Source organism: Myotis yumanensis, unplaced genomic scaffold (genome assembly GCF_028538775.1).
Source record: "Myotis yumanensis isolate MYYU_CA2020_CCGP unplaced genomic scaffold, mMyoYum1.0.hap1 SCAF_8, whole genome shotgun sequence".
In the NCBI taxonomy this organism is placed as follows: domain Eukaryota; kingdom Metazoa; phylum Chordata; class Mammalia; order Chiroptera; family Vespertilionidae; genus Myotis; species Myotis yumanensis.
Window position 1 is genome coordinate 9546272 of NW_027223759.1, and position 260746 is coordinate 9807017.

The 260746-nt window shown below is 40.2% G+C and overlaps 7 protein-coding genes across 19 annotated transcripts; 2 read left to right on the plus strand and 5 right to left on the minus strand.

The window, feature by feature from the left end:
- Positions 1 to 3693: 3693 nt before the first annotated feature.
- On the minus strand, positions 3694 to 59862 carry TRAK2 (trafficking kinesin protein 2). 2 transcript variants are annotated; one of them, XM_070421841.1, is made up of 16 exons: positions 59653 to 59862; positions 36425 to 36697; positions 33339 to 33533; positions 26228 to 26304; positions 24610 to 24726; positions 23411 to 23620; positions 22746 to 22824; positions 20962 to 21092; positions 20014 to 20088; positions 17321 to 17455; positions 16512 to 16591; positions 15480 to 15683; positions 13281 to 13579; positions 11582 to 11848; positions 9737 to 9857; positions 3694 to 7094 (listed from the first exon to the last, which is right to left on the minus strand). In XM_070421841.1, the coding sequence occupies exons 2-16, from the start codon at positions 36513 to 36515 to the stop codon at positions 6416 to 6418; spliced, it is 2760 nt and encodes a 919-aa protein (XP_070277942.1). In that variant the 5' UTR covers positions 36516 to 36697; positions 59653 to 59862; the 3' UTR covers positions 3694 to 6415. The 2 variants fall into 2 exon arrangements, with proteins under 2 accessions (XP_070277942.1, XP_070277943.1); XM_070421842.1 differs by lacking the exon at positions 59653 to 59862 and adding an exon at positions 42283 to 42503.
- Positions 59863 to 60042: 180 nt separating this feature from the next.
- On the plus strand, positions 60043 to 78988 carry STRADB (STE20 related adaptor beta). 4 transcript variants are annotated; one of them, XM_070421846.1, is made up of 12 exons: positions 60043 to 60255; positions 62565 to 62663; positions 64400 to 64480; positions 68503 to 68602; positions 71201 to 71322; positions 73081 to 73159; positions 74635 to 74758; positions 75994 to 76165; positions 76467 to 76571; positions 76737 to 76981; positions 77622 to 77664; positions 78142 to 78988. In XM_070421846.1, the coding sequence occupies exons 2-12, from the start codon at positions 62652 to 62654 to the stop codon at positions 78307 to 78309; spliced, it is 1251 nt and encodes a 416-aa protein (XP_070277947.1). In that variant the 5' UTR covers positions 60043 to 60255; positions 62565 to 62651; the 3' UTR covers positions 78310 to 78988. The 4 variants fall into 4 exon arrangements, with proteins under 4 accessions (XP_070277947.1, XP_070277944.1, XP_070277945.1 ...); XM_070421843.1 differs by having other exon boundaries at positions 60045 to 60255; positions 73051 to 73159; XM_070421844.1 differs by having other exon boundaries at positions 60045 to 60255; positions 62568 to 62663; positions 73051 to 73159.
- A 3171-nt stretch (positions 78989 to 82159) lies between these two features.
- On the minus strand, positions 82160 to 143184 carry C2CD6 (C2 calcium dependent domain containing 6). The gene is made up of 18 exons (XM_070423275.1): positions 143057 to 143184; positions 140378 to 140464; positions 136516 to 136567; positions 135052 to 135212; positions 131721 to 131840; positions 128396 to 128440; positions 126818 to 126886; positions 126554 to 126633; positions 123517 to 123663; positions 121680 to 121785; positions 117119 to 117185; positions 114535 to 114578; positions 113224 to 113517; positions 102814 to 102871; positions 101595 to 101653; positions 90312 to 90386; positions 85789 to 89259; positions 82160 to 82621 (listed from the first exon to the last, which is right to left on the minus strand). Exons 2-18 carry the CDS (start codon positions 140462 to 140464, stop codon positions 82337 to 82339), a joined length of 5220 nt encoding a protein of 1739 aa, XP_070279376.1. The 5' UTR covers positions 143057 to 143184; the 3' UTR covers positions 82160 to 82336.
- A 2478-nt stretch (positions 143185 to 145662) lies between these two features.
- On the minus strand, positions 145663 to 159450 carry TMEM237 (transmembrane protein 237). Its single transcript, XM_070421847.1, has 11 exons — positions 159445 to 159450; positions 158510 to 158566; positions 156104 to 156238; positions 154721 to 154838; positions 153803 to 153960; positions 151760 to 151883; positions 151358 to 151549; positions 150493 to 150566; positions 149766 to 149859; positions 148735 to 148856; positions 145663 to 146269 (listed from the first exon to the last, which is right to left on the minus strand). Exons 2-11 carry the CDS (start codon positions 158514 to 158516, stop codon positions 146217 to 146219), a joined length of 1077 nt encoding a protein of 358 aa, XP_070277948.1. The 5' UTR covers positions 158517 to 158566; positions 159445 to 159450; the 3' UTR covers positions 145663 to 146216.
- A 4908-nt stretch (positions 159451 to 164358) lies between these two features.
- On the minus strand, positions 164359 to 193374 carry MPP4 (MAGUK p55 scaffold protein 4). Its single transcript, XM_070423276.1, has 21 exons — positions 193296 to 193374; positions 192337 to 192458; positions 190896 to 190973; positions 190599 to 190679; positions 189338 to 189469; positions 188351 to 188432; positions 187097 to 187182; positions 185579 to 185650; positions 184751 to 184947; positions 182059 to 182123; positions 180758 to 180775; positions 178476 to 178514; positions 176427 to 176447; positions 175066 to 175080; positions 173667 to 173708; positions 171955 to 172113; positions 170226 to 170306; positions 168577 to 168670; positions 168072 to 168180; positions 166376 to 166510; positions 164359 to 164599 (listed from the first exon to the last, which is right to left on the minus strand). The coding sequence occupies exons 1-21, from the start codon at positions 193372 to 193374 to the stop codon at positions 164408 to 164410; spliced, it is 1899 nt and encodes a 632-aa protein (XP_070279377.1). The 3' UTR covers positions 164359 to 164407.
- Positions 193375 to 196552: 3178 nt separating this feature from the next.
- ALS2 (alsin Rho guanine nucleotide exchange factor ALS2) lies at positions 196553 to 253041 on the minus strand. 8 transcript variants are annotated; one of them, XM_070421850.1, is made up of 35 exons: positions 252964 to 252980; positions 249200 to 249481; positions 237953 to 238031; positions 237109 to 237263; positions 233989 to 234920; positions 231637 to 231994; positions 229910 to 230078; positions 228821 to 228917; positions 226659 to 226736; positions 226200 to 226382; positions 224408 to 224579; positions 222480 to 222660; positions 220354 to 220419; positions 218027 to 218189; positions 216002 to 216133; positions 215463 to 215591; positions 214548 to 214618; positions 214103 to 214169; positions 213573 to 213775; positions 213393 to 213458; positions 212290 to 212388; positions 211649 to 211813; positions 210221 to 210332; positions 209936 to 210013; positions 208673 to 208806; positions 207600 to 207767; positions 205667 to 205784; positions 205364 to 205521; positions 203488 to 203610; positions 202847 to 203023; positions 201926 to 201971; positions 201425 to 201486; positions 200753 to 200902; positions 200421 to 200517; positions 196553 to 198099 (listed from the first exon to the last, which is right to left on the minus strand). In XM_070421850.1, exons 3-35 carry the CDS (start codon positions 237970 to 237972, stop codon positions 198061 to 198063), a joined length of 4968 nt encoding a protein of 1655 aa, XP_070277951.1. In that variant the 5' UTR covers positions 237973 to 238031; positions 249200 to 249481; positions 252964 to 252980; the 3' UTR covers positions 196553 to 198060. The 8 variants fall into 8 exon arrangements, 7 of the variants coding, with proteins under 7 accessions (XP_070277951.1, XP_070277954.1, XP_070277949.1 ...); XM_070421853.1 differs by lacking the exon at positions 249200 to 249481 and having other exon boundaries at positions 207600 to 207764; positions 252964 to 253041; XM_070421848.1 differs by lacking the exon at positions 249200 to 249481 and having other exon boundaries at positions 252964 to 253041.
- Positions 253042 to 253259: 218 nt separating this feature from the next.
- FANCB (FA complementation group B) lies at positions 253260 to 260044 on the plus strand. Of its 2 annotated transcripts, none has more exons than XM_070421856.1 (2): positions 253260 to 253344; positions 253609 to 260044. In XM_070421856.1, the coding sequence occupies exon 2, from the start codon at positions 255439 to 255441 to the stop codon at positions 257989 to 257991; it is 2553 nt and encodes an 850-aa protein (XP_070277957.1). In that variant the 5' UTR covers positions 253260 to 253344; positions 253609 to 255438; the 3' UTR covers positions 257992 to 260044. The 2 variants fall into 2 exon arrangements, with proteins under 2 accessions (XP_070277957.1, XP_070277958.1); XM_070421857.1 differs by lacking the exon at positions 253260 to 253344 and having other exon boundaries at positions 253750 to 253763; positions 255051 to 260044.
- The last annotated feature ends 702 nt before the right edge of the window (positions 260045 to 260746 follow it).

Here is a 260746-nt window from a genome sequence, read left to right on the forward strand (position 1 = left end):
ATCATGAGGAAGCTTGGGGTGCCAGGGGAGGAGTTGGGGCAACCCAGGGGCAAGGAGGGTATTTGGGGGTCTTGGACAATGTATACATACCACCCATGTGGCAGTATTTCACTGTTTCAATAACTGCATACCAACTAAACACCAACCCTCCACTTTGTGTTCTTCCAAGAGGTAAACACTGTTATATTTTTAGCGTCCTTCCAGAAATATATATAACATTCACCTAAGTGGGAGCATACTTTGCACCCTCTACTACACAGCCTCTTTTTGCATAGGAGGGTGTGTAGTAGGTAGTTCCACAGCAGCACAGATAGATCTACAGTCACAGTGGCTTGATGTTGCGCTGTATGGCTCTGAGAATATAAGGGTGTGTGTGTGTGTGTGTGTATGTGCGTGTGTGATTTAGGATTTTTTTCTCCCCATTTTCCTTTCCTGCATCTCTCCCTGATGGTTTTACCTGAGGCTCAGTGGGCTGAAAGTGCCACCTGGTGGTCATCCGCGAGCCAGCTGAGCCTTCAGAAAGGTCACTGGTACTAATTAATCAGAAGAAAATAGTTATATAAAACATCTTTCCCAAAGAACTTACCTTGGTCTGCCCAAAGATTTGTTTTTCCCATGTGGTTTCTTGCCGAGTCAAGAGTCTTAATGACATCACAATGTTAGAGAGAAGCTGTTTCCCATCCACACAAAATCAAAATTCATTTTAAGTCAAATCCAGAGGTTCCAGAACTCAAAGACTTTAGTGATCATTCCAAGTGATTGAAATGCCAAAGCAGAAAATGCGGAGTGTGTGTAGCACAGAGAGACAGACTTCCAGGGGATCCAGTCACAGGCTTTTACAAAGGCTGAACCGGCACGAGCATGACTGTCCTTTCTAAGGACAAACAGTTTAAGTCTTTCAATGTTGCAACGAAAGTCAAACTAGGGGAGAAAGTCACCCCTCTATTCAGACTGTCTTGACTTGGCCCTTCTGAGTTGTGAGGTTTGTCCTTGGTAGATGGTTGGGGAAGGTTTGTTTCTTTCATTGCTATGGAAACAGAATGGCCTCCTTTGCTCAGGCACTTTGCTCTTAAAGAGAGAAGGCTGGAGAAGCAGCCAGTTAAGAGACTCTCCAAGACATAAGATAAAATACACGTAAGATATACTTTCAGAGGAAATAGAGTTAAACAGCACTCCATGACTGTAGTTGCCAGACAGAATCTGTGATGGAGTTTAAGCTTCTGTCATTTGCTCACCGAAACCTAAACTCTAAAGTGGGCACTTTCTTCCTTGAATTTCAAGCTTTGAAATCTGTAAGTGCAAATCCTCAAGGACAGGAGTCGTTTTGCTGGGAGTTCAGATTTTTCCCCTCTAAGGCTTTTTCTCATTATAGGAAAAAAAAATGCTAATTATTAGGCCAGTGGCTTTCATCTTATTTTACTGAAATCCAAAAGAAATATATATTAGCCCAGTCAGTGTGAGCATCAACCTATGAACCAGGAGGTCACTATTGGATTCCCGGTCAGGGCACATGCCTGGGTTGTGGGCTTGATTCCCATTGTGGGGCATGCAGGAGTCAGCCAATCAATGATTCTCTCTCATCATTGATGTTTCTCTCTCTCCCTCTCCTTTCCTCTCCGAAATCAATTTTTTAAAAAAGAAATATATATTACACACTTTATAATAAGTTGTATGAAATTCTTCCATTGTTACATACTGTTCTCGTCTATTTTTTCCTTTTATTTAAAATGAAAGTTGATTATATATCTACTTTGATGTCATGATCCACTGATGGGTCACAGCCCAGTTTACAAACATTGATATAAACTCGTCCATTCATTCTACTCCACATTATTATCTACTGTGTGCCAGGCACTTTTGTGAGGCGGGGAATATACATCAGTTCCTGTGCTCCATCGAGCTTAGAGACTAGTGGGGGAAACACAATACATCCAACAAAAGCACAATGAGGCTTGCAAACCAGATGCAGTGGGAGTGTATGGCAGGACTTCTCTCCTAGTCTAATGAGACAACAGTTTTAATCAGAGAAGGGATCTGACTAGTTTTGCATATTAGAACCATCATTTTGACTGCAATGTAGAGAAACAATTGGAGGGGCCAAGACAGGCAGGGAAACCAAATTAGTGGTCAAATGAGGCTCAGTGGTGGCCTTAACTGAGGGAACAGCAGTGAGATGCAACCAGATGTTGGGGTGAGGAGGCAATGACGACTCCTTGGTTTCTAACTTGAACAACTGAGTAGTTGGCAGTTGGCAGTGCCATTTATTGAGATGGGAGAGTCTGGGGATAAACAGGCTCAGGGTAGTAGAGCCCCACTTCAGGCTTGGACATGTTGAGTTTGAGATGCCAGCAAGACATCACCCAAGTGGTGATGTCTATTACACGTGTGGGAATTCCAAAGAAGAGTGTGGGCTGGTAACACGTTAGGAGTCTTCAGAGTAGATATTTAAAGCCAAGAGAGTGGATGCCATCACCCAGGGAAGGGGTGTTGTGTAAGAAGAGAAGAGGGTCTAGAACAGCTGTGGGCAAACTACGGCCCGCGGGCCAGATCCGGCCCGTTTGAAATGAACAAAACTAAAAAAAAAAAAAAAAGACCGTACCCTTTTATGTAATGATGTTTACTTTGAATTTATATTAGTTCACACAAACACTCCATCCATGCTTTTGTTCCGGCCCTCCGGTCCAGTTTAAGAACCCATTGTGGCTCTCGAGTCAAAAAGTTTGCCCACCCCTGGTCTAGAACAAAGCCTTGAGAACACCAATATTCCTAAAAGTGTGGGCCAGCTGTCAGTTCTAGCATGTACAACTACCACTTGAATGAAAGTGGCTTAAATCAAAGAGGTTCATTAATTTCATGAACTACAACGTATGGAGGTAGTGCTACCAGAATTGAAGCAGACTCTGCAATGTCATTGAAGAACTGGTTTCTTTTCATATTTCTGTCATGCAATCTTAGTGTGCTTAGTGTGCTTAGTGAGGGGAGCCTTGTGGTTGCCACAACTCCAAGCACCATCAGCAGACTAGCTGGGGACAGCCTTTAAAAGCTAAAAGGGAGGGAAAGAAGTTACAGAGAACAATGGATAGATTTGACTAGTCTCCTAGTCAAGTCCATCTCCAGCTAGAGATTGGATATTTGAGTCTGTTTATTGTGTGAAATTTTATATGTAAGTGTTTTATTATGATGTAAAGAGCAGGATTTGGGTCTTATGTGGATAGTGTTTAAAAACAAAGCTACAAAAGAGGCAGGTTCCGAAGGAAAACCCCAGGCACTGAATTGGCCAAGGCGTAGCACCAATTAACACGACTTCGGGATTTCCCCTCCTACTCCTTTTAGATACTAGTACAACTTTGTCAGCTCCAAAACAGAAGGGAAGAAAATGAAGGCTTTTAAGGGGGCTAAGTGTTAACTGCTCTTCTCTGGTTGAATTTAGGGAACTTTGGCATTGCATAAAAGGCTCCTTTCTTTCCAAAGGCCCAGGAAGAGGACTGCTGCTACTAACATTAGTATTTTGCTGAGAAGGCAAGAAAAAGAAAATTTTAATAAATATCTTGAGAAAATACAGTAAGATCTGTTTACTACTTATGACTGTTGTTGGTTTGTTGTGTGTTGGCTGTACCAAAAAAAACAAAATGGAAAGACTTCATGCAGGACTTTCAGTGAAAAGAACTGGGACTAATTACACAGGAAGACAAATGAAAATTTAAGAAGATACTCGTGTTTATTATCTGATTTACATTTGACAAAGCAAAGGTAGGTGCAACAAAGAGCTGTTTGACAAAGTCAAGCCCCAGATATCAAACAACAGTATTTCCCTGGCTGCCCCAGAGCGTAGGTTGCCACTCCTAGGTAGCTGTGCTCCACAATGCAAACCACTCAGTGTAGACATTATGGTGCCGCACTTGGAGTATAGGCCTGCAGGCACCCGACCTCAAAGGAGTGGACCATTAAACGCTCAGAGCTCTAGTTCAGATGTCAAAAGTCAGTGTTAGTACCAACAAGTACTACTAATTATGTCCTAGAGTGATCAGAAAAGCAAAACAGGCTTTGAATACCCTATATAATATACCTTCATAAAGAAGCTCTTGTTATGAGCTGCCTCTAACTTATTTCCTCCCTTTGTCAAAATCTGTTTATTCATGTTAAATCAAGGACATATAGTATAAAACTTTTAAAAAGACGACTTTAACAATGGCCATTACCTTTTCCTTAAGACGCATGCCTAAGGTTATTTACAGAAGATTTGAAATCATCATAATTCAGGAGACCCTTTAATTCTGAGCTTAGGACGGTATCCTTCCTACTATATAACAGGATACTCAGAAATACCTGAGGTATAATCACTGAGAACCTTCTTGAAGGAGGGGGAAAAAAAAAGACTGGAATTTCCTATACTGGCATAAAAGTACATACACAGTTGATATAAAAAAAACTAAAATGTTAAAGCGTAACAGATAATTGAGGAGGAACTTGCTATAAGACTCCATTTCTTCTTGCTATACTTTGCACACAAGCTTGGTATAATAGATTCTCAGGCTGTACCAAAACTAATTTTAGGCGAAAGCTTCAGCAAACAGTAAAACCCAATTCAAGACAGAATTCATTTCTAGGGACAAGCATGCACCAGTATACAATTACCATGTTTCTTGGTGGAACAGCAACATCAACCTAATTTTCAAAAACTTACGTCTGGTTCTCCTTAATCAGATGTGCTTCATTTGGCTGTGACCACACCCTTACCCACCTCCCAAGTGATCATTTTAGCATTGGTTATAAAAAAGTAAAGTAATGATACAGAACACTCCAAAATCTTAACTTATAGATGCTTAATTTAGAGATATTTATATAATAGACATAAATATCATAATTTAACATTTTGTACTACTCTATGGCCCTACATTTTCTTACTTCCTGATATCTCTTAGGATCTGGCAACAGGAAGATTACTTTCTTGGAGAATAAATAAAAAAGCTTTAAGAATCAGCTAAAAAAAAAAAAAAAAAAAAAAGAAAAGAAATACAGAAAACACACTGCAAAACTTCCAAAATAGCTCACCTGCTAAGTCTTAAGCGTGAAGACTTCTGAGTTTTTGCTGTGGTGTCTGCATAACTGGGACCTTGTAAGTGGCCCAAAGTCCTAGAAATGGCACTAATGGCCAAGACCAATGGCCCAAAGAAGACACTGTGATGTTACTGGACCTCCTGGAGAATAATCTCCCATCCAACGACAACCTCACATTCAAAAAGTAAAAGCCTTGACTCCCCCATTAAAAAGTTCATTCTATAATTTCACAGATATCTATAAAAAGGCAGATGTGTTTTAATTATTTTTTATTTAAAAAATCAGTCTCAAAGCAAGCACCTCTGGGTTTTACTTCAGCTTATAATAAATAATTTAATGTGCCTGAGAATTTTTGTGCAAATACATGTCATCTTCCATTAAAAATATGTGTAGCACACTTTGGAAAGAGTTTAGTTGCCAACTGTACTTGTTAAAAATGTGTACAGTTGTAAATATACAATATTCTATAATTCCTACTGATTGTACTTCTGATTTAACCTCATCCAGCCTCCAAGGAAAGTCAATTATGTTCACATTCCTTGGCCACCACACTTATCCAGAATAAATATTCTGGAAAAAAAGTTATGTTGGTTCCAATTTACCCATATTTCCTTCTTAAAAATAAATCCTACCTCCCACAATGTTGTGTTTCTTTTGGATGTTGTATAAAAATACAAATTTAAAAAATGAACTTATTAATCACAAATACAAAAGGAATTTGGGTGGTGTTTGGGCTCCCAGAGACTCACAGGCCTGAAAACAGGAAGCAGAAAGACTCTACTGTTCTGATTTTATGAAAATACCTTGCTTGCTAATGCTGAGAGCTTGCCATATGGTGAAGGCGTAATCTAACCAGACATCAACAGAAAACATAAAAGCCACCTCACTGGTTTCAGTGAAGAGACTGATTACCCCAGCAACCTTCCAGAACAGCTTTCTCTAGGCAACAGTCAAGGCGGGTCCTTTTCTCTTCCCACCTCCTCCTATCCTGAGTGTTCTCTGCTTATACTTACCAGAAGTAAATGTGCTAGCAAATTAAGTATTCCTGGTATACTTCCATATTACTGAATTTATTTTCTGGTCACTTTTTATTTTCAAGACAAAAAAACAACTGAAGGAGTGTATTAAACCATTGTTCCTTTTCTGTCTCCACTCATGACCCATTCATTTATACTTTTCAATTTACTAGACCTCATTCATTAGGACCTCATCCTAATTGTTTCCAATCTTCCACTTTCCTCTTCCACATTCACAGGCCATCTGCAACATCCCTTTTCTTTCAGTAAGACTGGACTACATGTGTCAGTGCAAATCTTCATGTGCTAATTTTTATAAGAGTTCAGTTAACTGCTGAACCTCACTCCTCCTTCAGGTTATCCATTTTGGGTGAGGATGTGCAAACTGAGGTGCCAAAACTACCCATCATGATTGGAAGACTCTGATTTCTCCTCAATCCACTCAATAAATTGCTACCTGAATTTAAATAAACAGTAGAGTCTGGTCTTCGAAGACCAATTTCTGCCTCTTGGCTTCTTCCATGTTCCTGGGCATCGGGGGTCTTGATCACTCTGGCTATGCCTAGCCTCTTCAGCCTGTCTACTAAGTTCATCTTCAACTGGCCAACATCAGGAGGGTTCCGGGAAGGTCTCAAGCCATACATCTCCTGGAGGAATGTTTCGGCCGGTCGTGAGGCCAAAAAATTTTCAGAGACATGTACTCGAGGCTCAAAGGGCAAAGGAGAAGGGCAAGGTGAGTGAGATGGTGAATTGGGGGGTGTGGAAGGGACATCCAGGACTTTAGGGAGAGGCTGAAGGAGGGGGTTCTCTGAAACTTGGCTGTGGTACACTTTAGCAGAAATGCCTCGCTCTTGTAGAAGTTTGGCCAAGCTCATGGTGCTGCTGCAGGTTACAGTGGAATCTCGTCGGTTGGTGACTGATTCACCAATGCTGAGTCTATAGGACGTAGCAGGAGAATTCACTGCCGTGCTTGATGAACTGCTACTGCTACTTCCACAGGATAACGAAGGGAACCCAGAGCTTAAAAAAAAATGCAGGAGAGACAGTTTAAGAATAAAAAGCCATCTCCAATTCTCCAAATCAGTATTTAAGTAATTACAGTAGTTATCCACAGTAAATATAGAGGAACTGAACTGAACTCTGTGGTAGAGATCTGAGGAATGAAAATGTTGCTGTTACTTCAATGATTGGCTAATTTATAATTTGAAACATCTCATAGGATATGAAACTTTACCGTACTCTTAGTTAAATTCTTAAATTTTAACTATATATCTATGGGAATATAATTAAATTTTATGATAGAAATCAAATTTAAATATTAAAGAAAGTAACCTCTAGAAATTTTTATTAATACATCCACTCCATAAAGTGAAATATGCCGAGATAGCAATCCATAAGTAAACAATGGCCTTTTTATTATTTTTTTATTTCAGAGAGGAAGGGAGGGGGAGAGAGAGAAACATCAATGATGAGAAAGAATCATTGATGGGCTGCCTCCTGCATGCCCCTATTGGGGATTGAGTCCACAACCTGGGCATGTGCCCTTGACCGGAATTGAACCCGGGACCTTTCAGTCCACAGGCTGACATTCTATCCACTGAGCCAAACCAGTTAGGGCAACAATGGACTTTTTAAAAAACACTTTTCATAATTAAATCTAAGATGCTCTTCTAAGGAGAAATTTATTTCTTTTTAACCTTTCAATTTTATATTATTGAGAACAAATAAAATTCTGTTAAATTTGAATTTTCAGGAATGTTAGTTCCAAACAGTAGTCTAAGAATATCATGGAACACATTTTTCTCAACTTTGACTTAGAATACAGGTTTCTGGGAAATTAAAAATAATTAAAAGCTTTAACAGCTATTTAGAATGCTTCTTCTTATTTTGTTTTGTTAAAAGGAAAAAAAAACTGAATAAGAAATGGCAATAGAATGGGGAGAATATTTCTTTAGTCAATTTCCCTCCTTGATCAAATGTTACCGTATTTAACAGATAAACTTTCACTTCAACAGTAAAGACTCAGTATATCAAGATATTAAGGTTTTTAAAGATTCTGAACAAAATGCAAGCCTAGGATCACTAAGTAAACTTTCCAAAGTACCAACTTGTATAAAAGAAGCAAAATGCAAATAACTGACTGCTTGGTTAAACTAAAAACCTCTAAACGGATGAGGTCTATATACTGTGCTGCCAGAGTCCCCCCACCTGTCCCTACTTAATGTAGAATATCCCTGTCCTTCCCCAAGTTGTACACTTCATATGATGGTATCAACCTGAATTGAGAGTCCCCTCAGGAACCAATTTTATAAAATTTACCTTGTTGAATGTAAGAACAATGTAAAAAAATTACAGATGTCTGTTCATTACAGACTTTATTGAGATCTTTACTGGATATCACCCAAATGCTTCCCTGAACAATTAATTTGCTTCTGTCTGAAAGACACTGTGGATCATAATGTTATTTCCCTCCACACTGGCAGATGGAAAGTTAAGAACCAAAAGCACGCTTCACCTCAGCAAGTATATAAAACTTTATGGTACAATATGCACACTAAGCTTTATTCCTCTATCCATTTTATAGCCTTACTCTTTGCTTTATTTTTCTTCTCTCCTAGTTAATAGTATCATTGCAATAGTCTCTGAATTTTTGAAAACTGCCTTATATTCTATTTGGGAACTGGTAGGATAGAAATAGCAATGTGGCTTATTAAGTTGAGATTCCTCAACTATGTGTTGGAATGGAATATCCATGTTCTAGACTGTGTAGTAAATACTGTGGCCTTGGCCAGAGGGGTCTGGTCTTTTTGCTCAGCTTCTGGGAGGTAACCTATGCCATATCTGATAGAAGTGTCTTTGTTTAGGATGGAAGCTGGCCACAGTAGATCTCAGTGTGGGCCTGGCCATGTGAGACAGACCAACCATTTTATTTAGGGTGGTGGATTTGGGTGAGTGGACCTGGAGCAGAGTTCAACCATATGGGTAATCAATCAATCAATCATGCCTACACACTGAAGCTTCAAAACAAAGTCCGAGACGGGCGAGCTTCCCTGGTTGGCAATACTCTGAGTGCACTATCACACATCAATGCCAAGGAAGTAACGAATCCCAAGGACAAGGGAAGCTTTACAAATGGAACCCTTCCAGACTCTGGTCTATGCATCTCTTCCTTTGGCTAATTTTAACCTGTATCCTGTCCCTGTAATAAACAGTCACCATAAGCATAACAGCTTTCAGTGAAGTCCTGGGTCCTGTTAGCAAATTATCAAACCAGGGAGTGGTTCTGGGAACCCCCTGAACTTGCAGGTGGTGTCAGAAGTGAGGGTACTCTGGTGTGGAGAGGACTGGTCCCCTCAACTCTTGCAGTTTGGCTAACTGTGGGTAGAGTCCCAGATGGGCCACTTACAACCTGTCTGCCCTTGGATCAGCCATATGAACTTTCTATGCCTCATTTTCTATATTTACACGACACTCACTTGCCCTGCCTACTTAAAAGACTTACAATGACCAAATGAGAAAATACAATGTGAAAATATTCTAAAGATATATCATCACAGAACATTAATTAAAATTCTGGGAATTAAAATGAAAGTAATTTTTAAAATAAATTCATGAAAACATAGTTGAGGAAAGACGTCAGGCCTCAAACTGCCCAGACCTACCTGGGAGTAACCTGAGTGACATCGGAGGGGTGTAATATCCTACAGGTGGTGAAGGTGAATGTCAAGTTTGTGCATGACAGACACTTTCCTGGGTTTGAGGCTGCAACTGAAGCAGAGATTTCTAGGGATTCAAACACAACATTGAAAGACCAGGTTAATAATGGAAAAAGTTCATTAATACTTATTTATAATACAAGTGTCATTTGTACAAAAATCCCCAAACCTGGAAATAAAAAATATATATAAATATTGTAATTAGTATTGACTGGTTTGTATATAGCTGAATCCTTTAATACTTTAAAACTGTAATTTAAAAGGATTAAAAATAGCTTAGAAACAAGACAAAAAGATACTCTGAAAACAATTTTTAAATAACCAACAAGCAAGATCTAGTCATTCAATCTTTCTAGTCAAACTATCTATTCCAGTTCTCAAAGTGTGGTTTACAGGCGTTGTGGGAGTCCACTTTCATAGCAATGCTAAGACACTATCTGCCTTTTCGACTGGGGTGGCATTTGCACTGTTATCTGCTCATAGCATTTAAAAAAGCCAGATTCACATAAGCATGTCCTTGATGAAGCAGCAAAAATTATTTATTAAATCTTGACTTGAATCTTTTTAATATTCTGTGTGATGAAATGGGAAGTAATCATTAAGCATTCTGCTGCATACCAACATACCAGAGGAAAAGCGCATGTGCAATGAATTGTAATTTTTTCATGGGACATCATTTTTACTTGAAAGAACAACGAGTAGGCAAACTACAGTAATTCAGACTTGGATAACTGGCAGAAATTTTCTTGAAAATGACTGTCGTGAACCTGTCTATTCAAGAAAAATAGCTGACAATATTTGCGGTCACTGACAAAATTTGAGCTTTCGAATGAAAATGAGATTTTGGAAAACTTGAGAGCTTGAAAGCTTCCTAATACTAAAAGACTCATCTGATGAGACAGGTGGTGATATTTATGTGATTTTAATATATTACATAATGAAATGTGTCAACATTTGGAGGATCTGCATAACTCAGTGAACCAATATCCTCTGAATGACCAATGCATGATGCAAAAAATCATGCATAAGGAAAAATGCATTCAAAGTGTAGGACACACCAATAGATTTTAATGTAACGAAGTATAAAAGTTCACTGATAGGTTTCAGATACCATATTGCTACAAACCTTGAACTACCGCTTATCAAATTTTGGTGTAAAATCAAAGAATATCTGCAAATACCTGTAGAGGCTTTTAAATTCTCTTTCCTTTTCCAACTACATATATGTGTGAGGCTGCATTTTTTTTGCACTCTTCAACCAAAACAACAAAATGTAATAAACTAAATGTGAACACTGATATGAGAATTTATCTTCTATTAAACCATAAATAAGAGATTTGCAAAATTATAAAACAAAACCATTCTTCCCACTACTTAAAATGTAGCTATTTTTCATAAAATATATTGTTAACATGTAATTATTTTTAAATTAGTTAATACTTTTATAATTTCTCAGTTTTCATTTCTAATATGGTAATTATCAATAGATAAAACCCACAGAGACAAGCTCTCTGGAATTCTCATTGATTTTTAAGAGTATAAAGAGGTCCTAAGCCCAAAATGTTTGTAAGTCAGTGACCGAATTGATCTCTCTCTCTCCCCAAATCTAATTATGTTGGCTGGCTAAGATAAAGTAGAATTAGAAGGGCCACTAAATGCTATAGGTTTTTATTATATTATGTTACAAGACTAAGTACACTACAGTGAAACTGAAATAGAGGTAGTCAGCTGACCGTAAGTAAGTCAGGATGCAAAGTTACTAGACTATATTCAACCAAGCACTCTTCTCACCTGTAACTGGACCACCTGCTGAAGTAATGGGCGGTAGAAAGATTCCTGTTACTGGCTTGGGATCTGTAGGTTTCTGTTCCACTTGAAGAGGTTGCTGGACCTGAAAAGTGATCCCTTCTTCTTCATCCTCTTCTAAATCTGAGAGGTGATAGACGGCATCCTTGGGCAACTGGGTAAAGCCTTTAGTGATGACACCGGGTCGTGAGTCAAGAATGGTTCCTAAGTTTGGCTGAGCAAGCTGCTGCCAGTGGTGCAGAGTTTGTGATCCTAAATATGCAGGACAAAAACAAAAAGGCATGTTGTAAATTTCTCACAAATAATAAATCTTGAAGCAGAAGCTAAAATTACATGTGTAAAGAAAAAGAACGACTTATTTGATCTTAATATTTGGTAAAATTTGCATATTAAAGTCCTCTGTGGGAAAATAACAAGTTGCTGAAGATACAAATAATAACCTTTCTATTTCAAAAGTTAACTTTAAAAAGGACATCTAAAGGCAACGGACCTAAATAAATACTTTTCGAAAGAGGACATAAGGAAGGCCAAGAGACATATGAAAACATGGTCAAAGTCACTAATCAAAACATGGTCAAAGTCACTAATCAACCAAGAGATGCAAATCAAAACAACAATGCGGTGCCATCTCACACCTGCCAGAATGGCTATCATCAACAAATCAAAAAACAAGTGCTGGCGAGGATGTGGAGAAAAAGGAACCCTCCTGCCCTGCTGGTGGGAATGCAGACTGGTGCAACCACTGTGGAGAACATTATGGAGTTTCCTCAAAAAACTAAAAATAGAACTCCCACTTGACCCAGTGATCCCACTTCTAGGAATATATCCCAAGAAACCAGAAACACCAATCAGAAAGGATATATGCACCCCTATGTTCATAGCAGCACAATTTACAATATATCCCCCTGGTTCCTGTCTATGAGTCCTGGTGAATGATTACCCCAAGCATTTGCATAACATGCCATGTCTAATTATGACACTACAGTCATTTCATCCTGAAAATGGCAACTCTGACAAATGTGTGCATCGATCATTAGTGAATAAAACTGACATATAGAACCTTTGAGTTTGAGGGGGTTCTCATAGGTTTCCTACTAAAATTTTTTTCTAACATAGACTCTCTTATGATAATAAGAGAATCATTTGAAGACTGTCAATTTTCTATAAAACAAGTAATTTATTTCTAATTCAAGTTCTATCTTAGGAGAGAACAGTAACAACTAAAATTAACAGAACTGAAAAAGAAAAATAGAGGGGCATATACCTCTAAGTAGATGATATTCCTGGGTAAAGAAGTCTTTTTTGAAAAGAAAAGTAGAGATGAAGTATTACATCTAGATTATTTTTACTTATCATATATCCCATTTATCTTACCATAAAAATTACCATCAACAGTATTCCTTAGGAAAGGACAAGAAAAGATTAATCTTCCTCCACCACATTTATATTAAAAAAAATAACCAGTGAAAATAAAACTAAAGGCTGATGACCTGGAGCATGCAGATCTCTTCACTCATTTCCCACAAAGCACTACAAAGCACTGTCACCCAAACCGTGGTATTTAGGGACAATAAAGACATCTTCTGCACACAGTGCTCTTACCATGACAATACAAATCGCAACCTAGGACAAGGAAAGGCCAACAAGGAACACGGCTTAAAAATGGCCTTTACTGACTTATTACCTTCAAGGGGCTTGACAATTTGTAATTTTTCAGGCATAAAACACCGAAGGCAGCTGGTACTGCTGAAGTCCGTGGTCTCTGACTGGTCAGTGCAGAGAGAGGCAAGGCTCTCGGTGGGGGTGCCACAGCCACTAACCCCTTCTTTCTGGTCAGCCAGGACCTGGATCTTCCGCTCCCATTCTTCGGCAAAGAACTTCTTCTCACTTAAGTAGTTTTGTCGCCGCAGACTAAGGCGATGCAGTGCTGTAGCCAAATCACTATCTTCAGAGGGTTCCGGTTGATCCAGCTTCTGAACGTTCCTATGGGAAAATCACATTCACTGACTACGTCTGTGAGGGTCACGACCACCACCTAGCCCTCTCCTTTCCGCAATGGTGAATGTTCAAAGACTGTTCTTAAAAACACAGTAGTTTCTCTTAGATATCTAGAATACAGAAATAGTAACAACACACCAAAATCATTAGTACTATATATTATTTTTATATATAAAAATAGTGACTTAAGGTAGACAAAAATATACTTAGTTATTATGTTGTGTTTTCTACCCTTTCTATTTCACTTGATATACAAAACTACAGAAATGACCATCTATAAATTCAGTTTAGGTAGTAAGTATAAAAAGTAAATATTATCATATTTCATGAATCTATAATACCACTGATTACAAAAGGCACCATTATTTTATGTCCTACTAAGAAAGAAAAAATGCTACTCCTTAAACTATGAGATGCAAAAAATAAATAAGTTCAAAAATATTAAAATATGAAAAAAATTGCTTTGGGTCATAGAACTCTCTATGAACATTACAGAATATTTAAAAAGCAAACAACAAGATTTATAAATACATTTTCATAGTTCTATGACACATATTTTTTCACTTTTCACCAATTTTAAAATTAGAGGCATCTTTTTAAAAAAAAAAAAAATTTTTATTGATTTCTACAGAGAGGAAGGGAGAGGGACAGAGAGTTAGAAACATCGATGAGAGAGAAACATTGATCAGCTGCCTCCTGCACACCCCCTTACTGGGGATGTGCCCACAACCAAGGCACATGCCCTTGACTGGAATCGAACCTGGGACCCTTCAGTCTGCAGGCCAACGCCCTATCCACTGAGCCAAACCAGTCAGGGCTAGAGGCATCTTATAATTGACATCAAAAGAAAGAGTAGCAAGCTGAGTTGTAGTTGCTCCTGGTACTATGTGTGAATTCACCTAGATCTGTTTGTTCAGTCTTCTAAGGTAAGGTACTATTCACACAAAAAGCTACTTTGGGTGCACAGCATGCTCACTACATACCAGGCAATAAAATAAAAAACCCAGAGTACGGTAACGGTTGCTGCATTAGAGAAGTTTTTTCTCAGGTGCCAAACATCTATCTGTCAAAAACTTTCAGCTGAGCTCTAGCCAGTTTGGCTTAGCGGACCAAAGGGTCCCGGGTTCAATTCCAGTCAAGGGCATGTACTTTGGTTGCAGGCTCCTCCCCGGCCTGGGACCTCGTCAGGGCTCCTGCAGGAGACAACCAATCGATGTGTTTCTCTCACATCGATGTTTCTCTGTCTTTCCCTCTCTCTTCCACTCTCCCTAAAAATCAATGGAAAAATATCCTCCAGTGAGGATTAGTAAAAAAAAGACACACACAAAAAAACCCAAACAAAAAAAAGCTTTCAGCTGACTGCCCAGTAATGTTAATTTTCTAGTTATATGTAATTCAATGAACTGAATTACATATTTAGTTCAATGGAAAGTGGGAAAGATATAAGTTTAAACAACTAGGAAATTAAGGGCAAGCTAGTTTTCCTCAATAGGTATTCATACTTATTGTTTATTCTAAAGGCACCAAAGCAGTTGAGATTATGAGCATGGGTTATGAGAAAGGGTCATCTGATACTATGTATAACTGCTAGTGACCAAACACATTAAAACAAATTTGAATTGAACAGGAAGATTTAGACTCAAACTTGATGCATGCTCCATTTTGAATATATTTAATTAAATGTAGCGTTTTCACTCTAAAAAACTTGTTTGCTATCAGTGATCAGTTTTACAAACAATGATATGCGGCATCATTACTGAATGAAAAGGACCGTTCTAGAACTTCCTTGGGACAGCACAGAGCAATGCTGGAATGTGTGCATGTGAATCTGTTATGTCAATGCCACAAGATATGCAGAACCACTGCCACGATCTGAGTTTCTTACCCTGGAACATCCTCCGAGCTGCTTCTCTGGCTCAGGAGGGTTTTTTGCACTGTTTGTTGTAAACCAGATTCAAAAGGTTTTGCTGTCATGATGACACTTGAGCGGTTGGAGCCTGGAATGGATGGGAGAGCTGGGAATGGGACAGTGCAGCCCCGTGTGTCATTGGCAATCCTGACCGTATCAAATACCCGTTTCAGTTGCGCCCTGTCAAAAAAGAAGTGTTCATTATCACTCCCTAGTGCTGGGGTGCTTCAGAAAAAAGACATCCTATATAATAAAAGGCTAATATGCAAATAGACCGAATGGCAGAACAACCAAACAACTGGCTGCTATGACATGCGCTGACCATCAGGGGCGCACACAGAACATGACGGTGTCGGCAGCAGGCGGCAGAGTGCAGATCATGGCGGGCGTTGGCTATGGCGGGATGGTGGAGCAGGTGAGCAGGGGGCGCCAGACCAAGGCAGGGCACCAGTCACTGTCATGGGACCAGCCTCTGGTAGTTACTGAAAAATCTTTGCTCCCATACTCCACGGTCCTGCCCAGCGCTTGCACCTGCTGCTGGTGCCGGCCCCGGCCCCACTCACACCCACTGCTGGCACTGGCCAGTGCCATCAGCGTGTGGAAGCAGCGGCGGCGGGAGCGGGGCTGCCGGCAGACAGGAGGCTGTGGTGGGAGGAGCTGGGCGGGGGCATGGAGGATGGGCCAAGACCCACCCCTGTGCCCACCGCAGCCTCGCAGCCCACAGTTCCTCTCAAGGTGCATGAATTTGTGCACTGGGTCCCTGGTATAGGTATAATTCATTAAAAATAAAGCCATCCTGAAGAGCCTCTAAAGTTGAGGAGAGGTCATGAGAAAATAAAGGTCAGAACACGGGAACTCTCTCACAAATGTGAGTAGTAAGAGGAAAAAATGGAAAAGTAAGCAGGTTTACTACTGAATCTCCTTATACCTACCACTCTGGATTGTGGCTTCTTTTAAATTTCCATCCTAACAGTTGAGTAACAGCACACGTATGTGATCTGTACTTACTTTTGTTTAAAGAGAGACGATTCCTCATCCAAACTCAACTTTTTACGCATGGTCCCCTCAATCTCAGATGCCAGAGATTCCTAAGGAAAAGAGTTTGAGATTCCTATAGTAATTACGTAAGAAGCCTGCTAGGAGAAATGGATTGTTCTTAAATTAATTAACAGAGTCTCTAGAATCCAGTACTTTGGTGTTATAAGAAAATACAGAAGAAAAAAAGAGACATTCTGGAAATGTAACTTTTAAACAAGAACCAATTACTTTTTCAGGAAAGCGGTGGCAAAAACCAATATGATAAATACAAAACATTATATATGCAGACACACAAAAATAAAGGATATAAAAGGCTATACACTAAGTTGTTAATAGTGATTCTGTGGAGGGCAATATTTGATGGTATTTAAGAATTTCTTTTGGCTTCTTTTTCTATATTATAAATACATGTACAGTTTTTATAATACATAAAAGTCATTAAAAGAAAAATAAGCAATGGTAAGTGGGTGTAGTGGGCCTAGGGTAAGGATGACCCAAGGTTAAGTAGCTCTACGGTACACAGACCCAAAACTGATTTCCCTGGGGTTCACTTCCTATGCATGTTACAATAAATCTGGATGGTCATCTGTTAGAGGAAGGCTAGAATAAATAAGAGTATTAAGGTAAGTGTAGATATACAAATTAAGGCCTAAATCAAAGGACAATCCATGTTATCACTTCTTAAGATGCTTTACATCATCAGAAACTAAACTACTTTCAGGACAATCTAATCTTAAACAAGTTTCCTTAAATACATAACATCTTTCTCAGTTCCTTACCCCAGAAAAAGCTCCATATGATTGGGAATAGAGGAGAGCAGTAGGGCCAGATCTACTACGAAGTTCCTTTATTTCTTCTTGGGATTCATGTAACATTCCTAGACACTCCATATTCCTGTCTTGTAATTCATGTAACTGAAAGAAAGAATGGTAATTAGTGTATTCTATTATATTCTAACTAGAGGCCCAGTGCACGGATTCGTGCACTGATGGGTTACCTCAGCATGGCCTGTGGGGATCGGGCCAAAACCAACAGTCCAACACTGCCTGCCATTCCCGCTCATCTGGGCCCTGCTGCACCTGCTGCAGGCTCGTGCCCAGTCAGTCCCTATCAGGAGAGGTGAGTGCCGCTTCTGCAGCGGCACTCACCAGCTGTGAGCCCTGCATCTGGCGCCCATCAGTCAGCTGAGCGGCGCTTGAGCTGTGGGAGAAACACTGACCACCAGGGGGCAGCTCCTGCGTTGAGCAACTGCCCCCTGGTGGTCAGTGCATGTCATAGTTGTTCGGTTGCTTAGGCTTTTATATAGATACTAGAGGCCCGGTGCACAAAAATTTGTGCACTCGGGGGAGGGGGGGGGGAGGGGGGGTCCCTCAGCCCGGCCTGTGCCCTCTCACAGTCTGGGACCCCTCAGGAGATAACGACCTGCTGGCTTAGGCCTGCTCCCAGGTGGCAGAGGGCAGGCCCAATCCCTAGGTGCAGCCCCTGGTCAGGCTCAGAGCAGGGCCGATTGGGGAGTTGGGGCACCGCCCCATCATGCACAGAGCAGGGCGGATGGGGAGGTTGCGATGCCACCCCTAGTCACGTTCAGGGTAGGGCCGATTGGGGGGTTGGGGCACTGCCCCGTCACACTCAAGGCAGGGTCGATGGGGAGGTTGTGGCGCCACCCCCTGCCACGCACAGAGCAGGGCCGATCAGGGGTTTGGGGCGCTGCCCCCTGTCACACACAGAGCAGGGCCCATCAGGGGGGTTGGGGCTCCGTACCCTGTCACACACAGAGCAGGGCCCATCAGGGGTTTGGGGAGCTCCCCCCTGTCACGCACAGAGCAGGGCCGATCAGGGGGTTGAGGAGCTCCCCCCTGTCACACACAGAGCAGGGCCGATCAGGGGGTTGAGGAGCTCCCCCCTGTCACACACACAGCAGGGCCGATCAGGAGGTTGGGGCGCTGCCACTGTCACACTCAGGGCAGGGCCGATGGGGAGGTATGGCTCTACCCCGTCTCACATAGAGCAGGGCCCGTGGGGGGGGGGGGGGGGGGGGGTTGGGGTGCTGCCCTCTATCACACACAGAGCCGCAGGGCTGATCAGGGGGTTGGGGCGCTGCCCCCTGTCACACACAGAGCTGCAGAGCGATCAGGGGGTTTGGGCGTTGCCCCCTGTCACGCTGATCCCAGTGCCGGGAGGCCTCGCGGCTCCGCTGATCCCGCCTGGCAGGGTCACAGATCCGGGTCCCAGACCGCAGACAGCCTTGCCTGCTGCCGCCTGCCTTCAGTATGCAAATTAGCCGCCATCTTGTTGCTTCAGGGTGGGGGTCCCCACTGGGGTGCCTGGCCAGTCTGGGTGAGGGGCTGAGGGCCGTTTTCAGGCTGGCGGGCGACTGAAGCTCCAAACCTCTCCTTTTTTTCTTTTTTTTTTATTCTGGCATTTATTTACCTTCTATGGCTGTCACTGGAGCTGAGAGCCGGCTTTCTCTCTGAGGCTCGGCTGAAAGCAGGTTTCTGGCCTTTGTTTCTGTATTTGAAACAATGTTGCGACTCCAGCTCTGAGATCCCGGCTGACTGACAGGAGTTTTCTGGGCTTTTGTTTATATTCTGTAAATGTTACTATGTTTCCAACTGAAGCTCAGAGCCCGGCGGGGAACGTTGGAGTTCTCTGTCACTGAAGGAAGCAAGCCTCCCTGTTCGCATCAGCTGCCTGGCTGCCGGCCGCCATCTTGGCTGACAGTTACTTTGTATATATTCACTGATTAGCCAATGGGAAGGGTAGCGGTCGTACGCCAATTACCATGTTTCTCTTTTATTAGTGTAGATGACAAGGGGGAGGAAACCTTTGGGATAAGTATTCATTTTATCCAGAGGTCTAAGTTTATGAATATAATTCATTTTGATACAAAGACTCTGGAATAAACTAAGCAAGGAGAATACATATCTACTTCAAACTGCCAGAGTAGAAGTGTCTTGGCCAGAATTATACATAAACATGATTTCTTAAAAATCTGAAATAGCCCTGACCAGTTTGGCTCAGTGGAGAGAGCGTTGGCCTGCAGATTCAAGGGTCCCAGGTTCGATTCCAGTCAGGGGCATGTACCTTGGTTGTGGGCACATCCCCAGTAGGGGGTGTGCAGGAGGCAGCTGATCGATGTTTCTCTCTCATCGATGTTTCTAACTCTCTATCCCTCTCCCTTCCTCTCTGTAAAAAATCAATAAAAAAACAACAACTATTGTGGTAGCTAAGGTGAACTGGTAAAAGGGTCACATATTCCTAAAGAATCTTATAAAAGTCAAGGTTTTCCCCATGAATCAATAGGATGTTGCCATGTTATTAGTTTTAGAGAGGTAATTTTTTAGATGCTTTACTTCTTAGCTCTCATCTTGATCCTCTGTTGTTGTTATTTTAAATCTTATTTACAAAGATGAAAGAAGCTAATTCTTCCTCCCCCTCCTGTATCACACAAGATAAAGAAAGATTTCATTACCTCCAATGTCAGTTGTCTTTGGGCATCTTTGGAAGCTTGCAGGTGCAGTCTCAGTTCTTCCTTCTCAATCACATGCTAACAACATATTAAAGAGACATGTGAAGCCTTCCCATATAAAATAGAGGCTACTCTCTTTAAGACATCTTAAGGGCATAGTCTATGTAGAGATCTCTAAAAAGCTCACCTTCCAAAAGCCAAATAAGAGCAATAACATGGGGAAAATACAAAATCCATAAAGGTGTTCAGAGGACAATGAGCACGAGACAGTAACTCACATCACGCCGTTCTGAGGAAGGTCTGACCCATTTTACTGTAACCAACCCCAACATTCTTTTAACATTATTTCTGTAAATGATGACCTGTTAACTAATACATGACCGCAGATAAACAGTCTGCTTGCCTAAGAATTCTAGGAACTAACTTCAAAAGAAGCAGACTCTGACCTTCAGACATTCCAGCTTCGGGAGAACTGCTGACCTTCAACCAGCTATCTGCACAGACTGTTGGCTTGCTCGGAGAACTCTCAACCCCTTCATTTTGATTGTTCTGTTGTGTGGTTTTTTCTCTTCCTCCTCCCTCCTTACAAAAACCTCTGCCTGTGTCCAACTGTTAAGACAGTCTTGGTGACAGGAGTCCACCATCTTCTCAGGCAGCTGGCTCTTGAATAAACCTACCTTCCTTCTACCAGCCCGTCTCTAGATTATTGGTTTTTGAGCGGCAGGCAGCAGACCTGGGTTCAGTATCATTTTGAGAGAGAAATAGTGACTTGAAAGTAGTTATTCATGCTTCATGACACAGAGAAGACTAAAACAGTCATCACTTTACGGCACTTTAATAGTCATCAGTTTACAGGGACCATGTTTATTTTGCTTAATCTAGTACTTAGCACAGTGAATGGTACTAGGTCAGTGCTTAACAAACATCTGTTGAATGAAAGAACGAACTTACCTCTTTAAGTTTGTGCTGAAGATCTACAATTTGAGACAAGAGAGAGGAGATCTCTTCTTGATATCGTATCAGTTCATCACTCTTCCCAGACAATTCCTCAGTGATTTTGGACATCTGAGCATTTGTTTCACCTTAGAAACAAATAAGAATTTTAAAAATTAATAAAACTGAAGGGTAGGGGTTGGCAAACTATGACTGTGCACCAAATCTTGTTTTGTAACAAGCACTGGACTATCACAAATACAATGTTCTTTAACATAAATTTAAAAAATAAAGATTCTTCTGATATAAAAGCTAATCTTAGGAATTGAATATGAGGCAATGATGACTTGTAAAGGCAAGCTAAAGGTTTTGCTTTAATCTTTTTCATTATGAAGAACAAGTAGGTTGAAAAGATATAGGTGAATTACATATCTTTGCAAGTGCCAAGACATAATCTCATTTATGTCTTTGAGAACTCTTCAGGAATGTAAATAAACTCCCACAAACAATGAAAATTAAACTTAAGAAGTCTAACACAGGGACATTTCCAGAATAGAACATTACAATCTGTTAAACCTACTGATAAAGCTACTGAGATGCTTCTGTAGGAGAGAGACTTTCTGGGATATGTGGCAAACTGAGTAGAGCCTCTAAAAGCAATTTTTACAGCCTAGCACTCTTGAATGCATATGAAACAGAATCTTTAGACTTCCATTGGGGAAATAAATCTTTATTTCAAATAAAAACTTTGATATCTAAACACAAGTGACAGAACCATGTATCATTGTCATACAAAACTATTTAATTGACAGAACCCCTATAATATTTCATAGGATGGCAACAAGAAGGAAGGAGGCCTGGATCTGAATTCTTTTTTTTTTTTTTAATATTTTTTTTATTGATTTTTTACAGAGAGGAAGGGAGAGGGATAGAGAGTTAGAAACATAGATGAGAGAGAAACATCGATCAGCTGCCTCCTGCACACCCCCTACTGGGGATGTGCCCGCAACCAAGGTGCATGTCCTTGACTGGAATTGAACCTGGGACCCTTCAGTCCGCAGGCCGACGCTCTATCCACTGAGCCAAACCAGTTAGGGCTGAATATGAATTCTTGGGCAAGTAATCACTTTCTTTGTTTTTTAAAGTTTAAAAGGTGGGTAATGATAGTGCTGATGGAGAAGATTCAATTTACATTGCTTCTGGTTCTCTAATATTCTGTTACTCTAAGTTACCACATTCTGAGGCCCACAGCCCAAATGAACTGATGTGATGTTACGTTTCTCTTTCAATGTAACAGGCTTTATATTAGTAGAGAAATACTTTCTCTAGTAAAGCTGATCTTTTCCCAACTTACTTATTTTAAAAACTATTTTAGTTAACATTACATCAAACCAAAATATATTCCTTTACAGACACATAGTTGGCACTTAATAAATTACTCACTGAATGTTAGACCAGGCTCTGCCACAGATCTATCGTTTTCTGACTGACAAATCACATTCTCTACAGGACTATTTTCTCATCAACCAAATAAGAGCTCTGGTTTCTTTCATTCTAACATGCTATAACTGATAGAAATATAGATCTTATTCAATGAAGATGGCAATTGAAACAAAGTTATTTCTGAAAAGTATATATGTTATTTTATTTAGAGTTGTACGTTAATGTGATATTCCAAGATCTTCAGTAATTATTTAAGTGTTTCTTGAGATGTTTCTACTGAAACCTTCGATCTAACTTCTGAGTTGGAGATATCCTATCAAAGAACTGCCCAAAGGCAAACAGAATATGTTAATACTTACGAAGTTCTCTAACACAGTCACTGACAAGCTGTTGCTCCTTCTCTTCATAGCTAATAGTTTCTGTCTTTATGTGACAAGCCTTCAAGAAAAAAAAATAGTGATATCTTCTAATTATTTTACAGTATTTACTAAAAAAAATTCTCATTTGAACATAAAAGTTGATCACTTACAAAGGAAAACAACAACAACTCATAAACCTTTATCTACCATAAAACAAAGGTACGGAAAAGGATGTTTCAAACATCTCCCTCATTCTCTCCGAGTCTCTGTAAATGCCTCCTCATCCCTCCTGCCCCTCCCCCTGCTGCCATGCATTTCTGCCTGGCTAATCCCGAGCCTCAGCTAAAATATCACTCCCTTAAGTAGGACTTCTCTGATTCCCCCCTCCATCACACAAGCTCACAGAACCTTGTAATTTTCCATCATAAACTCCACAAGGTACATATTCTATGCTGTGGCTTTTTCATCTGTCAACTTGCTATTATCCACTTCTCAGTGGGATCTAAGAAACAAGGGAAGGAAAATAAATACGAGCGTCTTGGCTGCACTCCCTAATTAGAACGTCAACAGCAAATCCTTAGTTATGCCACATTTCATCTCAACTCTACCTGGGTTTAAACCTACAACCTTTAAGTTAACAAAACTGGGAACTGGGTTGAATGTACCTTGGACCGAAGAGCCATATTCTCTTCCTCCAGTTCCTTGAGCTTTTCTTGTAGCATGTCCAACTGTAGCAAGCCCTGAGATAAGTTGAAGGACTCATTAAACCGAAGAGGTGTAGAACAGCTGGAATCGGTCTCACTCTCTTCCGAAGCAATGGAGACAATTCGAAGTAACTCATCTTTCTTCGATAGCTCATGCTGCAGTTGATTGACCTGCACAGCAAAAGAGCTAGATTTATAAGATGTCCTTTATTTTGTATTATTTAATATAATATATGTAATATAACTTCTAATTCATTGAGCAATTATTCCTCATCATAAAACAAAATAATGTAATTAGCTGCTAGATTTACTCAGTAAAGTAGCAAGTGCTAAAAAGAAAATAATAAACCTCAGATACTTCCCAAACTATAATTAACGCAACAAATATAGCTTTTTCTATACTAGATGAGAAGGAAAGTCAATTTTTACATTCTATATAATAGAAATATAGGAGGAAATTTTTCACAGTTGAAAACAAAACAAAACTGAAGGAACTTCAAACTATAAGAATGGATCCCTACTTTCAAATTCTTATCCTAAAGGTTTGTACTTTTAAGGTGTATAACTCTGCATGATCTCCTAACTTTATTCTACGAAATATATTCAACATAAAGGCTCAAATGTTATTAAATATAATGCATTTATAAAATGTAAGTAAAACTAGATAAAAATAACAAATTACAGAAAACTTGAAATTTAACCATTCAAATTAATAATAAAGCAGTTCTCACTAAAAATATTCACTGCTTAGGAATAAATAAATTTTCAAAATGTCTTTCCCTTTTCCTTTTGTTTGGGTTTTTGACTGAAGATACTTCATTTGGGTATCTATTATTTGGGGCTGAATTTTTTTAAAACTAAAGTTAAAGATGACACACAAAGTTTACACAAAGGGGCGAGGAAAAAAGCGTTAGAATTTAAGTACTACATGCACTGAATATAGGCTTTTATATGGACCAAGGCAGACTCACACAAGCACTCCTCTGTACGGTATTTTTCATTTCTCTACTGGTTAGTTCAATGGTTACCAACAAAGTCCACATGTACTGGTGTTATTTATCTACTTATTGTCATCAATTCAGGGACACCCAGGAAAATAAATTCCTCCACAGCCCAAGACCTAAATACTTCACGCTGCAAATACTTGATCAAAGACTTACTTGGTCAAAAGCTTGTCCCAACTGCTCCTCCAGGGCTTCATTCTGCTCAGCCAACACATGATTTCGCTTTAAGAGAGCTTGTCCAATGCGAGCAGCTAGTTCCAGATCACGATCCCTCTGTTAAAATACAAAAACACTTTTCTTTGAGCAACAATATTACATGGTAGTTTAGAGTTTTGCAGTCAATTTTGCTAAATTAACACAAAAAGCAACATTCTAGATAGTATTTTAACACCCAGATACCAGATAAACACAGGGCCTGGCACACAGGTGATGTTTACAATATGTTGGTCAAATGGATGACCACCACAGTTATAAATGCAAGAGGGCATTTTTTCCCTGATATCAAGTGAAATTTATTGATTAATCAACCCTATTAATTAGGATCCAGCGACCTAACCTTTACACTTACAACTTTGGGGAATTAGAAAATCAATGCAGTCTTCAAAACTGAGGACAGGGTCTGGCACACAATAAAGGCCCAACAAATGCATCTGTCTATCAAGCATGGTAATGACACAGAATTTGGTATTTAAGACATGAGGATCAGGTCGGTATGCTGAAAAGTGTTATTTAGAGCAAAGCTTATATGCCCTGAGAGCCAGAGGCTTAGAGGAAAGCATAATCAAGAGCTCTACTGTCAACTGGTGCAAGAATGATGATGTGAAATAAAGTAGGGGATAAAGGACTGGAAGTTTTGAAGTGCAAGGCTCTGTTTAAAGTGTAGAAAAAAAGAGAGTCAAAGAAGTTGGTGGTAATGATGCAGACATGCCTACAGAAAAGCCAAGCAAAGCAAGAGTTATTCTTCCTGGGTACATGGTGATAGTCAGAACACAGAAATCTCATCTACATGGTGGTGGTGAGGACTGTATTCTATAGGATGAAAAACTGTCAATATACATATAACTACCTTATATATGAGTATGGGCTCTGCTTACAGTAATCACTATAAATAAAATTAAGCTTCTGCTCTTTTGCTCCATAATACACGACAACAGGTGGATGGGTTATTTCCAGATTTTCAAGGCCCAGTTATCTCATTGTCAACGTAAGCTAAGTGGCATACACAGAATCATTCTGGGGAGCTGGGGGAGAGGAGAAGGGGTACTTCAAAGAGAAAGACAGTCTTCCATAAGATCAACTGAAACTGAAGTGTAAGGAGACACCTCTATGACTGCCAAGTGGGAAAGGTACACCATACATATTAAAAATGTCATGGACAAAGTGAGCTAAAAAATAGCCCAAACTGAGACTAAAACTCTGGGAAGATGCTCCAAGCTGCAGGAGTAGATTTGCAAGGGATCTGTCTCTTGAATAGGCAGTTCTGCTCCAGGCTTTTTTTTAGGACAGGGAGGCCAGCCAGCACCATTGTAATAAAAAGCAAAGCAGACAAACAAAGCCCCCTAAACCTTCTATAATTTCATAACAATTAAGTTCAGAAACTACTCTGCTTTGGAATGCCAGATGGTATGCCAGTTGTTCCAACTGTAACAACCTTATAAATTAACCCAAATCAAAGGCATCATCATTTTTCATTTGATATAAAAACTTGATAGATTACAAATGATCTTTAAGTTTTAGTTTTTTGTACTGGCAAAAGAAAAAGATATATTCCTACCTCTGCTAGGAGATGTGTAACCATGTCGATGTCATTGTAAGCTTTGGTCATCTGCTCCACCCTGTCTGTGCCTAGAACTAAGGTAGGATTTAGAAATAGAAGACAATTTTAGCTATTCATAAGAAACAAAAGATGACAACCACAAGCCCAGGCTTTTACAAGCCATTTAAGAGAATAAAAATACATGTGAAAAAAAGAGGAAGGAGATGTTTCATGTGTTAGACAATCTGTAAATAGATTCATTATTACAAACAAACATACATCATACAATAAATTAAGAAAGTATCAAATGATCACAAGGCAGTCACTTCCTATCTCCTCCTTCCTTGGTAAGATTAGAACTTTGGCCCACTCACACTACAGAAAGTGCACTGGGAGAATGTATTAAATCACCAAATGTTTTACATCCTAATCTAAATTGAAATCACTGAGGGCTAGTTAGTGAGAAGTTATACTGTTACAAAGGAATTCAATTAGAATTCTCTTGTAATTATCTTGAATATCATCACCTATTATTGTGAGTTAATCTCCTATATAATAAAGAGGTAATATGCAAATTAACCCTAACGCCCTCACAAGATGGCTGCCTATGACCAGGCCGGCAAGGGGATTAGTGAGGGATGACCAAACAACTGAACAGCAGGCTGCGTGGGGCAACCAGGCTGGCAGGGGTGACCAGGCCAGTGTGTGTGTGTAGGGGGGGAGGAGGGCAGTTGGGGCAACCAGGCCGGCGGGGGGGGAGGAGGGGGCCAGTTAGGGGCAACCAGGCCAGCAGAGGGGGGCAGTTGGGGAAGACCAGGCTGGCAGTGGGGGCAGTAAGAGGCGACCAGGGGGGCAGTTAGGGGCGACAAGGCCGGCAGGGGGGTGCAGTTGGGGGTGACCAGGCCAGCAGGGGGGCAGTTGGGGGCAATTAAGCTGGCAGGGGGGGCAGTTGGGGGCGACTAGACCAGCGGGGGGGTGAGGGGGCATTTGGGGATGACCAGGCTGGCGGGGGGGGGGGGGGGGGCAGTTAAGGGTAACCAGGTTGGCAGAGAGGGGCAGTTGGGGGCAAACAGGCCGATGGGGGGGGGGGGGGGCAGTAAGGAGTGACCAGGCCAGTGGGGTGGGCAGTTAGGAACAACCAGGCAGGCAGGGAGGGGGAAGTTGGGGGCAACCAGGCCGGCCTGGGGGGAAGTTAGGGGTGACCAGGTCAGCACCCAGATGCAGCGAGGGGCGATCAGGCTGGCAGGGGGGGCAGTTAGGGGCAACCAGGCAGGCAGGCAGGTGAGTGATTAGGAAACAGTGGTCCAGGATTGTGAGAGGGATGTCTGACTGCCAGTTTAGTTCAATATACTACCACGTCCTAAACCAGCAGTCAGACATCCCCCAAGGGGTTCTAGATTGGAGAGTGTGCAGGCTGGGCTGAAGAGACCGCACCCGTACATGAATTTCATGCACCAGGCCTCTAGTCAATAAATAAGGAATAGGACTTGTAAGACTTTTTGTAGCTTTGTTATGACCATAATCATTTTTAGCTTAATTAAAAACCCGTTATGATAATCTTCATATCTAGACTATTGCTATAAAATAAATCTATACTAGAGACCCAGTGCACGAATTCATGCACAGGTAGGGTCCCTCGGCCTGGCCAGTGATGGGGGCCATCTCACCCAGTCCTGATTGGGGCCAGCTGGCTGGGGGGAGGGACCGCAGGAGGTTGACCGGCTGCAGGAGGTTGGCTGTGGGAGCGTACTGACGACCAGGGGGCGGCTCCTTTGTTGAGCATCTGCCCCCTGGTGGTCAGTGCGCATCATATAGCGACCAGTCAACCAGTCATATGGTCATGATGGTCGCTTAGGCTTTTATATATATAGATTATTACTTGCATAATTCAAACCCAGTATTTCTGCACCTCATAAACTCAGAAACTGTCAATGCACTTGGATAATTTTGCTCCAAAGAGAAGGACAAACATTACTCCAGTGACTCCACAGTCATAATAAGCAATATCTTTTTCAGCTGAAAACGATGCATAATACAAAAGGAATCTTTTGACTTTGGAGTGTACTACATGATACAGATTTATGTTTGACTTAGGTTTTTATAATTACTTTGTCTTGAAGAAATAAAAAAACCAGAGACTTTGGAGCAGAAAAGCTTGAGTGAGCTTGAACAAGTCACTTAACCCTCCTTCTGAGATTCAGATTCTGTATTTATAATATGGAGGCCATAACATGCATTGCACAAGGTCATTAGGAGGTTCAAATATGATCATTTATTGATCAAAACTGTTGACTATCATACAACTATTTACAGCTATTACTCTCTAAACACAACTGGTATGTATGAAATAGCCCTGATTTTAAATTCTCTGCAAATAATTCACTGAGTTGGCAGCAAATACTATGATTTAAGTCATTTGTAGTTTTTTAGACCCATCTTGATACCTGAAGGTGCCCAAGAGGCACCATTAGACATGGTTATTATATCTGAGCTTGTAATTTTTCTTCCTAGCATCATTGCTTAAAATGAATCTGAGAATTACTCAGACCTTAATTATTAATGATAATCTTATTCCTAGTTAAAAGTAAAAGTATATTAGAAGATAGCTAAAAAAAAGGAGTTTTAAACTGAATATAAGAAAACTTAGAAGAAAAACTATCCAAAACAAAAAACTAAAAAGAAACATTTTCACTTGAAAAGAATTTATATTTACAAGTAGAAAAAGTGACTCCATAATTTAACCACAGGATTAAGGAAAACAGGCTTTTGGGTTTAAGAAATCTTCACAATTTGGTAGCTTATTGGCACTAATAGAAATTCCTTCCTTGTCCTATATACTAAAAGCCTAATACGCAAATTGTCCCCTTGACTGGGAGTTCGACCAGGAGTTCAACCAGGGGGCGGGGCCGCTGGCGGCTGGAGGCCAGGGGAAGGGAGGCGCCCTGGCCAGCAGCTGGCAGCCTCTAGGGACCCTATCCGTGCACGAATTTCGTGCACTGGGCCTCTAGTATTCATATAATTACTTCCCTTCTCTTTCTCATAAAAAACCCCTTGCCTTCACCCCATAATCAGAACACTATTTGGGTTTCTGCTTGAATCAGTGCTTCCTGAACAGCTATTTTTTGTGATCTCAAATAAATGCCTATTGCCTCTTACCTTGGCCTTTTATTTTTAGAATAATAAGACTCAGTTAAAAACAATTTTATACAATTTAAAAAAAAAACATGACATAGTTCATTTTACATAATTGACCACAGTTGAAAATGAAGTGGCAAATTTAATTTGAAGTAAAGCCAGTAAGTTAAGGATGTAAAAAACAGCTGTGAGTTGCAAGTCACACATGATGAAAGAGGAAGAGAAAATGAAAGACACAGTACTGTATAAAACCATCTGTCACTGTTTGAGAATTTAAAGCTGAACTTTAAGAAGTTAATCTCATTTAATGATCTCATTTTCTTGTATGAGGGATCTTGACTGAGAGGAATTACTTGTAAATGATGTCTAATACCACAAAGCAAGCCATTAGTGGCAAAGCCAGGATAATAATAAGGTGATAACAACCCCAGCTCACAAGGTCAGAAGATAAAACTTGGGTCTGCTCATTCCTAGTACAGAGCTCTAACACCATCCTGCTGTTTCTACCACAGTCCCACCAAGATCAAAAGGCATTTATCTGACGAGGTACTCGTATCCACATGTTCTAAAACAGCACAGATCCCAATTCTGTTCTTCAAAGTGTGGGCATTATCTACATATAGGAGAAGCTGGAAGGATATACATTAAACTGTTAATAGTGGCTATCTCTGGGTAGGGATTATAGTTGATCTGTTGTTTTTGATTCTGTTTTTTGCTAATTTTCCATGAATAAATGTTATCTTTATAATAAAAAAAATAGTTCTTGTTAAGAGGTTGCAAAAGTAAAATTTAAAATGCTTCAATATGTATTATGGCAAAGAAGTTAGGCAATGCAACCAGAATTTTCCAATTCTTATGTTTTATGTGAAACAGGCTGTATACTACCAAGCCCCAAAGGCTGAGCCAGCTCAATTGCAGAGTTGCTCCACTGATGTCAGTCACAAAGCATATAGGAAGGAACATAATGGATTCCTCTCTGCAGCCTAATGAGTTCTGTCTTCTCTTCCTTATCACATACTCCTGATAAAGACATGTTGCTTGGGAAGATTTCAAAAGTACTCAGGGCACAGCTCTTACAAGTTCTCTTGGCATTTAGGCATTGAGATTAAATGCTTCTAAAACCATAGACTATTAACTGTAATTCTCTAACCAGGAATGAAGAGATAGTCAAGCAGGCTGACTTTATTATAGTAATTTCTATAAAATCCTATTTTCCCTTCAGTTCTTAGCGGTTAAAATAGAAATCTGTTAAACGGTACAGAAATTAGCAATGCTTCTTGCTTATTTCCAGACATGAACTTCCCTAACCTAATTCTCTGAAATAACAACAATAATAACAAAACCATATTCATCAGGGAGATAATAAAAAAAAATGTATTGAGGTACAATTTACATATAGATAAACATATTTTTTAACAGAACAATTTTGTAACTTGGTTTTGGAAGGTTGTTAATTAATATTCAACATTTTTGGTGTAATATTTAGAGAATTCAATGTTTCTGAAAAAAAAAATGGGGGTAATATACACAAGCACTTACTTTATTTATTCTGCATCAACTGCCTCAATCTCACATTTTTTCAGGATGGGAACTACCAATATTAAACTTTGTGTGCATGGTGGGGACTAAGATGGAACTAGTTTGTTGGACCCATTCATTGTTCTCATGATCTATTTTTAAAGTAAACAACTTCTTTCCAGTTTCCAGTTTGTTTGGTGGGAGCTTGAGAACAACCAGTATCATTTCCCTCATGTGAGATAGGCTCCCAACCCAAAACCCATGTTTCCTTCCAAATTGATCTTCTTCTCACAGCTCTTTCAATTTCTTTACATTATGTAAGAGAGAAGGTGCCACTTCTTTATAGTTTGTTAAAATTCACTTTAATGAGCACAGTATCTACTAGCATGTGCAGGAAGTAAGGATAAGAAGAGGCTGAACCCAAGGATGGCTTACCAGGACACATAATTATTTAAAACCACCAATCTTGAAATATCAAGGGGATAGAAAACTGTGGGAAAGGGTAAGAGAATGTTTTGTATCTTGCTTTTTAAAGCCTTGGTCAATTTGCTAAATAAAGTAAATCACTTATCTTTTACATTCATAAGATGAAAATTCATAATGGAAGTTATTTATATTAGAGTGAACTGCTAACCCAAAGAATTGATACCTTTAAAATAACAGTGAAATGAAAGTAAATTACAAAAATAAAGTATTAGTGAGGCAATTATAATCTCAGTTTATTTGCTTCATGATCTCAGGTATATCAACATATAGTATAGTTTAATTTTCAAAGTGAAGTAAAAACAGTACCATTCAACTAATGGAGCAGGAGTGTTTTCCAGGATCTGAAGGACAGATCTGTAACATCCCATTAATCTCGTTTTAAATGGCTCCCTTGAACATTATGGTTTGTTTTATATAAAGTCCTAAAACCCAAGTATTTAAAAATCTTTCATTTCCCAGGTTAAAAAAAAAAATTCATCCTAAAAATAACTCCATTAAATCTTTAAGACATCTTTCTAGCTACAGTGCCTCCTTATCCCTCCGTGACTTACAGGACAAAGAACATAAACTAAGGGATACTTTCTGTGCCATTTTATCAAAATAAAGACAAACTAAATTTATCATGATGAAATTTCAGTTTGAAATTTTCTTCTCACAAATCAAAAAACTCATGGAACAAAGGGAAATGGAAATAAAAAATAGTGTTCCTTTAAAAAAGCATTTTCTAGAAAATCTCAAGCAAGCCACTTCTTAAACTAGAAAGTTAGAAAAACCGTAAGAGCCTTGTTTAATATTCAGCTATTTAAAAAATTATTGGGGACAGAAATACAGTCTTTCTGAGTTTCTTGATATTCCAATTCAAGTTTAAAAAATGTTTAGAATTCTTTCTGAGCAGTGAATAACCTTGTTCCAGGAAGCTACTATTAAAAGCAAGTTAATGATTACTATGAAAATGAGTATTTCACAACTATCATTCTCCAGCCACAATCTTTAAAAAGACAGAAGCATGGACTAGGAAAATGTCTAGGATCTAACGCAACCTCATATCTAATTCAAATAAAAAATATTTCACAAACATAACATGGAACCTATAGATTTTTATTATATACTAGAGGCCTGGTGCACAAATTCGTGTGTGGGTGGGGTTCCGGTGGGCTGGCCAGGGGGAGGGGACATAGGAGATTGGCCGGCTGGTCCTGCCCCCTGGTCGAACTCCCGGTCAGCTGAACTCCCGCCTGAGGGGACAATTTGCATATTAGCCTTTTATTATATAGGAGGATTATAACAGCTATTATATAAACAAAATTTCTATAGGGAATAAGGAAAAAGTAAGCATAGCCTGAATGCAGAGCTTTAGAATTAGGTGAAAAGCAAAAAGATCTCCATATTTTAGTTAAAAAAAATATTCTATTTAATTTTGTCATTTCTAAGAGTTTGGTGTAAAACAGACTTACTTTCAGAACAATCTGGTTTAGCCTTTCACTGAAATATTCTCTATGGATTCTTAAGTAAATAATGAAGATTACTACGTAATGTGCACTTATTTTTCCTTGTCATTATTAAAACCAGGTATGTGTCCAAGAACTATGCTTCTTAAAGACTGACATAGTTCCTGTGACTGTGTTTAATAGAGAGGATAAGAGTAAAGAAGCTGATGGCTTAGGATATCAAACTATTGGGACAGTAAGTGTCAAGAGACATAAAGGAATATTAAATTTTAAATGATTTCACTACTTTTTAAAAAGTTCCCTTTCTACTCAGTGTGAAGAAAATATCAAATAAAAGATGGAAGAAATGGAAACATCTGAATATGCTTGCAACCCTGGGAACTCAGAGCCATAAGAGTGACAAACTTTATGTATTCAGACATAATACATAGAATCATTGCCAAACAATGGCTAGAGTTGTTAAATGTTTTAAAAGCCAATACCAAGATACTCATGATGATTACTTCAATGGACAAACTCTAAAAGGATAAAAAAATACTCACTCATATATCGAAAAGTCTCTTCAGCAAGGACTGGAGAGAGGGCGCCAGATGCATGATGCTGCCGGTGTGGGGACCGAGTCCAGTCTTGATTTTCATATAGAAAGAGAGAGTCCACTTTTAGTCTATACTGGGGTAGCTGTTCTTCCAGCAGATTCACCAGCTCAACTTCAGGGAGATCCTCATTGGAGCAGACATCTAAAGAAGAGAGTTCATGTAAATGAATCCAATATATTTCAATTACTAGGCTACAGAAAAAATTCAGTGAAATTCATTTTGTGAAAGTATATATTAGCCAAGATCATTTCTCCACTAATTTTTACTAATGTATGTATCCTAGTACTATAGTTGGTCTTTCTCTGGGCTACTTTAATATGAGAACTTCTACAGCAAAAATAATACCACAAATATGTAAAAATATATTGCTTAGTGTATATGTTTTTAAACTTTAAAATAAATTTAGACAAATTTATTATTTCCTCCTTGTCAATCTAGTTAGTGCTGGTTAAAAGAGATCTGATCTCAAAAATGTATAGGCTTAAAGGCAGCACAAAACAACTAGCAGAAAGTAGTTCTAAAGAAATAAAACTACATCCTCTTTAGTAAAAGAATTTAAACTCTGTGGGAGGATTCTTTAAAATCGGGAAAAATCAGCTAGATATAAAAAAAATTAACACTTACTGGTTAAATATTGACTGTTACGTTAACATTCCAGCACAGTGTTCTTACACTGGTTCTGGACTAAGTACTTCATTTTTATTTGAAATATGTGGTACACTGAACTTCCTAAATACCTTTCACATCACTACTCTCACCTGCACACCCTAACTCCCCCACGTCATTCATATCTCTGAACTCACCTGGGCTTCTCTGCCTTTGTGTGCCTGTTCCTGGCTTTCTGTCCCAAACACTGCCCATCATTTAACACCTTTCAAATTTAGCCATTTACAAGAAAAGGAAAGTTATCCCTTGTAACATGCTTAAAATACTAGGGCTTAACATAGAGAAAATACAGGATGTCACACCAACCCCCTCACTTTTTTAAGAGATCTAGTATTTCCTTTGTGGCTTATAAAAAGAAACATGTCCTAACTCTGGCAAAGAACAACAAAGTGAAATAACACCCTAAGAGAGTAAATTTCTACTACTTGACCTTAACTTAACAATAACAATTTAATAAATCAATTACAAGAAGGCTGACAATATTAGACAACCCTATGCACCTAGAAGGACATGCTGTGGCTTCATTGTTGGGGTCCTATCCCAGCAGGTCCAGGGATCCCCAGAGGTGTGGACGGAGTCGGCGAAGAAGGAATGACACGGAAAAAGCGTTCAGTTGATCAGCAGCCGAGCCAGAATCTCTAGCCAGGATCTCCAGCCAAGTTCTGTCTTTTATTGTCTTGTTACATCTGTATTTATACCAGTTGATTTTAATCCTGTCAATTTCTATTCCAAAGGTTAGGGCGTTTCTTATCTCCATTCCAGGGAGTAAAGATTATATATCTTAAGGGTGATTGTTTGTAGTTAAAGTGATTAACTATCCGCCTGGCATTTAGTTAAGGGGTTTTATTCCCTCACTAACTTCAGGGAAAAATCTCTACCTGGGGAAACAACCTTTCTAGGAGAGGTGACCTTGGTTAAAACACATAGCGCCAAGAAGGTGAGCAAACATATTAAAAACAGTATGCCATATACGTCAGGTCCCTTGAAACATATGCTGTGCAGATGTTTCTTCCCTGCAGTGACTGTGTCAAGCAGCAAGGATGGACCGGCTTCTGGCACTTCATAATCACAAAGATGAGGTACATTTAAAACCTTAAATATGGTTCTAAAGAAGCTCTTAGCAGATCTCTTAAATGAGCCCTAAACTGTATCAAATTCTATTTCTATGAATTCCATGTGATTATCCAAAATTTTCCTGCCACAAATATATATCCTACCGGTTGTCATTATAATACTTTGCAGGAAGAGGAGTGCTAAGTGAATTAAGCCAGTAAGAGAAAGATAAGTATCACATGATCTCACTCATATGTGGAATCTAATGAATAAAATAAACTGATGAACAAAATAGATCCAGAGACATAGAAGCATGGAACAGACTGACGAATTTCAGAGGGAAGTTAGGGGTAAGTGGGAAGTGATTAACTAATGGGGAACTTATATGCATATATGCATAGCCCAGGGACACAGACAACAGAATGGTAAAGGCCTAGGAGGGGCGGCTGGGGGTGAAGGGGGCCAATGGAGGGGAGTGGGGGGAGAAAAACCACAAACAAACAAAGGGGACATCTGTAATACTTTCAACAATAAAGATAAATTTTTAAAAATTACCGTACAGCCTTAACTGGTTTGGCTTAGTGGATAGAATGTTGGCCTGTGGACTCAAAGGTCCCAGGTTTGATTCCAGTCAAGGGCACATGCCCAGGTTGTGGGCTTGATCCCCTGTGTGGGGCATGCAGGAGGCAGCCAATCAATAATTCTCTCTCATCACTAATGTTTCTATCTCTCTCTCCCTTCCTCTCTGAAATCAATAAAAACGTATTTTAGAAGAAGAAAAAATTACTCTACAAAGTTAAAAAAATAAAATACATTTTCAGCAAACATAAATATAACTAAAGTGAAGTAACTTTAGAAATAGCTGCACAGATCAGGTTTTGTGGACCAATGAGATTTAGAACCAAAGTTTAGAAAAAACGTTGGGTGTTTAGTTTTTGTATTTAGTCTTGCAAATGAGGGCTGATGGTCTTCACCTGTGTTTGTACACTCTGTCTGTCCTGAGTGTCTCTTATGTGCCAGGTATTCTTGTTGGGTGCCTGCAGGATATACAAATACAAGCATCTTTGTCCTTGCCCTTTGGGGTAGGAAGACTAGTATGACAGTTCCTGCTGACTGTCACATGGTAGGGGGAGTCAGACACAGACAAGCAAAGGCACACAAGGCAGGTTTTGATAATATGATAGGAGACTACGGGATGAAAGAATTAATTCAGTCATCCTCCATTTCATTACAGTGATCTTATACACTGGATTAAGGCATCTGCATTTTATCCTGTAAGCAACACCCTTCAATATTTATTAAACTGGACTCACCAGTGATGCTCTCCGAGTCTCTGTGATTGTTATTCATGAGGTTTTCTTCACCCATTGGTGATGTAAAAATGGCATTCTGGGATTGATTCATGCAGGATCCTTTCTTGCTTTGGTTGAGAAGGACAGCTTTGGTATGAATTAGAGTAAAGGAAATCCATCAAGCCATTCAATAAAAAAATGGATCTGGTTGTACGGATATTCCCGATGGACAAATGACATCTGTAGCAATGAGTGCTCGCTCTCAGGTGATTATCAGACCTTGACAGTCATGACCTAAAACAAAGAACAAAACAAATGACTCTGACATTCAGCATGCTCGCTAACAACAGCAGTCCAATTACCTGCAATTCAATGTCTGGCATTAAGAATGCTTTCCTAATGATGCCTACAACATGGATACATCTCAAAATAATTACGCTGGATGAGAGAAGTCAGACAGAAAAAGAGTATGTAGTTTATAATTCCATTTATATAAAATTCTAGAAAATGTAAACTTATCTATAATGACAGAAAGCAGATCAGTGGCTGCCTGGGTCTGGAGGAGGGATTACCAAGGGGCAGGGGAAACATTTTGGAGATGATGAATATATTTATTATTTTGATTGTGGTGATGGTTCCACAAGTGTATACCTATGTCAAAACACCACATTGTACACTTGAAATATGTTCATTATAATCAATAAAACTATTAAATTTTTAAAAAATAATTGACTGTTTAAAGTAAAATAATAATATATTGTGGGATCTATAATATATGTAGATGTAAAATGTACTACAACAATTGTACAAAGGCCAGAGGAGAAAAATGGAAATATACTGTTGTAAAGCTTTTACATTACATGGAAATAGTAACATATTGCTTAAAGGTAAACTGTGATAAGTTAAAGATGTGTACTATAAATCCTAAAGCAACCAATAAAATGACTCAAGAATTACAGATAATAAACCAACAAAGGAGATAAAATGGAATAATATACAACAGTGTTTCTCAACCGTGGCACTGTTGACATTCTGGGCCAGATAATACTTTGTCATATGCTTTGTATAATATTTACTACCTGATTCTTTGTAGAAATAGTTTTCCAATCCCTGATTTAATAGTACTATTATTCAGGCATCAAATAAACATCTGTCTAAATCAATTATTTCCTACATCAACTTCTTAAACAGGGTTCCCCCCTACATTTAGATACTTGCAATTATACCACTACTTCTAGAAAAATCCCAATAAACTAAAGAACAGACTTCTACTTTTTACACCTACAAGTATATTAAAATTATTTTCAATTTCTAAGAAAGCATTGTAAAAAAAAGTAATGTCACAAATTTGCTTGTGAAGAAGAGAGGGGAAGGAGAAAGGGAGAAGGATGAAATGGGAGAGGATAAAGGCCAAGTGTCTTTCATACTGGTCCAAATTGGTTCTTAAATAGAACTGTGGTTCTTTTTTTTTTTTTTTTTTTTTAAATATTTTATTGATTTTTTACAGAGAGGAAGGGAGAGAGACAGAGAGCCAGAAACATCGATGAGAGAGAAACATCGATCAGCCGCCTCCTGCACACTCCCCACTGGAGATGTGCCCGCAACCCAGGTACATGCCCCTGACCGGAATCGAACCCGGGACCCCTCGGTCCCCAGGCCGACGCTCTATCCACTGAGCCAAACCGGTTTCGGCAGAACTGTGGTTCTTAATCATATTTTAACCAAAAACCATTGTGAAAATTTAACACTAACCTTGAGAACCTCTGCTGAACACTGTTACATGACAGCTGGTTTAATCTTATATTTACATTACCATTCCTATTTTTTCTGTTTGTTTAAAAAATTTTTTTACCTATATCACACAGGAACACTCCCAAACAAAAATCCTCAAGTTTCAACTATGGATTCCAGATCTTTGCTTTAAAGAATTGCTTCTTGCCCTAGCTGGTTTGGCTCAGTGCATAGAACATCGGCCTACGTACTGAAGGGTCCCTGGTTTGATTCCAGTCAAGGGCATATGCCTGGGTTGCAGGCTTGATCCCCAGTAGGCATGCAGGAGGCAGCCAATCAATGATTCTCTCTCATCACTGATGTTTCTATCTCTCTCTCCCTCTCCCTTCCTCTCTGAAATCAATAAAAAATATATTAAAAAAAGAATTGCTTTTTAAAATTGTTGATACTATTACAGATGTCCTCTATATGCACCCTCATTTACCCACCTTCATTCAGCCCCCACCCCCCTCCCTCTAGCTCTCACCACACTGTTGTCTGTGTCCATGGGCTATGTCTATATGTTCTTTGGCTAATCTCTTTGCTTCTTTCATCCAGTCCCCCACAACCCTCCTCCCCTCTGACCTCTCAGTCTCTTTCATGTATCCATGCCTCTGGTTCTATTTTGTTCATCAGTTTATTTTGTTCATTAGATTCCACATATAAGTAAGGTGCCCTAGTTGATTAGAGCATTGACCCAATATGTCAAGGTTGTGGGTTTGATCCCTGGTCATACAAGAGAATCGCATCTTAATCAGTTTTGGGGGTTTTGTTAAGGGTTTGGTCTTAACTCCTGCAAACAAGAATAGAGAAAACCAAGTTGAACACAGAACTAAGTCCATCTCCCGAGTCATGCAGGAGCAATCTAGACCTCCAGGGCAATCCAAGAACCTGCCCAACCTGCAGACTGTGGAGCAAGTCAGGGATGATCTTGAAATGATGTGTTCTTCCTGGTGACTCTTGAGTACTAAATAAACCCGCTGGATATGCTCTGGTCTAGATATGAGCTCCTCAGCAGGTCTAGTTTGGAGCGGCAACAGTGAGTACAGAATAATGTCTATAACTTGGCATTAGACAAGCCTGAATTTTCAAGCCTGGTTTTCTGACTCTAAGCACATTATTTAACAGTTTCTCATTGTCAAGATAGGAGTTATAATTAACTACTCTTTCTGGGGAGGGTCAGGTATGAGGACTAAAATGCTTGTTGCCTTTAGTTTCCGCCTTTGCTTGGGCCTGAAGAAAAGATGATGTCTTCAGCCTAATATTTATTCTTTTTTACTTTAATAAAAAACGTAGTTTATTGGAAGCAGATACAAACTCCATCTCAATATTTCTTAAGTTTCTGGCTCAACAGCCAACTCTAAGCCCAGAATGGCTACCCTGTTTGTATATAGAACAGATGTAGTCTAAAGATTACATCTGAATAATTTTCATAAAGAGATAAGAACTGAGAAAATGTACTATAAAGAGACAAGTGTCATAAAACAGGGCTATTAAGGGAGATTATTTCTTCATGGATTGTGAGGAAGGGCTGCTTATAATAAAAGTCTTAACTATAAATGGTACCATTATCCATAGTATAGTGGCTGTATTCGTTTCCTGTTACTACTACAACAAATTACAAGTTTAGTGGCTTAAAACAAAGTCAATTTATTATCTTACACTGCTGGATGCCAAAGGATGAAATGATTTCAATGGACCAAAATCAGGCCTGTGCTTCCTCTGGAAGCTCTAGGGGAGAATCCTTGTCTTTTCTAGCTTTTAGACCTACATTCCTTGGCTTACGACCCCTTACTCCATCTTCAAATCTGTTTCTATGTCACATCACCACCTTCTGCCAAGTCTCCCTTTATCTCCCTCTTACAAGGGCAACTGTGATTACATGTATATGGAGTGGAATAATCCAGGATAATCTCCCCATCTCCCAAATTCTTATTTTAGTTTCTTCTGCAAAATCTCTTTAGTCATCCTATATAATAAAAGCCCAGCAACCAAATGGCCAGCCCTGCCCCCGATTGACCCCCATGGGGGCGGGCCGGCTGGAGCCCACCAGTGCACGAATTCGTGCACCAGGCCTCTAGTATAAGATAAGAGTCACAGGTTCCAGGCAATAGGATCTGGATATGTTTGAGGGCCATTACTTAGTCTACCATAGTAGTTAAGAACATGAATTCTGGAACTAGACTGCCTATATCTGAACTCCAGCTTCACTTACTAGTTGTAGGATCTTGGATAAATTATTTAACCTCATTTCTTCACCTATAAAATGGGTCTAATAACAGGGTCTACTTAATGGGGTTGCTATGAGGATTAAGTGCGTTGAGAGAGGAAAATAATAGCACCTACCTCAGGGTCCATGGGGGAATTACATGAGTTAAACATGTAAAGCTCTTAAAACAATACTTTAGAATACAGTAAATGTGATGCAAATATTAGTTATTAGTTCTATTAGCACCAATTAGTACTATTTGTCATCATTATTAGTTCTGTACTTTACACGAAGTTAAGCACAACGTAAACCCTATTCCTGACTCCTTAATGCATCTTCCCTCAACATCAAAAGTCACATTTAATTCCTGCCTTCTGACAAGTGATATTTAGTGCCATAATCCTTTTTCTTTCTACTTCTCTGATGCTTGAATAAAGAGAAAGCATGCAAAATCAGAGTCCTAAATGTAGTAAAAACTGAACTTTGGCAAGCCAAACAACAACACCCTTTCAGTGCCCTTCCTAGTTTGTACACGCATATTCTAAGTATTTCCTTGAGTACCATCTACTCTCTATGCTGGAACTCTGCTCACACTTTTTAGGAACAATTTTGCTGCTTTTTCATAAAACAATCAATCAAGCATATGCATTATTAATAAGAAGCGAGCTTTTGTAATTCATGAACATTGAGAAAATAAAATAGCCAAATGACTTATTTTAATAAGAAGGAGACTTAAAAAAGAACAAGCAAATCATGGCCATGATACAAATATTGCTGGCAGAAAACAACATGGTTACTGACTTAGTTTAGCCTAGCCATGGAAACTAATGGTCAACAATGAGTGCCTAAATATAGGCCCGGTGCCTTCAAATATACTGCTACTTCCTTAACACAGGATACTCCAGTCAGAACAGGCTTACAGAAAGGCTAAAATAAATTCTGGGAAACTTCCTCTTGACAGAAGTGCAGACGGAAGTATAGTAAATATAATGATTTAATGAATCACTTAAAGTAGAAATATATTTAAAATTTTTATTGTACAAATAATACTTTGGGGATTAATTTAAGATACATGTGAGCTGTTGATCAGCACACAGAAGTAGTAACGGTGCTCATCACCAGCTTCAGCAGCAGCTTTTTCAGGCAGTGGCAGCCCTAATCCAGACAAAGGATCAATTGTGTAATTTAAGAAATAAGTGTACATTGTCCCTACATTAAATAATAGATTTTGACAGAGACTCACTAATTTTAATGTATCTGGTTACATCAAAGATATCAAAAAACACACAATCATTTTATTTTTTATTTTATTTTATTTATTTTATTTTTTAAAAAATATATTTTATTGATTTTTTACAGAGAAGAAGGGAGAGATACAGAGAGTTAGAAACATCGATGAGAGAGAAACATCGACCAGCTGCCTCCTGCACATCTCCTACTGGGGATGTGCCCGCAACCCAGGTACATGCCCTTGACCGGAATCGAACCCGGGACCTTTCAGTCCACAGGCCGACGCTCTATCCACTGAGCCAAACCGGTTTCGGCCCACAATCATTTTAAAACCAGACACTGAACCACAAAAGACTATTTGATGACTTTAGTGCTAGGAGCTAAAAGAAAAAGAGGGTTTGGGGGGAAGGGGAACCCTCACCAAAATCCAACCTGGACAGTGAGCAGCAGAGCTGAGGAAGGCAGAGACCACACACCAACACCAAGTCCAGGGGCACTGATGTGCTACAGGATATCGCACTGGCTACATTTTACCCGCAATTGTAAAGCTCACCCTGAGGAAATAGGATTTGTGCCCAGCAAATATTTTGTCTCTCTTTTTTAGTGCTATTCAAGTTAAAGATCAGTAGGGTTTTCAGAATATGAAATATATGGAGGCAGTTCTACTTACAAACAGGTTGGATTCCAAAAGGTAGTTAAATCCACTTAGTTTAAAAGTCCAAATCCATGAGTGAGATTTAGGCTTACAGGGTCCACATTTCCTCCTAGCTGATATTTTGAACATTAAAGAAACCCTGCCCTGTTATGTTTAAAATGAACGTTTGCTGAGGTGGGCAACCCCTTCCTGCCACAATCTCTACCAACAGAAGGAGGGAGGGAACCTCTGGCAGCTAAGGAATCCACACCTGCAGATTAGGAAAGGCCTCGAACCCATGGTGCCATCTGTGGTTTTTGATAAATTTCCAGTTGCACTTCATTCACCATGCTTAGCCTTTAAGTTCTTGAACGCCTAATTTTAACCTGTATCAACCTTTAACTAAAATAGACATCCCACTTTAACTATGATCCTTGGTTTAAAACATTTCAGACATTCACATTTCTTCATCGTTGGCCAGTTGTCAATTGCACAGATACATATATGTCTCACACACTGTGGAACTGTTCTTCATAATCATTCTTATGTCCAATCATTTATTTAACATGTATAATTTTCCCACTTTCATTTTTTACACTATTTCTACTTTTGTATAAATCAATTTATCATAGCTCTGCTTTTAGAGAGAAAATAAGGTTTGCAGTATTTGTAAAATACCTCAGAACCAAACACATATAAAATAAACATATTATCAATAGCAATAAGGGCTGAGTTGAAAATGACCATTTGTTGGTGATCAGCAGAGCAGCTGAATCCCTTGGTCTCAAGCATACTTTGTCCCTCTGCTAATTTAGAAAGTTCATAAATTACAAAATCAGCTTCTACTTTTCCACATTATTAAGTTAGCTCTCAAAGAGCACATGAGCTTATAAAAAGCATAGCTGTATATCTCTTCTGGAGCTGCCACTTAGCAATAATTTGGGAGTCTGACAATTATTCTTACCTACGGTAATCCTTTCCTGTCACTAACTATTGCTCTTGGACAAACTCATAAAAATGTCCCCAAATAAAAAGCCCTTGGTGGGAATGCAGCCCAGTGCAGCCGTTCAAAGAAACCGTCAGGCACTGTGTAGTCAAATGAAGTACATATGTACCCTAAGACTCAGCAATTGTGCTCCTGGGTTTACTGTATCCCAAAGAAATTCTCTTATCAGCCCATAAAGAGACAATTCCGAGATTATCTCCTGCATTGCTGTTTGTGATAGTAAGGTGAGGGCCTACTCCCTGGAGAGTAGACAGGCACAATGTGGTGGATACACACTACAGAGCACCAAAGCACTACAAATACAGTGCCGAGCGAATAATGCAAGAAGCAAAATGAGAGAGATACCACAATGCCATTTACATTAATTCATTTTTTTCTGCATTATATTTATAAACATATGAAAATGCTTGCCTTAGGGGAAAGAAAATAAGGAGAATTTGGAGCAAGGTATGGGGATAAAAGGGAAATTCTTAAAACATATGGAAATCCTACTGTTCTTTTAGTAGGCTACTTGCCATATAATTATTACTGCATCTCTTCAATCCATAAAGTCTGAACATGAACCTGGACACGAAATCATTTGCTGGAGACAATCTATGCAGAACTAGCAATCTTGGTAATGCAAACTATGTGGACACAGTTCCTGACAATTTCTTTAAAGGCCATGTTGCTTTTATATTACTACCTAGCTGCTCTAAAGCACTATAATTAGATTTCAAGTAAGGAAATGATAAAAAAAGAAAAGAAAACAAAACAAAAAACAAGTGTGATGAAGGCTCAGTGTTGACATTTTCAGGTGTTTGGTTATCTGATAAGAGCTTTGAAGGAAAAAGTGTTTTAAGTTAAAAGATGACAAGAGTTTAAAAGTGGTGCATATAAACTACATTCCTTAAATAAACAAACCTCTGATTCTCATCAGATGAAAATCAGTCACAAGCTACACTGTAAATTTCCATTCAGTTTCTCTCTTCAAAACACATAAACACAACACAAACATATGCACCTCTGTTTCTCACTATAAATAAATAAAGTAATATGTTCATTCAAAAAAACGCAGGCAGTATAATATGGCAGATAAAAAATGAAGAATAAATGAAAGCTAACTGTAATCTCTTACCAGCTTTCACTGGGAAGTAGAATATTAACATACTGTTTAGCAGCCTACTCATTTATCTTTCCATGTCAACTTATTATCAATATATGCCATCATTTTAAAGTAATTCATTTCTGAATTACACAATATTCAGAATGTACAATTATATAATCACTGATACTTTCCATTAGGGACTTTCTAAAAATGAACGGGTTATTCATCCACTTCAAAACTCAAGAATCCATATAACAAGGGTTTAGCAATTTTTTTTGTAAAAAATGGGTAGTTAATATTTAAGGTTTGCAGCCATATAAGGCTTCTGCTGCCCCCTCCTTTTTTTCAACCCTTTAAAAATGTAAAAAACATTATTAGCTTACAGAATTGGCTGGATTTGGCCCACGGGATATAATTTGCTGACCTCTGGTTTATACCCTAAATCATGGTATTTTTGCATCAGGACACCAAACTCTTATGGAAAATATTATAAATAGCCAAATAAGAAATATCAACATCTTTTAAAACTACTTTTGGAGAGGAATTTCATCTTTTGCTTTTCACACTCATTTCTATAAAAGATGACTGGCTTAGCAATATAAAAAACAAAGCAAATAGAGATTGAAAAAATAAATAAAAATAAATAAAAAAACAAAGCACGTAAAGATTGAATAAATAAATAAATAAATAAATAAAGCACATTATTATTTGGTAGTCAAAAATAATTTAGTGATGTCATATGGTAGCTTAAGTAAAAGGAAATAGGATAGAAAATAGCTCAAAAATACTAAATGCAAACCTCAAAAGGGTAGAAGACAGCACTATCTTCTCTGTACTACCTGACAAAAGAGTTACAAAGCCCTAGCTAGTTTGGCTAAGTGGGCAGAGTATCAGCCTGTAGACTGAAAGTTCTGGGGTTCGATTCTGGTCCAGGGCACATGCCTGGGTTGCGGGCTCGGTCACCAGTGGGGGGTGTGCAGGAGGCAGATGATCCATGATTGTCTCTCATCGTTGATGTTTCTATCTCTCTCTCCTATTCCTTTCCTCTCTGAAATCAATAAAAAAAAATATATATATATATATATATGCTACAAAGAGCTATATATATATTCAATTCTAACATTGCAAAAGCTTTTAAGATAGGATTTTCTTATAACTTCTGAAGAATAGAGACTGAGTTTAGTATGAACTATTTAAATATATGGAAGTTTGATAAATGGAGGAAATATTTACTTGAATATTACATCATCATCTTAACACAGGACAGCAGAGCTCCTCTGAGGAAAGAAATGTTTTTGTTTGGTAAAGCCCACTATGGTGCAAGATGAGTTCTTGCAGCATCGGCAGGAAAGCTAACTCCTCTGCATAAGACTAGGGAAATGACTGTTCTCTCTTTCTCTGGAAAGAAGTCCCATCCAGATGGCAGTAGCTCAGAGGCCACAAGAACACCAGGAATTTGCAGAAATCTAGGAAGAGTTTTGGCTTCCCTATAACATGAAACTGAAGGTTCAAAACAACTATTTAGCACTTAAAATCCAGACACTCAGCTGATACTTGGGTTACTGGAATATTAAAATATTTGCTCACAAGAGCAGTTGCCGTCAAGAATTTATATTTCAGAATATTAATAAAATCATCATAGCTGTTATATTTTTAAATCTTTTCCAACATAGGAAATTATGTCATTTTGACTAAAGTACTGGTTTTAAAAAAAGGAAAAAGCACAATTATAAGTCTTCAAAATTGAGTAATGCAGAGTAAGTGGTATTATAGTTTGTGGGTTTCCTGTTCTCTTAACCAAAAATGCAGTGGAGGGGGTAATGTCTTGAGCCGAGGCATTTTATATAATAGATTCTGTGGGTACTAAAATATGTACTATACTTCTGCAACCAAAAAAATTCTTCCCCACCAAATTAGAAAGTGTTTTTTTCAATGCTGACTGACAAATTTTAGGTTGTAAATTAAATCAAGAGACACCGTTACCTGAAAACCTACAGACACTTCACAGATTAAAAAACTGAACAAATATAACCATGCTGGCAGACTTAAGAGTATTTACTGTGTAATCTGCACTTCACGACTTATCTTCAAATCAAATAGCTAAGGAGATCCCTCGAAGCAGCATTTTACACAGCAATAAAATAAATACAAATTTTAAAAACAGAAATATTTCAGGAATAGGTAGAAAATCTGTGTCCTCATTTCTTTTCGTCCCTTCTAAAAATCAAATGTAAACTTGTTTTTTGCTGGCTTACGATGATCCTAAATTTTCAGTTATTTTAAACTTATAATATTTAAAGTTTCCAGAAGCTGATGTTTCCAAAAGGTGCCAAAAGAAAAACTGTAGCCAATATAGCTCTTCAGATCAACAAAGTAATCAGTGGCACCAGGACATGCAATCTTAAGTGGCCAGAAACAGGGTGTAACTTAAAATGGGAGTGATGCCAGGGTAGAATATTTATTATATAAACATATTTATAAACATATATAATTCTAGAATGAGTCTAGAATTCTGCATATCTAAGATTTATAACCATTTTAGTAACATAATTCTACTAGGCAAAAAATGTTCAAATTATATTATGGTTTGGACATAAGGCTCATTGATTTCCAAACCATTGTCACAATCAATTCCACGACTTCATGACAAGGTTACCTTTTGAGGGAGAAATGACATGTGGTGGGTGATTTTGGTTTGCCAATGAAATTCAGGAACCAAATAAAAACAGATAAAAATTCTGTTGGCTATCCGCAACTCAGGAGACAATTAAGATTCTCAAATGAGCTAGCTGGGTCTAGTAACTAGGTGGCTAGGGAAATTTAATAACTCTATCCCTCATCCTGCCTTTAGTAGCTGGTATCCCCAGTTCTTCAGGATTTTAACATGGTCCCTCTCTTTCCTCAGAAATCTCATCTACTTCAAAGGCCTTAATTTCTAATTATATAATAATTACTCCCAAGTCTCTATCTTCAGCCCAAATTGGCATTTTTTTACTTTAAACTGAAACTCTCTATCAACTTATAATCCATAAATTTATCACATTCTAAAACTGAACTCATTATCCTTCTCCCATTATATCTGTTTTTTCTTGCTTTACTAATTAGCTAATATTATCAATTCATCTGATCAGCAGGGCCAAAAACCAAAGTCATCTTTCTTCTCCTCAATCCCTGCTTTCCATGTAGTTACCAGTTACTGTCCATTTATTCGCCAAGCCTATGGCTATGGCCTTACCCAAGTCCTTCTCTCTGCCCCGACCAGGGCAATAGTTTCCCACCTGGTCCTCCAACCTCAGCCCTCATTCCCTCTCTAATCTGCTGAGGTTCTTGGCACCCATACTGCTAACTCAGCCCACCGCTCCCATTCCCTTAGCATACTGTACCTTATGCTTCAAGTGTCCTCCACCTCTAAATGCACACACAGGAAAGAATTCCTGGTAACTTGGTCTCTCACACAGATTTTCCTATAAGGGAAAAATATACTATGGGAACCAAAACATGTGGTCCACTTGACAGTTCCACTGTATAAACTGCAGACATTCCAGCTTCCTTATCATTCTTTAGTGGGTCTGCTTGGTGTATACTTTCCTCAAGGCCTGATCAACAGAGTACACTGAGACAACTTCAGTTTCTAGACCTGAACAACTGAAGAGCAGACATCGCTGTCCTGTGAAACTTCCTGAGCAGAAACGAGTTCTTTTGACACTGAGAACAAAAAGCAAAACCTCTTTGTTAAATTCATGACTTTACTACAGAATATACCAAATGAACCCAGCACTACAAAAGTTTGCTGAGATTAGCTTATAATGGTAAGCAACTGATATAAAGACAGAAGAGCTCTGTTTCAAATGGAAAATACAAGATAGAGAAATTGATTCTCAATTCTGTTCCAAATTCTGTTCCAATTTTCCCAATAAAAGCTAACACTGACAGAGCACTTACTATGTGCAAGGCATTGACTTTATTCTTCTCCCATGAAGCCTGTTTTTGTTTTATGCACATAATCCCCTCTCATCCTCACAACTACCCCAACATGTGATATTACTGTTAAGGTTTCATAGATAGAGAAAACTTAAGCTCACAGGTTAAAAAGAGCCAAGCTGGTAAGAGCCAAGAATCAAACTCAGAGCTGGGGCCTCTCACTTCCGAGTGCTATGAGGAGAAACAAGGAGTGTAGGGGACTGTTAATCTCTCTCTCTCTCTCTTTCCCCCTGTTCCTTCCTCTCTCTCTCTAAAATCAATAACATATTTTTTTTAAAAGAAAAAGCCTCAGAGATCCTTCTAAAACAGGCTTAGCTCTCCACTCCATTTTGTAAAAAATACATACTGATTACTGAAAGAGAAAAAAAGGGCAAACAAGCCCCCAATTTGTTCTTTTGTGCTTTTAGAAAAAAATGAGTCATCTGATCCCAAAGTTGGCTGTATTTACAAAGAAACAGAATGATCTGTGTTTTTATGTTTCTTTAATAAGACAACTCCAAATCTGAATTTGATTTTGCCATTAAATAACTATTCAACAGTATTGAGAAAATAATACAGATATATTATTACTGTAAATTGGGAATAATTCTGTCACTTGTTATGAGCTGCTAAAAATAAGCGGGATGAAGATCAAAATAAAATTTTGTTGCAAGAAATTAAATCCACCTATATTGTAATACATTATCTTGCAAATGCCATGCATTCAATAAATATCTGCTAAGAGAATAAATCAATCTGTAGTCAAGTTACATCCATGCAATCTGTAGTAGAGAGAAAAACAGTACTACACGAAATATAAAGTTGTTAGAGCATTTGAAAATTGAAAGCTTTCTTAGCCTAATTTACAAAAATCTACATAGACCTCTCATGGGTTTCAGTAAAGAGATATGAGTGTATATATTGGGCTACATCAATTAAGTCCATCAGTTACACTAATATTGCAAACATTCCCTAGAGCAGTGGTTCTCAACCTTCTGGCCCTTTAAATACAGTTCCTCATGTTGTGACCCAACCATAAAATTATTTTCGTTGCTACTTCATAACTGTAATGTTGCTACTGTTATGAATCGTAATGTATATATCTGATATGCAGGATGGTCTTAGGTGACCCCTGTGGAAGGGTCGTTCGATCGCCAAAGGGGTCTCGACCCAAAGGTTGAGAACCACTGCCCTAGAGAAATGTGTTTGAAAACACTGGCAAAAACTACAAAATCTTTAATACTCTCCCTCGCCACAATTTTCTTATTTTAAAAACATTGGTAGTAAGATGTTTCCCAATAAAGTTAAGACATGGTAATGAGAAAAAGTCCAACAAACTGCTATTGTGGGGAGAAGTCCTGAGATAGAAAAGGCTGATAGAATGCGATGACTCAGGGTCATTACTATGACTAAGCAATTACTGTATTATAGTGACTGTAGTAATATTCTCTAAGATTATAAGCTTTTAAAGAGCTCCTTCTCCCTACACTAAATGGTCTCAAATTGCTATATTTTTTTTTGAGATTTTAAGTCTACTTCTAATTTGGTTTTCTGCCTCATTGTAAAGGCAATCAACCATTACACTTTACAGTTGCCAGTGTCTCTCCCCTTTCTAATCTGCTGTTAGCTGAGAAACCAGATAACCAGGTTATCAGAGAACCCAGAAGTGTCTGCTGGAGACTAAACCTTAGGACCTGTTTTCCTGCCCTTGGCTGGTTCCTCGGTGCCTCTTTCTTTCATCCCTGCAGCGCTAGGGATTTGGTTGCTTCTTTTCTTCCTTTGGCCCAGGCGCCGCCAAGTGCTTTCTCACCTGGTGTTCTTTTCCCTAGGTTGGCTATGAATACCTTTGTCCTTTCTTCACTGTCTCCTAAGAAAAGTGTTAAGTCCTCCTCTTGTGTGAGAATTTTACTGTCAATTGTCACAGAGAAATATAAAGTAGGTTACAAACATGGACCAAGTTGTTTAAGGAACCTTAAAATTTTTCAGTGATTTTGTTCCTTAATCAGTGTTCACAGACGCCTCTCTTGAATGCTCGCTCCCAGAGACTATGTGCTCACTTTCTTCCTCACTTCACTGTGAGCCCCTTGAATGAAGGTGTCTTATGTTTGCATGCCCAAAACTTAAAGCAACTGACACATGGTAGGCTAGCAATACATGCCTAACTATAAGCTTAGTGATTTAAAATGTCAATACACTGAATTATAGAAGTAATTTAATGAACAAAATTGCTTATTAGTACATTTCAGTCCAACATCAACTAAATGACTTGCCTTGAAAAACACACACACACAAAACCTTAAGCTAAGAGTGAACAGTTGAAAGAAAACATTGTTTTTGCTTTATGAATAACTCTGTATAAGAGTTTGCTGTTAAAAGAGAGATTTATTATTTTTATTGCAATAACACAGTGCCCACTTTTCTTATAAATAACTAAAAAGAACTGGCTGACAATTTCATAGGAAAGCTACAAGTGAATTTTTGGCTCACAACTTAGTTTTATCATGTTTCCCTCTAACAGTATTTGCAACTGTTTATAAATTACATTTAAATTAAGTCTCATATTAAATAAGAAATGAGAAAATATCTACTTAAAAACCCCACAATTGCTAATATCTGCAGTCTTTTGTTTTTCATGACTAAAAACAGAACAGTGTTTAGCCTAGTACTAGCTAAAAAGATGAGAATAGATGGGAAAAAATCTTTTTAAGTTGTTAAATTATGTGCTTTAGGAACAGTTGTACCATCTCAGAGGCATTTTAGTTGGCTCCCAGCCTCCTCCTCTTCCTTTCTTCCTCAGAGAGAGAGTGTTCTTTCTCAACCAACAAACTTCCCTTTGTTTAGATTTATACCACTGGCCTGAATAACCCAAAGCACCACACACAACATGCCAATGACTAAAAGCAGTAAGAACAGAAAGCAGAGGTTTGGTGCTTAGACCGCAAACCTTTCTATACATGATGAAGTTTTGAAAAGTCCATTTTCTAAGTTGACAAGCATTTTATTAAATGTAAAGAAGTAGTTAAGTTCTCCTGAAAAGATTACAAATGATATGAATGGGGCTGTTGCAGATTTAGCCACCAACCTGGTCCTCACACCACAGGCATGCCCTCCATTATCCTTTTAAACATCCTTTTCTGAGACAACCTCATACCACACCATTCTTGCTAATCTCTGAAACCCTATCTGATCTCTATTTCTCTTACTCTCATTCCTCCCACCAGTAAATTCACAAAATCTATAGCTAGTATTCTCTCCAAACTCTATGAATGAAGTACAAGCATAATCTCAATCATGCACTTCCACACTTGTTGATGGGAATATAAATTAGCAATCCTCTTAGAAGAGGAACTGGGTGAAAGACAGAAGGGGGAGAGAAACTTATTTTTCTTAATATACCTTTCAACTTTTCTACATGTGATGTCCACCAGATTGAAAAATAATGAAATACGTTACTTAAAAGTCTCTATTCCTGCCTTCTCTAAATCTCCCTCTAACTACTGCCCTCTGCTCTCAGCCATGCTTCCTTAAAGGGCATTTCCTCTCATTCTCTTTTCCCCATCTCTCATTCATACCTCAACCCCACTACAATCTGATTTTTCCTGAAACCACTTTCCCTTCAGTCACCAGTAGTCCCTGCTAACCAATCCAATCATACCTTCTTAGTTGTTATCTTATGTCACCTCTGGTTCAATATTGTTGACTACTCCCTGCTTTCCTCTGTTGACTCTCTTTTCTGTTAATAACTCCCAGCCTGGCTCTTAAACTAGACTTTTTCCTGAGCTTCAAACAATTTTCTCAAAGGCTGATTATGATCCCTTAAACCAGTGGTTGGCAAACTGCGGCTCGAGAGCCTCACGCGGCTCTTTGGCCCCTTGAGTGTGGCTCTTCCACAAAATATCGACTTCTGCGCATGGGCCACGAAGTTTCAATCACACTGTACGTGCATGCCTGCACGTGGTATTTTGTGGAAGAGCTACACTCAAGGGGCCAAAAAGCCGCATGTGGCTCGTGACCTGCAGTTTGCCGACCACTGCCCTAAACTGATCCACTGAACATTTGTCTCCTTTTTCTCACCTTGCCACATCTAACCCATTACCAAGTTCTGTGCAGTCTAATACCAATATATGTCTCTCAAATTTACCCACTTCTCTTCATTCCCTCCTCTTTCATCCTAATTCAAGCCATCATCAACTCTTAGATTCCTAAGGTGAACCAAGTTCCTATTAGGACTCCATGTTAATCTCTTATTCTCCATAAGGCAACAAGAATCATATTTTTTAAAACTAAATTCCTTTTAAAAATAAATGAAGGAGTCCCATAATACCTAGAATAAAATCCACACTTAAAATCCCAGTCTACAAGGACTGCCCCTACTTGTCCCTCATCTTGCCACACTCTGCTCTTTGCTCAGACTCAGCCACAGAGACACAGACCTTTTGTCATTTCTTTTCACTTCTCATCACACTCTCTTATCTCTGGGCCTTTGTAACTGTTCACTGTACCTGGACTACTCTTCGCTCTTGTTCTTTACATGGCAACTACTTCTCACCCTTCAGGTCTCAGTTGAAAAGCCATCCTAAGGGAGAAGTTACCAGTCTACCATATCTAAAGTAGTCTCCTCTGCCACCTTTATTTTACAATGCAGCATCTAATTTATTTCTTTTACAACATATATTACAATTTACTTCCAGGAAGAGAAAGGGAAGCTGCTATCTTTTCCCTTTCCTCCTCCTTGCTGATCAGAATGGCAACACAATGGCAGGAGCAGCAACTCAATAAATATTTGTTGTTGAACTATCAACTGAACTGGTGGGTGAATTCTTTCACTATTAACATGCATTATTTATCAACTCCATTGTTACACAACATGGTGTGTAACACTTTTAAATTAGACCCTAATTTATTTGAACTATTTCTTCCTTCTTCATGGCTTGTGAGAAAGCTTTCTAAAGAGAAAGAACTCAAAGTCTGGCAACCACTGACAGATATATAGATAAGCTTCCAAGACCTCTCTGATCTTTACAACATGAATTAGTTCCACCTCTATTCCATGAGTAGACTTTGTATGCTCATTTTCTTAGCAGGAATAAACCATAATACAGGGTGGGGTGGTCAAGTAGGATATGCCTAAGGTTACGTGAGTCTGTGGTAAAGCTAAGAATAAAGTCAGAACATTACATCCTAAAAAGCAGGTCAGTGATTTTAAAAATTTCAATAAAATGACCTCAATGAACAATTGGTCAATCAGCTGTTTATGAGACAGCTTTCAATGCCTCTTGAAATAAACTAAAAGTACTGAAAAGAAATAAAAAGTAGTGTACAATAGACTCTGCCCTAAGGAGAGTAAAGATGTAAGAAACCTAAGATCTAATGGTGAGAGCTCTAATAATCTCTATGATTTACATTCGACCTAAGATCTAATAATGTAAAGAAATTTAAGAAAATAAGATACCACCAGTTTTATTAGGAATTTATGAGTGTTAGGATAGAACTGTTCTGTACATAGCCAGAGGGGGAGAGCATTTTTCTAGCTGAAGTGGTCTGGCTTCGCATAGGAGCAAGATTTGAGTAAGTTCTTCAAGGATGGAAAGATTTGGATAGTGGGAATGTGGATAGCTGGTAGGGAAAGACAAAAGCAGCCAGAGCCAGTTTGGCAGGAGTGTACAGACCAATTTCAGTGGGAATATACGGGAAAGTACTTGGAGCTTTAAATTTGACTAGCTCAGATTAAGAAATCTGAACTTGATCCAACAGGGAACAAGTTTCTAAATGGAAAGTGACATTTGAGAAATAAATCTGGAGTCAGAATCGAGGATAAATTTCAGAATAGAGGATAAATTAGAGACAGAAAAATAATTAAGAAATTTTATCACATTATGCCTGAATTATTGTAACAAATGCATAACAAGGCGAATGGAAACAGAGGGATCTATGAAACAGTGAAGATAGGACTTGTTACGGATGAGCTGGGTCTAGATGAATTTTATCCTCTCCTAAAAGATCATTACATTCAGTATAACTTCAATCATTTGGCTTAAAACCTTACAATTTTCCTTGCTCCTCAATCCCTAAGAGTTCTCTTTCCCAGACATTTCCTGTTTTCCCATCCCCCAAACTCTTTTCTCCAACTACACAATATATTCCCAACAAAACAAAGGATTGTATTTACTAGTTTTCTAGACACATCAGGAAATTCCCAATCCTATAACTTTTTCATGCTATTGCTTGTAACTTCAATGTTCTCTTTTTCTTCTACATATCCAATCCTCACACCCCAGTTCAAATGCCAGTTTTTCCATCAAGTTTTCCCAGAAGCCCTAGTAATTACTGCCTCTCAATGCTCCACTTTTCTCTAAAAAACTTTAAAAAACCCAACAACTTATTATTGTTCCTAATCTCCCCTGATAAGCTGTATACTCCCTATGGAAAAATACCCAATTCATTTTTGTAATCCTCCTTTCATAGGCAGTTGAAGATCTTAATACTGTATGGCAACAGCATAGTATAATGGCTAAGAGCACAGATTCTGAAGACAGCTTGTGTTTGAATCTTACCACTGCCATTGATCAGCTATGTGACCAGGGACAAGTTACTGGACCTCCCTGTACTTCAATATCTGTATGTATAAAATGGAGATAGTGATAGTAGGTATTTCATAAGGTTGGCTTACTGCTTCTCAGCCTTTTGGCTAAGATCAAACAAAGTATAGGACTTGGCTTAGAACAGTATAAGCACCATAAAAGTGTATTAAATACAGTGGGAAAACAATGAATATTCTGTGAAAGCTTTATGAAAAGCCAAATGTCAAAAGCATAGCCAGTCTATAGGTAAAAAAGGATTTACAAATTCTTCCAAAATCTTCTTATATATACCCTAAAGGTTAGCTGTGCCCTCTAAAATCTTCCTTAACAATGGTTCTGTTTTAGTTTGACATGTGATATTCGAAGAAAATATTTAGTTTAGTTTCCTGTGGCAATAGACACCTGAACTGGTCTCCCTGCCTCCAGTCTTATCCCCTTTAATCTATCCTCCACAAGACTCACAGAGTAATCTAAATTGCTCTAAAATGCAGAGCTAATGTTTTTGCACTGCTACAAACCCTTTTCATCCCATTTCCTTAAGATAAAGATTAAACTCCTTAGCATCTCATACAAAATTGTCCTAATATGGTCCCAGCCTAGTCTCCAACTTCACCTCTCAACACTTACCACAAAACCTAATCACCTGGCCACACCTAAAAGGCTTTTTCAATGTCATTTCTTCACCTAGAACAGTGGTCGGCAAACCGCGGCTCGCGAGCCATATTCGGGTCTTTGGCCCCTTGAGTGTGGCTCTTCCACAAAATACCACGTGCAGGCGCGCACATACAGTGCGATTGAAACTTCGTGGCCCATGCGCAGAAGTCGGTTTTCGGCCTGGGCAAGTTTATTTTGAAGAAGTGGCATTAGAAGAAGTGGGGGGTGGACATATAGAGAGGATGAGCGAAAGGAGATAGATGAAACAAGTATACAAGACGAGTGTGGATGGGAGAGTTGGAAGGGGTCTATCTCAGCAAACGTACCTCAATCAGATTGAGGATGTTTTTAGCAAAGGCCAGCTTAGGAGTACCCTAATTAAGTTAATAACAATGTACCTACCTATGTAGTTTAAGTTTAAAAAGTTTGGCTCTCAAAAGAAATTTCAATCGTTGTACTGTTGATATTTGGCTCCGTTGACTAATGAGTTTGCAAACCACTGACCTAGAACATCCCTGTATAATCTTCTAGGGCTGCCATTACAAAATACCACAGACTGGGTAGTTTACATAACAGAAATTCATTTTCTCGCAGTTCTAGATGCTAGAAGTCCAAGATCAAAGTGCTGGTAGATTTGGTTTCTCCTGAGGCTTGCAGATGGCCACCTCCTCCATGTGTCCTCACATGGTTTTTCTCTGTGTTTATTTTGTGGCCAAAGTTTCTCTTATAAGGATACCAATCAGAAAAGATTATGACCTACCTTAAAGGGTTCAGTTTAACATAATCACTTCTTTAAAGGCCCTATTTCCAGATACAGTCACATTCTGAGGTCATGGGGATTCGGGTTTCAACATTTAACAAGAATTCTGGAGGGACAGAATCCAGCCCATAAGAGCCCCTCTCATTTATTTTTCCAAGACTGGCCCAAGCCTTCCCACCCTAGGAAGATCTCAGTGCTCTTTCTTTATGTTCCCACAGCACCTCTGTATGATGTCCTCTGTATGCTGCTGTCCTGTCACTCACTATCACAATTGTCTCTTTCCCTCTTCAGACTGTATTTCTTAAGAGCAGAGACGAAATCTCTAGCACTTAGCACAGTGTTTGGCCCCTTCAAGGTATTTAATCAAGATTTGATTACTGAAAGTATTACAAAAGCATGGACTTCAAGACAGGCAAATGTGGTTTCAAGTCCTGGCTCTATCACTTAATAATCTTGTGACTTTGGGCAAGACACTAAATGCTGAACTTCCATTCTATACAAGCTAGTTGTAAAGATAAATGACCTAATTATAATTTTTTTAAAAAATCCAGTTGTGGTTTGGTATACAGCAGATGCTCAAAAAATGTGAAGAGTAAAGATTCTGAGATTGCCTGAGGTTAACACCCAATTTTACCACTAGGTAGCTGAATGGCCTTGATTATGTTCACTTATCCTCTGCTTCAGTCGCCTATCTATAAAATCACCTCTTCCATCTGACTCACTTCACTTAGCATGATACTCTAAATATTCATTATGCTGTCACAAAAAATTTCATCTCTTTTTTTTATGGCTAAGTAGTATTCTAGTGTAAGTATGTATGTATGTATGTACCACATCTTATTTATCTCATCATCTGTTGGAGGATACTTGGGTTGTTTCCATGTCTAGGCTACAATAATGCTGCAGTGAACACAGGGTACATATATCTTTACAAATAAGTGTTTTCCATTTTTGGGGGGGTAGATACCCAGAACAGGTATTGCTGGGTCATATGGTAGTTCTATTCTTTGAGGAACCTCCATTCTGTTTTCCATAGCGGCTGTACCAATGTACATTGCCATCAGCAGTGTACGAGGCTCCCTTTCTCCACATCCTCTCCAACACTTATTTGACTAATTGATAAGAGCCATTGTAATGGGTGTGAGATAGTATCTCATTGTGGTTTTGATTTGCATTTCACTTATAGCTAGTGTGAGTCAGATGGAAAAGAACAAGAACCAAGAACCACATGATCTTACTCACAAGTGGGATATAAAACAAAAAGCAACAAACAAAACAAACTCCTTGATACAGACAACAGAATGGTAGTTACCAGAAGGGAAGAGAAGTGGAGGGAGGACAAAGAAGGTAAAGGGAGTCAAATACGAGGTGACAGAAGATTAGATTTTGGCTGGTAAGCACACAATAGAATGTATAGATGTCGTATTATAAAGTTGTACACCTGAAATTTATGTTATTAGCCAGTAAATATAATTTTAAAACTACCTCGTTGTGCTTCCGTGAGAATAGGTTAATACAGGTAAAGATTTAGATGGGTATCTAATAGGTAGTAAGCATTATACAAATGTTTCCTATTATTACATGAACACTGCAGATCTGAACAAATGACTGGAACCCATGCATAATTTAGTTCTTTCCATTATTAAATCATTTAAAATGTATTATGTACTTTAATGCCTCAGATTTCTTACCAACTAAACAGTATGGTAACTAAAGAGGTTCAAAAATTGGTACAGATGATATAACAGAGCTCAAAATAAACATGAAATAATATATTATCATCATCTGTCTCATTTCTTATACTGGTTTTTAACATAAAGGGGTGGAGAAGCAAAAATTTTAAGAAACAAGTCTTTCTACTCTTAAAATCTATAGATATTAAGCATTGTCAGTGGAGAATAATGCTCCTTGACTCATATTTCCAACTGTAGATTCACTAAAACTTTGAACCAGAAAGGACCTTTAAGGTGAAAATCCAATCCTATGTCTTACGTAAGTAAACTGGAGTGGGTTTGGCGTGCGCTTTTAGGATCTTAATGAGTAGCTCTCTGGGGGACCCGGAACTGCAAGCAGAAAGAACAACTTGTTCAAAAGCGGGGGTTTGGACTTACTCTAGATGTCCAAAGTGTGTAGAAACCAGTGTTGGGAAATAACACTGGAACATGCCTTCAGGATAATTTCTGAAGGAGGTCCCAGCTTCCTGACCCGTAACTCTGGAGCGAGGCAAATCTAGGTCTGAATCTCCACTTAAGGTCTTTGAGCCTCAGATTTAGCGCAAAAGGGTTATCGTAGTGATTGAGCGGATGTATGCAGAGCTCCTAACCGGGGTGCCTGGCAGACGGAGAGCACCCAAATGTTTGTTCTTTCCAAGCCCTTCTAGCATATGAATAAAAACCTACAAAATGACAAAACACGGTCTTTCATAAAGTGTGCGCTTGCTGAATGTCTGAGGCCTGCTGCACGTTACTTAATTTTAAAAACAGGAAGCTGAATGAATGCCGAGATGGTGAAGTGTCCGCATCCTGCCCTCTCTCACCCCCAACTGTCCTTCACAGTCTGCTCTGAAGTGTCCCGTCTCCACCCTCAACCTGCTATTTGGAGACCCCTGGGGCTCGGACATGCAATTCTACAGCGACTATGCATATATTTAAAACTCAGAGCCCATTTCATTTTATTCCTATGGCCCATTCTAGCTTGACGAATTGCCAGTGAACGGTCACTGTTTTTGTTTGTTTATGGCTCAGAAACTGCACGTTTAGGTAAAAGGTTTGTGGGCACGCACCGCGGTGACCCAGAAATCCTTTAAGTGTCAGAGATTATCTGTATGCCAGTCCTCCAATGGACACCGGCCAGGACCCATTATGTGCGCTGGAAACTGAAGTCAACCATCTCTTTGGAAAGACGTGTGGTGTCTTGGCTCACAATCCATCCCAGAAAAGTCCACGGCAACTTCACCCAGAAAGAGCTCTTCCAACGCCCGCCCCTCGGTTCACAGCACAGATGGCGAGCGAGGCTTCAGGTCCCGCCGCCGGACACGACGCCCTCATCGCTCAGGGCGGGGGCTGGACGGACAAGGTCCGCAGAGGAGAACGCGGCCAGTCCTCCGAGGAGGGGGAGCCCCGAGGCCGGCGCACAGCGCCCACACTGCGCACCCGCACTGGGGAAACACCCCACTCCCCCGGGGGCGGGGACCCGGCGCGGACCCTGCCCTCCGGCGCCAGCCGCCGGCTCTGGTGTCCTCGGAGGACCGGGCGGCGTGACCTCAGAGGACCGGGCAGCGCGCGGGGCTGGAGGGCGCCTCCGCGTCCCAGGGAAGTTGGCAAGGGCAAGTGCGGGTCGCGCACGGAAGGTTACTCACAGGAATGGCCCGGAGCCCTCTGTCCTCCGCCCGCGTCCCCTCAGGGAGAAGCTTCTAAGGCGGCGGCAGCCTCCGAGCAGCAGCTGAGCTGCCGCCGCCGCAGCCTGGAACCTCCGGGCGTGGCAGGGACGGGCGGCGACTTCACATCATCATTACTCGGCGACTTCAGTTTTGCGGCAGCACCGGATCAATGGCAGTCCCCACGCAATTGGGGACGAAAGAACGAAACCCGCTCTCCCAGCAGCCTCCACGCGCCGACCCGAGGGCTTGCTGGGAATCGTAGTTCCTCGAGTTGTAGTTCCGCCTTGGCCCCGCCCCCAAGTTCGAAGGCCCCGCCCCCTGGCTGCCGGGCCCTGGGGCGGGAGGCGGGGCAACCCGGGTCGGGGTGGGGCGAATTCCGTCCCGACAGAGAGCCCCGGACTGGGGCAGAGTTCCCCGCGGACCGCCCCGGTCCGGGTCGCGCCGGCCTCCTACTCCCCGCGGCCCGCGCTGGGAGCGGGCCTCGCGCGCTCGCCTTGCCACGGGGCGGACCGGGCTCCCACGCCGCCCAGGCCCCGCATCGCTGGCCGCCTGAGAAAGAGTCCTGGCCGTGATCGCCTGCGGGTAATGCGGGAGGCCGGGTCCGGGAGGGGGCGGGGAGGAGGGCGGCTCGGTCCGCGCACGCCGCGCAAAGCCCGAGGCTGGACCTGCCGCCGGCCTGGAGCGCGGCCCTGCCCCGGCTCTGCCCGCGCCCCTGGCCGCGTGGTGGCCGAGGCACCTGCGTGCGGCGGAGGCGGTGCCCGTGGGGTGGGCGGCGCCAGGTGCGCGGGGTCCGAGCCCCCGCGGCGCTGTCCCCCCAGCCCTCACCTTGAGCCGCGCTCGGGGGCCTGGAGAGGTTTCCGGACCGAAGACACCCCTGGCCCCGCTCTGTGCCGCCTTCGGGATCGCTACCAAGTCCCCCCGCTCCCCCCCCCCCCACCCCCCCAGCAGGACTAGGAGGGAACTTTTCGCAAAAGCAAATGCCCAGGCGTCGTTTTTGTCCTCAGTATTGAAGCTCGGCGTTGTGTTTGCCTTCGTGGGTTTGTTGTGTCGGGCACCCTTTTCCCTGAAAACTTGGTCAGGATTTGTGACACATCGCCTGCCTGGCACGGAGCACACAGTAGGCGTTCAGCAGATGTCTTCTGAAAGCATGAGTCACGATACTAATTTGGAAAATTATACTGAGTTGTGCGTTGCTACAATTTTTAAGATATTATGGATATTATAGGTTTCCAAGATCACTTGGAAAATTACAGTAATTTGAAAGCTCAGCAAAGAGTTAAATAAGGGTTTGTGTTGTTTTTTTGTTTGCATTCCCTATAACAATGGACTATTGGAGTTCAGTAAATAGACACAGCTCCTGATTTTCGCAGAGTGTCACCCTTTCAGATGAAAACCTTCGGACTACCTCCCATTCTGTTATAGGACAACTTTAAATTATTTATAAAGCTTTATCCTAGTTACCTTTTCAGATACAGGTGCAAGGGACCACACTAATGTACTTGTGAATACATTTAGAAAATTAGGTCTGAAATATGAAATTTCAAAAAGTATTTTTTCATGCCTAGTGAAAGAACGTGTACAGAAAAATATGACTGCAAATCTCCAACACACACACTTCCCCGCCCCTTACCAGGTGCAGCTGCTGCCTTGACCTCAAAATGTCTTGTAAAATTATCTCTTATTAGACTGGCATATCTTAAGCAAAAACCTCTGGGATTAAACCACCCCATGGGGACAACCCTTTAGTACTAACAGTTCTCACACATGGTGCCCGTTTCTTCTGAGTTTTTCCGAGAAATAGGAAAGGTAATGAAGTTTAAAGTTTTGTGGTGGTTCTTGTTGTTAAAAACTTACTGATATTAAGTGGGAAAAGCAGAAAACAAAATGGTAATAACCACAAAGTTCAGTTCATGACATCCCTAGTCTTTCTGCCGTGGGAAGGTAAGCTACAAGTGGTCAGAGCCTTACCTGCCCCATCACCAGTGAGTGCCCCGTGCCCTGCACAGTGCCCATTCCAGAGTAGCTGTTAATTAAACAACTGTGAGATGAATACTTGGCTGTTTCACATAACAGTGTAATGACTTTCTATATATGTGGTTTCTTCATTTGCTTGCATTCTTCCTTAAAATAGATTACTGGAAGTGAGAATTATACTGGGTCAAAAGGTATGAACATTTTCATGTTTATCAAAATATTGCCAACTCACTCCCCAAATGAGCCTCACCGTTTTGTGCTGGTATATTTGAGGGTGCCTTTCAGAGCATCCTCTCAGGCTCTTATTGATACAGTGTTTGGCAGTGATGGGTATTTTCAGGTGACGTATCTCCTTTGATTTCAGTCAACCTGGAAGGTGGGCAGGGCAGGCATTGCATTCCTCCTTTTGTAACAGCATCTTCCAGTGCCTTAACTTGATACAGTGAATGACAGAAGACAAAATAATCATGCTTTCAGGTTCTTCTTCCTCACATTCTTTCCCTTTGGTGTGTAGTGGCCATCCTGAACAAATACATATTTTCCCTTAGCAATAAAATTGGGTACCATGCTATAATATCTATGGTTTACAAGATCTCCTTTTCTTTCTCATTTTGTTCAGATATTTGCAGATGTCTTCATCAAACTTGAAGACTTCATTAAAATTAAATAATGAAGCACAATGTATATGAAAGTAAAGACATTGATTAGTTATAAGGAAACACCAAAGCACTAGCAAGTTTAGAACATTACTACCCTTTCTATTAGGAAAGATCTGGAAACTTTTGGTGGTGCTTTTGTAGCTTTTGGTGGTCCTTGTGTCACCTTGTGTCAATGGTCCTAGACATTGTGTGGGTTTATGACAACTAGTTCAAGAAGCTTACCTGTAAGTCTAAATTATGTTCCTTTTGTTTTCATAGTAGGATATTTCTGCATCTGAAGATAAAGCAATAATCTTCTCTGCAGTAGATGGATTTTTGTCACTTTCTGTGAAATAAAGCGATTCAATGTCTTTTCTGGTAAGTTCTTGTTAACATGGATCTGATTTTTGTGCCTTCAGAGTAGTTGGATGGTGATGCAGAGCCATAACAAAGGGCATATTCTGATGAGACAGTCTTTACTCTGATGTTATTTTTATTTTTTTAAAATATATTTTATTGATTTTTTACAGAGAAGAAGGGAGAGGGATAGAGAGTTAGACACATCGATGAGAGAGATCGATCAGCTGCCTCCTGCACGCCCCCCAGTGGGGATGTGCCGCAACCAACCAAGATACATGCCCTTGACTGGAATCGAACCTGGGACCCTTGAGTCCGCAGGCCGATGCTCTATCCACTGGGCCAAACCGGTTCGGCATGATGTTATTTTGACCTGAATGACTTCTGGTCTTAAGAAATGAATTAGCCCTAACCGGTTTGGCTCAGTGGATAGAGTGTCAGCCTGCGGACTGCAAGGTCCCAGGTTCGATTCCAGTCAAGGGCATGTACCTTGGTTGTGGGCACATCCCCAGTGGGAGGTGTGCAGGAGGCAGCTGATCAATGTTTCTCTCTCATTGATGTTTCTAACTCTCTATCCCTCTCCCTTCCTCTCTGTAAAAAATCAATAAAATATATTTTTTTTAAAAAAGAAATGAGTTAAATTCTCGAGTTTTTGTTTTTTCAAAAAAGAGTTTCTCCTGTACTTTCATATATACTCATTATTCTGTTCTTGTAACCCAGACCCACCTTTCTCATACATATGCTGTGCTTGGATATACCTCTCTCATCTAGTTAGCTATGTCTTACCCTTTAAATATTTCAAAAATATTTCTTAAAAATTTCCATCTGACTAAAGGCAAGCAAAATAATATTTAAATAAGCCCCTTGACTTGACAAGACAAAAAGCAGTTGGGTCAATGTATAATCTGATGTATAGATACTATTACATCCACATCTGAATATACTTTAGATATTGGTATCTGCTTTAATTAAGTAGTTTTATGACTTTCATCTTGCTTTATACAGAATATAATACAATACTTGAATATTTGAATTATTATATTAAAGCAGTGATCTTTTAAAAAGTGATGGGTGCATTTATATGAGAAGTTGTGATTGACTGGCTGGGCAGGTGGTATAATCCTCATTTTGAGTTTGGCCCAAGATTGCGAAAAATTAGAGCCAGGGCTCAAACTCATATCTGTTCATCAACACCTTCATTTGCCAAGTGTAAGAAGCAGAACTATGAAGTGAGAAGAATGTTAGTTATATAGAAAATACAGGATGCATTACTTATGTCTAAAGTACAGCTTTTCTCCTTAAAAGGGGGAGCTTTATATATCTGGAAAATACATTAAGGTGAGATACCTACTTCATTTTCCAAAGCAAATCTGAGGATCAAAATAAAAATGATTACAGTGGGTAAAGCAGAATAATCTTTAGCTAAATATTCAGAAGAAAACTGCAGGTGATAGAAGAGTTCAATATCAATACCAACTGTAAAAGTGAATTGATACTATGATCTCCAGAGAGAGGACAAGGATCAGAGATATGCCAAGTAGAATTATAACAGAAGGCATTTGTCTTCTGCACACACAGCTGCTTCTCTGTCCTCTTGCATACTGTACCCCACATTATGAGTCCTGGCTTCAATTCCAGATCCCTGCATGCTACCCTTTCTGCCCCTCACGCCATCACTAGACCTTGTATCACATGTCACCCCTACTTATTTCGTGGGGGCTTTTTTCACTTTATTTAATTCTTTTCTGAATTTCCAGGATTGTTTCTGTACTTCACGAACACAAGTTGAATCACTCAGACCTGAAAAACAGTCTGAAACCAGTATCCATCAAAACTTGGTAAGAAATGATTGAGTACAATTAATACTCCTTTGCCTTCTGTAATACCACTCACTCCTGGTTCTCCGACATTCTTCTTTACCGCGGCTTTGCTACTCTCCAGTGGCCTATCATTGGCCTCTTCTCTTCTGTCTAAACCATCTCTCCTTGAGCATCTCACCTGTTTAAGACTCTGTTGCTCAGGTTTCAGATTATCCTGGAGCTCCCTCGGGTTTTCATTCAGGTGAGGAGGGGACTCTGGCATCAAGCAGAACTGATGATTTTCACATTTTTACCTACCACTCTCGCTCTTTCTTGGGCACAGGGGTGTCTGTAGAATATCTTGTATTAGAGTTTTCAAAGACATTTTTATGCAGTTTCGGTTAAACATTAATTTTCTCTCAGACTCAGCAACACATTGTGTTTCCTGCTTTGGCTAATAAAAAACCCAACTACTAGTTCATCCTGACTAGAAATTGGAAAGATCCTCACACTGCCTCTACCTCTGCTCCCACATGTAATATACACCAAGTCTTATGGTTCTGTATCTGAAATGCCCTTGAGTCCATGCCCTCCTTCACCTGGTTACTAACTACTGCTACTCAAGTCTCATCATCTCTCACTGGACTATTACAGGAAGACTCATTGCGTCTAGTTTCCTAGGCATGCGTATACCCTCCTCTCACCACTCAGATCAGGATTCAACACTGTTACCAATACAGGGCTCCTTGTGTCACTTTCCAACTTTAAGATTTCATTGGTTTCCAAAAGCCTATGGGATAAAGCCTAAGCTTTTTCTTTTTCATGCAGGAAATTTATTGGGAAGTTCTTTCTAGACCAACACTGTGAGAGAGGGAGGAGGCAGTGTTGTTGGTACCTAAGAAGTCTGAGGAGAGGCCATGAGCATCTCTGGAGCTGGCATGGCTCTACCTAATTGTCCTAGTTGCTTAAGGGCTCTGGGCATTTGTACTCCTGTATCCACCAGTGTTGGATACAAACTGACCCCAGGGAAGTGGCATAACTGGGCAAGGTGGCTTCTTTCTGAAGAGGGCAATTCCCTGTACAAGACTCAGTGGTCCTAGTGGTTGGGGAGATAGCACCTCCATTCTGAAAGCAAACCTGGCTGTACTCCATAGTATCCCCGAGAGAGAATCAGCTAATGAGGGAAGGACAGGAGATTTTACTAAGAGTCTTAGGGTATTAATAGAGGTTTTCCACGTGGATGAGGGAAGGTCTAAACTTGTTAGCATGGTATAAGGCAGTGGTCGGCAAACTCATTAGTCAACAGAGCCAAATATCAACAGTACAACGATTGAAATTTCTTTTGAGAACCAAATTTTTAAACTTAAACTATATAGGTAGGTACATTTTTATTAACTTAATTAGGGTACTCCTAAGGCTTAGGAAGAGCTACACTCAAGGGGCCAAAGAGTCGCATGTGGCTCTCGAGCCACAGTTTACCGACCACGGGTATAAGGGATCTTAGTGGTATGGAATAACTAATTTTTTTAGTTTTATTTCTTGCTACTGAGTCTTAGCATAAACTCTTCTTTCTGTTTGAAATAGTCTCCTTTTTCTGCCTCTAAAATTTCTCCTCATTCATAAAGAGTTGGCCTAAATATCACATCTTGAAGCTTTTCTTGTACTTTTCATTTATTCTCCAACATATGTTAGACATTCCTATAAAGTCTCATTTATTCATTATCTCACAATGATTGTTGTATACGTCTCTTCCAACTATAACATGATCCCCATAAAATAGGCATCCTGTCTTTTTCATCTTTATCTCCCCTGGGCAATGCCTGATGTAAATAATATTTAAAGAAACATGCTCGGGAATGAATATTTCTCACTACGAAATGGAACCTGCCTTGCAAATGGCTTATTTCCTACAAAATAAGATAATCCCATTTAATCCTGTTTTTACATTTATCCCAATTTTGTCTTCATTTTTGTCATTTCACTTTTTGCTCACTAATACTCTAAAGTCTTCTAGTTACCTGTCCTTTTGTACAGTAGTATGTAGTGTCTAATCCTTGCTTTTATTCAAATATTACCTTCAGGTTGAGATATTCAGAGAATAAAGTGTCTGTTGTTATCTCCTTGCTGTTGCCAGGAAACAGGCCTAGAACTCAGTAAACTTCAACACGTGCTACCTTTTTTTTTGCTATGTGCTAAATAAAATTGACCATATTAACCATTTTTAAGTGTGTACAGTTCATTGGTATCAAACGCATGCATTATGTTGTGCAACCATCACCACTATTCGTCTCCATAACTCTCCATCTTGTAAAATGGAAACTCTGTTCCCTCTCCCTCCCCTTCCCCTGGCAACCACCATTCTACTTTCTGTCTCTGTGACCTTGACAACTCTTAGTACCTAATATATATATATGTGTGTGTGTGTGTGTGTGTGTGTGTATATATATATATATATATATATATATATAGTTTTGTTTTTATTTATAGATTTATTTTGTTTTAGCTATAATAATCAAAGCATAATATGCTAATTAGACTGGACGACCTTCCAGACAAAGCCAGGGCTGCGAGGGAAGCCTGGGTCCTGGGTGCCAGAGGGAAGCCGGTGCTGGCAGCCGGGGGAAGGAAGGCCTACTCTTGCACAAATTTTGTGCATCAGGCCTCTAATATATATATATAAAATAACCTGTTTTGGGCTTGAGCTAGTTGTTTACAACATATGTGCCTTCTAGTTTAAAGAAGACTACTTTCCTAATGGAGGGGATGGAAACAACGAAGCAATGTACAAGTTGATCAGTCTGACTGCAGTCCATCATATGACCACCTAGGCCATTTTTTTCAGGCAGTGATCTGTAAGCCTCAGTTCATTCTGTGTTCTAGCCTCCCTGACAGGCTTCAGGTTGTGACTTAAATTTTTTTTTTAATTGTTATATGCTCTTCTTTCTGTCTCTTACATGTGTTCTTTAGATCTCAGTTGATTTGAAGACTGCCTGTCCTAAAGAAATTAACTTGATTTATTTATATTTCTCTTTTTTTCATTGGGATTGTTTCCAGTTGTATAATGGAATTTCTTTTTACAATGTTTCATCCCTCTTTTAACAATATTTACTTTCATTTATTTTTGGCCAGGAGCTTATATTTTTCGGCTCTCTTAAAACTTTAGGGAACATGTAGAGTTAAGGATATGAAAAGTAATTAGCACAATTCCTAGCACATAGTAATATGATTTCTAACCCCCTTCTTCCTTCTCCTTACCTCGGGGGCAGTAATAAGATTCTGGCGCCTGCTGGTGCCTGGAAGGCGCCTGAGTGTCTTTGGAGTGCTGGTGTCCTCTGGAGAGCCTCCTGGCTATCGTATGACACCAAGTTGTTGGCCTCTTCCTCCTGCGTGCATGCTTCACTGCCACTGGGACGGTGCAGACCAGACTCCAACTCTAGAGCACCCTGTGAGACACCCAGAGGGTTCCTGTTCATTAACTCGGGGGGTCTGTACTGTCGTCTCCCATTTCTTGACATTTATTTATTTATCTCCCTTCTGATTCCTTTCATCTTATGAAGAACATCTTCAGCAATTTTAATAGACTAGAGTGTGGAAATTGTTTCTTGACGTTAGCACCTCCACTAGCTGAGCATGTATCTGGATGTGTCATGGATAAAACTTGCGATCCCTTGAAGCAGTAGCACAAGCAGAGAATCCTTCCTCACAGGCCCCTGCATCTCTTCCTTTGACATATTTATTTATTACTACCTTGAAGAATGAACTATTCTTAGCAACTCCTAAAAAGGCTTACTTGAAATTGTGCTGGAAAGTATTCTTTGTTACCTATAAATCTGTTTTTCCTGCCCTCTCACCTTTATCAGCAGATAGCTTTCTAACTAGCATCAATCCTTGGCAATTGTAAATTCTTTTTAGATCTTGAACCGGTGTCCTAAGTCACCTTTCAGTGTGCCTTTCCTAATGAGCACTGTGTGTTTGAAAATACAATGTCTGCATTTTATATTGGGCTGGGGGACCAAGAGAGTCTAAACGTATTTTGTTTTCACCTTTCTAAAACCATGCAGGTTGATAAGCCAACCCTTCCCTGGTTGTCTCCATCTGCTAGACTCAGTGAAGCGGTCTGTTCCACCAATGCTTCTCACTATGAACTCCAAGTGGAAATAGGTAATCATGGATTTCACATAATTGATCCTTCATTATTAGGAATTAAGTTGATGGCAAAAAAGATCTTTTTAGTCATAGTCCTTTAACCAAATTACTTTATTTTAACTTAAAACCTTACCTAAAATCCCATCTATTGTGGTAACCTATCTCAGTTAAGTTTGGAACAGGATGGGTCATTATCTATAGCCTTATACACGTGAAACATTGGCTCTGAATATTCAGAAACATTAAGCACTGCAGGTGCTGTTAGATGCTGGGATAGAAAGCCATAAAATACACCTGAGGAGTTCGTTCTCTGGGAAGATGAACACATGGATGGCTTTGTTTTACCCCCTGGAGGGAACTGTAGTCGAGGTGTGCAAGGTGCTGTGGGAACAGAGAAGATGGAGCATCCAACCATTCATCTGGGATTCAACAAAGAGTAAAAAGAGCTGGATCCTGAGAACGAGGAAAAGGTTGCCAGATGTTCCAGTCAGAGTGCTTGTTACAAACAACAGAAAACAATCCTAACAAGCAAGAGAAATTTTTTAAACAGTGTTGCTAACACAGAATTACTGACTGGAGAAATAATTAGGCTTGGAAGAGCCAAGAGCAGCTCAGCCTAGAACCATAGCCAGGGCATGGCGTGGAGCAGCCTCGGCCGGGGACTACCTCGTAGGGCACCTCCACCACCAGACAGTGGGTCCCCCGGCAGCGAGTTCTGACTGCCGCTTCTTTATGTCACTCACTCCATCCTCCAGTTGGCCAAGCTTAGGTCACTGACACTCCCGTCCAGGGTCAAGGAGACAAGGAGAATAAGGATCTGACCTTTTCTAAAATAGCACTGGTGGAAACGCCCTGAGGAAGGAGGTTCAGATGGTGTCAATTAAAAAAGATAAAAAATATTTACTTCAATAGATGAGTGAGGAAGGGTGGTTAGAAAGGGACTGCCACATAGTTGCCTAGAAGTGGGAGCAAGGGGAGTGTAGGCAGTGGTAGGGCAGGAAATAAATCTGGGAGGTTGGGAACACATTGTGTACTTAGAGGTTCAGACTCTGTGTCCACCCCCACAACTGACCCACTTTATTACTCAAAGGATTTAAGGCCAAAATTTGGAATTTATCCTCTCTCTGCTAGAAAGACATTTTGGAATCGTGAGGATGCTAATATTAGCATCTAAAAGGTATTATACTGAACATTTGATACGGGTTTTTCATTTGACCCTCCTACCACTCCCATTTTGCAGGTAAGACTTCTGAGGCTCTGAGATTTGTTTAACAGTCAAACAGCTAGTGATTTGAAAGCAAACCTTCTGACTGCAGGGTCTCAGCTTTCAGCTGCTGCACTGTAGTTCCTTTCTATTGATAAAATGCTGGATTTAGAAAGACAACTGCAATTCCATGCAGAAGTCTGGAAGATGTAGATTAGTGGTGAAGTATCCTCACCACCTGAGTCTTTTTAAAAATTGCAATGCCTATATCCCATCACAGACCTACCGAATCAGACTTGCTGGCGACTGAAAGGTAGGCATAGGCTTTTGAAGTAGTCAGATTTTGACACATGCCCTGGTTGAGAATAGAGGGCACAGTGAGGAAGCCCCTCCATCTGTCCCGGAAAGAGGACAGGACTTGAACCAAGGCAGTGATGCCCGCACTGCAGAGGAAGGGATGAATTTGAGATATTATTAAATGTCTTTTTAAAGATAAAAGTAACAGAATTTGGTGATTGTGGAAAGAGGGGGGAACTAATGTTTATTAAGTGCCTATTAGTAGGTGCCACTAGGTATTTTAAAATTTAAACACTGACACCAAATGCTGGTGAGCATATCAAGCAACTGCGGCTTTGGGGAACACAAACCGGTTCAGCCACTTTCAGAAAGAAGTTGGCACCTTCTCATAAGGTTAAACACCCATGCCCCAGCACTTCCAGTCACAGGTATTTGCCCAACAGAAATGAAAACATGTCTACTTAAAGAATGTGCTGACAGCTTGATTTATAGTCTCCAATCACTGAAAGCAACCCAAATGATCTGTCAGCTTGTAAATGGATAAATAAATTGCGGTATTTTCATAGGATGAATTATTACTCAGTAATAAAAAGAAATTAACTACTGAAGCCTACAAAGTGGTCTAAGCAAACGAAGCCAGGCACAAAACACTCCATTCTTTATGATACCATTTCATGACGAAAATCACATTAGTGGTTGGAAGGGTCTGGAAGTGGCTGTAGGGATTACTGAGCAGCATTCCATTGTTTGAGTCACAATTTATCAAGTCACAATTTTAGCCATTATAATAGGTATGTTATGCCATATTGTTGTGGTTTTAATTTGCATTTCTCTATCTTGAACATCTTTTTATGTGCTTATTGGCCATTCCTATAGCTTCTTTTATGGATTCCCTATTTAATTTTCTGCCTATTTTTAATGAGTTTTTGTTTGATTATTAAGAGTTGTAAGAGTTATTTATATACTCTGGATGTAAAAGTATTGTTAATACTGTCAATCAGTGGCTTGCCTTTTCATTTTCCTGAAGAGGTCAAGTTTTTAATTTTGATGAAGTTCAAATTATCAGTTTTTTCCTTCTTTGGTGGCTAACACAGTTTTATGTCTGATTGTAGGAAGAGGCTTTGACAACCTGACTTCTGTCCATCTTGCACGGCATACTCCCACAGGAACCCTGGTGACGATCAAAATCACAAATCTGGAAAACTGCACTGAAGAACGCCTGAAAGCTTTACAGGTGACAACACCAGAAAATAATGCATTTAAAGTGCTGTCTATCCGAGGAGTTACATCTGTAAGACCCCCCCCCCCCCCCCCCCCCCAGATTAACAGGTCTTTTCTGTTAGAGAAAAGTAGATTTCTTTCTTTTGTAAACATGCAATTACAGAAGTAAGAATACTTGGAAGGCAGATCTATGAAAGAAAAAATATATTCAAACTTTGGTAACTACTATGCATTCCTTCACGTGAATATCATATTTGAAATGCTGGTCTGCAGATTTACAAACCCCTAGTTAGTCCAATCACAAATAGTCATACAGGGAAATGGAAGAGACAGTATCCTTCCCATCCAGACTTCTAAATTGATAAATTTTAATAGAATTGCCTTTCAGTAATATTATAATACCATTTTCGTTGTCACTAATCACTTTCTGTATAAAGAAGGAAAGGATTTGATTTTGATATTGTCTTCATTTTCAAAATGTTTACATGTACACATGTATCTTACACAAAGATTGGAAGAAATTATACCAAAAATTTTTTTAAATACATTTTATTGATTTTTATACAGAGAAGAAGGGAGATGTTATAGAAACATCAATGAGAGAGAAACATCAATCAGCTGTCTCCTGCACACCCCCCTACTGGGGATGTGCTTGCAACCAAGGTACATGCCCTTGACTGGAATTGAACCTGGGACCCTTCAGTCTGCAGGCCGACGCTGTATCCACCAATGCCAAACCGGTTAGGGCTATACCAAAATTTTATTAGTGGTTTTCTCTGTTATGTAATGTTACCAGTTACTTTTATCTTCATGTATTTGTGTGTTTTTTTAAATTCTCACCTGAGAATATGTTTTTATTGATTTTTAGAGAGAGAAGAGAGAGGGAGAAACCTCGATCAGTTGCCTCCCATACCCACCCCCACTGGGATTGAATCTGCAACCTAGGTATGTGCCCTGATCAGGAATTGAACCTGCAACCTTTTGGTGTACAGGACAATGCTCTAGCCAACTTAGCCACTCAGCCAGGGCTTTTTATGTATTTTTTAAAATGTTTCTATACTAAGAGCACAGTATCCTATATAATAAAAGCCTAGGTGGCATCATGCCCTCGTGCGATGTCATCACAAGATGGCCACCACAAGATGGCCACCACAAGATGGTCACCACAAGATGGCCAGCAGGGGATGGCAGTTGTGGGCATTTGGGCCAGCAGGGGAGGGCAGTTGGGGGCGACCAGGCCTGCAGGGGAGGGCAGTTGGGGGCAATCAGGCAGGCAGGCAGGTGAGTGGTTAGGAGCCAGCAGTCCCGGATTGTGAGAGGGATATCCGACTGCCTGTGTAGGCCCGATCCCTGTGGACATCCCCCAAGGGGTCCCAGATTGGAGAGGGTGCAGGTCGGGCTGAGGGACCCCACACACACACACCCCGTGCTCGAAACCCCGTGCACGAATTTCTTGCATCAGGCCTCTAGTTGTTAATAAGAGTTCATACTAAGTTCATATCCCACTCACTTCTCTTATTATGTGCTTTTGGACAAGTTTTCTAACTCATTTCTAAGTGTCCTCTTCTATAAGATCACATCACAACATGTAGTGGATACAAGATTTAAAGACATACAACACTGAGAACAGTGGTTAGTACTAATAAGTTCTACTGAGAATTAGCTGGCACAACTGCTCTTATCTTCATCATAAGGGAAAAAAGGTTGTTTTTACATGTCTTTTCTCTTGTGTTTATCCTAGAAAGCTGTGATTCTATCTCACTTTTTCCAGCACCCCAATATTACAACTTACTGGACTGTTTTCACTGTTGGCAGCTGGCTTTGGGTTATTTCTCCATTTATGGCCTATGGTAAGAAAATTCTTTCTCGATAAAATAACTCATAGCTTAGCCTGGATACTATAATTATAATGATGAGTGGGATCTTAGATTTATCATTAACTACTTTTAATTTATAATCCTGATGGCCAGTTCCAAATTTCATGTTATATTTTTATTTCTGGCTTATGTTGAATTTTAGTCTTCAGAAAAAAGAATAGGTCTGATGATGAGTGAGCCACCACTGCTTCTCCAAGAAGCCCGTGCCTTTGAGCTCGCTGCCTCCCCGCTTCGGTTTCCGTCCTCCCTCGGTGGAGAGCTGCGTTATTCAGGCAGAAGTAGTGTTTCTGCTTGTGCACATCATCCCCATCCCAGTTTCTCCACAGAGTAAACTTAGTTCACGTCTTGTAAACCTCTGTGTGTGTGCCTGCTCCTTCACTGGGTCGGAGCACCCTGAGGGCAGGATTATCTGTGTATTTATCATTTACCTGGGGCTCATACAGTACCTAGCACAAAACAGTGTTCAGTAAGTGTGTTGAATAAACAAATGGATTCTAGAACTTTGATTTTTAGGATAGCTTTTATGAATTGTCTCTGGATTTAAAAATATATATACATACACAGTATGTTTTGTTTTGTTTTTTCAGTAATGCTAAAAATTGTTAATTCTCTTCTCTGGTCCTGAGTGCCATTAAAAAAGTCTTTTTAAATATTCTGGAAGGAAAATTACCTTTGCATAGGAAAATGGTTAATTCTGAAATGTAACAAGGGTGTGTGTGTGTGTGGTGTTTATAGTTGAAAAAAACATTTAAAGCAGGGGTCCTCAAACTTTTAAACGGGGCCAGTTCACTGTCCCTCAGACCGTTGGAGGGCCGGACTATAGTTTAAAAAAAAAACTATGAACAAATTCCTATGCACACTGCACATATCTTATTTTGAAGTAAAAAAACAAAACGGGAACAAATACAATATTTGTATTTGCATGTGGCCCGCGGGCCGTAGTTTGAGGACCCCTGATTTAAAGCATAGATAGGCCCTGGACAGGTAGCTCAGTTGGTTAGAGCGTCATCTCTTTATGCCAGGGGTGGGCAAACTTTTTGACTCGAGGGCCACAATGGGTTCTTAAACTAGACCGGAGGGCCGGAACAAAAGCATGAATGGAGTGTTTGTGTGAACTAATATAAATTCAAAGTAAACATCATTACATAAAAGGGTACGGTCTTTTTTTTTTTTAGTTTTATTCATTTCAAACGGGCTGTAGTTTGCCCACGGCTGCTTTATGCCAAGGTTGTGGGTTCTATCCTCAGTCAGGGCACATACAAGAAGCAACCAAAGAAAGCATGAATAAGTGGAGCAACAAATCAATATCTCTCTCTCTCTCTCCCTCCCTCCTTCCCTCCCTCCCCGCCTTCTTCTCTCTTAAATAAATAAAAAATCATTTAAAAAAAGATAGCCAGAAGCAAAATCACTTTCAATGTTCATTTAAAGATTTCAGCGGTTTTTTTCAGGTTCAGCAAGTCAGCTCTTGAGGACTTACTTTCCTGAAGGAATGAGTGAAACTTTAATAAGAAACATTCTCTTTGGAGCAGTGAGAGGGTTGAACTATCTGCACCAAAATGGCTGTATTCACAGGTATTTACTTATTTGTATTTTGCAAAATGAAAGAATTTTAGTGGAAGGAATCTTTGAGGGAGCTTTTAGGAAGGCGGGAGCAGTTGAGTATCAGGAAGGAGGGGTAGGGAACTGGGGGAGGCAGGGGCCGAGAGGTACTGTTGAAGCTCACATTTTGTGCTCATTCACCACAGTGTTCAGACCCTCCCTGTGCCGAGTGCTGTGCTCAGTGCCTGTTGGAGCCTGCGCTCACGGAGCTCACCTGTCAATCTAATGTGGGGTGGGAGCTGTAGGGAGTGGCATCCTAGTTAGCTCTTTTTCCTTAAGCTAATAGCTCCTTTATCTGTTTTTCATCTTTAAGTCATAGTTATATCATGTACACACTGCAACAACCCTTCTTTGTTTTCTTAAGTATTTTGTAGTATCTTGAGATTATCATACTAAATATCTGTTCTCTAGTTACCAAACTGTAGATGCAGAATTGGCTGAATATTAAAAACAGTGCAGTTTCAAGATAAACTGGGATTTTGTTTTCCTTTTTAATTAAGTTACTTTTAAATAAGCTTGTTTTTTTTATTGTTTGTTTCAAACTCCTTAAAGCTTTTTTCTTTTTCTTTTTTTCTTATTATTTGTTGTTTTTTAGCAGCATTCTGGTTAACTGAGGCTTTCTCGCAGACTGTATTGTAATTAATTTTACCAGATTATTGGCCATCCTACTGTAGTTAGTCTATTAGAAACTCTCTTAGTTTTCAAATCCAGTGTTTTGGATGAAAAACAGGCTCTTTTATAATTTGACAAAGGAAATTTTTATATAAGACATATCTTTGTAAATAGTGTTAATACTATAAAAGGCTTTTTTTGGATAATACTGCATTTAACTTTAAATTATAACCTTATGCTTTAAATATTAGTTCATTAATTTCTTTTTTAGACTTCTCCTTGGGTGTTGTTTTGCAATAGCATCCTACAAGAGTCAAATTAATCGTTTGATTCCTTTCCAAGTTTGCATAAAATATTATCACTTCCAAACATGTATGTAGTTGTCAGTTACATATTTTCTTGTCCTAAAGCTATTTGAATAGCTGAAAGGATTCCTTAATTCCCTGAGTATTTCCCATATATTCATAGCAGTGTGCTGCTACTTTATAAAGAGCATTTAATTTCCAAGAGCATACATGAATTTGTTCTGACCAGATTTTTATTCTTTCTTCATTGGCCAATTTCCCAGTATTTAGGATTGTTTCTTTTTGTTCTAGGAGTTTTAAAGCCAGCCATATCCTCATTTCTGGTGATGGCCTAGTGACCCTCTCTGGCCTGTCCCACCTGCATAGTTTGGTTAAGCACGGACAGAGGCATAGGGCTGTGTTTGATTTCCCACAGTTCAGCACATCAGTGCAGCCGTGGCTGAGTCCAGAACTACTGAGACAGGTCAGGTGTGGCCGTTGCATTGGGTTGTCTGTGCGTCTCGAGTGTCTTCTAAGCTTGACTAAAGGACAGTTGTGACCTTATATTTGGATTGGTGAATGCACTACTGCAAGACTTTTTTCCCTCTTTCTTGTCAAAATTATTATGTTAGGAATTTAAAAATGTGCACCATTTGTTAAGTATAGCTTGATTTCTCACTTATAAGTTTTTTCCATTATTGTTCACCATCTTATATCAAAAAAGCACATGTATATAACTTTTTAAGCTATTTACACTAAAGGACTTCACATTCGTTGTTCTACAGGATTTACATGGATACAACGTGAAGTCAGATATCTACAGTGTTGGCATTACAGCGTGTGAATTGGCCAGTGGGCAGGTACCTTTCCAGGACATGCACAGGACTCAGGTAAATCCCAGAACTAAAATCCCAGAACTACTGTCCTTCCATATGATCCCTTATGTTCTAGGTAATATCTGTTAAACATCCCTGCTGTAGACTCTTAGGATCTTTATTGTTGTTGTTTTAATATTTTGCCTGATAAGGGTTGAAAGAAATTTTTCTGTCTTTTAGATGCTGTTACAGAAATTGAAAGGTCCTCCTTATAGCCCATTGGATATCAGCATTTTCCCTCAGTCAGAATCCAGAATGAAGAATTCCCGGTCAGGTGTAGACTCTGGGATTGGAGAAAGTGTACTTGTCTCCAGTGGAACTCGCACAGTAAATAGTGACAGATTGCAAACACCATCCTCAAAAACTTTCTCCCCTGCCTTCTTTAGCTTGGTACAGCTCTGTTTGCAACAAGATCCAGAGAAAAGGTAATTTTGTTCACCTCTAAGTAACATAAAACATATGTTTTACACTTTATAGAAGCTTTGTGATAGTCCCTTCCTGCCAAATTCAAATCCTTAACCAGTCTTTTGGTCAAAAAATCATAGTTTAATCTAGACAGCATCAATGATAAAAGCAAGTCGAAGCAGTGAGCAAGAGGGAGGAATACAGGATTCAAAATCAGAAAACTTGGCTCCAGTTTTAGCTATTTCACTTTCTAACCAAGTCACCTTGTAAAAATCAGTTAATCTTCTGGACATTAATTACTGCATTTATGTGAAGACATTTTAGAAATTTCCAAGCAGTACAAAAATGTTAGTTGCTGCTATTATAATAATATAAATTATTATCATATATAACTACATCTTGGAAATAAGGTGTGGGTCTTATCTTTTTTTAGCCCCTTAATGCCTAGCATAAGCTCCTTATAATTAGTAAGTGCCCAGTAAATGTTGAGTTATGAACTAATTAAAGGATATCTCTAGGCTTCTGACATATATTATTTTTCCTTTTAATTTTTTAGTATTGGGTTTTATAGCTCTGAACCTAATTTCTATATTTTTACATCTAAAAATCAACATTCTAATATGAGGTTCTATTTTTTTATATCTTTTAAAAATGTTTCAGGCCATCAGCAAGCAGTTTATTGTCCCATGTTTTCTTCAAACAGGTAAGCTGATCTTTTTTCTGTTGTCTAGATGTTTTTAAATACTATTAAAAAGTCACTTCATGTATTGGCTTAATGGGACAGTTTGGTTGTTAAGGTTTTTAATAACAGCTTTCTTACAAAATAAAGTTAAAATCAAGAAAACTTTTTCGTAATTCAGTTAGACTTTCTAAAATACATCCATTCTGCAAAACGAGTAAAAACAAATGGAATATCATCATATGTGACTATACCTTCCATTGATATTTTGATTAATTTAGAGACATTTTATTTTCCTATATTGTCTAAAAATAATTTAAGGGCAAAACAATTCTGATAAAAATGATTCTATTTGGCTGTCACTTCTTCCTATTTTCAGATGACCAGAATCAAAGGTATTTTTAGTGACTTGGTTAAAAACAATCTTAAATACTTTCATTGATTTCTTTAACAGTTATTTTTTGCTAACAGAACTAATGTTTTAAGTTTATGTACCAACAGCCTTATTTTGAGTTTCTCTGGCAGATGAAAGAAGAGAGCCAGGACGCAATCCTTTCCCTGTTGCCTCCAGCTTATCAAAAGCCATCAGTAGCACTGCCTCCAGCACCGCCTTGGACTGAGCCAGACGGTGACTTTCCTGATGAAAAGGATGCAAACTGGGAATTCTAGGGCTGCCAAATCCTTTACATCCTACATACTTGACACTTTCTCCCTGCTGCTTTTCTTCTGTATTTCTAGGTACAAATACTAGAATTATACTTGAAAATACAGTTGGTGCACTGGAGAATCTACCACTTAAAACCACTCTATTCAAAGGAGCATGAGTTCGTAGCCCCTTTGGTTAGCTCAGTGCTACTACACCTCCAGGGACACTTCAGAAGGATTCACCTAGCTACACTTAGTGTCATCTATTCTCAAGTTTTGTTTCTTCCAAAGCTGTGACTAATTCTTCTTGATCTCACTATCATTTTTGAGCCATTTAATTCTTTCAGCATTTCCTGCCCTCAGGGAATGTGCCCTCAAAGGACAGTGCTTCCAAATACATTTTTTACTTCCAGATTTTCGAGCCTTTTTGATCAGCTATTGTTAGACCAACAGGCTAGTTGATTCTGGCATCAAACCCTTGTTTGGTAACAGGGAAACAGGTATACTTTCCCATTTTCTTGTGTTAATACTTATGGCAATATCAAACTGAGCCTCACTCACATTAAATGATTCACTTGAAATATATAGAGAAGTTGTGATTTCCTTTTTTTTTTTAAGGGGCTAAAGTAACACTTTTCTACTTATGTAAATTATAGGTCCTAAATTCATGCATCCCGTGGGAGCTCAATAAAGATTTATTGAATTGAGTTTATGCTTTTACTTATCTTTTTGCCTCGTTTGACAAGGCTAAAACACAGATTCTAATTTGTTTTGCCAAGAAAAGCCGTTTGCAAACAAATAGGATTACTTACATAACCTGTGAATTGGGGACAACCTGGTCTTTGATCAATGGAGAGAGAAGACATTCTGTTCCTTTATATGATTATTCTTGCTCCTGTAGGTGATACAACATATAATGACAGCGAGACCTTAATTCATGGTATTACCACATTAGCAAGCGAGAGATGCTGTCTCAGAGTATGCAGTTTGAATTGTGGATTTTCTTAATCTGTACACTTATCTAACATTCCATATAAAATTATTTTTAAATGATTGTCTTAAAAGCAATGAGACAGTATATAAATTAATAGACAACTTGAAACACAAACCTTTCCATGTTGATTGCCAGCCCTTGTCAAGAATGTTTAGGTCACTCCATCAAGTCAGCCACAAAGACCTGAAAGGTGGAGGAGGGAGAGGTGAGCACCAGCTGAGGCCCTGAGATCACATGTAATAGCGGGGGCTGTAGTGGTCCACCGACCTCCGAAACCTCCCTTCACAAGAGAGACCCACAGGAATCAGAGGAGGATCTCCTGAATCTGCGTGGAACAGTGGAATGTGTGTGCAAAAGGTGGACTGGGGAGAGCGTGAGGCAGTGCCTCTCGGATCTCCCGTGTGTTCTTCTCCAGAGAAAAGAACCAATAGGAGACTTACTCTAAGGAATTGCCTCACACGATGATGGAGGCTAACAAGCCCCCAGATCTGCAGGGTGAAAGGACAAGCTGAAGACGTAGAGAGCCAATGGCGATGCAGTCCCAAGGCCGGCAGGCTGACCTGGCAGAGCTGGTGCCATAGGCCTTACCCTGGAGAGGCCCACCCACATCGAGGAGGGCAGTCAGCTTCGGTTAGTCTACAGATTTAGACGTTAATTTCATCCAAAGTGCCTCACAGAAACACCCAGATTTCAACGAATATCTGGGCACCCTATGGCCCAAATTGACACTTGAAATTAACCATCACAGTAAATATCATACTTGATTGACATCCTTACCCTGAGGTAGGCTTAAATTTTGCATCATAGGCTCCCTGCTTGCTATATTCTCTATCACTGTTGTAAGAAATTACCACAAACTTAGTGGCTTAAAACAACACAAATCATTTTACAGTTCTGGAGGTCAGAAGTTTAAAAGGCATTGGCTGGGCCATGCTCTGGAGGCTGTGGGGGAGAATCTGCTGCCTTTTCTGGCTTCTGCAGGCTGCCTGCCCTCGCCCCCCCCCCCCCCCCCATCCCTCCCTGCCTCAGGGGCCAGCACTTGTTTCAGTGTTCACATCTCCTTTTCTGACATTCTGCCTCTCATAAGGACTCAAGATTATTTGAGGTCTACCCAGGTAATCCAGGATCATCTCATCCCAAGATCCTTAACTTAATCACAGCTGCACAGTCCCTTCTGCCAGGTAAGGTACCATATTCACAGGTCCCTGGGATTAGGGTTGATGGATCATTATTCTGCCTAACGCACACGTCCAGTCATGTCGGCTTTCTGAAGGACCCAGGCTAAAATGCCCCATGAGCTTCTAAGTACTTTCCCCAAACAATGCTTATGTAACTAGTATTACTGCTCTGTGTGTGTGTCTCTAATAGACTGTGGACTCCTTGAGAATATTGTCTTATTCGCTAGTACGTCCTGATGTTTAGCAAAGTGTTTGGCATATTTAATAAATATTTAAGGAATTCAACCTTGACTAAAGGTTATGAGTTGTTTTGTTTTTTTTAAAGACTTGAATATTTGAGAGATTTCCCCGGTAGGAAATTTTAAACTCTGTGACACAGTATTGCCACTAAAAGTTTAATGAGACAAAGGGATCTGAGATTTCCATCTAGAAAATATTTCCTCCTTTACTGCAAACTGGATCAATGGTTTTCCTCATAAATACTGCTGGTCAATTGCCTGTTTGCTCTTAGATCCATTTCTCCACTCTTCCCTTGCTCAGCTTCACTGGGAAGTACATTTCCCATGCACCCTCTCTCTCAGGTGTCCAGGGAGGCAATGTTGGGAAATTAGAGAGCAGGAAGAGAGAGGGAAAACGAGGCATTTCTCACCCTGTGCTCTTCCCGGTTTCTTGCGGAGTCCTGGCAGTGGCTCTATGTTCTTGGCCTTTTGGCTTTAGGACTCTGGTAGCACCGCTTGCTCCTGCTGTCTCTTCCATCTGAAGGGTAGTGGCACATCCTGCTCTTGCTAATCTCTGGATTGACCCACCATCCCTTTTGACTTCTTAGCCTTGATTCCATCACTCATGAAACTAATTCCCCGTGTTTCTTCTACTTGAAGATTCTAAGTTATAACTGTTTTCCCAGTTACACTATGACTGATGCAAGTACAACTTTGAGGATTACTAGAAATTCTTGGCCTCCAAAAAAATGTATTACCTTGATCATGCCATTAAATGAATGATCAGGATTTAAGTTCCCCATTAGCCAATCTATTTAAACCCCATAGTTTTTATGACTTATGGGAGAAAAATTAAAACGGACAAAAATTCTGTAAATTGAAGTTTTGCTTCTCAAGAATGAACCAAAGTTCAACAAAATCCAAATACTGTACTTGATGAGAATAGAGCCAATTCTCAGAAGTCTCTGATTTAGATCCTGGACTAATTTAGCTAGGTAATATTTTAGGCAGTTTCTATAGATGTATGCAGCTTCCTGAGCTTTGTGTTATTAAAGAGGCCCTTTCATAGTTTTTCAAGTAAGAAAGTCACTACAGTGTAGGAGCTGCCTCAGGAATTCATATTAAACCTGTTCTTTATCATCTTTATAGTGTAAAAAGTTGTGATAGCCTATATTAAAATTAACAAGTTTTATAGGCCTAGAGAATTATATTCTGTTGAATCAAGAAATATAAGTAAAGTTGAAGAGTTAAAGGGGGATCAACAGTACATAGAGAACTTAAAACCTGGTGAGAGGGATCATTCAGAGCATAACACAGATTTGAAAAATCTGAGCGCTATGAATTGGAGCAATTCTGTCATATAATGAAAAAGAAGAAAAGCTGGGAATACAACTTTGCTAATGAATATGAACTGAATATGTATTTCTGTGTTCCCTATAGTTCATAAACAAACACATTTACATCAAAAAGTGTTTCTTTTACATTTTAATTAAAACAAAATGGTTCTAACAAGATGAAATTTGGTTGCTGACTTCTATCACACGAAAGGACAGATCTCCAAACCATTTTGTTAATTGGAGAAATGATATTCTGACTGTTGGCCTCACATGTCATTCTGAGCTGTTTAACAATTGGATAATATCACAAGTGAGCAAACATTTTCAGCATTTTCTTTTAAAAATTTTTGGCTGTGTTTTATGGATTTCATAATCTGGAACTGTGTCATTTAAATGAACTAAGCCTGCTGAAACCATTCGAGAACTTGTAAACTTTCCAGTGTAGCTTTCTCGATGCTTGTTAACCCCCGGAGCAGTACATGGTCTTGCATGTTTCAACCGATCGTGGCTCTCATCTGGGTTCTTTTCTAAAAGCCTTGCTCTTGATTTCACTTTTTCAAGATGCTGAAATGGGGTCATAGGAAAATCCTCGAATCTATCCGAACAATCCTAAACATTAAAATAAAAGATCGAGTTGGTGAGTTAGGCTTCCTTAAAGTATATTTTACATTTATAAGAACCAAAGTTTGTAATATCAACAGTCAAAGACAAAAAATGAGAGCATCAAATGTTTTATAGGTAAAACCTTCCACCAATGCCTCCCATTAGAAACTATAGAAATCTTGTAATACTACCAACAATAAATAGATATAAATAAATAACCAAATAAATAGAGATGAGAATGTAGAACCGCACAAACAAAAAATCACAACCATGTTTCAGCCCCCTGGTGTGTTTCAGTGGTTGAGCATCAACTCATGAACTAGGAGGTGAAGGATGGATTCCGTCCCTTCCTCCCCTGGTCAGCGCACATGCCGGGTTTATGGCTCAATCCCCAGTAGGGGGCGTGCAGGAGACAGTGATCGATGATTCTCATCATTGATGTTTCTGTCTCTTCCTTTCCTCTCTCTGAAATCAATAAAAACATATCTTTAAAAAAATCTATTGTTTCAAAGGATCTGTTATTTCAAAAGGGATGGAAGATATAAAGCTTGAAACCAGATAAATTTAGGGGTCAGACTCCTAAGCAAGGTTGAACAGCTTCCTGTTCTATAATTCTCCTCTTCCAAAATACATCTTCCCCAGTCCCAAGTATAAATTATAAACTCTTATATTTGACTTTTTATGTTATCCCAACTTTCATTCCTTTAAAGCTGATAAACATCTTTAATACACACACATGCACAGAGTTCAGCATCTAAGGATATGGTTATAATGTTTATATTAAAACAATTTTAAAATTGTGTATATTTTGAGAGTAAACAAGTAAGACATTCAGGAAAAAAAAAGATACATACCAAAATAATTTTTTAAATGGTGGCTGTGTTAGGGTGGCGGGATTATGGGCTTTGTTTTCCTTTTCAAATTTATAATAATATGTCTATATTTTATAATACTTTACAAGTATGCGCATAAGAGAATACGGAGCTATTAGTCATTCTCAAATTAGTGTAAACTAGTTTCCCCTGCAGTTTGAGCAGCTTGTCTCTTAACACTTCAGAGAGATGGCCACACCAAAGAAATGGGCTGCTTTCCTTTGGAGAGGAAGTGGACGTGGATTATTAGAACTGGAAAGCTGGGGGAGGGTTGGCAGGGCTAAGAATTAGACAGCAATAAAGATATTTACAAAAGAGGAGGTACCAGGAGTCTAAAGGGAAATGTGACCCACTTTACAATTTTGCCTGGGTTTGCAGAGGACAAGGAAACCTTCTCCCTCTTCCCTCTAGAGCCATTAGGTCAGCCCAGCATTAAGGGAGATCTGCTACACTGGCCAGTGATATGTAACTTGCTTCACAGTGGATGTACTGTTGCTAGAGGACCAGCGGAAGCACATGGAGGTGCGCCGCGCCCCCCCTCCACCCCCCGCCCCGCCACTCCCTGCCCTTTTCTGGATGCTCCTGCAACTCAGTTTTTCAGTCTTTTGTTTTGAGTTCTTTGGGAAATTCTTGAATTTTAGAGAATCAGATGAGCCAGACATTCTGATGATCTGAAAAATTCCCTCTTACCATTCATTCTCTGTTGCCAATATCACTAGAGAGAAAAGTTCAGGTACGGTTGGTTTAAGAGAGGGAAATAAAGATGACTCAATCTCTCTTGCCCATTCTTAGGAAAGGATTCTGAGACCATATATGATCTCATAACATGTAACATAAACACAATTTTTTTGTTTTGTTTGAAAGTGATACTAATGATTCCACTTGACTAAAGAAATGTAAGTCTTTCTTTTCTGAAGACTATAAACCCATTTTTTCCTATCCCTAGTGCACACAACCCCTCACTCATTTGATACTAAATTATTGAATTTAGATAGAGAAGAGAAATCCAATGTTGAGAGTATAAGCTATATTAATAATATTTACCCTGCTACTAATTTGTTTTACTATTTACTAAAGCTAAATATTTGCTTTACCCTGGAAAATCAATTTACTATGGACCTAACTGGTTTTGCTCAGTGGATAGAGCGTCAGCCAGACTGAAGGGTCGGGGTTTAATTCTGGTCAAGGACATACCTCGGTTGCAGGTTTGATCCCTGGCCCTAGCAGGAGCTCATTCAGGAGGCAACCAATCAATGTGTCTCTCTCACATGGATGTTTCTCACTGTTTCACCCCATCCACTCTCTAAAAATCAATGGGAAAATATCCTTGGGTGAGAAAAAGGAAAGGAAGGGAGGGAGGGAGGGAGGGAGGGAGGGAGGGAGGGAGGGAGGGAGGGAGGAGAAACAATTTACTATGGAAATTCAACTATTTTGAACTTAAATCTATTTTCTCAAAGATAGAATTATGCACATCAAATTACCATTACAATGTATGAATTTACATTGTAGGTTATGCCTGTTTATATAGATAAGAGCAGTGGTCAAGAAAATTAAAATACATCCCTTCCATTCCTAGAATAGTTTGTATAAAGTCTAATAGCAGATTTACCTTCCTGTTTTATGTAACATTAAAAATAGATTTGAATTCCCAAATTTGTCAGCATACAATATAGCAGTGGGGTGGTGGTAAAAAAAAAAAGACTAGAAATTAAAATAGAATTTTTACAATCATAATTTGATTGTAAATATTGCATACCCTAATGCTTAGCAGAACAACTGGCACATAATAATATATTTGTTCACTGAAACAGGTGTTCAGTGACCTGAAAAACCTTATATATTTCCATAGCATACAGCCACTGCCAATGGTTGTTGGGGTTGTGCCTGTACAATGGCCCCTGACTCGGGGGTGATCTGGGGCTGAAAGCCAGCCAGTTTCTCATGGACAGGGCTTGTGCTCTGGCTCCAGGCTGGGTCAGCCTGCAGAATCTTCCCAGAGGGAAGGGTACCTTTTCCTAATACTCCAGAAGGTATGCCCTTTATCTATTTTACACAAAGGTACTCAGTGTGTTAACAGTCCCCTGGTTTTGTGATTACATTTTGGATCAGGTAAGATGATATTTGAATGTCAGAAGGATTTTTTTTTTAATTTGGAGAGCTGTACATCTTGGGGCCACGAAGGTTACACACACACTTGCATGCAGATATATCTGTGTATAAATATATAGATATAGATGTCCTACAGATTATTTACAGAACTTCGCAAAACACAGAGGGAGAAGACTAGAAAAGCATGATTACGTGTATCGTTCTTCTTGCAGTCCAATGAAGCAATGTCCGTGGGACAGATTTCCTGGGCCTTTTCCTGGTGGGCGGCGTGGGTGCTAGTACCTTCACCGTCTTAGGTGACTTTGTTTGTTTGTTGACACAGTCTCTTTCTTTCCGGACCTTGGGCTTTACATTTCCTCTCTTCAATACTTCTGGGAAGAGGGATGGTTTTGAGTTTTTCTCAGCTTCTACAACTTTATATTTAAACGATTCAAGGACCTTCGCACATTTTTCATTGCAAATTTCACTTGGTTTTATATAAAGAGTTTGTATTTCTTGTTCAGAATGTGCAAGTGTTTCTAAATGTTGTTTTTTATTATTGTTATTATATCCTTTCAGTCTCTGGCAATGGGTGTTCCCAGCCTCTGAATTGAGATGAGTTAAAGTGTTCCTCTGCCCGGGAGGAAACGTAAATTTACCTATGTCTTCTTCATCTTCACTTGGCAGTTGGTAATAAGGAATTCTAACATTCGGTGGCAACAATACTTCATGTGTTTCCTGTACCATCAATTTATAGATACTCTGCTCCTTTTTTTCAAGGGACTTCATTTTTAGTGTGCTTTCAAAGCAAGTGTTTGATTGAGTTATTTCTGATTTACCACTCCGACTATGTGAATTTTGAATCTCTGCCTTAAAATCAAAATCTTCTGCTTCAGAAAGCTGCACAAAACCATGTGCTTTCCTTTGTTTCTTAAGCACTATGTCTGTAGGTCTTTCTGATGACTTCTTTGATGGAATTGCTTGGGTATTTTTGTTGGAAGAAGGTTGTACTTTAATTAAAGTCAGTGTTTTCTGTTCTCTAATTATTGCTGGATTTTCTTTAGTATTCTGTAAGGGAAAATACTCTTTTTCATCGTTCCTGGTCAGTTCTGTTTCTACAATTCTATCCTCAGGTGCCTTTTGTAAAGTAGCTTTATGAACAACTTTTGGATATTTATTTTGCTTTTCTGAATGCTCATTCATAAATTTATTTTCATCTCTGAAAGATAAATCTGGCTTTATACATTTTAATGGTGTGGAACTAGACTTAATCAAATTTATACGTTTGCTGATTCCCTTTAATTGCCTTTCAGTGATTAGTCCTGATTTTGAAAGTTTATCTATAAAAAGTGCCTGAAGGTATTTCCTTAAATCAGCTTTTAGATTTAATAGTTCATTTTCTGATAAACCTATAAGATGGTTTTGCAGAGATTTATTTACAGGATATTTCATGTTTATTTCAAGCCTTCTGCCAAAACTCCCCTTTGAAATGTCTTGTCCTAACTCATGAAAAGATATTGAAGAACTTTTAGTTCTTCGAGAAGGTATGTTTGAGTGCATAGGTTCAGATTCTGTCTCTTTAAATAAACTGCTTTCTGAAAGATTTTTTAGGAAATAGTTTTGCAGAATTTCATTTAAGAAGGATCTCAGCCTTATTTCCAAATTTTTATCTATAAAATGATGATTAAAATTATTTACAGAAGACATCGTTTCTTCTTTTACAATTTCTGAATATTTCTCCAGAGAAATATTTTGCTCTTTTGGTTCTGTTTTCTCATTTATCAAATACAGATTTTGATAGATTTTGGGTAAATCCTCTTTGGTGATATGTCCTGATTCTGAAAGTCTTTCTACAAGGTAATGCTGGATATATTTGCTTACCTCAGCTTTAAATTTTTCAATTTCTGACTCTGAGAGTGCTTCTGGAAATACACCCAGCTTTGGATTCAAATTAGGTTTTTTGTCTAATTTGTCTGCTTCATCAAAATTCTCTTTGATTTCTTCAAGGTCTTCTGCATTATTTAGAAAAGGATGTTGGATTAGTCTCTCTAATTCTTTTTCTGGTTGTCTTCTCTTTTCAGACTGATTATGTTCTAAAAAAACATTAAATATATTTTTGAAAAAGGATTTTAACATCGTTACATCTGGCTCATTAAGTTTACCCATTAACAAGGTACTTAAATTTTCTAAGGTAGAGCTTAGATCATTTTCTTCTCTATCAAGCCTCTGACCATTACTTGGCAAATCTGTTTTTTCATCTGGTGTTGACTGATATGTTGTGTCTTGTGGTGATGTATTTTGGCCTTTGTCTATAAATGTGGCTCTATTCAAAAAAGAAGTGGTTTCTTTGGGAATGATGGGTATATTCTGCTTTGAAAGAAAATCTGTTTTGCTCTTGATTTCTGAATAACCTTCTGTGGAGTCCTTTGGCTTTTCTCCAGCAAAGGCTGTCTCTGTGTGCAGCAAAGAACCCTTCTGGTCTTCACCTAATTCTACCACTTTGATGATCCCAGATTCTAAAAGAGTATCTACAGAAAATGCTTCAATTATCTGGCTTGCAACAGATTTGGCCTCTGGCAATTGTCTCCCATCATCATTTTCTTCATAGTGACCCGGAATATTTGAAGATAAACTCTCCCAAGATGTGGGTAATTGATTCTGCCAGTTCATCTGTGTCTCACTCAATTCTTCCACTCCCATAGCCAACTTGGAGAAGAATGGGGCAGTGAATATCTGCTTGATAATGTAATCATGCGCGATGCTATTGAAATCTGGTTCGGGGCTAGACACTTCACTTTCTAAATGTTTCTTTTTGAAACTACTTTTTTTTATTATTGGAAAAGCTATATCACCGTCCTCCAAGTGATTTTCAGAGAGGAGGTCCCTTTCTACCTCTGTAGAATTTCCTGGCCCATCTTCTGACAATGAAACTCCAGGAATACCTTTAATTTTTGGATTTACAGGAGACTCTGAATTCAAAATATCTCCTTCTGAAAGCCAGTTATTTAAATCTTGGATTTTTTCAAGTATTTTGTCTTCCAAACTTGTTGGTGGTTTATCATGAACACTTGTAAGTGGAGAACTATGGCTTTTCTCTCTTCCTTCAGTGCCATTAGGAATTTTTGGTTTAAAAAGTAATTTATCTAAAAGGTCTTCAAGATTTTTACTTAAATTTGGCTTGAGCACCACTGACTGTTTTAAGTTGTCTAGGAGGGAAGTAAAACTTAATGATCTTGAGAGGCGACCTGTATTTACATCTACATTTCCAGTCAGTGATGATTCTCCTTCAAAGTTTGGCAAAGATGCTGTTGGTAGTCTTTCCTTCAAGTGATTCTTAATATCTAAACTCTTTATTGTGGTGATGGTAGGCTCACAGTCTAAATTATTCTTACTGCTTAAAGTCTGTATTGTGATGATATCAGGATCAGGGGCTAACTTTTTCTTAGTGTCTACCGTCTTAGCGTCTACAATGCTGCTATCAAGACCACTGGGCCGGTTTGTATCAGTAGGGCTTGGAGATTTTGAATGTGTTGGGTAAGGAGGATCTTGGTCCTCGTGTTCTATAACCTCTGTACTTAAAGTGTTTCTATATTTGGACATATCTTGGTAGCTCCTTTTAGTGGCTGATATTTTGTTGTTTGGAAGCCTTAGAAAAGGATCCAAACTGTCCTTGGTGTTGAGATTCTGTAAAATTTAAAAAAAAGGTAAGACATTCTGTAACATTTATTTTGAATTTATAATACATTTTCTAGCTAAGTCTTTGAGCAATCTGTCAGTCTATCTATTCATCCTCCTACCTTCTACAAACAGAAAACTAACTTTAATTATTTTTAAAATATTTGAAATTTTAATGCAAAAATTTTCAATTTCTAACTCTGATACTATTCTGTGTCAAAGCTTTTTCCTACCTGGAATATTTGTAAATACTTCACAAATAGTAAAGAATTCAACTTCCAGTGTTAGTTGCATTTGCTTAAACAATGGCTAACATCAGGATCCATACAAACATTTATCGTTTTAGTAAATTAAAAAAAAAGTGAAGTAGTATATATCCCAGTGAAAATATCAGGAATATTCTTTAAAGGCTGACTTGGGGGCATATATCACCTGCTTTTAAGTCTGAGAATTTCAACCGTGATGAGTTCCAATCAATCCTTAGAACATTACAGTAAAATCTTTTTTATGAATACTCTATATGCCTCAGAAATGGTTAAGAGACAGCAGTACACAAAATTCTGGATTACAGTGAAATTTCAGTGTGACATCCATAGACAGTTTTGTAGCTCTGGAATCAAACTATTTCATCACTGAAATAGCCTTCAAAATGAAGTCTCTTATTCAAAACTTTTGTTCAAACAACTTCTACATTATCTATCCAATTGGAAAAAAATAAAGTGTGAAATAATCAGCCTAGAATTTTAGTTCATGTCATCTTAGTAGTCCAAGCTTCATTTTAATGGATACAATTCATTATAACTGGTTTTCAAATGCTAGCTGATACCCAGGTGACAGCATAAGAATCCCCTTAGGTTTTTTGAAAAGTAAAAATTCCTAGGCTCCATTTCTAGACTGAGGTTCTTAGGTCAGAGGTGGGACCTGGGAATATGTATTTTTAAAAGATAACCCAGTGTTTCTAATGAGCATTTTGGTTTTGGGGCCATTGAATTACATAATGTATTAGAAAAGCCTAATAGTTAAGTATGATTGGTACTGGGATAGGATAACTCAGCACTCACCTGATATTTTGTTTTGGATTCTGTATGTTCTGGTTTCAAAGGTGGTAACATGTATTGTTTTTGTAAAAAAGCCACCTTATAAAAAGAGAAGGTTTAATTTTGGACTGCTTGTAATGAAAGAATATTTCCCAAGTTTCTCATAATGTTATATTTTTCCAATTATCAAAATAAATCTGTATATATAGATACACAAATATATATATATATTCTTAGCTTCCTTGATACTGTAATATTTATTCTATTGAATTTATAAAAACAAAATGATGTACAATTTCAAGGAGAAACAAAAGTAGAAAACAGAATTGTCAGAACAAATTGTAATTTAAATTTAAAAGGTTTTGAAATGCTTTAGATAACAAATGGCATCTGAAAGTATATTGAAATCACATTCTCAGTGATTCTCAGGAGACAGAAAATGAAACCTTTTTAAAAATATTTTTCATAATTCATAGAAGGAAACTGGTAGACAATGTCCATTTGGTTTACATATCAAGAAATATTTTAAATATATTCTTAAAGATAACCATTAGAAAAATAAAAATTAATGCCTAATAGCACTGAGAAAAATTATAGAGGGAAGATTTGAAATATTATAAATGCTCTAAAGCACTCATCTTTCCAAGTGTAATATCAACACACTTTACCTGAAGTTGGTAAGTTGAAAAATCAAATAGACTTTCAGTAAGTTAAAACTCTAATAAAACTTACTGGAAGAACTACAAAGCAAACTGTTAAAAGTAGCCACCCTAAGGAAATGAGAATGGTAGCATGGTTGTGGGTAGAGAAGGATAACTTTCACTTTGCATTTATACACTTTTGTGCCGACAGAATTTTGGGGGGGGGCTGTGCAGGTATAGCTTTAATTTTTTTTTTAAAAAAAGGCTTATAAAACTTATAAATGTAAAAATTATATAGGGAATTCTTAATAGGGCATTAATTAAATAATTATACAGGCTCACAATGAGAGACAGTAGAATTTGGTGGTTTGCAACACAGACTCCAGAGCCAGTCTGCCTGTGTTCAAACCTCAAGTTTACCACATGATAGCTACGTGTCCTTAGACAATCAGCCCCTCAATCAATCAGCATAATTTCCCTACATATAAAATATAGTAAAAATATGTACCTCATAAAATTGCTGTGAGAATTTAATGAGTTAATATATGAAGACACTAATATAGTAGCTTGCAATAAGAGTATTGGCTATTATTATTAAAATAACATTTTAACCATTTAAAGCAATTAAGTAGAAATAAAGGCTATATAAACAATGTGATATTAAGTGAAAATTAAGATGCAGAACAATATTGCTAGTTTATCATGATAAGCAATCTGGAAAAATGTTGGTGGCATATAGGAACGTCTTTTTGCAAAAGTGACTCAAGTAGAATAAGAAAACTTTGGACAGTATTATTAAATTTTTAAAAATAATTAAAATACATCACTGCATTTTTCAAAATTCACTGAGCTGTTATTTCACAAAGAGTAAACATTAATGTATGTAAGCTAAAATTAAAACAATAAAAGCAGGACGTTGGGGGCCAAGAAATAATGCAGACAGTGAATCTAACTGTATTACAAATGTAAGATATAACCAACTGAAGGGAGTAGGAGAAAAAAAAACTGATCTTGGTAACTAGATGCTTTGACTAGAAATGTAAGGCAAAAGATAAAATGAACTGTACATAAACAATGTATGTGCACTAGTAGGTAAATTTGTTTGTCATGGGTATAGTACAAGCTAGGAATTCTGAAACTGCTTTATATATATACAGATATATATAAGTAAATCGATAGTGAATGGTGAGAACCATATTTCTCATGATTAGAGACAGAAGTTACATTATAGACAAACAAGAAAGGAAGAGTAGAATAAACCAGCGTGTGGGATAATGGGTACTTTCCTACATTTGGGGTGTTAATACAAATTAATAAGTTTGGTTTAAAGGCTAATCTGGCAGCTTCCATGAGAATAAAATGTATGCGTATACTCTGACCCAACAATTCTACTTCTCATATTTATCCTATAATATACTTATACAGGTGGGAAAAAAAGATAATTCTTATCATTTAGAAAGTGACTATTATGTTCCAAGCCCTTTAAAATTCTTTGAAATAAATGATAGCATACTTATTTTGCAGATGAGAAAACTGAAACTCAGATGTAAACTGCCCAAAGTCATATGACCACGGAAGTAAAAGAATCTAGATATTTCTACCTGTAAAATCCAAGCTCTTTTACTATTTCATACTAATTTCTCTTACCATCATCAAACACTGACTTTCACTGTTTGGTAAAGTTAAATTCTTCATTCCTCCCTACCTTTCTTGCATCCTGATATATTTTAGCATCTAGTCCAATGATGGCGAACCTATGACACGCGAACTCATTTTTTTGGTTGATTTTTCTTCGTTAAATGGCATTTAAATATATAAAATAAAAACCAAAAATATACATCTTTGTTTTACTATGGTTGCAAAGATCAAAAAATTTCTATATGTGACACGGCACCAGAGTTAAGTTAGGGTTTTTCAAAATGCTGACACACCAAGCTCAAAAGGTTCTCCATCACTGATATTGTTAGGGTTTAAATAGAAACTAATTAAGCCGTATCTGAAAAGTCTTAATTTATGAAGGGGCTCTAAAAATGTGAAGAAACTACTGAAAGACTGTCACCTGAATCAGCCAAGAGTTGAAAGAAAGGTTAATCCTTTCCAACTCAGATTAGCACTTCAGAAGTTTGTCTCAAAATACTGCATTTTTTTTTTTTTTTTTAAATTTATTTTATTGATTTCAGAGAGGAAGGGAGAGGGAGAGAGAGAGAAATATCAATGATGAGAGAGAATCATTGATCGGCTGCCTCTTGCACGCCCCCTACTGGGGATCGAGCCAGCAACCCAGGCATGTGCCCTTTGCCAGAATCGAACCTGGGACCCTTCAGTCTGCAGGCTGATGTTCTATCCATTGCGCCAAACCAGCTTGGGCAATACTGCATTTTTTTAAAAAAAATAGGTTTTTATTGATTTCAGAGAGGAAGGGAGAGGGAGAGATAGAAACATCAATGATGAAAAGGAATCATTGACCGGCTGCCTCCAGAGTGCCCCACACTGGGGATGGAGCCCACAACCTGGGCATGTGCCCTGACCAGGAATCGAACCATGACCTGCTGGTTCATAGGTCGATGCTCAACCACTAAGCCATGCTGGCTAGGCAAAATACTGCATTTCTTTAACACACTACCTTAGTTCATTTTTTTTTAAACCCTCTTCTTTTAACTTCTAACAACTTCAAAATTTATTTTACCATAAAATTCTGAGGATTTTTGTGACTTTTTGGAATTTGCTCAAGAATTCTGATATGTCTTCTTCAGAAGCCTGTTGCGGTAGGTGATGGATTCTTTCAACCTTCTAAATCTACTGATTGTACATAACCTATGTTGTATGGATTACCCACTGAATTTATCTTGTTCAATTTACTTTAGTTTCATCTGCCGTATACTGGTCTGGCTACCACCTTTAAGAAATACATTTAAGGTAAGTTTTTCTTTTCTTTATTTTTTGAAAATTCAGCTCTTTATTTGGAAATACTTGTTGATTTATGTGCAGGTGTAAGACATAACACAGAGAGCCCATGTACCCTTTATCCGGTTTCCCTCAATGGTAACATCCTGTGAAAATAGTAGAATATCACAACCAGGGGACTGACCTTATAAGGTCAAGTTGAAGCACATTTCCACAAGGATCCCCAATGTCCTTTTATAGATAGTAACACCCACTTCTTTTCTGCCTCCACCACCTACTTAGTGCCTGGCAACCACTGTTCTCTTATTCATTTTTATTATTTCAAGAATGATATGTAAGTAGAGTCATACAATGTATATCATTTTGGGATCAGCTTTTTTTCACTCAGCACAATTCTCTGGACATGTGTCCAGGTTGTTGTATGTGACAATACTTTGTTCCTTGTTATTGCTGAGTATTATTCCATGGTATGGATATATCACAGTAATAGTCACTCATCAACTGAAGGACATCTGGGTTGTTTCCACTTTGGGGCTATTATGAATAAAGCTGCTATGAATATTTGTATTCAGGTTGTTTTTGTAAACGTAAGACTTAATTTCTCTGGGATAAATGCCGAAGAGTGTAATTGTTGGGTTACATAGCAGTTGCATATATAGTTTTTTGAGAAATTGCCAAACAGTGTTCAGGAGTGGCTATACATTTTTAAATTCCCATCAATTTCTCCATATTTGGTTTTATTTTTATTTTAGGTATGAGACTTAGGTCAAAATATGGTTTTGTTGATGAATGACCAATTGCTGCCACATCACTTGTTGAAAAGCTGCTTTACTCCATTGAATTACCTTTATATCTCTGTCAAAATCACCTTGGCATGTTTTGTGGGTATGTTTCTAAGATGTCTATTCTGTCCCTTTGATCTTTGTGTGTCTCTCTTTCCTCTAATACCACACTTGTTGATTCTTTTTTTTTTTTAATATATTTTATTGATTTTTTACAGAGAGGAAGGGAGAGAGACAGAGAGTTAGAAACATCAATCAGCTGCCTCCTGCACATCTCCTACTGGGGATGTGCCCACAACCCAGGTACATGCCCTTGACCGGAATCGAACCCGGGACCCTTCAGTCCACAGGCCGACGCTCTATCCACTGAGCCAAACCGGTTTCGGCTAGATTCTTGATTACTATATCGTAGACCTTGAAATCAAGTAAAGTGATTCCTCCCACTTTCTTCTTTTTAAAGATTATGCTAGGTATTCTAGGGCCTGTGCCTTTCTACTAGATTTTGGAATGATCTTGCCCATGTTTACAAAAACCTGGAATTTAGATAAAAATCACATTAAACCTATAGGTCCATCTAGGGACAAACTGATATCATTACTAAGTTGAGTTTTCCAATCCATGAACATGGTATGCCTCTCCATTTACTTAGGTCTTTGATTTCTTCCATCAGCATTTTATAATTCTTATCTTGTACATGTCTTGACAGGTTTATAAGTATTTAATTTCTTTGAAGTTATTGTAACTGCATTCTGTTTTAAATTTTGTTTCCACGTGTTGTTAGCATATGGAAAGATTATTGATTTTTGCAATTTGATCCTTCAACCTTACTGAACTCACTTATTATTTTTGTAGACTTCTTGGTATTTTCCACATAGAAAACCATTTAATCTGAAAATAGAGTTGTGTTTCTTCCTTTCTAATCTCTGTGGCTTTTATTTTTCTATTACAATTTCTAAACTTCCCATACTATATCCTTGCTTTGTTCCTGGTATTGAAAGGTATTAACTATAATGTACCTAAGCTGGAGGGTTTTTTTAATAATGGAGATCTATCTATATTTTTTAAGTTTTATTTCTCAGTTACATTGGACATTCAATATTATTTTATACTAGAGGCCTGGTGCATGGATTCGTGCACCAGTGGAATCCCTCGGCCTGGCCTGTGCCCTCTCACAATCCCGGACCCCTCAGGGGATGTCGGAGGTCCGGTGAACAGATTTGGCCTGATCCCCGCAAACATTTTTTGTCCATTGATTTGATCATATGATTTTTTCCTTTAGTCTGTTGATAGGTGGATTATGTGGATTGATTTCAAATGTTAAACCAGCCTTCTGTATCTGGGATAAATACCACCTGTAATAGGATATAATTATTTTTATACATTGTTGTATTGATGTGTTAATATTTTCATTCCTGATGTTGATGATGGGCATCTCCTCTCTTTTTGCCTTTGTCAGTCTTGTAGAAGTTTATAAATTTTGTCAATTATTTTGAAAAACTAGCTTTCTTTGTTTCATTGATTTTTTTCTATATTTTTCTAGTTTTCATTTTTATTGATTTCTGCTATTTATTCTTTCTTTCTAAGTTTCATTTTTCACTTATAGTTTACATTCAATGTTATTTTGTATTAGTTTCAAATCTATAGCATAGTGGTTATCATATAATCATATATTTTACAAAGTGTTATTCTTTTTTTTCTTGTTGATTTGGGTTTATTTTGCTTTTGAGGGTAGGAGCTTAGATGATTGATTTGAAAGTTTTCCTTTTCCAATGTACATTTAGTGCTATACTTTTTCTCAGTGCAGTGTTAACTGTGTCTTAATCAATTTTGATATGTTCTATTTTCATTTTTATTCAGTTCCTCTTTGATCCAGGATTATTTAGAAGTATGTTGTTTAACTTCCAAGTGTTTGGGGATTTTCCTGTTGTCTTTCTGTTCTTGATTTCTAGTTTGGTTCTGTGTTCTGACAATGAGACAAGGATGGACCTATATATTGCTACCCCACCCACGTTGTCTACTTCTTCACAGCAGGCTAAGACCCATTAGCTCAAACACCTGCCAGAGCCACAGTAAGTTTCATACACACCCAATTGTTTTAAACATAACCAAAAATAGCAGATTTTTAGCTATTTAGAGCCAGCCTCCTTTGCATACTCCATGAAACTGTGCCCAGAATATGTCAGTTGTAGTTAAGATAAACCTTGAGGGTATAAAGACCCCAGGCCTCTGATGTCCCCTGGAGTTCTCTAACCCCAGAGACTCCCTTCAAGGTGGCTGAGAAAAATAACCAGGCATGCACAGCCTCATTAATTCTTACTACTAACTGGGAGAGGGTCTCAGCTGACTATGCAGCCCACTGATACTATGGTGGTGGGAGAACCAGAGCTTTCATCAGGCAGGGGATGACAGATCAGCTCCCAGCTGGGCAATCAGAGCACTGCCTTGTTCTGTGGGTGGAGGTGGAAGACAGGCTGCCTGCTTTCCCCCACCTAATGGGAAAATCAGAGTGTATCACCTGCTCCCCAAGGGTGGCAGTAGGGGTATGAGATAGAAGACCAACTTCCTGCTTGTACCCACTGATACCATGTATGGGGAGAAAAGCACGGCTTTTCCATTGGTGTTTGGCTGGAGTAGGGTATGTATTGTCAAAACAAATTTGCTGCTGGCCCCACTTCTGGGTCTCTTGACTAGAAGGAACAGGCTTTCATTGGCGCTTTTTTGTCTGTGCCTATTGGAAACTTCTGGTTGGAGGCCTCTGCAGCATCCTCTTTGGAATATACGGGAGTCAATACAGAAACCAAGTCTTCCTCAAGCCCTGAGATCCCCAGGCAACTCAACTTTTTCTTTCCAAATTTCAGAGACTTCCTATGCTTGTTTGTTGTGTTGTATGTACATTCTTTCCCTGTTAGGGAGGCACCCGGGAGGAAGAGGGCTATTCCACCTTGGCAGAACTGAAGTCTCTTCATTTTCACATAAAACTTCTGAGGATTTGTAGGTTTCTTAGCACTGCTATTTAATTGCTCAATGCTCTTATAGTAATAATTTTTTACTTTAAACCAGGGGTCCTCAAACTTTTTAAACAGGGGGCCAGTTCACTGTCCCTCAGACTGTTGGAGGGCCGGACTATAGTTTAAAAAAAAAAACTATGAACAAATTCCTATGCACACTGCATATATCTTATTTTGAAGTAAAAAAACAAAACGGGAACAAATACAATATTTGTATTTGCATGTGGCCCTCGGGCCGTAGTTTGAGGACCCCTGCTTTAAACAGTAGTAATATCAGATTAATGATTTGTAAGACAAATTGGGATGTCTTTACTTAAGAATTACAGGGAGATCTCATCTTGCTTCCTATTCTGTTGATATGTATGAAGGCTGTCCTTTCTTCTCTTTCATTAACCACTGTGCCTCTCCCTAATGCCATGATAAATACCTCTTTCCCTAATCTCTCATTTATCTTTCCTTCCTCTGCATATTTTAAAATGGTGAACTTTTGTATACAATTTCTATAAATATTGTGTGTGTATGTGTTTGTGACTGTTTCTAACAAAGAAATATACCCATTATTTGCAGGGTTTTTGCTGAGTCGAATACCCTCCTCCCTACCTAGACCTTAAACACCCACAATTGAGATCCATGGGGAGTCGTGGAATGCAATTCCCCACATTCATACGTGGCCTTAAGCCTTGGCTGCAGATGATCTTAGAGGGACTGAGGGATGTAGTATATCTGGGAGTAGGAAAATATATTTAGAGTATACTTGTGAGCATTTGCCTAACATTACCAATACCTTTAGGGGGTAGTCCCAGGGCACTTGGCAGACAAACTATTAGTGGCAACAGCAATAAGCCAAAACCCACATGGCAAATAGACAAAATACAACATCTGTCAGATGACTACTTTATACCACTGTGCCAGGTGCAAGAAGATAGAAAGATGAGTGACATAAATATCTTGCCCCAAGTATATTAAGGCTGTGGTCACATAGTCACGTACAAATGATGGAATAGTGCTCTCTGTGACAAACACCAGAGGTGCCATAGTTAATATGGAGTCAGGCCCAATCTCTAGCCAGATCATCTTTACCTGTCAGTGCTACTTTGCCTATGCCGACTGTACTTTTTAAATTTATCGCTTTTAGAACAATTATGTTGCTGTAATATAATGGTTTCTTCCAAGTAAGTCTTTTCCTCTACCTGGCTATAAGGTCTTTGAAATCGAGAGCTATATTCTTTTCATTTTTGTATCCACCGTATTTTGCACATAGTAGGTGCTCATTAAAAATGTGTTTGTTGAGTTCTTAGGTTCCACACACTGTTCCAGATGCTGGGAAAACAAGATACAGAATTCCCAGCTCTCATAATGCTTACATTCTGGTGAAGAAGACAGACAACTGTGAATAAAGACCTTGTACAATGGCACTTAGGAGATCATTTGTACTTGCCTAGGAGTCTCTAAGTGAGTCCTTTGGAGACCCTTGGGACTGCATATTTCTGATAAAATTTAACTTTGTCCAAATATTTTGAGTTGGAGTAGACATAAAATTTCTATTTCTCTAGTCTACTGATCCTACTACAATAGGATTGTTTGAAGGCCACTATTATGAGGGTTCAATTCAATTTAACCCACACAATACAATCTGCATGTGCAAGACACTAGAAAATATTTTTATATATTATCTCACTGGGCCGTCATTTTGATTAAAAGGCCTTTCATTACCCATATCTATCCTCCCTGTCTGGCCCCGGGTCCCTGCATTCTTAACAGGATGCTCCAAGGCACTCTATGCCTTCATCTAGTGTGGCTGCATCATAATACCTCGTTTGCTTTTCCGTCAGCCACATTCACTAATGGAGCTTTAGTTACTCAAGATCAGGTGGCAGGAGAAGGTGGTTGATCAAACTCCAATTCCTTTACTGTGTGACATGGTACAATTATCTAACCTCACTGAACCTCAGTTTCCACATCTGCAAATGTAAACAATAACAATGCCTATTTTGTTGTGAGGATTAAAAAAATAATGCTCATAAAAGCTTAATATGTGCTCATCTATAGTATACTAGAGGCCCGGTACACAAACATTTGTGCACTTGGGGGTTCCCTCAACCCAGCCTGTGCCCTCTCCCACTCTGGGACTCCTCGGGGGATGTCCACCTGCTGGCTTAGGCCCGCTCCCCAGGGGATCGGGCCTAAGCTGGCGGTCAGACATCCCTCTGGCAGCCCCGGAGCCCTCGGAGGATGTCCACTTGCCAGTGGGGAGTAGGCCTAAGCAGCAGTTGGACATCCTTAGTGCTGGCTGTGCTGGCAGCCATCAGCCTGGCTTGTGGCTGAGCAGAGCTCCCCCTGTGGGAGCGTATTGACCACCAGGGGGCAGCTCCTGCATTGAGCGTCTGCCCCCTGGTGGTCAGTGTGTGTCATAGTGACCAGTCATTCCCAGTCTGTCTGCTGTTAGGGTCAATTTGCATATTACCCTTTTATTATATAGGATTATCATTAACTAGCACAGTGCCTGCTATATCATAGATATTCAAAGAATTAATCCCCACTTAACTTCCAGTGAATAGGGGAGAGAATGGTGCCACAATCTAGCCTTCTGACTTAAAATCTTGTACTACTGCTGCAACATGATGCCTTGTAGATATGCCATTTCCCCCCTAAATCATGTTATAGGTGGTATGGCCCTAGACTATCTCCCCCCCCCCCCCCCCCACACACACACACTATATAAAAGTTTAGGGCAGTAATCTTATGGAATTTTGTCTGTTTTTAGGTGCTTGAATCAGTCTGGAAGTAGTACTCTAAATACCAAAACATTAAAATTTTCAGGACATTTTAATGGATTATTGGGACAATTGAATTGAATATTAGTATCAGTAATGTATTAAAAATTTGGGATTGCTGTCCTTAAAGGGACTAATCCCTGTGCATGGAGTCCAAGACATTCTTATATTAAATTCTACTCTACAAAAGAGTATTCGCATGGGGTTCCTATGTCTGGAATTGAGGCAGTTAAGTCATTAAAAATTGCAAGGAAAAGCACTGATGCTTCCTCAGGGGCTCGGAATCTTCTTCCCCGAGTAAGCATGGTCCTTCTCTATTGAGTGCAAAATGTGAAGCCAAGAAAGCTTTCTTTCTCTTCTCACCTTTCATCTCAGTATCTCTTAAAAAAAATATATATATATATATATATATATATATATATATATATATATATATATTTATTGATTTCAGAGAGGAAAGGAGAGGGAGAGATAGAAACATCAATGATGAGAGAGAATCACCCAGCGGCTGCCTCCTGCACACCCCCACTTGGGACTGAGCCTGGGTGGGACTGAGCCCTGCAACCTGAATTGAACTGTGACCTCCTGGCTCACAGGCCTACACTCAACTACTGAGCCGTGCCGGCTGGGCTCAGTATTTCTTTCTTGCCTGATCCTCATCCTAAGCCACACAAGCCCTGCTGTATCTCTGAAATACTTACTGCTGGTAGCCTGCATGTAGACAGTTGAATCTTGAACAATTAACCAGTTAATTGCCACGATATTTGAATTTAATTTAAAAAGGTCTGCCACTTGCATCTATAGATGCTTATGGCATAACAAACAGTTAAAAATTTTCAAAGAAAGGAATCCAATATCATTAATTTCAGGTATTTATGGGCAATTGGGATGAGAAGAATGGCTTCTTTAAATTGTTCATATCACAACAGATGGGCAGAGGTAGTCCGTGCTCTCCCGGTAATGTTGTGAATTGCTTATTAAGCCATATCTATTTTGGCAGAGGCAGAAGTAAACAATTCAACACCTAGTGTGCTAAAGTTAATGCCATATATATATATATATATATATATATATATATACATATTGCTTTATAATAAATCAACACATTTATAATAAATAAAATAGATGCATGATAAAATTTTAATTCAAAACAATATAAAATGTTAACAATTGTTTTTAGGATATGTTGTCTACTTACTGTTTTTCCTTTTTTATTTGTATTTAGCCATCCACAGTTCTTATCTTGCATTAACTCATCTGAAAAAATTTTAAAATAATTATATAAGTAAGTTGGCACTTACCGCATTTGACCCGCATGTTCTACACCTGCATCTAACTAATGATTGTGTAGCATAGCTATTAAGAGCGCATGCTCTGGAGCCAGGCTGCTTGCTCTCAAATAGTCTCTGTAACTAACGGACCATCTAACTTTGGACATCTTATCTGGACTCTCTCTCAGTTTCCTCATTTGTCAAACAATGAAGATCCTCCTTCATAGGGTTGTTGTGTGATTTAAGGAGCTGAAGCATGTCACACTGTGTGTGGAACACAATAAACATGCAATGAATGCAAATGTTGTTGTTACTGTTACCATAATTACTGCTCCTTTTAATCTCTGTCACTAATAAATCCAATTACTATTTCAATAGTACTGTTAAAATGCATACAAGTGATTACAATTAAATGTCATCATGCTTTGTACTTTTATGTACAGAAAAGACTCTCTTAGTCAGATTATAGTCAATGTTTGTATTTCGTACTTCTATTTTTCTGGCACTTAATGCCATTTCAAAAAATAAAGTAAAAAAACACACAAAAACTCATCATGCACTCTAGGTGGTTCGGAATGTTTTTGTGGTTGTTAAAAGTGAAGCACATTCTTTCCTTAAACCCCAACATGGCACAGCGGGAAACCTCCAGAACTCTGATCCAACACTAGGTTTGATTTGGTTGTTACATGCTCACGCTGTACTAGGTGTTAAATATTCTCATTACCACCTTTGGGCTTACTGATATGTTGCATATGTTTTCATAATGATATCACGAAACAACTCTTTGAATCAGAAAAACCTCTTCACTAATAGATCTATAGGATAGCCAACATGTTTGTAAACAAAGATAAACATAATAAGTGGTTTACTAAATGGTGATGAAAAAAATTAAAAATAAATAGGCTACTAATATTATAATATATAAAAATAAACATTAGCTAGGATTTTAAGGTCACTTGTATGTTGCTTTATTTTCCACTAATATTATAATCCCATAGATTTTTCATGCCAGTTATCACAAAATATAGTAGTGTGATTTACATTTTGAAAGAAAGTTTTGATAACCATTGTTTTATATGAATTCATGTTTTCAATTTCACTGAATATTTGAAAATTATAAGAATACATATACAAATAATAACATACGTATAAAACCAGGGAGCTTTACATATTCATCCAGCATACTAAATGAACCATATGAACTCTGAAATAAAAACAGACCAGAAAAAGTTAATAGAAACAATAATTAAATATCAATATAAAATTTAAACTTAGTATTATTGATGGCTATAAATAACTAGAGACCTGGTGTACAGATTCATGCACCAGTGGGGTCCCTTGGCCTGGCCTGTGGGGATGAGGCTGGAACCGGCAGTCCAACATCCCCCAAGGGATGTAGTAATGCACGAAGCAAGAGGCAGCCAGGGAGGAGCCCAAGCCCGGACTGGGCGCCATGGTGCTCCTGCTCATCCTGGCCCTGCTGTGCCTGCTGCTACCGCTTGGTAGGCTCACGGCCACTCCGCTGCAGTTCTCCGCACACCTGTCCTAGGCAATACTGGTGCGCCCAAGACTGAGAAGCAGCCGCAGGCTTGCTCCCAGTCAGTCCCGATGCCAGTCTCGGTCCCAGTGGGGGAGTGGCGCACAGGGGGAGTGTCTGTGGGAGAGGCTCATGCTGCTGCCGCTGTGCTTGCTAGCAGTGAGCCCTGCGGCATTGGGGGCCCATTGGTCAGCTGAGTGGCACTCCTGCTGTGGGAGCGCACAGACCACTGGGGGCAGCTCCTGCATTGAGTGTCTGCCCCCTGGTGGTCAGTGCGCATCATAGCAACTTATCAAACGGTTGCTTAGGCTTTTATATATATATAGATAATAAAATGAGGTCCAATGTTACATTTGGCTTTATCTCACATAAAGAAAAGAATTCCTTTATAATTCACTAGTGCAACTGAAGGTGGTGAGATAACTTACATGGCTGAAACATTGTATTAGTAGGTTTGGAGGTAGGGAATGACAAGCATTAAAACCCCCACAAATCATGTGATATTACTTTGTACATCATTGACCCTCTCTTGTTCTCTCTAAGCTCTGGAGGTGGGGACTAATAACTTAAAAAATAAAGTAAAAAAGAGAATAATATCAAAGAAAACATATATCAAAAGAGAAGGGAGAAGTGACATTATATAAAATGGTGGAATACAGTGCTCAAAGAATTGGTTTCTCTATTGACAAGTATAAAGAGTCAAAGACTGACAGATCAATTATTTCAAATTCCAGAATCTAATTCTGGTTGCAAAACTTACAGCAACCAGAGGGCGGGTTAATTTTAAAAGGATAGCTAAATTTTGGTGTTTTAAGAAATCTACTAGGTCATTACCTGGCTACTGAGATAATGGAACAGAGACTTCATGGAAATGACATGGAATACAGTCTTTGCAAAAATAATTTGAATAAGTCACAAAAGAAATAGGTAACTGCAGCCCTAAAAAATCAACAATAATATCCCATAATGTGGAGGAGAATAATCTAAGTTATAGAGTTACATTATAATACTTTAAATGCCCAATTTCCATAAAAAATTATAAGGCATACAAATAAACAGGAAATATGGCCCATTCACAGAAAAAGAAAAAAAAAGGACAGAAACAACCCCTGAGAAAATCCAGGCATTGGACTAAACAGACAAAGATTTTTTAAAAACTTTCTTAAATATACTCAAAGAGCTAAAAAGAATCACAAAGAACTAAACAAAAACAATGTATATATCAAATAATATATATATATATATATATATATATATATATACACACACACACACACACACACACATACACTAAGTGTCCTTCCCTCCGTCCTGGTGATGACATCACATAGCAATGCCTGGCTTCCTCTCCCTAGCCATGACTAGCCTCCTTGCAGTTTCTTCAGCCCAGAAACACATTAGCCAGGTGGAAACAGTTTACACTGTAACCAAATGTCTGTGAAGTGTTTTCCTGTGCCTCATCTCATTTGATCCTCACAGAAGTCCTGGAGTAGGTAGATAGGAGACTCAGTGGAATCCTATTTTATTTTCATTATCCGGAAAAGAGAGATTTAGCAAGTTTAGAAACTTAATCCGACTGAAAAGAAGTAAGAAATGGTGGACCTTGAAAATGATTTCAGGTTTTTTCACTGTGCAGAATATAGTCAAACATTGCTGCAGTTAAATATTTTACCCTTTGTTCTCCCTGCATGATCTACAATAATAACCTGCTTTGTGTTGATATTTACTGGTGTGTTGCTGACAATTACCTGAAAGAGAAGTTGGGGTGCTTCACTGGGCTGGAAAAAGGTTAGCTAAATCTGAAAGCAGGTTTAATTAAGTAAGTTTGTTCTATATCTATAAAAGGCTAAGTTGACTCGTGCATGTGCGATACACACATAAAGCTCTTGCTGGTGCCAATTGCACGCCTGTGTTTCGATCTGTCATTGTCAATCGCGAATTTGGTTGACACTTCTATTATAGAGAAAGGGAAAATAGCAATATTAAAATACTTCTTCTAATTAATTTCCTTTCAATGTGCACTAATTCATGCACCGGGCCACTAGTTTAAAATAAAGAGATAGAAATTTTGAAAAGGAACCAAATAGAAATTCTGGATCAGGAAGTATAACTGGAATGAGAAAATTATTCAGGGAGTTTGAGAGCACATGGAAGCAGACAGAAGGCAGAATTAGTGAATTAAAGATAGGAGATCAAAATTATATATTAAAAAAAAGATTCAAGAAAAATGAACAGAGTCTAAAGAATCTTGGGGACAACCATCAATATACACATCATGGGAGTCACAGAAGAGAGAGGAAAGAATATTTGAAGAAATAATGGCCAACCACTTCCTAAATTTAATGATAGGCATGAATCTACATCCAAAAATCTTGACAAACTCCAAGAAGGATAAACTCAAAGAGATATATACCAAGACATACTATAATCAAACTACCAAAATACAAAGAGAGAACTTGAAAGGAGCAAGAAAGAAGTGACTCATCATATACAAAAGTTCTTCAATAAGATTAACAGGCATTTTCCATCAGATACCAGGTAAGCAGACAGTGGAGCAACTGATTTTCTTCAGGAGGCAGAGGGAGGAATATGGTTTCCCTAATTGCCACACTGTAAAGCTGAGATTCTAGGGCCAGGCTGTGTTCTTGAATATATCATTTCCATTTGGAAAGCTTATTGGACCCTTTCCACTTTGATAGTTGCTGAGCCAAACTTGATCCATCCCAAAATGGAAACAACAAGCCAAAGAGTCACAAGGCCTTTACAGGTAAGGTGTTCATGAAGTTCAGTAGCTCTTGGTACTAGGTACTCAAGGTAATAACTGCTTTCCAAAAGGGGGATACCTGTGAGTTGTGTTCGAGAACAAGTCCAAAACCCCAAGAAGGGTTTTCAGGCAGGGTTTCCAATCAGCACAAAGATCTGTAGCTCACAAGAATTCTTAGATAGTGCATCACAGCTTGCTGAACAGCTTTTAACTCAGCTTGTTGGCTTGGGCTCCACTAAAAGGATGCTGATTTATAGGTTAGCCAATACAAAGGACCAGTAGAATGCCCAAGTGAGGCACTTACTATCTTCCATACTCAGAGTCCAACAAGGTTCTGGGCATCCTCTTATGGAGTTGATGGAAGGGGGTGGGACAAAGAGGCAAGTTTTTCTTTTACTGCCAGAAGGACTAAACGTTACAAATCTGCCCAGATAATACCAATAAATTTTACCTGGTAAGTAGACCCATGAATTTTATCATGATTTATTAGCCACTTCTGCTGTGGTGGTGATGTGATAATACCATATTCAAGGATGTTGAGACTAAGACTTTTGATTTGCTGACCAGTCGGACATGATCTATACAGTGAAAGCTAGGGATACCAGAGGGACATCATGTTAAATGCTGACCCATTCACTGATGACAAATGGCAGGTGAGTAGGTACACCAAGAGGAATACTAAAAATAAATGGAAACTCATCTTGATCCTCAGGTATCTGTGGCATAGCACAGGTGGTGACGGCAATGTCCAAGAGAACATACCAAGTGACATCATTCTGTATAATGGATTCACTTATAGTCACAATATCTGGAACAGTTTGGATATGGAAGCAACAACTGGATTCTATTGGTGACAATCTACTGTAAGTCTCCAACTCCATTAGCAAATTTCACTGGGTTGCTGAACTGAGATAATGCATCTCTTACTTTCCCTGTAGCCTGTAAGTCCTTAAGGAAGGCTGCTATTGCCCTTTGTTATCCTAGAATTAGTGTTTGTTAGACCACCTGGGAGGGCACAGGGAGACAAGTTGGGTAGTGACTTACATTTCCCACCAGTATTTCTCTACATGTGGCTCTTCTGATTGCTCTGGCACTTATGGAATGAAGATGAACAAGTATGTAACACAATAATTGCTACTACACATCCAGATATAGAAACAGCAGTATATTCAATTGACCTACAGAGCTCCATCCAGAATGTTAGGTTAGTTCCCTTCCCCATTGTGAACCTTGCCAAACCCCATAAGCAGAATCTAAGTGCCTCCGCTTTCCACAGGTGCACATAAGACAGAGACTTGTGCACCCATATCCAATAGAGCTATAGAAGATCGTGGCCCTACCCTCTCTGAAATTCCCCAGCAGACTTGAATGGCTGTATAGAGCCTTCTATCTCCTTCAGGGACAAGGAGACCTTGGCTCCATCTCCAATCATGTGTCTCCTTAAGCAGCTGGGATTGGGTTAAGGTGGAAGGGAGGTGACATGGGGTGCAGAAGGAGGAAGCAACTCCATGCCACTTAACAGTGCTTCACATTTACTTTCAGTTTTGAGTGGTGTAGCAACTCATGACTCAATCCAACGAACTGTTGCTGTTGGTCTTTCCAACACTCTATGTCAGGCAGCCAGGTCTTCATAGCTGACAACTTTTACTTCATCTTTGGGAATGCCTTGACAGCAGCCGTATCTACACTGCTTTCTGTAAAGGAACATGAAGTTTTTGTGTCCCTCAGATAACTTGGAATTGGTTTGCGTAGCAGTGAGCTACTCTGTGGTGTCTACTTCAGTCCAAGGCATCTGCTGTCCCATTACCATGATGAAATCTCATAAATTCTTGCCTGTTTTCAACATGGAGGCTAGAAGAGTTACCCAGAGCAAGCCAACTGCAAAAATTTATCTGTATTTCTTTGGTTCCGTTTCTCATTTTTTAGGGTATCACCTTCATCAGCTTTGTGTGCCCAACTGAGGGCAGTAAGAGCCTGAATACTAGTCCAAGTCTGAGCATGTTTTCCCACAAGAATTCATCTGCTCCAGGGAAATCTCCTGGGAGGACAAAAACTACGTTATAGCAGCCAAAACTCACTACAAAAAACTCTGAGATATTTTACTGTTGTTTTGAAATGGGTGTAAGATTGACACTATGTACTGCAGAGTAGTTGGCCATAAGATGGCCCAGCTGTTGCCACTGTTCCTTTACAGGTATCACACAGTCTGTACACTCATCTCCCAAGCAAACCAGCCAAAGTTCTAATGATTCACTTAGTTTCTGTCCATGGCAGTCATGAATTCCTGTCCTGTCATCCTCAGTGTAGGTCTGCATCTCTGTAACTGTTGTCAAAGAGCAGAATCTTCTCACTGAGGACAGACCTTGGTACCAATTGTTAAAATGGAACAGATCATCAGATAGGCAAGGAAGTCTTCCCACCTGGAGGATAATTAGCAACAACCGTGGCACTGTTCAGGCAGCTGAATCTATTTCCCCACACTTGGCTTGCAACTACCTCTCCAATTCCCCCTCATTAACAGGCAATGAAGTGGAGGACTATTTATTGCCCGATTCATCATACAATTTGGTCAGCATATTCACCTACCAATTCCCATAGGCTTCCCCTAAATCCAATTGATCAGACCACAAAGTCCTTGTCCTGCTTCTTTCAGAAAGCCATGTCTGAAAGTATCCCATCTTGTCACCAAAGCTGTCAAGAACTTGCCCTACATATAAGCTAACAACTTAGCCTGCCATGGTTCCGAGCATGCTGATAGAAGACATGAGCCTCTTGAGTCAGAGACAAAGGACAGATTATTACTTAGAGCAGTGATTCCCAAAGTGGGTGCTACCGCCCCCTGGTAGGCGCTGCAGCAACCCAGGGGGGGTGGTGATGGCCACAGGTGCATTTGGGGGTGATGAGTAACTGCTATTAAAATTTTTAAAAAAATTAATTTCCAGGGGCTGAGTAATATTTTTTCTGGAAAGGGGGCGGTAGGCCAAATAAGTTTGGGAACCAATGACTTAGAGCAATCACAGTAACTATCAGTTCCCACAAGGGGATCTGAAGAGGGCTGGATCACAACTGCACATGCAATGGATTACTTTACAGGAAAGGAATCCTTGCGCCTCTCACAAGATGTGCAGAGAGGCAAGAGAATCAGAGAGTGGTTTCCGACAATATGGAAAAATTTATGTAATGAGGTTCATCACATATTAACTATTGGCACTGATAATTTCTGGGTGGTGGCTTTATAGGCTCTTATTTTTTTTTTTGTATTTCTTTTGGCGGGGGGACTGCCTGAAGAATCATAAGCACGCATCATTTTCAACTCTGTACTTTACAAAGTTCATTATGAACATTCCAGTCAAGATAATAACTTGAGTTTTTACAAAGCTCCTATGAAATGAGCAGAGAAAATAGAGAAAACTCTGTATGCATTTAAAAAAATGAGAAGATTACTAGTTAGAGTTAGGGCAGGAATTAAGAGTTCTCCTAAAATGGTTCAACTAAAGAAACTTTAAAATAAATGAAAGGTGTGTGTACAGATAAGAAACCAATAAGGGATTTAGATAGCAACAGTGCGATGTTACCACTCCAGCCAGAGCCCAGTGTTAGCTGGAGGCACAGAGGTGGGGCCCCCCAGTAATAGCTGTGCCTGTGAAGGAAAATTCATTGTAAGAATCAGCACCAATAGGAAGACAGTGGGACAGAAAACCCCAACCTTTCTCTTCCCTCCTCCCTTCCAATGTCCTGCCATGCCTGCCATATGCTGGACATAACTGGAAGTCAACTAGAAAGAGAATCTAGTGAGGCAGCTCATAGGGTATGAGCAAAGATAAAAATGGTTAGAAAGTTTAAAATGATCTATTTCAAAAGAAGGTCTATTAGGACCAATTGGAAAAGTTCCCTTTACTCCAAAAATCATGGGAACTATATTTTTTAAAATAATTTTTATTTCTCAAAGTATTACAAAGAGTATTACATATGTCTCCTCCCCCGCCCCTTGACATTCCCCCGGCCCCTACCCTCCGCCCCCCGCCCCCGCCCCGTGTCTTGTGTCCATTGGTTAATCTTATATGCATGCATATAAGTCCTTCGGTTGATCTCTTAATCCCCCCCCCAAACCCTTCCCAGGCTTCCCATTGTAGTTTGACAGTCTGTTCAATGTTGCTCTGCCTCTGTATCTACCCCTGTTCATCAGTCTATACTGGTCCCTATTTTTATCTTTTATAGTCTCAATTAGTTTAAAAATTCATTGTATCTATGAAGAGAAAGCATATAGGTTAAAAAAACTTCAAAGTGAAAAAAACTGAATTAAAAAAGATAGAGGATAAAATAATTGTAAGGTGCATTTCACACACATGGCTTGCGTTGATTCAAAGTGCAGAATAATCAAAGACAGAGTTTGGGAAATCATGGCATATCTCCCATCTGTCCATCAGGCATTACTCAAGGATTAAAATTTCATAAATAGAATTCACAGCTTCGTGAAGGAAATGAAATTTAATGGGTGAGAAGATATTAGTGATATTGCACATATCAATTCCTGCCTTTAATCCTAGAAGCTTTAAATTCAAGAGACTCAAACATAATGGGAGTCCTATCACTACTCTTTATGGGATGTGGAATTAATCCAGCTGCCTGATGCCTGGTATTTTCTATGCTAGAGCGAGGTAGATTATTCTCCTGAAGAGTATTAAAATAATTTGCATTTCCTATGACCAGGTGATTTTGATTAATCCATACGAAGAGGTCCAGAGTTATAATATATTCAGAGATTCTAAAAAATGCAATATCCTGCAGTATTTGTAACTAATGAACTAATTCAAAAAATATTTGTTGAGTGCCTATCATGGACTTATCACTATTCTAAATGGTAAGACACTGTGGTAAGAATACTAGTATATCACTACCATCTAGAATTAAAATCGAGTGGTAATGACAGACAACAAACAAGTAAGCAAACATGTAATATGACACCAGGTAATGAGACTTGAAGAAAAAGCAATAGGGATGGGGTGATTGGGTGATTATTTTACACGTAGTGGTCAGAGAAGCCCCCTCTAAGGAGGGAACAGCTGAATAGGGACCTGATGTGAATAAAGGAACCCTGAGAAGATCTAGGGGGAAAGCATCCTATTTGAGGAGAATAATTGTGGCACTACTGCTAACTGATTACACAATAACCACTCCCCATACTATCTTGTTTCTGACAGAACCTGAATTTTGCTTGTAACAGCAATGTTTATAGTACAAAATTCTTCTTTGAAGCTAGAGATATTCATGTGATCCAATTCTACTCAAGGAGACACAAAATCTACTGGGAGATTACTGGTTAAACTTCTGTTTCTTTTTTATTTATTTAATTTATTGGGGTATAGGTTTCAAGCGTACAACTCGATAAACATAATCTACACACTGTATTGTGCACCCATCACCTTAAGCAAAGTCTCTTTCTGTCCCCATTTATTTCCCCTTTGCCCATCTACTCCCACCCCTTCTCTCTGGCTATCACTAACTATTGTCTGTGTATATGTTTTACACATATACATAAATTGTTTTTTGTTCAATCCCTTTATCTTCTTTCATCCAGTCCCCCAACCCTGGCCAGGTAGCTCAGATGGTTAGAGCACCATCCCAATATGCCAAACTTCTGTTTCTTTGTAAAAATAAAAGGGAGCAGTTGGAAAAAGTACTTGATTGTTCCACCCCACATTCTTTCACCTGCCTTGATCCATTCATGATGCCTAGGACTAAAGCAACATCTTATGATCATGAAGTGTCAAGCATGAGCATAAAAAGAGGAGGAGGAGGAGGGGAGGAGGAAGAAGGGAGGAAGAAGAGGAGGAAGAGGGGGAAGAGGGGGAGGAGGAAAGAAGGAGGAGGGGGAGGAAGAGGGGGAGGAGGAGGGGGAAGAAGAGAAGAGGAGGAAGAAGAGGAGAAAGAAGAGGAGGAGGGAGAGGAGGAGGAAGAAGAAGAAGAGTAAGAAAATAAAAGAGGTTCCTGGGTTTTTGATGACACTGTTAAGCCATTGAGTCAATGCCCCAAAATCCTTACCTCATGACTTCATTACTCAGGGCCCAATGGCATTTTGAGTAAAACGTGGTTTCAAGGTCTAGATCACAGGATGTGGCTGTAAGAACTGTTTTGTTAAGACCTCAAAAAAAGATTTAAGATGGTATCAAAGACCAACTCAGCTAGACAAAAAATATTCTAAGTATCTTCGGGTGCATAGACAGGAGAGCTTCTAAGATTTTTAAGGATATGGTGCTATAAAGAACCTTGACTATGAGCCAAAGGAAAATAGCCTGTCTTGAAGATATTTAGAGATGTAACATTTGGCTGGGGTCATAATTTGACACATAGGAAGCTCACAAGATCTTTAAGATAACCATAGCATCTTGGACTGAAAGGAACAGAGACAATTTAAAGTGAAAAGAGGGTCTGAACTTTCAACTTTCTACAGACAAGACATAAGCTACAAAGCAACTCAGTTACAAATATAAGCTCATTTTTAGGGGGAGACAGGATCATTCAGAAGGTAAAGCCAAGTCCCAAGGGCAGAGCCAGGAGCTTGAATTGGTATGGCCCACTCACCGCCTTTACTTTCCCCTTCTTCCACCTTCAGAATATGGCAGTTTCCTGACCCTGACTCACTCATGTATACAGGGAACAGATAACTGGTATTTTCAGTTCACAGAGAAGCCATACTCAGGAAGCCTCTTTCTTGAGGCTGACTTAGATGTTGATCTGATTTAGATGTTGAAATTCTGTATCTCAAGCCTAAACCTGGTGCATTAGAGTATGAGCCTAAGAATCTTGGAAAAGCAAAGTGATCAGAGATACCAGTAATAGAAGTTAGTCCTATGGGTTGTTGTAAAATTCAGCTGAAAGTATAACAACAATAACAAAATGTAAATTCAAAGAATATTTAGAAGCCTGGAAAGTTATTTCAATGGAAATTTTTAATAAAACTGTTATACGTTTTTTTTCCTCTTTCTTTGATGAGTATAAATAGGGTAGGAATGTTTACTATACTTAGGCACACTTTCCGCTTGGAGACATTTTCAATTTATTTGTATTTAATTTGTATTTTAAGTGAATTGATTTTGTTTTTCCCAGTCTTATACTTCTAAGATGAGGGCAAATACCCTTTTCCTTCTAGCTAAGCTTAGATTGCTACTTTCCCACCCAATTTCTGTTGGAGATGAATTTAAATTCCCCCTTTATTCTACTTGGATTTACTATTAGCAATATTTTTCAACATTACCTGTGATGTAGATGATTCTCGTTTTAAAATGCTTGGATGTTTATCCAATAATTTTCCTTCTGGTTGCAAGGGTTTAGTAAGCAGTTTTCTGTCTGTTACAGGTTCATATTGGTGTTCCTCTAAAGGTATCATTTTGTTCCCTTCGGTTATTGTCAGGTTAGGAATAGTGAACAATGGAGCAGCTCTTTGTTTTGCTGGTTCATCCCTTTTAGGACCAAATGCCTTTGAGTTATCTCCATCCTGCTGGTTCAGAGTTGGTAGAGTCAGGCCTTTCTTATCATCATTACCCAGTAACTAAAAAATATATCCATAAAACAAGCTACCAATTAATCATTACTGACTAGAAATATTTAAAACTAATAAAACTGGACTTAAAATCATTTGTACCCTTATCCTTTATCATAACAAGTTACCATTAATATTTGTAAATTATTATAGTCCTTATAAAAGAATTGAGCAATTCTCTACTTGCCTGAAAACATGGACTATTCTCCATAACAATGACCATACTACTTTATAAATCAGTGGTTCTCATATATTCAGATGTTATAAATCAGCAACATCTCAAAAAAGAAGATAGTATAACATTTTACTGTTATACTATCACCAACGTATCATAAAATAAAGGGCATTTTAACAGCAAAATAGTACAAGGAATGGTATCTTATAATAAAGGACTATAAAACTAAATAAATTGAGATGTATGAAAAATTCTCTATCTTTCCCCCCGCCCCCTCTCTCTCCCTGGACTGAGGGAAATAGTACATATTAACTCCTCAACTGATATTTGACCCAAAGGTGAAAATCATCAAATCCCATTTGTCAAGTAATGGGAAGAATCTTTTATTTCTTATTGGTTTACAAAGGAATTCACTACTTTATGGAGTGTGCTTCTGTAAAATTAGATAAAAAGCAAATAATATCATGTGAACTCTATTTCTACTGTAATATATAGATTATTATTACATAGAGAAAAAGTAAAGAATTTGGTCAGGTCTGCGGCATCCATTTCTAAGGTCATTGTGCAGAACTTGATGCTTTTTCTTTTATGTGCCCCCCTTCTTTTTGTCCCCTATCTTCATAGATATTTTTAAATGTTACTATTTTATGCTAAAACTTCTCTTTTAAGAGTATAATTTTACTTAAGTAAGTCATGTAACTGTAACGATATTGCCATAACAAAAATAACGGGATAAACTGAATAACTTTTTGAGTGCTTTTATTTCCATCTGTAAATATTTCTTCGTTTATAAATATTTCATCCCATTAAAAAATAATGACTATTAAAAGTTGTCTTCCAAGTTCCCTTACCTCAGTTGGAATAGTTTCAACTTCCTTCTTTATATGAGAGATATCTGTTAAATTAACAGAATATTTTATTATATAGAAAATAAACACATTTTTACGTAAACTAATAAATTATTATTATAATATTTTTTTCACCAAGAATAAAGAACAATTTAAATCAAGTAAATCAAGGTAGCTCTTCAAACAAACACTATTTAGTAAAAACAGACTGATGAATCTCTTGGAAGATCAGAGAGAATGTACAAGTGTGAAGGTAAAATGAAAACATATAAAGTGATGAGATTTCAGATCCACCAATTAAGACATAAAAACAAATATTCAGTGTATTTTGCTAAAAGTCAAAAGGAAATAAAATAAATCCCAGATGGTCAGTGTTAAGGTTGGGATTGGAAAAAGAGTGAAAAAAGACCATTCAAGAGAGGCTGAATAAAGCACTTGTGAACTTTTTCTAGAAATACGAAGGATACATTTGAGCAAAGAGAAAAGGAAAACCCAAAAGGAAGAGAGAGGGAATAAAGAACTGAGATACAAAGGAATGAAGTCTAGCAAAAAAAATTTATATGGTCGTTATTAGCTGCATGATGGTGCTCAGCTCATTTTTCTGAGCCTTGCCTTTCTCACATATAAAATGGGCTAATGATACCTTCTAGGTATGACACAAATATATGTAAGATGTGAGCAACCATATGGTTAAATGCTCAAACTCAATCCTCACCATTTATTGGCTGTGTGACCACTGATTGGTTTGATCCTCAGTTTTTCATCTGTAAAAATGTCATTAAGTAATACAGAGAGTCCTCGGGTTACGTCGGACTCAACGTATGTTGTTTCGTGGTTACTTCGCCATCTCCCATTTATTTATTAAAAAAAAAGTTTTGTCATTTTGACGTATGTACATATGTGCTGTATGTTTTTTATTATTTATTTACCACAAGTAAAGGTCAGGAATTATCTTTCTTTTAAAGATTTTTACTGTTTCACTTCATTACTGCTGTGTATGTGCTCCCTGTGAGTGACGTAGTAGCTTATGTAGGTGGGTTCCGACTTAATGGCGAAAATCGCCTTATGTTGCGCCGTAGGAATGGATCTCCGTCTAACCCGAGGACCTACTGTAATAGTTGCCCTCAATTGACTGCTGTGAGGATTGATTTATAGAACCCAAGTAAAGTGCCTACAACACTGTGATCAATAAATGTTAGCTATGCCCTCACTAGTTTAGCTCAGTAGGTAGTGTTGGCCTATGGACCAACGGGTCATGGGTTCGATTCTGATCAAGGGCACGTACCTCCATTGCAGGCTCCTTCCTGGCCTGGGCCCTGGTCGGGCTCATGCAGGAGGCAACCAATGAATGTGTTTCTCTCACATCGATATTTCTCTCTGTCTTTCCTCCTCTTCCACTCTCTCTAAAAATCAATGAATACCCTTGGGTGAGGAAATAAATAAATATTCGCTATAACCATAGGAAACCATAGGAATACCAAAAGGAAAGAAGTCACTAGATGCTCCAATGGGACTTGAAATAAGCTCTTTGGATAAGTGGAAAAAATTAATTAAAAAAGGAAAAGACGGCCACCACCAGTGAGTGAAAGAGGCAAGCGTCCTTCTTAAGCAGTGACACTTGCAGAGAGAAACGTGATTCCTCTGCATCTAAAACGTGAATGTTTCAGGCGAAGAGTGAGCAAAAGATGCAGCAGCTCTGCCAGGCGGCTGACCTCAGAGGTTAGGAAATGAATGTAGAGAGATGCCTGGTGTAGCCAGGGAAGGAGAGGCAGAGAAGTAGAAAAGTCACCTGTGACCAACGTCTTATAACAATGTGCTTATTCCATACCTTCAGAATTTAAGATTTTAAAGATATGGTATTATGCATCCATTTTAACTTTCTAAATAAAACTTTTTACAGAGATTTTTTTCAAAAAGATTGCATGACAGTTTTTTCCATTAATTAAACATCTTACTGATAACTGTGGTATGTTTGCAAATTTAATGCTAATTAATTCATTCCCCCCTTTCTCTTTCACACACCACACACACACACCTCTACATAAGAGAGACAATAGCTTTACAGTTAACAATGTTTAAAATTCCTTTTCATAGGTCATAGTTAAAATTTAACTTTTTTCTTGTCCTTAAAGTGGGAAAGGAACATTAAAAATTAATGCCAAAACCGGTTTGGCTCAGTGGATAGAGCGTCGGCCTGCGGACTCGAGGGTCCCGGGTTTGATTCCGGTCAAGGGCATGTACCTGGGTTGCGGGCACATCCCCAGTGGGAGATGTGCAGGAGGCAGCTGGTCGATGTTTCTCTCTCATCGATGTTTCTAACTCTCTGTCTCTCTCCCTTCCTCTCTGTGAAAAATCAATAAAATATATTTTAAAAAAAAAATTAAAATAACTGAATTAAGTCTAAGTCTTTTCTTTGGAGTGTTACAAAAGAAATACTATGTACTTAAGCTATAATGAAAGGCATATTTACTCTCTATCAAAATATGAAATCCACTTAAAGCAAATTACTAATTTTATATTTGTGATATAGCTACCCTGCTTTTAATTATCTTAATAATAAACACAAAAAGTAAACTAGTTTCTTAACCTGATGTTACAGTATCCTCAGGCTTCTTTTCAAATTGGCTCTCAGGTACCTCATACGTATCACTTTCCTAGAAGGAAAAAAAGAAGGAAGAAAAGAAAAGAAAAGAAAAGAAAAGAAAAGAAAAGAAAAGAAAAGAAAAGAAAAGAAAAGAAAAGAAAAGAAAAGAAAAGAAAGAAAAGAAGAGAAAAGAAAAGAAAAGAAAAAAGAAAAGAAAAGAAAGAAAGAGAAAAAATATATTAGACAAATGTTTAAAGAGCGAAACATTTTTCTCTGCCTTCATAACTTTTAATACATATTTTTAATGTACAGAAGACAAGAAGGATTTGGGTCTGTGAGAAAAGCAAACCAAACAGCACTATTTTATTTATTTATTTAATTTTATTTTTTAATTAAATCTTTACTGTTCAGATTATTACATTTGTTCCTCTTTTTTCCCCCCATAGCTGCCCTCCACCAGGTTCCCCTCCCACCCTCCGCCCTCACCCCCGCCACTGTCCTCATCCATAGGTGCACAATTTTTGTCCAGTCTCTTACCGCATCCCCCACAGCCCTTTCCCCCCCAAGAATAGTCAGTCCACTCCCTTTCTATGCCCCTGATTCTATTATAATCACCAGTTTATTCTGTTCATCAGATTATTTATTCACTTGATTTTTAGATTCACTTGTTGATAGATGTGTATTTGTTGTTCATAATTTGTATCTTTACCTTTTTCTTCTTCCTCTTCTTAAAGGATACCTTTCAGCATTTCATATAATACTGGTTTGGTGGTGATGAACTCCTTTAGCTTTTCCTTATCTGTGAAGCTCTTTATCTGACCTTCAATTCTGAATGATAGCTTTGCTGGATAAAGTAATCTTGGTTGTAGGTTCTTGCTATTCATCACTTTGAATATTTCTTGCCACTCCCTTCTGGCCTGCAAAGTTTCTGTTGAGAAATCAGCTGACAGTCGTATGGGTACTCCCTTGTAGGTAACTGACTTTCTTTCTCTTGCTGCTTTTAAGAGTCTCTCTTTGTCTTTTGCTCCTGGCATTTTAATTATGATGTGTCTTGGTGTGGTCCTCTTTGGATTCCTTTTGTTTGGGGTTCTCTGTGCTTCCTGGACTTGTAAGTCTATTTCTTTCACCAGGTAGGGGAAGTTTTCTGTCATTATTTCTTCAAATAGGTCTTCAATATTTTGCTCTCTCTCTTCTTCTGGCACCCCTATAATTCGGATGTTGGTACGCTTGAAGCTGTCCCAGAGGCTCCTTACACTATCTTCGTATTTTTGGATTCTTTTTTCATTTTGCTTTTCCGGTTGGGTGTTTTTTGCTTCTTCGTATTTCAAATCTCTGACTTGATTCTTGCGATCCTCTGGTCTGCTATTGGGAGTCTGTATAATATTCTTTATTTCAGTCAGTGTATGCTTAATTTCTAATCGGTCCTTTATCACAACATCAAGGGTCTCACTAGATTTCTTGAGGCTCTCACTACATTTATCGGTGGTTTCTAGAAAATTCTTGAAAAACCTAAAAAGTGTGGTTTTGAACTCTATATCCAGTAGTTTGCTTTCCTCCATTTCTGTCATTTGTGTCCTGTTTCTTTGTCTCGGCATTTTTTATGCTTCACTGTGTCGATAGAGTGGCTTTCTGTGCTAAGTGTTCCAGTTACCTGAGGTAGACACTATTGGTGCACCCCCTTGTGAGCTTTGTGCACAGTCTTGTTGTAGTTAAGCCTTGATTGTTGTAGGTAACACTGGGAGGGATTGACCTCCAGGCCAACTGGCTGTGAGAATCAGCTGTTTCTGCAGTGGGAGAACTTTTGTGCTAGAGACACCCCTCCGAGACAAGCCTTGATTCAGTGGGGCTTTGGTGCTCACTGAGTCTGCCCCCTGAGTGTGTCCTTTATGGATCCGAGGAGCTGTAATCTGGATGGTCCCACACTGACCACAAGGCACACTGGCTCCTGGATCTCTAAGGAGGTGCTAATCTAGCCTCTGCCTGAGGCTACCCAGCAGAAGCCAGCTGTGAAGCAATGCAAGTTGATGTGGGGCCTTGGGCCAGCTGCAGTTTGTTAAGTAATTTTTAGATTGCAAAGGGCCGGGCCTTTCATATGCAAAAGCTTCCGTGCACGGCTTGGGCGGGGCGGGGTCCCAGGGGATCAACAGGGCAGGCGGAACAAGCAGTTATGGCTGCTCTCAGTCCTGCCCTCAGAGGCCCTGCTTCTCAGTGTCCTGGCAATCGCTGCGAGTGCCTCCGAGAGAAAGCTGCCCTCGAGTTCCGACTGATGCCAGACAGTCCCGTTTCTCCCATATGAGTCTGGGTCCCCAGAGACTCGCCCGGAACTGGAGCTCAGAGCTTGAGACTCCCTCCCGATTGAAAAAGACAATCGTGTCCTCAGCCACCAGCCCTCTCTGCATGCACCTCCGCACCTTTGTATTTTACTTCCGCACCACACCTCCTCTGAGTCTCGGTATGCTTTTCTCTTTCCTTCTAGTTGTAGAATTTCCACTCAGCCAGCCTTCCTGTGGTCCTGGATGATGTCCGTTCCGTCTTTTAGTTGTATTTTTGAAGTGGTTGTGCGAGGTAGCAATCTTCGGTGTTTACCTATGCCGCCATCTTGGTTTCTCTATTCAAACAGCACTATTTTAAATAGAGGTAGATCTTCTGGCTAGGACTTGAAGGTCCAGGGAGAGGATACTCAGGAATTGATAGGGTATTTAGTAATGATGATTGTATGAGAGAAAAAGATTATAAGATAAATGACATAATGTAACTTCAAGGACTGTGAGAGGAAACAGATGACCTTTTTATTAAAATACATTAAGGCCTATGAGTTGATAAGTGATGTGGATCTTTACAAAATTCCAAGAAGAATTATAAGGTAGAGTAATCACACTTATTTATAAAATACTGATTTTTCAATAAGAACCCAAAGTCCATAGTCCCTTTAATGAAGAACCCCCAAAACTTTCCTAAAATATCCATTCACTTTGGTAATGCTAATCAATTTATTCCATAGCAGCAGAACTCTGCCCAATTATAGCAGAGGTATTAAAAATCATGAATATGTTAATATGTTATAACTACCATTTCATTTCATTGGTTTATCTATCTACTGAAATCCCTGTGAATCCTTATTGCCAGATTAAAATAGAGGTTAGACTACATTTCTAAATATTAAACCTTACTTATATATCTGATAAGGGTCTAAATTTGTAAAGAACTCTTATAACTCATCAATAAAAATACAAATAACACAGTTTTTAAAATTAGCAATGGATTTGAAAAAACATTTATCCAAGAAGGCATACAAATGACCAGTAAGCACATGAAAAGATGCTCACATCATTGGTCATTAGAGAAATGCAAATCAAAACTACAATGAGATACCACTTCAAAATCACTACAACAGCTATATTTTTTAAAAGGGAAAGTAAGTGTTGGAGAAGATGTTGAACTCTCATGCATTGCTAGTTGAAGGTAAAATTGTGCAGCTGCTGTGGAAAACAGTTTGGTAATTCCTAAAAAAGTTAAACAGGGAATTACTATGTGATCCAGAAATTCTACTCCATGTATATCCCCCATCACCACCACCAAATTAAAAACAAATGCTCACATAAAAACCTGTACACAAATGTTCATACGCAGCATTATTCATAATAGCTACCAAGTGGAAACAACCTAATGCCCATCAGCTGAAGAACAGATAAATAAAATGCTGCATATCTATAAAATGGAATATTATTTGGCAATATAAGAAATAAAGTATTGATACATGCTACAACGAAGATTAACCTTAAAACACTATGCTAAGTTAAAAAAGCAAGTCATACAGGACCATATATTGTATGATTTCATTTATAAAAAATGTCTGAAACAAGCAAACCTACAGAGACTGAAAGTAAGGCTAAGGGACATGGGAACTTGAAGGATGTAGTCTAAGAGGTGTGGGGTTTTTTGGGGGGTAATGAAAATGTTCTAAAATTGATTGTAATAATGGACACACAACTCTGTAAATATACTAAGGGTCACTGAATTGTACACTTTATTACATTTTTAAGTAATCTTGTATTGATGCTTTGAGAAAAGGTAACATTCTTTTTTTGTTTTAAAATGTATTTTTATTGATTTCAGAGAGGAAGGGAGAGGGAGAGAGAGATAGAAACATCAATGATGAGAGAGAATCATTGACTGGCTGCCTCCTGCTCGCCCCCTACTGGGGATTGGGCCCACAACCCAGGCATGTGCCCTTGACCAGAAAGGAACTCGGGGCCCTCCGGTCAACAGGCTGACACTCTATCCACTGAGCCAAACTGGCTAGGGCGAATTGTACACTTTAAATGGGTGAATTATATACTATACAAATTATATCTCAACAAGCTGTTAAAATACTAAACCTTATAAATTATCAATCAATATTTATTGAATGTCACATTATCAAAGTAGTAGAGTGCATGAACCATAAATAACATTTTTATATCAAGAACATAAATAATTCTTGATCATCACTTTTAATTATCATAATCTTTTAAAATAAAAATTATTAAAAGTTCTATATGGGAGAACATATTATGTTAATTACCTTAGGTTCACTAGGTCCCAATTTGGGGTTAAGAATTCCTTCTAAATACGCAGCTTTTTCTCTCCATGTAGGCAGATCTCTATATTCTTTTTTCATTTTTTCCAGCCTAAAGAAAGAAAAGATAGTTATAGATTTAAAAAGCAAGAAAAATATGTATGGTAGATTCACAAAAGAATACATATAGTATGATCCATTTTTAAAAGTTCTAAAAGAGGCAAACCAATAATATATTGTTTAAGGAAACATTGGACCTAAACTATACATTATATCGGACTGGCTTAACAGTTACAAAACATTCCATCCAATAGCAGTAGAATATACATTCTTCTCAAGCACATATGGAGTATTCACCAAATTAAAATAATATGCTTACATAAAAACCTGCACATGAATATTCATAGCAGCATTATTCATAATAGCTGCCAGATGCTAATGCATATCTTCTTTGAAAGTATATACACTCAAGAGTCTCAAATTAGTTCTATAAATTTTCAAGTACAATGTTTGGCACTCGATAAAAACAACTTGGTATATGATAATATAAGATTTGACAGAAAACTATAAGAAAAAAGTCATCAATAGAAACAAACTTACAGGAGGAGATCCAGATAATGGAGAAATGATTAATATATTCAAAAAAATTAAGAGCTACAACTGAGAACTTTGGTAGAGAAATGGAAACTATATAATAAAGGGAAATTCCACAACCAAGAAGAAAACTGAAATTAAGAATTCAATTGGTTTAACAGCTGATTAGGTACAAAGAAGAATGAACCAGTGAACTGTAAATAGGTCAGAAGAAAACACCTAGACTGAACTACAGAGCAGAGAATGAGAGGCCTAAAGATTCCATTGTTGAGTCAGAAGGCAGAGCAAATATTATATTTCCTCCTGTGAAAGAATTTCAATCTAAATGGAACCAAAGGGTACAAAATGGAAAATCTCACCCATGTGATCTCAGAAAAACAAAATTTAAGGACTGAAAAACTGATTTCCTATAAATCCCTAATTTACAGAAAACTGAAAAATTAGAATTTTCTTAAATGATAGGAAATTAATCCAGGGTTGCCTCACTCATATCAACCTGGGAAGATTTATGGTTCCCAGATCATGAACAAGAAATGACCCAAGTCAAGTTGGTCTTGCAAAATAGTTAAATTGAGCTGTTTGTATGACTGGCTGACTGGTTTTCTCAGCTCAGGGAATTTTCAAAGCTCGTCTCCATTTGTTTTTTATTTTTCCAAACTCTACATTCCCTGTCCATAAATACAGTCTACCTCAAACCCTCAAATGACTTACTTATAGCTTGCTACAATTTGCATGTCCTCTGTTATTCCTGAATAAACTAATCTTTTTTGACAATTTTTACCTTGCCTCAGTTTACCTCTTTATTTTCTTTTTTTAAAAATATATTTTATTGATTTTTTTACAGAGAGGAAGGGAGAGGGATAGAGAGTTAGAAACATCGATCAGCTGTCTCCTGCACACCCCACACTGGGGATGTGCCCGCAACCAAGGTACATGCCCTTGACGGGAATCAAAGCCTGGGACCCTTCAGTCTGCAGGCCGACGCTCTATCCACTGAGCCAAACCAGTTAGGGTGTTCTCTTTATTTTCTTGACACTACCTTATGAGTTCTCATTTCTTTTCTTGCCATAGCACTGACTTTTTAAAACACCTAAATATGATAAGCAAAACTCAGGTATAGCCTCTGAACCCATGAAATATAACCATGATGAAGATTCAGATTAATAGCAAGCCCATGTCTCAAAGGAAAATATTAATATACAAGTAACACATACATAATATTTTAAATATTTTTTATTTTGTTTTTTACCTTTCCCGAGGTTGTTGCTGAAGTTTTTCAAGTCGCACTGCAGGGGGTTGGTTGGGTTGGTCTTCCGGAGGTGGCATCCCAACAGTAACTTTCAGGTCTGGGGATAAGAATGCTGGATATTCTATTGACTGTGGTATAATAATATTTCTGCAAAATGGCAATAAAGTTAAATATTGAAATTATACAAAAGTACACTTCTAAAACCGCTGGTAGCTATCACTTTAGAATCCTCTTTTTTACACTGTAAGCTCACCCTGTCTACCTTAAGCCATCAAAGGACAAGCTGGAAAAGAAGACAAAGTCAGAAATCCTCAGCGAAGTGCTCTATGAGTACTCCTACTACTAAGATCATGGGCAGCAGAGTGGGAAGGAAGGACCTAAAGTTCTAAAGAGAAATGGAAAGTGTTTGAGCCCGGACCTCCCTCCTAATCTCTACCTCATGGCCCAGTCAAGTTGACACATAAAATTTACTACCACATCCACCTTTTGTCAATTTGGCACCCATAAACATTTCCTTAAAACATATTTAGTCACCAACTGTAAACAATAACAAGTTCATAATTCCTCCTAATCTGCTACAACTATTCTACACACAACCAAAAACTCACTAGCCCAGGGGTGGGCAAACTTTTTGACTCGAGGGCCACAATGGGTTCTTAAACTGGACCGGAGGGCCGGAACAAAAGCATGGATGGAGTGTTTGTGTGAACTAATATAAATTCAAAGTAAACATCATTACATAAAAGGGTACGGTCTTTTTTTTTTTTTTTTAGTTTTATTCATTTCAAGGGCCGGATCCGGCCCGCGGGCCGTAGTTTGCCCACGGCTGCTAGACTCTTCCTCAGAAGAGGAGGTGCAAAGTCCTTTACCCTTCTTCTTGCTATCCTGAAACTTAAATTCTATAATGCAAGGTTAACAATATTTAAATATTATGATGTAAAGACAACATATCTTATGTTAAATGATAAGAAGATAAAAGAGGGAAGAAAATAAAGATATTTGCGATATATAAGGGTGTCCCCCCCAAAAAAATTTGTACACACACTTTGAATAATTATTAATTCCAATGGGTTAAATTTGAAAAGAAAGAAACATCAAGTGGGCTATCAGCTGTTCAGTATGTATACATTTTGGGGGGGACACACTGTATTTTCAGATCACTTGGTAAATGGGCCAAAGTAGCACACCCAAATGAGAAATGTGTTGCCTCAAAAATCCAGAGGCTCATTAGATGTTGTGCCTCTTTTTTTGTTTAGGAGGGGCCAGACACAACTTACCCTTCACCTTAGAAAAGTTTTGACAAGCCCCATATCACTGATTCCTAAAATTTCACTGTGGTAGAAGGCACCTGAATTTTGTCAGATTTATTTCCCACCCTGACATGCAAATGTCTTACCAATAAGTCTAGAGCTATGTATGGTGCCAGGAGGGTACTGGAATTATCAGGGGGATCACTTGGTTAATTATATAATTGTCTATCCACTGTTCTGTACACCTGGAACTAAAAAATAAAAAAAGTATAGTTCTTGCTCACTTGATCTAATCAGCACAATGTCATCACTGTGCTGGACCTGGGTGATAAGTTGTTTAAGGGAAAGGTGAAGAGTCCTGTGAAATAAATTGGGACATAGAGGACTGGAGAACTGATACACCCCTCAGGTGGAACAGTAAAGGTGTGTTGCTGGCCATGCCAGCTGATAGCAATCTGCTTGATGGTCTATATCAGTGGTCAGCAAATTCATTAGTCAACAGAGCCAAATATCAACAGTACAACGATTGAAATTTCTTTTGAGAGCCAAAATTTTTAAACGTAAACTATATAGGTAGGTACATTGTTATTAACTTAATTAGGGTACTCCTAAGGCTTAGGAAGAGCCACACTCCAGGGGCCAAAGCGCCTCATGTGGCTCGTGAGCCGCAGTTTGCCGACCACGGGTCTATATTAACAAGCCTGGAGAAAAAAGCATATGCCAAGTCAATAGTTGCATACCAAGTACCAGGGAATATGTTAATTTGCTCAAGCAAAGAAACCACATCTGGAACAGCAGCTGCAGAGTCAGCACCTGGTTAAGCAAGATCCACCTGCTTTCTGCACAGGTAAATAAGCGAGTTGACTGGGGATGTGATGGGAATCACCTCCTGGATCTTTCAAGTCCTTGATGATGGCACTAATCTCTAATCCCTTGAGGAATGTGGTGTTGCTTTTGGTTTACTATTTTCCTGGGTAGAGGTCACTCTAGTGGTTTCTATTTGACCCTTCCGACCATAATATCCCTCATTCCACAGGTCAGGGAACCAACGTATGAATTCATCAACTGCTGAGTATATTTCTTTCAACTATGTATTCTGGAATGAGGGAAATAATTAGTGGCTGGATTTGGGGACATTAGGACCGCTGTGGGATGGATCAGAGTTAAAACTCCATTGATTACCTGACCTTCATAAGCCCCTGCTCTGACTGGTCAACAACAGTGATGTGTTGGACCTTCTGAAATTAGTGTCGGCTCAAAGCCAATGTCCAGTAACTCTAAAACTTGGATTATTTCCTTTCCCTAATGCACAGTTATCCTGGTAAAATGCTAATGGCATTTTTTGACCACAGACAAACTTTTGGCTGGATTTGGAAGTAACACTGGAGTGTGTGGAAGTCAGGTAAACATTACTATACTGCAGAGCAGAAAACTAAAAACCATTAGACATCTTGATCTTAAAAGTCCCTCACTTCTTTCTCCAAAAGGAATACCCCACTGGCCACCCCTCATCAGGCCACCCCCCTCCTTCCCTCCTTCAGCTATGAAGCTGTCACCCACCTCCTTTATTTTTCTTATCTCCAGACCTCCTCACCAGCTCTCTTCAGGACTGTAACCAGAAACTCAAATTTTCTTCCTCCTTTGTAAGCAAAACAATTCACTGCTCTCTTTACCTTGGAGTCTAACTCATTCTGGCCATTTCCTAACACAACCAAAATGCTCACCGATCAGATTCAATGTTTGAAAAGCCACATGACCTGACAGTGTTAGTAAACTTAAACACTTACGTCACAGGGTCTGTTCTTTCCGGAGGTGGTGGGATATTCATAAACATAGGTGGCTCAACAATTTTCTGAAGAGGTTTTAACTGAAAAAAATGGTAAGTATATTTTAACACTGTTTAACGACAGTTACAGTTCATCCTAATACTACTATTCTCCAGGACTATAAAATAGGCCTTAAGCAATACATATAAGGAGAAAAGAAACTAAAAGAGGAAGAAAGAACTAATATCTACTGAGCACTAAATATCTGCCAAAAGGGAAACTAACCTGATGTGAAAATCCATAACCAAAGTTTCCATAGGAGAACATAAAGTCCACCTCCATCCTGCAGACAAACTAAACATGTGACAAACTTACTTTATTGTTTGATCAGAAAAATATTTTAATAAAGAAGTGATAACAAGTGATATATTTACTTCACAAATTTATAAGTTAGAAAACCAAAGCATGAATCTCCTGATTTACAAACAAAACAAAAACAAGCTAATAGCCAAAACCGGTTTGGCTCAGTGGATAGAGCGTCGGCCTGCGGACTGAAAGGTCCCAGGTTCGATTCCGGTCAAGGGCATGTACCTGGGTTGCGGGCACATCCCCAGTGGGGAGTGTGCAGGAGGCAGCTGATCGATGTTTCTCTCTCATCGATGTTTCTAACTCTCTATCTCTCCCCCTTCCTCTCTGTAAAAAATCAATAAAATATATTTAAAAAAAAAAAAAAAAAAAAAAAAAAAAAAAAAAAAAAAAAAAAAAAAAAAAAAACAAGCTAATAAAAAACCCCACATTTACACGAGGAAATCTTATTAAAAAATCTATGAAATTACTGAAATTTTAAAAACTTTTGGGTTAAAGTTAGGAATGTTATATGACTAAAATATGGAAAATATCAATTTATAATTGTTAATAGGATTATGCCGATACATATATATGTATGTATATATTCATATACATGTATATATATTTTAAAGTGTTTACTCACACTTCTCTCACCTCCACTTCCATTTTCAGATAATTTTTTTGATTCAGACACTGAACTCAGCTTGCTAATACGTGAAATAAAGGAGGGTGTCAGAAGTTATAACCTCAAATGTCCATCATTCTGGTTTTTTGTTTGTTTGTTTTTTGGTTAATCTTCACCCCATATTATGTTTCCATTGATTTTTTTTTTTTTTTAGAGAAAGTGGAAGGGAGTGGGAGTGAGAGAGAGAGAAACATCAATGTGAGAGAGACACATTGATTGGCTGCCTCCCGCACGCGCCCCAACCAGAGCTGGGGATCGAGCCTGCAACCGAGGTACATGCCCTTGACCAGAATTGAACCCAGGACCCTTCAGTCCACAGGCAGACACTCCATCCACTGAGCCAAACCAGTCAACATTCTATTTTTTATGTCCTTGTCCCTGTTTTTGCTATTGACAGCAGAACCCTCTCTGAACAGAAGTGCAATTAATCAAGATAACAATTTTAAGTACTTAAAAAGAAATTCAAGTCAGGACTGTAACAACTCTTCAGAAACTCAAGAAAAAAAGTATAGCTTCCTCTGCAAGGGAGGATCCTGAGGCTGTGCAGTCAAAGGAGCAGTGGAGGCATCTTGCTCTCTTCCCCAATGATTCTCATTTTCTCATTTACCATCTAGCAGTCGGATAGTTTTTTTTTTTTAAAAAGGTGGAGATAAAGTTTTTATGAATAAATATTGTACTTTCTATTTAATATATTTCCATTAATTCAAACAGTGTCTAGCAGGATACCAAAAGAATAAAAACAATAGAGGCTACATACAGTATCGGAGTAAAGTTATGAAATGTTAATTAAGTTTGGGCAAAAACTTTGGAAGTTTCAGTAAAGCTCTTACTGTGTTTTCATTCAACATTTGAAATTCTTCAGTAAAGCACCCTTTCTAGAAAAAAGTAATAAATAAAATTCTTAAATATAGACTCACTCATGTATATAATCTAAACCATTTCATAAATTTTTAAAAAATCAGATAATGATTTTAATGCACATACTAATTTAATAGCTAATTACAAATAAAATGAATATTTGGAAGGAAATCAAAATTCTAGGTTGAACCAAAAACAAATATTTATATTTATGTTTTAGAAAAAAATCTTCCTGCTAGTTATAGGTCCTCCTTTTGGAAGTCTTAAAGGACCTGCCTACAGTACTTTCAGGAATCATTTCTATAGTTTGTGATTGTAGGGTTACTTAAACATAAATTTAAAAACACACACACAAAAAAAACAAAAACCATAAACCTACATGCTAAGCTGACTCCTGACAGAACTGGGGGCTCCTCCCATCTTTCAGAGACTGTTGGGATCTTTTAAACCAGGTCAACCTTTGGTGTCCTTGGTCACCATCTCTGGTCATCTCTGCTGTGTTATCAGTTCTCCCACTAATCCAACATCCCACAGTTCCCTTCCTTCCCAGCATCTTCCACCGCGACTCGTGAAATTCCCATTCCATGATTAACAACTTTACATCTTTTTTAAAATATATTTTTATTCATTTCAGAGAGGAAGGAAGAGAGAGAGTGAAACATCAATGATGAGAGAGAATCACTGACAGGCTGCCTCCTGCATGCTCCCTACTGGGGATCGAGCCCACAACCCGTGCAAGTGCCCTGACTGGGAATTGAAAGGTGACCTCCTGGCTCATAGGTTGACGCTCAACCACTGAGCAATGCAATAACGTTACACCTTTAACGGATCCACTATACATCCCCCCTTTACTTTACCTGAGACCCGGTTCACCACTAAACTCCAGTGAAGGCCCACCTACCTCCAGGTCAGGAGGAGGGGTGACATCTTCCACACTCCCTTCTGCTGTTTCCAGGTAGAGGAGCAGTTTTCCTCTTTTAAGCCTCATGCTACCTGGCATCTCTTTCAGACATTCCAGTCACTAATCACTAATTCTCACTTAGTGAAACATGGATCAGTCAAAATAATAAGAACCAATATACACTTCCCCTGGATTAAACACCGTCTAATTTAACGAGTGTTAAACTGTTTTAACATCTGGCCACGTTTATGTTGTCTGTGTGTCCATATACACGTTTACTGCACAATTTAGAAGTTGCAGCGTCATCTCACTTGACTCCTAAATGTCCAACCCCCCCTGCATAGTGTAAAGATAAGGATAGCCTTCCACATGACCACAGTACTGGCATCAGACTTTAGAGAATTAACAATTTTAGAATTTTATATAATATGCAGTATATATTCAAAATTTCCTAAATTTCAAAAGAATGTCTTTTGTAAATTTTTCAAATTTGTATTCAAAGTTGTTGTATCTCTTTTTAATCTTGAACAGTTGCTCCATTTTTTTTAATGACTTAACTTTTTAAAGAAGCAACGCTGGTATGTCTCCCATTATGCATTTACCTGACCATGTCATCATTTATCTTTTTCCCTCTTTCCTAAACATTAGATCAGTTAGGTCTAGACTCAGGTTAGTACTTAAACGTTTTGATGAGGATAATTCCTAGGTTGTGTACATCATATTGTACCATGTTAGGTTTTAAATTGTCCACAATCTCTATGCTAAGTTTAAGCTCTTGGTTAAAGTGGTAGCCACCACATCTCTCCACTGTACAGGCACTTTCCCCTTTGTAATAATTAATCTGTGGGTTCTTACTGTGTGGCACCATGCAAATAACTTATTCCCCAAGCACCTTTTACCTAATGTTTCTAGTACCACTGCTAACTTTTTAAAAAATATATATTTTGACTTTTTTACAGAGAGGAAGGGAGAGGGAAAGAGAGTTAGAAACATCGATGAGAGAGAAACATCAATCAGCTGCCTCCTGCACACCCCCTACTGGGGATATGCCTGCAACCAAGATACATGTCCTTGACCGGCATCGAACCTGGGACCTTTAAGTCTGCAGGCCGATGCTCTATCCACTGAGCCAAACCAGTTAGAGCCACTGCTAACTCTTGACTGAATTTATTTACTATAAAAAGTTGTAAAGAAACCAGAAACACCAATCAGAAAGGATATGTGCACCCATATGTTCATAGCAGCACAATTCACCATAGCTAAGATCTGGAAACAGCCTAAGTGCCCATCAGCAGATGAATGGATTAGAAAACTATGGTACATCTACAAGATGGAATACTATGCTGCTGTAAAAAAGAAGGAACTCTTACCATTTGCAACAGCATGGATGGATCTGGAGAGCATTATGCTAAGTGAAATAAGCCAGTCAATGAAGGAAAAATACCACATGATCTCACTCATTTATGGATAATAAAGACCATTATAAACTTATGAACAAAAATAGATACAGAGGCAGAGCTGCCTCGAACAAACTGTCCAACTACAGCAGGAAGGCCGGGGAGGTTTGGGGGGCAGGAGGGGGTGGTAAGAGATCAACCGAAGGACTTGTATGCATGCATATAAGCATAACCAATGGACATAAGATACTGGGGGGTAGGGGAGGCCAGGGGATTGTCAAGGGCGGGGAAAAAAAGGAGACATATGTAATACTCTTTGTAATACTTAAAGCAATAAAACAATAAAAAAAAAAGATTTTAAAAAAGTTGTAAAAATGGTGAGTTTGTAATTCTGTCACTCCTTCTACATTTATAACTGGTATTCCTCTGTTTAAAAATAAAAAGCTTCCCTTTTTCTTCCCAGTCTCTCTCTCTTCTCTCTGTCATCATCAAGGATTCACTGATTTTTCCTTAATTCGAAATTTGTAACGTGGGAGGGAACACTTCTAGGAAGGAGAAAGCAAGAGAGAAAGACTCATAAAATCTGTATATAAACTCTGTCCAAAACTTTGGCTGACTCCTAAATGAGACAAGCACAGGGCAGACGGCACGCAGCCCAGCTGAGGATAAAAGACCTGAAGTTTATGCTGCCAACTAAGAGGTAGAGTTAGTGGCTTGAGTCTTATTTTAAAATATTTCAGAAAGCGTAATAAAACATGCTTAATTTTTCAGGTTGTATCACTGCCCTTCCAGAAAATAAAATTTCAAAAACATTACACTGTTATAAACCAAATCTCTCTCTCCTTTTTTTTAACAGCCAGAGGGAGATAATGTTTCCTGAGCACACGAGTTTGAAGGCAGATAATAAACAAAAGGAACTCATCAGGTATAGGTAAATCTTAACAATAAACACCAACTGGACAATGTGATACCAAAGTAAAAATGTATTTGGATACATACCTGGATTACTTCATAAAGGTGTACCTGAACACGCCCTAACAAAATATGCTTTTCTTTATTATCAAATTGTATTAGATCCAGGTAAATATTATTCCGTGCATCATTTTGACGTCTGGGAACCTTGATAGAAAATACATAGAAAAAGAAGCATTAAATTTTCAGTCTGAATTTTGGATATAACTTCTGAATAAATACATCCATAAACTATATTATATTATGTGCATAGTCTAATGATTAGTTTTCATGTTATTAGTCACAACTTTTCAAACTCAGAGTCACTTATACTCTAATCTCACAAAAATCAGAATCTTCTTTATGTCTAATGTCAATTACAGTCTTTTTGAAACACCCATGCCTACATTCTCTCTCTTTTTTTAATCCTTACTTGAGGATATGTGATTGATTTTAGAGAGAGGGGAAGGAAGAGAGAAAAAGAGAAAGAGAGAGAGATGAGAGAACATAGGTTGCCTCCCATACACGCCCTGACCAGGAATCGAACCTACAAACTAGGTATATTCCCTGGCTGCAAATGGAACCCGCAACCTTTCGGTTTACAAGACAATGCTACAACCAACTGAGCCACACCAGCCAGGGCTACATTTTCTCTTTTAACTCTATACAGAAGTTTAGCCTCAACACTCTACTGAAACTGTAATATTAAAGGTAATCCAATATCCAAGCCAAGTAATCTAGGTAATACAAATATCCATACCAAAAGACATCCAACATCCCTTTCAGTCTTTTTTTTTAAAACTTTTTGATAAAATGGACATCGTTGTCTCAACTTGGAACTTTGAAACCTGTAATACCATTACTATGTGACCTTTAAAATCCATACTCTCTTGCTAATTAGAAAAATACCTCATGCCTTCCTACCCCAAGATTCTAAGTCAGGGGTCCTCAAACTACGGCCCGCGGGCCACATGCGGCCTGCCGAAAACATTTATCCGGCCCGCCGGGTGTTTTTGCCGCCGCTGTGTGCATAGGAATTTGTTCATAGTTTTTTTTTTAACTATAGTCCGGCCCTCCAACGGTCTGAGGGACAGTGAACTGGCCCCCTGTTTAAAAAGTTTGAGGACCCCTGTAAAAGTGTTAAAAAAAATTTAAGTGATATATAACTGACATCACTGTATTACTTTTAGGTGTGCAAATAATGATTTGATATTTGTATATATTGAAAAATGATTACCACAATAAGTTTAGTTACCATCCATCACCATACAGTTAGAATTTTTGTCTTGTGGTGAGAACTTTTAAGATCTAGTCTCTTAGCAATTTTCAAATATACAATATAGTGTTATAACTATTGTCACCATGCCATACATTAGATACCCAGAACCTTTTGACCACCATACCCATTTCACCCACCCCCAAAACTCCACCTGTGGTAACCACCAATCTGTTCTCTGTATACGAGTTAGGTTTTGTTTTTTTGGTGGTGGTGGGGTTTTTTAAGATCCATATTTATATGAGATCATGCAGTATTTGCCTTTCTCTGTCTGACTTATTTCACTTAGCATAATGCCCTCAAGGTCCATCCATTTTGGTGCAAATGGTAGGATTTCTTTCTTTTTTATGACTAAATAATATTTTATTAAAAATATTTTAAACGTATTCATCCTTGATGGATTCTTAGTTTTTTCCCCCCATGTATTGGCTATTGTAAATAATGCTGCAATGAACACGGGAGTGAAGATATCTTTTTGAGATAGTGATTTTGTTTTCTCTGAATAAATACCCACAAGTAGAATTACTGGATCATGTGATAATTCTATTTTTAATTTTTAAAATATACTTTTATTGATTTTAGAGAGGAAGGGAGAGGGAGAAAGAGATAGAAGCATTGAAGAGATAGAATAATTGGTCAGCTACCTCTGAGTCACGCTGGCTAGGCTGTAAATACTCTTTTTTTAAAAAAAATAATATATTTTTATTCACAGACAATAGGGTGCTGAAGGCCTGGGGTGGGGAGGGCAGGGGCTGGCTGGAGGGAGTTAATGGGGGGAAAAGGGGACATATGTAATACTTTCAACAATAAAGTTTTCAAATATATATATTATTATTGATTTCAGAGAGGAAGGGGGAGGGAGGGAGGGAGGAAGGAAGAGAGGGAGGGAGGGAGAGAGGGAGGGAGGGAGAGAGGGAGGGAGAGAGAGAGAGAGAGAGAGAGAGAGAGAGAGAGAGAGATATCAATGATGAGAAATGAGGTTTTCCATAGTGGCTGCACTAATTTACATTCTTATCAACAATGCACAAAGGTTCCCTTTTCTCCAAATCCTTGCCAACATTGGCAATTTCTCATCTTTTAGATCATAATCATTTTAACATGTGTAAGGCAACATCTCACTATGGTTTTGATTTGCATTCCCCTGATAATTACTGAAGGTGAGTACCTGTTGATCATTTGGATGGCTTCTTTGGAAAAATATCTCTTCAGAACCTCTGTCCTTTTTTAATAGTCTTTTTTCTATTCAGTTGTATCAGTTCATATATTTATAAATATTTGGATGTTAACCTTTTATCAGATATATAATTTGCAAATATTTCCTCCCATTTTGTAAGTTGTGTTTTCATTTTGTTGATGAGAGATGTATACTCTCATTTTGCTAGTGAGAGTATACATATTTGAGGGGATTACTATAAAGACTGAAGAAATTAATGCATGCAAAAATAATTGGAGAGATTTTATATAAGAAAAAAGAAAAAGGGGAGATGAGAAAAAATGGCGTGCTATGAACGGAATGTCTCCTCAGAATTCATGTTGAACCCTGAACCCCCAGTGTGATGGTATTTGTAGGTGGGGTGTTTGGAATGTAATTAGGTCACGAGGGTAGAGCCCTCACGAACTGGATTAGTGCCCTTATAAGAAGAGGCACAAAAAGGATGATCTCTTTGCTCTCTGCTACATCACTACAGCAATGAGCAGAGGGCCAGCTGCAAACCAGGAAGCAGGCTCTCATCAGACAAAAGATCTGCCATCACCTTGATCGTGAACTTCCCATTCTCCAGAAAGATGAGAAATAAACGCTTGTTGTTTAAGCCACCCAATCTATAGTAATTTGTAATAGGAGCCCAAACGGATTAAGACAGGGTAGGCAATGGGGGATAGGAGGGTAAGAGCAAGACAGAGAAAAAATGCATGTGTGATAAACCCCATACAGTAAGATATCAGGGAAAAAGACCACCAAAATTGTGCATTTTACAGTAACCTATTTATTTTTTTAAAGGGTACTGTTTTTGTTTCTTTCCTATCCCTTCCCAAAGGATATAATTAATGTAGCACATCTGAAACAAATGTATTCTTATATCTAGGAGAAAACGTCAACATTACCTGTACAGAAAAATACTTCACTTCATCAAACTTAATCAGAGTTTTCCTTTCATTAATGACAAATGGCATATTTTGGGGTAGCAAGCTACACAGTTTTGTGCATTTCACAATGTTGTTTATAGAGATACGAATGAAAAAATTGTTCTTGTGCTGTACATCGACTGAAAACATATTTAGGAAGCAAATTTTGTTGTAATTAAACAATAACACATTATAAAATTAATCTATTAAACAATTCAGGCTAAAACTTAAGAATCAATCAAATAAATAAAGAGGTAATTGTAGAACACATTAGACAATGAAAAGTCCTTTAAGATAGTATTTTTGCCCATCAATGTTAGGTACAATATAACTAGGAAAAGGTAGATTCTTTCTTAGATCAATTCTCATATTTTTATAGTCACATTTCCATTATAGTTCCCTTGCAAATTTTTCTATATTTTACGGTGAATAAGCATTTACAATATATAGTTGAAAATTTTTGGTAAGCATAATTATATAGAAATTTTAAAAATATGTCATTTGAGAGTAATTTCTTTTTAATTTTAGGACAAAATTTAAGGCAGCATTCTACTTTAATTCACTACATACTCACTTATACTATATTGGCTTGTTCTTTTACTTTTCATAGCACTCCATTAAAACAGTATTTTTCATCATTTAACTAATTATCTTCAAAAATCTCTTCATGTAGAATTTTTTTCACTAATCACTTATATAAAAAAGAAACACCAAGTCTTCATAATGAGACTGGGTTTATGCCATGATAAATCCAAGAAGAGGTAGGTATTCAGCTTCCTTAAGGGTACCAAGGTAAGCCTCCCCCCATCCCCCCACCAAGATAAATAAATCCGTTTTAAGAGAAGCACAGTTATTTCTTAGAAATGAATTAGTAATATATATTCCAAGAAGATATAATATATATTTTCCTTTAACTTAGATGGTGATTGAGGTGGGTTACTGAGGGCTAAAAATCTTTTGTCACTCTCCACATCCAGGAGTGACATTTCTTGTTCTCTGCTCTTGAGTCTCGCCTGGACCAGTGACTGCTTTAACATGCAATGGACTTGACCAGGCTGGGACTAGGAAAGGCACTAGTCAGGGTGAAAAATTTAAGGGGACACCAACAACTTCAGTAATGAAGATAAATAGTTTTTTAATGTAATATAAAATAAAAATGAATAGAGAAAAAAAATAATGCCAATCTTCTAGGCATTTTCACTAAAGCACCAGACTCATAAATGAGTTATTTTACATATTCCAGCTTTTCTGACCTGCCAGGTGATTGCAGCCTCAGCTGCTATAATGAAGCAGGAGTACCACCCAGTGAGTGCACATACAGTGATTAATAATAACATAGTTAATATTCTAAGCCGTTAAGTCTTACAGTGTCTTATAATGTAGTAATATCTAACTGAAATAGTGATATGTGATCATAGCATGATTCTTAAAAAGAAAGGATACTCTTAGGTGTAAAATGACTGCAGTTCTTTACATGAATAGCCAGACAGCCAACCTATAACAATCAAAATAAAAACACAGTTAATACATTTTAAAAGTAACTTTTCTTCCATTTACTCTACACCAAACTACATATTTTTTAAAGCTCTACTTTGTTAGTTTTTCTCATTTGAAATATTGTTTCTCACTAGAAATCTTTAGTGATTGGAAAACACCAGAAAGCAGAAACAGATAAGAAAAACAAGCAGGATTTGTTTAAGATAAACCTAAAATGAACAAGAATACAAAACTAAACAATGGTTCATTACCAACTTAAATCCAACCATCACTCTTTGAATCATTTTTATTTTATATTAGGTAATAAGTGGTAAAATGTAGCATCTTTCATATAATAATAAGAAATATGCCTTGCTTGAGATAAGCTTTTTTATTCAGTATCCTAAAACCACCTTATTCATTCAACAATCATTCATTAACTATAATATGTCAAGGGCTATGAAATATTCATTCTCTCTTACAGAGTGTTTCTAAATGTTGAAGAAAATTATATCTTGTGTTTAACCTTAAAATTAAATACAAAATGAGTATAGGAACACTTGAAAGTAATATGCAGGATTAGCCAAATATATTTAGCCATGTTTGGCTTAAAAAGAAAAAGAGTAAAAGCAACAGCAATATTATATTAAACATTATGAAACAATATAAATGGCCCAATAGTATTTTTAAATATAATTGGCTTTAGAACAATACAGAAAAAAGATATTAGCATCCAATATTTAACTAAAAGAATACTGTATCTCCCCTGGCCAGTCTTCTCAGTGGTTACAGCATCAACCCACAGACTGAAGAGTCACACGTACCCTGGTTGCAGGCTCCATCCCGGGTGCCTGTTGGGGCATGAGCAGGAGGCAACCCATCCATGTGTCTCTCTCACATCGGTATTTCTCTCTCTCTGTCTCTCCCCTTCCCTTCTACTTTCTCTAATAATAAATGAAAAAAATGTCCTTAGGTGAGGATTAACAACAAAAAGAATACTGTATCTGAATGATGAAATCCTAAAGAAAAATATTATGATCTACTTTTTAAGGAAATATAGGTACAAAATATTATGGTAAAGGAAAGATTCTAAGTTTTCAAATTTAAAGGAGGGGTAATGTCCATTGTATAATGTAGGGGAGATTTAAACTGTTATTGACATAGGTGATTCTACGAATCATTGTTTACTTATTAAAATTGGGTTGTACATAAGGAGGATAAACAGGAAAGTATAGCTATAATTTTTTATTGTATAATTCTATACAATGCAAATCACTGGCGGCCTGCCAAGTATCTCAACATGAAGCCATGGGTAGCTACCTTCATCTTTCCTATGTTTCAATAGCTCTTTATACTTTAACATAATGATCCACATAATATAGAAAACAGATTTAACACTCAAAAATACAATAATGACCATTCACAGACTGCAGATAACAAATGTTGCTACAGAATCTGAGACCCACCTGTGGCCCAAAACATGTCAATATCTTCAATATCTTCACCCCCAAACACTCTCAAACATGCATTTAAAACAGGAAAGCAACCAGAAAGCTATTCACAAAAGCACTTTTTTTCTTGTTTCTTTTTGTTACTGTTGACACTATTACGGATGTCCCCATTTCCCCCACTTTGCCCTCTCCACCCAACCCCCTTCCCTCCGGCCATCACCACACTGTCGTCTGGGTCCTTAACACAAAAGCACTTTGTGTCCAACTTTAAGATATAGCCTTTTCACATTTTTTTTCTGAAAATGGGATGTGACTATCAGAAACAGAGGTAATGGTTGTCATGTTGTTATCATTGTTGACACATGTGCAAACCTTGCCAAATATCTCAAATCACAGAACTTTCAGAGAGGAAATGGCGTGACTAAATCATGCCCTGGGAGGAGCTCCCAACTACGTGCCAAACATCTCTGTCAACAACTTCCAGTGGACCTTTAAGAGAAGCCTTTTCATGTCTAGCAACATGTAATTCAAATAAGGAAAATACAAACTATGACATTAGAAAGTGTGAGTGAGATCTGAATGGTTTTCAAAATGTCAGTTCTAAAAAGATGTAGAAGTCATATTCAAGAGTATGGATTACGGCCGAAACCGGTTTGGCTCAGTGGATAGAGCGTCGGCCTGCGGACTGAAGGGTCCCAGGTTTGATTCCGGTCAAGGGCATGTACCTGGGTTGCGGGCACATCCCCAGTGGGAGGTGTGCAAGAGGCAGCTGATCGATGTTTCTCTCTCATCGATGTTTCTAACTCTCTATCTCTCTCCCTTCCTCTCTGTAAAAAATCAATAAAATATATTAAAAAAAAAAAAAGTATGGATTACGGAAATCACTGTGTCAACATAATGACATGCATAATTGCTTATGGCCAAAACCGGTTTGGCTCAGTGGATAGAGCGTCGGCCTGCGGACTGAAAGGTCCCGGGTTCGATTCCGGTCAAGGGCATGTACCTGGGTTGCGGGCACATCCCCCGTGGGAGATGTGCAGGAGGCAGCTGGTCGATGTTTCTCTCCCATCGATGTTTCTAACTATCTATCTCTCTCCCTTCCTCTCTGTAAAAAAATCAATAAAATATATTTAAAAAAAAAAAAAAAACATAATTGCTTATGGCCAAAAGTGATTTCAAAGAATCTTTTCTAAATTTAGATTCAGACAATGAAGGCTTATTCTCCAACTTTGTGATAGAAGAAAGTGTTACATAATTATACAGATAAATGCACACTATGGTCATTTTATAAAAACAAAAATGTATACATTAATATAACCTTACTATTTACCCCCCAAAAAGGTGATGTTAAATTAATCACGTTTTTTAATCAAGAAAATGTATTAGTATCCTATATAATAAATAACTTATATGCAAATAGACCAAATGGTGGAACAACCAGTGGAACGACTGATCGCTATGATGCACACTGACCACCAGGGGGCAGACGCTCAATGCAGGAGCTGCCCCCAGCCTGGAGGCCCAGGCCAGCCAAGGCGGGTGCCAGCGGGAGGCCTCCCATCCCCCAGTCACCCCGCCAGTCACCCTACAGATCAGCCCTGATTGCCGGCCAGGCCTAGGGACCCTACCTGTGCACGAATTTTATGCACTGGGCCTCTAGTTCATATATAATAGGAGCTACAGAAGAGAGATAAGAGAACCTTTTATTTCATAGCTATTAACTACTCTAATGAGGCTCAGACAAAAAAGACAACTGTAAAAGAATACCACAGTGTTTGGCAGTTCTAAATGCACACAGATCCTCGTGTCCTATACTCTGTGGCACCCAAAACAGAAAACAGATTTTTCTGTTCCTCAGCCTAAATATTAGGTGTTTGTGCGTATGTGTTTGATTTTTTCCCTCTGGGGTTTATTATTTTTTGGATGAGAGAGGCGAAGGGCCAATTTTTAAACTGTAGCTCAAAGGTAACTAAATCTGACAATAAATACAATCATCTGAAGCAATACCAATTCTAGGCCCCATTAAAAATAAAATACCGATTCTAGGCCCCATTCTCAAATTCCAAGTTAGCAGGTCTTAGGTGGGGCCTAAGAAGCAATGTTTTTAAAAATTATTCCAGATGATTCTTATAAAACTTGACTTTAGGAATCCCTAATATAAAAAACACTTTTTTCTTTGAATCAGGATGTTTTCCATAATTTCAGTGATGACTAGAATGCTGTTCTGACTCATAAAAATGAAACAAATCAATGAGTATGTTATCAGAAAGTACCATTTTCTATGCATATTTTGATTACCAAATAATAAACACTAACTAGTTTTAATGTAAAATAAGAAATAACTTATATGGGTTTACTAAGGACTAAATCATACATACCACATCCCCAAATGGCACTAAATTTTCTGGATTAGGTGTTACTTTTGCTTCTTTACTTTCAGACCCTGTAAAAGTTTTTCTCCGCATCTACAATGTAAATAAATTAAGACTTTAGAAGGCAAAGAAGAATATAACTGAAAGCTATTTCAATTCAATTTTGTGAGTCTCTAGTATCAGGTATTATATTAGGAAGTGGGATATTAATATGACTGGAAAACTCATCCCCACCCTCAAGTTTATCAATAAGCTAGCAGAGAGCAAAGGAGAGAAGTACACTGTCAAAACCATGAGTTCTTAGCTTAAAAGGACCATCGTTACCACATTCCAGTCTTAATCTTCCAGTCTCAATCTGGAGTAGGTACTGTATCAGACAAAGAGCAGTGGTCCTACTTGCAAATTATCCCAATATTCCTTCAGTTATCAGCCATGGAAGAAACTAGAATTTAATCCTTGGAATAGTTAGTACACGGGATGAAGCAGTGAACAAATGGTTTGGGGATTTTAGTTATGATTCTCTCCAGAGTAACTTCACTAACTGATACTTGTGGGTTGGTATTTAACTTTGTTCTAAGGGTTCTAGTCACTACACACAATGGTTAGCCTTAAAAATTAAAAGACATTTTTAAAGAGAAAGGGAGAAGGGGGAATGGAGGGGAGAAGCAAGAGGAATGGGGAAAAACTGCCTATTAAAAATATAACTAAGCCTGGTGGTGTTTCTAAGTGGTTAGAGCATTGGCCCATGCAACCAAGGGTCTTGGGGTTCAATTTCCAGTCAAGGGCACACACTTGGGTTGCAGATCAATCACCAGCCTGGTTGGGCACATGAGGGAAGCAATCAATTGGTCTCTTTCTTTCTTTCTCCTCCCCCTTCTCTCCCTCCCTTCCACTCTCTAAAGAGCAGTGGAAAAAAATATCCTCGGGTGAGGATTAACAAACAGATAAGTAAATAAATACATATATACGTACACACACACACACACACACATATACATATATGACTTAAAAATTGGCATTTGTGACAACATGGGTGGATCTTGAGAATATCATGCTAAGTGAAATAGACAGAAAAAGTTAAGAACCATATGATTTCACTCATATGTGGGATATAAAACTGAAAGCAACAAATGAACAAATTAGGAAAGCAAACAAAAACTCAGAGACTCAGACAACAGTATGGTGATTATTAGAGGGAAGGGGGGAAGGGTAGTGAAGGATTAAGGGGGTCAAATATACGGTGATGGAAGAAGATTTGACTTAGGGTGGTGAGCATCCAATACAATATACAGATGATGTATCATAGAATTATACTCTTGAAACCTATATCATACTATTAACCAACTAGAGGCCCGGTGCACCGATTTGTGCACCGGTGGGGTCCCTCAGTCTGGCCCACTGGGATCTGGCTGGAAGCAGCTCTCTGGCATACCCTGAGGGGTCCCGGATTGCGAGAGGGCGGTTCTCAGGTGACGCACCCTGAAATCGGGCTCCCTCCTCTCTGGTTCTGGGTGTATCACCTGAGAACTGCCGCTGCCAAGAGACTGCAGCTCAGCAGCTCCTGCATTGAGCATCTGCCCCCTAGTGGTCAGTGCACATCATAGCTAATGGCTGGTCGGTTGGTTGCTTAGACTTTTATACATATAGTTGTATGGATGTAACATACAGAAATTGATAAAGAGAGTGGTGGAATAGAATAGAAAGTCCAGGGGGGAAACCCAAATACATATAGCAACATAGTATAAAGGTGACATCTCCAGTCCTAAGGGCCAATATGTGTTTTTTAAAAATATATATTTTATTGATATTTTACAGGGATAGAGAGTTAGAAACATTGATGAGAGAGAGACATTGATCAGCTGCCTCCTGCACACCCCCTACTGGGGATGTGCCCGCAACCAGGGTACATGCCCTTGACCGGCATCGAACCTGGGACCCTTGTGTCCGCAGGCCGACGCTCTATCCACTGAGCCAAACCGGTTAGGGCTATGTGTTGTTGTTTTTTTTTTGTTTTTTTTTGTTTTAAATATGTTTTATTGATTTTTTACAGAGAGGAAGGGAGAGAGATAGAGAGTTAGAAACATCGATGAGAAAGACATCGATCAGCTGCCTCCTGCACATCTCCTACTGGGGATGTGCCCGCAACCCAGGTACATGCCCTTGACCGGAATCGAACCTGGGACCTTTCAGTCCGCAGGCCGACGCTCTATCCACTGAGCCAAACCGGTTTCGGCTATGTGTTGTTTTTTAAGTAAATGATGTTAAGACATTTATTTGGAAAAAGAGAAGAACCTCAGGAATCGAAAACAAGGGTAACTGAAGTTTCTGGAGTCTGGCCCTTTAACACATACATGCAATCCCAACGAGGACGAGGCTGACATTCACTGCCCCTGGTTGTGCTCTGCGCCGTGAGCACCTTATATCCTTCCCTCCTCCGGTGGTTGGGACAACCCTGCACGCAGGGCGGATCACCGTATTCCTCCAACGGGCAATAGGCGAGGCTCTGGCAGGTTAGTGAGTGCCACGCGCACAAATAACTCGTTCTCAGGGGTCACCTTCCCTCCCTCCCTCCCTGCCGTCCCTGGCCCTCCGGGTGGCCGGCCGGGGAGGGGACAGGCTCCCCGGGGCGGGGGAATGGGGTGGGGGTGTAGGGGTGTAGGGGTGTAGGGGTGGGGGGACACTCACGTTGGGCGGCCTGTGCCCGGGGCCCTTGCGGCCTGGGCAGATCAATGGTCTTGCCTTCCTCCTGGAAAGGTCGGCCTGGAGAAAACGCCGACCCTCAGACGGGCCTCGAGTTTCCCGGGAGTTGCGGGTGGGACTCCTCTGAAGGACGGGGGCTCTGCGCAGGGAATGGGCCCGCCTGCGTGGTGACCGGCCGCGCTGGAAACCTCAGGCATCTGCGGGGGAAACCCATCCGTCCATCCTCCCGGGCGGGTCTGTGCCTAACCGACTGCCTGCGACTGCGCAGGCGCAGCCCTCCCGCGCGCGCCCCCCCCCCCAACCTCCCACGCACACGCTCCTGCACACGCTCACGCACACGTACACGCTCACGCTCACGCTTATGCACACGTTCACGCACATGCACAAGCACTCGCACACGCTCACGCTCATGCACACGCTCACGCACATGTACACGCTCACGCTCACGCTTATGCACATGTTCACGCACATGCACACGCTCATGCACATGCTCACGCTTATGCACACATTCACGCACATGCACACGCACTCGCACACGCTCACGCTCATGCACACGCTCACGCACATGCACACACTCACGCACACGCTTGCGCACTGCACACGCGTACAACACTGTGCGACCGCACGTCTAGGCCGGCTCCTTGCAGGGCTGGCTTTGGGGGTGCAGCCTTGGGAGCCTGGAGGGTCAGCTTGGAGCGCTTGCCCAGGCCATGCCAGGTCCGGGACGAGGAGTCAGGCCTTGCGGGAGGCAGCCAGGCTCCCCAGCACGTGATGGGTGTCGGACACCTTAGTGCGTTTTGTCTGCCCCTTAACCCACCGGAGCCCCCCTCCCTGCGCCGGTTCTTCCCGGAGGCTTACAGTGTCCATCACCACTTCCTTACACTGTTCCCCGAGTTCCAGATGCTGTTTCCCACAGACTAGCCCGACATCTTTACTCAGCTGACCCCCGACATACCACAGCGAGTGGACATGCACCTGCCTTCCCAGGCCTCCGGTCCCAAACCCATTTGAACATAGCAATGTTATACCCACAAACGCTAAAAACGTCATACACATGTTTGAATTCTAACCCCAAACATTTGAACCCTACTCCTCTTTATGGCACCTAGTGTAGGGCATCTCACACAACCATGACTGCAATGGTTTATTCATGGGTCTCCCAGCCTCCTGTCATCCATCCTTCCCACGATTTCACCTTTAAAATTTAAAAATACAGTTTACTTTTTAAACAAATAAAACCAGAAACGCCAGAACTTCTTTATCGGCCATAAATTGGATTTTTTTTAAATATAAATTTTATTGATATCAGAAAGGGAGAGAAACATCAATGATGAGAGAAAAATTATCGACTGCCTCCTGCACACCCCGCACTGGGGATCAGCCTGCAACCTGGGCATGTGCACTTGACAGAAATCGAACCTGGGACCCTTCAGTCCACAGGCGGATGCTCTATCCACTTAGCCAAACAGCTAGGGCTAAGTTGGAATTATTTAATGCAAAAACCGAGGGCCTCCAAAATCATTATTAACTGCTATTCTATTTGGAATCTATTTTTCTTGTATTCAAGGGCCAGCTCCAAGTTCAGCTTTCAGTTAAGCTATAAAACCCCATACACATACCCCAAATGCAGAATTAACCGCTGTCTTCAATGGTATAGCTCATCAGTGGGCTCACACTATTGCAATTAATTGTTAATTTAAAAAAAAAAAACAGACCCCGGCCAGTGTGCTTCAAGTCGTTGAGTTTTGAGCCAGGAACCATGAGGTCACCAGTTCGATTCCCAGCCAGGGCACGATCCCCCACATTGGTTTTCTCGTATTTATCCTTTATAACATTGTTCAGATGCGGTGAGCCTCAGCTCAAATGAGCGTGGCTTCCCTGAAGTTTGCTGACAGTGAAAGCTGGGACTGGCAGGATGCCAGCACCTTCACAATTCTGTGAAAAGGGGGGATCCCTTTTCAGCAACTCTAGCCTCACAGACAGCAAGCCGCTCCTATTATGATGCTTACACCAAATTTAGACCTATTCTCAGAGCCATGCATTTCTATCATCAATTGGTCCGGCCTCTTCCGTTCTACAGCATCCAGCTGTTTGCTAAGTGGGGCTGGCCCACTCGTTCTCTCGATGTGCCCAGAGCCTTTGAGACACCTTGCCCCATTGAGCCTTATCACTGCCTTGAGCTCCAGGGTTTCACACCAGTTGAGGCACCACCGGACACAGCTCTGAAGAGACCTGTTCCAGTGAAGGACACCTCACGAGTGGGATTTCGAGAGCCAAGATCCCGCTGACAAAGAGCCTGAGAAGAGATTCAGTGAATTTCCACACATTCTCCTCGTCATACAAAAACAGAGGCAGCGGGAAGGGCTCTGCAGAAGTCAACTGAGCGTTAGCTCAGCCAGCTCACTGGCCTCGCCTTCATCTCCCGGAGCTCTTGGCCTGCTCTGCTTCTCTCTGACTACATTTTTTATTTTTTTGCTACATTATTTTTTAAAGCTTCTGAAATGATTCTGATGTGCAACCAGCTCTGGGAACCATGGATATGGGTTTTAAAAAGAAATAAACTTATTCGGTTATAAAACTTTTCAAACAAAAAGGGTATATTTTCTTTTTATTAGCCATGAAGTCAAGCATCTTTCAAGCTAAATTACATTACATTATACTTATTACATGATACATAGTCACTAAGTCACTTTAAAAAACAAGACAAATTTCATATTTCAATGAACGCAGTAAGGAGATATCAAAAATAAATAATGAAGGTCTTTATTTCCCTTCTTCCCTATTCCCTAAATTTATGTTTAAACCTGATATAGCTTTTGTAACAGTAAAGTTACTCGTGCTCTTTAAGATAATGATTATAAAAGCCACTAATTCGACAGAACAGGAAATAAGCACTTTCACTTACTTGTTTCTAGCTTATGACCTCCTTTGTCATTAAACTGATGATGTTTGGGTATAAACCACAGGTACAATTTTAACAATTTCCATAATCTTGAGAATTTTTTCAGTATTACATAATCAAAAAAAATCAATTCCAAATACACCTGTGCATATCTTATAAAAATACATTTAAAAACAAGGATGGGAAGAATTCTAAACACTGGGCCGTTATTCCTCTGAAGGTGAGAGGCATTAGGAAGAGGCGTTATCCTTTATCTTTATCAGGATATTCTTCCACCTCAGAGGAGAACATCAACTCTGGAAGAGAAAATGAACAGAACATTCTCAAAATGGTTTCCCAGGACCTCAACAAGTTTTTCAGTTTAGTTATAAACAATCCTTTAATGTATTGACATAATATAAACAATAGAAAGCCCTCAAGTACAAGTAAGAATGCTTGGTAGTGAAATCTGATTTAAAAGGCGAGCTAATGACAAGGGTACAAGTTTTGCATTTCAAATTTTCCAAAAAGATAAAAATTTCCAAGTTTTAAATATACTGCTAGCCCCTGAAAAATAAAACATCTATAATGAAGATAATATAATAATGCTCCCCAGGAAATGTAAGTCACCTGGGGAATCTAGGATCATTAAACAGCTGAAATGTCTAATTCTGTAAGTGCTCATGATAACCTAAAATGCAGGGGACAGGTGTAGAGAAAGGACCTGGAACTAATATGAGTGCTTGCCAGGATATCTTAAATGTGTTATTCCATTTAGTTACCATAATGACCCTATAAGTGAGGTATTATCATCCCCACTTTATAGTGATTTTTTTAATCCACATGGAAAAAATGTTATATAATTCACATGGCCCCAAGAGAGAGCAGGATTCTGTAAATATTTAGTAATTAACACACACTTTGTTATTTAGTCTGAATACTGCACAAACTTGCTAGATGTAACTTCAATCCCAACTACAGTATAGAAAGATATTAGTTGACATTTTTACACTTAAACTATTACTTAGCATATAAATGTAGTTTATTAAAATAACAAGAAATATTTTAAAAAGAAAACCTTAGGAACCTAATAAAGTCTTCCAATGTAAGTATTATATGAAAAAAATATTTTTTTCTTCAAAGATTAATTTATTTGAATTATAACATCTATTAAAAATTAGTGAGGTTTTTTTCCATCACCATTTACCCCCTCTTCCCATATCCTCTTCCACTTCTCCCCTTCTACCTCCTGTATCCCTGAGTTTTTTCTCTTTTTTCTTTTTTGCTCAATCCCTCCACCACCGCTCCCCTACCCCCACCCCCACCCCCACCCCCACCAGAGCTGTCTGCCTATTCTCTATCTATGAGTTTGTCTTGGTTTTGCTTGTTAAGTCAGTCTGCTCATTAAATTCCACATATGAGTGAAATCACATTGTACTTGTCTTTCTCTGACTGGGTTATTTCCCTTAGCATAATGCTCTCCAGGTCCATGTGTTTTATAGGGTCAATGTTTCTTCCTTTTTATGGCTGATTAGTATTCCATTATCCACTCATCTACTGATTTAAAAACTATACTGAAAGAAAATTGCAAAATATATAAACTCTTAGAAGATTTTAAAAAATACTTTACATATATCAAAAGAAATAAAGCAAGAGGATATTTACTGAAGCCACATAAGAATGACGATACACAAGACACTGGGGGTTAGGGGAGGCCGGGGGAAGGTCAAGGGGGTGGGGGGGGGAGGAGTATATGTAATACTCTTTGTAATACCTTAAGCAATAAAACAAAATTTAAAAAGAAAAGAATGACGATACAAAAAGGTACATTCATCAATGAAAATACAAAGATTACATTTTTTGTCTTGGTGTTTACAAATGGAAATGTTGGGAAGGTTCTCAATTCTAACACCTCTGAGACAGTTTGTAATCAGTTGATCAAATTGCAGCTAATGCTCAGGATGTTCAACAATCAAGAACGTAATAATAACCAAAGTCCAGAAAGTATCACAGAGGTTCAAGGGTGAAAGTGTGGAACATCTGCCAATGAAATACAACTTACACTACAAACACCTAAATGAGTGCTGAAGGACCAGCAGTTTGCCAATAGGACGCCTCTCCTCCAGGGGTCTCAGCGGGGTCTGAGAACTAGAGACAAGTAAATCTCACTTCCCACGAGGCACACTGAAGGTCAGGTTACTCGACACGTTATTAGACAATGAAAGGTTAAGAATCTGTTCAACGTAGAGGAAGAGGTCAGAATAATTCACTTGAATTTGCATCTGACAGAGGCTGCTTAGATGAAGCGTGATTTATTTCAAATTAAGAGATATTTTCACCTTGTGAAGTGTATGACTCTCTGACCACTGTGCTGTACGCCAGCAACTAGTACAAAATAATACTGAAGTAATATTAATAAAATAATATTAATAAAACGGCAATAAAAATAAAGAGATACACTGATTGTAAGGAGAGTAGGAGAAATGAAGAGCAAAGACTTTCTATAAAACACTTGAAGGGTTAAAAAAAAACAAAAACTTCCTAAATATGCACCAGGGCCACAGAGGGCCTCCTCATTCAGCACTTCCAAACCCCAGCCCCGCTAGACACTCCTCTCTGCTTCTCTTAGTATTGTTCTACCACTTTATTGTCACTCTTCTTATGTTATTTTATTTTAAATATCTCTTTGTTATCACAATTATCATAAGCTACAGTCAACAAAGATTTCTAAAATCATTATACAAGATTCCATGATATGCTTATACTATTTGTTCTTTAATACCTTCGCTAAGATCCATGCCTGGCCTATAAGACAAGAAAAGCCAAGACAGTCCAACCAGAATGGTCACTGCCAGATTCACCAGGATCCATGGCTGGAGAACCTGCTCCTCATTTCCTGCGGCCCTAAAGATACAGAAATACTCATTATTAATGTCTTCATTTTTGTTCATGTACCTAAATATATCTATTTTATGAACTTTAAAAAATAGCAGTCCTCATCTATAGGAATAGCAAGGAAAGAGTGAAATAAAATATGATGCCCTATAAAATACAACCATATATATAGCATATATGTCATAAATACATATCATGAAAACAAAGGTACTAAGCACATAGGCTTAGTACAGTGATATAAATGGAAATTCAGTGTTGCCAAAGTTTTTTCTAGGTTTCCCTTGCAACTACTGTGGTGCTCAACTACAGCTCAGTCTGTTTAATGTCAAGTAGAAATACAAAAGCTAAATATTACTTAATAAGAACAAATTAAACTTACTCGTCATGAGGTATCTTTCCTTTCTCTCTTTACCTCATGCCTCTAGCCACTCTTTCAAAAAAAGACCCCCCACTCTGAGATTTGTGAACTAAAATCTCAGTTGTCCTGTTAGCTCCATGGTTGGCCACTGGCCCGAGGAGGGTGGCGCGCCCTAGTCTGCTCTCTCCATTGCTTGGTTTTCTGACTCGATCCTCGCTACTCCCTCCCATCACTATTCTGAGGTATTAGGCTCCAGATTGGGGGTGAGGGTGCCAGGCTCTTCCAGTTCATCATGTAATGACATATTTTAAAGCCATAACTTAAGAGATTTAAAACAGATCATAAAAAGAAGACATTTCATTAAAAATGCAGGTGTTTGTAACAATAGGTATCCATTAAAAAATGAATTGGGCATTTTCTTGCCACAATTTTGAAGACAAAAACAGGGCCTTTATTAATAGATAAAAATGTGTAAAAGAGTGGAAGGCTTAGAATAGTGCCATTACTCCCACTGTCGCTGTTATTACCACCAACAATTGCTAATGCCATTTGAATCTTACCAGAGGCTGCCATTAACAGAAGAAGGTGTGTAAAGGTGGATTCTGTCACTTGTCATTTGCTGACTCAGAGATAGTATAAGAGCAGCGAAGTACACTGAGAAAAAGATAAATGAAATTACTAATAATGTACTTTTAACAGTCAAGTTTATTTTTAATTTATAGATTACTTTAAGGCCAAAAGTAATTGTACTTTAGGGAATGACAATATAAAAGAAATTCATTTGATCAATTTCAATAGGCTGGATTATTTTTTAAGAACACAGATACTTTTGTGATGCTCACTACTTTATCTTTAGAAATGACTAGAACCTAGGAGATATTTTAATAAATTAAATAACTGACTCAAGGTCCTAAAACTAGTTTCGTTAATATTTTCATAACAGAACAAAATGTATTCCAAATTATCCAAAGATATCATTTGTTCCTGAAATGCTATGCCAGCTCAATCTGTTTAATGTCAAGTAAAAATAGAAAAGCTAAACATTACTTAATAAGAACAAATTAAACGTTTGAAAGTTACTAAGCTCAACTTCTATTGAAAAATAATGTTATCAAAATTACGGTTACCATGTTTTTTAAATTACAAATTCTACTGAACATCTATAAGTAATGCTTATTGGTAGCAATAACATAAAATCTTTTAAAAAATAAAATTAAACTTTTCCTTGTTCAAAATTACAATGTAACTCAATTATAACACAGTTATCAAATTAAACTATTTACTCACAGAAAGATGCAAAAGCTGTTGGATCCAGGGCAAGAAAATTTCGGATTGCTACTGATGTTTTGGCAAAGTCAATCCTAGAAAATACAAAAGTCTCTTGTCACAGTGCAACCATAACCTTCTTACAAAACGTGACTAGCGTTTTTCCTTCTCTGTTCTAATGCCACCACATTTATTGTCTCTTATTAAGCTTTAAGGAAATAGGGTCTTTGCAGCCGTGATCAAGTTAAGATGAGGCCATCAGAATGGACCGTAATCCAACGTTACTGGTGACCTTAAAAGAAGAGACACAGGCACCGAGACACTCAGAAAGCCTGCCATGTGACAACAGAGGCAGAGACTGGAGTGATGAGTCTACAAGCCCAGGAACCCGGGATGGCCAGCAACACCGGAAACTAGGAGAGGCATGGAACAGGCTCTCTCTTGGAGCCCTCCAAAGGGAGCCAACCTTGCTGACACCCTGAGTTCAGACTCCTAGCTTCCAGAATGTGAGAGCATCAATTCCTGTTGTTTTAAGCCACCCAGTTTGTTGTACTTTGCTATAGTAACCCCAGTAAACTGATGGAATACCCAGACTCTCTTCGATAGCTGATTAAAAGTATTTGGAAGATTATATTTTGGACTTTTTGAATTGATTATATTTGAAAGAAATTTTAGACTTAGAGTGATGCCGAAATGAGTTAAGACTTTTGGGTGTTGTTTTTCCCCCCACAGTATTCCCACCTCCAACTCCCTCCCGCAAATAACAGACTGGCCTAAAGAAGTCAAAACAATTCTATTTTGAAAGTTGTCGTCGTCAATGACACATTTTGCTCAACATTTCCCCCTGAAGAAAAGTTAGAAGGATCTATAGTCACAGCAGTCTTACCTGTCAAAAGCTGAAACGGTACTTAGAGCCAAAAGCAAGTAGAGAAGACTCTGGAATGGATATGCTAACGTCTTGTATTGTTGCAGAAGGTTGGGGAGGTTAGAAAGCTGATGTCCTGCTAGAACATATATCACAATAATATTCCACACAGCACAGCCAGCCAAGAAGCCATGAGAAAACAGACCCACCATCCTGAATGGAAAAGGGTTTCATTATTACGCATGAATTACTAAAGTCAAAGGCTAAAATACTTTTATAACCTATTCACATATAAGAAAAAAATTCAACATTTCATAAAAAGTAAAATCAAGCATTTTCTTATTTAACAGTGTTGAACCATCAACACTTTTAAAAAAAATTATAGAATATTTGTGTTAAGAAAAGTCCAACAACGGCAGCCACCTGAAAGCCTGGTGCACCGAGAGGGCGACGTCCCTGGTCGTCCAGGAGGGCTTCGTGTCCATCGACACGTCTGCGTTCTCTGTGGTCTTTATCAACTCTGAACGGTCGGTGGCCTGGAATCGCCCTAAGAGCACATTACACAGTTATCCACCAACAAGAGAGAACCTGCCGGTCTTTTTAAAAACTATTCCACCTTAAGAACCCTTAGAACGAGCGTGTCCACGTGCTTCCTTCTCAAACCAAAATAGATGTTGAAGTAACAGTTTGGGAAATTGACTATTTTTAATGAAATAAAATAATGAACTTCCAACTAAGAAAAAAAGTCTAGAAACCTTTAAGATGACAGCGTCTATTATCTTCTCATTTAGAGATTTTAGAAGTGCTAAAGTTTAAATGTCAACGCTATAGAGGTACGCCACTATCTGAAAACCCTTTACATTTCTCAGGAAAAGACCCCAGTGTATGTAGCATAGCACATGCTCTGTGATGACAGGAAAGAAATGGATTGTTTCATAAACGTCTAGGAAGATTCCTGAGCAAGTACCAGTTCAAGCGCCAGCCTGCAGCACTGTGTGAGCAGAGCTCTATCCCTTTACTGTTGACCAGGAAGTCCCTCCTCACGTCTACCAGTCACAATGGACCTCAGGCAGCAGGAGAGGTTCCAGCGTAGTCTTGCTCACCAAACCTGGCTGCCGGGTACGTTGGAGGACAAAAGTCAGGGGTTTATCACCTAATATTTCCTAAGAAAAGACAACTTTTGGACAGAAACTAGTATTTTTTACAGTCAGTTACTCTATTAGGGAAGTTTCTGTGCAAGGGAAGCAAGAATAAAAACGGAGTGACACTGCTTGAAAATAGCCTGCAGTGTGTTAAATAGCCACAGGTCTACCCGTAAATCATGAGACTCTGAGTCCCAGCCCTGCACTAACCGACTGTGAGACCCTGGATAAGTCAGTCTCTCCAGGCCACAGGTTTCTCGCTGGCGAAGGTCCCTTAGATGGGGTATTACACAACCACAGCTTAAACAACGTACATAAAACCTAAGCTGTACATTTTAAGGGCTAGTCTTTATGTTCCAGGCGAGTTCTTAGGCAGCACATTGACAGCATATCCATGGGAGGAGCATATGGTCATGACCATGCTCTCAGGAAGTTTTTCTTAAAACACTGCAAATGCAGTCTTGTAACCAGTTCATCAGAACTATTTCCAAAAAGAATATACAGTTATAATATATTTCTTATGTAATACGGTGATACTGTCATGTATGTTCTCTCATTTATTCTTCATTAAAGAATTTATATCATTACCTGCCCTACCACCAACACCTCTACCAATTGCAGAAAACTGGTGAAGTACTACAGAGAATAAAGAAATGGGTGAAGGGTAAGCGGAGATTTAAAAAATTATCCAAAATCTCATAACCCAGAAACAACCAGGTCTATTTCCTTCTAGTCTTTTGTCCTGTGCCTGCTATAGTTGAGATCAAACTATCTGTGTACGTATGTTTATTTTTCATTAGAATTTTTCCACGAAATGTAAAATTCTCCCTAAACACTATTTTTTTAAAATATATTTTATTGATTTTTTTACAGAGAGGAAGGGAGAGAGATAGAGAGTCAGAAACATCGATGAGAGAGAAACATCGATCAGCTGCCTCCTGCACACCCCCTACTTGGGATGTGCCCGCAACCCAGGTACATGCCCTTGACCGGAATCGAACCTGGGACCCTTCAGTCCGCGGGCCGACGCTCTATCCACTGAGCCAAACCGGTTTGGCCCTAAACACTATTTTTAATGATGCAGATTTTATTGTATAGATAAAGCATACCTTACTGAAATCATTCCCCTGCTCTTTTTATATTTAGGTCATTTCCTGTTTTTCGCTCTCGTGAATAACAGTGTGATGATTAGCTTGGTGTATACATTTTTGTCCATGTTTTTGCTTATTGCCTTAATTCAGATGTCCAGAAGTATAATTCCTAGGTCAAAGGATAGCCTTACATACTTTTAAAGAGCTCATATTCCAAACAAGGAACTACTTACGGCTTTTTTCCACAAACACTTTGTCCACAGGCTGGCTAATGCCAGTGGGCGCAGTGAATACAGACTGTTGTTCTGGACTCCTGTGCTCATCAGTAATTATGTCTTCATCTTCTACTCCTAGCTCATTGGCATACTGCAATTCTGCTGGCCGGGCCTTCCTGGAATCAGGGAGAAAGTAAGAAAACTGGGTGCTTACTGAATTTTTACAAACCCACATAAGGAGGTACCTGTGAGTAGAATGAAAAGAGCCCTGGACTTTGAGCAGAGAAATCTGGATTTTACTCAAAACAAATCAGTTATTAACTGCTATGTAGGCCTCAGTTTTATCCTCCGGGCAATGGAGTGACTGAACTAGATTGTAAGGTTCTTTCCAGACTTAAAATTATATCATTTTATGTGGACATTGATTACTATTTATAGGGTCATGTCTAAACACAAATATGTAATAGTGTTATATAATTTCAGGGTGCTTCTTTAAAGTATGTCATTCTATTTTATCTAACACTGAATCCTATGCTAAATTAAACATTATTATTTATTGCTGAAATAATCAAAATTTAAAGTTTGATAAAATGAGAAAATAAATTACAATAGCCTATTTTATTAATATTACCTTTAATTTTTAAGATCTTGAATATGTAATTTTTTGCTATTTATATAAAATCATCTACTTGTGTTTCTCTTTTTTAGAGACAGTTCCTAAAAATTTTTATTCAAGTACAGCATTTTACTTTTCTCAGTGTGGTCTACACTTTTCAAATTGTCATTAGATTGGTTTAACTGATATCTTTGTAATACTGCTTATCCTAGAGATATACAAGTATTTATCAGATTTCATCGGAAGCTATCATTTGGAAGCTCCAAATTAAGCATCAGAGTGTTCCTTAAGGATATTTAGAAGAACAAATAAATCCTTACTTTGTCTTCCTTCGAGGTTTTTTAATAACGGGCTCCTCAGCTGGCTCCACATCGATACCATTTTCATTCCGTAATGAAGATGGACTAGATGTCTTCTGGGTGAAGGCAGTCTCCAATTCTGAAAAAAAAAAAAAAAAATATATATATATATATATAATATTAAATTTTTTAATTACTATAATGTAAAAAGAAAAGTCATGTACAAGACTTTTGTAATACAAGAGAACCTTAAAATTTTTAATTGGGCAACATTGTTTTGCATTTGATTTAAAATTTTTTAGACCTCTAAACACAACAAAATGTTTGACATTGCAATGCCAAAAGTATGGGGGAAATTATGTAACCCAACAGCGACACACATGGAAGAATGTGAAGACAGGCACAGAATGGCATTATGCTGTCATGAGCCAAGGACTGCTAGGAGCCACCAGAAGCTAGAAGAGGCAAAGACGGTTCTTTCCTAGAGCCTGCGGAGGGGGCGTGGCCCTGCGCACACCTCGCTCCTGAGCTTCTATCCTCCAGATCTGTCTGAGACTAAATTTCTGTTGTTTGAAGTCCCTCAGTTTGTGGCAATCTGTTAAGACAGCCCTAAAAATTAATGCACATATTTTACAAAATGGGCTCCTCTGATACATCCTATTTTACAACCTTTGTTTTTGACTCAACAATATATTACTGATGGTTTTCCATATCACAATATCACCAAAAACAATCCTGTTAATGAGTACTTGGTTTCTATTAAATGGATAACATGTTTTATTTGGGCATTATCACATTGTTAAATGTTTGATATTACCAGTTTCTGCTCTTATAAATAATAATGCAGTTAACCTCCTTTAATTTCTGTAGTTGTTGTAGTTACTTCTACTCCTATAAGTTTGAACAGGTTATACCATTTTATACTCCTATCAGCAGTGTATGAGTGTACCCTTTTCTCATCAACACATTTGTATTTTATAAATTTTTAAAGGCATTGCCAATTTGATAGGCAAAATAAATGATATAGCCTTGTCTACCTTGTGAACAGTCCCTGAGACACAGAAAAACTCAATAAATGTTAGCTATTGCTATATTATTAATAGAGAATCTATCCCTCCCCCACTAATCTTAAATATCTGTTTCATCATATACTAAATTCTTCTACACATCAAAATCCAAACTTTCTATTTTAGTCCTGAATTTGTACCACTTCCCTCATAATCTACACACATAGAATCAAAAGAGACCCTCTAAAGTGTTCTTGACTTAACCCATTAGAGCAACTCTAGTGATAAAAAATGTAAGCAAGCAGGAAAAATAAAGGGATATGGGAGGGGAATGGGGACATTCGGGTTTTTACTCATACACCCAAAATCACAATCTAACCTGGTTGCTTTTACATACCAAGAGGTACCCTTGTCTTCTGTCTTCTTTGAACAGGAGCTTCTGGATGCTCTGTGAGTTCTTTAGTTGGTGGCTCGCTGCTCTCAGATGGCCTATGAATAGCAGTCTGAGCAAAACCTTCCAAAGAAGCACTTGCTACAGAAATAGAGTAAAAAAGGGGGGGGAGGGGGATAACTTGAACAGAGACCACTGAGTCGTAAAAAGAGGGAACTGGAATGTTTCCTATGTAATAACCCCTTCTCCTACAGAACCAATCTTGATTTCCTTTCTCCTCCCTTGTAACTTCGAATTTTAAGTTGAGAAAAGAAATAAAGGAAGGAACAAGGGAGAATGAAGAAGAAAAAAAGGGGGATGTTAGAAAGAAGAACAAAAAGAAGAGGAGAATTTGCTTCAGAATTTCCATTTTCACAACAAGGTAACAACAATAACGGAAGCTGTCGCCCCAGCGAACTCTCCTATTTGTCTTATGCCTTAAGAATTTTCAGCTCCTATATAATTTAGTACTTCACTAGTAAATTAACACATGATAACATCACCTTGGATAAATGGGTTAACAGATAATTTATAAATCTTTTTATTTGGCCATTCATTTCAATCTCCCCTGTCATCAAGTCTGAACAGATTCTGACACATTTCAGCATATTTGAATTTTACTTGACTATATTCCTGTGCCCATCTTCTTCACAAAAGAACAAGTATGTATTAATAAACAAATAAAAATATGCTTAATCTCATTAGTATTCAGATAAATAAAAAACTAAAATAAGCACTTTTGCCCACTAGATTGACAAAATTTAAAAGACTGATATTGTCCAATGTTGTCAAGGATTTAGCAAATGCCTAAAGCTTCCTTAAAGGCAATTTAGCAGAATCTTATCATATTACTAATGCACACAGGTCCTTTGTCTAGCAATTTCACTGCTAGCAATCCATCCTCCAGAAATAGCTTCTTCCCCACAATCCATCATTTCAGAATTGCAAAACTGTGGAAGTGAAAAATTTGAAATAACCTAAATGAACAGTTTTAATAAACGCCTAGCAATGCATCCCCTTTTTTGTCTAGAGCACCGAATCTTCATTTTCTCTTCTGTACAAGGAAGCGCTGGTAGCCATACCTCTGCTCCAACTGTCTTTACTGTTTCCTCCACTCGTTACCTTCCTAAGTGCAGATGTACATGTCTGTATTTAACTGTGAGTGAATTATTAGAGCCTGACATTTCAGTATCTTTGTGAATCCAAGTCTCTTTGAATCTCTTTCCTTTTTTTGTCTGTGTTTACATGTCTTTTTCTCTTTCTCTGCGTCCATCTCCATGTCTTTCTTTTTCCCCATCTATCCCTCCATTTGTTAGACAATCGATGATAAGTGAAAAGAAGTTTCTGACCGAGTGAAAGGTATGACCAGCTAGGAGCTTTAAGAAGCTCATCCAGCAGTGGTGGGCAGGACTTGAGTGAAAGAAAGCGAGCAGCACAATGTCAGAGGCTAATCCGATAGCTCAGAAGAGGAAAGGGGCTAAATGGCCTACAGTTGTGACAGTAGAAACAAAAGGGGAAAGAGACACAAGAAATGTCATAGAAGAAGCAAGCAAATAGAGTGAAGGGACCAGTTAGCAGTGACACTGAGGCTTCCAGCCTGAGTGACTGACTGGGAGAGTGGTGGGTTCCATTAACAGAAATCTGTAAGAAGTAAAAATTGATTTATTGTTGAAGGTGATGAATTCTGATGTGCGAGTCTCAGCTACTGACAGAGCATCCAGGATTAACTAAACAAAAAGGAGTTCATAGAACTTGCTCATTATTGGGGCTTTAATACCTGCCTTCAGACTCATGCTCTAACATAGATATTCTTGGGCTAAAATGAGAGATCCAATCCCTAGCTTGTTTGGCTCAGTGGATAGAGCATCAGCCTGTGGACTGAAAGGTCCCAGGTTCGATTCCAGTCAAGGGCACATGCCCGAGTTGTGGCTCGATCCCCGGTTGGGGGTGTGCAGGAGGCAGCCGATCAATGATTCTCTCTCATCATTGATGCTTCTATCTCTCTCTCCCTCTCCCTTCCTCTCTGAAATCAAGAGAGATCCAAGAACTCCATGTCTCTAAATCCAGTAACCTGTTCAAGGGTCTGGACCCAATCATAGCTTAAGATAACTTATGTTGTCCAGGGATAAAGGACCTCCAAGAGTCCAAGAATGTAGTGGAAGTGAGAGTGTTGGTGGCACAACCCTTTATTTTATGAATCCTTCTAGGCACTCTTCAGGCTGCTCACTGCCGGCCCCTCACTACCACCAGGAGTCCCACTGCTTCAAGGTGCCCTCAGCACTGCTGGGACCTGTCTCTCCCTGATCTGATGTTTACCATGCCCGAGGTCCTGGGAAAACCTGTGGTTCCACTCAACAAAGAGCAACTTCTTACCTAGCATGGTTTTCGTTCTCGGCTTCTTTTTCTTGGGACGACTAAGTGGAACCTCATCTATAAAACAAAAAGAACAGAAAAGGCTGTCTAAAATTCTAGGCAGGGAACAGTTTTTTCAAAAGGGCACTTTTATTAGGGAAGACCTTTCCCTCTCTTCTTTGGGTCCAGCCAACACCTACACATGAAGGGAAAGAAGGTAAGAAACTGACAAAGTCAAAGAGAGCCCACAGTGTGGTACTAAGAGCTCGCTGCTGGCCAGCAATGTCAGGAACAGGGGCCCAGAAAGTGTGCTCACCAAGTATTCAGCTGATCCCCAACTTAGGCCTGTGGCTGGTTCTGGTCAATAGACTATGAGAGACGCGATCGGTGTCATTTGGAGGCCAGAACACTGAAAGAGCCAGGGAGAAGCCCTCCAGCTTTCTCTTCCCTTGACAACTGAAGAGACCTCAAGTTGCGATGGCAAAACCACAGGACAGAAGTAGACTGAATCACTACCTCATTAGTGAAGAGGCAGTGAAAGGCAAATGCCCTGATTGGTTGCCACAATGGACTTTGCATTAACCAGATATAACCTTATATGATATTAAGTCACTGAGATTTTGGGGGGGTGTGGCGTAACCCAGTCTATCCTGACTAAATGAGACAAAGGAAAATGCAGTCCCTAATACAGAATGATAACTAGCTGTGAGCTATGATTAGGGTGACTCCATACAGGAATGAATGCTTTTATATTTATAAGGTCAAATACCAACCATATAACTAGTGTTATCTATCAACCATCACTTAAAAATGGCAGCCATAGATTATTATGATAAAGATACTGTATTATTATAAATTATACCACCCAGATTCAATTTTAAGAGAAACATTAACAAATTAAACTTTTGAACATTAAATACCATATTTAGAAAATTTTACATTAACAGTGAACTCACCTTGAACAGCACTTTACATGACACCGACCAAATTTAATCAGGACAAAGACAAAAAAAAAAGAAACTCTATTAATTAGAAATCTATAACACTGTCGAACTGAAAACTGACTTAAATCATTACAAATTTAAAATAAAAATAGTTTTCACACAAAGTTTGCTCATTTACAAACTAGCTTACTTACAAATAATAAACTAGTAAACCTGCTAATAAAATAACCCCAATATTTTCTGAATCTCCATATACACACTCCCTTCTATCTATTAGTAAAGTAGATTAAACAGATTAAGAACTCTTATTTGGTCACTGACTAAAATCAGCTTAAACCCTGAGGAAACTATTCTAGCAAACAAAAGGCGGCCAGGATTCTGCTAAACAGGACACTAAAACATTCAGAATAGATCCATTATCCTCCCGTGTTCACAGTCAGGCTTTGAAACAGAACATTTCATTGTAACTGTTACCCTAATGATTCAGGGATTTTTCACCTTTAAACTGTTAAGAAGCCTTTTCTTAAAAATATCAAGAAATCTTTCCTGCATTATGATGGATTTGCAATGGTGGTCAATTTTTCACTTTATTCATTTTGCACTTTTAGAACCCCATAATAAAAGTACTGTACTTTTACCTTGGCACGGGTGGGAGGGCTCGTGGAGGACGCTATGGGAAAAGAAGAAAATTACTCGTAAGTAAAAGCCTAGAGCAGCTTTACTTCCCATATTTCAAATCTTTTGACTACTGTTCACCAGTGAAAGCCAGGAGGTACTGATGAGAACCAAATGGGCAATACTTAAATTTCATATAAAATGCCTTCCTCTCTATGTACCTTCTTATCTACGGGCCAGGCCCTGTTCTGAGCACTAAGAATACATTTATGAACAAAAGGAAGAGACCCTGCTTTCATGGAACTTGACATTCAGAGATCTCTCAGATATCTGAGCTGAGACTGACTGGGAAAGGAGCCTACATTTTCCACAAAGGGCAGCAAATACAAAAGCCTTGGGGGCCATGGGGCTTGGAGGGTCCCAGGTAAAAGGCCAGGAAGGCTGCAGCAGGAACCATGGAGAGGTGGGCAGAGGCCAGATAATTAGGGTCCCGAAGACGGAGGGGAGGAATCTAGATTTTGTTTTAATTCATTAATAGGAAGCCGATGGGCGTTTTAAGCCACATATTCACATACTTTTTAAAAAAAGATCCCTCTGAATACAGGAGGAAGGATGCATTTTGGGACAGAAAGAATGGAGGGGAGCCCTTAGAAATGCTGCTTTACGTGAATAAGAAGCGTTGCATTTGTAGCTCAGAGAGATTACAGTTAAGAAGCACCCCGGAATCTTGCAAAGTAAAATGCTAACAGAAATGCCTACATATCAGTTCCATGTGCCAAGAACATCGCTTGCAGAGAACATCGCTTCCAAAGGGTTCGCACTCAGACCGCTGCCGAACACTCTGCAGCGTCCCGGTTGGCAATCCTCTCGCTTAAACTGTGTTCATAGAAACGCCACCAGGTGCGGGCCAGGCCGGCTGCCTTCACACGACCCCGTCGCCTTTGTTCTAAGGGTGCTGCGCAGAGGCAGAGCGTCCCATCCAAAGGTCCCTTCTCACAACCCCGCGTTTCAAAAGTCCCGCCACAGTGACACGTCACCCGTCCCAAACCCCACCGTTCAACCGAATGCAAAAGTCCAACAACTCACAGGTAACGGAGGCGCGCTCTCCACCTGCTTCCTCGCCATTCTTCCTCAAGCCCCCCCTTTCTCGCCGCCCCCCCTTTCTCACACCCCCTCCCCGCGCGGGTCGGCCGCGCGCAGGCGCAGTGCGTCCCAGCCCGCAGCCCCCTCCGGCGGCGGGAGCGCGTCGGGGGGGGGGCTCGGCCCGGCCTCGCCGGGGACCCCGGCTGGAGAGGGGCGTCGCGTCGCGGCTGACCTGCCCCGGGGGAGACGCCAGCTGGCGTGGGGTGCAGTCACGGCCCCCCCAGGGTTTCCCAAGTGATCTGTTTGTTCGAGAAACGGGAGAGATGCCCGTGATTCACGGTCTCCACGGGCAAAACCCGGCCTCCGGGAGCGGCGGGCATTCCCACCCGCGGGCCGGGCGACCCGGGAGGGAGGCGTCGTCAAGGCAACACGCTCGCTGGGCCCGGAAACCTCCCTGCCGGCTGGGAAGGCACTCCCCGCCCCGCCCCGCCCCGCCCCACCCCGCGGGCGCTGGGGGCGATGCGTCCCCCGGGGTCCCCTCCCGACCCGCGGCGGTGGCCGCAGCCTGAGGGCCCCCCTCCCGGCCCCTGGCGAGCCCGGCGCCCCTCGCCGCTCACCGGGCGGCCCCCCAGCGGCAGCGCCGAGTCGGCCCGCATGGCGCTCTCCGGCGGGGCTCCCTCGGCGCAACCGCTGCGGCCCGAGCCCCGATCCCCGCGACGCCGCGGCCTCCGGACCCGCGGGAGGCGGGGGCTTGGGCTGCCGGCGAGGCCGCCGCCCCCGGGCCCTCCGCCCGCCTCCGCCCCGTTCCCGTTCCCGCCCCGGCGCGCGGCCGTGTGGAGAGGCCATTGTCCAATCGTCTCCAGTTTCTTCCCCTCCAGCCTCAACTGCGTGAATCAAAGCACAACATAGACTCAGATCCGGGCTCACATGAAGTATCGTTAAAAAGGACGGTTTTCGTTTCGCTTGGTTGGGGTTTTTAGAAAGATACACAAACCACAAATGTGTGGAAGCAGGCACTCCGTTTTATAGGTGAGAGCGGGGAGACGTCGGATGTGGGGAGAGAGGGTGCAGAAGGTAGACACGGGCAGGAAGAGCGACTGGAGGCTCAGACCTGGGGAAGAAAAACAAGACTTCTTGGAATAATGTTTCCTTCTTGTGGTTTTCCCAGATATTGGTCTCTAGGACTAAAATTCTATCTAATCTAATAAAAGAGAAACATGCAAATTGACCATACCTCCCCTAAACCCACAAGCCACACCCACAAGCCAATCAGGAGTGAGTATGCAAATTAACCCAACTAAAGATGGTGGCGGCCATCAAGCTGGAGCGAGCAGGAGGCTTGGGTTGTCCCCAGCAATGGAGGAAGCCAAGCTTCCCACCTGCCCTGCTGGCCCTGAGCTCCGCTCAAGGCTACAAAGTTTCAATTATAGAAGATAAATAAATCCCAGATACCTGCTTCCAGCCTGCCTGTGGGCATGGCCAGCCTGAAAACGGCCATCAGCCCCTCACCCAGGCTGGCCAAACCCCCATGGGGTGAGGGTCCCCGCTGGGGGGCTTGGCTAGCCTGAAAACAGCCACCAGCCCCTCACCCAGGCTGGCCAGGCACCCCAGTGGGGACCCCCACCCTGAAGGGAGTGTGGACAGCCTGAAAACGGCCCTCAACCCCTCACCCAGGCTGGCCAGGCACCCCAGTGGGACCCCCACCCTGATCCAGGACACCCTTCAGGGCAAACCAGCCGGCCCCCACCCGTGCACCAGGCCTCTATCCTATATAGTAAAAGGGTAATATGCAAATTGACCCTAACAGCAGAATGACTGGAAATGACTGGTCACTATGACACACACTGACCACCAGGGAGCAGACGCTCAATGCAGGAGCTGCCCCCTGGTGGTCAGTACGCTCCCACAGGGGGAGCTCTGCTCAACCACAAGCCAGGCTGACAGCTGCCAGCACAGTGGTGATGGCAGGAGCCTCTCCTGCCTCTTCAGCAGCACTAAGGATGTCCGACTGCAACTTAGGCCTGCTTCCCACTGGCAAGTGGACATCCCCCGAGGACTCCTAGGCTGCCAGAGGGATGTCTGACTGCCAGCTTAGGCCTGTTCCCCTGGGGAGTGGGCCTAAGCCAGCAGGTAGACATCCCTCGAGGGGTCCCAGACTGCTAGAGGGCACAGGCCGGGCTAAGGGACGCCCCCCCCCCCCCCCGGGAGTGCACAAATTTTTGTGCACCGGGCCTCTAGTATATATATATATAAAAGGCTAAGCAACCGCCTGACTGTCCAACCGGCCAGTAGGTATGACGCGCACTGACCACTAGGGGGCAGACACTCAATGCAGGAGCTGCTAAGCTGCGGTGACTTTGCAGCAGTTCTTGGTTCTCAGGTGACGCACCCTGGAACCAGAGAGGAGGGAGCCCGATTCTTCATGGACTGTGTGATTGCCATGGATCATGTTGTTGCTGGGGTACTGTCGGGGCCCCCAATCTGGTTTACTGCCGAGCTGTGGTGACCTCAGATGACCTTCACCCTTTGAGCTGCAGAGCTGCCCCAGGTGCAGCCGGGCAGGGGAGGGATCGAGGGAGGTTGGCTCTTGGGCATATCAGCCAGTCTCGCCCAGTCCCACCCTGCCGGCTACCTTCTAATTAATTTCCTTTCAATGTGCATGAATCCGTGCACCGGGCCACTGGTTTAAGCATAAATGTAGATATTGGCTTTTAGGAAACTTAATATTATTACAGCCCTGATCAGAAGAATAATTTTTTCCTTGTAGTCTCATGTGTAAAATGAAGGCAGTGCAGTTTCTGTAGGTTTTGATGTTAGATGTGAAATGTGTATATCACCCATCTTTCTTGCTGAAGTTAGTCATTTTTTGTAAAATTTATAAAACTTGCTTTCCTAAAACAAGTTTCATAAGGTAAAAAACAGTTTCTGAAATTAAATACTATTTATTTTATTTAGGAAAGCTCATTTTATCTGAATTGTACAACGACCATATGAAAACTATAAAAGGTTCTCATACTCAGTGACTCGACTTTGTTCATATACCTACCAATTGCTATATGTAAGGTAAAAGCAAACATTTTTTTCTACAAGCCAAACAGGTAACTACATAACCATACAATGCAATCATTTTTTTCAAGTAAGATTAATTAAAAAACTTCAGGACTTTAAACGTTACACATATTATAATAGGGCAAATACTGCTGCTTCAGATAGCAGCTGTTACTCCAGAGCTGAAATAGACAAACGTTGTTAAAACTCCAACACGAAGCAGGAGCCCTTAGGACCCAGTCTCAGAGGAAACCCATGTTGCTGGTACCCACTGAGGCTCCTCCTGAGCCTTCTGAACTGCAGACACCAACTGGGCACATGCATCTTGCAAGATGTCATTCACAATCACATGATCAAAAAACTGGCCAAACTGAGTCTCCATTTTTTGGGCTAAATCCTCCATCTCTTGTAGGTCTTCATCCTTCAGGAGAAGTGAAAGAATGCGGATAGTACAAACTCAACGAGAGAAGTAGAGATGATAGCAGTTTGTTACGCTGTTACATTCAGATGCGAACTATTTTTTTTAAAATTAGGTCAAATAAGTGTCCTCTATTTTAAACCAAAAGACATATGATTCTTTCGTTAGTCTTACTAATGTTTCCCTGGTCAAGGTTTTCCAAAATTGAATGATGGTTTGTAGACAGACCAATCCTCTCAAGATCTCATTTGGACTTAAATTATCCTATTATCTAAACATTTGGAGCGCTCAAACCATATACAACATAAAACCAAAAAATGTTTACCAGTTAAATATAAATAAAACTTAAACATAAATTTTAAATAAACATTAATAAGAATGGTGTTATTTGGTCACTTTTAGCATGAGGATGGTAAGATGGTTCTATTGAACAGGCATACCTAAATTGCACTTTGCTTCATGATGACTTAATTCATCTATAATATTGTCTATTTCTACTATTGTGAAATGTTCATTCAGTGAAGGTTATTTGGCCTTCACTTGACACTAATGCTTTAAGTTCATTTCTATTTTCTAATTTGTCCACAACAATTAAAATAGTACAACTTGTTGTCAATACAATTATAAACACAAATATAAATGCAGACACTGAAATCTTGTGGCAGTACTCCTTTACAAGGTGACCATACACATGATCCAGAAATAATTTTGTTAATTTGTTTACACTGTCATAAAAAATGAGAGAGAACACAGTTTTAAATGCCCATTAGACTCAGAGAATATATCCATGGAATCCACTGTCTGAAATGTAAACTGGAGAATCAGACATTCATACAGAAGTCATTGAAGTAAAAGAAGACACAAATAATGAGAGATAAAGGATAATATAAAGATCCCTATGCTCACTTAGGCAACATACACACTATAATTAGAATGATACAGGCATTAGTATGGTCCCTATGTAAAGGGTGGCATGCAAATTCATGGCACATTTCATATGTTTAATTTCAGTTTTGCAAGACAAAAAAGTTCTGGAGATCTTTTTCACAACGTAAATAACACTACTGAATTATACCCTTAAAATGGTTCAGATGGTAAGTTTTGTGTTTTATGTTACGTGGTTTTTTGGTGTTTTTTTTTACCACATACACAAAAATAAGTGGAAGTAATATCTTGATCTAGAGTGACGATGGCCATCTGGGTGCACAGACATGTAAAAATTCATTGAGCTGTACACCTAAGACTTACACACCTTGCTGAATATATGCTACGACTTAAAATATTTAAAGTAGATTTAATTTAAAACACTGGGGTTGTGAGGGGAAATCAGCAATCCTAGGAAAAGTTCACAGATTAATCCCACCTGGTTTGGCCCCTCTATTATTACCATCTTCATTAACATAAGTTTTCACGTTTAGAAATATATATATAAAAATACCTCATTACAGATGAGATATATGCGATAAAGCATTTAAGAAATAAACCCCCACATGTTTTTATAAAATAAATAATTCATTTAAAATACAGATATCAGGCTTGTGCACATTAATTTCTATGCGGCTTTGCAAACTGGTTTGAAGGGTTAAGCTAGAGATACTCACCCTCCAAAAAAATAAATAAATAATAAGAAAAAATAAGCGTAGCATTATAACAGTTATTAAACTTTAATATTTATAAGTGATGTCCAGGAAAGATAAATCATAAGGCATTATTCATCAGAAACAAGAGTTATATCCCTTAACATAAGAAGGCTGTGGAAACAGTACAGTGATTTTTTACCTTGAATTTCATGTCCACAAAGTAGTCTGTAATGATCTTGGCATTTTTTCGAGATTGCTTCATAAAACTCAGGTTAGATGGCTTTATAAATATGACATAGGGCTTCAGTTCATGGGTTCGAGCCACTTGAATACCCTACACAGAAATTAAGTGCACATTTAAAAACAGAATTCCTGCCCTAGCCAGTGTGGCCCAGTTGGTTGGAGCGTCATCTCATATTCCAGAAGGTGGCGGGTTCCATTCCTCATCAGGGTGGGGTCAATCTCTGGTCAGAGCAACCAATCAATTCTCTCTCTCTCTCTCTCTCTCTCTCTCTCATCAATAAAAAACATAGCTTTTGGTGAGAATTAAAAACACACACATACAAATCCTAATTTCCTAGAGTCAACATGAATGTTCTCAAAATTTCTCAGACCAGAAATTAGCAACTATTTGTAGCCAGAGTATATTCTCATGTGCCCCCAAGTTCTCAACTCTAAAAAACATTTTAATAATCAAAAGAGCCCTAGCCGGTTTGGCTCAGTGGATAGAGCATTGGCCTGCGGACTGGTTCAATTCCGGCCAAGGACACATGCCCATGTTTCGGGCTCAATCACCCCCCAGTAGGGGGCGTGCAGGAGGCAGTCAATCAATGATTCTCTCTCATCATGTTTCTATCTCTCAACCCCTTTCCCTTCCTCTCTGAAATCAATATAAAAATATATTTAAAAAAGCAATAATCAAGAGATAGGATTCTAGAATAAAAATTTACTTTAAATCCCGACTCTTTCCCTCACTAGCCATGACATCTTATTGAAATTCAAGAATAGGATTCTATACATGATCTCACGAGACAAAGACAAAGACAGACACTCTCAAGGAGGATCAGCTCTGTTTCATCCTCACTTCCCTTTCCTCTTGCCATTGATATTATTGATATCACAATGACCACCAGCTTTGACCCTCGTAAGAACAAATCTATCGTTTCCTGATTCTCTTTAGCACACAGGTATACTTTTAAATGACTATAGAAAAGGGAAAGAAAATACAAGTATCATAAAAATTGGGCCTACACATTGTATGTTCTTTATCTTATCTTAACTTGCTCACTCCTGCTCCATTCCACATATAGTCTTGAGAAGGTAGCTATAGATATTATAACATAGAAACCTCTCCTCCTTGAGTAAAGCAACATCTTATTCCTTCTATGAAGTAACTTGATGCCTTTGTGATCAAGGTCAAAGCAAGATTCTAAGTTTTCTTTATGGCCACCTCTTAAGTTCTGGTTTTGTATCTGAGAAACTAAATTTATTTCCCAACTATACATAAGCTATTGGCAACTGGTTCTTTTAAAAAATATTTTTTATTGATTTTAGAAAGGAAGGGAGAGGGGGAGAGAGATAGGAACATCAATGATAAGAGAGAATCATTGATCAGCTGCCTCCTGCACACCCCCTACTGGGGATCGAGCTCACCACCCAGGCATATGCCCTTGGCTGGAATTGAACCTGGGAACCTGCAGGCAGATGCTCTATCCACTGAGCCAAACCAGCTAGGGTGACAATTGATTCTTTATGTAAGATTCTGGCCCTTGGATATGGAAAGTAGTCTTATCCTTAAAAGGCCAGCAGTAACAAAAAACCTATAGCACGTGCCCAAAAGAATGGCATGCATTCATTACTTTGGGAAGATGGGAAACATTCCACCACAGACCCACCTGAGGCTCTAAGTCCATGACACAGATCTTCCCTTCATCGAGGACGGCTTGCACAGCATCCACGCTGGTGCCATAGAAGTGGCCTTTGTACTCCCCATACTCGAGCATCCTGCAAGGGCGGGACGAAGAATACAAGAACTCTTTCTACAGGTAAGATATTAGTAGTAGCTACATGAAGATAAACCCCAACAGAATGGAATAAAATACTGAACTTTGCTTTGCTAGCACAAAAACAATTATCAGTGGACATTTGACAGGAGAAAAAAATATTAGGAGATCTAAGACTTAATGAATTCTCCAAATTCTCTAAAATTTGCACTTCTATTCTGCTCCCTCTCAGAGCCCAGTGACTGGCTGACGAGTATATCAATTTACATTCTTTGGTTAATTCTTCAGAAACAAAAATCAATTTCCTCAGAAGCTTTGAGCAGTGCATAAACTAGAGACTCTAGTTTGAATGTAAAACAAGCAGAGGTGAGACTCAGATTCTAAACCTGGAGCTTACCTGTGACTACACATGAGGCTTTCAAATGTTTCCTTCGACACATAGTGATACTCACGCCCATCTACTTCATAACTCTTTTTGGAACGAGTAGTATCTGTCAAAAAGAAATTTTAAAGATTTTAGAGTCTTCAAAATGTTTTGATTCATTGCAAAATAAGTGAATGAATACATAAGTAGGTGGACAAATAAAATACTAAAACCGAAAAGAAGTCTGACTTGGTGATAAGAAAGTAGTTCTCATATCAAAATTATTCAATCTGTAAACCTTTATTTAAGGCTCATGGTGTGGACAAGAATATATTAGGTATTAAGCCAGAATAGAGATACCCTAAGGGAACACCTGATCTAACTTCTAAATAAGCAACAGTGAATTATGTATGAGCCCTAATATGCCTCCCAGGTAGCAATCCCAGCAATATGTTATGTTCACATGGTGCACTTCACAGATCTCCTTTCACCCCTCCCACTCCTAGCCAGGTGAAATGCTATTACCATAGCTAAGTGAAGATTTCAGAGAGGAACTGACTTGCTCACATACACAGACTAATGAAAAGCTACGTTGAGAACAAGAACCTAGGTGTTCTGACTCCTCCTAGACTGTTTTCTACGGCACCGGATTGTGTCAGATTTGAAATGGAGAAAGCCAAGGACCGTCCGTAGTCTGTGGGAAATGGTGACTCGTTTTAGGGATCTCCAGAAGGGAGAGGGCGGTGGGGTCTGAATTCAGTCTGATTGGTTGATATGAGCACTTTGATTACAGAGTCTTCAACTTAAATAGCATCTGGTCGGGGACATAGGAGTCCACTGAATACCTGAAAGTGATCCATTGTCTGCTCATCCATTTATTCAACGAACGTGTACTCAAATCCATCCCATTCCAGCCAGCCATTTGTGATTTTGTCCACACCCTGAAGTATCTGGGGTCCCCTTTTGGCCTCTTCCTACTGAGACTTCCTCTTTGGCAAAACTAACACAAGCCCAGGGGTCGCTCTCCCACATCATCCACCCGCATCTGGTCCTTGGGAAACATCACAACATTTTTTGCTGTGACAGACTCTAAAAGGGCAGCTACTTCCAAAACTATAGCCGTTGGTCGCTTCCTCCAAGCTCTGTCCTGTAGATATTTTTGGGTTCAGTTTGACACCTAAATTGCAGGAAACCCATATTAAGCTCTTTAAGTGGCTTCCCTAAGGTCCTCTGTCTTGCCTTGGGGTGATGGGGAAGCACCCGCAAACTCTTCCCACAACGTACGGTGCAATCACACTTATAGCTACATAACATTATATGTGCATATATTATACATTTTAATAAAAAAGAAAATAAGAGTCAAGCACAGTGCCAGGAAGATAGCAAGTACTGAACAAATGGTAGTTACTATTGCTTTATATCAGTGGTCCTGAAAGGTCATTTATATGATTGTTAACAAATGGAAAAAAGACAGTCACCTTTTAAAAGCCTAGTTAGTAAATCATTTCCCTCTTTAAAATAATTTAAAATAAATGCAGTTAGAAATTTTAAGAACTGCCCTTGTGTCGTATATTTTTACAACAAAGAGGGTATGGACATAACTGAGTGAGTTCGGCGCATCTGCAGACGCAAAGAAATGTTTACCGAAACATGAACCACCATGGAAGAGAGACGAAACATACGTGGCACAGCAGTCCGAAAACAGCCAGGATTAAGCTCAATGAGTTGTCTTCTCAGTTCATTCACTCCAACACCAGAGGGCCCTACACACAAACAGACACAGACAGAACTTGTCAGACGTGGGCGGGTACAGTGAGGTGGTGAAACCACCATGTCAGTCCTTCCCCTGAAGAAACCCGAGAGCGACTGTGCTTAGGGAAATGGCAGAGCTTCCCGCCTCATGCACTGGAGCAGCCCAGAAGGATCCACACTTCTTCAATGCGCAGAAATGAGGTGGGGAGTTGCCGGAAACTGTCACCCCAGCCAACCTCGTCTAACGTGGACCCTAAGCGAATTCTCTACCTCATTTCAGAGCATCTGCCACCCAGAAGCCAGGCCCCACAGTGAGCGGTCCTGCGACTGACAGAAGTCAGGGGCACTTTTCCCCACAGGCGGTTGAGTCAACACCCCCCTTCACCCCACCCACCCCCACCCACCCGTGCCACTGGAGGCAGGGCTGACCTCCTGGGCATGGAGCCCATGTGGTTCACAGGGCCCATGCTTCAGGGATTGCACTTGGTTAAATACTCTTCTTTTGCTCCGGTAAATCCCTAGTAACTTTTGAACAAGAGGCCTTGCAGTCCCGTTTTGCACTGTGCCTTGCACACCCTGCAGGTCCTGGCTATAAGCCACGTTGTTAGCCCTACAGGGACCTGCCCTGATCATAGAGAAGGTGGCAGTGAGATGAGGTGACTGCCGATGCCGGGACCGCCTGGTGGGATCTGGGTCACAAAAGGTCAATACGCACTTATGTGCCTTGTTTAGCACCAATGATACGGCCCAGGAGTTTTTGACACTTCTCTAAAGGAGATGGTTACAAATTTCTTTTAAAAATGGATCTTAAGGATTTTTTTCCCCTTATACAGACTAATGATCCAGTCTGGGAGCACAGTCATTTATGCTTAGAGAACAAATTCTAATCAGGCAAAAAAATAAATCCTATATAATAAAAGGGTAATATGCAAACTGACCCTAACAGCAGAACGACTGGGAATGACTGGTCACTATGACACACACTGACCACCAGGGGGCAGATGCTTAATGCAGGAGCTGCCCCCTGGTGGTCAGTGCGCTCCCACAGGGGGAGCTCTGCTCAGCCACAAGCCAGGCTGATGGCTGCCAGTACAGTGGTGGTAGTAGAAGCCTCTCCCGCCTCCTCAGGAGCACTAGGATGTCCGACTGCAGCTTAGGTCTGCTCCCCGCTGGCAAGTGGACATCCCCCGAGGGCTCCTGGGCTGCCAGAGTAATGTCAGGCTGCCAAAGTGATATCTGACTGCCAGCTTAGGCCCGATTCCCCCAGGGAGCGGGCCTAATCCAGCAGGTGGTCATCCCCCAAGGGGCCCCAGACTGCAAGAGGGCACAGGCCAGGCTGAGGGACCTGCCCCCCCGAGTGCACAAATTTTTGTGCATCAGGCCTCTAGTATATAAATAAATAAATCTCAGTTATGACCTCATCACCATACAACTTGTTATTCTACAAGTTCAAATACACTACGGCATGTGACATTCAACTGTAGACAATAAAAGCATGATGCACTAAGGGTTTATTTATAAACACACACACATAAAACAGGCTTTATTTTTTAAGCTGTCCCTATGGCAGCCCCTAAGAGTTCTGCGTTCACCACTGAGTGGAGAAGGGAGGCCTCCCTGTGGAGCAGGAGAGGCACTGCCCACCTGGATGGGACGTACCCACGAGCACGATGAGGCGGTGCTTGTCCGAGGGGCGCCGCTGGTGCCTCACCACCTCCTCATAGGGGGCCCCGGCCGCACTGGGGCAGCTGCTGGGGCAGCACAGGGTGGGGAGGAGAGACCTCCTGCGACAGAGGCGCATGCTGCGGCGGAAACCGGCTGGAGGGGAAAAGCACAGAACGTGAGATCCAGGCAGGAGAGACTCCGTCCAGCGTCCAACCTGGTGGACACGCAGTGACTTCCATCTGAAGTGCTGACTAGCAGAGCCATGCCTGTCTGACGGTAGGAGAGAGGAAGCGATAGGAAGGAAAAACAAGATGCCCAGACGTTACCTTTAAGTGGCACCCAGCGCCCACTATGTGCCAGGCATTGTACAGGTGCTGGTCAGATAACGGCCAACTAAACCCAGGCCTTTTCCTCATGAATTTACATCTTATGGAGGAGGAGAGACAAAAATCAACAACAAGTGCTTAGGAGGAGGATCAGTGGATAGAGAGTTGACAAGGTGCTTCTTCAGGTAGGCGGTTCAGTTAAGTGTCCAAAACATTGACACTGAGTAGGTAATGGAGCCAGCTAAGGAGGCATCTGGGGGAAGAGCAGACCTGGCTGAGGGAACAGCAACTGCAAAGGTGCAGAGAAAGGAGCGGGCTTGAAGCGCTTGAGGAAGAGCATGGAGCGTGTGCAGCCGTGGGCAGTGAGCAGTAGGGACAGTGGGAGGAAGTGGGTTGGAGTGGAAGCTGGGGAGACCACACAGGGCCTCGGTCCCATGTTGGACTGTGGTCAAAGTGGGGTGGGAAGTCACTGGATGGTCAAGAGGTGGGTGTGACATGTTTTGGTTTATGTTGAAAGAATTCCTCCGGTTGCTGAAGGCGGGATATAAACTGTAGGCCGAGGAGGCATAGGGTCAGGGGGCAGTAGTTTGGGGGCTACTCCCAGATGAGGGGGGCTGGTGGCTCGGGCCAGGGTAGAAACAGTGGAGCAGGCTTATTACTCACATTCTCCGATGGGAACAATAAGACACAGACAGGATTGGTGGTTGCTCACAACTGTGTGTCCAGTGGCAGAGTTGGACATTTTAGTCGTGATTTGCAAACTCCTGGGATCCTGCTTAATCTGCCCAGGGAACCACAGGGCTTTCTGGCAGTGCCAAAGCTGCTCCCAGGCCCCCTCAGTAGATAGAGCTGGGGACTATGTATGTATATCACACACACACACACACACACACACACACACACACACATCTATATTTCCATCTATATATGTTGAAAAGCATGAGTTGACACCAATACCTTCAAGGCCAATTCAGCACTATAGGATTTATCTTAGCATGTCTCAGCCCACCCCCACGCCCCACAATCCTTCCACAATCCTTTCTCTAACAAAGAAAAACAGCTCTTAATATCCTCAATACATTTGCTTATTGTATCACTAAAGAGCACTTGTGGGACAGTCTGGCAGAATACAAGAGATTTATATTGGGGAAAGAATTAAGAAGTATCCACTGGAAACCAGATGAATAACAATGAATGGTCAACACATCAGAATACAGACACACACACACAACACACACACACACACACACGATAGAGGAAAACCAGAACAAGGAACAAGGTTGGAAATGTCCACCAGCCAAACAAGCTATCAGAAGGTTGTCAGGTATGAATATAACTTAGGGAGTGACAAAGACCCACCTCTGATTCATCCACACCTACCGATAAAGAACTTCTGACCGTAGCCAACAAACTCCTCCTTGCCTGGGACACAGAGAGCGGCAGGAGCGGAACACATGGGGAAGGAGGAGAAGTTTACTTAGAACAGAGGCATGCCATTCTCTCCAAATCTTCAGTGACCCTACTGCAGTCGATGGCAGCACTGCTGTCTTAGCCTTGAGTGACTGACTGAAGAATGTCCTAAGCACTTTCCATCCTATCCCATGTTCCAAACTACATGGAGACACTCTTCAGAATGTTAGCAGTGCACTTCATATAGTCTGTCTCGTATGGTTGGGAACAGGAACCAATTTTAGGCTTATGTAAAGTTATAAGAAAGATATTGAGTCATTGTAAAAACATATAAAAATTGAGTATATTCTTAAACATGCCCAAAGTAAACTGATTAAAAAACACAAACAGATATCTGGGTTTGGCTTTAATTTGTAGCTATTGATTTCTGCAGGTCCTGTAAGTAACCTCTTTGTTAGAGATGGGATTTTATCTTCTCCACTAGAGGCCTGGTGCACAAAATCTGTGCACGGGTAGGGTCCCTAGGCCTGGCCAGCGATCAGGGCCAATCAGGTTCCCCACCTCCCGGCCTCCCCGCCTTCTCCTTCCCTCACTCCCTCAGTACCCCGCCACTGCTGTTGGTCGCCCGCCATGTTCCACGCCGCCCCCTGGTGGTCAGCACACGTCATAACGAGCAATTGAACTCCTGGTCAAACTCCCAAGGGGACAATTTGCATATTAGCTTTATTAGGATTATTAAATGGCTCATTCTGCATAGTTAGTATTTGCTCTACAGCTGCCATTTACTTCTGACTGTCCAAGAACGGGAGAGGCAAAAAAGGAGGAACACTGTCCAGCAGCCCTGAAACTCCTGCCTCTGCTTCCCCTGGGGTCTCAGTGAAATTGTTATAAACTCCAGAGAGAAATGTTACAGAAATGTCATTTCCAGTTACTTTTTGCTAACATCTGTTTCTCGTCACTTATGCAACTCTGTTCTGATCATTAAGAAAAATACATAAATAGCATTTGTTCATAGAATGAACTGACACATACAAGCTTTTTCTCTTAACCTTTGTTTTCTTAAAAAAAAAAACCCACACATTTTAAAATATAAGGAAAACACAACAATATCGATTCCATCTCTGGTAAGTAAGCATATTTTTCTAACCGAAATATGCCAGTAAGTTTAAAGAGAAATGTTTACTTAGGGATCTATTCATCAAGCTGAATTTCTTTCATTGTTTACTTCTAAATATTTTCTATGAAATTGAATATTTCAGCCTTAAAATATCATGTATCTTAAAATGTATTCTGTCAGGTATTCACTTTGAGGCACTGAAAGATCTTAAACATAGCTTCATTGGCTTACCCAGGAAATAAAAACAGTTACCTTCTGAAAGTTCCTCTGGACATTTGAGGAAGCATAAAAATAAATAAATAAATAAATAAACAAACACGAAAAAGTTAAGCCTTTGAGATCAAGCAGACATCAAATAAAGACAAATGACAAAGTGAGGCAGTCACGTCCCCCTTAGAGAAGCCGGGAGTCCTGGGAGTCCTGGCAGGACGAACAACACCCTCCCCCTCACCCCCCAGAGCCATTGGCATGACCCTGCTGCTGGGAGCACAGTAGCTTTTTCTGCAAGTTGCTTATCTGGACTCTCCCTGAAGGTTTTTTAATCCATGAAAACTCCTCTCTGCTTGGCATGGAATGAGGCTTGAGAGACAGAAATTATAGAAAGGCAACTGATTTGAGCCTCCACTCTCCCCCTCCCCCAGAGGCCGCTGGGCTGCAGCCTGGGAAGCCCGGAAGTGGAGGAAGTGGGCAGGGGCCTGGGGCAGGCACTGCCACAGGGGAGCCTGAGCGTCCTCCTTCCTTACCCTTCCCTGGTCCACGCACCCTCCCATCTCCAGCTGGCCCCTTGAGGACAGGCGAAACGGAGCACAGACATTTCCTTGAATACGGTAAGAGGAAGAGAACTTGCCTTAAGTGAATGAGGGGGAACATGCCAAAGCAGTTATAGATGATGAAAGGGAGAAAGTGAGGAAGCACACACTTGAAAGAGGGTGAGTAATGCTAACAGGCCCCAGAAGGTGGCCAGTTTTTTAAAGATATTCTGAGGGGTTTATGCTGCTCTCATGATGTCAACATTATTTTGAGGGACAGACACTCGATACCGTGTATCATCAGTAATAACAAATCACACATTAAAGAAAATAACGGATTCGGCACCCATAGCTCACTATCCAGGTTATCTGCTATCAGTATGCTATACGTATACAGTGTGTGGAATTGAGGTTCAGCCATTGCAAGATCGTGTCTTTTTTCTGTTCAAACGTCTCTCTCCATGGTGACTGGCTTCTAAGCCACCAGCTGTTCGTGTCCGTCTGGTGAGAACTTACCTCACTATTGTGTCCCAAAGAACTGCTCGCGTATTTGTACTGAGTTTTGTTCAGAAGGAAAGTCAAAGCATTGTGCCGGACGGTGCCATGGACTGCACAACCTCTAGCCTTCCCGATTCCTACCAATTAAAGGCCAGGGGCGCCCCTAACCAAGGTGACGACCAACAATGCCCTCACAGTTCCAAAATGGCCCTAATGGCCAAGGTGAAATTTACGTCTCACAACTACACTGTTGATGAACTTAAACAATGCTTGTGTCATATCCCTAAACAGGTGTTCAACTTACACCAAAATCTGAAATACTATATACATTTAAAAATCAGAACCACACACTCATGTTTTACTTACCTGATTCAAATGTTTCTTCGTCTATGGTTTTTCCATGGAGGCAAAACACCAAAAGCATCATTATATTACCAGTCATACTCAATCTGCAGTTTAACAGCGCAATTTCCTGTCCCTGTGCTTCTGCACACACACCAACTGCAAAATGTGTTCCTAAATCCAGGCCGAGTCAGCGGTGTCTCTATGGCACATATAAGCCTTAAATGAGAGACCGTGTTAAGCAGTTGGGCCATGATGTCAAGCAAGGGTACAGCAGGAGCTTAAAATAAATGACACAGAAGAGAATAATTAAAACGAGGCTCAGCAGGGAGGGACAGGCGGAATGTCGTGGGGAGCTCGTATAGGTGGTTGGGTATTGCACAGCTTTGCTGCTCGAGGGCCTGCAGATGCAGGAGGGGTGCACCCTGCGGAAGACTGGGGGTTCCTCAGCCAGGGAAGTGTGGCAAGGAAAATAAGTATATGAAAGGCTTGACTGGGTGACTGGGAAAGACTTGATAAAACCCAACTTTCTCATCAGTTAAAGTGTTCTTGTTAGTGTTGTAAAGAGAAACTGAGGATTAAGAAACTAGATTTTTCACCGAAACCGGTTTGGCTCAGTGGATAGAGCGTCGGCCTACGGACTGAAAGGTCCCAGGTTCGATTCCAGTCAAGGGCATGTACCTGGGTTGCGGGCACATCCCCAGTGGGAGATGTGCAGGAGGCGGCTGATCGATGTTTCTCTCTCATCGATGTTTCTAACTCTCTATCTCTCTCCCTTCCTCTCTGTAAAAAAAAAAATCAATAAAATATATTAAAAAAAAAACAAAAACAACTAGATTTTATATGGAGAGCAACTTGAAATATAGAGCAACATCACCAATGCATACATCCTTGGATCAGGCAGTGCTGCATCTAACATATTCATTGCAGCATAGTTTATAATAAAAATAAGCTGTTTAAAAAATATGAGGTGGCTTTTTATGTACTAAGATGGAATCATCTCCAAGATATATAATGCTAAGTAAAAAAAGCCAGGAACAGAACAGTTTGTGTAGGGTATTATCAGAGGGCATGTTTATTTGTGTGTGTGTTTTTAAGGTAAGGATGAGTGTGAGTAGAGGAGGAAAAAATGTACATCCCTGCTTTCATATGCACAGAACACGCCTGGAGGGATTATGGAAGAACCTGGGGGCATTTATTGCCTCAAGAAATAAAACTTGAATAGGGCAGTGGGGAAAGAAAGGAACTTTGACTGAATATAATTCTGTAGCTTTTGAATTTGAAATATGTTAATGTATTGCCTAATAAAAATTTAAATTAAAATTAGAGAAAGGAAATGAATTTACTGCAAATTTTTTTTAAAAAGAATAATTACCTGAAAAAATAAATATTAAATCAGCATTATTGTGTAGTTATTCTAGAAAGTATATGTGAATCTTTGAAATACCCACTATTTAAAGATTTCATATTGTTCTTCAGTTTCTAAAAACTAGACTAGCTTATTGTTAAAAACAAGACAACAGCCTCAACCGGTTTTGCTCAGTGGATAGAGCATCGGCCTGCAGACTGAAGGGTCCCAGGTTTGATTCCGGTCAAGGGCATGTACCTTGGTTGCAGGCACATCCCCAGTGGGGAGTGTGCAGGAGGCAGCTGATCGATGTTTCTCTCTCATCGATGTTTCTAACTCTCTATCCCTCTCCCTTCCTCTCTATAAAAAAAATCAATAAAATATATATTTTTTAAAAATTGATACCTCAATATTTTATAGTATTTCACATGGTGATTTCCATATGTTCCACCTGAATGTTACTGAATGTAACACCTGAGTGTTGCTGGGATCATTTCCAAGGTACAGATTTCTAGAAGGTTGGTTAGACCTGGAGACATCCCCATAGCTGGGCTGCCCTTCCAAGTGTCAAAACCACAGAAGAAGGAGAGGGTGGGGGGTTCATTTTACACATTTTTAACAGAGGAAAGGCGTGAGGCCCCTTTGGCTGACTCAGCTTAAGGGACTCTGGATCTGAGGTGCTCCATATTTCTTCTGCTGGTAAAACTATCAAGAGGAAATGTTACCTGCTTCCACACACTTCTCGTCAATCTTCATGTCGTCTTCTATACAAGAGCATAGAAAGAGAAGAGTAGACCTTAAGATGTGTTAGCATCACAAACAAAACCCCCTATGGGTAGGCTTATGTCAGTAAAGCACAGACCACCTTATAAAAATGCTACTGTATTAAATGAAAATGTATGATATGGGCGGCTACATAACATAAAATGGTTACAAATTTTAAAGCATTGACTTTGAATGCTGGACAAAGGGGTTTGCCTTTAAGCTTCAGTTTCTTTCTATAAATGGGGATAGTAATAATACCGACCATATAGGATAGGAATAGGTAAGATACTGAAAAGTTCAGGCACATGGCAAACACTCAATAAATGTTAACTATTTTTACCTTTAGCTTGGTTATGTCTAAGAGAATAAGAGAATATAATTTTTAAAACCATTCAATCCTGAAAACCCTTTACAACAGCGATTTTCAACCAGTGAGCCACAAGAATTTTTAAGTCATTCAACACCTGACTATTTACCCAGGGGCACTGACCTCTCTTCCTTTAGTTTGTCAAATAAGAAAATGACAGCAGCCAACACAACAATAGCCGTCAGTGTGAATGCCCTGAACCGACCTGTGTGTTTAGGTCATAGGACAGAGTTGCAACTCATTGGTCGGGTAGCATAATAAGGTTGCATATGATCAGTTGATTCGTGGTACCAGAAATCCTTATATACAAGTACAGGCACCTGATTTTTTAAAAACTCACTTTGTAAATCAATCGAAATTATAAAATTTGTCATATTGGCAAAAAATACATTTTTTGGTGTGCCGCAGAATTTTAGTAATTAGTTTATGTGCCATGAAATGAAAAATTGCTGCTTTATAGCATGACCCCAACCCAACTTTGAAGACTACTGACCACTTCCATCCCTCACAGATCTTATACTCCTGTTAGAGTTGGCATCACTGGTTCTTCCTCTGGGCCTTTGCTTACGCTGTTGCTTCTGCCTGTAATGGTCAAGGTCCCTCTGAAACACTGACCAAAATGAATGTCCCTGCGTGAACAGAAGGGCATTTTCTTCCTGCTGCATGGAACTCTGCTGCTGCACATCTCATCTACCTTGTCATGTAACCATTGTCTGTTTGCCGTAGTCACCCTCCTAGACCGTGCCTGGAGAGCGGAAATGTCTTACTAATGTTTGCATACTTTACAGGCCTTTGTACAATGTCCTGCACATAGTAGGTACATGGGTTATTTATTAAACTGAGTTGAATTTTCCTTTTAATATAAAAATCTGTTTTATTTCAGCACTGTGCATCTTGTGCCTAGCACAGTGGCCAGGGCTTCCCTGGAGATCAGTAAATAGTGCTTTAATAAACGTGTTAAGTATGTCCTAAAAGTACATATTATCTATAATAATAAAAGCATAATATGCAAATTGACCAAACGGCTCTACAGTGGAAAGACCATCCGGATGACCTTCTGGATGACCTTCCAGACGAAGCAGGGGCTGCAATGGCCTATCCTTGCACAAATTTCATGCACTGGGCCTCTAGTATTTTATATAATAAACTATGATATTATAAAGTAGTACTTATCACCTCCTGAAAAGGCACACCATCAATCAATGTTTTTAAATAAAATATTCAATACGAAACATTTGATGAAATAATACTATTTTATATAGAAGGGGCACAGATAAACAAGTAGTATAGCTGAGATTTCCAACAGTGTCATTCAATGCCTTATATTCATTTAGAGATTATTTTCTAGAGTAGTAATTTATAGTAATAATGAATTCACTAGTTCCTAGGACATAACTAGGTTTTTTTGTTGTTGTTTTTTTAAAGGCAAACAAAAGCTATAGTAACAGCATAAGTAGCCCTGATTTTTAAACTTGTCACTCTGGGATCTAATAGAGCTACTGATTTTGCTCTCTCAAAATCAACAAGTCCACACTACTGGCTTGGGTGCTGCTATTTTGAAGACAGTATATATAAAGCAGTTTCACAACTTTTTTTTTCTGAGTTCTTATGGTGGGCTGCATTTGACTGTGGGACTGCACACTGTAAATGTTAGTTCTCTTTTCTTTTATTCCTCTCAGTGTTAAGACAACCACACTGTGTGCGTTCTTTTGACTGACATCTTTTTATAAACTGGGGCATTAGTGACGAGCACACCACTAGGTACATAGTAAGAGCTTAATAAATAGTAGAACTGAGTGGAACTGATGGGGAGAACTACAGGAAATTTCTAGGAGACTTTGGAGATGAGGGTTTTTCCCAAATACTATTTTTTACCTTCTTCCATAGAAATCGCTGGATACAGACAAATGATTGAAGGAGAGAGAGAGAGAAAGAGAGAGAGAGAGAGAGAGAGAGAGAGAGAACACATTAGTCTATATTCAGCTTCTCATATTAACTTACTTACAATAGGAAAGTAAAGTGCCAAAATTATAGTAATTAATATTCTGGGCTTAGTCTCCAGAAATTTAGTAAAGATTTAGTAACAAAATGATAAGTGAATAGCCTATAGAAACTAATATATTTATGAGCCTTATTAAAATTAGGGATCTACTTGTTTCTGGAAAATCCTACTTTTCATCCCAATAAGCTATAAAAAAAATTGCATTCTACTCACTTCTGAATTAATGTGCTTAGTTTAGCATATTTTAGGAACTTGTATCTTGACAGGAAGGGAGGGAGGGAGGGAGGGAGGGAGGGAGGGAGGAAAAGAAAGTGGGAAAGAAAGAGGGATGACAACTATAAGTGCATCTCCAGTAAATAACATTTTGATAACCATCTGCAAACTAGCACAGGCCTGGAATTTTTCAATAAGTCTTCATTAATAAAAACGCCCAAATCTCTCAACTCAGTAAACTGCTCCTGGGATTTCTTTTTCCTAAGGTAACATTTAAGCAGAGCAGGCAGATACGAAATAATATCTATTGTAGAATCATCTACAACAGTTAAAAAGAAATGATCTAACAGTTTAGAAAGTGATTGCACTCCATCAGAAACATCCCTGTAAGAGGTGACCCTTTGGGTCAGTGGCTCCAACCCTGGCATTCCTGGACTTAGGGATTGGTGAGGATTTAATAGGGTCTGCAAGCGATTTTCAGGATGGGCTTTTCAAAAACTCTGATAAAAATTGCACTTAGGATATATGAGCAAATTACATGTCACCCAGAGGCCATACTAGTTATCAGATACTGATTAGAAGCTTTGTTAGCATTCCCATGTGTATTTGAGAAATGAAATAGGAAAGTGAATTAGAGAAGTGTCAATCTGGCTTGATACACAAACTTTGTTAAAACACGAAGGAGCCTGGCCTGTGTGGCTCAGTGGTTGAGCATCGACCTATGAACCAGTGAGGGTTGCAGGCTCGATTCCCAGTGGGAGGCGTGCAGGAGGCAGCCAACCAATGATTCTCATCGTTGATGTTTCTATCTTTCTCTCCCTCTCCCTTCCTTTCTGAAATCAATAAAAATATATTTAAAAAGTAAAAATAAAGATCCTGTCTTGGGCAGGAAGCCAGCCCTGAGAGAGGAAGCCAGTTTGCCCGGATGTACATGCTGGGTTTGAGGTCTCAGCACACTCACACATGGGTGATTTGAGGCGGGTGTGGGGCTGGTATGGCTGAGACCGCCAGAACTCTTGTTGCTTCCTACGAAAAAAGAAACGCACTATCAGAAGAAAAGTCAACCCAGGTCAACCCAGGAGGTACAGATCCAGGTCAGAATGTTCCTAGAATTTTGCTGCCTCCACCCACGTGAAAAAGATTTCTTCCCCCAACACATTGTCAAATACATTCTCTAAATACACAGCCTTTCTGATGTTTCTCCTGCCTCATGGGATAGGGTTAGAGCCACACTGACTTAGAGGGAAAATCTGCCTGTGACCACTAGTTCACAGGCCACAGGCCTCCGGACAGGAGCCCTGCCCTCCGGCTCCCTCCCCTCCTCAGCTGGTCTCACGAGAATGTTCTAGCAGGTTGTTTCCCTCCAGCTGTGGATGCCTGCCCTCCACAGTCCCTTTACACACGGCCTCAGTTCCTGCTACTGTTCCTCATCCGATAAATCTGGCATTTCGTGTGCTCCCTGCAGGACCCCACCACAGCCTCCTCGCCACATCTACCCTCATGAGACCATGAAGAATGATCTCTTTGGGCCTTTGTCCCTGTTCGTGTCCTCAGCCCCCAGAGCTCAGGCCACCTTATCCCCTACACTCTAATCCCTGTAGACTGCCCACCATGGCCCTCCCTGAGCTCAGGCCACCCTTATCCCCTACACTCTAATCCCTGTGGACTGCCCACCACGCCCCTCTCTGAGCCTTCTCACACACACACCCTGGGACTCTCGGACCCCAGCCCTGTCTGTGAGCCAGCTCTTCACATCCTCGCTCTAGGAAAGCCCAGGCCTCCCTGAGGCCAGCTGTGCCTGCACCTTTCCAGGGGGGGGCCCGATATGTAGCTTTTGCTAGTTCCTCTGGTGTCGGCGCTGCCACATGGCTGGCTGCCAGCTGCCACCCTGACTTTGCTGACCGTGGCTGAGAGAGGGGCACACAGTGGCTGTCAGCTGGCCCAGCGCACCACTGCTCATGCCTGGAGCTGGGTCCGTGTCCTTGCTTCGCCCGGCTTCTCCAGACTGTTCTCCCTCCTCCCTAGAATCCCCCGCTCCGACTATTATCGCCCCACACTCTCCTTCTGGTGACCTCAGCTTACTCCTGCTCACCTCATGCTCTCAGCACAGCTCTGCCCTAATTCCTGAAGACTCTATCAGGCACATAAATACCTCTTCTAACACCCTGGCTGCTCGATTCCTGGATGTCCTTTCTCCCAATGACCTTCCCCGCGTTCTACCTGGGCCACTGCCTCCCACTGTCATACCCTGAACTTCTCAGACCAATAGCCACAATCTCTCCATGATTTCAATTCCCAGCATCCCTTTCTCTCACCGGCATCCCCTACCTTCCCAACCCCAATAATCCGTTGACCCCACAGGACCTATAATCCACTGATCTTTCTAGAACCATTCCACCGACCCATACCTTACCTCCCTCCTTAGCCTAAATGTCATGTTCCTTCATTTTAGTTCCTCCCTGGGCTGTTAAATCCAACTCTCTGTCTAATCCTGGCCTGCCCCCAAGGAAACTGACCAAATGTATGCCCTTTAACCTTAAGTGGGCCCTTAATGTCGATCATACGGTATTTACCTAATCCATTCGCTCTCCAGCTCTCACAGAAACGCTTCAAGTTGTCTCCTCACTCCTTCCCAGCACCTCCTTACCCACCCTTTACTCTCAGCTCATGACACGGTTGCTTTCTTCACTGAGAAAGTCAGAGCAGTTGGAAGAGAACTTCCACAAGCTCGACCATATCCCCACCCTCACGCCTGCGGCGTTCTCCGATTCCCTGCTGTCACTGTCGCTGAGGATGAACTGTGGATGACCCCACCTATGGCCGACCCCTCTTCTACCTGCTCAAGGCAGTTCTCTTCTCTTTCTCCTAAGTCATAAAACATTTCCTTCTCACTGGACTATTTCCACTAGCGTTATTTATCCCACCTACACAAAATTCTCTACTTTCCCCTCTAGCAATTTCTCCATTTTTCTGCTCAGCTTTATACCAAAATGTCTCAAAATGTTCCCCTGCTCAGTCACCAATTTCTTCACATCTCACTCTGCTAGCTTTTTGCCCCCCCCCCCTCCACGGAAATCACTTTTATCAGGACCCCCAAGGACATCCACGTTGCTAAGTTCAATGGTCAGTTCTCAGTCCCCTCAACAGCAATCGACCTAGTTGATCAGAACACCATACTGTCTTGATTTTCATCCTGCCTCATTGGTCATTTATCCTCAATATCCTTTGCTAGTTTCTTTTCTACTTCCTGGTTTCTTAACATGGGCTGAGCCTTCAACCTTGTAAAAAAAATTTTTTCTGTCTTTACTCACTCCCTTGAACCTCAATAGCACAGAAGCGAGGGTGATGGGTTGAGATTCAGTATCTGAGGTTTCAACTCAGCCTCGAAAGCTTAAGAGAGGAGTTGGAACTACCATTGACAGTTTAGTTTCCTACATGCTTTCCCTCTTTTCTAACTGTATTACTATCCGAGTTCTTTGGTATTTAGTACGCTTAGGGCATATGGATAAGTTGGCACTGGGATTATAAGCCAGTGTGTGTTTGTCCGTCTGCTGGTCTCTTTCTTCTCATCGGAACTGCAGTAACGAAGCCGGCGAAAACACTTTATCTCCCGAGGGCTCAGTGCTGAGTCCAGGAGTGCGCACTCTCCTCACCTCTTCAGAAGGTGGCTGGAGGGGATTAGGCCAGCACAGGTGCCCAGGGCAGAGACCTTCCGGGCCTGCCACCAGAGCGCATCGCTCTGGTCCACCAGCTGGAGGATGTCCCCCTTCTGGAAAGGCAGCCCGGCTTCCGCACACGGGATGGTGGGGTCCTCCTGGGGCCAGTACTCAGTCATGGCTCGAACGTACACCTGACAGGGGGTGCATAATGGCACTATCAGAAGAACCCGTGCACACATGGGCCCCCCAGACACAACTTTCTTCCATTCTTCCACCTACCGTTCCATCTTTCCTCTCCACCACAAAAGAGGAGAACTTGCCTCTTGAACTGAGTCTAAGAGCTATGGGAAAAGTGACTTTAGGAAAAGAATCTCTTAGTTCTGAGAGGCTTTGCTCAAATGTTCACCACTTTTTTTTTTTTAATCCTCACCTGAGGATATTTTTCCATTAATTTTTAGAGAGAGGGAAAGACAGAGAGAAATATCAATGTGAGAGAAACACATCGATTGGTTGCCTCCTGCACGAGCCCCAACCAGGGCCCGGGCCTGGGAGGAGCCTGCAACCAAGGTACATGCCCTTGACCAGAATCGAACCTGGGACCCTTTGGTCCACGGGCTGATGCTCTATCCACTGAGCCAAACCAGCTAGAGCATGTTCGCCATTCTTTATATGACTTCTTAACTGCTTGGTACCTAATCTCCTTTTATTGTATTCATTTATTCATTTGCCTCTCATGTCATCAGTATTGAAAAATATACACAGTATTGAACAAGTGCTCAACAGCATAGAGAACAGTAGCATGAAGGCGCAGTAAATTCTCACCATCTTCTGGCTGTTCACAGGCGGGTCAGAAACTGGAACCACCTTGAACATGATTGTGCCGCGAGACATGGCCTGGAAAACGTCAGAGGGGGAAGAATGACAACTCGCCGAGTTCAGTGCGTTCCTGGGATTCAGCACAGGGAGCTGCAGCTCAAATGCTCAAGTGCGGTGGTGCTTTCCTCTGCCGGGACTTTTACAAGGGCTCACCGCTAAACAGGACCACCCAGAAATGGGAATTAGGAAGTAGTTTAGCTCTGCTCTGCCCTGCTCCAGAGTCCGCTAAAACCTGCACCAAGGCCTGTCCTCCCCCAGGGACCCTCCTCCTAACTGCCACCAGGACCACCCCACCCAGCAAGGTCTCCCTCTCACAGGCGCTGGGGAGGAGCTGAGCTCTCCATCTGACACCCCCTCTTCAAACCTCAGTCAGTAATTATTTCCTGGTCCTGCACCAGCAGCCCTGTGTGAGGGGAAATGAGGGGCTCCCAAGTCTCCCGTGGGGGGGGAGAGGGGGGGTTGATAAGCTAATGGTGGCAATGGGGGGCCCTCAAACATTTGGAGGAGACAGAAAACCTGTCCGCCCAACAGGGAAGGTGACAATCACTCTTTCACCCACACTGTGACAGGCATTGGAGGTGGAGAGATTAACAAAACCTTGCTCTCACTCTTAGGAATGTCACAGCCCCATTGTCCTGCAACTCTACTCCTGGCCCCGGACTGAGGTGGAGGCAGTGGGTCTGTGATGGACAGCACTCCAAGCTCCCTGTGTACCACGCACACTCTCACAGCCGTGGCTGCAAAATATGTAGGCGCTTGATATACTCCTTATAATACCACTCCCCCTCTCAGTGCCCAAGGCACATAAAACTTCCATTTCCCAAAGAACCCGGTCTGAGGACCACTGTGTACATGATACAGGCCCCACACCTGGGGTGTGCCTGGGGGAGATGGGGGTTGGGGGCAAACTACTACGCTATTGACAGCGGGCCTGTGATTCAGGCACCTGTTTGAAGGATGGGAATAGGGACCTAAAGGAGAGAAGAAGCCTGTATAACCAGGTCAGAAACTTCCAGTGCACACCACCAAGCATGTCCCGCCCCCCACGCTGCTCTCCGGTGACTTCTTTCTCACCCCAAAACGGCCTCAAGGAAGACGTGAAGCAGATTTCAGCCGTACAAAGTGTTAGGGGAGCAAAGGGTGGCCTGCTCAGGTTCAGGCTCTGCTCCACAGTCTCACTCTGCCCACGTGGGCTCGTTTCCAGTGGAGCAACCCAGGTGATGAAGGGCCTGGGCAGGGTACCTGGCAGGCGCCCTGAGACAGGGAGAGCATCAGGGGAAGGGAGGTCTCTTCCCGAGGGTGGGAGGGTGGCAGACAGAAACAGACAAGGTCTGGGGCCTGGAGAGAGGGCGTGTGGAGAGGGATTAAGTCCCCCTCACACGCAGGGAACACACCAGGGGCTGCACGGCCCGTTCAGCCTCGCATCTCAGTGAGGCACGAGGAGGGCCAAGAGGAGGCTGTTACCAGGATGTGGATCACTTGCTCCGGGTCCAGTCCCTCCACTGCAACTCCATTCACTTCCACCAGCTTGTCTCCGGCGTATAACAAACCTAGGCAGCCAGGAACACAAAACAAAGAAGGGGACAGAGATATTGGCAGAGAGAGAGGCACCTATCCCACAGCTCTGTAACGAAGTCGCTAGCTCAAGCATGCTCTGACAGTTCAAAATTGACTGTGAAATACAAGTGCTAAAACTAATAAAGCGACATGGCTATTCTGTTTACACCACCACCGAAGTGCAGGAGAACTGCCTTCTCCCACTTCTCCGCCAACCCTGGGTATTGACGGATGGTGGCATCTTTATTTTTGCTAATCTGGTGTTGTAAAATGGAACTAGAACACTGGTGAGGAGATAACACTGCAAGTAAAGATGTCAGGGTCCCGAGGAAATGATAAGTGGGAAGGAAAGGGGGGACACCTCAAAAGAGACCCTGTGGAGAAACGCGGGGGTGAGGATGAGGCCTTGAGAAATACGAAGGAAAGCCGTGGGACTGCGAGGGAGAGGAGACAAGAAGCAGGACGATGTCGATGACCAGAAACCAAGGAGGATGACAGTTTTTAGAAAGGCAAGGTCAACAACATCACATGTGCTGGAGAGGCTGGAGGAAGGGCCAGTGGACCTGGCAACTAGGAGATCCTGGGGGTGGTGACTGTAAGGATGTTGGGGTAAAACCCTGTGCCAGGTGTTGGGGCCACGGACAGTGAGGACAGGGGGCAGCAGGGACAGAACTGCTTGCTTCAGTAGCACAGCAGTGTAAGGTCCATGGCAGAAAGAGAGGGCCAGCGAAAGGCCTTGCAGGATGGGGTGGGGAAGAGCTATGCCTTTTGAAAGCAGGAGGACTAAGTGAAGAGTGAAAGTTGGGAACACAGAGTGAGGCCGACCTGGACTTGAATCCTGACTCAAATTGAGCAAGTTCGTTAATCACTTTGAGCCTCAGTTTCCTCATCTGTAAAATGGCAATGATAATACTTACCTTGTGATGTTGCCATGAGAACTGAGAGAACACTATTATGGAACCCAGGTGGAGGAATCAGTGAAGGAGGAACAGGATTCCTCTGGAATATTTATTCCTTCTTTGTTTAGTAACCAAGCAATGCAATGGCACTTATTACAGCCCCAACCTTAGTTAGGACAGAGGACTTTTCCGGCCACGAAGACTAAACTATCAAGCGTGTCCTAGTTTCCGGGCCCCACTGTACCCTGCGGTTCCAGCCTACCACTCCTCTCGGCCAGCCCGCCGTGGATGATTCTGGCCACCAGGATGTCCCCTGTCATCTCGTGGCGCTTGATGGTAGCTCCCTGGGGAGAGAGTACAATGGAATTCCTCTTTCAGCTTCGTGACCATTCTGCTGGCTTCCCTCAGTGGAGCTCTGGTCTTTCAGATGAAGGCATTCATACCAAGCAGGGCCCTACCAAGCCATCAAAAGGGAAAGGCCGCCCTAGCTCAGTGGTTTGGCTCAGTGGATAGTGCGTCAGCCTGCGGACTGAAGGGTCCCAGGTTCGATTCCGGTCAAGGGTACATGCCTGGGCTGCGGGCTTGATCCCCATTAGGGGACGTGCAGGAGGCAGCCAATCAATGATTCTCTCTCATCATTGGTGTTTCTATCTCTCTTTCCCTCTCCCTTCCTCTCTGAAATCAATAAAGATATATTAAAAATAAATAAATAAATAAAAGGGAAAGGCCATTCAACGTCGGCCCCCTGAGTTCTCTAACCACACAGATATAAACCATATTTAGATCCTTCCAAAGATAAAGAAACCTCCCACAATTACAACCTAATCAATGGGGCTATTCCTAGAAAATCAAATGGGTGCCTTACTTAGCTTCCCATTAATGGGAATGAAGGGGGGGGCGGGAGGGAACTTAGGCAAATACATTGGAATTGAGTGAAATATTTGTACATGCCAGAAAGCCAAATAATCAAATATATGTCTTATCTCATAGCTCTTTCAAAAAAGAAAAACACTGCACGGAAATCTTTCCTCGTGGAAGCATTACAACATGTGATGTGCTTGAAGCCACATGCAAAAGTCCCTAAGATCCGGGTTAGCCATTATTACTGTGGGTGTCCCTCACATGCTGAGTGCCTCAGACTGTGCCTGGGAGCACAGGCAAGAATATGGCCAGGTAACCTCTAGAGATCATCGAGTTCACCATGAACCCCGGTATAATTCTAACTGAAATTATAAAATGGTTGTCTTACCAGGGGCTGTTGGTTCTTCACCAAACAAACAATCCTCATTGCTTCCTCACCCTCGGGGATGTTGTCCGGCAGTGGGGGCAGAAGGGGCTCAAAATCTTTCTGAGCCACAGTGTCATGGGCACTGAGCAAGGCCTGGGGACAGGGAAGGACAAGGTGAACCGGCGTCACACATGGACACAGCCATCTAGGAGACAGTGACTTGATACTATGTAAGACACAATGACAGCCATCAACACATACATGCCAGGTGCAGTTCTAAGCATTTTATAAAGTGGATGGGCTCAGTCTTCAGGATACTCTGTGAGGCAGGAACACTTATTGTCCCCATTTTACAGGTAAACAAGCAAGACACAGAGAGGTTAAGCAATACTTAATATATTCTTTCATCTCTGTTCAAATGTATTATTCTGTCACGTTCTCATTTCCTGGAAACCCATGTCATCCATGGTGCTCCTATGACCTTCAACCAAAAACAACTTTTCTAATATTTTCCCTAATGAAGGCAGAATAGGGGGGTGGGGAGGGCAATCATCAAAACACCTTACTTGCTTAACCTGTCACCAAAATTTCATGTGGAACAGGATGAGAAAAAGTAGTTCCCTGGTTTAAGGTATGATAAAAAGTTCCTTCTAACGACCCACTATGTTCAACTTTCCATTCCACGGGGTGGGGAGCAGTCCTACAGCCCTGCCTAGGTATGTGGGGCAGAGCTTCATTGGAACTCCGAGAAAATTCTCTAGGGTTATCTTGTGAAATAAAATTTTTGACTCATAAATTCCATTGCTCCAAATGCAGACATTCCCCTGAAGTCCTCATGTGCTGATAAATTGACCCCAAAATCTGACTTTTCTTCTGCCATCAAATGTTTTCCATATACCCTCTGTCCCCATAGAGCTAATCGTCACTATGCTGTGGCTCCTACATACCTTCACACACTTTATCCAAAACTTAAAATATTCCCAAGATGGAAAGGAAGGATGCTACCTTGGTTGCGCCGGAATTTTAGAGGCTTTGCAGGGAGGGACATAAGACACCATGGAAAGTTCTGGATGGCTCTTCGTAAATACGTCAGGCTTGGCTCATGACTGACGCATTGAGCCGCTCAAATCTGACTCCTACATGTTTTGATACAAACGGCAGGTCACCCAGGTACGGCAACAGGACATGTATTCAGAGAGCACATTTTCCAGCACATTCTTTCCTTTCCCTACTTTGTCTATGTGCCAGGTGGGCACGTCTCGTCCATTTAGCAAGCACTTGCCTTAAAGTGCGGAGCCTGGAGGATTTGTCTCAGCTCCTGGATCTCGGGGGAGCCAGGGGCTGCCTGTAACATCTCCACCACCTGGTTGATGACAAGCATACACTGTGAAATTGTTTAATGTGGGAAACAGCCGGCTAGCTTCCTCCCTTCTGGTAAAGCTCAATGAGAAACCCTCGGTGGATGTGTAATCACCCATCAGACTTCCCCACGAGCGCCTTTGGTTTCTTTAAAGAAGCCCTGTGAGTAAAGGGCATCCCATTCGAGCTCCACTGCTCTGTGGACTACAAGCCACCTCACCTCATGGGACAGCGGCAGTGCCTGGGAGGTGGCAGGAAGGAGTTTCTTCCCTTTAAATTCCTGGAGGCAGTCATAAACCTGCAGAGGGCGGCGGTGTGAGAAGGGCGTGTCCATCACAGACCTGCTGACATGCTGGGGGTCAGCAGCTCCAAGGGAAGGGACAGCCTGGGAGCCGCACAGCAGCTGGACAGCCGTGTTGGCCTCTGATAAGGGCTCTCCGGTTGTCAAGGAGAAGTGACGCCAAGCTGGGTGGTTCTAACGCTCCAAAGGCTCCCCTCCTGGTTGCCATGGGAAAGTGACCTTCCCTAACTGGTTTCACTGAAAAAGACTCCAACTTTTACTCTTGTTAAACCAAGAAAGAGAGGGGTTTCTAGGACTGAGACCAATGGCGACTTGGGGCCAGACCCCCGCAAGGCCCTGGGCTGGGCACAGCTGGGCAGATGTGAGCTCTGGGATCAGGGTTCGCCCGAGAACGTGAACAAAAGGCCAGGCACACAGATGCTTATCTGCACTCCACTCTTATCTTTTGTTTGTTCTCTCCTCCTTCCCTAATTCTCCAGTAAAAGTTCATTTATAAAAATTCCGACTTCGTCTCTGCTGACCCTTAGGAGTTTTTTCCAACCAGGACCTAGGGTTGGGCCGAGTCCACCAAGGCCCCCCTGGCTCCAGTGCAGCCCTTCGTCTCATTGTAGACACATCGTTTCTCTTATGGATGCAGAACCGAGACCAAGAGGCCGGTGCAGCCCAGTCTCCTCCCTCCAGAGCTGGAAGCTGCACTTCCTGCCCTGCCTCAGGGCCAGTGCTCACTGTCCGAGACCCACTAGGCTGATGCACTGAGGCAGGAGCGTCAAGCACAGACGCTCAGTGTGAGAAGGGCAGCGCCTTCAGTGACACACAGCTCCTCCAGGAGGAAAAGCACCCGCAGCAACCAGGTGGGGCTTCCCCAGCTTTCCTGAGATCTAAGTGATAGATAGCACTGTGTAAGCGTAAGATATAAACGTGGCTGCTTTGTGATCCCAGGGCCCTCAGGGAGAAAAGAAAGGAGCTGCCATACTCTTTACCATCTAAGTTAGTTCCTTCCTAAACTAAGAGGTTTGTTAGCTCTCTCTGAGAACTGCCCTCTAAGAACTCTTCCTGCTTGGTCAGCTTGGCTCAGTGGTTGAGTGTCGACCTATGAACCAGGAGGTCACGGTTCGATTCCCGGTCAGGGCACATCCCCAGTGTGGGGTGTGCAGGAGGCAGCCGGTCAGTGATTCTCTCTCATCATTGATGTTTCTCTCTCTCCCTCTCCCTTCCTCTCTGAAATCAATAAAAACACATTTAACACATTTAAAAGAGAACGTTTTTCCAAGTTGGAATTTCCTGCCAGGGACACACGGCCCTGCTGGGTAGGCGGTTTCTGCCCCCAGGATAGGCCAAGGCTTCTGAGCGTCAGGCGCACCTTTAGCAGAGCCTGCAGCCACGGGGAGTGGAGGAGGTCGTACAGGAGACACAGTCCGCTCATGTCTCGGCTGTAGAACAGATTCAGCTCTTGCAGCACAAGCCTCAGAATTTGGGAGAGACCTGGGAAAGGCAGAGGGCAGTCAGGGTGGCAGGCAGGTGGAGGAGGCAAGAAGGCGGTGTGCATGTGAAGGACAAGTCAGCCGGGACGTGCCATGGGGGCTCAGATGGCACCGAGGGGTGGCGATGACACTGGATTTAAGGCCAGAAGATCTGCCTTCAGGCCCTATTCTTTCACTTGCTCAGAAAGTCACCGAACTACCTGGGACCCAGGTTCCTGTGGCAAAAAGAGAGTATGTTAGCTCTCCCATAGGGTTGCTGCCAACGCCTGATGAAATAAGAGGTCATATAGTACACAGATGGAAGATATTGTGAGAGCAATATTGCTTTCATTCTCCCCAATCTTACCAGCCTTTGGCTTATTCCAAAATGATCTAGTTGTTTTCTGGGTACTCCTTCCCTAATTCAAACAGAGAGTCATTTGTCTACCCTCTCTGAAAATGCTTATTGAAAGTGTGATTGAAAAACTCTAACTCCCAATAAGTTTTTAATACACATCTCAGGATTCCACTGCTTAAAGGGGCTGACCAGATTTTCGTGAATGCTCGGTTTTTTATAAGTGTTTTCATAGAAGTTCTATTTGACGCAGTGACATTTTGAATGTGAGCAAGTTATGAAGCTCTAAGTTTAGGTAAGACACTGGGTCAATATCTTTCCTTCCTGCCCTGAAAATTACTTAGACTTATAACCAATACAAGTGGTAGGACACTCAAAAGTGTACAGAACCCTTATAGGAATCACAGTAAATCTATCAGAATTTTACCCGTGTATTTGGTCACATGTTCAGAGTGATGGTATCAGACCTCCCTAGCTTAGAAACAGGATCCGGGAGCCACATACCATCCTCGGGATTGGATGGCGTAGAACGCTTCAGGTCCTCCTTGTCGGGCGGGTCTGCGCCTTTGTCTGAATGTATCATCCTCCCTCCTGAGCTCCCAGAGAGAATCCAGGCCTGGGGAGCAGGTCAATAGACAGCACACCGCTCACTCAACCACGCTGGCCACGTAGCTCTTGGCGCCCTGAAATACATTTTCAACAGCACTTACTGGGCGAGCCAGGCCTGTGCTACACAGGGATCCTCAGCAAACACACAGAAAATTCTTGCACCGTGGTCCTCTTTGACCACCACTAGTTATGCAGAAGAGAAAACTGCTATTTTATAAAACACTCCCTCTACGGTGCCCTTTGCCTAGTTGCTTTTACCATCACTCAGAGCTTAGAAGCCTCCCTGGCCTGACTGACTCAGGAGCCCTGTTCCCTCTCATTGTACCAGAGTCGTGTGTTACTGCTGAGCCACACTCTTAGAATTTACTTTCTATATTGCTTTAGGCAGGTTTATTTATTTTTTAAATTTTTTAAAATATGCTTTTATTGATTTCAGAGAGAGGGAGAGGGAGAGATAGAAACATCACTGATGAGAGAGAATCATTGATCGGCTGCCTCTTGCATGCCCCCTACTGGGATTCAGCCCACAACCCAGGCATGTGCCCTCAGCAGAATCGAACCCGGGACCTCCTGGTTCATGGGTCGACGTTCAATCACTGAGCTACACCGGCTGGGCTGCTTTAGGTAGGTTTAATTTCAAGAAACAGAATCCCAAAACAATAGTGGCTTAACAGAAGTTTATATCCTGCTCATGTAAACTTCCAGAGGCGGAGACAATCCCGGGCTGGTCGGGCAGCCTTGCTCCATGTTCTCAGAGGGTTCTTTCCACTCAGCCCTCCACCACCCCGGGGGCGGTGTGCTCCTCACCCTCCTGCTCCAGGTGGTGGCTGGAGGCCAGCCAGCAGGCCAGGGGGAGGGGGGCTTGAGGAAATGTGGGCAGGGGAACGTGCTCACGGCTTTGAGGAAGTTTCCCAGAAGGTGCCCTTCACAATGAAGAATCGCCTCATGCCCCCTGTAACCCTCAAATGTCCACTGACTTTCATGTGCTGGAAGAAAGCCTCTGTAACTATCTGAGCCTACAACTCAACTTTTCTTTCTTTCTTTTCTTCTCATCAATAGACAAGCATTTAGTTAAGGCCTATTTCATACCAAGTCAGTAATTGCCACGAGGGAATTTTTCAACTTTTCTTTACATATAGATACAAAGTACTTTTGCACCGTTTTAATATACACGGAATCTTCTGGAATGCTACTAAATGCAACTAAACCACGTAGACCAGAAAGCCCAGAGCTGTACCTTTAGCTATTGAGAACGGACAGAAGGGCAGACAGGTGGGTCCCCGGCATTGAGGACCACTCGGCAGGGTCTCTTACCTGCGAGACTGCAGACACGCAATGTTGCTGGTATCAAGGGAAAAGCTTTATCGGGAAATTAGCTGCTTTCAGCTGCCAGTCACCTCGCTGTTCCAGATTAAATCTCTGCACATCCTCTTTGATTAAATCCAGACGCCTAACCATTCAATGACTCCCAAGTCTCCCCTGTCACAAATCTTAAGTAATCCTTACACTGAAGAGTCTAGTAATTTCTCTCATTTTAAATCTTCCTGTAGTATTTTCTCTCTCATTGTCAGCACATTGCTAACGGTTAAAGATTAAGACTTGTGTTGAGTGTTTCAGGATAACAGACAACCCGCAACAGAAGATAGCACTTTATTTTATTGGAAGGGAAAACTGTGGCGATACCTGAGAGGAAGCCTAGTAACCTTACTAATTGTCTCACGCTATGGTGAGAGAACAATGAAAGACAGCAGTTCCTTCTGGAAGGCCCCCCTACCAAGCTACTGCTCTGAACTTCATGGTTCGCCCATCCTCTGTCTCAGATTGGAGCTACTTCTTTGTCTGAACATTTCATATTGCAGGGAGGGGGGAGAACTTTGAAAGCAGGCATCACAAAGCAACAACAAAACAACAACAACAAACAGGAGAAAGGGTACTGCTGACAGCAAGGCGAAGGGTAAAGACCAAATAGCGATTATAAGGTTTATCAGCCCCTTTATCCTAAAGTAACATATGGCTCTCCACTGTAGATGAAAATCCAAGCTGGGAATGGGATACATTTGTGAATGTTTTATGAAAAGCACTTAATTTTATTAAAAGTTTTTATTTTCACACTAGCCAGTTTGGTTCAGTGGATAGAGCGTCGGCCTGTGGACCAAAGGGTCCCGGGTTTGATTCCGATCAGGGGCACATGCCTCGGCTGCGGGCTCCTCCCTGGCCCGGGGCCTGGTCAGGGAGCATGCAGGAGGCGACCAATCGATGTGTTTCTCTCCCAGCGATATTTCTCTGTCTTTCCCTCTCTTCTACTCTCACTAAAAATCAATGGAAAAACATCCTCAGGTGAGGATTAAAAATTTTTTATTTCCAACTCTTTTCACTTTGGAACTTTTAATGCATGACCTGTATGAAATGACATCTCTGCAGCTGCAGGAGCAAAGCGCACTGGGAAGTTCCAGGTTCGAGACTCAACTCTAATAGGAAGTGAACCACAGCCACTCCTTGTCTGTAAAATGGGAATCAGCAGGGTGAGCATTCATCAGGGTGAGGTCCTTGCAAATTGCTACAGACATTGGCCTGGAGACTTAGGGCTTTTCCCCCAAGAGAACTGAAATTTTATAATTTTAATATGCTATTTGAAAAGTATAAATACAGTAAGAAGAAACTAATGTTAACAGGGTAGTTTCATTCATGACTCCAATAAAAGGATGAATTGTAACATGTTTTTTGTGTTTTGAAAGAATTAAGACGGCCTACCAGCATTTTAGAACTTCTCTATGGGTCTCAAGTTCTTCTCTGTCCATTTCCACAATTATCCCAGTCTCTATCTCCTAGGGGGTCAAAGGCATTCAGTACAATTACCTTTACAGGTCAAATGTGGAATTTACTTAAAAGTCCAAGCATTCCCTAATGGAAATGAAAAGTGTTTAACATACACTGATCTTCCAGCACCGTCCCTTGGCAGCAAGCAGGCCCACGCGGGCAGAAAGCATCAGGCTTCTTGAGAAGACACTACAACAAGGAGGTGATTGACTAAGGCCTAATATTTCTAACCAGGATTTTAAATTCTCACTCCTCCTTTCCCTGGATCTGTTTAAGGGAGAGAGAAAAAACAAACACAAAACAAAAACAAAAACAAAAAAAACATAAAAACACAGTAACTATCAAAATATGCCTTTTATTCAAAGAAATAACAGTCTTCTTTTAAGACCCTTGTCCTCGGGTTAATAGGATCAGAAGGTTAATTTGTCCTTTGCCACCAAAGGTGCTATAATTATAATTAAGTTTGTTTATTTTAAAGAGAGATGTCTGAGACCCTAGAGGAACCTCTGAGGCAGATGACAATGTGGGCACCAAAACACAAAGCCTGGTTTCTTTTAAAATTGTAGTCTGCCCTGTGTCATTTCTTTTGCAATCAAAACAACCTCATAAAGATGAATGTCTTTTATTATGAAAATTGCTGTTACATTACAGCCAACATTCCAAAACAGTATTTTAATAAACACTCGTCTTGATTATAAAGTAGAGCAAAAACCATGATCCTGTTAGCATCTGCTGATGTTTAACATAAATCAGGAGGACACTCCGTACGCTTCCCACGTGTGCAGATGAGATGAGGAAGAGCACCTATGTTATCCAAACAGCTACTAGTGTTACTTGTACAGTATAAACCCACCACTTACAACTTAAAAAAAGCAAAACACTACGACGTTGAGGTGTCACAATACTTGTGAGATGGGAAAAGCCGAGCGCGTTTCCTTTTTCTTCCCTGTGGGTCCCCTGTGAGGCACAGGGAAGCACACTAGGTCAGGGATGGATGCAGGGCTCCGCTTCCCTGTCTCCTAGTCTTTGCTCCACGGCAGCCTGCATGCAAAAGTCTTCGCCTCATTCCCAGGCCCCAGGCACAGCCTTTGCCTGTGGACAGGGGAGGATCCGCAGCAGCTCAGAGTCAGTGTTGGAGTCCAGTGTATTCACCCTGTAGCACTCATTGTAAGGAAACCAAGGACAAGATTCCTATGTTCTTTTACTCAGGAGGCAGAATCCTCCTATTTGGACACGATCCTTGTTTGGGGTTGGAATTTGTTGGTCATTATACTGAACCTCTCTCCTATGATGAATACCATGGTGGAAAAGCTTAGAAAAAGTTAAAACTGCAGTTTAAAAGTTCCTCTTGCCCCTGTCTCAGCAAAGCAGCAGGATGCACCCAGGATTGCAAGGAACCTAGGAGGGCAGAGTGTGGTAACCGTCGTTTCGAGAACAATCTGCTTCTTGCAAAAGGGTCTGGGGTAACTGCAGGCAAACCAGAAACTCAAAAATGTCCATCGACTTCCTTAACATGAGACTCTTCCTGACGGTGTGGAGCAGCGTACCCTTCGCCGAAGGAAGGGATGTCCTCTTTCTTCAAACAGTAGTAGATGAGAGTTGGGGAGCTTAACATAGACCAGGGACTGGTCCAATCTGAATTCTACCTCCTTTTCGATCTTCTCTTTAAACTGTACAGTCTTTTCCTCTGGGCTCAGAGCTCTGATCATTAGTAAGGCTCAGAAATAACCAAAATAACACAACATCCTAACTTCAAGACCATTCTTTTTTGCCACTACAGGAAGGTGCCAGATGGTGCTATAACACTCTGTAGAGATAATCCCGTTGTTAGCTGTTACGCAACCTAGTTAAGCTTCTCACGCTGGATCTGGTAGTAACATGCCTGCAAAAAATAAAAACAATTTCAAAATTTACTTTGAAAGAAATTACATAAACATAGCAACGCACATGGGACTAAAGAAAGATTATCCCTTATTCATTCTGATGGCCCAATAAAATCAGTTGCTTTCATTTTCCCTGTTCTCTTCCAGTCTCCGATCCAATGTCTATATTGCCTAGCTATAATTAATAGAAATATAATTTTATGCATTTCCCTCTAATTAAAAAAAAACACAAAACTTTTTACAAGCTGTATAATATTCTTCACTAAGTAATACTATAATTTGCTAAGCCACTATTAATTGGACATTTAGAGAATGCTGCTCATTATAAGATACACAAATAACCATGATCAGAATCATCATGTTTGGTAAACATGCAGATTAAGCATCATTCCACACCTATGAGTCAGAATTTCTAGGAACATTTTAAAAAAGCATCCCTTGGTGATTCTGAAAGTATCCTGGCCTGGAGTTACTCACACTACAAACAACACCTCATCCAAATAATACATAATGTTTCCCATTCTTTAATTATAAATCTCCAGGAGTAGGACTACTCAAACTCCACAAACATTTTTGATGTTGTTGACATCAATGTTAATAACAGCTGTTTTCCAAAAGGGTGACTAATGTAAGTGTAATAATTCAGCTTCTTCTTTGGTGATATGTTTTGAGATGCTCTTCAATAACATAGGTAGTTAATAAGTCATTGGTGGTCAGTATTTTCCCCAGTTCCCACCGCCCTTTTTCAGTTTATTTAATAAAAATGGTATTTCAGTTGAAAAGTTAAAAAATTAACCCAATGCAGAAATCTGACATTAAATTCTAGTTTTCCCCCTCATTTTAATGTCTGCCTTTCCTTCTTTCTCCCCTTTTCTATCTTTAACCCTAAAGCACTTGTAATTTGCAATACTGGTGATTCCACCTGATTCCACTCTCCTTCCAAAATTCTTAGTAAGCTATCCCATGACTTTACCATTTATTTATTTATTTATTTATTTATTTATATTTTTAAAATATATTTTATTGATTTTTTACAGAGAGGACGGGAGAGGGATAGAGAGTTAGAAACATCGATCAGCTGCCTCCTGCACACTTCCTACTGGGTATGTGCCCGAAACCAAGGTACATGCCCTTGACCGGAATCGAACCTGGGACCCTTGAGTCCGCAGGCCGACGCTCTATCCACTGAGCCAAACTGGTTAGGGCGACTTTACCATTTATGAAGTAAACTTCTCGTTTCTATTTTTTTGTCTGATGTTTCCATTTTTATATGTGAAGTTTTCATTATAATGTCTATATGGGAGCTATCCCTTCCACTTAGTTGCTTATTCCTGTAACAGTGATATACTATCTTAATTATTATAATTCTGTAACATTTTACTAACTGGAAGAGTGGGCCTATTCTCCCTTTCTTTTTTCAGAAGAGTTTTTGTCATTTTCTTTCTGTTGTTCTTCCAATAAACTTCAGAATGATTCTACCACAGTCCAAGAAAAATTGGGGTGGGGGAAGCAAAATGACTTTCAACAATCCCTAGAGAGCCCAGATCAGAGAACCTCATTTGTACCTAGTGGCTACAGTAACACCTGGGGGGAAAGAAGATGCTGTTCTTATTCATTCTCTACATACTGCCTGCTGGTTTTACCTTAGTTCCACTAAACAGCCCAGATACTTTTTAGACACTATGAGTCCTTCTGTTTCTTCTCTAGGATTACATTTATATAGATGCTCTACATTTATAAAACTTTGAATTATCAATTTATAGGGAGATTGGGTGATGAATAATTTGCTTTAATATTTTAGAGAATAATTGACTGATTGGTCAATCTCCTTAATATATTATCATATTTTAAAATATTAACAACTAGAGGCCTGGTGCACGAAATTCGTGCACTGGGGGGTGGGGGGAGAGGTTCCTTCAGCCCGACCTGCGCCCTCTCACAGTCCGGACCCCTCACTCCTTACTGATCCACCTGCAGCAGAGGCGGGAGAGGCTCCTGCCACCACCACTGTGCTCACTAGCCGGGAGCCCAGCTTCTGGCTGAGTGGCACTCCCCCTGTGGGAGCGCACTGACTACCAGGGGGAAGCTCCTGAATTGAGCGTCTGCCCCCTGGTGGTCAGTGCACGTCATAGCAATCGGTTGTTCTATCGTTCGGTCAATTTGCATATTAGGCTTTTATTATATAAGAAGATATGTGCTCTAAAGGCACTTAATGTTTGCATTAAACTTATATAAAGAAGAAAACTGGCTAATGACAGATCTGTAATATGGTAATTGAAGGGTAGATTTTAAGGTAGTATTAAATAACACCTATACTTACCTTCAAGGTAGTGAACATTATGCCCTGTTCCCCATGCTGAAGATATGGGTCCATTAGATCCTCAATGAGATGTACCTCAGAGCCTAAATTCCTAATCCTGCCCAACGAGAAAAAGATACCGAATCATTTCTTGTACATCTTCCTTCTGAATCTATTTGAGGGGGAAAGAAAGAATAGCTCGACAAAGAGGTAATGACATAGTGGAATGGTTTAATAGAAATAGAATTTTTTTAGTGGGGGGGAGCATATTCCTGTCATCAGTTCAAAAAAAGCAAAAGGCATACATGTTAAAATGAGCGGTCACTAATATTACAGTCAGAAAGACTGGTCACCTGGCCCGTAGCACCACATATAAGAAAACAGGAAACAGGTCGTCCATGGACCACAAGAAGTCCTCCTGCAGAGACGCCAGCACGCCCTGAGAGATCTCCTCGAAAGTCTGCTGGATGACTTTCAGTTTGTCTGATGGGGTAAACGTTGTGCTGTTGGGGGAAAAAAGACAAAAATATACCTGGTAATTTTCTTACTGGAGCCATTTGCTATTCATTTTTTGAGAGTATTCCCTCCTGAGGTACATCAGGCACAATGAGTCGCTGGAAGGGGTGACCTCTGTAACCCGATGGTTCTCTGAGAAAAGAAGCTTCCAACAATCTACGATTCACCTGGAAGAGTTCACTAAGTCACATGTCATCTCCTTTCACCAAGTGGATCTTATTTTCATATTATGTGCTCTTCTCTGAGGAAGTGTAGCGAATTTCCATTTGGCTAAAGATGTGATTATATAGGTAAGTTTCTGGGTAGGCGCTCCACTTTTGACAATACCAGGGCTTTGTAGAGTGAAAGGTAACAGAATGTCTCAAAAGAGCCTTTCTTATCTCCAGGCTGTTTTGACAACATCTAGGAGGGGAGGGGCGCTTGGAGCTTAAGTAAAAATAAGATCTCATTAATATCTTAATAGACTAACCACTACTTTATGTGTTTTTTCCCAACAAATAAGAGATTACCTGATCTGCTGTAGACATTCCACGGCTGAGGCAAAACAAGCATCTTTTGTGGTTGGCAAAACCTGCAAAAAGAGTATTTACGAAGCTCAATGAGAAAAGCTATTTTTTAAAAAAATATATCTTTATTGATTTCAGAGAGAAAGGGAGAGGGAAAGAGAGATAGAAACATCAATGATGAGAGAGAATCATTGATTGGCTGCCTCCTGCATGTCCCCTATTGGGGATCAAGCCCACAACCCAGGCATGTGCCCTTGCCTGGAATCGAACCTGGGACCCTTCAGTCTGCAGGCCAACGCTCCATCCACTGAGCCAAACCAGTTAGGGCAGAAAAGCTATTTTTTACAGTAATAATAAAACAATACCGATGGCAGAGTGCAGGTCTTTGGTGAATAATTCATGCTTGGGTACTATTCTACCAATGTAAGGTGGAAATTTCTAGTATCTCAAATCCCCCATTCCAAAGAAAAGCACAGTTGCTAAGGAAACTAAAATCTACTATACCTTTTTAGTCTCTCCAAGGATTGACAAGGTCACTGGCCAAAATTTCCTGCAATGGAATCCATACTTTGTCAATACAAGTTGTTACTTGTGGTAAATTAATCACCATAAAAACAGGTGATGGCTATATTGGCTTTCCTGTCCCCATTTAAAATAACTGTACCACAGACAGGTCAAGTTTTAATAAACATTCCAGAAGTAATTTAAGGTCTATCATGTCCCTTATGGATCTGTTATTCTATACTCTAAAATCCCTATATATTATGAATATGACCTAACAATGGCCAAAATATTTCCTTTACTCAGTCTTATTTATCTCATTTTTACTATTAAATTACTCCCCACTGAAAAGATTTACTTTCCAATTCAGGTTTAGTCTCTTTTTTGATAGCACAAATATATAATTATTGGGCGTTGGGGTGATCAGCCTTACTACAGCATAAGAAAGCATAATCACTTAGTATTCTCCTGGAATAACAAGAAACAATGCCTTTCAAAAAAAGAGCACTGTGAAAACTTTTAAATTAGAAATTATGTATGGGGGAGAAGGAACAAGAAGAGAAGGAAGCATGCCTAAGACTGAATACAATTAGGTTTTTAAAAAAATATGAATGTATATATATTTTGCTTTAAAAACTGCAAAATATCAGGTATGATAACTTATATGTATATAATTTGATATATATATAAAGCATGCACACACACAAATAAAAAATACGTTCTAAAGAACAATGGGGTCCATACCCATCTTCAAAAATAAAGATTGTTAAATATCACTATTTTGTGAAATATGACAGATATGCAAATAAGTGAATAAACTGTAAATTGTATACATAATTAGATATCAAAGTACTCAATTCCTGATAATGGTATTTCCATTTTAAATTAAAACCACTTGATTCCACCCATCACTGCTGTACGTACCTCTGCACCCCAAGGAAGCCCAGCAGAGCAATATCTGGCTGCTTGTTCAGTCGCAGAACACACTCCCAGTAAACGTCCTCCTCACGGTCGTTCTCCAGGGCATAGAGCATGAACAATGGTGGGTAGAGCCGAGGCAGGAGCACGGGAAGCAGCAACCCAGAACTGGTTACCACGTAACTACAAACAGTGGAGAGGGAGAATCATTCCTATTAAAACTCAATGCAGAATCCAAGTTGAAAGTAGATATGGGAAATTCTGAGGAAAGGAGCAGCTATGATATTACTCTATTTTCACATATGGAGTTCACATGAGGAGCTTAGCCCCCGAGTTTTGTCTTGGACCAACTGTGACCTCTTTTCGTAACTCAGAAAATCTAACCGGAAACCGGCGTGGTTTCCACTGTGAGATGATTTCTCGGTGATTATTCTAGGTCAGCATGAGGTGGCTCTCCCCAGCAGCCTTTGTGCCCAGTCATTTGCGGCTGCACTTTCATGAACTTGAGAGCTAAATGGAACCTCGGAGATCACCTGTCCAACCACATCACTTTAGAAATGAGGAAGCTGAGATTGAGAGAAACCATCTTTTCTGGCGTCATTTGGCCGCCACCCCCTTTCTTCACTATCTCCACCAAGTCCATTTACCCCGGCTCTGGGGATTCGGATCTGGAATCTGACTTCCCAGTGCAGAAGGATTTCCTTTCTGTGGGCAGAGGAGCGGAGAGAGGAATGGTGCTGCCCTCTTCAGGAAGCTCGGGAAATAAAAACCTAAGGAGTAATAAAACATATAATTACAGAATTACACCTCCAGAGAGGCTGAAAGAGTAAAGACATATTCCCATTATCTAATCTATTTAAGGACCTATGAAATCAAACTTTATATCAATTAAATATTTTAGTTGTCTGAGCTTCTTAACTGATGCTTCTCACAGAATAAAATTAAGAGTGCTGATAATGAATAATACCACTAAAAATCTTCATGTGCTATGGCTTTTTCCTGTCTAGTTATTTAAGAATGAAGAATTCCGATCTTTATGTTTCTTTTATTGGAAAATCCCATCTGAGGTCAATCTGCATAAACTCTTCGAGCAGAGACCATTATTCTCAGAGTATAAATATCAGTGGAAACTAAATGTCCAACGTTAAGGAAAAAATGAAAACTCAATTATTATAGTATTTAAAAAACTTTTTCATTGAATTTATTGCGGTGGCAATGGTTAATAAAATTATATGTTTCAGGTAAAAATTTTCAATATTTATATAAAAAGCCAAGTTGCTGAAAAAAAATCTTCAAGTGATTAAACTGCCAAATTGTTGAGGATTTTTTTCTAGGCTCTGAATTTGCCCTACATTTTATCTCCAATCTCAAATGGTAGGTTTTACCATGAACAAGTTTACTGTCCTCTTTATTTTTATAGACTTTAACTGTGACCCTTGCTCTTTAAAGACAGTCTGCAATCTTTCTATTTTTGTAGACTCATCCCCCTAATTTTATGGTTGGTAAAGCTAACGAAGGTCAGGAACTTATCTTCATTATACCCTTGCTAATGTCAGAGAGGAAATGCTCACAACCCAGTGGTCGTTTAGATCACAATGCCCCTAAAAGCTGAAACATTTCCACATATATTTAAGAAAGTTTTCTGGGACAAATTGAAAAACTTTTGCATAATTATTTCAACATAATATTTTGTTGGCTTACACCCAGTAAATGATCTTGAATGTCACTAGTTCCAGATTTGCTTACTGCCTTAAAACTTTCCAAAAATGCTTACTCGCCCGCTTTCTAACCTCCTTCAGAGTCTCTGTTCAGATATTACCTTATTAGTCAGGCCTCCTTGACCTTCTGTTAAACGGCAGCATCTTACCCCAGCCCCATCCTCTTTCCCTGTCGCATTCATATTGTATATTTTATCTACTCTGTTCCCACTACAATGTAAGCTCCAGGACAATACAGAGTTCAAAAAAGTTTTGTGTGTGTTGTTTCATTCTGATAAATTCCCCTAGGAGCTAGAATCGTGGCTAACACAGAGATGCCCTCGATAAATATTTGTTGCGCAAATGAACAAAGATGATACTGTTGTCAAGGAACAGGACATAAATACTCAGGGACAAAACTTCATGTTAGACTTTATCTTCTTTGTGATGGTACCTAGAGATGAAATCCAAATAAGACTACTCTATTTCATACCAAAATTACAGTTAAATAACACATTTATTTTAGCCTTGTATTATACTTAATGAGTAAGAAAGACATAAAGGAAATTAATTCACAATGGCAAAGGTTCTTCTTTTTTTTATATTTATAGCATAAACATAAAAGTAAAAATGTACTTTCATGATTCAATCTATTTAAGGATCTCTGGCACAAAACCATTTTCTTGATGAATAGTTTCTGTGATAAAGGAAAACATTAATGATTCTTCACAAAGTTGTAATCTCTAGATTCAGGGCAAAGATACCCAAACATGAGTATAAACCAGTATTCCACAACTTGCCACCTTTTCATGGAAAGATCTCTTACCTCACCAGCTGGAAAATTCGCTTAAGGTAGGACTTAATCTCCTTCACAGCCTCCTGCAGTAACCGGCGGTTGGCTCCCACACCCACGTACGTCATTCTGTACACAGCAACCAGTGTCTCCACGAGCCTGCCCAGGGGGTGCATAGGAGTGTCACAGGCCTGAGCAGGGAGAGAATTAACAAAAAAAATACATAGAAGCAAAACCAGGACTAGGACAAAAATGAGCAGTGAGTAGATTTGGATGATACGTGTGGTTTTGCATCATTAATCCACAAGCCCAGAGCAATTTTGACTCTAGTTTTACCTTTATTAGATATTTCTTGATGTCATCATATTTCTCCACTGAGAAGGCACCAACATGCTGAGGAATGAATTCCAAACTCTCTAGTGTCTGAGTCTGTGAACGACTTAGTATCTCTGGACTATAAAAGGGAAAAGAAAGCCTCTTGTGAATTTCACATCAAGAAAGCAAGATGATTGTAATGTGCACGTAAAACACGGTTTGACAACTAAAGGATAAAATGGAGGATCTAGAACAGCGTCTGCCCCAAATGAGCACATATACGGCAACTGACCTGCTATTAAGTTTATGTAACAGTCATTCAAAGCAGCATTTAAGGTTACTTCATAACAACAAGAAATTAAGGAAGATTTTACTCCCCTATAAACCATGGTGTTAGAAGATACTATGTCAGCCTGAAGAAAAAACTGGTGATAGATTTGTCATTGATGAGAGAAAAATGGAATAAAAGGGAAAGGAAGAGCGAAGGAAAAAAGAAATCAAATCAGAGGGCAAAGGAAGAAATAAAAATGAGCTCAAGAAGTAAGGAGATAATGAGGATGCTACCGCAGGTGGTGAGGCAAGCACATTATGGGTAAAGGGAAGCTCTGCACCAAGAGGCTAAGACCAAACACACTACTTATAATCCGCAGAAATGTTTGGTAATGGCGCTCTATCACTAGATTATAACCAATCAGAAAATAGAAACAATACACGATCATTATTTTTACACTATTTTAGAGATACAAATAAGATATGGTTTTATGTAAAAGTTCATTCATCCTCACTCCTTGGGAACATTCAACAACAGCTCATCAGGGTTCACTGGAGACCTAAAGTGTCCATGCCCACAGTAACCGGCTGTCAGTGAGGGCTGGCCATCTGCAGCACACACAAGGGCAAGCCCAGTTTTAGTCAATTCTGGGAGTTTCTATTTCTTCTACTGATGGAGTAGAGGATAAAAATCATGACCTTCATGAATGAAACACTATAATCAATTCCCATTTATCCCAAATACAGAAAAAAAGACCCAAACTTAAATGCTCAGCAATGCTTATGGAAGTTACTGGCTAAGTTAAAAAATAAGGATATGAAAAAGGGCAGATGGAGAAAAGAAAAGCAGGAGAAAAGGATAAGAAAAAGTAGAAAAAGAGCCCGGCTGGTGTGGTTCAGTGGTTGAGCATCGACCTATGAACCAAGAGGTCATGGTTCGATTCCAGGTCAGGGCTGGATCCCCAGTGTGGGGCGTGCAGGCGGCAGTCGATTAATGATTCTCTCTCATCATTGATGTTTCTCTCTCTCTCTCCCTCTCCCTTCCCCTCTGAAATCTATAAAACATATATCTTTTTTAAAAAGAATTTCCTCAAGACTTTTAGCTCTTGCGAGCTTCCCGTCATGGCTTCTCAAGCAGCTGGCATTGCCCTGCCACAGAAGTAGTGGAGGCTGGAGCATGAGAAAATGGAGGAGAGAGAGCAAGCCCAGTGTATCTCCTCCACTCTCTCTGAGCTTCAGGAGTCTCTTTTTCGCATCTTGAGCCAAAGCAGAGGGTCTTTTCTGGATCTCTGTCAATCTACAGTAACACAGTGCTCGCTTCAAGGTTTCAGGTTACACTGTGTTCGGGGGGAGGGATATTTACGGTAAAAACCTGGTAAACTCATGACTGGTTCAATGGTCCTTTGAACGCAGATGTTCTTCCCCAGTACACTAGCTGATACTTACTTTTCAGTTTTCAAATAGCTATCCATGTATTCGGTGTGGGTTTTACAGCTGAGTTCAGGAGAAGATAAGGGGGGAGAGGGGGATGTTTTATCACTCTTACCCCCCCAAGAAAGTACAGCATTGACTTTTAAATTAAATTATATTTTTAAGGGAAGTGTGGCAAGCCTTGACTACTCGTGGGCTTTAAGTTTCATCTTCCTCCCATGCTCTGCCCTGTGCTGGGCAGGCATTCACCCACCTGTCTCTGTGTTGGCGCCGGTTCGCAGTCAGGGCCACAGCAATATTTTCCCATGCTTTCCAAACTTCCCCTTGGCCTGGACTTTCACAGCCCAGCTGATGCCAACATTCATCAAACACTGCTTTCCACTTCTCATCAGCCGGCACGGCCAGATTTCCTAGCTTCCTGCTATAAAAAGTCATACCACGCTTTTATTAATCACCTTTCTTGTGCAAAAATCCTAAAAAGAAACTAATACACAACTGGGAGTGCTTCTGTGACAACACTGCCTAGATTTGATGGTGGTTCTATTTTAAAAACACTGAATACAAATTGTAAAGAGATGGTTTTTAACTACTTAATGTTCATCAGACACTAAAGTCTATGAATTGTTAAGTACAAAGCACACAAAAAGGGTTCCTTTGCTTTCTCCATTTACAGAGTTGATTTTGTAAAGTTGATTCCTGTTAAAACAAGGACTTTCTGTGCTTTGCTCAACTCATGATAGGAATGGTGAAATGCGTGGAAACTGGGTTCTAATAATACTCTAAGAATAAACATGTATCAAGTTCCCATCAGGACAAAGAATCTGAGATGCTACCAAATTACAAAAACAAAGCTAAAGCTGGAATCAATAAAGGAAAATATACACATGCCAAAAACTTGTCAGGAGAACATAACATAACTTAGAGACTTAGATTTTAACTTTCTTTTCCATGTGTGCAGAGTATACTGTTTCACTTGTTATATGTATACATGCCTGATCTTTACTTTCCAAATCAAATTGTGAAAGGGTTCCATTTAAGAATGCCCTCTCTTAATCAACTTGGGCACCTGCACCATTAACAGCAGTATTATTCCCACATACAGAACTTTCATTTTAAACTTCAGTGCTCTAAGGCTTTAATCTAAACCAAGACTTTAGATTTCGCTATCCATAGTAGTGTCAGTTGACAATTCAAGGTTATACTTTGTTAAAAAAAAAAAGAAACCTTCAAAAACTTGTTCTACATTTAAAATATTAACCAGCTTTGATAAAAGCAAGACAACTCAAAACATTCATAATTAATCCAGAATTAACATTAATTACTCACAAAACTTTGGGTTTGTCTTTATCACTCTCATACAGACTAGGCTTGAAGTAAGTTCCAGTGATTTTTATGCCAGATCCCCATTCTCCACTAAAATAGCCTTCAATGTAATCTCCATTTGGCATAGTCAGTGTTCCCTAGGTAAAGTCAGAGAAAATGTGGAATTAGAAAAAGTATTTTCAATTTAAAAAATCAAGAGAAAAAAGAGCACCAAATGGTTAACATTTCCCTTTTTAACTTACTCTTTACCAACCCCCAATTCTTTTTTTTTAGTTGTGTGTATATGCATGTGCAAAAAAGAGTATGTGAAAATAAACCCTGTTAAAAAAAACACTCACAGAAAAAAATTGGTGAAATATTTTGAGCTGAATGAAAAGAACACACAATTTATACAAATGCATGGGGCGCTGCCAAAAGAGTGCTCAGAGGCAAATTTGTAGCATGTGAAAATATGCTCTAATGACATATAACATCATTAGTCTTAAGAGAAATGCAAATTAAAATCACAAGGTAACGCTTCATATCCACTAGAATGTCAAAAAAAGGAAAAAAAAGCAGAAAATAAAAAATATTAGCAAAGACATGGAGAAATTAGAACCCTCATACAATGATGGGGGGAATACAAAATGCTGTAGCCATTTGGGAAAACAATTTTGCAATTTCATAATATGTTAATTATCAATTTACCATACAACTCAGCAATTACACTCATAGGCATCTACCCAAGAGAAATAAAAACATGCTTACACTAAAATTGGAAATAATAGAATGCCCATTAACTGGTGAAAAAAGAGATAAACAAAATGTGGTTTTGGAATACTATTCAGCAATAAAAAGGAATGAAGTACTGCATGTGCCTGGGTTGCGGGTTTGATCCCCAACCACAATCGGGATACATGCGGGAGGCAACTGATCAATGTGCCTCTCTCACATCAATGTTTGAGGGGAAAACCTCAAAAACACTGTGCTATTAAGAACCCACACAGAAGAGACCACGAGTGGTATGATCCTATTTATATGCAGGCAAACTTATAGAGTAATAGAGTCCACTAGAGGTTCTTTGGGGTGGGTTAGAAATGAGGGGTGACTTTAGATGGGCAGGAGATGGTCATGAAAATGCTCCAAAACTGGATTGTGGTGATGGTTGTACAACTCTTACTAAAAATCATTGAAACAGGTGAATTTTATGAAGTTAGCTTTTTTAAAAAGTCAAGGAAAATGAGTAGCATTGTATTAGAGAGAGAGAGAAGGAAGTTAGTTTTCAACCTTTCCATTAAGAGTCCAGTCATCCGAAAATTCTCCCTCATAGATCGTATCATCTTCAGAAAGCAAAACCCCATTTCCCTAGGTAAAGAAACAAGACAAAAATCACAATACATAAAATGCAGATAACTTGGGAGTACATGCAGTCATATTCCCTAAAGCCTTACATACTTTTAAAGACAAGAAAAATAGTACTAAGAAGGTAGAACATTAATAAATAATTTTAAAAGTTAATAACATAGGAGTTTAAAAAAGTCAATAGAAACTATGTGTAAATATTCCACTCACCATCATTTTATTAAGGTGAAAGTTGCCTTCATAGTATAATCCAAACTGGGTAACTACCACACCATTCCCTTGACATACATCATCTTGCCACATTCCCATGTACTTTTCCCCCCTTCGTAGAAAGAGAAATGAAAAATCAATGATAAAGATGAGGTGGGAAAAAACAATCATCACATGAAAGATACCAAGCATCACCCTAGGTGTTCAATTTTTCTAGTTCAAGTGGTTAATTCCATCGCCTCAAACATGAGACCATGCGATAGCAAAAGGCATCTTCCTCAGAGCAATGTTCTTTCAGGGATTAACTATTAGTCCACCCGACATAGATCTGCTTCTACTCCACGGACATCCACGATAACTTTAAAATATATAACTATTCAAAATGTGATAGGCAAACTCAAACCTACGCAGCTTTTTATTACCCAAAAGTTTAGTAACCAAAAAAAGAGAGAGAAAAAAGAAATGAGGTTTATCATACAAGAAGGCTCAGGCTTCACCTACTCAAACTTAGAGAAATCTTACTAATCTCCACTAAAAAGACAAAATAAGTACAAACTCCTTATTAAATAAGCATGGATTTTAGGAATAACAGCAAACTTTTTTTTTGTTAATCCTCATCCCAGGCTATTTTTTCCATTGATTTTTTTTTAGAGTGTGGAAGGGAAGGGGGGTGGATGGAAGAGAAAGAGAAACATCAATGTGAGAGAGGCACATTAATCAGTTGCCTCTCACACGTGCCCTGACCGGGGTTGGGGATCAAACCCACAATCCAGGCATATGCCCTTGACTGGGAATTGAACCTGCAACCTATTGGTCACAGGCTGACACTCTAACTTCTGAGCAACTGGCCAGGGCAACAGCAAGTTTTTAAAAAATTTCACATGATGACAACAACATGAAGGGAAAAGAGTACATAATTAAGTCCAAAGACAAATCAGGTCAAGTCAAATATGGAGTCAAAAGAACTGCACACCACCCCAAGGTTTACATGAATTTAACGAAGCTTGATATCTGGGTTGTGGCATGGTGACAAGTATCTGGCCTGAGAGGAAGACCTGAGCAAAAGGTACTTAGATACCATGCTAGGAATGCAAATGGAATTTCCCCTCTAACTGTCTACCCCTATTATCTACTAATTTCATTACAGATTTTTCTTTGCATAATAGTTAATGATTTGGTAGCCTCTTTGAGACACTAAAAGCTTTTTATGTGTGAAGCTTTAAGAAAAATGGTACCAATTTTAATTCTGAATGACCCTGACAATATAAAGAATAACCTATAGTTTGGTTCACAAGGAAATGAATAAAATGATGTCCGACAAGTCTTATTAAAATTTTTCCCAACACTGTCGAATTAAGACACTTAGCCTTCATAAAATCATCACTGTTTTTGGAGAAATACTTTGAGATTAGAAGCAGAATACTGTACCTTGTGATATCATCAAAGACACCATATCCTGATTTCTTATCCATTACCCATTGACCAATGAACATGCTGGGAGAAGAGGAAGTCAATTTTCCACTTCGTAGCAGACCATGACCATGACGCATGTTATCTTGAAAACAACCTTCAAACACTTCACCAGAGGCATAACTGTGGTTAAAAGGGATGGATAAACATCACATCACATTTAATTTTGATGATTATTTTTGCAAAGTTAGGAAACTTAAAAGTATAGTCATGTCTTACTGGTAATTATACCAATTTAGTTATATGATTATTTTCCACCAATCAAATCTCATTTCCAATAGGAAAATGAAATGAGTGATCTCTGAAAGAATGATAGATTTGTCCATATTAAAGTCATATAATAAACATAAATTTATAGGCAAGACATTTAGGAGAGCCTATGAGAAAGGGCTTATAAAGTTTGTACAGTTTTGTTAAGAACTAAATAAAAACCTAGTATTTTCATCTTGTGATAGATAGGCTGAACTTTTTAAAAAAGACTTTACACAGTTTCAGACATAAGAGCAAAGAAAATTTACTCCTTGAAAATTCTGGCTACACAAACATTTAAATTTACATGATTCTTTGAAAAAGTCCTACAACCTTTCCAATGTTATTACCTATAGACTCCCTGACCACACATCTTTCCTTCTTTCCAATGGCCCACATAATGGTCTTCTTTGCTCAGTGCTTTGTTTGGGATTCTGTATTCTCCATACCTGCCAGGAGAATGAAAAACAGCAGATACATGTATGACATAGTTACCTTTTGCATGTAGACACTTGTAAACATTTTAACAAGGAGGAGAGAAGATTTACCAATAGGAGGAAAGGGGTATACGGAGTCTTGGTTTACGCTGTATCTATTACCTAAGCTACTGGGCAAATAGCAAAGGAGTGAGATATCAACCCCATTATGCAGAGAGATTAAATGTTTTATCCCAGGTCCAAGGAAAAACAGAAAACCTGTGTCCTAGGTCTATCACTGCCACTTAGTAGCCACATCATCCTGGATAAGTCCTGGTACCCAGTTCCCTCACTTGTATAATAAGGGGGGGTAAATCAGGTTATCTAAAGCCTCTTCTCATTCTAAAGTTCTAGCAAATAGGAAATTAAAAGACATCACAAAAACTTATATTATCGCACACACACAAAATCACCTACCCGATCTATATAATAATATTTAGTAAAATAATTACTTCTCTAACATAATACAAAATAATTCATTGCCATTAATTCATCATGTAAATATATTTAAGGATTAGAAAGCATGACAAGCTCATAAAAAAGTAATGCCATTGAGTACCAATAGGATAATATAGAACTTAGAAGATTTTCCCTTTAGCATCTCACAGAAATTAAAATGATTTAAAACAACAGAAAGGAAAATTTCTGTATGTTCTTTGTATACAGGGGGCAGTACTATTCCAACAGTCTCACCATCAACACTGCCCAAGGTTCTCAGTCTTCACAACCAAGAAATGGATAGAAAACACAGTCCCATTTTAACAGGTCATTGATTCACTCTAGGTAAATCAAGGCTGCATCCTAGATTCCTAGCTTCGTGTTCACACGTCTGCATTAGAGAGCTTAATTACATGGTCTGTATTTCTGGTAAACAAAACAAAAATCTACTACTTGTTTTGAAAATGACTCTGAACACAAAGTAACATAACTTGTGACTGAAGCTGAATTTACTCTCATGTTTTACACAATTTTCTTACCCATCTTCCAAGCCATTCCTGAACGTGCCAGAATACATCTTTCCATCTGGCCACTTCAAAACCCCTCTGAAATGCATAAGCAAAGAATAATACATGTCAAGTAATGTCTCAGATAATCATTCCTTTCTCAGTAATTAGACTATCATCCTCACCCTAGGCATAAATCTTAAACATTTTCACCTTCCATGAGGCTTCCCTGAAAACCAGCGTCCATCATAGGTTGCATCCTTCAGGCGAGGATCCTTGTAGAAAGTGTATTTAGCACTGCGTGAAATGGGCGGCTCCTGCCTCTGAATGCTGCTGCCACCTCCGTAAGGTGGATGATCAGACGCCCCTCTCAAAGCCTGATCCACAGCTTGGCTTATTGCGCGCAGCCACTTAGTCTAGGAGCAAAAAAAAGTGTCAATAAGCTTAAGGCAGTAACTCATCATGCATTGCGTTAAGTCCTGCTAGCTGTCCTTGGTGTGAATAATTTTTATGCCTTCTAGTGCTTTTCTTATTGAGTAATACTGACTGGCTCTTGGAATTCACTGCTATATGTTTAAAACTAAATCACATTAAAAAAAATCTGTAGTCTTAGTTTAATGAAGATTTATCACATAATTATAGATCATGAGCCAAACAAGAACCACCTGTATCTCGTTTTTTCTATCATAAGAGACAGGAATATCGAAGTCAAAGATGGAAAGCACATAGCATACTGGACTCACCTTTTCCTGGGGTGTTGATGAAATGAGAGTGAACTGCTCTTCAGGTGTTGTTATCTTTAAGCCATTCCTAAAACATTCATAAGGATAAATACCAGTAGGTATGAGAACCTGTCATTACGATTTCAGTCCTCCCACATGAAAAGCAACTTGTTTATTTCAAGAGGAGCAGAAGTCAATTAAATGAGAATGCAGCCATGGGCGGGTTTTCCTCCCAGAGTGGGAGAAAGGACACCGTTACTTCGCTCTGTGAGCAACAGAGAAGCCCTCCATCTCTTATGATCTGTCATGACTGTCACAACAGCCGCTTTACTATCTCCATGCTGGGAGGGGAAGCCTCATTATGCAGAATGGAGAGGCCTCCTAAGCCTTTTTTCACAGCTAAGGGAACAACCAGGGTAACAGAGGAGAGAATTAGGGTAGAGGTGGGGGCAGGGAGCACACTTACACACCACCCGCTTCTTCAGAAAGGGGCTCTGCCCAGATGGTGGCCAAAGGGAAAACATGGTGTGTGGAGAACTGAAACAAAAACATGAAGACACATATGAGAAAGCCCATGTTCTGTGCTGCATAACCTGTTTCAAATGGCTAAGTCCACATGGTGCCACTATCTCAGCCAAATAGTCCCCATAACAAGGACCCTGTCACATGGCTGATACTCACTTTCAAGATGTAAACTAAAAAAGCTCCCTGAAATCTGGCTCATATTAGAGACGCAAGCTAAGTATTCTCTATCATTCAAGTTTCAGCGAAATCACAACAGATTTTAACACAAACTGATGGTATAATTCTATATAATAAAAGGCTAATATGCAAATAGACCGAACGGCAGAACAACCAAACAACCGGTCACTATGACATGCGCTGACCACCAGGGCGTGTGTGCGGAACATGCGGGCATTGGCCCTGGAGGGATGGTGGGGGGGGGGCGGGCGCCAGACCAAGGCAGGGTGCTGGTTGCTGTCATAGGGGCGAGCCTCTGGTGGTTACTGAAAATTCTTTGCTTCTGCACACTGCGGTCCCGCCCGGCACCCACACCTGCTGCCAGCGCTTGCCCGCTCACACCCGCAGCCAGCGCTGGAGCCGCTGCTCGCACCCACTGCCGGTGCCCGGCGCCAGTCCCGATCGTTTGGCGCCATCAGCGCGTGGGAGTGGTGATGGTGGGAGCGGGGCTGCCAGCAGACAGGAGACTGGGGGGCCGGGCGGGGTCACGGAAGATGGGCTGAGACCTGCCCCTGTGCCTACCTCAGCCTTACGGCCCACAGTTCCTTTCAAGATGCATGAATTCATGCACTGGGCCCCTAGTTAAATAAGTAGAGTACTCCATTTTTCAGTGTTTTTTAAGGTGAGGAATCCAGCCTACCTGGGCGTGGACCAGGGCATCATTAAAGAGAATGAACCAGTTCACAGAGAACCTCCCAGCATGCTGCAGAGATAAGGCTCGGTTACTGCTCTCACACAGCAGTCGGCGCTCTGGCTTCCTTAAGGAATCCTGGAATTAAAAATAAATACAAAATCAAATCACCAAAATTACTTTAATATGCAAAGGGAAAATAAAAAATATACAAAAATACATTTAGGAAAACCTGTTGGTCCTAGCTTAGCTTGGTGTTAAACCTAAATTTAAATGCAATCCAAATATCCCATAAAATTAGCAACCAAAGGAGATGCAAAAGATTGAAACAAACAAAAGAAGGTGAGACACATGTTCAGAGAGGATTCCTAGGAATGAGGAAAGGAGATGTTTAGAACATCCATGGCTGTGGTCCTTAGACCACAATTGAAAAGGGGTTCATTAAAGCATTATCACCACAATGAGTGAGGAATGGAGAAAATGGTGGCAGCTGTTATGGATATGCCTGCTGTTAGCTGAGGTAATGGCAGTTGGCATGGCCTACTTACCGTCATTTTCCCCGGGAAAGTCTTCCAGAAGCCCAGTGTGTATTCTGCTTCCTTCCTTTTCCTGCCGAGATGGAGAGCAAGACACTCATAACAAGAACTGGAATCCTGCAGTTTCTGGTATTCTGGAGATGTCTAGAGGCCAATATATCAAAGAGGGAAAATAATATAAAACAGTTGTCCAGAACCTGTCGCCTCCATGTGGTGCAGATACTTAGTATTAAATTTAGGGAGGAAATCCTGCTGGTATACTAAATGGAGCTGAGTAAAAAGCAGAATGGTTCCAGAAAATTCTGTAACATACAGATACATAAGAAATAGAGAAATAACTCCAGGGGGGAAGAAACAAACACCGGTAATTATTAGTGAGTAGAGCAGCAGAAAACTCAGGATAGACTGGGAATTTCAAATGTCTTGTTCTCACGTCCCCTCCATTTTGCGTATGTGGGTTATATCTGTTGATATTTACCATATTAGAAGGTACAGTTGAGAAATAAAACTATCTTTAATTTACTTCAAATACAGTAACATTTTATTTTTACTTTCTTATTTATTCCAGAGAGGAAGGGAGAGGGAGAGAGAGATAGGAACATCAATGATGAGAATCTTTGATCGGCTGCCTCCTGCACACCCCACATTGGGGATCGAGCCTGTAACCCAGGCATGTGCCCTGACTGGGAATCGAAATGTGACCTCCTGGTTCGTAGGTCGATGCTCAACAATTGAGCCACGCTGGCTGGGCAATACAATATTTTAAATAAAAAATAACAAATTTTCCAAAACAAAAAAATTTTTTTAGTGAGAAAAGTGGCATTGTTCTACATTTTTTCAAATTTCTTTATCATCTGGCTTAAAAAATGATAGCTGCTACTGCATTTAATCTTTTACGGTTGAAATATATGAAGAAAATCTTGCTTTATAAAAATATATTGTTGGGAAAGGAAGGAGTATTTTAATAGTCATTTTAAATAATTGTGGATATTCTCCTCTGAAACAGGGTAGAAGAAACAAAAAAGGTATGTGATTATGGAGTCTGTATTTTACATAGAATGTGGACCCTTGAGACTGGAAATAGAACAATATTACTCTTTAAACAATTCCAAATTTTCTAGGAGGGAAGGTTTTCAATTAATTGAGGAGATATTGAGGTAATATTTGTATCTCATTGGGTTATTTGTGTAGCTCAAATCTTCATTGTTAAAACTAAGCCAGTGGGGTTAAACTAAAAAAATCACCTACAGGACCCCAGTAGGATCAAATGTAGAAAGCCTACATCAGTTCTTGGGTCACTATGGAGACTGAAGTCTGTCCAGATAAGGAGACACAGAGTTTAACAAGATTAAAATATAAGGAACCCTGAAGTCATCATGGTTTCTCTAGAGCCCTTAACACAGGAAATGAAATGAAACTGTACATTTCAGTACATCAAAGGCGAATGTCTTAGGACCAGTTTTATCATACACCCACATCCTAGAGCAGTGCTAATTTTCTAGGATTCCACCTAACTAATTTTATACAGAAAGTAGACCAGCTAACATATGACAAAATCCTGTAACACTGTGATTTCTCACAGCATATGCCATGGTGACCTAAATACCTGCTATGAATCTACCATGAGTCCAGGACAGGTGGCAACTCCACTGCCTTACAGATGTGTGTTGTTGATACAGAGAGCCAGGGTTTGAAAGCTCTGTGTAACTTGTACTCGGTATGCACTCAGTAAACTTTAACATCTATTGAATGAATAGCACTCATACTTGGCTCTCAGTTTCATAACATGAGTGCAATTCATCTCAATAACATCCTGAGAGGAAACTGAATCCACCGCAAAGAAAACTAGATTTACCTACAGCTATACATTTTTCTTTCATTTCCCTGAAGAAAAATAAAGTTAATTAAACTATAGCCTAAATATTAAATTAGTGGAATTCCAGGTTGTAGAGTGGCACAATCCAAACAAATAAGCAAGCAAACAAACTATGACCCTTGGCTTCCCAAGAGTCCAAAGTGAGTATATATGGGGCTTACCACTTCAAAACAAGTAGCAAGCTTTAGCAAAACTTCTGCATAATTATGAAGTCGTCTAGTTGGCAAGAAAAACAAAGTATTCAGTATTTCAATCAACTGGATGTTTTCATCAGTCACTTCTGATAAATCTTGCAACAGCTCCTGGTTTTTATTTAGGAAATCACTGGAGGTGGAACAAAAAGAGGTTAAGTTAATCATTTTGGTAATGACAACATGCATGATAAGGAATAAAAATATTTCACTAGATTCTACCTTTCTCAGAATGCACATTTTTAGGTGCTATGGAATAGTAGACGATAAATACAATAAAATAAGCCAGATATAATTAAAAGAGTTTCCCTGCCTATAAGATGGAATTTTTTAAAGTATGAAAAGTAGCAAATGGTAGCAACAGTAACTCCATAATAGAGATGATTAATCTCAGACTTGTGCTTCATGTTCTAGGAAATAACTCATGCAATCCACAGTTTCAGGGAATAATTGAAGACCAGCTAACATCATTATCTATTAATTTCTAAGCCAAAGTCACAGCAAAAAGTGGCAAGACTAACTGCTCTAATCAGTTGTGCTAAACAGAAATACTGGAGGAAAAACAAAACTCTTTGCTCCACAAAAATTGGCATGAAATGTTAAAATACTTCTAATTTCTTCCTTTTTTGTCAGTGTCGGTCACCTAATAAGAGTTTATTACAGGAGAGTAATAAATCTATAGGTACCAGTACTATAACGAACAGGAAATAATAAAGCAAATTATATGCAAATATTTCAATGCTGAGATCTTCTAAAGCATTTCAAACTTCAGCCAACATTTAATTTTCATACTCAATTTTATATATAAGTTCATTATTAAAAATTTACTGCAAACTTTAATGCTGGTCAGTGCCCACTGAGACTATGCTCACTAGACTAAATGCTTTTATAAAAAAGCAAGAATTCATGTGCCAGAATAATAATTATCTGCCACTTAATGAGCAATTATTATGTGCCAGGCCTGAGTGCTGTACGGGCATTATACTACAATTCTAAGCTACAAGGCCTCAAATAAGACAATGTCACACAATAAGGCAAGAATGAATCCTTTTATGATCCCTTAGAGAACTATGAAACAAAGAAATGTTAAGTCAGAAACTATGAAATGTTATTGTGGAAAGATGGAAAAATGTGTAATAACTTCCAGGAACCCCAAAGTTCAATGGCACAAACTGGATTCTTTATAACGCAATTAAGAGAGAGTGCCCTGGGGAACTGGCCCAGAGTTTTATTTGTTCTTGGCTGTGTGACTGTTTCTGCTTCTGCCTCCATGTTGTGCTGCTGAGATGTCTAAGGACACTCGCTTAAGCTTTTACAAGTGTTCTGCTTTGACCTGCTCCCGAGAGAAGGCCGAATTACATGGTGAACACATACTCTCTCTGACCATGTTTCTCCTGAATGCCCAGTACTAGACAGAAATGTCCCAACTCTTGTGAACCCCATTAGTTTTCAGGATTTATTTCCTTGCTTAGAGACTTTCCCCAAAGGGGCCCTGGTATGCTCTCAGGAAATCTGAACCAGAAACTGCTTAGCTTCTCTTCTCTTGGGTGTTGCTGACCTAATAGTGGCAATACTGCTCTTCCCTTACATGGCTAGGTTTGTACTAGTTACCCAAACAATAAACATGTTAAAGGTAGAAACAACCCAAATGCCCACCAACAGATGAATGGATAAACAAAATGTATATATACAATGGAATATTATTCAGCCATACAATGGAATAAAATTTGGGTATATGCAACATGGATGAGCTCTGAAAACATGCTTCAGGAAATAAGCCATACACAGAAGGACAAATATTGTATGATTTCTTATAGAATAGGCAATTCATAAAAAAGAAAATAGAATATAAGTTACCAGGGGCTGTGGGGAGGGAGAAAAGGTAACTCATTATTTAATGGGTACAAAGTTTTTGTTGGGGATAATTTAAAATAAGTCTTGTTTATAGGTAATGGTGATGATTTATAAAACATGGGCCAGAGAAGGGTACAATTAGGAAGGGTAAAATGATAAATATTATGTTATGTATATTTTACAATGATAATAACGATGATTATAAACTCTATATAATGATGAACCCACCAGATTAGCCTGAGGTAAGCAGCTAAGTGATAAACCAGCTAAGTGGTGAGAGCCTGAGCCTCATCATCCAAGACCCACACTGCCACGTGGGCTCACTAGTTATGCTCTAGACTCTAAAGTCTAGAGGTTCTCAAACTGCTCTTTTAAAATGAATACTTTAAAATAATTTCAAATATTGACACTATATGAATGATAACTGGAAGGTATCTGCTTACATGGCAGGCTTAGCGAGCAGCTGGAATCCTCCCATAACCAGGAAATGTGTAATAGCTGTACAATACCTTGAGCAAAAAAGAAAACACATGTACATTAGTGTTCAAGTGCATACTACTTCTTCAGAGTTTTCGAACAAGCATGCGGAACAGGTACTTCTTGGCATCTCTCCAACGAGTTTCAGCATTTTTATGATATCAACATTCATGAACTATAAAGAACTGAAGAGAAGGGCAGGTTATGTGATAATCACAAAATCAGGGGGAGGGAAAAAGCCATCTTAGTAAAGATGCTAACATAATAAGAAATTTTAAAAAACACCTAAAGCTATGCAGAAGATGCTAGAATTTATCTGGTAGATAAATGTTAGTAACGTAACAAATCTGAGAAAATAAGATTGAACGTGGTTTGAACATGGTTCCATGCACCAAGAGGTCACCAATTTGATTCCTGGTCAGGGCACATGCCCTTGGTTGCAGGCTCGATCCCTGGTAGGGGGCGTGTAGGAGGCAGGCAATTGATGTTTCTCTCTCCCTCTCCCTTTCTCTCTCTCTCTCAAAAAAAAAAAAAAAAAAAATCAATAAGAGCATATTAAAAAATGGTTACAATAGTAAAGTTTATGTTACATATATTTTACCACAATTAAAAATAATTTATAAAATTCAGAAATAGCCCAGCCAGTATGGCTCAGTTGGTTGAGCATCATCCCATGTACCAGGAGGTCACGGTTCGATTTCCAGTCAGGGCATGTGCCCGGGTTGAGTGCCCAGAGGGGCGTGCAGGAGGTAGCCGACTGATGTTTCTATCTCTCTCCCTATTCCTTCCTCTCTCTGAAATCAATAAAAACATATTTAAAAGTAATTAAAAAAATTTACTTGCTTCATCTATATGAATAAATTATGTTAAAAAATAGCCCAATGTATCAAAATAAAAAAAGCATTTCAAGCATAAATTCTGAAGTATCAGAGAAGAAAAAGAACTGAAATAGATTGCACTGAATATAAGTCAAAAAAGAAAAATTATACTACTAAAAACTGAAACCTTCACACTAACAAAATTTAGCTCAAAAAAGTAAATTGGTTTCAAATTATGTTATTTTCGTGTCTGAAAGATGATGAGTTAAAAGTATCCAACCAGGGTCTTTTCCTCTCAGACAATAGCTTCAGATATATTAAACTCTGCTGAGAATTAACCTCACATACATCCACTTGCACGTATATGCGGAGTCCAAAAGGAAATACACTAAGATTATTAACAATGCTTATTTCTGGGTGGGAGGATTATGGACGACTTAAAATATCTTTTTGACTCTCTTTCCTTGTATAGTTGTCAGTAACACACATACATTATTTGTAGTGTAAATAACCCAAACAGACACCAACAGCACATGAACTCCTGCGCCGTGCTCTCCCTGGCTCTGCACTGTGCTGCCGTGGCTCGGAGCTGTGCACAGAGCCTGGCACTGAGTGGCTATTCAGTCAAAGGAGAAAACCTACACTTCAGACGAACAGTAAACGCTAACAGACATTAAAATAACACTTAAATTATGTCTCACATCACAATGTCAAACTATAAATTAAGAAAAGTGAGGAGTATTTAAATTTTCAAATACACTTGGGATAGTTTACTTGAAAAACATGCAAAGAGCCTTAGATAACTATCCTTGGTTTTATTTAAAGAACATCTTTGTTTTAAAGAGAGCTTGGTCTTTAAACCCTCCATTTACACAAGTGGAAAGCAGCCCTTGGAACAGCTCCACATTTGCAATCAGTAATCGGTCTTGAAATAATTTGTTTAGTTACTTATTTCCTCAAAGTTTAGTATAATTTACTTAAATAAACAAGTTTGTTCTCTAAAGGGAATGTTTATATATTCATATTAATTACAGTACACTTTATGCTAGGAGATAGAAGAAAATATGAGAATTGTTTTTAGAGCTTTTTTTCCCCTTAGAAAAAAAGTAAAATTTTAGCAATGCAGAACTGTAGTTGTCTTAAGATTAAAATACCACTTTGCAATTTCTATTACCTTATATCACTCTCCCTAATCTAATCTCCTCTGATTAAGGAGCTGTTCTTAGCAGAAAAACCCTGCAGAGGTTGAACATGACACGGGACTGGATACTTGCTCTGTGTAACTATCCAAGAAGAGGCTGGCGTGCTTCAGAATGACCAGGCTGCTGGCTTCCTTGACCCCTTGAAGGAAGCTGCTCAGTGAGGCTCCGTGCTGCCCAATTAGGTAACACAGCTTACTGAATCGGCTTGCCACTTCTTGCAACAGCTGGACAGTACTTGCGGTGCCCAAATTTTCTGTAACAAAACGATGACAACATAACCTAAAGGTTCATTTCCTGAGTATCCCCTTAAAGTTAGGATTATGAATTTCCCTTTTCTTAAAGTATTCTCCACTGTGGAACCCCAATAATCACAGAGTTAAAGAAAGCAACTTCAGAGGCCACGGAATCCAGTCACTGAGGAACTTGCTCAAGAAACCCTCAGAGGCCCCACAGATTCTGACTCAGGAGGCCAGGGTTAAGATCCCAGGATGGGTATGTTAAAAAGAAACGTTTTTGCAGGTAATTCTGAAGGCTCACCAAATGTGAGAACCACTGAGCTAACCCAACTCTCCTCTCATTTTGAAGATGAGTAATCTGAAGCCAAGAGAAGGGGATTACCTAATTTCACACAACCGGTGAGGGACAGCCAGGAATTAAACTCACTTCTATAGTTACAGCTTGGTTAACATTTTCAACTTTTTGTACTGACTTCTCCTCAGCTTATTCCTTGGACAAGCCCAACCCTTCAGTACAGAGAGGGCAAGCCAAACCCTAGACCACCCAGGTTGCTCTAAACTTTACAGGGGGCATCAGGAGCCTATGTGCTCCTCCCCAGTCCGGAGCTCCTAGCGTAGGACTTCTCACCGACCGTGAGGCTGACAAGCAGACCAGGTGAGACCCACACGGAAACTGGCCTCACTTGGCAGGTTTTTCTTTCCTGTCAGAGCAAGCCTGGAAGCCTGCGGCTTGGACTGCTTCCTCCCCTTCCCCATCTGTTACTTTAACAGTCCTAGGGTACTGGGCCCACCCACTGAGGGGGAATTTATAGAGTAGGGGACTCTACTACATTCAAAAAAGCAAAATACTTTTTTTTTTTTAAATTCAGAGTCTCCAACATACAGAGGAAACACTAAGTTAGTTGTTTGAAAAGTAGATGTTTTCCCACTAAAAACAATGAGCAATGACCTATCCAAGCCAATGTCACCTCACTGTGGAAAAGCTGAAGCACTAACCAGGTAGAATTTAGTACTAGGATATTGGCCTGAATTCTGAGTCCTCAGAGGGGCCCACGGAGTACAGCAGAAAGACAGAGAAAGAAAACTTCCTCTCCATTTTCTGAGTGCAGGGCCAAACCTAGAAAAACTTTGAAATAAGGCCTGGTGTGGCTTAGAGGTTGAACACTGACCTATGAACCAGGATGACACCGTTCGATTCCCGGTCAGGGCACATGCCCAGGTTGCGGGCTCCATCCCCGTGTGGGGCATGCAGGAGGCAACCTTTCAATGATTCTTTCTCATCATTGATGTTTCTCTCTCTCTTTCCCCTCCTCTCTGAAATCAATAAAAAATATATATTTTTAAAAATCAGATTTAATTAATTCATGCTAATGTGGGATAAGACCCTAGCACTCTTACAGTTATCAACAATTTCAAATGAATCTCTACTTGACATAATTCTAGGAACCATAACAAAATAAGTGTATAATATATCTTAGGGCTGGTGGGGCTAGAGTATTGTTTGGAAGTCTAGCTCCTAGGATCAACTTTCCCAAAGCTATTTCTGCTTCTCTGCCACAAATATTCCGAAAGCTCCATTTTCTACTTCCACAGCAGGAGCTCTGGGAGTGGTAGGATAGGGCAGCGGCAGCTGGGCCACTGAAAACGTGGGAATGGTTTGTAGGGTGTTGACTGCACGTGTACAAAAAGAAGAGAATGGAAAGCAAGGAGTAAACCATAACGCAAATATAGGAAGAACAGGTAAAACAAGAGTGTTCTACTTACCTAAACTGAGAAGAGGCCTGAGAATCTGAGATTTGATGTCACTTAGTTTTGAATAAAACCGTCTTTCCGTAGCAGCCAACTCATGGAGACTGGCAATATACCCCATAATGTTCTTGTCCACCAAGGCTAGATAGGTGTCTCTTCCGGCTGCCACGCTGCTTATATATCCAAGCTAAAACACGGGACAAGAAAAGATTAAAGATAAGATATAATTTACTAACAGCGATTTGGACACTGCAGCTGGCTTCTATCAGCTGGGGAGAAGCCAACTGGCAAATATTCAGGAATTTTGAAAGTTGATAATGAAACCACTGATAGCTTGAAATAGGCAATAATAAAATTATAAACAAAAATGGCAAAGACTACAGGAGCAGGGCTTTTTCGTTTTGTTTTGATGTTAATTTTAGAGATGGTTTACCAGTACACCATAGTTATATATGTATATCTGTACCTATAACTAACTACATACACTATACTTTATTGCCAAAAACCCTTTTATTTCATATTATATGTGTTTAGTACCACAGACACACACCCTGAATATACAAAGATCCAAATGATGTAGATAGGACTCCTTTTTGCATAAAATAGGATAAATGAGAGCAGAGAGGATTCTGTGTTATAGACCAAAATAACAAGGTCTGGGAGTTATCTTGCCTTTTAAAAGTACTTTACAACATAAAGGGATTTTATTTAAAAATGTACTTCTTTCATTTATTCATGACACCACTCAATAAAAACATTCAATGCCTTTATTCACAGATGCCTATTAAACTAGGTAACCAAGCTGCAGACCCAAGGGACTATTAAAATCCCATTGTAACTAAAGAAACATATTAGAGCCTCATCCTTTTCATCAGGACATTTCATCCTTTATCTGGACTGTGGCATCCTGGGTGGGGAATGTGGAACCAGAGCCAACAACCACAAACAGTCAATTAGTGTGTCTGGAGTAACAGGCTATATATAGGTTAAGAGCCAAATCTCAGCCAGTGTTGCCTTCAACAAGAAAGATCTTGTCCGGGTACATTAACAGCTCATATATATAGCCAGAAGAACACCAAGGATAAAAACAGTCCATAAGATAAATTATTCAATAAGAATAAGAAATCCAGAATGAACTAGCTTTGAGGGTTAATTTCCTTGAGGCATATAACTTAAAGCATGTGAGTTACCTTAGTGGGGGTGAGGGAGGAACACATCAGAAACAGGCCAATGATTTAAGTTTATGAAAAAGAATTAGAAAGTAGGAAAGCAAAGAAATTCAGATCAACAAATGAATAAGGGATAAACAGTAGTACATAAAGTGAAAAGCTAAGAGAAACAGGGCACTGTGGTGGCCTGTCAGGCTCCTGGGATTTTTACTGCCCACTTAGTTAAAAATTCATCTCTAATTCACCTCTGAGAGATCCACAAATGCAGTCAAGAAACTCTGCTGCAAAATGTACTTTTTAATATTTCTACATGAAGGTGTTAACTCAACAAAGTATTTACTATGAGTATTCAGCAATACATAAAGAAATCCTAAAATCCCCACTCTTATGAATCTTACAGATAAGGAGGACAGACAATAGACACATAAATAAGTTAAATAGTGTATTAGATGGTGATATGCACTGTGGAAATAAGTCAGGGAAGGAGATAGGAGTGAAGGAGAGGATGGGAAGAGCTTGCACAGTAGTGTAACACAGTAGTCAAAGATACTTAGTAACAGGCATATGCACAAATGACAAAGACAAAGCATTTCTCGTGTGTTACAGAATGTGGGCCTTAGGATCCAAGTCCTGTTCACCTTACTACAGGAGAGAAGTACTGGAGCCTTAGTACCACTGGGATTCTCTGGAAGGTTGTCACCTTCTGTAAGGTCCTGCCGGCCACTGTAATACAACCCAGGCTGGAAGTCTTCTGTATCCACTAAAAACAGGGAATAATCCTGGCCGGCGGCTACACTCCAGACTCCATTGTCACTCTTTACCTGCAATGACAGCAAGATATTGTCAGTCCAAGATGAAGGAATGAGACAGAACTTCAGCTCCACAGGAACTGAAATATTAGGTTACTTATCCAGTGTGGTGCAAAGTCAGTCATATCTCGAAGGGCAAATTTTCCCAGCAATATACTCAACCAAATGCAGAAGAAACAGGGGAAAGAAGGAATCCTTCGTTAGTTTTAAGTTTAGAACTGGATTTTTTTTTATAACTTAGAATTCGGGAATAAGTTGCTATAGAAGTTATCAAGTTCACAAAAGTACCTTTGCAAGACGAGGAACAGTTGTTGGAAAATCGGAATGCCCAAGTTGGCCAAAGGTATTGCTACCCCATGAGTAAACCTATTAGAAAACCACAGGAAAGTAGGTAAGAATTGTGAATCTAACTTTGCATGTCAATTCTGAGTCTTTAACACACACATATATATATATACATATGTATATATATATGTATATATATATACACACACACACATATATATATATGTATATATATATATACATATATATATATATATATACATATGTATATATATATGTATATATATATACACACACACACCAACAGTTACACATAAATTACTTATACTAGTCTTTCCACAAATTACTTATACTAGTCTTTCTAATCTTTAAAATAACAGATATTAAGAAAATTCATTTTAAAAGGACCAGAGATAATGGGCAGACAGCGTAGTTTAACAATATTTTATGTGGCTAATTCTTATCCTTCCTTTCTGTTCATTTTCAGAATTTATGTGGCTCACCGCCTATGCTTACTCTCCTAAAATACTTTTGGGATCATTTTATTAAGTTGTAAATATTATATTGGAATATTTGGGAGACTATATTGAATTTACACTGTCCTAATTTAATGATCTAGGGAGAAATGGCATTTGTGCAACATTGACTCTTCTCATCTAAAAATGAAACCTCTCTTCCTCTACTACTATTTTCTTTTATGGCCTACTAGAGGCCTGGTGCACAAAATTCATGCACTCGGGGGGTGCGGAGAGGGGCTTGTCCCTCAGCCCACCCTGTGCCCTCTCACAGTCCGGGAGCCCTTGGGAGATGTCCAACTGACAGCTTAGGCCCGCTCCCTGGCAGTCAGACATCCTTAGCGCTGCTGCAGAGGCGGGAGAAGCTCCTGCCACTGCTGCTGGGCTCACCAGTCTGCCCCCTGGTGGTCAGTGAGCATCAGCGACCGATCGTTCCACCATTTGGTCAATTTGCATATTACCCTTTTATGATATAAGATTAGAAGAGTTCTTGAGTTTGTTTCATATAGGCTCTACACATTTCCTATTAAGACTATTCCTATTGCCTTAATATTTTAACTGTGAATAGCTTCTTTTTTTCTGTGGTATGTTTTCTGCTTTACTTTATGTATTTAAGAAGGCTAACAATTATGTTTATTTTGTAATTGACCATATTCCTAATCTCTTGTTTTTAAGCCTTTTAGATGATTCATCATGTTAATAGTAAATTATCCTTTTCTTTCCTAATATTTATAGTTATTTATATGGGCTATGTTAGTTTTTTTGGCTAGCCTGCTATGTGAAATTTAAAATAAAGTATTTGATGGATTTAGAAGCCTTCGTTAATTTTTTCATGAAAAATCATTACAGGCAGTCCTCAGGTTACATTGGACTCAACGTACATCATTTCATGGTTAGGGTCGCCATCTCCCATTTACAGTATTTATATAAAAAAAAAGTTCCATCATTTTGACGTATGTACACATGTGCTTTATGTTTTTTATTATTTATTTACCACAAGTAAAGGTCAGAATTGTTATCTTTCTTTTAAAGTTTTTTTACTGTTTCACTTCATTACTGCTGTGTATGTGCTCCACGTGAGTGACGTAGGTGCTTATGTAGGTGGGTTCCGACTTACAGCGAAAATTGCATTACGTCGTGCCGTAGGAACAGATCTCCGACGTAACCCAAGGACCTACTGTATATGTATATATTTAAGAATAACTTAAAACAACTACTTTTATTAGGAGGGTTATGTATATGGCCCTGGCTTTAAGTGCTTCTGGAGTTCAATTTCAGGTCCCACGATTTTAACAGAAAAACGCCTTTGTTTTCTTCGCGTCTTACGTATGGAAATTCACCAATACCCTGGAAAATTTCAAGTTCTGTTTTTACATGAGAGCACATTATAGAAAGATTCTTTGACAGGTAGACCTTAATCCAAACTCTACTATCACATGTGTGACTTTAGACAAGTTATGTAATTTCTCGAAGCCCCCTTCCCCATCTGTAAAATGAAAATAATGCAATGCAATGTAAAACACTGGAAAGATCAAGTGAGATATGGGATTGTTGCTTGACACATAGCAGATACTCAAGAAATAATGGTCCAATCTTGTCATGTTGGTCTTCCATGAAATTAAGATCAGCTTGTTTTAGTTTGCCACCTACCTGGGATTTCGCACTAAGTGCAAGGGAATGGTAGCCACCTGCCTCCAGGTGAATTATTTCTTTACCATCCAGACATTTTACACACAATGGTTGAAGCCTTAAAGAAAAACATACACATACAAACTCAAAAAAAATGTATTCTCAGCATGAATCATGACTTTTCTCAAATTACAGAGTAAGTGCTTTTATGTAATAATAAACATTTCAAAAGAAAACACTGAAATTAAAATGATGGATATATGTTCAACCTATTCCTAAATAGAATTTTGGATGGTTTCAACTTAATCTTTGTCTATCAATCACTAATTAATCACCATAATTCAGAACTTATTAAGAATAATCGAACTATTAAATGATTCATACAGTAGAGAGATACTTAGGACACAATGAAATGCAACCAGAGAGGGGAGTTAAGTCTTTTTTCTTTTAACATTATAGTTGTCTATATTCTGCTAAGAGTAGACATTAACATTAACTGTTTTAGACAATCATGCCAGTCACACACCTTCACAAATGTCTAACTTGTTAATATCATAAGAGTTCCTCTTAAACAAGTTTTTCCTTGAGGTACGTAGATAGACATGGCTTAATATTGCAGCTATAGTTGTTCTGGCAGTTGAGAAACATCTTTCAGGTTAAAAAGAATGTTGGGTGTTTTTTTTTATTTTAAGTTAAAAATTTGAAGCATGCAAGGGTTCCTATGAAATACAACTTTATCCCAAACGTGCCTTTCTGTGTTTCAAGATGAATGTACAGGGTGGGGCAAAAGTAGGTTTATAGTTGTGAGTATAGAGTTTATTCTTGTATTAGTATTTATTAATTACTGTATTATTTTTCCATACGAATAACTGTTAACCTGCTGTGCCCCACCCTATACATCAAAGACGGGATGAAGAGGTATGCCATGGATACTTAAGTCCTTTCTTGTTAGGAACAAATTCAAGACTAAGACCACAGTTGTTTTTTAAATCAGTTAATGGTGCATAATGATTTCGAGTTAGAGGAGACCAGACTGCCTTTATGGGGAAATAAGGATTGAGAAGCCTCGGCAGGAGTCCATCCCTAACAGCAAGCCCTGGCAGCACTCACCTGGGCAGGACGTCGCCATGCCCCAGCTGCCCTTCCTTCCCTTTGCCCCAGGTCCACACCTCTGTCCTCAGGGAAGGCAGGAGCGCATCTGCTTCTCCGCTGTATGTCGGGGTCAGAACCACTGTCCGTGTTTTCACCCGTGCAGCCTTTCTTAGCAGCCTGGGGGACACTGAAAACAAACCAGAGATGGGGTGAGGGTGTAAATGGGGGATCGGGAAGGGCGAGATATCATTTTGATAAACTGCTGATTTTCAAAGAAATACACTAACATGGTTTTGTGAAGCATATTCACTAGGCTCTGCAAAAATGGGGATTTAATAGTCAAATGAGTTTGGCAAATGCTGCCTACTGCATTCTATCCTCCTACTGCGGCCCTGTCACGCATACATTAGCATGAAAAGGGGCTGACAAGTCCTGTGATTAAAAGCCCTGCTTAAATCAGTCTAACCCTGGCCCCTTCCAAACATTTGCCCATAGAACCCTCTTCTGTATAACAAAAATCAATATTCCACATCTGTGATTTAAAGAGATCTCAACTATAAAATGCAAAGGACATTTAATAAGAAGAAAAATTTGGCACAAAATTCTCCTTCAGTTTTAATACGACTTATTCATGGGTTTTCTTTACACACACACTAAAATTAGCCAAGACTGAGGGTTTTACTTGCACAGATGAAAATTCAGGGCAGTGAGCATTAGGAGGCAAGATAACAGAAGTGCTCAATGGTCCAAGAAAGTGTAATGAACAAGTAGAGCGAGTGTAGGGAACAGCGGAAGGGCAGAAAAGGCAAATTTATTCTAGGATTCCCAACTTTAGAGCTTTGCACAAAATGGTATAAAGCAGGGGTTGGTAAATGACAGCCAGTGGTCAAATACAGCCCACCGCTTGTTTCTTTAGTCTTATTGGAATACAGCTTTGACCATTCACTTATCTGGCTGCTTTCAAGCAACGACAGCAAAGTTAAGTAGTTGTAACAGAGACTATATGGCCAACAAATCATAAAAAATTTCTCTTTAGCTCTTACAGAAAAAGTTTGCCAACTCCTGGTCAAATCCAATAATTCCCAAACTTTAGAGCGCTCACGGTCACCCGGGATCTTGTTAGAATGCATATCTCATGCATCAGGTTTGGAGTGGAGCCTGAGACCCTGGGTTTCTAGCAGATCCCCAGATGCTGCTGAGACTGCTGGGCTGCAGGACATACTTTGAGAAGCAGAAGTCTAGATGACCGAGATGCCTACACTGATGGAGAAATGTAGAAGGGCCAGCTGTGTCATATTCTTAACGTTCTAAAGATTTATTGCTAGTGGTTTTGGAAAATGAAGTTTTCTCTTTTTGAAGCTTAAAATTATCTCTACTTTCAGGTCAAGTACAATAACTCCGCATGTGTCCAACGGTCACATGGCAACTCCATCTTTCGGTCGTATAGGCCCCAACTTGGAAATAAGGCCATCGCTGCATTCCAGAACAGAATGAGATTCATAAAAAAGCTCACAAGCAGAAGTAAACATCATGAAAAAGTTACCTTCTAAGGTTATTTCTAGAGCAGACAGATATGTAATTTTCTTTTAAAACCACCTATGGTGACCAAAATTAAATAAATTTTGACATTTAAATATGTCAGCCTTAACAATTAGGAAAGCCAATTGATTATAATATAGCCTGTGATGTCAGGAGAATCTTGGATTCAGCAAAAGTCAATTCACGAAACCTGGCAATGTCCTTACCTTGTGACAACAATCCAGGGAGGGAGAGCCTGCGGCTGCCTCCCTCTGATTCTTCTTCTCTGATATCCACGAGACTTGAACTCTTCTTTCCTTGCATGGATTCCTGTTTAACCTGCTCTTCTCTGCTGTCCTTCAGACCTTCTGGGCCTATGGAACTGCTGCCTGCCTGAGCTCCAGGCTCACATGGGGCTGTACTATAAAAGTTCATAACTTTCTTAAGAGACAAGGCCCCGGCTTCATAGGTAGCAGCCACTCTCACACCAACAGCAGATGCACACGAGACCACGAGGCTGTTTAGGGCTGAGGTGCTTGTGGTTGGTGGGCTGTGAAGATTAGGAACTGCTTCTTCTACAAGAGGCTAAAATATATACACATACAGAAATATATAAAAATATAAGTCCTTATACGATAGCAATCAGTAAAAAAAGTTTAACATCTATCACTATTTGCAAATATAAGAGTGTAAAACAAAGGTCTCTTTATCTCCAAATTAAAGATATGCCCTCTTGAACATGGATTTAACAACATTATATGGAAATCAGTACACAAAATATACTGTTCCTCATCAAAAGTACTTCCTTTCAGTGTTGAATTTTTCTGCGGTACTTAAAAATAAGCCCCAACCGCATTCATAAAATTAAACACAGTAAAAGGGGAAAGGAGAAAAAAAGTATGAACATCATCTTTAATATGAAGTATACTGTGACAGCCCTGGATAGAAGGTTGAAAAGATGAAAGCTTTATTTAGCAATCAGTTTTAGGAAAATTTACACAGAATGCTACTAAGAAATATCAGAAAAAAATAAATTGTTTTTAACAAAGCTTTTCTTAAAATGTTTTATAAATGGAAATTTAGATACAACATATACAGACAGGAAATGATACAATTCTGGCCCATCAGCCCCTAACTTATACTCTAAGTTCAAGTCCTACTGTCTCATTAATGAGTTATTTTCCATGGCCCAAAGGCTAGGTAAACTGAAGAATTACCTTTGCTCTCGCTACCATAGAGAATAAATGTGGGAGGTTAATAATTAAACATTTGGAACTAATGTTCTTCATGTTATTCATTGCTGTATTAGAAAGTCAAACTCAAGTTCTCCAATACCTTAGTGAAAAATCAGCTGAAATTCATTGTGAGCTGTCAAGCACCATTATTTACTAAACAGCAAAGTCATTAAATGCACCTACTAACCACACACAGAAAGCTTTTGACTTATCAAAATAGGTCACAATAAACAATTTGCTTCCTATGCTACCTTAAGGACAAAGAGTACATATACAGTCCTTAATTTATCCCGAACTAAAAACCAAACCAAAATTTTTAACATTGGCTTTTGAGTTTCTTAAAGGAAGTAACTTCTGTTAACTAGCACAGTGCTGGACAAGTAGTAGGTACTCAATGCATTTGTCGAATTAAATGCTGGTCAGAGGCATTGAAACCAAGGGTCTTTATTACTTTGATTAAATTTAGCTTTAAATCCTAGCTCTAGAAATCATATTTTTCTCTCTCTAGAGACCTCGCCTTTCCCTGGATAATCAGCAGCCCCTGAGGCAGCAGGCCGTAACCCACTCTGGCAGGCTAAAGATAACATCTTGACCTAAGTTATGCTTCGGCTCCTGAGCCCTAATGTGGAATGTCCCCCTGGCTGCTTTCCCACGGAACCAGAGAGAAGAGACCTCAGACCTGGACTCAAGATCTGAAGAAATGATTTACTGCCCCTTACCACACTTCAAACCAATCAGTTCCCAGCACGACCTCGAACCCCCTAACCCAGTGTCCTGTCATTTTGCCCTATATAATCTGGGGAATTTGGCCCTACATGTCACTGGGGAATTAGGGCTTTTGAGTATTAGCTTCCTGTTCTCCTGGATGGCAGCATTCATCATAAAACAGCCAATATTCTCCACTGCAACTCTCCAAGTTTAGTGTTTGGCTCTGCTAGAGCCGGGTGGTCTAACTCTTTCAGTTCTATAATAGAATCTTTGTGAATATAACAGAATCTTTGTTGAATTATTCAGGAGCCCACCAAAATGCAGTACCTTAGCCAAGGGGCTTGGAGAGAGACGTACCACGAAAACAAAAAAAAAAGGAGGGAATTTTGCTACTTAAAAAAACAAGCTCAGCATGACATTTTTCAACATCATTAAAGGCCAGAATTTGAACATAAAGAGTAATTTTGAGTTAATCCAGGTATTTCCTTATCGAGGCTTACATTATGAAAATAATTTATAGTCAAATTCAGAAACTAAAAAGTGCTACCAAGCCATAGGCATTTTCAAGTTTCTAAAGAAAAACTCAAGATGGTTGAATTCCAGTAGCAGCTTTCAATTATAAAATTTAGCAGGTACCTGAGATGACACTGGCTTTTCACCGTTCTCCGAGTTCTCTCTCTTTGAGGGATCTGACAATTTCTGCACGTGTTCATTCCCTGCTGGAGCATCAGGGTCCAATGCTATATTTCTAGCAGAAGATGTTTCCGTTGTTCCTATGATGTCCAGTTGGGGGGGAACAGCATCACCACTGGTGGTCTGAACATTTCCAACATTCAGTTTGTTAGCTACAGCCAGATCATGCTGTATATGCGTGTTCTCAAACACTTCTCCCTGGCTGTCCCGGGTTTCCGTGGAGGGGCTGATGGCAGTGCTAGCCTGGTTTTCTGCCTGGGATTCCGCCAATGTCACACCTAGTGGGCAACAATGGCTGTCTGATATAATCACGTGGTCTTCTTTGTCAGTCATAGTCATCAAGAGCTGGCTGCACTGGTTGCATCGTTCTGGGACTGGCTTCTGAGAAGGGGGGCACTGCACGAGTGCTAAGCTGTGGAACGCGCCACAGGCGACCTGGAGTACTACACGCCCAGCAAGATGCTCCACCTTTTGTGGCTTTGTCACTGGGAAGGTAGTGGTCATGAGACCCAGCTGACAACCGGTACCCCATGCCCAAATCTCTCTGCTTATCGACAATGCCAGTGTGTGCTCCTCGCCACATGCCAACTGCAAAATCCTGACTGCTAACGAAGGACTGGTCTCGGAGTCAGCAATGCTGACGGCACTGGGCTCCGGAACCCACTGCTGGTTGGCGACGGCGCACTGGCCAGCGGCGTTCTCTCCCCACATGTACACGACGCCGCTTTCTGTCACTGCTCCACTGTGGAAACTCCCGGCTGCCACAGTAACGACACATTGCCCAACCAGGGCATGTTCTAGAATGGGGCTGCTCGGACAGGTCTCTGCTGGCGCACTTCTCCAGGGAAGGGTGCCGAAGCTGTACACCGCCCCATCTGAAAGTTAAAAAGGGGAGGGGGTAGTAAATTAACTAGACATCTATCAGCAAAGTTTTAATCCCCTCTATGTTTAACAAAATAGGATTTTTTTCCCCTAAAGTACAGTGTCGAGATTTGGTTCAAGTGTATAATATTCCAAATGTATTCATCTTTAAATGAATGACAACTTCTAACATTCTGAAATACAGTGAGAATTTCTACAAATTGCAGGGTATTTCTTCAAATGAAGGGTATTGCTCTTTCCTTCAGCCTCATCCTACAAACTCTAGCATTGATCCACTACCAACGGCTACCATTGCACGCTATTACAAAAGCAGAGTCCCACTGTCCAAAGACAAAATGATCGTGACAAGATAAAGTAAGCAGAACACAAAGTTTGTTAGGCAGAAGACACATTTGTTAATATCTACAACATTCACTACTACTGAATAAGTCAAAACAGCAGAAAATTTAGACAATGGCATAAAAACATTAGATTCATTTTGGCCAAAATTAAGAAATTAATTTTATATCTCCAGGTTGTACAGAAAGCGCCAGTGTTAACAAGATGTGGCTGTCTTTAGGTTGTGTGCCGTATGATGTGTAATTTTTAAATGTTATCCTATATAATAAAAGCATAATATGCAAATCGACCAAACGGTGGAACAACCCGTTGGCAGGGGGCGGGGCTGGTGAGCAGGGGGCGCCAGGCCAGCCAAGGCGCAAGCCAGTGGGCAGAGGGAGGGGACGGCGATCAGAGGGCAGCAGTGACCAGCAACAGCGGAGGGGCGCCTGGGGGCAGGAGGGCCAGGGCCGGCCACTCGCCAGCTGGCTCCGTCCCCTGATCTGCCCGCCCAGTCGCCTCCGGTCAGTCAGACATCCCCTGAGGGCTCCCGGACCGTGAGAGGGCACAGGCTGGGCTGAGGGACTGCCCCCCCCCACTCCAGTGCACAAATTTTCATGCACTGGACCTCTAGTATATAAATAATATACAGTGTGTGCTGCTTAACAACAGGAATACATTCTGATAAATGTGTTGGTTAGTGATTTAGTCACTGTGTGGACATCATAGAGCAGTGATAGCGAACCTTTTGAGCTTGGCGTGTCAGCATTTTGAAAAACCCTAACTTACTCTGGTGCCGTGTCACATATAGAAATTTTTTGATATTTGCAACCACAGTAAAACAAAGATTTATATTTTTGATATTTATTTTATATATTTAAATGCCATTTAACAAAGAAAAATCAACCAAAAAAATGAGTTTGCATGTCACCTCTGACATGCATGCCATGGGTTCGCCATCACTGTCATAGAGTGTACTTATACAAACCTAGGTGGTGTATGCTTACTATACATCTAAACTATAGGGCAAAGGGTAAAGTCTACTGTTCCATAGGGGAGGAAAAATAATTTTCCCTCTATCCTTCTGGGTTCTAGGCTGAAACATCCCTGTAATAAAAGACAGGTTAATGAAAGAAAAACTATCATTCTCCCTTTTATTCTAGTTATGGTATATCTTAAATATAAGAACTAGCTAGCCCTGCCAATATGGCTCAGTGGTTGAGCATCAACCCATGAACCAGGAGGTCATGGTTCAACTCCTGATCAGGGCACATGCATGGGTTGTGGGCTCGATCCCCCAGTGTGGGGCATGCAGGAGGCAGCTGATTGATGATTCTCTCATCATTGATGTTTCTATCTCTCTCTCCCTCTCCCTTCCTCTCTGAAATCAATAAAAATATATTTTAAAAAGATATATAAGAATTAATCTGATTTCTGATAAAGTATATATCTTAAATTTAAGAATTAATCCAATTTCTGATAAAGGAAATAAAAACATATTTTGAAAACAAAAAGAATATAAGCTTCAGCAAAGTTCATTAAAAACACCTGGCATCCAGTAACTCTCTTCCTGCTCTTCCACACTCAGACATTGGCTAGACCAGCCGTGGGCAAACTATGGCCCACGGGCCGAATCCGGCCCGTTTGAAATGAATAAAAATAAAAAAATAAAATAAAACCGCACCCTTTTATGTAATGATGTTTACTTTGAATTTATATTAGTTCACACAAACACTCCATCCATACTTTTGTTCCGGCCCTCCGGTCCAGTTTAAGAACCCATTGTGGCCCTCGAGTCAAAAAGTTTGCCCACCCCTGGGCTAGACTCTCAGTTCCTATTGGCTAAGCCATTCTTTCCAATACCTTCCGTCAGAAGAACTCCATGCTTCACTCCCAGGGCCGCCTGAAGAACAGTCCTTTCTCCCCAGCCGGGCACTCTCTCTGGGGTTACAGAGCAGGATCCCGCCTGCCAGACATGGACCAGGCCTCTTTCTTTGGATCCTTCTGCCTTTGTTGAGCTACACACATGAAGAAAAATCACTTAAATGTTCCTGCAACTCAGAGCTGTATCTTACTAGTATGTCATGGGATTGGCACCTTTTACCAGCACATAGGAGACTGACTGGGTCAGATAATTTAACTAGCACCTACTTTATGCTTTAGCACAAGAGTGGAGATAAAACTAATTATATAAAAGGTGTGGAAAATAATCTAAACCCACAAATTACTTTGTCTCTATCTAAGAAGCAAACAAAACCTGGGTTATTTTTTGAAGGTTTATGATTTCGTAGCATAAAATGTCAAGATCTTAACTTCTTGATACATTAATTCCTTGTTTAGGTATTAAAGTTATAACATGCCCCAAGTTGGAGTTTTCTTTTAAATTTTTGTTTTTAATGTGGTAACAAAGTATTTGATGAGGAAGATAGAAGGAATAGGGATCCATATTTCACTTCACACTGGATTTAAGTTCTAAAATTGCTATTAAAAAATTTAAGAACCAAATTTAAAGGACCTAGCAACAAAGCTTATCACTAATCAGCGTTATTTCAATATCTTTCTCTACCAATCAACACAAATGTCACTCACTATTCCTACGTAATAACTATCAACAAGAAAATTAAAGTGAAAAGAAGCTACACATATGTGGACATGCTTTCTGTGGTTTTCTACAAGGATAGAGGAGAAAGAAGAAATGGTTTTTTACCTTCTCTTCTTCGAGTCCATCGGTCAGTGGGAGCACTCCATCACCAAGTCGTTTCCTCTTTGCAAAAGCATCTAAAGACCTAAATGTCAGAGCACAGGTAAGCAAAAAGAGCAGTGAAAGAATGCTTTGCAATTTTATCCCACAGATTAAAAAAAAAAAGCAGCCCTCTAACAAGTGCACATTCACTCGGCAATAAGTACGCAGTGAAACTATTTGAACTATTTCACATCTTGCCTGCCAAAGAGGACTATAGACTGAGCCTGCCCATATAAAATGCCTGTTGACTGTAAAATGTAATGTCAAAGAAAGACTAGCTACAATTAGGCTGTACTTTGTCAAGGCAACAGACTTATTTGGTTTGAGTTTTATTGTATAGAAAGTAGTTCAATCTGAAAACTCAATGTGTTAAGTTCATTTCATAAACATTAAGGTTACTTTATAAATGTCTCTGGAACAAACGAACATTTAAGTACCAATTAAGTAAGAATTCCTAAAATCTCTTCAGTAATGTATCAAGTAGTTTTAATTTACATTTTGCAGTAATGCACACAAAAATTACATTATTAAAATAGAAAGTTTTTCATTTATTGGAACTAGCAGTGTTTTCCTAAAATCAACCTCAATTCAAAACCATAATCCAAAGGGAAGAGTAAAATATGTTTTAAAATCATATATGAAAATTATGGTACAAATATCATGACCCATCAGTTCAGAAACTTAACGTTTAAGAAATAGATAGAAATGTAAACAGGCAGACAGTAATACTCAATGCGTTTCAACTAAAAATTCACATTTTTAAGGATACCAAAACTCATGAAAATAAAGGCAATGAGGTTTTATTTGTGTGAATCATAAAAATACTGGGGCCAAATTTATGATTTTTCTGCAGAAACATGTAACCTGGTCACTGTGCTCTAAAACAGCCCCTATCAGCAGGAATGATGTAAGAGCCATCTGTTTATACCAGGTTGCCTGTGAATTCTTATGGTTTCCCATCTGTATATCTGGAGGAAATTACCCTCTACCTAATGCTTATTTTAGAAAGAGTTTGAATCATTCAAATTTGGATGAAGGGTACTATGTGAACAAAAGATATATCTGAATAATTTTAATAAATGCTATTAATTTGATAAATATAATCATTACTTGACAGTTTTTTAAATTAAATCTTTATTGTTCAGATTATTGCAGTTGTTCCTCTTTTTTCCCCCCATAGCTCCCTTCCACCCGGTTCCCACCCCACCCTCTGCCCTTACCCCCCACCCCCGACTGTCCTAATCCATAGGTGTACAATTTTTGTCCAGTCTCTTCCCGCACCCCCCACACCCCTTTCCCCCCAAGAATTGTCAGTCTACTCCCTTCCTATGCCCCTGATTCTATTATAATCACCAGTTTATTCTGTTCATCAGATTATTTATTTACTTGATTTTTAGATTCACTTGTTGATAGAAGTGTACTTGTTGTTCATAATTTTTATCTTTACCTTTTTCTTCTTCTTCCTCTTCTTAAAGAACACCTTTCAGCATTTCATATAATACTGGTTTGGTGGTGATGAACTCCTTTAGCTTTTCCTTATCTGTGCAGCTCTTTATCTGACCTTCAATTCTGAATGATAGCTTTGCTGGGTAAAGTAATCTTGGTTGTAGGTTCTTGGTATTCATCACTTTGAATATTTCTTGCCACTCCCTTCTGGCCTGCATAGTTTCTGTTGAGAAATCAGGTGGCAATCTTATGGGTACTCTCTTGTAGGTAACTGACTGTTTTTCTCTTGCTGCTTTTAATATTCTCACTTTGTCTTTTGCCCTTGGCATTTTAATTATGATGTGTCTTGGTGTGGTCCTCTTTGGATTCCTTCTGTTTGGGGTTCTCTGCGCTTCCTGGACTTGAAAGTCTATTTCTTTCACCAGGTAGGGGAAGTTTTCTGTCATTATTTCTTCAAATAGGTTTTCAATATTTTGATCTCTCTCTTCTTCTGGCACCCCTATAATTCAGATGTTGGTTCACCTGAAGTTGTCCCAGAGGCTCCTTACACTATCTTCATATTTTTGGATTCTTTTTTCTTTTCCAGTTGGGTGTTTTTTACTTCTTCGTATTTCAAATCTTTGACTTGATTCTTGCGATCCTCTAGTCTGCTGTTGGATCTCTGTATAATATTCTTTATTTCAGTCAGTGTATGCTTAATTTCTATTTGGTCCTTTTTCATATCCTCGAGGGTCTCACTAGATTTATTGAGGGTCTCACTAAATTTATTGGCGGTTTCTAGAAAATTCTTGAAAAACCTTATAAGTGTGGTTTTGAACTCTATATCCAGTAGTTTGCTTTCCTCAATTTGTCATTTGTGACCTGTTTCTTTGTCTCTGCATTTTGGCTGCTTCCCTGTGTTGATAGAGTGGCTTTCTGTGCTAGGTGACCTATAGAGCCCAGTAGCTCAGCCTCCCCAATTACCTGAGGTGGACACTCTTGGTGCACCCCTTTGTGGGATTTGTGCACAGTCTTGTTGTAGTTAAGCCTTGATTGTAGTTGGTATCACTGTGAGGAATTGACCTCCAGGCCAATTGGCTGTGAGAATCAGCTGTGTCTATGGTGGGAGAACTTCTGTGCTGGAGACACCCTTCTGGGGCAAGACTTGCTTCAGTGGGGCTTTGGTGCTCACTGAGTCTGCCCCCTGAGTGTGTCCCTTATGGATCTGAGGAGTTGTAATCTGGATGGTCCCACTTTGACCACTGGGTACACTGGCACTTGGATCTCTAAGGAGGTGCTAATTTAGCCTCTGCAGGAAGCTACCGAGCAGGAGCTACAGAGAGATCTGCAGATTCCTCTTCTTTGTTTGGGATTTGGAGGTGCTCAGATGAGGCCCAGCTGTGAAGCAATGCAAGCTGCTGTGGGGCCTTGGGCCTTCTTGTGGATGTTCTGGGTCTCTCTGACCCAGCTGCAGTTTGTTAGGTAATTTTCAGATTGCAAAGGGCCAGGTCACTCATATGCAAAAACCTCTGCTAGCAGCTTGGGTGGGGCAGGGTCTCAGGGAATCAACAGGGCGGGGCATACAGCTATGGCTGCTCCTCAGTCCTGCCCTAAGAGGCCCCGGGTCTAGTGTCCCGCGGTAACCACTGCAAGCACCTCTGAGAGAAAGCCGCCCTCGAGTTCCACTCGCTGCCAGACAGTCCAGTTTCTCCCCGTATGAGTCTGGGTCCCCAGAGACTTCCCGGAACTGGAGTTCAGAGCTGGAGCGTGTGTCTCCCTCCCAATTGAAAAAGACAACCACGTCCTCAGTTGCCAGCCCTTTCTGCCTGCGCCTCCGTACCTCTGCACTTTACTTCCGCACCTCCTCTCAGTCTCAGTGTGCTTTTCTCTTTCCTTCTAGTTGTAGAATTTCCACTCAGCCAGCCTTCCTATGGTTCTAGATAATGTCCGTTTTGTCTTTTAGTTGTATTTTTGAAGTGGTTGTGGGAGGCAGCAATTTCAGGTGTTTATCTATGCCACCATCTTGGTTTCTCCTTATGTGACAGTTTTATGTGTGACAGTAATTAACTTTAAGTAAAATGTGCAGTTCATGGTGTACAGAGAAATTCCGAAGCCAGATCTAACTTGTGCTTACCTATCAGAGATCAAGAAGTAACTGTTCGACTGTGGAATCTCAGAGGGAAGGCGGAGATGGGTGGGTGGGTGGGAAGAAATCAACCAAAGAACTTGTATGCATATATGCATAACCCATGGACACAGACAATAGGGTGGTGAAGGCCTGGGGTGGGGGGTGGAGGCAGGTTAATAGAGGTCAATGAGGAGAAAAGGGGGGCATATGTAATACTTTCAACAATAAAGATACATAAAAAAAGAGAGGTAATGTTCCCTTGATTAAAGTTAAACCATACCCAGCAGAAACCGCTGGGAGGGTGTGGAAGTACAGGAGCACACTTTACAACTAATTAACTGTATGTAAATTGAATTTTGTCCTACTGCCTGACATTCAGAATGTTGAAAATCTTTTGATAAAGTGAATAAAACACTCAATCTTCTCTTTTAGTGCTCTATTTTTAAATAGGGTTTTTTAAAAGGGGATTTCACCTTACACCATATGGTTTCTCACCACCACTCATTTTTTCAAATCCAAAGGGAATTACAACGCTACAAACTGTTTCACAACTTTCTTTCATTCCTGACTATACATGGTAGGCACAACAATGGTCCCAAAGATGCCCTTGTCCTATAACCACAACTTGTGAATATGTTAGGCTATTTGGCAAAACGAAATCAAGGTTGCTAGTCAGCTGACTTTAAGATAGGGAGCCTATCCGGTATCCAGGCAGACCCGATGTAATTACAAGAGTCCTTAAAAGTGGAAGAGGGAGGGAGAAGGAGAGAGAGAAAGACGTGATGGTGGAAGCAGGGTGAGAGAGATGCTACATAGCTGGTTTTCAAGATTGGGCGGGGAGAGGGGGATACATTAGGTAACGTGAGTGGCCTCTAGAAGCTAAAAGGCAAGGAAGGAGGTCATCTCCTAGAGCAGCGGTTCTCAACCTGTGGGTCGCGACCCCTTTGGGGGTCGAACGACCCTTTCACAGGGGTCGCCTAAGACCATCGGAAAACATATATAATTACATATTGTTTTTGTGATTAATCACTATGCTTTAATTATGTTCCATTTGTAACAATGAAAATACATCTTGCATATCAGATATTTACATGACAATTCATAACAGTAGCAAAATTACAGTTATGAAGTAGCAACAAAAATAATTTTATGGTTGAGGGTCACCACACATGAGGAACTGTATTAAAGGGTCGCGGCATTAGGAAGGTTGAGAACCACTGTCCTAGAGCCTCCAGAAAAGAATGCAGCCCTGCTGACACCTGGATTTCAGCCCTGAGAGACTTGCCGAACTTTAACCTAAAGAGATGTAAGATAATAACTGTGTTATTTCAAGCCTCTAAGTGTGTGGCAATTTGTTACAGTAGCAACAGAAAGTTACCTAACATACTACTCATAGATAGCTTTCTGTATCAGTTTTTACAGATCTATCTCATTTTGTCTTATGGTGTTTTTATGTTTGACTTCCAAGAAATGTCTGCCTGAAACTCAAATACAGCAATGAGAAAAAGAGAAAAGACTGCAAAGGAAGCATAACTAAAAAGGAATATTGCAGCTAAGTATTATGGGAAGCTTATATCACAAAGTGGCCCCAGGCAGGGCACAGGTAGTGGCTACTTTGCACCTCATAGGAGGGCCCAGAGCCAGTGCACCTGGGCTTTAGACCATGCCAGATTACAACTTACACATCCATGAGTGACACACTCAAGGGGCAGACTCAGTGAGCACCAAAGCCCCATTGACGCAAGTCCTGCTCCACAGGGGTGTCTCCTGCATAGCAGCTCTTCCGTTGTAGTTGCAGCTGGCACTCACAGCCAACTGGCCTGGGGGTCAATTCCTCCCACTGACACCAACAGCAATCAAGGCTCAACTACAACAAGACAGTGCACACAGCCCACACAGGGCACACTTAAAGTGCCCAGCTCAGGTGACTGGGGAGGCTAAGCCACTGGGCCCTACAGGACACCTACTACATACGGCCAATTCCAGGAGACATAGCAGCTCTACCTAATACATAGAAACAAACACAGGGAAGCAACCAAAACGCGGAGACAAAGAAACATGTCGCAAATGAAAGAACAGGATAAATCTCCAAAAAAAGAACTAAATGAAATGGAAGCAAGCAAACTATTAGATATAGAGTTCAAAACAATGGTTATACGGATGCTCAAGGATCTTACTGAGAACATCAAAGACATGAAAAAGAACCAGTCAGGCCCTGACCGGTTTGGCTCAGTGGATAGAGCATTGGCCTGCGGACTGAAGGGTCCCAGGTTTGATTCCAGTCAAGGGCATGTACCTTGGTTGCGGGCACATCCCAAGTAGGGGGTGTGCAGGAGGCAGCTGATCGATGTTTCTCTCTCATCGATGTTTCTAACTCTCTATCCCTCTCCCTTCCTCTCTGTAAAAAATCAATAAAATATATTTAAAAAAAAAGAACCAGTCAGAAATAAAGGATACACTAACTGAAATAAAGAACAATTTACAGGGAATAAACAGTGGAGTACAGGATGCGAGAGAATCAAATCAGCAATTTGGAATATGAGAAAGCAAAAACACCCAATCAGAAGAACAAAAAGAGAAAAGAACCCAAAAATATGAAGATAGTGTAAAGAGCCTCTGGGACAGCTTAAAGTGTACCAACATTCACATCATGCGGGTGCCAGAAGGAGAAGAGAGAGAGCAAGATGGTGAAAACCTATTTGAAGAAATAATGACAGAAAACTTCCCCTACCTGGTGAAAGAAATTGACTTATAAGTCCAGGAAGTGCAGAGAACCCCAAACAAGATAAAGCCAAAGAGGACCACACCAAGACACATCATAATTAAAATGCCAAGGGCAAAAGACAAAGAGAGAATATTAAAAGCAGCAAGAGAAAAACAGTTACCTACAAGAGAGTGCCCATAAGATTGCCACCTGATTTCTCAACAGAAACTATGCAGGCCAGAAGGGAGGAGTAAGAAATATTCAAAGGGATGAATAGCAAGGGCCTACAACCAAGATTACCCTGCAAAGCTATCATTTAGAATTGAAGGTCAGAAAAAGAGGTTCACAGACAAGAAAAAGCTAAAGGAGTTCATCACCACCAAACCAGGATTATGAAATGTTGAAGGGTGCTCTTGAAGAAGAAAGAGGTGGAGGGGGACTAGAAGGTGGGGAGAAGAGGAGGAAGGGGAAGGAGGGAGAAGGGCAAGTAAGGCTTGATTATGTTTTAGACATTGGTGGGGATAAAAGAGAAGGAGGTATCAAGAATTATCTCTAGGTTCTGCCTTGAACAACTGTATGTTGGCGATGCTGTTTACTGAAATGGGGAAGAGTAAAGAGAGAGAATTCTGAGGTGGAAGATAAGCTTCTGGTAAGATAAAGTTGTTTCTGTTAAGTTTAAAATGCCTGTGGGAAATCCAGAAGCACGTATCAAGTGAGCAGATGAATATATGTGTATGGAGTTCAAAATAAAGGTTTCCGCTTACAGATATAAACTTGGGAAGGCATATGAATAATATCTGAAATCAAGACAGTGGGTAATATCATTGGAGTGTGCATTAAGAGAAAGGAAAGGCAGAGGTCAAGCTGTAAGGAGCTCTTGCACCGGGGTTGGGGAGGATGAGGAACAAGCAAAAATGACTGAGGTGAGGAGTGCTCTGAGGGAAAGAAAAAACATGAGTCTGTGTGGGCACAGAAGTGAAGCGGAGGGTGTTTCCAGCAGGAAGGACTGGTCAATTTGGTCAACGCAGCTGGGCTCTCCCAGGATGAGAACTGAAAAGGGCCCACTGGACGTGCCAGCACAGGCATCATGCTGAGATGGCCATGGTTTGAGCAGGACAGGAGGGGACTGAAAGCCAGACTGGAGGAGGATGACTGTACATGGCAGGTAAGGATATGAGATCAAAGTTCATGCAACCGATTCTTTTGAAAAATGTTGTTAAAATGGCAAACAGAGAAATGGAGCGGTAGCTGGAGAGAAATGTGAAGAGCAAGGGTGTGTTTTTGTGTGTTGGGGGAGATGGTCAAACACGTTTGCAGGACAAAGGCATTGATCCTAGAATGCAAGGGAGATAAGAAGAGAGGGCAGAACCAAGTCCTGGACAAAGTGAAGTAGGAACATGTGTGGTGGGTTGATCTTTCACAAAAGGAAGGGTCTACATTTTAAAAAGGAAGGAAACCACAGGTAAAGATAAAGGCAGGATCACAGATTTTGTGGTGGGAGGATATAGTCCCATATGATGTAAGTGACTAGACTTCACAGTATGTTGGTATGTGTCCTAATCTCACTCTGGGCTCCATTCATTGCTTATTTTATCTTGCCATATTTACACATTTTTGTAAAGTGCCTTAATATTTTTAGGAACAAGGCAGAATATAAGTAATTTTTAAATGAGAACAGAAATGTGTCAGTAGACTATTATCCCAAATGCACAGAGAAAATTAAATCATGTAGGAGTCTTTATTCTGCAGATAAAGTCCTTTTGCCTTAATAGTGCAATGAAAGGTAAATTTGTAAGTCATAAATATACTAACTTTCAAATGCTTAAATTTCAACAACTAAAACCACGTGCATTTCTTGCACCTATGTTCCAGGTTCTAAAACTGCCATGGGAGCCAATAATATCTTATTCTCTATTATATCCCAGCTGCTTAACACAGTCCTGATATGTAACAGGTACTCAATAAATAACTGTAGACAGACTAGGCCTATAAATAAACAAGTTCCCGCTGTTAAGGAGTTTACGTACTGGTGTGTTCTGTCTTTCTCACTAGAAGAACGACTATGTAAAGCAGATAGTACCCTCAACATACAGAAAGCTAACTTACACTAGCAAAGTTGGGCCCTTCTTGTCTTTTTCTCCTGTGACTAACTGGTTTAAAATAGGTGCATTGATTAAAATAGTAAAATAAAGCAATAATTATAGTTATAAATGTAATGATATTAGTGTTTAGAATAACAAAACATTAAGAAAGACAATAAAAATAATAGAGAAGCAAACTGTATCAGAATACCCTGAAAAGAATTTAGACACAGAGTAAACCCAATATAAAACTACTACAGATTTCATGCAGGCACTTACACTCTATTTTTAAAATATGACTACATTTCGTTGCAATGTAGAGTTTATACTGTGAGTTTGGTAAACAACAATTTAAGAGACTATGGTACTCCACACATGGTACATGCTTAATAAATGTTTGCTTTTACACAAAAATATGTTTACACATAGATTAAGGCAACTCTGGACTCAAACGCCTGACTTACAACTAATCTAAACACCAACAACTGCTACTTCCTGAATATCCTGCCACGGAAGCCATCACAACACTACTGAAGGTCAAGCAACACTCATCTTGCAGTGACATCTTGACAAACCAACCACTACCAAAGGTCAAGGCCTCTCTGAATTCCAGCCCTCTCAGCCTTAATTGATGCAGTGGGAGCCGACCAGCCCCTTAAATCCTGACCCAGAGTTCAGGGATTCAGTAAATTTATGCATTCAACAAAGTCTGGCCTAAAAGTACTTGTTATTTACAATGCTGTTATTAATGAGATAATGCACTTACTAAGCCATTCATTTTCAAAATATATTATAAACTCCTAAAGGTCAGAAACTATGACTTACTCATCAGTATACTCCTGTACCCATAGCAACCACCAGGTACAAGCTGAGTACTCAGTGGAAGACAGCCCTTGATCTTAAGTTCCAATCCACGGACTTCCAAATGATACAGAAGATTTCTAGAGCTTGTAGTAAAAGTCAGTATCAGAGAGAAAAGGAAAGTGACATCTCCTAGTAGAAACATACATAATTTGCTAATGTATTTTCTAACAACAAAATCACTTATATTTCATATCACTTCACAAACGTTAGACAACCCAGGAAAGAACAGTCTCTTTCTCTTTAGTACATGAGACAGTTTTTGGTGAAATCAGGGATGCTAAACTCTTATATATGGCCTGCTAATTTCATCTTGAAAATTGTTAAAACTGCACTCTAAAATGGATATTACCATGGAGGGGAGGAAATATGGGGTGGGGCTGGGAATAAATGCCCAGCAATGCCCATTAGCTCCTTTTTGTACTTACTGCATCTTTTAAAAATGATTTTTTTCAGACTACTAAATTCCCCATGAAACATTTTGGATATTATAATACCAGCAACTGAATTTCAAATTCCTAGGTACTATAAAATTTGTCCCTGTTATTACATGTTGCAGTATAATTTCTGACACAAATTATTTATTCCTTTAATAATTTGCTCTTATTATTTTATTAAAATGGCCAATGTTTTTAAAGGCAATATTACAGAAACACAATTCAAAGTATGTTGGCTTATTTTTACCAATCAGTAACATCCAAATGCTTAAGATCATCAAGGGGCCACATAACTGAATAGGGAGTATACATAACAAAAAAATACTGCTCTGGAGTTACAAGTTTCACTTATTTTGAAAATGCTAGAACAGTGTTCTTGATTAGAAATGGAAATACTGTTTAACTCACACATTAGGGATTGGCTATTAAATTTACTATTCATTACTCAACCACTTAACATCTTATCATGTTTACTTATTAGTACCTGTAAAGAGAGAATTATTTTCTTAGAGCAATAACTAGGACACCTGCATTCACAGTATAAACTTGTGCTTACCACATTATACTAAAATGTAATCAACTCAAACTTTAAGTGTTAATGACCAGGTGGTAATTTTGCGTCTGAGTCACTGCCAATCTGCTCCGCAATACTTTTAAGAGTTCATGATCAGTATATGCCTGTATTCCCCAAGAGTCTTTAAAATTTAAATTCCCCTGCAGCCTTTTAAGAAAGATCATTTCTCGTATCCTAAGAAAAGCATTTTCCCAGGAGCACAAGTCAAAGAGTAAAGTAAAATTGACTAAATAATTGGTCTGTCTCTTCTTAGAAAAGCTTTCCACAGGCACACATTGCAGGAGAAAAATAACTCTTTTTCCAGAGTCCACTGCTTTCAGACTAGAAAGTAAAATAAAGAAAGCTTACTGGGTGAGGGCCCTGATTATAAATAAAAATGTTAAAGCGCTAGGCTCACAAACTATCTTAATCATACATAAATCTGTAAAAAAAGAGAGAAAAATCCATGTACTATACCTGTCATTCAGTTTTAACAGATATTAGCATATTTTAATATTTGCTTCAGTTCTTTAAAATAGAAGAAAAACTTCTAGAGAGCTGAAGGAGCCTCATCCAAACCTTTCTTCGCTAGAGTTAATATGTCTTATTTCTGTATGTTCTTATATTTTATGTACTTTCATTAGGTACATGTGTATCAAGTGTATCAATAAATAATGTATCATGTATTACTTTAAAGCCCTATATAAATACATCACACTGTATATATCCTTTGCCAACTTGCTTTTTTCCACTCAATATTATGTACATGAGATGTATCCATGTTGATGAACACAGATCTAGTTCATTCATTTTTACTAGGGGATAGTATTCCATTGTATAAATAAACCATAGTTTATAAATTTCCCTACTGAAGTACAGCTGAATTGTTCTACTTTATTGTCATTTTAAGAACTGCTATAATCATCTTTGCTACATGTTTATTTGGGTAATTGCCCCAAGTTTAGTTAACGTTTCGGCTCAATCAGGTTGAGGAAGGAAAGAACCGTAGAATGAAAGCTCACCCAGATGCCAATGTTAGATCTAACTGTTACCAGAGAAGTTAGTGGCTCCAATTTCCCCATCACTGGTGAGAGTGGGCTGGCTCTTGCAATATATCTGTAGAAAAAGACGTTTCTGAGACTCGCCTGGGAGGACAAATGGCTTTTATTGGCCTGGAATTATGTTTCTCAGGTTGCAAAGGCCCATGTCCCTTAACCCAGTCCTGAAACAGGTGCAGCTGGAGGTCCAGTAGTGTCACATGGACGAATGCTGGAGAGCAACCCTTCCACGGGAGAGCCAGGAGCCTAGCACAGGAGAGAGAGAACCAAGAGCCAAGAGAGAATTCCCTTTGTTCAGAAGTTTAAATATTCAGGTTTCACAGCCCCCCGCCTTGCAGGGGCCACACCTATTCTGGCCAATTTACCTGTTCCCAGGTATGATTGACAGACAGGTAAGCACCTTCCCATGTCACTCAGACCTTATTGGGCATGTATCTAAACTGCCTTTGTCCAATCCCTTCCCCAATCAATCAAGACTTAGAGTGTTAAATTATCAAAGCTGTATAAATGGCATGCCTATATTATCTGGTCTTCCCTTTACTCCTTCCTTTCCTGTTAAATAACCAGGTTATTATAACCGTATCATAACTACTACCTTCCTAATATAGAGGTCATGTGAACTGTATGATGATCCAGAAAAAAAAAATTAAATAATGTGATCATTAAGGGAAACATGAGATGATCAATTTGCGGAATTAATGAAACTAAAGCTGATCTCTCTAAGCATAATTCACAAACAGCCCCATAGGAGGTGAGAGAATTATCCTTTTTTTTTTTTTTTTTTTTTTTTTTTTCACAAAAGAACTCTACAATAAAAAATGAACTCTAGCCCTGGCTGGCATGGCTCATCTGGTCGGAGCATCATCCCATACACCAAAAGGTTGCAGGCGGGTTCAATCCCCAGTCAGGGCGCATTGAAGTTTTCTCTCTCTCTCTTTCTCTCCCTTCCTCTCTCTCTAAAAATCAATAAACATATCCTAGGGTGAGAATTAAAAACAAACACAAAACAATGTAAAGACACCACTATTACATATATAGAGAAACAGGTGATGAGGATAGGAAAATAAATGCAATACTAAACAGCTCCAAATGATAGTTTATTGCTACTTTATTTGTGGTTACCATTCATTTTCTTTTTTTTAAATATATTTTATTGATTTTTTACAGAGAGGAAGGGAGAGGGATAGAGTTAGAAACATCGATGAGAGAGAAACATCAATCAGCTGCCTCCTGCACGCCCCCTACTGGGGATGTGCCTGCAACCAAGGTACATGCCCTTGACCAGAATCGAACCTGGGACCCTTCAGTCTGCAGGCCGATGCTCTATCCACTGAGCCAAACCGGTTAGGGCGTTACCATTCATTTTCTTAAGGACTGATACCCTATAAAATCTACTACTCTCTTATTACTGATGACTGAATTGTTTGATCATTAATAAAGAGTTAAAAGAAAAAAATGTTTTAAAAAATCTCCATACCAGAAAAATCTGTATCCCTAATACAGTTGGAATATGTGGCAGATTTAACTCCGTAAAGTTATAAAAACCACTAAATGATTTAGAAGTCATTAAAATCCTCACAGCATTCCTGAATGTCGGAGAGAGGGACACAACCTCACACTACTACATCAAAGCAGGCCTTTCACACCAGCTCAAAAACCACCACTCTTACATCCCTTCCTATTTTTTAACTCACACCTTACATAGCTCACATTCATACACAATTATAGAAGGTGTTTATAAGCCGGTCATATTCTTTGGAAATAATCTTAAAATGGACCCAGCAATATTACATTACATCCATGTCTTTTCATGAAAAGACAGACGATTAATAGTAATCTTTTCAACCAACCACACAAAAACTAAAATCAGGTATCAGGAGTGTTCTTACTAGTAGTAAAACCCATTGCTTCTTTAACAGTCAAACTGTTCTAAGTGTTTAAAATTACAATCTAAATTGTGAAAGGCTGAGCTCTGGAGAAAAGGGATTGCAGTTAACATTGCTTAAATCTTTTTTTTTTAAAGGTTTATATAATGCCACTCGAGTCCCCCCCGGCCCCCCAAAAAGCCTGTTTAGTACTTTACTTTCTTCATCATTATCTTTTTAAATGTTAATATTGTGAAACAGCTTTGAACTTTTTTGCTATAGTTTATAAGCCTTGAATCTGTCAACAGTAATCACAGTTTGAGAACTAAGTATTAAATTTAAACTAGGTATAGATTCCATCAGCATCTTTAGATGCCCTTATAGATTCCAAAGTTACTACAGACAATCCTGAAATCATATCTTCTCTAACTATAAGTCTATGTATCATAAAATTATCTGGAAACTATCCCTTGATTTTTAAAAGTGAATTATAGTTCTTTTCTAAAAATATTTAGTTCTCTTTCCCACCATTTAGTAAAAAAAAAAAAAAAAAAAAAAAAAATGTCAGTTTGGGTCATGATATAGTGGAAAGAAGAAATTATTAGTTATAAAAATAGCCAGTATGTATTGAATATCTACCAGGTGCCAGGCACTGTAATAAATGATACATGAACCATCAAATGTAAAGATACTACTCCGAGGAAGGTACTTTGACCTCCAACCTCAAGATAAAGAAAATGAGGCAGGAAAGTTAAGTAACTTTCCCAATGTAAGCGGATGTCTATCCAGGTCCAAATCCTAGGATCTCAACCACTCTGCTTTTATTAGTAAGATTAAAATATTGCCATTTACTGCAAAAGCAAAATTTTCACTGCTTTTAAATTCTTGAAGTATTTCATTAACCCAGAGGTGGTCCCTCCAAGCCATTCATAGCGATGATAAACTGAAAAGTAATATTGGGCCAATACGTTTGCTGAATGCTTATACCCGTGCATCATAATAAACACACAACGGAAAGCCTTTTCAAGCACAGTCACAGCCACCCACACATCTACAGGGCGACAGGCGAAGGATATGCACTGGAGCTCTTTCCACCCGGACCCCGAACGAGAACACAGTCCCTGGGACAGGAGGGTGCGCTTCCCCTTCCCTCGGCACCGAAGGCCTCCCTCCCGCGCGGGAGGCAGCACCGCTCTTCTGCCAGCGTAGAGCTGTGTCCCGAGCAGCACCCCCGCCAGCGCCCGGGCTATCGCCTCCCGCAGCCCCTGCTCACGCCCCGGCGTCGCAGCTCCAAAGAACTTACCGCCCTCGGGCAGATCGTTTTACACACGAAAGGACTCGGCTGAACACTAATGCTTAATATCAAAGTCGTTTTCTTTGTCCGAACCCGCCTTTTCGAGCCGCCCAAACCCTCGATCCCCTCTCCGCGGCGATTCCGGGGCAACGCCGCCCGTACGCTCCCCCAGGTTCGCTCGCGGCCAGCGCCCCGGGGTTTCAGAGCAGCGCTAGGAGTGAGCATTCCACGGAGCCTCATGAATGAATGGGGGGACGGCAGCGTGGGTGGGGCCGGGAAGAGGAGGGTCGTGAAGGCATGTCACGCGGCTGAGCCCACCGCAGGGGCGCCCCGTCCGGGGAGGGAGGAAAGGTGGCGACTGGAAGAACCCGGGGCCCGGGCGCAGGGGCGCCGTCCGTCGGGCGCCGGCTTGGGAAGCCGCGAGCGCTGTCTCTGCGGGTCCCCGCAGCGCGATCGCGGCCCCGACCCGCGCCCCCGCCTCCCTCCCGGACCCCGCCTCCCGCACCCCGGAGACCCGGGCCAACCCGCCCTCAGAAGCCGAGGCGGCCCCGGGACGCGCACCGGCTCACCTGACGCTCTACCGGCTGCACCGCGATCTGCATCCCCAGCGAGCTTGCAGCCCAACAACACCGCGAGATCAGCTGATTCACGGGGGGCGGGGCCTCCTGCAGCCGCGGGCCAGTAGGCGACAAGCGAGAGTGAGGTAGGCGGGGTCAGATGCCGACGGTGGCTGGTAGGGATCAAAATTACCCAAGAGGCGTTGGGCACTGCGGGCAAAAACCTCCGAAGGACGGCCCCTCCCTTGCCATGGGGCGGGGCCACCTGTTCTGAGGCCGGTGACGTAACTGGGAGCCGCAGGGGGCCCAACCACCCGGTTGCTGCTGCTGGTGGAAGAGAGGTTGGTAGCTGCAGTCATTGTGTGACCGCCTCAAACGGCAAGAATCAGAAGGGTAAGTTTGCTGCTCTTTACAGCGGAAAGGCTAAAATATCTGCAAAGCGCTTCTATGGACTGGACCCCAACGGTAGTCGCTTCCGCCCCCCGCGAATGACGTCATCGCCCGAGGCGCGGGCTGGCTCTGGCGTCCACGTTTTTCCCTGCTTAGCTGCAACCCCAAAGGGTGGAGGAGGGTGGGAGGGAATGGATTGGCCTCTCCTACGATTCCCACAAGGCACCCCGCTATCCAATATGAGTAAAACCCGTTTGCCTACCGCAGCCACAGCCCCACTCGGACTCAGCTCGCGCCCAAGACCCCCACGAGGATTTTCGGGAGCCGCGTGCGCCCGGAGGCTCCCCCTGCCGGGAGGCTGCGTACCTTGGCTGAGCCTGCAACCTTGCATCCGGACCGCCGACGGCAGATGTGCAGTTAAGGTCTGGAGCTCCTGGCAGACATGGTCTATCACGTTCACTCACCCTCAGCTCAGTTGTCGCCTTGGCCCTCCGCCCACCTGCAAACCCGTGAGCCTGCAGCAGTTGAACCAACCTTGCCCTCTCTGCACCAGTGCTGGACACCACGTAACCTGTGAACTGGCACCAGTGCAAACCAGTGTGTCCACCTTCAGTCGGTACTTCCATGGGACCCGGCGACCTTGCTAAGCCTGAAACAGTCTTTTCCAAATTGCTACTCAGATATTCTGCTATTCCCAGTCCCCTAACTTGTTACTGAATTCTACCCACCCCATCCCTTTGGTAAGAATGAAAAGCTTTGCCTCCTACATTTCTGAAGAAAATGAGGCCACTGCGAAGGAATTTCCTTAACGCCCACCAGCCACTATGACAAAACCTACCTGCAGCCCTTCCTTTCCTTCTCAGAGGAGGTGTTCTGTCCTCTCAAGGTTAATCCGGCCGCTTGAACCCCGAATCCCTTCCAATCCCTTTAGAGACTTTTCTCTTTTGTGTATTTTCAGTCTCCGCCTCTCTCTTACTCGTATTCTTCAGTATATGAGCCTGTTCCTGCCTATCCTATCTTTTAATTTGTTTTTTCTCTGTCCTCATTTCTTTAGCAACCTCCTTTTCTTTCCCACTCTTTCCTATCCCTTTCTATAGTCTCTACTTTTTCAGGTCTTCTGACACCAGTAGTCACCTCTTACTTTTGGAATCTAATGATTCAGTTTAAGAATGAAAACATTTTATGCAGCCGTTTAAGTGAAAGAATGAATCTATCTGTATTGATATGGAATGATCTGGAAGTTAGATTAAGAGAAAAAATACTAGATACTGAGTCGCATGTATTGTATTCCACTAATTGTGTATGTATGTCAGAGAGAGAGAGAGAAAGAGAGAGAGAGAGACAGGTGTGTCCTCTGAAAGGACACATTAAAATGTGACTAGCCCTGGCTGGGCAGCTCAATTGGTTAGAGCGTGGTCTTGAGATACCAAGGTTTGACCCCTGGTCAGGGCACATATAAGAGGCAACCAATGAACGCGTACATAAATAAATGGAATAACAAATTGATGTTTCTGCCCTAGCCAGTTTGGTTCAGTGGATAAAGCATCGGCCTGCAGACTGAAGGGTCCCAGGTTCGATTCTGGTCAAGGGCACATACCCAGGTTGCGGGCTTGATCCCCAGTAGGGGACGTGCAGGAGGCAGCTGATCAGTGATTATCTCTCATTATTGATGTTTCTATCTCTCTCTCCCTCCTTATTCTTCTCTGAAGTCAATGAAAAATATATTTTAAAGCTCCAGTCCAGCCCTCCGAAGATGCTGCATGCCGGCGGGAGGTTTGGAGCCTCCAGAACTGTGTGCGCGGGTGGAACTTCAGGAACCTGGGGGCTGTAGGATGCAGGGTCCTGAGCGCTGAGGCCTTTAAGAAGATCCTGAAACTTCCTGCCTCAGTTTCCCCATCTGTAGAATGAAATAATAGTGCCTGTGGCATAAGGATGTTGTGAGGAATAAATGATTGACTCGAAAGTCCAACAGTACCTGGTACAGAAAAAGCATTCAGAATATAGCCATTGTAAAGTTTAAAAGCATTGAATCAACTTGTATTCCAAAATTGGACCAACACAAAGACTTGATGTTGTGGAATTGGGAGCAAACAAGCAATGTCATCTAATGAACAAGAAAGAGTCTTGTGTTATAATGGTGAAGTCCTTGTTTTTCAATTGTCTAAAGGAAATTTTGCACATAAAGGACCTGCAGAAATACCCATGTTACATGTCAGAAGAATGGTATTTGACAGAGAAACAAGTGCATTTGTTCAGAAGTCCACTGGATCCTTTAGCATAAAGGAAGAAAACTCTGATTTAAAAATCTTGTGTTGCAACTGTGTGTCAGATTTCAGAACTGGAATGAACCTCCCTTATATTATGATACAATGCAATGAAAAGAATAATGTTTTCAAATATTTTCTACTATTTCTTCACAGTACCAATAAATTTGAAAAACGTTTGAGTTTTAGACTAGCCCATGAGTTGAAGGATGGCCTACGGGTCTTTAACGGGCCTTTAATTATATGGAAACATGTTAAAACATTCTTCTATCTCTCTCCCCAGACTAGCGAAGTTATTACTGTGTCCATTAACTTTTCCTCTATTGAGTGGGCAGGAGAGATTGAAAATCTAGGTATGGTTTTATTAGGACAAAAGAAATGTTATTTATCTGAGGAGGAAAGCACCTCAGAGCCTTCAAAATCAGATTATGCAATTTGGAACACCAGATTTTGTGTATGCTTTCTTGAAAGTGAAGAAGTAATAAGCGGTACATATATTATCCCTCCTGCTTATAGCAGTGTGATAACTTGTGTGCATGTCTGTGCAACTGAGTTTGTCAACAACAAGCTAAGAATGTCTTTGATTGCCCTTACTCGGAGGAATCAGCTGATTTCATTCCAGAATGGGACTCCTAAAAGTGTGTGCCAGCTTCCATTTGAAGATCCTTGTGCAATACAACTTATGGATTCAGGCGAAGATCGCCTTCTCATTGTGTCCTTTAGGTCCAGTGCTTGTGGTATTTGGGAAAAGAACTTTCAGGTTGCTGCTAAGTGGGAGCAAATTAGCTCAGTACTCATAGATGACTTTATTGGAATGGGAACAGAACAAGTACTGCTACTTTTAAAGGACTCCTTAAATTCAGATTGCCTGAGTTCATTTAAAATAACAGATCTTGACAACATAAACTATTCAAGTCAAACATTGGATTGCAATAAAGATGACGTATTTGAAGACAAAGAAGATAATCGTTATTTGGTGATTCCAGCTCTGGAGAGAAGAGTAAAAGTTGGCTTGGCTTCTATTCAGGAAGTTCAGCAGCATCTTTTGCTTAAGGAAAAGATTATCTTAAAAACTTACAAAGCTTTAATGAACTTGCTTCAAGGAAAAGAATGTAGTACATCAATTACAGAGGAGGAATGTCTTGTAACTCTTTGTGGTGAAGAAGAAAATGCTGTTCATACTTGTGATACGAACTTATCAGGCAATTCTCAAGTTTCAAAACAGCTAGTAGAGAAGACATGGTATCGTGTAATAGATGATAGTTTGGTTGTTGGAGTGAAAACCACATCTTCTTTGAAGCTGCCTCTGAACCAGGTGACTTTATCGTTGTTAATGGATGAACCCCATAGCTCCAGCTTTCGGCTTATTAAGTGTCAAAACAGGGTGATCAAGTTGAGTAGGGACTCTTTTTCAGCACCCTGCTCAGTGCCATATGAAAAAGGACCAGAGGCAAAAAGAACCAAATTGACTGTTGATTGTGAGGAAGAGGAAGAAGAGAGCTTTGTTTGTGGACAATATTCTGAGAAAGAGTGTGTTCAGATAGTTACTGCCGTAACATCTCTTTCACCACTTTTAGCATTCAGTCAGGTATGTTGCATTGTGCTGCTGCAAATTAGGGAGAGAGAAAATGGTAACTCTTCTGAACATCGTTTTTTTCCATGTGGCAGACTTTTTCTAAGTCTAGAAGATTTTTCAAGTGGGAAATACCTAGTGACCTTTCCAAAGAAACCTATAGAACAAATGGAAGATCTCTTTGCACTTCTTGCAACATTGCAAAGAACTTGCTTCCAAATTACATCAGCCAGATATGCCCTGACTTCAATGAGGACATGGCTCTTGGAACACATGAAATGTGAAGTAATCAAAAAATTTCCAGAAATTTGCTTTTGTAAAGGGTCAGAAAATTTGTATGGGACACTCTTTCACTGGCAACAAAGGACACCATTTGAAGGGATTTTAATAATCTATTCCAGGAATCAATCAGTTTTGTTTCAGTGCCTTCATAATCTCACCAGAATTCTCCCTATAAACTGTTTCTTGAAAAATCTAAAATCAGGAAGTGAGGATTTCCTAAGTGATCATTTGGCATTAACTTTGGAGAAGGAATTGCTTATCCTTGGTTCTCTTTCTTCTGCCTTAGTTAAGGTTGAAAACAACTTGGTGCAGAGCTGTGAAGCAAGCAAAGAAAATAGTAGTGGTGTTCTGACTGTTTTATCAGACAGCAAAGAAAACATCCAGCCCTACAGAGAAGAACTTCAGAGAGAAAAGCAAACGTTGGGGATGGACCTAAAAGTGAGTGGTGCCCTTTATAGAGAACTGACTTTGCAATTAGCTGAGGTTCAGCTGAAATCAGACCTCACTGCACAGAAATTGAGTGGTCAGTAATTATAATCTCAATTCGATTATATTTTAAAATATTTTCCCTGCCAGAATAGTTTGGTTTCACTTTGTTTTATTTCACATTATATGCCTCCTTTGTAAAAATTAAAAGTGAGGCTTTTTGTAGAATCAGGTTTTGATGATGCACAAAATATCAAGCCTTAGAGCAGCACTTCTTGAACTGGGGCCATTTTGCCTCCCTCCAACCTTCTCCCCCGTTTCCTCACCTTCCCTGCCCAAGAGCATTTAGCTTGTTTGGAGACTACTTCTTTTAAATTGTCAAAAGGAGTGGACAGTGGGGAGGCTGACGCAGGGGTGCTATTCACATCTGGTAGGTAGGAGCCAGGGATGCTGCTAAATATCCCAGTATGCACAGATGAACCCCCCTAGAAAGAATGATACTTGCCCGGCTGGTGTTGTTCAGTGGTTGAGCGTCGAGCTATGAACCAGGAGGTCGGGGTTCAATTCCCGATCAGGGCACATGCCCAGGTTGTGGGTTCGATCCCCAGTGTGGGGCATGCAGAAGGCAGCCAATCCATGATTCTCTCTCATCATTGATGTTTCTATCTCTCGCTCCCTCTTCCTTCCTCTCTGAAATCAGTAAAAATATATTAAAAAAAAAAAAGAATTATCCATCCCGTAATTCAGAGGTTGAGAAATCCTGCCTTAGAGTTACCACTTGAGAGAAGGCAGAAGTGCTTTAACAGTATTTTGCTCTAAATCTTTTTTAAAAACTTAAATAGTTCTTTTATTGTATTCTGCTTAATAAAATCTAGCTTATGTGAATTTAAAAAAATTGATGTTCCTGTTTCTTGCTCTAAAAAAATAAAATAAAATAAAAACTTTTAAAAAGTGACTAATGCCAAGGAGAATTGGGAACAAAAGTGGAAGGAAAACTCACTTTTTACTCTATGCAATATTGCGCTGTTTGAACTTGTAACTTTACAAATAGAGTTTGAATATACTTTTTACTTATTTTTTGAAACATGAAAAAAGTGTGTCGTCTTATCTTCCTTCCCCTCTTATTCTTCTAGACTTCTGGGATACACTCCTGGGTTTTCCTCCTACTCTTTCAGATCTTTTCAGACTCTTTCACTTGTCCCTAAAATTCTCAGATTAAATAAACATTTATTCCATGCGAATACTGTGCTGGGCACTGTTCTAGGCCCGTGGTCGGCAAACTGTGGCTTGCGAGCCACATGCGGCTTTTTGGCCCCTGGAGTGTGGCTCTTCCACAAAATACCACCTGCGGGAGCATGTACAGTGCGATTGAAACTTCGTGGACCATGCGCAGAAGTCGGTTTTCGGCCTGGGCGAGTCTATTTTGAAGAAGTACTGTTAATATTTGGCTCTGTTGACTAATGAGTTTGCCGACCACTGTTCTAGGCACTGGGGAGACATGATAATGAAAAGAAACAGGCAGGAGTCCCTGTTCTCACGGAGCTTGCACTCTGCTGGTGTGGAGGACAGCTGGTGCCATCCGTTCCTCCCTTCATGTATGCAAGTGCCACTCTGCAAGTGATGGAATCTATTTCTTCTTCCCCTGATCATGGGCTAGACTTGTGATTTTTTTTTAACTAATTGAATGTGGCAGAAATGAAGTTCTGGGACTTCTGAGTTAATTCCTTAAATAAACTGGCAGCTTCCAGATCTCCCTCGGAGAAGCCAGCTGCCACCCTAAAGAAGCTTCAACAATACCACAGATTGATAAGAGAAAGTGTAGAGATAAGCCACGTGGACGCCTGGCATTCAGGTGCCAGAATGCGAGTGAAATCCTCAAGTTCCTTCCAGGTCAGCCCAGTTCCTGGCCACGTGCAGCCGAATGACTGACACCAGCTAATGCCAGTGGTGCAGAGCAGCTTCGCCAAGACCTGCCTGAATTCCTGACTGACGCTGGTTCTAGTTCCAGTCTTCCGACTGATGATCCACTGGAGGGATTGAGGAGGGATTCTCCCACTTTTTTGTTCTTAAAAGTCAGAAAAGGAGGATCCTTCTGGACTCAACGGTCAAAAGCATTGAATGCCCTGGAACAATCCAGGAGTGAGTGTGTGAATGTGTGTCTGTGTGAGTGTGTGTGGGTGGAGGGGGATGGGGTGCAGCCTATGGTAGGTAATGATAGTTAGCCTAATTTTGATAATATTGCAATACAATATATTATTTGCAAAGTGCTTCACATGTGTATTTTATCCTTAAAACAACTCCATGATGGGTATAATTATTCCTAAAATACAAATGAAGAAACTGAAGCCCTCTGACTTTTCTAGGGTAACCCAACTACTCTAAGTGGCAGAGGGACCCATGCCCAGGTCTCCAAATCCAGATCTCCAAACTCCAAATTCTCATTCCACCACCACCCCCTACACACACACACACACACACACACACACACACTCACTCACTCACTCACACTTGAACTCCCACTGGATCAAGGTGGTGAATAGAGAATTCAGGTCTAAGATAAAAAGTAGGGTTCAAAAAGGACATGATAGAGAATAACAGAAGTAACAGGCTCAGTGAAGGCTGGCATTAGAAACAAAGACTCGTGGAGGGCAGTGTACAGGGATGTGCTCAAAGTGGGGTCATAAAAACAAGACGTAAACACTGGCTCCAGGCCCCCATCCTCCATGTATGTGTATATGTGTGGGGTGGGGGTAGCTTCACACACGTATAAATGCTATTTACTTTAACAGCCATTTATTAGGAGTCTGAAAGGAGCATAGGATAAAGTTCATACTCTCAAAGAATGCATTTACTAACGTGT

Bases quoted from the DNA above. Each gene is read 5' to 3' on its own strand.
- C2CD6 (XM_070423275.1), bottom strand. From the start codon at position 140,464: ATGCGGAGAAAAACTTTTACAGGGTCTGAAAGTAAAGAAGCAAAAGTA. The intron at 131,841-135,051 runs GTAATGTTGACG...TTTTCTATCAAG, and splicing joins TGAAGTATTTTTCTGTACAG to GTTCCCAGACGTCAAAATGA. The intron at 89,260-90,311 runs GTGAGTGCTGAG...TAAATTTTACAG, and splicing joins AATCCAAAACAAAATATCAG to AATCTCAACACCAAGGACAG.
- TMEM237 (XM_070421847.1), bottom strand. The intron at 151,884-153,802 runs GTAAGTAGTTCC...ATGTGCTCTTAG, and splicing joins AGTGTTTGTGGAAAAAAGCC to GGCGATTCCAGGCCACCGAC. The intron at 150,567-151,357 runs GTAAGACTGCTG...TGTATTTTCTAG, and splicing joins ACCGTTTCAGCTTTTGACAG to GATTGACTTTGCCAAAACAT.
- MPP4 (XM_070423276.1), bottom strand. From the start codon at position 193,374: ATGATACATTCAGACAAAGGCGCAGACCCGCCCGACAAGGAGGACCTG. The intron at 190,974-192,336 runs GTGCGCCTGACG...CGCCCTCTGCAG, and splicing joins GGCTGCAGGCTCTGCTAAAG to GTTTATGACTGCCTCCAGGA. The intron at 190,680-190,895 runs GTGAGGTGGCTT...GTCATCAACCAG, and splicing joins CACTGCCGCTGTCCCATGAG to GTGGTGGAGATGTTACAGGC.
- STRADB (XM_070421843.1), top strand. The intron at 68,603-71,200 runs GTAATCATGGAT...GTCTGATTGTAG, and splicing joins TGAACTCCAAGTGGAAATAG to GAAGAGGCTTTGACAACCTG. The intron at 71,323-73,050 runs GTGACAACACCA...TGTTTATCCTAG, and splicing joins AACGCCTGAAAGCTTTACAG to AAAGCTGTGATTCTATCTCA.
- FANCB (XM_070421856.1), top strand. From the start codon at position 255,439: ATGTCATCTAATGAACAAGAAAGAGTCTTGTGTTATAATGGTGAAGTC.
- ALS2 (XM_070421848.1), bottom strand. From the start codon at position 237,972: ATGGACTCGAAGAAGAGAAG. The intron at 220,420-222,479 runs GCAAGTATCCAG...TTTTTGCTCAAG, and splicing joins TTCTTGGATAGTTACACAGA to GTATTGTACAGCTATTACAC. The intron at 218,190-220,353 runs GTAAGCAGATAC...TTCCACCTCCAG, and splicing joins CTGCTCGCTAAGCCTGCCAT to TGATTTCCTAAATAAAAACC.
- TRAK2 (XM_070421841.1), bottom strand. From the start codon at position 36,515: ATGAATCAATCCCAGAATGCCATTTTTACATCACCAATGGGTGAAGAA. The intron at 16,592-17,320 runs GTAAGGAACTGA...TCTTTTCCTTAG, and splicing joins CATATGGAGCTTTTTCTGGG to GAATCTCTGGCATCTGAGAT. The intron at 11,849-13,280 runs GTAATAAGTCAG...CTGCATATTTAG, and splicing joins AATTGTCAAGCCCCTTGAAG to GATCACAAACTCTGCACCAC.